This window comes from Phocoena phocoena, chromosome 4 (assembly GCF_963924675.1).
Source record: "Phocoena phocoena chromosome 4, mPhoPho1.1, whole genome shotgun sequence".
Taxonomy (NCBI): Eukaryota; Metazoa; Chordata; class Mammalia; order Artiodactyla; family Phocoenidae; genus Phocoena; species Phocoena phocoena.
In genome coordinates, this window is record NC_089222.1 from 43,804,227 (window position 1) to 44,092,584 (window position 288,358).

The 288,358-nt window shown below is 34.5% G+C and overlaps 1 pseudogene; it reads left to right on the top strand.

Moving 5' to 3' along the window:
• Positions 1–117,574: 117,574 nt before the first annotated feature.
• Positions 117,575–234,904, top strand: LOC136121960 (protein VCF1 pseudogene; annotated as a pseudogene).
• The last annotated feature ends 53,454 nt before the right edge of the window (positions 234,905–288,358 follow it).

Here is a 288,358-nt window from a genome sequence, read left to right on the forward strand (position 1 = left end):
TTGTACAACACAGGGAATATAGCCAATATTTTATAATAACTGTAAGTGGAGTGTAACCTTTAAAAATTGTGAATCACTATATTGTACACCTGTAAGTAATATAACATTGTACAGCAGCTATACATCAATTAAAAAAACACATTTTAAAAAAATGAACCAATATCATGGTAGTTTAATGTGCCATCAATCTTTATACCAAAAACTAAGGATATTTTGCTTATAAAATGAAGTATTATGCAACCGTTGAAATAAAGGAAAAAGTATACTGGCATAAAAATATTTTCAAGATATGTGTTGTAAAGTGAGAAAATTTAAATGAATGGTATGTATAGTCTGACATGAGCAAATAAAATATACAGTATGATTTGAGAATTGTATGTGTACCTCATGCATTATCATTCTTTATGCAAAGATGGTGTTTAGAAGGATAAGCACAGGAAATTTTTAAAAGGCAGTATGATGTAGTGCCTGGAATTGTGGCCTTGAGGGTCAAAACATCTGGGTTTAAACAATTCAACAACTACTCACTGTGTAAAATAACAATGTTTCAAATATTATTGTACTAGTTACTTTAACTCTCAATTGCTTGGTTTAAACATAGATATTGGGAGTAATAATATTTAACATTGGCACAAGGTTTTTGGTTTTGTTTTGGGTTTTTCTGTTTTTTTGCTGAAGAGGCTAAAATATAGGATAGTGTCTGATACATTATAAGTTGTTATAATTTTTATATTATAAATTATACTGATTATATATATTTTATGTAATAACTATTATTACTGTTATATTAACAATAACAATCCCTTGGGAAGGAAGTTAATTGAGCCAGGAAAAAAAATTCTAAGTGTCATATGCAGGATTTAATGATCAGAGAAGCAGAATTACAGAAAATGTTGAATTTTCAACTGTGCCATATCTATTATGCCAAGGTGAAGAGTATGATTGAAAAAGACAATGTCTCTGAGACCTGAGATGGGAACTTGGAAACCAATTCACAGAATCTCCCAAACCTTTTGAATATACTGAAGTAGCCTACTTTTCCCCATTAGAAGCTAGCACCTCTCCTTACCTGAACACGATGCATAGGGCAATTACTTGTTTCTCTCTCAGAATATATATTCACAACCTGCCTGGAAAATCAGCAACTTGGAATATGTAACAGAGTAATCTATTTTAAAAAGAACTGGGCTTGCCAAGCGAGGAAAGGACCTATACATTCAAGGAGTTGCAGAACCTAGCTAAGTGTAAATGGACACTTGGCCAATGGCAAATGGTTGACTGGTTGATCAGAGTCTTGGAATGAAAAACAATAGTAGTTGGGGACAGGAGGTCTTGGGACGAGACGTATGGATTTACATATAAGAAGGCATGTAGTATTGATATAAAGGTTTTGTGTTGCCCATGAATGCCCAACAGAAAGCACCTACTAAAGAAGGAACACTAAGTAACCAAGTAAGCAGAATAACTCATCCAGCTGATGTCAGCCGTCCCCTTTGCCTTTGTATTTATTGTGCTTACCCACCCCAGTTCTACAGAAATCGACTCATAGATGGAGTAGCCACAGTGCTAGAAATGGGCATTATGCATGGGTCCCAATCCCATGGGAACCCACATAGACAAATTGATGCAGATATTGCCGCTGCTCAGTGTTCAACATGCCAGTAAAAGACCAAAACTATGCCCCAAATATGGCATCATATCTCAAAGGGACCAATCAGTCTTTGGGTGGCATATTGGACTCAGAATCCTTCCAACATGGAGATGGCAGAAATCTATCTTCACTGGAATAAACACAAATTTCACATTATTCTTTGCTTTGTTTGATTACAAGACCTTGGGCAGCACCACTCTATGAAGCCTAGAGTGTTTGCTCCATCAAAATAAGATCTGACTGTTCCCAAAAGTACTCCTTTATAAATCTGCTGCATACAAATATCTGTCATCAAGTTTGTTTCCCTGGGAACCTGCCCCAATACAGTACCCTTAAGCACATAATATAAAACTGTCAAGAAACAAAGGCAAACAGAAATTTTAGAAGCCACTACAGAAGTAAACAAACAAACAGAAACAAAAAAACCTAGCTATTACCTTCAAACCTAGCAATAAGAAGACTGACAGCTAACTTCCAAACAGGAAAGTTGGAAGGCAAAAATAAATGAAACATCTTTAAAATGCTGAAAGGAAATCTGTCAGTGTAGACTATCACACCCAGAGAAAATAATATTCAAATGTAAAGATGAAATGAAGTCATTTTCAGGAAAACATAAACTGAGGAATTTGTTGCCAGCAATCTTCACTAAAAGAAAAATAAATAAATATAGGAAGTTGCTCCGGAACAAAAACAATGATCCCAGGCAGAAGCCTGAATGTGCAACAGAAAAAAGATATTGGAAAAAGAGCTTATCAGGATAAATATGGTATAATAAAAAGGAATCCAAAAAAAAAAAAAAAAAAAACAAGGAATAATCCAAAAGAAGGCAAAAAGGAGGAAAAAAAACAGACAAATTCAAAATCAAATTCAAAAATAGATATTTTTAACAATAAATGGTAGTTTAACAGTCCTCTGTGCTTTGGATTTTCTTTGTAAAGATTGGGAGGGAGTCATTAAGCTCACCATTTAGAACATTATTTTCAATTACTGAGAATTTTGGAATAAGGGCTACCAAAATTAAGAAAGGAAATAAGAAATTTCACTGTCCCTATGTCAAAATTCTTAAGGAATGAGGAATATGAGTTTTAAGTTTCAAAATAATTCATGGAATAGGACATTTTGACATAATAAAATGGATCTAGGAAATGCTAAGTCAGGAGTATGATTTCTATAACTGAAATAATTAAATGACAGAGATAGAAGACCATGAAAAGAAACACTCTATAACTGTGGGAGAATTAAATGAACATTAAACACAGAAGAATTCCACAATGAGGTAAGAGGCTTGAACCAGAAGGTAAAATCATTTTCTTTTGTCTGGATAGGAAAAACAATGGCAGCTGGATAAAATTATAACTAGTGAATTAGTTAAGTTAGATTCTGGCAAAAACTTTTTGACCCTGTGCAAACACTGAAAATCAATTGCAAGTTCATGAATAAAATATGGTGTAGCAATGGTTTCTAGTATATGTTACTGAGGGAAAGGAGTTTAAAATAGTTTTCCTTTAAAATATAATACTGATTGCAGAGGAACTTCACTGTAGACTGACCTCAGAAAATCTCTATTCCAGATAACAATATGAATAGCCTCCCTTATTTCACCATGCCCACAAAGAAAAGCAGAATGAAGCAAGATTAATAAAGGTAGTTAATGATATTACCCTCCTTATAGTGGCTTTTCACATATTTATAGACAGCATTATGCAGAAAACATAGATAGATAGAGGGAAAAATAATTCTCTCTTCATAAGAAAGCATAGAGAGTAATGATCTCCCAGGAGAAGATGATCTTTATTAGAAAAATAGCTCTCCAAACAAAATTATGCCCTCTGTCCATGGGTAAAAATTCCTTAGCCTAAGAAGTAAATTCACAAAAATCATGAAAATAAACTCTACATTTTTTCCACAGCAGAATTTAAGATATTCTGAGGAAATTCATAATAACTATGGTAGAGGTTACCAGTGCTCACTTCTTAAGGTAACAACCACACTACATTTCTCATTCTTGCATCAAAATGACTACGTGACTAGTTTTCAACAATGCAGTGGAAGTGGAAGTATAATTTCTAGGCTGAGGTGCTGAAAAGTGGGAATGTCTTCACCATTTTTTTTGGGGGGGGGGTGGTTTGTTTCAATCCACTAACTAAATGGAGAGGACCCTGAGGACCTTGATGAGCAGAGAGCTACAAAAATGGAAGAAGTTTGGTTTCTGAGTTATGGCTTAAATTCAAGTAATTCATGAGAAACATTCACACAGGAATATCCCTCTGGGTAGTTACATGAGAAAAAAATACATTACATTTTTTACATGCTATGTATGGCACCAAGAGTTTAGACTTTATCTGTTATACCATCTAGTTAGTGTTCCTGACTCTCACTAATAAGCAATTAAATCTTTTTTTTTCCTTAAGTCCATCTCTCTATGTGTATAAATAGCATGTAAAAATTGTTTAATTCCTTCCCAAAACATTTGTGGGTTTTTTTTTGTTACTTGACAAACACATCTAGTTAAAATAATAATTATCTTGAGTATTTAACGGCGTGCAAGCCAAGAAACATTTTGGTGGATAATGGATATTATACCAAGTTTCAGCTCTCAGTAAATTCATAGGCTAGTGGAAGAGGGTATAAAATAGATAGGTGCCCCTAATAAAAGGAAAAATAAAATACTAGCTGTCACAAAGGTTCAGTTAATGTAAATTGGAAACAAACTTCTAAATGGTGTCTACTTGGATATGTAGATGTCAGATCAGGATATATAAGGTTCAAAAAATGCTTATTTTTAAAAGACAAATACCGTATGCTAACACATATATATGGAATTTAAGAAAAAAAAATGTCATGAAGAACCTAGGGGTAAGAAGACAGGAATAAAGACGCAGACCAACTGGAGAACGGACTTGAGGATATGGGGAGGGGGAAGGGTGAGCTGTGACAGGGCGAGAGAGAGTCATGGACATATACACACTAACAAATGTAGTAAGGTAGATAGCTAGTGGGAAGCAGCCGCATGGCACAGGGATACTGGCTCGGTGCTTTGTGACAGTCTGGAAGGGTGGGATAGGGAGGGTGGGAGGGAGGGAGATGCAAGAGGGAAGACATATAGGAACATATGTATATGTATAACTGATTCACTTTGTTATAAAGCAGAAACTAACACACCATTGTAAAGCAATTATACCCCAATAAAGATGTTAAAAAAAACAAAAAAAAATACTTATTTTAAATAATTAATTGTATTTGTAAATCCACAAAATTTGTCACAATACAAAGTAGACTACTACTATCTTTTTACTGAATTAGAGTTCGGGCATTAGTTTGCATATATGTCATAAATATCTATTATTTATATTAATTTAGATTGGATAATACTCATTTAGTGTCCTTATTTTTTACAAGATTATTTTTATCTTTGAAATTGAATACTTTTATATTTATATTCTCAAAAAAGTTATGGCAGAAAAAATTATAATACATGCAAGTAATGAAGATTTATCAAAAAGGAATAACAGAATTCAGTCATACCATAATAAATTATGTGTATATTTTGGTTTGGTTAATTGAATTTTACCAAAGTAAAAGATAATTTTTTCTTGGTTTAATTCCATTTTAATTTTTTTGTAAGGGAAATAAAGGTTATTTAAAGTGACTGATGAACTTGCTGGGAAATTAAACTTAGAGATAATTTGCAAAATTAGTAGTTCAAATTTAGGAAAACAATACAGTTAGGTACAATACAATGCAATATACTCCTACACAAAGTCAGCTAAGCACTTATTTGCTGGCAATAAAGATCTTTAAATTTCAGTTAACTCATTATCTTTTACTGGTAATGCTAATGTAAATTCTAGTATCTTGAAAATATTTTCTCCTAATTTTTAAGATTTGTTTTAAAGAATATTTTCAATTAAAATCCTGGATAATTTTGTACATGCCAAAAATTGTTGAAAATTTTTAAGTGTTCTTAGTTTCTAAAAAATATTTAGAAAGATATTTTTCGGTATCATTTAAATTTGAAGGCAAACTGGTTCTTTGTATATATCTATACATATATATATATAATCATATATGTATATATGATTAAATCAAATATTTCTATTTAACAAATGAAACTGGTTTTAGGAAGACGCCTCATAGAGCACACTGCTTAGGAACTCGTTGAATGACATGTTTTTCAGTTGAGCTTAGGAGTTGGAAATATAATGGCAATGCAAGTTTAAGTTCTGTCATCACTTTCAATGACTTTAGAATTCTGATCCTATAATCACCTTGCCACCTTAATAAAAGAAAAAAACAGTTTCTTCTAAATATAATTTTATATGTTTGAATTAACTTTATGTTTTGAATTTTATTTGCTAGAATAGCATTATCATACATATTTTAATATAAAGTTAAAATTTTTTTAGAAATTCTCAGTGTTAAAAATTTTAGATGTCATTTGGTTTGTCCTAAAACAGTCTAGAAATCAAGTTAATTAATTGAAAGTTATTTTTAGATATAGAAATTGATATGCAAGTTAACATATTTCAAATATATCAAATAAAATTTTAAAAGACATGCCATTCTGTTAGCTGTAAGATAGTTTATTAAATGGAAAGTTGCTGTTTGTGTTTTTCTTTATTATTTATTTGCTTTTGCTTCTATGGGTTGGGAAACACTCAACAATGGTATACCAGAATATAGAATAACAAGAAACTTGGCATTATTTCTAGAATGCTCCAAATTAAATATGTTTCAGTAAAATGGCATTTGTCCTTTTTGTAAACTGGAAAGCATCTAAAGTATTATTTTTTAAATTCTATTTTCCTGAAATATATTAATGTAAAAAAGCATTCATATTTACTATATAACTTTAAATTTATAATCTTTTTTATTCTTTGCAATACATCTTACATAGATGGAGGCTAAATGTATAAATTTATTTGAAATAAAATTATAAGTCCTATAAACTTAGTGGATTATTTATTTTCTAACAATTTAAAAGTTATATTAAAAATGAATGTTCCAAAATTCCTATCAGTTTACTGGTTAAGAATAATAATTCAGAAAATGAAGTATTTATTTGAGAAAAAAATTTTTTGAGGGGAAACCTAGGTAAACAGCAGTGGGAGGCATACAGACAGGGACAGGAAGTAAGAAAGATTTCACATTCATCTGGTCAGAATTGTTCAGCTCTTTTTACTTGTCTAATAATTGTTATGTAAATTTTCAGAGCATCTATTCTCTTATCTGCAAAATAAGAAGTCAGAATTATATGGTGTACAAGTTTCCTATTATGATTTGATTCATACATAAAAATTATTCAGTATTGTTTTTCTTGCCCTGTGCTTTTAAATATAGCAGTATATAATTTACTATTATTGTGTAACAAACTTAATGACTTAAAAACAACATAATTTAGTAGCTCAACTCTGCAGGTCAGTAGTCTGGGCCCGGCATAACTGGGTTTTCTGTTGAGGCTCACACAAGGCTGTGATCCAGCTAAGTGTTGGCCATATTGTTGTTCTCATCTAGAGTTTGGGATTCTCTTCCAAGTTCATTCAAGTTGTTGGCAGAATTGTTTCTTGTAGCCCTAGGAATGAGGTCCCTGTTTCATTACTGACTGTTAGCCAATGGTCATTTTCCATTCCCAGAGGCAATCTACATTCCTTGCCATGTGGCCTCCTCCAACTTAAAAGCTAGTAATAGAAAAACTCCCTCACACTGAATCTATCTCATGTTTAGAATCTGACTTTGAATCTCTCACCAGGAAGAGTTTGACCCTTATAAGGGTTAACCTGATTAAGAGAAGTTCACCAAGGAAAATCTTCTTTATCTTAAGGTCAACTGCTTTAAGACCTTAATTACATCTACAAAATACCATTATAGCAGCACTTAGATTTTTATTTAATTGAATATCTGACAAAAGGTGTTCCCCAGTGGGATGGGAATCTTGGGACACATCTTAGAATTCTGCTTATCACAAAAAGTGAACATGTCAGCCTCAATCTCTTCTTTCATAATGTATGAAATCAAGTTTGGGGAAAAAATCAATGCCCAAATAATGACCTAAATTTATATTTGATAAATGTTAAATAGAAGAAGTAGGTTGCTTTGAGTACAGTTACTCAAGATCATCTTAACTGAACAATGCAATCAAGCTATCCACTTGCACTAACAGCATAGCCTGTCTTTAAGTTTCAATTGAGGGCATGCATGTTCCTAAATCTTTCTTTGATCAGCATTTCTCCCACAAACTTAACATGGTATTTGGATGTTGCCCTGGCTATTCTCATTTATTTCTAAAAATGTGCCTCTCCTTCTTTTTGTCTGATGCTTTGCTTAGCCTTCTCACTTTCCCCAGGAAGAGAAAATTTATAGACTGTTTTGCTGGGTTCGTTACCCTCTGTCTTCTGATTGGACTTGACCGGTGGTAGATATAAGCAAGAGACCAGAGGTGGTAGGATAGTGACGTTGGGGTACTTATTATTCCTCTCTGCTGGTCTGTAGTTTGACACAGTTCCTGTCCAGGGGATTGCTCCTATAATTATAGCTCTGTCTCTCTGGGCAACAGTAATGGTTCCTTCTTTTTCCTTCAATCTAGACATAGTAATGACTCCCTGTTATTTCTGACCTTGGGGTCATTTTTCATCTCTTTCATTTTCCTTAACATTACCCAAATATTATAATTTATTTATAATATTTATAAATTATTATATAAATATAAATATGCCCCTCCTCAATTATCCTATTTGAGTGTGGAATCTATTCGCTGATACTGTAACTGATATAAATGTTTTATTACTAGCTAGCATTTTTTTGTCATATATACCCCCACTCCCCACTTTTTTTTACTGGTAATCTGAAACATACCCCCACTCCAATTTGTTTAGGGTGGGAATGTGCTATGTAAATATGAGACCATGAAATATAGTTACAGCCAATGAGACATAATCAGATGGCCTTTTCTAGAAAGCAGCTTACTTTTTTATTACAGATGACAATCATACCTTATTCTCCCTTCCCGCGTGTTCCTGCTTGGTTGGGAGGAGGAGACATGTAACCATAAAACCACAAGCATATGACAAAAGACTCAGCCCCTACAGGTGAGAGTGAAAGCTGGAAACAGTCTGAATTCCTAGTGGCAACTTTGAGCCACCATACTTGCTCTGAGCTTCATGATACAAATAAATCCAACTGTCAGTAGTATTTCTTTTTGTTTCCAGCTGGCTTATGAATGTATTCCTGATTAATACATCTACCCACCCTGTTCCTTTCATGCTTCTTTGCATATAACAATGTCATCAGCAGATTAAGTGATGAAATATGTCTTTATGGAGCATCTACTTTACTATTTCTGCAGCCCATGCTCAGAGCACAGGCAGATAAAGTAGGTTTGCCATTCCCAAGAAGTTCTTGAACATGAAAGATCAAGTGGACCCTTTAGCATACACATTCCTGTAATTTCTTATTTTTGGTAGAAAACCCATCAAGACTCCTGTCCAGACCTTCTCATAATACTTTGTGAGAGTTTCATGTACCTCAATCTCTAGCTTATAATTACTTTATTTACATTACTTTCATTCTATAACCAGGCAGTGGGGTGGCAAATTCAGTGTGTTTTTTTAAGATACATGTGGAATTCAACATTAATAAGAGCCTTAATACTATTTTATTAAAACTACCCCCTTTGTTTTTGGGTCACCTCAAACTTTACACTTTTAGTGGCAAGAAAGCAAACCACAGCATGTCCCTGTTTTGATCTCTCTTCCATATCAACTTGATGGTCTATTTTGTCCTCAATTTGCTTTCTTAAACTCATTACATTTCTACCAAATATTCTTGTGGATTTTTTCCTCTGTTGCATGATTAATACAGTCTCTGATTCTCCTCTGATATGTACTGGTCACTTTATATTTTATCTGTGACATTTTAATAGCTGATCTTCTTACTGGCATTCAGAAAATTAGATGAACAAAAACCAGATTTTAAAAAAAAAATTCCAGGAAACTTTTATTCCTTTACCCACAATTGAGGCCATAGGAGCAATCAAAGATTTGATCAGACATCTGCCTTTATATAGGTCGTGATTGTCATGCAGGCTTGGAGTAATTAAGACTGAGAAAGTTTTTCAGCATATATGGGAAGAAATGGATTTGAGAGAGCAACAAGGAAGAACAAGCAAGATGATAGTGAGTTTTATTTTACTAACATAGGGGGAGAAGGAATCTCATGATACACGATGTCTGATAATTAGTGATACTTGGTAGAGAAGAATCAAATTTGGCAAGGCAAAGATACTTTGAAATTAGAAGACTAGATCATAAGACCATGAGACTTTCTTTTATGGGATATTCTTTCATATAACATTCATATGGTTCTGATTTCTGAGGCTGAGCTTTGATACAGATAATTAGGTTTTGAATGTGAGTTACTGAGATGAGACAGCAGCAAGATAAAACAGCAAACCAAAAATTTAATATGAGAAACTGAAAGGGTCAGCTTGTTGAACTTGGTTACATTTTACTAATATGAAGAAAAGTAAAATCTGTTTCTGAAGTGATAAGGAAATGCTCAATAATATTTTTATAAATTGTTCATTTTCTCTCTCATTTTTATTATAGGAACAATTAAAACTGAAATTACATTACCAGTATTATTGCCATTACAGTGATATTTCATAGATACTATTTGTGCTTTAGTATTGAGACATTAGAGTGATAAAAGGAAACAATAGCGTTTTAAGCTTTTGTGTAATAAAGACTTTTCATGCTTCTCTTCAAAGTTTGAGATTATTCTAACAAAATTAAATAAAATGATGACGGGGAATTCTGTGACTGCTCTTATGCTTTTTCTGGTTTATTTGTACTTAGTGAAAGGTTTGTATGAATACAGCAATTACACAACTTGGATTAACTTCCTCTTCTCTCCAAATGCAAGGCAGCTCCACTTGTCATATTCCTGTCACTTTCAGAGAAGTATGACACTAACATCAAAATTGTCCCCATTTGAGGCTTCCAATTCATGACTGGAAACATGCATTTATATCTTTAGGTGCTAGAAATAAGGATAAAACAGAAAGACAGAGGGGTAAATTGGAAGTGAAACCAGGGTGGCCCAAGGGAAGTCAGACAGGACTTAATGATGAGATTAGAATGTGTGTCCTGAGACATAAATTATAAGCCCAGACCTACATGAGCCTTGGAACTGATACTGAGCTGCTTAATCCACTGCACTACCCTCCCTAGTGGAAGTTAAGCAGTGGGGTAAATGCTTAAACAAGACACAACTGTAAGCAACAAGTACAGTAGTAATACATTTTCTCTCTTTCTGTGTATGTGTGTGTATATAAATATTTATATATATACAAATATATACACATATACATGTATATATATCTATATATTTATTTAATAAATTTATAATTTAGTATATAAATATACATATATTTATATATAAATTAAAATATATATGTCTATTTATTATTTATTTATTTATTTATTTATTTATTTTTACTGGTAATCTAAAACATGCCCAAGATGAGCAGGACACATATTCAGGTAGCTAGGGGATTTTATATTACTTGATCCCACCCCTACCTTTACCCAAACTAAAATATGATCTTGAGGTATAGGATTTTTATTTGTTGTGTTTATGGCAAACACTTCAGTGACTTACACAGAGTATTTGTAAATATTTACTGAATGGTTAATGTTTTTCTTTCTGCTTTCTTTTTTATACAGGCAAATTATTTACAAAAAGACAAATATGTAGACATACTAAAAAGGACGCAGGAACGATGTCATATCATGTAAACAAATTACAGATGCCCACAAATTTCTTACCAAATTTGATTATATTTAAAAGCTTTGTACATGAAAATGAAGAAGCATTATTCATTTCATATACAAAAGTTAATTTACTGACAATCTTACTCTAAAAGATAAGGATTAAAAGCTTTAATTTCAAAGTTACAGGTTTTATTGAAAGAGCTACATAGTCATTATTTTTAAGGAAAGTTCTTTCATTCCTGAGAAATTGGATTTTTTTCATTTATAAGTTAATTTTCAGTTTATGGTTTTAAAATGGTCATTTTAGCAGCTCCATTTAAAAAAAATTTTCTCTAGACTTCCCAGTTCATTCTAGACCCATACCTCTTTGTTAATAACAATAATAATAATACATAGTGTGGTTAAAATGTAATTCTGCTTTAAATACTAACCTCAGATAAATACTATTAGATATTTTCCCTCTTATTATCTCTCCCTTTGTAAATAATTTGTAAATAATTAATAAATTTAACATGGTGAGTAAAATTACACAAATATAAAAATTTTAACTATGGTATGATCTTCAATAAGCTAATTCAATTTGGAAACAATACATGGAGAAAGCACAGACTATGAGAATGATATCTGATTGTATTAAATTACTTTATATTCAATATGCTCACTTAGGCATGCACACCTTTTAATTTGAGGGCATTCATATTACAAAATGCACAAACTTAAAGCACTTACTTGAATGTGTCATTTTTGTTTCTGCTACAATTCTAGGAATAATACGGCTGGAAAAATTGCTTCATGACTGGAGCATGAGCAGACACTGTTAATTCAATGATAGTACCATGATTTAAACTAAATATGCTTTACCACTTCAGAATAACTACTGTTATGTTTGACTTACACTACTTTTTCTCAGTAAATCAGTTCAAAGACGTCAGTTTTACCTATTAAATGGTCGTGTCTAAATAGTTATGTCCAAGAGTACAATATCCATCATCTGTTCTCAAATTCCCACAATCATTAATTTTAAGATTGATTGGTTATTGGCACACCAGTTATGTCCATGGTTTTTCACATCTACTTTTTATCCTTGGAACACCCTGGCTCACAGCCATTAAGGTCAAAATCCTTTTGTTATGTACAGAGTAACTGCCTTTTCACTTATTTGAATCAGATAACACATGCCATTTGAAAAATCAGAATTGAAAATATTAAAAATTAAAAAAGAAAAACACTTTAGGTCTTCCCTGGTGGCGCAGTGGTTGAGGGTCCGCCTGCCGATGCAGGGGACACGGGTTCGTGCCCCGGTGCAGGAGGATCCCACGTGCCGCGGAGCGGCTGGGCCTGTGAGCCATGGCCGCTGAGCCTGTGCGTCCGGAGCCTGTGCTCCGCAACGGGAGAGGCCACAACAGTGAGAGTCCCGCGTACCACAAAAAAAAGCAAAAGAAAAACCACTTTAATTCAAAATAACTTAAGAAAATTAAATATGTTTTATATTTTCCCCTCTCCCCCTGGCCTCTCTCTTTCTTTCTCTCTCTGCCCCCTCTTGACATTTTTCTAATCATTTTACATATGATAATAGTAGCACGTGAAACCATATTTGTTTATGTTATGAAATAAATTTCATGTCCTAAGCAATGAATCTGATCGAAGAGTATAACTGGAAATTTATGAAGTAGGCATCATTAGTTAATGTGATATTTCATCAAGTGTTATAAACACTTACCATATATTATGACAGAAGGGTCAGCTTTCTAATAGACTGTTTTAGTCATACAGGAAATATTAATTCGGCAAATGAGCTAATATGAACATGATTTTAAGTAAAAAAAATTTCCTCAGGGAGATGGAACTTCAAACTTCTCTGTTTCAATCTATCTTAATCATGATGCGAGAGTATAACTAGTTCTGAGCAACAGCTCATGCTTTTGCCAGTATATGAGTCTGGGAAAGTTACTGAATGTATCATAGTCCTTACTTTATATATGTCATACACATTTGAAAGACATGGTTTGTTTCATCTTTAAATATTTGGTTAGAAGAGCAATCAAACTAAATGAAATGATACTATTTATAGAAAATAGCTTTGTAAAGAGGTAACCAAATACAAAAATGTATTACTTAGTGAGAAAAGATTAGTAGATATAAGCAATATATTTTGGGGCAATGTGACCTACCACTCTCGGACTTCTTCTGTATTATTTCCCATCAGTTAGGTTTTTGCCTCTATATACTCTTCTCTTTTGCATTTATTATTTTTTAATTTCTCCAGGAAAAAGTCTCTACATTATTTTGTATATGTATTATCTGATTCTGTAAGTCTTAGAGTTCAGTGGGAGAAATAAAAAATGAAACCAGCAGTAGTAAGAAATCAGCTTAAGCACACTAAAAATTATTTCAAATATTACATGGCATGAGAATCCACAAAATATACAAAAGATACTACAGAAAACCAAATTAGTAATATAGAGGACAGGATTGAGAAAATCACATAGAGTAAAACAGAAAGTTTTATTTTCTGGAAAGTTTTATTTTCAGAAGAAAGTTTATTTTCTGGAGCAGAGCTTTGAAAATACGCTCTTTGTCTATATCCTAAATGCTCTATTCACCTCAAACTTTTTATCGTTTTGTGTCTTCAAAATTTATATATGGATTTTCCAATTTTAATTACTTATTCTAGAGAGAAGACATAGGTAAAATTGCTATTTATTTTAAAAGTATATAAGTGATTTACTTTGCAGTCTCTTTCTGGTATAATCTAATATCATTATCAAAACGCAGGGACAATGATTCATATTACTATATGTCTCATTTACTATACTGAGGAGTTAGGAGGAAGATCTGGAGCTCAGGAGAGGAAAAATTCATCTTAGTACTATTTCCTAAATCTCAAAAGTGAGATTTCTTCAGTGTCTCTTCTGCTTGGCCTGTTGTCTAAGTTCATAGTAATCATCTATCTAGCCTCTTAATTTGAGCTTCTGACCGCCTGGTCACCAGTTATTGTCCATGAAATTACAGTTTATTTTTTGTTTTTATTTTATGGAAATTTTGCTTTTAAACCAATATGCATTTTTAAGAAACTGAAGAAGATGTAAAAAACAATGTTATTTTTCAATCATTAGGTAGAATTATTTCTCCAGATTCTTTTTCTATATTTTTCTATTTTCATTAAAAGTTGTTTTGCATAATAATGCCCCCACCAAAGGAAAATAAGATACTAGATTAATGGCAGTTTCATATATTTTAGAGAAATATTTTTAGCTCTAATATTTAGCAATTATTAATAATCACAGTCTGATAATATAACATGTTTTCTAAGACTTTCAGAATTGATTCCCCAATATATTTTTATCAACATATTAATTACAGTCCTATTAAAATAATCCTATTTTGTCAGTATATTTTACATGTCTACTCTTATGTAGAAATATAGGCAGAATTCATTTTCAATGAAGAGCAAAATGTGGTATTTCGTATTTCATAGAGCAGAAAGTAAAAATTAAGTGTTGTATGGGGTCTTGATATTGAGATAAAGTATGACGTAGATTTCTATATAATGTAAATCCTATATTTTTTTACCATAGCGCTAATATTACTGATGTTCAAACTAACTACAGCTTCATCAGTAACTGATTCTTTTTTTCCTTGTCAAAGCCAATTTGATATCTGAATAAATATATTTGCAAATTACTTTGTATTTAGTGACCATTAGTAATTTCTGAAACTGGGCTTTATATAAAGGCAAAGGTTTAAAAGTCCCCACATTTAAAACTTTGTATTTGAGTTCAATTTTTAAAAAATCTAGCATACATTTTTAACAATTATATTGCTAAACAGATAAATAACAAAACACTTTGTCTTCCCTTTATAGCTCTTTAAATTTGTTCATATCAAAAAATAATTGTTCTAAACTGGCAATAACACTGCTGCATATCATATAGCAGAGTTAAAAGACAGGAGTTTTGGAAACAAATTACTTCACAGATAATGAGGTACTAAAGCTTGTTTGTTGTCATTGTTCTAACCAGGAATGTGGAGTAATTTTACTATGGCTAAAATATGAATGAAACATGTGACAAGTTAAAAAGTCTGGTTAATACTCTGAAATTGCATTGAATTCCCAAATATTTATTTTTATGCTTCAAAATATAGAATTTGAAAACTATCTGTCATGTATTAAACAAACCAAAAAGTCAAATTTTACTATTTTACTCTTTTAAATAGTTGAAATACTTTTCTTTTGCCGTTCAGTAATTTACGTAACACTTTAAAGCTATGACGTGAAACTGATTTTAGTGCTATGACCACTAATTAGAAAATCCGTGAGAAAATACTAGGAACAATCTCATTTAATGTTAGTTTAATATGTGTTACACTTTTATAACTACCAAGAGCAGGGTGTATACAGAGCTTAAATGTCTCCTCACAAATTACTTAATAACTTCAAAAGTAAATATGTAGTAACTACAGAGAAACCAGATGATACTCTATGATCAAATTAACATAACCAATAATGGACAAACAGGTATATATGCCTGAAAATGTGATACTCTGAGAAGGAATAATCAATATTATATTATTGTAACCAAAAATACATAGCCTGTACCAAATAATGAGGAAGAAAGTCAGAAAATGACCAACTTCAAACTGAAATAATTGGTATGGCAAATGCTAAGACAGACATTGAAACACTGAGGAAAATTTTCAGATTAAGGGAAACTAAATGGCTAACAATAGCAAGTTTTTGGTTTTGGTTTTGTTTTTAACCCTGACTGAATCCTTTACAGGAAAAGCAAAGAAACAAAATCCTTTATAGGATATCATTGTGAGATATGAACAATTTCATATTTGTATGAATGTTAAATCCTCTAAACATGATAAATACAGACAGCATCCTTATTCAAGTGAAATGCTTTGGTCTTAGGAAATATGCTAAATAAAGGATTTAGGAGTAAGGGAGAATGTTATAACTTTTTGAATCTGGGCAAAGTGTACATAGGATTATTTTGTGTATTTTTTTAACTTTTTTGAAAGTTGACTATTATTTCAAAATAAAATGTTAAAAGATATAAATAACTGTCCAAATAAAATGCATGCTATAGAATCAAAAATTTGTAGCAATTGAGTTATAGGCATCTCAGTTTTGATTATTTTCTTTTTAAAAATATGTGTATTTCCTAAATTTTAAAGAGAGGACATGGCAGATTTATTTACATGAGATTTAGGCATAACCTATCTGGTTCAATAAGTTTATGCATGAAAGCTTTCATGTGTCAGTAACATTATCATAAAAAATTAAAAGGTGAAACAAAAAAATGAAGCATACTAAAATATAGAAGAAATGTCCCAAAAGCAGGGGAAAAAATAAAAATAGACCCCCAGGTGATTCAGATACAATTGTTATTAACCACAGACTTTAAAAATAATTATGATTATTTTATTGAAGAAAACAAAGAAAAATATCAACTAAATACATGAAGAATTAGAGAATTTAAACAAGAGTTTAAAAATATTTGAAATTAAGAAATCACTGATTGTGTTTAAAGCAGAATACTGAGAGACTACAGAATAGAAAATTATGAAGAAAAATAAAGAGATGAACATTAAAAAAAAAAAGAAAGGAAAAAATGCAGACATAAGCATAAGAGAGCTATGGAATGCAGACAAAGATCTAAATCTAAATGGAATACCAGAATTAAAGGACAGTAAGACTGAGGAAGAAGCAATATTCAAAAAGATAATATCTAATAATTTTCCAGAACTGTAGAAAGAAAGGCTTTAACCCATAGAATCAAGAAGCTAGAGCCTGTTCTGTAAAGGAAAAATACAAACAAAATCACATGTAAATTACCACAAACTTCCTAAAACCAGAAATAAAGGTAGAATCCTCAAAGTAGCAAGAGAATAAAAGACACACTACTTTTACAAAAACATAAGTTTTTCAACAGAAACTATGGATGTCAAGAGTCAAAGGAAAGATATCCTAGAGGTTGAAAGAAAAATACAGTAACCTAGAATTATTATCAGAATTAAATACTTTTGAAAGATGAAGGTAGATTGTATACATTTTCTTATAAACAATGATGAAATATTAAAAGCCTGAATATCAAAATTTCCTCTTAAGAAGCTTGAAAAATGTAGAGAAATGAAACCAAAGAAAGGTAGAAGGAAAGAATAAAGATAAGCAGATTAAAACAATTTTAAAAGCTTAAACAAAAAATTTTAAAAGCCAAAAGTTGGTTCTTTGAAAAGATTATCAAAATGATGAACATCTTCAAAGATGAATCAAGAAAAAAGCAGATAACAAATTAGACTGTAAAGCTACAGTAGCTTCTTAGTTACTGTGCTATTAGTACAACTTAGTCTAGTAGACAAATGAAACATAATAGAGAGTGTAGAAACAGACCTATACATTACTTTAGATAGCCAAAGTACACCTAGAGCTGGAGTATAGGACATCACTGTCTGGAGGCCCATTCAATCCAGACCTGCACTGTGTTTTGAGCAAGATAACAGCTGTATCACAAAATTTAAATTTCTGGAGATCACACCCTTCCTTGTAATGAAGGTAATGAATATACAGGCTAGAAAGAATATAATTACTAAGAACTAGAGTACAATCCTGAGCCAGTCCCCTCATTTCACAAATCTCATTAATGAACATAGGTTGAAGCCAAGCTAGGGGAAATTGGCTTTGGCATCATTTTGTTTGAGAAGTCTGATTTTTCTCATTTCAACATTTCCATCTAAAATCCATTAGGAAATTTTAAAGCTTTTGGACAAGTCTTTAGGAGTATATATACAACATGCTTCATCAATGACAGCACAAGAACTTGCTTGGGAGACTGAAAGAGGATAGATAGTGGCTCTATTATATTTAACTACTTGTCCATTTTCAGCTACTCTTCTCCTCAGGAAGTCAGTAGTCTTGGTGGAACTGTCCACACCTGAATAACTCTCTTTGCCATGGCATGGATAATCCTTGTAATTTTTTGAACTTCTTCAGAGTTTGAAGTGATGTAGCACTGGAACTTAAAATGGCAGTTGAAAATTCTTTATTTGTGAACAGACAAAACATTGTGCACTAATTTGTTAGGTTATCATTTTATTTTTATTCATTTTATTTTTACTAAGAATTTTTTTAATTGAAGTACAGTTGATTTACAATGTTGTGTTTCAAGTGTACAGCAAAGTGATTCAGTTATACATACATATATATCTATTTTTTTCAGATTATTTTCCCTTATAGGTTATTACAAAACATTGAGTATAGTTCCCTGTGCTTAACAGTAGGTCCTTGCTGGTTGTCTATTTTATATGTAGTAGTGTATAAAAATAAACAAATGGGATCTAATTAAACTTAAAAGCTTTTGCACAGCAAAGGAAACCACAAACAAAACAGAAAGACAGCATACAGAATGGGAGAAAATGTTTGCAAATGATGCAACCCACAAGGGATTAATCTTCAAATTATACAAACAGCTCATATAGCTCAATATCAAAAAACAACCCAATTAAAAAATGGGCAGAAAATCTAAATAGATATTTTTCCAAAGAAGACATACAGATGGCCAAAAGGCACATGAAAAGCTGCTCAACAGTGCTAATTATTAGAGAAATACAGATCAAAATTACAATGAGGTATCACCTCATACCTCATACCAGAATGGCCATCATCACAAAGTCTATAAATAAATGCCGGAAAGGGTGTGGAGAAAAAGGAACCGTCCTACACGTTGGTGGGAATGTAAATTAGTACAGCTACTATGGAGAACAGCATAGAGGTTCCTTAAAAAACTAAAACTAGGGCTTCCCTGGTGGCGCAGTGGTTGAGAGTCCGCCTGCCAATGCAGGGGACATGGGTTCGTGCTCCAGTCCGGGAGGATCCCACATGCCGTGGAGCAGCTGGGCCCATGAGCCATAGCCGCTGAGCCTGCACATCCGGAGCCTGTGCTCCGCAACGGGAGAGGCCACAGCAGTGAGAGGGCTGCATACTGAAAAAAAAAAAAAACAAGCTAAAACTAAAAATAGAGTTACCATATGATCCAGCAATCCCACTCCTGGGCATATATCTGGCGAAAACTACAATTTGAAACAATACACGCACCCCAATGTTCATAGCACTATTTACCATAGCCAAGACATTGAAGCAACCTAAATATCCATTGATAGATGAATGGATAAAGAACATGTGGTGTATATATACAGTGGAATGTTACTCAAACATAAAAAAAGAATGAAATAATGTCATTTGCAGCAACATGAAAGGACCTAGAGATTATCATACTAAGTGAAGTAAGCCAAGCAAAGAAAGACAAATATCATATGATATTGCTTATTATGTGAAATCTAAAAAAAAGAAAGATACAAATGAACTTATATACAAAACAGAAATATAGACATAGAAAACAAACTTATGGTTACCAAAGGGGAAAGGGGGGAATGGATAAATTAGGAGTTTGTTAGATTCTTCTTGAACTAGAATATAATGTTTCCCCATGGTTAATCATCTAAATTACTCCATTTGTAAGCCATGGTTGTAAAAATCTGTGAGGATACCTAGAGGGGCCCTAGAATTATAACTGATCCTATGAGATAAACCTAAGGTTAGTGCCCCAAGGTAGCAGGTATGCAACAGAATGGTCAGTACTTGAGGCAATATGTTCCTGAACATTTTGCTTGGAAACCGAGTATGCCTTAGTTCCACAAATGCAGTGCTAAAAATTAAAAGCCACCCTTGGAGATTTCTCTTGTCTAAGTATTGCATTGGGATTGTTTAACAACTTGTACTTTATTTCTCATTTTAAAAGGAAGTAATCTCCACCCACCAACTCCCCAACTCTAACCTCACCTAAAGAAGAGGGATAAAGAAAGGACACACAGTGGTCTTTGTCTGAGCTTTGCATGTTAATATTTCTTCATGACACAGCCATATGACACAAATATTATTCTATCAGTAGTACCTATCTTGAGTCTTTGTGTGCCTGTTTCACAAATCATTTCTTTCTGCTTTTGTGTAAGCCTGTTTTTGTGATGTCTGGAATGATACTGATTTTAAAAAACTCATTAAGGCTATTTTTCCATGCCCTGTCTCAGAATGAATATTCTGATCTTCCTGACAAAAATATAGAGACTAAGATAAGTTCTCCAAAGTGAAATGGAAGTTCACCTAAAACCCAGTATTTTTCTGAGCATTTCACTATTGAGTGGACCACTTTTAACTAGCTATTGATATCAGCAAATAAATAATAGTATCCATAGGTATAGGGAAAAAGCGTTAACATGAAAGAAACATTTTTTGATTTAAAATGACAAAGTGGCAATAAAGGCAGAGTAGAATGACTGCACTAAAAAATAAATCAAAACAAAATGAAAGCCAAAACCAACTGAACAAAAATGATACAGAAAGAAAACAAAAAAGAAAGGTAAGAACTTGATCCAGTTTCTTAGGTCAAAATAGTTTTATGATCTTATGATAGTTCTCTGTTTATGGAGAACTTTTGAGAATCTCTTGTTTTAAATCTTTGAGATGGATACACAGATGATGAATAGTGAAAACGTGTGTCTTCTCTGTTAGGAGGTCATACATCCAGGGCCCTACTTCCTGGTAATTAACTGCTATTCTACTGGTTAAAATTATAAGATAAGGTCTTGTGTAATGTGATTCTAAGACATTTTTTTATCTTTGATATCTTTAATATCTTTTCCTAAAATGAAATCCTCAAATTTTGAGCTTGTGACTACTACTTTGAAGACTCCTGAGGACAGGCAGATCATACCTGGATGTAATATGGCTGTGTATATTCCATGAGTCCTTTCAAGACTTCTTCATGTCATCTGTAACTAATGTAAAGTCCAAAATTGGGAGAGAAATATCCAACTTTATAGGATAACCCTTGATAAGTTGTATTGTGAGAATCAATGATTACTGAAGGTCACACAGACCAGAAATAACATGACTGGCTAAGAAAGCCCAAAACTGTCAGATTGTTTGAACAGAATGAATATGAAAATGTCAGTAGCTCTCTCTACTTTTCTTGAAAATGGAGATAAAGGAACAATAAAATGTCTTTATTTACTACAAGTCTTTGCAAAGCTCTTTTATATGGTCTCAATAAAACCATTGCCCTTGTCATTAAAATGATAAGTTTGAATTCCCAGGTTTAGACTCAAAATCTAGATGTGACATCAGCAAGAGCAAAAAATATGAAGCTTTAGACCCTCCTTCCAAGGAAACACATCAACCAAGAATACTATATTTGTCAAAACTGTCCTTCAAAAATGAAGAGGAAATTAAGGCTTTCCCAGATAAACAAAAGCTAAGGAAGTTCATCGCCAGTAGACCTATCCTACAAGAAATGCTGAAAAGTGTCCTGCAAGTTGAAGTGAAAGGATGATAAACAGCAACACAAACCACACAAGAATATAAAATTCCCTGGTAAGGTAAATATATAAGATATATCACACGTTAGGTCCCCAAAAGTGTTCTTAACACATTTAAGAAGATTGAAATTATGCAAAGTGTCTTCTCTGATCACAATGGTATTAAACTAGAAATCAATAGGAGAAGAAAAACAGGATAACCCACAAATATGTGGAAATTTTAAAATGCACTCAAAATATAAGAGTCAAAGAGGAAATCATAAGATAAATTTTTAAATATCTGGAAACAAAAGAAAATGGAAACACAACCTACCAAAACTTATGAGAGGCAGCAAAAGTAGTACTAAGAGGGAAGTTTATATTGATAAACATTTACATTAAAAATAAGAAAGATCTACACCTGAAACTAACACAAGATTGTAAGTCAACTATGTTCCAATAAAAATTTTAGAAGAAGATACATAAATAGTATCTTATTGGACTGCTGCTTTTTTCACACAATAATTTTTCTTGGAAATTGAGCAATGCTTTGTACAAAATAAATACCCAATGTATAAATAAAAAGTGAATGAATAAAATATAACTAAGAAAGATCTCAAATCAACAAACTAACCATACACCTCAAGGAACTAAAAAAGAAGAACAAACTAAATCCAAAGTCAGCAGAAGGAAGGAAATAATAAAGATTAGTCCAGAAATAAAGTAGAGAAAGGAGAAACAACAGAAAAAAAAAAATTAAACCATGAAGATTTTTTTTGAGATCAACAAAATGGACAAACCCTTAACTAGACTAAGAACAAAAAAAGACTCAAATTCCGAAATGAAACAGAAGACATTACAACTGATGTCAAAGAAACAAGAATTATAAAAAAAAAAAACTACTATGAACAATTATATGCCACTGAATAACCTAGAAGAAACAGACAACTTCTTAGAAACATACAACATACAATGCTGAACCATAAAAAATTACACAATCTGAACAAAACTACACCTAGAGAGAAACCTGAAGTAGTAATTAAAACCTCCTAACAAATAAAAGCCCAGGACCAGATGGATTCCCTAGAGAATTCTACCAAACATTTAAAGAAGAATTAATACCAATCCTTCTCAAACTTTTCCAAAGAATCAAAGAGAAGAGGACACTCCCAAACTCATTCTTTGAGGCAAGCATTACCCTGATACCAGAGCTAGATAAAGACACACACAAAAAGAAAACTACAGGCCAATTTTCCTGATGAATATTGACACATAAATCCTAAACAAGATGCTGGAAAACAACAGCACATTTAAAGGAACATACATCACAACTAGGTGCAATTTATACTTGGAATGCAAGGAAGGTTCGATATATAAAAATTGATCAATATAATTTATAATATTAACAAAATAAAGGAGAAAAAACATATAATCATTTCAACTAATACGGAAAAATAATTTGAGAAAATCCAACACCCTTTCATGATGAAAACATTCAACAAATTAGGAATACAAGGAAATTATCTCAACATAATAAAACCATATATGAGAAGCCTTCACCTAACATCATCATAGGAAAAGACTGAAATCTTCCTCTAAGATCAAGAATGAGGCAACAATACTGACTTTTGCCACTACTATTCAACATAGTACTGGAAGTTCTAGAAAGAGCAATCAGACAAGAAAAAAATAAGTGGCATAAAACTTGAAAAGAAATACAATTTTCTATGTTCACAGATGAGATGATCTTATATGTAGGAAACCCAAAAGATTCTATACACAACCACACACACAAAAGAAAATATAACTAATAATAAAATTCAGCAAGAGTTGCTGGATATAAAATCAATACACAAAAATCAATTGAATTCCTATACAATGACAAATCTCAAAATGAACTAAGAAAGCAGTCTCATTTAATATAGCACAAAAATGATATAATACTTAGGAAGAAACTTTACCAAGGAAGTGAAAGACTTAATTTCACTGATGGAAAGACACTGAATAATACAAACCATTGCGAAAAGAAATGAAGGAAGACAGGACAATAAAAAAATTTACAAAATGGAAAGATAGCCCATGCTTATAGGTTGGAAAACTTAATATTATTAAAATGCCCATAGTACTCAATGCAGTCTAAAGATTTGATGCAATCCTTATCAGAATCTCAATGTCACTTTTTTGCAGAAATATTTCTTAAAAGTTCTAAAATTTATGAGATCTCAAGTGACTCCAAATAGCCAAAACCTTGAAAAAAGTTAAAGGTGGAGGCCTCACACTTACCGGTTCCCAAACATACTATAAAGCAACAGTAATTAAGATTATGTGGTACTGGCATGAAAATAGATATATAGACCAATGGAATAGAATAGAGTGCTCAGAAATAAACCCTTGCAAATATATACAAGTGATTTTTGACAAGGTGCCAAGAATACACAAAGAAGAAACACAGTCTCTTCAACAAATGATGTGGGGAAAACTGAATATCCACATGCAAAAGAATGCAGTTGGAAACTTACCTTATACCATATACAAAAAATAGCTCAAAATGAATTATAGACCTAAATACAAAAGCTATACTATTAAAATTCCAGAAGAAAACATAGGGTAAAAGTTTCTGGAATTTGGATTTGGCAATGTTCTGATTTGACAGCAAAAGCATAGGCAACAAAATTTAAAACAGACAAATGGGACTACACAAAAGTTATAAACTTCCAAAAAGTATCAACAAATATCAACAGAGTGAAAAACCCATAGAACAGAAGAAAATAATTGTATATTGTATATCTAAGAAGCAGTTAATATCAAGAATATGCAAGGAGCTTCTACAGTCAAACAATAATAAACAAATAACCCAATTTAAAAATAGGCAAAGGACTTGAATAGCTATTTCTTCCAAGATTTACAAGTGGCCAATAACCATATGAAAGGATGTTCCACATCACTAATCTTTAGGGAAATGTAAGTCAAAATCACAATGAGCTATTAGCTCTCACCCAAGGATGGCCACTATCAAAAGAACATAAAATAACAAGTTTTACTGAGGATGCAGAGAACTTGGAACCCTTGTACACTGTTGGGAATGTAAAATGGTGTGACCATTATGGAAAATAATATGGAGTTTCCTAAAAAATTAAAAATAGAATTACCATACCACCCAGCAATACAACTTTTGAGTATATATTCAAAAGTGCTCAAAGCAGGATCTTGAAGAGATATTTGCACACCTGTGTTTATCACAGCATTATTCACAATACCCAAGAGGTGGAAGCAACCAAAATGTCCATCAACAGATGAATGGATAAAGAAAATGTGTTTGATACATAAAATGGAATATTATGCAGCCTTAAAAAGGAAAGAAATCCTGTTACATGCTACAATATGTTTGAACATTGAGGACTATATGTTAAGTGAATAAGTCAGTCACAAAGGGTAAATACTGTATGAGTCCATTCATATGAAGTATGTAAAGTAGTTATAATCAAAGAAAAGTAAAGTATAAAGCTGTTTACCAAGGGCTAGGGGAATGAGGAATTAGTGTTTAGTGGGTTAAGAGTTTTAGTATTGTAAGATGAAAAAGATTGAGAGATCTGTTTCACACAAATGTGAATATACTTAACACTATCGAATTGACACTTAAAATGGTTCTTATGATGGAAAATTTAATGTTACTAACCATAGTAATTTTAAAAATCTAACAATATCTTTGCTACCAACATAGCCATAGCTATCCAGCAAAATAATGTTTCATTTCATCTTGAGAATAGTGAAATAATCAAAAAATTTTTTCAAAATTTTTGAAAAATTTTTGGGGTGTGAAATGTGGCCCAGGCTATGTACCCCCCCCCCATGCCCTTCTCCCAGCAGGGCCAGGATTATAGTGGCAGGGCCAGCTCTGAGGGGAAGACATAATTGAGCAGAAGGACTGATGGGAGTAGCTGTATGAAATCGATTTCAAGATACTTAAATGAATCCTGCAACTTGGGCTCTTTCCACATTATAGCTTTACAGTTTTACCAAAATTATATTGGTGACATATTAGAATTCACCAGAAGCATTCTCGACTATTTCTGTACATTGCTGATGTTGATTTGAGTATACTGGTAATTTGTTTCTTCTGTGGTGGGTAATTTGATGTAAATTCTATGTGAGGTCCCATTTGATGCCCTCTGATGTCATCAGATCTGTCTTAAAAGTCACAGAGTTTATCATCATGTTATTTACAACTATGGTTTTTCCAAATAACTTTTTTTCTGATTCTGGAGAAAATTGCTGAGCCATAATAGGTTCTTTGAAACTCTCCAAAGAGCACTTTGGAGTATTACCAGGCAAGGTCTTAGTGATTGCTGCCTAACTGGTATAAAGATCAGCAAAGGCATTTTCTGGCTGTTATTCCTTTTAGTATGAGCCTTTACTTTTACAGATATAGCCAATTGAGTACTTAAAATATCTTTATTATTCAATGAATTTTTTTCTGAGATCAAGAAGTCTCACGGTTTCTTTAATATGAATCATGGGCTACCCCAAAAGCATTTTTGCTACCAGTGAATATATTAGCTCTCTTATTTCTAGATACTCAGAAAGCTCAGTAAATGAGTTTTGCAATCTTGACAGGTTTGTGTCTGGTAAGGAGATATTTTCTAGTGGTGAGTACAGATTTGTTGTATGCTGCCTCATATTTTCCTGTTCCTGTCACAGAGTGTGTTCCCTCAAAACACAAAATTTTCTAGGGAAGGAACTTTTAATAAATGTCCATGGAATGTGGACAGTTATCAGAAAGATTCTAGAGCACTTCTGAGTTTCTGTTTCTTTTGGTAGTAAAAGGAGATGTGAATGGAAATGTTTGAAGAAGAAAGTGATGTAAGAGTTTATCTTTTAGGTGTAAATCATATCCTAGGGGACATATTCCTTTTGACAATACTGAAGCATGAATTTGGAAGTTTAATATTCTTTCTGAGCTAAAATAGCAGGTAGATTGCTGTAATCAATCTTAGAGTTCACTTCATGTTTAGAACATACCAAGAGGTCATTTGCATTTTGGATAATACTAGAATTTCAGGGAAATCTAAGGATCCTTAGGGTCCTTGCTAAAGGCTTTGAAAAGTAGGACAGTGCCTTGGTAAACCTCAGAAACATAACTGTCTCAATATATTGCTGTGTTTTCCAGAAAAAGAAAAGTAAATATTTATTCTCTCTTATCAAGGGCCAGCAGTGTAAAGATTATAGGCTGGAGCACGGCAAGTATCTGTGGGTATCTGAGGCAGAGTTTGTGTAACAGTGACAGGTGTTTAAGGTTCATATTCCATATCTACGTCTATCAAAAATTTATAGAGTTGTCACTTAATATTTACACAAATTTCTCCCATGATTGTTTAAGGATAAAATAGGAAATTAAGCACTTGGTTCCCACTAACACCTTCTGACCAGCTGTTTAATTTTATTTCTTATTCAGTTTCTTAGCAAACACAGGACAGTTGTTTACCTAATGTTGTTTTCTGCCTGCAGTTTCTGCAGATGTCTTTTTCAAAAGGCTCTCTTTCCTGGCACGTACTAACTGGATGGGAGCAGCTAGTTGCTTTGTTTTAAGGCTATCTGCATCAGTTTTTCCTGGATCTTATTCTACGTTTATTCTAAGACTCTTTAAAAATGCTTAGAAAGTAGTTAGAGGTCTGGCAATAGGACTACATATTTCCCATTCCAGATTTTGCTGCATTTTAAGTTCTCTATTTCTACCTTAAGGCTAGTCACGCAACATGAAGAGGAAGATTCAACACATCTGTTTAAGGATTTACATCTAATTGTTTCATGAAAGAGTTAACCTACTCCTGAAATTATTTAAGGATTCACCTTCTCTTTGCTTGTAGGACTGTACTAAAATATAATCTATTTTCACAGCAAAGATGTTGAGAGAATCTCACAAGATATTATGTAGCATTTTCAGTTTTTTGAAACCACTTTAGTTCCCTATGCAAAATGGGATACTTTAAATCAATCTTAGGATCTTCATCCTCTGCATTTGTCATCCATTATTTTCATGCGGGATTCCAGATTACATTCTTAGAACTATTCTAAATTCTTCTATAAATTTCTGTTTATCTTTCTAGGTTTTTTGAATGTTAACAATAGCTTTCACTTATTACCAAGACAAGGGCTCAATATAACTATTAAGTGGCTTGCTCTATTCTGACTCAACTTTAAAAGGCAATTAAGTAATGGGAGTTTCTGGATGGTCAGCATCGTAGGTGAATTTGTCAGAAGGAAATGTACAGGCAGAGAGTATGGAAGTATATAGGAAGTATATAGGATAAAGGAAGGGATATAGTTTAATTTATTGTTTGGGGAATGTAAAAGAGAGATTTAACTTTTTCACATGTGTTTATTTGCCTTGGTGACACAATTTAAAAACTGAATTTATTTGGAAGCATCTCATACCAGTTAAAATGCAGACCATTGGATGTTTGGGATTTTACTTCTTTTTTTTTTTATTCTAAGGTATTTTTCAAATGAATAATTTAGTTTTTATTATAAGTTTAGAATTAGTGAACACAGTAAGAAAAAGGTATTGGTGAGCAATCTATTTTTTGAAAAGTGAGCAGTTTTCTTAAGTGTATAATACATTGCCCAATAGAGCAACTGTTGCCCAGATGAACAAACTATTTGCCTGGATAAATTGATTTTCATGACTTTGCTGAAGCAAGTTGTAAACCATTTATTGGTTTATGGACTTATTTTCTGGGCAAGCATTTACTGAAATAAACACCTAAGTTAGGTTTATAAAGATCATCTAGGTTCTAAGTCCTAATAGTTGAGTTATATTGAAATACATGCTCTCAGCTTCACAGAAAATATAAATCCGTTTTTCAGTTATTAAAGGAGGCTATTGGTAATATTGGTCTTAGATTTATTGCAGATCAAAGGGAGACTCTGCATACTATATGGCCCAGATCTTTAGGAATCTTGGTTTTACAGGAATTTTATCTATAGTCATAATTTGGAGATATTGAAGGTTTGGTTCCAGACCGCTGCAATAAAGCTAATATCTCAATAAAGACAGTCACAGAATTTTTTGTCTCCAGTGCATATCAAAGTTATGTTTATACTATAGTCTATTAAGTATGCAATAGCATTATTTCTAAAAAAAAAACAATGTACATACCTCAGTTAAAAAATAATGCTGTTTGAGAAATGGCATCAATAGACTTGTTCTACACAAGGTTACCATAAAACTTCAATTTGTAAAAACCACAGTGTCTGCAAAGTGCAATAAAGTGAAGCACAATAAAATGAAGTATGCTTCTGTAAAAATACATACATACCATAGTAAAGAATTTAACCTTGCCCAAGAAGAAGTCTGGCTTCTGTGCTCAGTTCCTGAGAGGTAATCATTAATGCCTTGGAATGTCCTGCCTGATAAAAGAGTTTGTTTACTTGGGGATCTTGGGACATGGCAGGTAGTCTAACAATGGGATTTCTGGTAGCGGTTCTGTGTTATGTGGTATCAGCTGGACCACTGAAGGGTCTGGAGAATGAGGTCAGGCATGTGGGAAGTTGACCATGTCTATGTGATGGAGCCCCAATAAAGACTCTAGACATCATGTCTTGAGTGAGCTTCCCTTGTTGCTAAAACTACATGCATATTGTCACACATGGTTGCTGGGAGGAAAAGACAACTGGAAACTCCATGTTTGGAACCTTCTATATTCTGCCCATGGTTCTCTTCCCTTGGCTGAATTTAATCTACATTCTTTTACTCTAACAAACCATAATCGTGAGTATAACAGTTTTCAGTGAGTTCTGTGAACACTCCCAGCAAATTACTGAAGCTAAGAGTTTGGGTACCACTGAATTGTTATTGTTGTCAAAAGTGATAGTGGTCTTGGGACCATTCTATAACTTTGCCTATACATATACACATACATTCATGTATATACTTGCCTTTCTTGATTCTAATATGATATGTAAATCATACTACTTTTTATATGCTACATAGTACATATCTATCATATATATGTATCAAATATTCAATCATGAATATCTGATAATTCAGCTTTTATAATAGTCTTACAAAAGCTTTTATTTGAGAATGAATATTAAAATATTTGTTATTTATTCTCTGGAGGTTTTCTAACTTATATTCCTACAATTCAGTCAAAAATATGTAAGATGTTATATCACTACTCTATTGAAATGTTTTTACATAGTTAAATTCCCATGTATTATTGTTTTCTCTCCCTATTTTTAAAAGTTTAGAGACTTTTCTCTCAATGCTTCTTATGAAAGGACTTGCATGATAAATCATTTCTTTTAGTCAAAAGAAATGATAAATCATTTCTTTTATTCAAAAGACATACCACCTTGCTTCAATTTAAAGGGAAAAACTATGTCTTTAGATGATTTTGTCTCTGTAAAATTTTATTTTTTTTATTTTTGTTAACTACGAAAACATTATATAATATCATAATTCCTTTTCTACTTTAGCTACCAGAAAACTAAGAGTTAAATTGAAGTCCAATGTAAAATCTAGTTCCAATCAGATAATTAAGATTGTTTTTTTCAATATCTATATTTACTAATATTATCCTAAATGGAACAGATTATTATTTACTCACATCAAATGATGCACAAGTTTCCCTCTGCCATAATTTCCTCCTTCCAGTGTGATGTTATGAGAATCAGATATCACTCTAATATACAAGATTAGTATTATAGGTAAGGAACCCTTCAAAAATGCATCTGTGCATTTATTAGGATTGAGAAGTAGTTTGTTTCTCCCTTTCCCATTCTGAGATAGTCTACTTAGAAATACAATGAGAAGGATCTTTGGTCCTCATGCTTTGTAATGTAAATAAATTTCTTCAGTGGGCAGATATCTAAGACTATAGTCTCCAGTTTACAACCCAAGGATATCTCCAGGGACTTAGAGGCCTTGAGTCCCTTTGAAATATAAGCACATACCTCTGGAATGGTATATCTTTTTGGAGTCTCATTGGCTAATCAGACATAAACTAATTTCTAAGATATATCAGTTAGCCCTGGTCACAAGTTTTAGTAAAATTTGCTCAGAGAGACAATTTTAAAGAAATATAAAAATATTTTCTCAACAACCCCCAAATTGGTAACATCTCACTCCCCTCTAATATTTATTAGCTTTTCTTTTGTTCTGATAATTATGTAATTTAAGCTTTTGAATAGCAGTTACAAAAGGCAGTGACTAAATAGACCTTCAACAAAACATCATTTATGTGGCAAAATGAATTTTGAATCAACTCCACTCTAAATATTTGTCCCAAACAGTAAAGATCTCAAAGAACCGAAGTTAATAATGAATATTGGTATTTCGAGCTTACTTTCCTGCAATTCCACATTCTACTGGCTTTTAAATATTTTTTAAATTAAACTTTTAATTTTGAGGTAATTGTAGATATGCATGAAGTTGTAAGAAATATTACAGTGAGATCTGGTGTACCCTTTACCCAGTTTATCCCAAAAGTATTGTCTTGTGAAACTGTAGTACAACATTACAACCAGGATATTAATGTTGATGCAGTCAAGATGCAGAACAGTTTCATCATTATAAGAATCCTCCACAACCACACCCAATTCCCCTCTGCCCACACACCCTCCTTAACTCCGGGTATTTCTGTAATATTGTCTCTGTTTCTACAATACTGTCATTTCAAGGATGTTGTATAAGCAAATCATATAGTTTGTAAATCCCTTGGGGGTTTGCTTTCTTTTTTTTGCTCAGCACAGTTTTCTAGAGATTATTCCACATTTTTGTACATATCGATAGTTAATCCCTTTATTATTGTTGACTAGCATTCCATGGTATGGATAAACCATAGTTTGTTTCACTATGGTATTCACCCACTGAAGGACATTTTGTGTGTGTGCGTGATTATGACTAAGGCAATACACATTCGTTTTCATGTTTGTGTGTGTGTATGTGTGTATGAACATAAATTTTCATTTATCTGGAATAAATTTCTAGGGGTGCAATTCCTGAGTCTTATAGTAGTTGCATGTTTAATTCTGTAAGAAGCTTCCCAATTGTTTTCCAGAGTGGCTGTAATATTTTACATTCTCACCAGCAACGTATGAGTGAATCAGTTTCTCTGTATCCTGGTCAGCACTTGGTGTTGTCAGTATGTTTCACTTTAGCTATTCTGATTAGTGAGTAGTGATACCTCATAATTTTAATTTGTATTTTCCTAATGGCTAATGATGTTGAACACCTTTTGTGTGTGTGTGTTCTTGTTTAATACCTGTATATCCTCTTTGGTGAAATGTCTTTTCATGTCTTTTCCTATTTTCTAATTAAATTGGTGGTTCTTTTTAACTCTTTTGTTTTAGGAGTTTTATATACATATATATATATATATATATATATATATATATATATATATATATATATATATATATATTCTGTATAGGATATGTGGTTTGCAAATGGTTTCCCCTACTCTGTAGCTTGTGCTATCATCTTTTAACAAGGTCTTTCACAGAGCAAAAGTTCATAATTTTGATGAAGTCCAACTTATCACTTTTTTATTCCATGAATACTGTCATGTATAAGAACATTTTGAGCAGTCATAAATTCTGGAGTTCTTTTCAGATTTTTTTGGTAAAAGTTTTGTAGCTTTACATTTTACATTTATGTCCATGATTTATTTTACATTACTATCTTTATAGGATGTGAGACTTAGGTCAAGATTTCCCACCGTTTCTCTTTTGCCTATGTATGGATGTAACCTTGCCCTAGAATCATTCATTGAAATGGCTATCTTAACTCCACTGAATTGGTTTTTTTTGTACTTTGTCAAAGTCACTTGGGCATATCTGTGTGGGTCTATTTCTGGATTCTTCTGAAAAGCCACACATATTTGATTGCTGTAGCTATATAATACACCTTAAAATGGGGTGGACTGATTCCTCCCACTCTATTCTGCTTTTTAAATATTAACTATGCTGGTTCTCTGCCTTTCCATATAAATTTGGAATAATCTTGTCTGTATCTCCAAAATTTTTTGCTGAGAATTTCATAGGAATTGCATTAATCATATATATCAGTTTGGGGGAGAACTAACATCTTTACTATAATGTCTTCTAATTCATGAACAGAGTATGTCTCTCCATTTATTTAGATCTTCATTGATTATTTTAATCAGCATTTTGTAGTTTTTAACATTCAAGTCCTATACATGTTTTGCTAAATTTACACCTAATTTTCTCATTTTTGAGCAATTATAAATGACATTATATTTTTAATTTTAATAGCTATGTGTTTATTGCTAGTGTATAAGAATGCAATTGAGTTTTTTACGTTTATCTTGTATGTTGCAAATGTACTAGACTCTCTTAGTTTCAGGAGTTTTTGATATGTTCATTTTGATTTTCTGTGTAGGTAATCATGCCATCTGCAGATAGAGACTTTTATTTCTTCTTTCAGTCTGTATGCTACCTCTTTCTTCTTGCCTTACTGCACTGCCTAGAAATCCAGCACTATTTTGAATAAGAGTGATCAGAGGAAAAAGCATTCTGTTTGTCACTATTAAGCATGTTAATTGTGGTCTTTTTGTTGTTGCTCTTTTTTGTAAATGCTGTTTATCAATAGAGGAAGTTTTCTTACATTCCTATATTTCTGAGACTTTTATCCTGGATCAGTATTGAATTCTGTCAAATAATTTTTCTTCATTTGATATGACCATTTAATTTTACTTCTATGCCATGTTAATATAGTGGAATACATAGATTGATATTTTTAATATAGAGCAAGTCTTGCACTCCTGAAATAAACCTCACTATTTTTATGCTGTAAAATTATATATATATATATGTGTGTGTGTGTGTATATATATATATATTTGATTTCCTAATATTTCATAAGGATTTTTACATTTATATTAAGGCTGCTAATCTGTAATTTTCTTTTTTTATACTATCTTTGTCTTATTTGGTATAGGATAATACTAGTTTCATTAGTGATTTGTGATACGCCCCTTCCTCTTGTATTTTGCAAGTGAGATTGTGTAGTATTAGTCTTAATTCTTTAATGATTTGACAGAATTCCTAATTAAGCCATCTAGGTCTGGAGATTTTTTGGTAGTTTTATTCATTACAAATTAATTTTCCTTAGTAGGCACAGGGTTATTTGAGTTATCTATATCATTTTGGGAGATTTGTAGTAGTTTTTATTTATTGAGGGCTTGGTCCATTTCATCTAAGCTGTGAAACTTATATGTGTAGAATTGTTCATATTATTCCTTCAATATCATTTTGATGTCTAGAGTATGTTTGGAGATATCACCCAATTTCATTCCTAATAGTGGTAATTTCTGTTTTCTCTGTTTTTTGTCAGTTGCTAAAGATCTGCCAATTATATTGATCTTTTCGAATAACCTGTTCATTTTTTTTCCATTTTTTAAATTTACAATTTCACTGATTTCTTTATTGTTTCCTTCCTTTCAAGGCCAGTATCTTCAAACCTCTCTCAGCTCCATCTTTATATTGCCTTACCCATGTGTGTATCAAATCTCCTTCCCTCTGATCATCTAAATAATTCAAATCAGGTATCGGTACTCTGGATACAATCTATCCTTGGGCAAAATTCCTCTCTACCTGTGGTTCTGCAAAACTAGAAAACAAGTTATCTGTTTTCAAAACACCATGACACAGTGGCATAGTATAGCAGAGAAATCCCTACTCCAAAATCAGCGTGTTAAACTGCCTAGGTTTTTTTCTACTTACCATTTTAGTTCTGTCAGTTTTTTTTCTTCTCATATTTTGCTGCTCAGTTGTTTGGTGCATACGTATTTAGGATAGTAATGTATTTTTGATGGATTGACCCTTTTATCATTATATAACGTCCCTTTCTGTATCTAGTAATTTTCTTTGCTCTAAAGAGATATCAGTATAGGTATTCCTGCTTTCTTTGTATTAACATTTGCATGATACATCTTTTTCCATCCTTTTACTTTCAACCTATTTTTTATATCTGAAGTGAATTTCTTGTAAGCAGTATATATTTGGGACGTGTTTTAAATCTATTCTGCTAATCTCTCTCTAAGTTGATATATTTAGACTATTTACACTTAATGTAAACTATTGTTTATTTGAACTTAATTATGCTACTTAATTTTTTATTTTTTGTTTTTCTCTGCCTTTTGTGGATTTCTGGTCCTTCTCTTTCCCCGCTACCCTCCACACCCCGCCTTCCTGTGGGTTCCTTTAACACTTTGTAGAAATACATTTTGATGTATTTATATTTTTTTAGTCTGACTCTTTTCACAGCTTTTCTATTGGTTGCTTTAAGTATTACATTATATCAGATTCAATGTATATATATATATATATATACACACACACACACACACACACACCACATTTAAGTATTAAATTATATCAGACACAATGTGTGCAGTGTTACATTATGTTACATTAGAATCTATTGTTGCTATCATTTTGGAGTTTGAATGAAGTGTAGAAGCCTTACCTCTCACTATTCCTTTGCTCTTCCCTGTTTATAATAAAATTATCTCAAATATTTATTCTTTATACATTTAAAAGTAAATCAAACATTGCTATAATTTTTGCTTCAACCAATAGGGAAAATTTAGAAAGCTCAAAAGAAGGAATATCTATTCTATTTACCTATACTTACTTTTTTTCTTACTGTACTTTATTCTTGATGTTCCAAGTTTCTTCCTTAGTAACGTCAAGGGTGAGTTTCCTGGCAACAAATTCTCACGGTTTTTCTTCATCTGAAATATCTTGATTTCATCTTCATTCCTGAAGGTTGTTTTAGCTTGATAGAGAACTCTGAGTTGCCATTTCTTTTCTTTAAGGGCTTGAAAAATGATGTATCACTACCTTCTAGTCTCCATGGTTTCTAATGAGAAATTTGCTTTCATTTGAATTGTTTTTCCATAATAGGTGAGGTTTTGTTTCGATTTCACTTCTTTCAACATTGCTCTTTCTCTTTAGTTTACAGCCCTCTCAGATTCCACCTGGGCATGGGTGGGGGTGAACTGGAGAGCTGCATTATTATAGCGTTGTGAGGGTTGGGAATCTTGCCTCTCAGTCTTTGGTGGTATGTATTGGAGTGGGGTCACGCTTTCCTGTGCTATTTGTCTGCATTTCAGCAGTTGTTATTTAAAGATTTCTGTCTTTCTAGGCTATCCCTTTTCTGGTCCTTTTGCTAAGGAAAGCAGGAATTTTGAAGGATTTTTATTGTCTGCTCCCATTAGTATTTCTGGGTTGCTAGCTCTTTCAGTACCAAGTCTGAGAGTCATATGGCAAAAACAATACCTAAGGAACTCACCAGTGTGGCTTTCGTTGGGTTGCAAGGTCATTAGCCAGTCTGCCTTTTTTTCTCTCCCTTTCAAAGTCTTGTTAGGTTCATTTTATATATAATGCCTAGGGTCTTAGCTGTACTTAATGGGAGAAATATTCAAAAGTATATTTCCTCCATTTTTCTGGAAGAGAAATCCTTCTACTGACTTTGTAAATAGCATTCTGTCTATCTACCTATCTCCAAGATGTGTACTAGTGTTTCAAAAGAATGTTTTGTTCATTATTATACGATGTCTCATGTATTTTCCCCTACAGTTAATTTTAAACAGAAATACTGCACAAAAATTTTGAGGAAATCTTGACTTTAGATTCCTTTTTTTCTGAATATCTATGCAGAAAAATGCGCTTAGTTTGCTAGTTTTCTTTTGTAGCATAAGAATAGCTATATTTATTTATAGTCTATTATTCTGCAAAGTAATTTAAACACCAGGGGGTTAAGTGTTCAGTGACTTCCAAGGTGTATCTAGGTAATGTAGTCTAATCAGGCAACTAAGATATACCCTCCAGCAAATAGAGTATATGAAACTGTTGACCTAAGGTTAGAAATAATTTTAGAGGAAATGACTTCCAATTAAATGCAATTCTTGTCTCAGTGTAGGTGGAATCAGCGTTGTAGATGCAATTTTCTTCATTGCAGAAATAAAACTTATCATCAACAAGCAATCAAAGATTCTAAAGCCCCTACGACCTGTTTTTTTTTTTTTTTCTTCTTCTTTTTTTCTGGATAAGCTAGGTTTCAATCTATTTAGGATCTTTTCAGTAATAATGGAAATATTGCTAACACTGATATCTATAATACTAAACCTGACTGATTTACAGAATCAGCGTATTATTAGATATTCACTAGTGGGAATACTTGTAAGAAAAATGTCCAGAGCTGAGCCAGAAATACTTTGTGAACAATACTGCTCATACTGTGATTCTGTAATAGTGACTAGCTGCACCTACTGAACAATCTCATTTGGCTTTTATTACTTCTTATTTTTAACTTTAATACTACAGTGCTGAGACAGATAAGTAAGCACAGATGCATTTTTGAATACTAGTCTCTTAACAACCTCTTATATCAAATACATTTTTAATGGAAAAAAAGAAGATAGAAAATTTCAACACTAACTTAATTTAGAATTTACCATTTTTTATTATGAGATGTAAATTCTCCAACACATGATTATTCTCTTTATTACTTTAGAAGGGTAAATATCATTTGCAGAACTCCTGAGCTGCTGGAGAATACTATTCACAGCAAAAAGAACTGCTACTTTAATCATATTGACACGCTTTATAGCTATGCTGTAATTTTTATACCTGACACTGTGACAGAAAACCAAATCAAACTTAGCCTTGATGATTGCTGTTCTTCTCCAAATGTAGAAAACAGAAGAATGTAATAATAACTGAAAATACATTTTCAGGGATTAAAAACATAATCAATTTGCTATTTAAGAACAAGGAAAAGCACTGTCTAAATTTGATCTGAAACAATATATGATTAGAAAATGAAAAAAATAAAATCTCTATTATATGACGGTGTATGTTATGTTTCTTAATACTAATTAACCTTTGGAATAGAATACATTTTCAATATTTGTCTCTAATAGCAAAGAAAAAGTAGAATTAACCTTCTAAACATCATCATAAAGTTATTTTCTTGATTCTTTGATCTTTACTGAAGCTAATCACAAGTTAATTAGCACCTAAGCTATTAAAATACCAATTAAAATGCCCAGTTTTATTAATTATGTGTTCACCACAAAGAAATCTAGCAATCTTTTCTCCATTATTGAGTGTGTGAATTTCCCAAAATATCTTACAATTGAAATATTTCTAGTGATTTGATCATTCTCTGTGTTAAATTGCTTATTTACATCTGAGTCTATGGTGGATGTCACGATATAAATAAATGGGGACTGGCCAACTTCAAAAAGTCTCCTCAACAACTGATGTTATTTTATGATAAGCCAGATGATTAGCTGAAGAAAAGGATACACTCTCTATCAAGTATCAGGGATAGCTTTCTGGCCAGTCATTTCACCTGAGTAATCATATCAGATGGGAAACACTGAATTTTGTGATCTTTATGTTCTATATTATTATTGGGATACTTTTTAAAATAGGATGCTTTGATTTCTTCAGGGAGAAATTTTAAGATTTTACTTTGATCAGCAGCCCAAGTATTTTTCTAAATGCTGAACTTAGTGTCATGTTTCAAATATTTCATTATTATCAATGGTATTATATTGTATTTATATTATTTATGTATTAAAATTTTAATGTTAAATCTATATTTCCTATAGGAAATTATATGTATTTAATTTGTAATATGAGCTGTTTATGTGTAGATTTTAATATTTTATATATGTGCATTGATACAAATATTTTATATCTAAGAGATTGTTTTACCTAGCTTTTATGCTATATTAGTTAAATTAGATTTTCTTTGACTCATTTATAGTCTAATTTTCATATAATTAATAATATTGAATTCAATAAATGTGGTAACAGTAGCTTTAAAAAGTAGATAGTATTAGATGATTCAATAAATATGTAAATAAATAGCAAACATTTGATTGTTTATTGTCCTTATTTTTATTTTCTTATTTTAATTTTATTTTTTTATACAGAAGGTTCTTATTAGTTATCTATTTTATATATATTAGTGTATATATGTCAATACCAATCTCCCAATTCATCTCACTGCCTCCACCCCCCGCCACTTTCCCCCCTTGGTGTCCATACGTTTATTCTCTACATCTGTTTCTCTATTTCTGTCCTACAAACCAGTATATCTGTACCATTTTTCTAGATTCCACATATATGCGTTAATATATAATATTTGTTTTTCTCTTTCTAACTTACTTCACTCTGTATGACGGTCTCTAGGTCCATCCATGTCTCTACAAATGACCCAATTTCATTTTTAAGGCTGAGTAATATTCCATTGTATATATGTACCATATCTTTATCCATTCTCCTGTCGATGGACATTTAGGTTGCTTCCATTACCTGGCTATAGTAAATAGTGCTGCAACGAACATTGGGGTGCATGTGTCTTTTTAAATTACGGTTTTCTCTGGGTATATGTAATAAATATGTAAATAAATAGCAAATATTTGATTGATTGTTTATTGTTGCTGTCCTTAGTTTTAGTTATCTGATTTCTGAGTATTCGTTTGAAAGATAATTCTTTCAAACAAGTTTGAAAGTTTCTGGAAACTTTTAAGTTTCTGGAAAATGACTGTCTATTTTGGAGTTAAGCATAAACGGAAATAATATTTGAATGAATGCTTCCATTTTCTTAAAACTTTAAGCTTTTTATTTTGAACTAATTTTAAACTTACAGAAATTTTGCAAAAATAACGTAGAGAATCCCAATATACCTCTTATACAGCTTCACCACATGATGCGAAAGGAAATATGAACACTAGAGAAACTCATGGAGCATGACTCCTTCTCGGAGGCAGTCTTAGCCTGCATCTTGACACTGCACAAGGTCAAAACTACAGAACTGAACTATGCTACATGATTTACGACTTTGAAATAAAATTTTGGAGCAGAATATGATTTTGTCTTAACTATATTTCAGTGTATCTTTTTCATGAAGACAAGTAATATTTTTACTCCATCTATTGTTTTAAAAATGAATATCAAAGTAAAACAAGGTATGACTCCAGATTAAGAGGTAATATGGTATTATATTTGTGACACTATAATTTCCAGAACAATCAATTCTGAACTTTCACTCCTCTTCCTTGCTAAATTCTTAGAGCATCCATAGTTCAGAAACTTCCCAAGACCTAAAGAAGCTATATCATCCATTATATGTGCGTGTGTTTGTGTTGCATTTTGCAGTAAAAGTTTAATGCCTTTTAAACCAGGTTTTAATCATGTAAAGAACACTATTTTTTTGTTTTTTTATGTGGACCATTTTTAAACTCTCTATTGAATTGGTTACAGTATTGCTTCTGTTTTTATTTTTATTTATTTATTTTTTGGTCATGAGGCATGTGGGATCCTAGCTCCCCGACCAGGGATTGAACCCACAACCCCTGCATTGGGAGGTGAAGTCTTAACCACTGGACCGCCAGGGAAGTCCCTAAAGAACACTATTTAATGAGTGGTTTTGTTAAAATAACTAGAATATAGGTATTATTTTAATTTACAGCATTATCAACAGCATAATCATTAAGGAACATACATTCAAATAATATTAATTTTAATATACTCTTAATATAATAGAGTTATAATTAATAATTTTAATATACTCTATTAATTTCTTTGTTTGGCAATCTTTTGTAATCTCCTTTACCTAGAAATAATAGTGAAACTCTTTATCATAGCATCTCAGACACTTTACTATCAGACTCTTTTGCTACTCATATTTCCTACCACTGGGTATCCCTTATATTTTATTTACACGTGGTTTTTCCCTTAGTCTTGAAAGCCCTTGAGTCTGTAATGTCTTGACCACATTGTACTGCTCCCCTCTCCTCTACTGTAGATTTAAATGTTCCCTATTCTGAACTCTGATATTACTTTGGTCATAACACAAGAAGAACACTTACCACAGTGTATTATATGTTTAGCTTTATGATCTTCTCTTTCCTCTGCTAGATAATGTGTGCCATCAAGCCAGAGCCACTTAGGCATGTTTGTAACCACAGACCACAGCATAATTACTTGAATGTGGTGGGTGTTTAATATAGATATTTTGATTCAATCAATCAATAAATGAATTGAATTTCATAACTAATTTAAAATGTAAAAGTGATTGCCATAGAATAGCTCTTCCATAAAAATAACACATTTTAAATATTAACCAACTCAGTGTTAGCCAAAGCTAGATAGATGGTTACATGGGTGTTTGACAGGATATTGCACTATGTGGAGGTGTTACCTGGAAGAGTAATCTTTTTTTTTTTTTTTTCTGAAGAGTTTAGTATTACGTTCACTCTCAAGTGTTGGAAGTATTATATGAGTAACACTGCATGCAATTAGACAAGGAAAATACAGAAATGGCAGCGGTGGATATCTTTATTTTTCTCTGACTAATGAATGAAAGTAGTGGTCAACAACATGTAAGTGCTTACTATAGGCAGTTCTATATTCTTTGCATGTTTCAACTCTTATAATCCTTGCATGCTTTCTATAATGAAGATACTACTATTCTTCCAGTTTAAAAAATCCAAAGCTGTGACACACAGAGGCTAAATAACTTGCCAAAGGATACTCAGATAGGAATTTGTAGAGCTCAGCAGCCAGGAGTCTAGCTCCACATTCTGAGTTGTTACTCCTGTATTACACTACTCCCCAGTACTGATAAAAAGCACTGTAGAAGGAACGAAGTGTTAAAGTAAAGCCGGCAACAGAGAAACCTGTACAGAGAAACCTTTTGCCTAGACTAATCATCTAGGCAAAAGAATATTTTGGATTGTTAGATCTACTATATGATTTTTCCTAAAGTTTTCTGTTTGCTTTATTTTGAAATTGTCTAAATCTTTTCCACTTGCCCGCCCCTTTTTTTGTTTTTACTGTGATCCTTGTTTTCTTCCTATATTCTCATTTTTTGAAATGGGACCCCCCAGAAAATAAGGTCAATGGGTAGACACCAGAACAGAACATTATCTCTCAATACTAAAGAGATGGCTGGCATAAATTCTATGGACTTAATGCAAAAAAAAATAGGTATTAAGTATTAGGTGGTAGTCCTGTTTCAAAGTATTTGCCTCTTCATAGTTTACTCCCATGCTGAGATCTATTTTTTCAATGACTGTAAGATATTACAACTCTGTATGTAATGCAATGATGTAATGCAAATGATGCAATATTGAGTTATAAAACAGAAATAAAACATATTAGCTAAATACTTTCTTTACCAAATAAAAACATACACATATAACAGTAAAATAAATGAAACATTTCAAAAGGAAGTCCTTATTTATAATCATCCTTCCATAGTTACATGACGGCGAATGTAGTATTCATGGTTAAATATAACTTTTGAGACCATCAGCTCTATGCAAGATATCATGGATATAAAGACTGTTTTGGAATAAAATGGAACAAAAATCTTATTCAGAGAACACCTCCCAGCTGTGTTACCAGTTACTGTGTAATCATCTTTCATTATATATGCTGTATGGGGTATGGAGAATGATTAGAAATGCAAACCTGATGTTCTGAATTTGTACATCTCTTTTAGGGCCAGATCTCCTCAACAAGGAACTTAGCCTCAGATTCCACGCGTAGCTCATTAAACGTTTTGCTAAGTCACTAATATTTACTAAGTGATCATTCTAATATTCTATATTAGAATATAAAGACAAGTTCTGAATTCTTATATTTATAGAATACTAGACACCAAGCAGTGTAAGACTAAGCAAAATCAGGACCAAAATCAGGATACTATTATCATCTTTGTTTTCTTTCTTTCTCTTTTCCTTCCAATTGACTTCTACTGAATGGATAATACAGCATAGCAAAAAGTCTAATGTTATAAGTTATTTATTTACTTATCCCCCCTCAAAGTCAAGCACTGTTACCAGTGTTGGGGGACATCATTTCAGATATGATATCCCTTTAACATCATAGCTGTGGTATATAGCTACACAAGAGACAACATCTTAAGCAGGAAATAATATATATAACATTTTGTAGCTCATTTTTGCATTTAATTTGTCTCACAGATCATACCACACTGAGCAATAAGAGCTGACTCATTCTATGTATAATTGCTTATTTCATTGTACACACCTTATTTCCAAATGTTCCAGTTATCTATTCCTGCATAATAAACTATCCTAAAACTCAAAACCTCTTGGTTAATGATTTTATTGTATCTCATCATTTTGTGGATAATGAATATGCACAGGACTCTCAGCTAGGTGACTTTTCTGGTCCATATTGTATAAACTGGGGTCATTAGGTAAGACTTTGCTGATGCCAGGCTGGACTGGATTATACAAAATGTATGTTCTGACATGTCTGGGCCCTTGGTGAAGATAGTTGGAGAAATGAGCTCAGTCCCTCTACCAGTGGTCTTGGGGCTTCTCCATATGGTACCTCCAGTATTGTAACTGGCCTTCTTGCAAAACAGCTAAGAGGGCTTCCCTGGTGGCGCAGTGGTTGAGAGTCTGCCTGCCGATGCAGGGGATGCGGGTCCGTGCCCCGGTCCGGGAGGATCCCACATGCCGCGGAGTGGCTGGGCCTGTGAGCCATGGCCACTGAGGCTGCACGTCCTGAGCCTGTGCTCCGCAATGGGATAGGCCACAACAGTGACAGGCCTGCGTACCCGCCCCAAGAAAAAAAAAAAATCCCAAACAGCTAAGAGTTTCATGATACCAGAGTGGATGCTTCCAGTCCTTTTTAAGGGTATGCTTCCAAACTGACACAATATCATTTCCTCCAGATTCTATTGGACACAGCAGTCACAGGCCAGGACAGATTGAAGGAGAATGGAATAAATTTCTTACTTCTCAATAGGAGGAGTGTTAAAACTCTGTGGCCTCACACCAAGGAGTACTTCCCAGAACTTCTGCTGCCAGTGTCTTTGCCCCTGCAGTGAGCTGCCCCTCACCTCTGCAGGAGACCCTCCAACACTAACAGGTTATTAAGGAAGAATTTTTCTGAGAATAATATCTGTGAATCAGCCATATCCAGTCTTCTACAGTAGTTTTAAGAGATCCCTGTGGAGGATTATAGAGATGGATGGGACTGTCTCACACCTTTACACAACCAGTGTAAGGAAAACAATATGGGAAAAACATTTGTGAGCCATGTGACTGACAGGGTGTTGGTGCTCCGGCCGGGTGTCAGTGCTGTGCCTCTGAGGTGGGAGAGTCAAGTTCAGGACATTGGTCCACCAGAGACCTCCCAGCTCCATGTGATATCAAGTGGCAAAAATTCTCAGAGAGATATCCATCTCAACGCTAAGACCCAGCTCCACTCAATGAACAGCAAGCTACAGTGCTGGACACCCCATGGCAAACAACTAGGAAGACAGGAACACAACCCTACCCATTAGCAGAGAGGCTGCCTAAAATCATAATAAGGTCACAGCCACCCCAAAACACACCACCGGAGGCGGTCCTACCCACCAGAAAGACAAAATCCAACCTTATCCACCAAAACACAGGTACCAGTCCCCTCCACCAGGAAGCTGACACAACCAACTGAACCAACATTAGCCACTGGAATAGACACCAAAAACAATGGGAACTATGAACCTGCAACCTGCACAAAGGAGACCCAAACACAGTAAGTTAAACAAAATGAGAAAACAGATAAACACACAGCAGATGAAGGAGCAAGGTAAAAACCCATCAAACCAAACAGGTGAAGAGGAAATAGGCAGTCTACCTGAAAAAGAATTCACAGTAATGATAGTAAATATATCCAAAATCTTGGAAATAGAATGGAGAAAATACAAGAAATGTTTAACAAGGATATAGAAGAACTAGAGAGCAAACAAAGATGAACAACACAATAAATGAAATTAAACATTCTCTAAAAGGAATCAATAGCAAAATAACCAAGGCAGAAGAACTGATAAATGACGTGAAAGATAAAATAGTGGAAACAATTACCACAGAGCAGATAAATGGAAAAGAATTAAAAGAATTGAGGACAGTCTCAGAGATCTCTGGAACAACATAAAATGCACCAACATTCGAATTATAGGGGTCACAGAAGAAGAACAGAAAAAGAAAGGGACTGAGAAAATATTTGAAGAAATTATAGTGGAAAACTTCCCTAATATGGGAAAGGAAAAAGTCAGTCAAGTCCAGGAACTGCAGAGTGTCCCATACAGGATAAATCCAAGGAGAAACACGCCAAGACACATATTAATCAAGCTATCAAAAATTAAATACAAAGAAAAAATATTAAAAGCATCAAGGGAAAAACAACAAATAATATACAAGGGAATCCCCATAAGGTTAACAGCAGATCTCATAGCAGAAACTCTGCAAGGCAGAAGGGAGTGGCAGGATATATTTAAAGTGATGAAAGGGGAAAACCTACAACCAAGAATACCCAGAAAGGATCTCATTCAGATTTGACAGAGAAAACCTTTACAGACAAGCAAAAGCTGAGAATTCAGTGTCACCAAACGAGCTTTACAACAAATGCTAAAGGACCTTCTCTAGACAGGAAACACAAGAGAAAGAAAAGACCTACCATAACAAACACAGAACAATTAGGAAAATGGTAATAGAAACACACGTATTGATAATTACCTTAAATGTAAATGAATTAAATGCTCAAACCAAAGAAATAGACTGGCTGAATGGATACAAAAACAAGACCTGTATATATGCTGTCTACAAGAGACCCACTTCAGACCTAGGGACATATACAGACTGAAAGTGAGGGGATGGACAAAGATATTCAATGCAAATGGAAATCAAAAGAAAGCAGGAGTAGCAATTCGTATATCAGACAAAATAGACATTAAAATAAAGACTATTACAAGAGACAAAGAAGGACACTACTTTCCTTCTTGATCAAGGGATCAATCCAAGAAGATGTAACAATTGTAAATGTTTATGCACCCAACATAGGAGCACCTCAGCACATAAGGCAAATACTGACAGCCATAAATTGGGAAATCAACAGTAACACAATCATAGTAGGGGAATTTAACATCCCACTTTCACCAATAGACAGATCATCCAAAATGAAAATACATAAGGAATCACAAGCTTTAAATGATACATTAAACAAGATGGCCTTAATTGATATTTATAGGACATTCCATCCAAAAACAACAGAATACGCTTTCTTCTCAAGTGCTCATGGAACATTCTTCAGGATAGATCATATCTTCAGTCACAAATCAAGCCTTGGTAAATTTAAGAAAACTGAAATCGTATCAAGTATCTTTTCCGACCACAATGCTATGAGGCTAGATGTCAGTTACAGGAAAAAAATCTGTAAAATTACAAACACGTGGAGGCTAAACAATACACTACTTAATAACCAAGAGATCACTGAAGAAATCAAAGGGGACATCACAAAATTCCTAAAAACAAATTACAATGAAAACACGAAAACCCAAAACCTATGGGATGCAGCAAAAGCAGTTCTAAGAGGGAAGTTTATAGCAATACAATCCTACCTCAAGAAACAAGAAACATCTCAAATAAACAACCTAACCTTACACCTAAAACAATTAGAGAAAGAAGAACAAAAAAACCCCCAAAGTTAGCAGAAGAAAAGAAATCATAAAGATCAGATCAGAAATAAATGAAAAGGATATGAAGGAAAAATAGCAAAGATCAATAAAACTAAAAGCTGGTTCTTTGAGAAGATAAACAAAATTGATAAACCATTAGCCAGACTAATCAAGAAAAAAAGGGAAGGGCTTCCCTGGTGGTGCAGTGGTTGATAGTCCACCTGCTGATGCAGGGGACATGGACTCATGCCCCAGTCCAGGAAGATCCCACATGCCACAGAGCAGCTGGGCCCATTAGCCATGGCTGCTGAGACTGCGCATCCGGAGCCTGTGCTCCACAATGGGAGAGGCCACAACAGTGAGAGGCCCACAAACAGAAAAAAAAAAAAAAAAAAAAAGGGAAAAGACTCAAAACAATAGAATTAGAAATGAAAAAGAAGTAACAACTGACACTGCAGAAATACAAAGGATCATGAGAGATTACTACAAGCAATTATATGCCAAAAAAATGGACAATCTGGAAGAAATGGACAAGTTCTTAGAAAAGCACAACCTCCCAAGCCTGAATCAGGAAAATATAGAAAATTTAAAAAGACCAATAACAAGCACTGAAATTGAGACTGTGCTTAAAAACCTTCCAACAAACAAAAGCCCAGGGTGAAATGGCTTCACAGGCGAATTCTATCACACATTTAGAGAAGAGCTAACACCTCTCCTTCTCAAACTCTTCCAAAATATAGCAGAGGGAGGAACATTCCCAAACTCATTCTACAAGGCCATGATTACTCTGATACCAAAACCAGACAGAGATGTCACAAAGAAAACTACAGGTGAATATCACTGATGAACATAGATGCAAAAATACTCAATAAAATACTAGCAAACAGAATCCATCAGCACATTAAAAGGATCATACACCATGACCAAGTGGGGTTTATCCCAGGAATGCAAGGATTCTTCAATATATGCAAATCACTCAATGTGATACAGCATTTTAACAAATTGAAGGATAAACACCCTATGATAATGTCAATAAATGCAGAAAAAGCTTTCAACAAAATTCAACACAAATTTATTATAAAAATCTTCTAGAAGGTAGGCATAGGGGGAATTTACCTCAACATAATAAGGCCATATATGACAAACCCACAGCCAACATCGTTTTCAGTGGTGAAAAACTGAAACCATTTCCTCTAAGATCAGGAACAAGACAAGGTTGTCCACTCTCACCACTATTATTCAAAACGGTTTTGGAAATTTTAGCCACAGCAATCAGATAAGAAAAAGAAAAAAAAGGAATCCATATCGGAAAAGAAGAAGTAAAGCTGTCACTGTTTGCAGATGACATGATACTCTACATAAAGAATCCTAAAGATGCTACCAGAAAACTACTAGAGCTAATCAATGAATTTGGTAAAGTAGCAAGATACAAAATTAATGCCCAGCAATCTCTTGCATACCTATACACTAATGATGAAAAATCTGAAAAAGAAATGAAGGAAACACTCCCATTTACCAGTGCAACAAAAGGAATAAAATACCTAGGAATAAACCTACCTAAGGAGACAAAAGACCTGTACGCAGAAAACTATAAGACACTGATGAAAGAAATTAAAGATGATACAAACAGATGGAGAGATATATCATTTTCTTGGATTAGAAGAATCAACATTGTGAAAATGACTATACTATCCAAAGCAATCTAAAAATTCAATGCAATCCATATCAAATTACCAATGTTATTTCTCACAGAACTAGAATAAAAAATTTCACAATTTTTATGGAAACACAAAGACCCCGAATAGCCAAAGCAATATTGAGAAAGAAAAATGGAGCTGGAGGAATCAGGCCCCCTGATTTCAGGCTATACTACAGAGCTACAGTAATCAAAACAGTATGGTACTGGCACAAAAACAGAAACATAGATAAATGGAACAGGATAGAAAGCCCAGAGATAAACCCATGCAAATATGGTCACCTTATTTTAGATAAAGGAAGAAAGAATAAACAATGGAGAAAAGACAGCCTCTTCAATAAGTGGTGCTGAGAAACCTGGACAGCTACATGTAAAAAAATGAAATTAGAACACTCCCTAGCACCAAACACAAAAATAAACTCAAAATGGATTAAAGACCTAAATGTAAGGCAAGACACTGTAAAACTCTTGGAGGAAAACATAGGCAGAACCCTCTATGACCTAAATCACAGCAAGATCCTTTTTGACCCACCTCCTAGAGAAATGGAAATAAACAAATGGGACCTAATGAAACCTAAAAGCTTTTGCACAGCAAAGGAAACCATAAACAAGACAAAAAGACAGCCCTCAGAATGGTAGAAAATATTTGCAAGTGAAGCAACTGAAAAAGGATTAATCTCCAAAATTAACAAGTAGCTCATGCATCTCAATATCAAAAACCAAACAACCCAATCCAAAAATGGGCAGAAGACCTAAATAGACATTTCTCCAAGGAAAATATACAAACTGCCAACAAACACATGAAAGGCTGCTCAACATCACTTATCATTAGAGAAATGCAAATCAAAACTACCATGAGATATCACTTCACACCAGTCAGAATGTCCATGATCAAAAAATCTACAAACAATAAATGCTGGAGAGGGTGTGGAGAAAAGGGAACCCACTTTCACTGTTGGTGGGAATGTAATTGATACAGCCACTATGGAGAACAATATTGAGGTTCCTTAAAAAACTAAAAATAGAACTACCATATGACCCAGCAATCCCACTCCTGTGCATATACCCTGAGAAAACCATAATTCAAAAAGATATGTACCACAATGTTCATTGCAGCACTATTTACAATAACCAGGACATAGAAGCTACCTTAGTGTGCATTGACAGTTGAATGGATAAAGATGTGGCACAAATATACAATGGAATATTACTCAGCCATAAAAAGAAATGAAATTGAGTTATTTTTAGTGATGTGGATGGACCTAGAGTCTGTCGTACAGGGTGAAGTAAGTCAGAAAGAGAAAAACAAATACTGTATGCTGACACATATATATGGAATCTAAAAAAAAAAAAAAAAAGATTCTGAAGAACCTAGGGGCAGGACAGGATTAAAGATGCAGATGTAGAGAATGGACTTGAGGACACAGAGAGTGGGAGGTGTAAGCTGGGATGAAATGAGAGAGCGGCATGGACATATATACACTACCTAATGTAAAACAGATAGCTAGTGGGAAGCAGCCTCATAGCACAGGGAGATCAACTCGGTGCTATGTGACCACCTAGATGGGTGGGATAGAGAGTGTGGGAGGCAGACACAGAGGGAGGAGATATGGTGATATATGTATATGTATACCTGACTCACTTTGTTATGAAGCAGAATCTAACACACCACTGGAAAGCAATTATACACCAGTAAAGATGTTGATAAATAAATAGATAGATAGATAAATAAATAAAAGAATCCGTGGTCTTTTTGTCTGCCACACTAGTCTTTAGTCAAAGAACAACAAACTTCAGTAATTATTATTGTGTAGAGGTTGCAGTGATATATCAGTAGAATATATTGGTACATTCTTACAAGATGAGTCAGAAAATGTTGATTTGCATTTGTAATTTTGATGAATATTGCACAGTATTTTGCAGACATATCATACTGTGTCTTATTCATCTTTGTTTATCCCAACGGTGCTCAACAAAACAGTGTTCTGCAGTATTTGAAGAAATAAAGAACATAGGACTGAAAGGTATAAGGGAGTGTGGAGAAATGAAAATTAAGAAAAGAGAGTTACAGAATTTGAAAAATAATAGGACAAGACAGAAATCTAATATTCAAATGTCATTTAATTTTTTGCTATCTACTTATTCTCTGTTAAAACACAGAGGTCAATTAGGTAGTCTATTAGGTCCTTTCAACTGCTAACCTTTTACAATCCCATGATTATATATACATACACACACACGTGTGTGTGTGTATGTATGTATATATAAAAGTGTTCCACAGAAGGGTAACTTTTGAATATTTTTTTTTACATTAAAAAGACTTTCATTTTGAGATAACATGCAAAAACTGAGGGCTGTGAATAGTGCAGAGGGTTTTCTTTTCCCCTCTTAATGCTTACAATTTAAGTCTGACAGGATACCATTTATGGTTTTGTCAAAAGCTTAGCAATTAGAGCTGCTTCGATTTTACATGGTCATCTTTACCAAGGCAAGTATTGAGAATAACTCTAATTTTGGAAATATAGCTTGTCAATAGCTTAACCTGCTTCATATAAGCTAGAGCAAATTTTAAATATTGTTAACTTCAACTAACTACATGTAATGATAAGCCAAAGTTAATTTTATTATATCATCATAAGTATATATTCAAAATCTATATATTCAAAATATCTTCAAAATATATATTTTGAAATTTACTTGAATATATATATTATCTGATAATCTCACAAAAGTTAAAAATCAGGGTTCAGAATTCCTTTGATAACTGAAGTAACAAAAGTAATTATAGATATCACACAAAAATAAAAATTCTTGGTAGATATATCTCAACTGCTAAAGTTTTAAATTTGAGAAGCGATTATGTTAAAGAAAACTTTGATACATGACACCTTACAAAAGTTATTGTAAAAAGGACTCTCTCTTATTTCCAAGACCTATTTGCCAGTTAAAATGTCATTTATGTAAAATGTGAATTGGCAAAATATGTCTAAAATATAAATTAATGAGAAGTTGTAATTGGAGGTTACAAAAAATCCCAAATTGCTATGTATCTCCTTTAAATTTTTTTATTTTAAACAGAACCTACATGATGGCCACAATTTAGTTTATAATTTAGAAATTTCCTAAATTTATATGATAAAAACCACCTTTGAAAGTCTAAAGTTTGAGAATAACAACATAAATTCTATTAACAATTCCATTTTATAACATTTCTCTCTTTTTTTTTTTTTGCCTCCAATTCTGCTACTCTTTTTTTATCAGGTAAAATCTTAATGATAGCCTATGAAATAGCTGTGGTTGCAATTAGAGGCATCACAATTTCTAACTGATACTACTTCAGCCTCTTTCTTTTTTTTGTATGTCTCCAGTCTTTGATCCCATTACTTTTCTCTCCAGCATAAACTGTACTTGAATTCTACCAAAGACCCCCACTGACCTTAAGCTGCTGTAGTTTGCAGTGTACTAACTCCCCACTGTTTGTCAACTCCAATTTAAAACATATTTACTTTCACTTTCAGGCTGTTAAACACTGTGGCAAAAAGTCAACTCATTTTGCTGAGACATCACTTCATATTTTTTCAAGTAGAAATATAGTTGACATACACTATTATGTTAGTTTGAGGAGTACTACATAATGATTTGACATTTCTATACACTATGAAATGATCAGCACAATAAACTTAGTAACCATTTGTACCCATACAAAGTTATTAGACTATTATTGACCATATTATTTATATTATATGTTACATCACCGTGGCTTGTTTATTTTATAACTGGAGATTTGTACTTCTAAATCCGTTTTACTATTTCACCACCCTCACCCTCTTCCCCTTTGGCAACCACCCTCACCCTCTTCCCCTTTGGCAACCACCTGTTTGTTCTCTGTATCTGAGTCTGTTTTCATTTTCTTCTGTTTCCTTTGCTTTTAATTTTCCACATATAAGTGAGATCATAGAGCATTTGTCTTTCTCAGACTTCTTTCACTTAGCATAATATATCTAGATCCATCCATATTGTTGCAAATGGCAAAGTTTCATTTTATGACTGAGTAATATTCCATTGTATATATGTGTGTGTATGTACACACACCATATCTTCTTTATCAGTTCATCTATTGATGGACACTTAGGTTGCTTTCATATCTTGGCTATTGTTAATAATACTCCAATGAACATAGGGTGCATATATCTTTTCACATTAGTGTTTTTGTTTCTTTCAAGTAAACACCCAGGTGTGAAATTTCTGTATCATATGGCAGTTCTGCTTTTAGTTTTGTGAAGAACCTCTATACATTTTTCCATGGTGAATGCACCAATTTACAATCCCACTGATGGTGCATGAAGGTTCCTTTTTCTTAACATCCTCACCAACACTTGTTATTTGTTCTTTTTAATGATAGACATTCTGAAAGGTATGAGGTGGTATCTCACTGTGGTTTTAATTTGCACTTGCCTGATGATTAGTAATGCTGAGCATCTTTTCATGTGTCTGTTGGCCATTCTTATGTCTATTTGGAAAATTTTTTTCACATCCTCTGCCCTTTTTTTTTTTTTTTTTTTTGGCGGTACGCAGGCCTCTCACTGTTGTGGCCTCTCCCGTTGCGGAGCACAGGCTCTGGACGTGCAGGCTCATTGGCCATGGCTCATGCCGCTCCATGGCATGTGGGATCTTCCTGGACTGGGGCACGATCCCGTGTCCCCTGCATCAGCAGGTGGACTCTCAACTGCTGCGCCACAAGGGAAGCCCCTCTGCCCATTTTTTAATTGTGTTTTTTGATGTAGAGCTGTATGGGTTCTTTATATATTTTGTATATTAACCCCTTATCAATTATATTGTTTGCAAATATCTTCTCCCACTCAGTAAACTGCCTTTTCAATTTTTTGATAGTTTTCTTCCCTTTGTAAAAGATTTTTAGTTTGATCTGGTCACATTAGTTTATTTTTGCTTTTGTTTCCCTTGTCTGAGGAGACAAAGCAAAAAAAATATTACTAAGACCAATGTCAAAAAGCTTATTACCTGTTTTCTTTTCCTTTCTTAAAAATTTTTTATTTTATATTAGAGTATAGTTGCTTTACAATGTATTAGTTTCAGGTATACAGCAAAGTGATTCAGTTATATATATACATATATCTGTTCTTTTTCAAATTCTTTTCCTATTTAGATTATTACAGAATATTGAGCAGAGTCCCCTATGCTATACAGTAGGTCCTTTTATGGTTTCAGGCCTTACGTTTAAGCTCTAATCCATTTACTTTTGTTTGTTTGATTTTATTGAAGTATATTTGACTTACAGTATTATATGTTTCAGGTATACTATTTAGTGATTTGATATTTTTATACATTACAAAATCATAACCACAAAATGTCTAATTACCATCTGTCACCATACAAAGTTATTATATTATTGAATATTTCCCTGTGCTGTACATTACACCCCCCTGACTTATTTATTTTATGCTGGAAGTTTGTACCTCTTAATCTCCCTCACCTATTTCCTTCATCCCACCACTCCTTTCCCCTCTGGCAACAACCAGTCTGTTCTCTGTATCTTTGAGTCTTTCTGCTTTGTTATGTTTATTTCTATTTGTTTATTTGTTTTTGTTTTTAAGATTCTATATATAATTGAAATTATATGGTATTTCTCTTTCTCTGAATTATTTTACTTTGCAGGATACTCTTTAGGTCCATCCCTGTTGTTGCAAATGGTAAGATTTCATTCTTTTTATGGCTGAGTATTATTCCATTGTATATACATACCACATCTTCTTTATCCATTCATCTATCAGTAGACACTCAGGTTGTTTTCATATCTTGGCTATTGTAAATAATGCTTCAATGAAAACAGGTCTGCATTATCTTTTTGAATTAGGGTTTTCATGTTCTTTGTAAAAATACCCAGGAGTAGAATTGCTGGATCATATGGTAGTTCTGTTTTTAATTTTTTGAGGAACTTACATATTGTTTTCCATAATGGCTATACCAATTTACATTCCCATCAACAGTGCACAAGTGTTCCCTTTTTGCCACATCCTCACTAACACTTGTTATACCTTTATGATAATAGTGATTCTGAAAGATGTGATATCTCATTGTGGTTTTCATTTGCATTTTCCTGTAGATTATTGAATATCTTTTCATGTGTCTTTCAGCCATGTGTATGTCTTCTTTGAAAAATGTCTATTAAGGTCCTTTGCCCATTTATAAATTGCACTATTTATTGTTTTGATGTTGAGTTGTAGGAGTTTTTGGTATATCTTTGATATTAACCCCTTATAAGATACATCATTTGCAAATATTTTCCCCTTTTCAGCTGGCTGCCTTTTTCATTTGTTAACAGTTTACTTCACCGTGCAAAAGCTGTTTAGTCTGATGTACTCCCATTTGTTTATTTTTGCTTTTGTTTCCCTTGCCTTAGGAGACATATTTTTTAAAATATTGGTAAGACCAATGTTAGAGAGCATGCTATATATGTTTTCTTCTAAGAGTTTTATGGTTTCAGGTCCTATATTCAAGTCTTTAAACCATTTTATTTTATTCATTTTTTAATTTATTAATTTATTTATTTTTGGCTGAGTAGGGTCTTTGTTGCTGCATGTGGGCTTTCTCTAGTTGCAGCGAACAGGGGCTACTCTTCATTGCAGTGCACTGGCTTCTCATTACGGTGGCTTCTCTTGTTGTGGAGCATGGGCTCTAAGCGTGTGGGCTTCAGTAGTTGTGGCTCACAGGCTGTAGAGCACAGGCTCAGTAGTTGTGGTACATGGGCTTAGTTGCTCTGCAGCATGTGGAAACTTCTTGGACCAGGGATCGAACCCACGTCTCCTGCCTTGGCCGGCAGATTCTTAACCACTTCACCACAAAGGAAGCTCTGTAAACCATTTAAAATTTATTTTTCTATACAGTTTGAGAAGGCAGTCTAGTTTGATAATTTGCATACAGCTGTCCAGTATTCCCAACACCACTTATTAAATCTCCTGTCTTTTCCTATTATATAGTCTTGCCTCATTTGTCATGCATTAATTGGCCATGTAAGCATGGATTTATTTCTGGGCTCTCTACCCGTTTCATTGATCTGTATGTCTGTTTTTGTGACAGTACCATACTGTTTTGATTATTATAGAATGTAGTATAGTTTGATATCAGGGAGCATGATACCTCAGCTTTGTTCTTTAAGATTGTTTTGGCTATTTGAGGTCTTTGTGATTCCTTACAAATTTTAGATTTGTTCTAGTTCTATGAAAAATACAGTTGTTGTTTTGAAAGGGAAGCATTGAATCTATAGCTTGCCTTGGGTAATGTCATCATCAACATTATTAATTCTTTCATACTTTCCATTTATTTGTGTCTTCAATTTCTTTCAACAATGTCTCACAGTTTTCTGAGAACAGGTCTTTTACCTCCTTGTTTAGATTTATTCTTAGATATTTCATTCTATTGATAAAATTGTAAAGGTGATTTTTTAATTTTCTCTTTCTGATAGTTCATTATTAGTACATAGAAATGCAACAGATTTATGTTTATTAATTTTGTATTTTACTGAATTCATTTATTCTAATAGATTTTTTAGAGGCATCTTTAGTATTTTCCATATATAGTGTAATGTCACCTACAAACAGTGACGGTTTTACTTCTTTTTTTCCAATTTGTATTCCTTTTATTTCTCTTTCTTGTCTCTTGCCGTGGCTAGAACTTCCAATACTATATTGAATAAAAGTGGTGAGAGTGAACATCCTTGGCTTTTTCCTGATCTTAGAGGAAGTAGCTTTTCACAGTTGAATATGATGTTGGATGTATGTGTGTCATATATAGCCTTTATTATGTTGAGGTAAGTTCCCTTGATACCCACCTTGTTGAGAGTTCTTATCATAAATGGATGTTAAAATGTGTCAAAACGTTTTTCTGCATCTGTTGAGAGGATCATATGATTTTTATCCTTCAATTTGTTAATGTGGTGTATTGCATTGATTGATTTGCAGATATTGAAGCATCCTTGCATCCCTGGAATAAATCCCACTTGATCATGATATATAATCCTTTTAATGCATTTTTTTAACATCTTTATTGGGGTATAATTGCTTTACAATGGTGTGTTAGTTTCTGCTTTATAACAAAGTGAATCAGTTATACATATACATATGTTCCCATATCTCTTCCCTCTTGCATCTCCCTCCCTCCCACCCTCCCTATCCCACCCCTCCAGGCGGTCACAAAGTACTGGTCCAATGTCCCTGTGCCATGAGGCTGCTTCCCACTAGCTATCTATCTTACGTTTGTTAGTGTGTATATGTCCATGACTCTCTCTCGCCCTTAATGCATTTTTAAATTTAGTTGGCTAATATTTTGTTGATAATTTTTGCATCTATGTTCATCAGTGATATTGGCCTGTAATTTTCTTTTCTGTGGTGGTTTTGTATGTTTTTCATATCAAGGTGATGGTGGCCTCATAGAATGATCTGGAAGTACTCTTTAGTTTGAAAAGGATAGGTGTTAACTTTTCTTTAAAATTTTATGGAATTCATCTCTGAAGCCTTCTGGTCCTGGTCTTTTGTTTATTGGGAGGGATTTTTATTACTAATTTTGTTACTGTTAATCAGTCTGCTTATTTTTTCTACTTTTTCACAATTCAGTCTTTGAAGACTGTACATTTCTGGGACATATCCATTTCTCCTAGGTTGTTCAAAGTATTGGTATGTAATTGTTAATAGTGATGTCTTATTATTGTTTGTATTTCTGTGGTATCAGTTATAACTGCTCCTTTTTCATTTCGTTTCTGATTTTATTTATTTGGGCTCTCTCACTTTTTTCTTGATGAGCCTGACAAAAGGTTTATCAATTTTATTTTTTTAAAGAACCAGCTCTTAGTTTCACTGATTTTTTGGGGTTTTTTCCGTCTCTGTTTCATTTACTTCTGCTCTGATCTTTATTGTTTCTTTCTTCCTACTAACTTTGGGTTTTATTCATCTTTTTCTAGTTTCTTTAAGTGTTTTCTTGTTTCTTGAGGAATGCTTACTTCACTAAAAACTTCCTTCTTAGAACTGGTTTCGCTGCATCATGTACATTTTGTATTGTTTCCATTTTAATTTATCTCCAGGTATTTTTTTATTTCCTCTCTGATTTCTTCAGTGACCCATTGGTTGTTCATTAACATATTGTTTAGCTTCCAATGTTTGTATTTTTTGCAGTTTTTTTTTTCTTGTAGTTGATTTCTACTCTCATACCTTTGTGATCAGAAAAGGTGCTTATGTGATTTTGATCTCATTACATGTATTGAGACTTTTGTGGCCTAGGATGTGATCTATCTTGGAGAATGTTCCATGTGGACTTGAAAAGAATGTGTATTCTGTTTTGGACTGGAAATTCTCTCTCTATATATATATTTCTATTAAGTTCATAAGATCTAACATGTCATTTAAGATCAATATTTCCTTATTGACATTCTATCTGGACCTGTCCTTTGATGTAAGTGGGATGTTAAAGTCCCCTACTATTTTTGTTATATACTATTATTACTATTGTACTAATGTCAGTTTCTTCCTTTATGCTGGTTAATATTTGCTTATACTGTATTTATATCTGTATATTTACATGACTATATATATATGTAGATATATGAGTATTTTAAGTAGATGATCTCTTAAGTTTGAATCCATTCTAACCACCCTAAATTTTTACTACTCCCTCATTTAATGCTTTTGTCTACATATTTTACATATTTTTTGTGTGTATCCCTTAACTACTTGTGGATAGACAATTTTACTACTTTTGATTTTAAACATCCTACTAGCTTTATAAGTGGTTGACCTATTACCTTTATTGAATGTTTGCCATTACCAGTGAGATTTCTCCTTTCATAATGTTCATATTTCTAGATGTTGCCTTCATATCTCATTACAGTAAGTCCCTTACATACGAATGAGTTCTGTTCTGTGAACACTTTTGTAAGTCCAAATTGTTCATAAGTCCAACAAAGTTAGCCTAGATACCCAACTAATACAATCGGCTAATTAGTACTGTGCTGTAATAGGTTTATAATACTTTTCACACAAATAATACATAAAAAACAAAAAAATAAAACATTTTTAATCTTGCAGTACAGTACCTTGGAAAGTACAGCAGTACAGTACAACAGCTGGCATACAGGGGCTGGCATTGAGTGAACAGGCAAGAAGAGTTACTGACTGGAGGAGGAAGAGGAGGTGGGAGACGGTACAGCTGAAAGATCATCAGCAATAGGAGATAGAGGGCAAGCTGCATGTGACAATGTACACCAGACATGTGAACTAAGTTACATCACAAAGACACGTTTGCATCTTTGAAAGATCGCAATGTGAGGGTTTGTATGTAGGGGACTTACTGTATTGCCTTCTTTTCTGCTTATAGAAGTCCCTTTAACATTTCTTGTAAAGCCAGCTTAGTGGTGCTGAATTCATTTTGCTTTTGCTTATCTGTAAAATTCTTTCACCTTCAAATCTTAATGATAACCTTGCTAGGTAGAGTATTCTTGTTTGTAGATTGTTTTTTCCTTTCATCACTTTGAATATATCATGCCACTCCCTTCTGACCTGCAAAGTTTCTGCTGAAAATTCAGCTGACGGTCTTACAGGAGTTCGCTTGTATGTAACTATTTGCCTTTCTCTTCTGGCTTTTAAGATTCGTACTTTATCTTTAATTTCTGCCATTTTAATTATCATGTGTCTTGGTGTAGACCTCTTTGGGTTCATCATCTTTGAAACTCTGTGCTTCCTGGACCTGATATGCTTCCTTCCCCAGGTTAGGGAAGTTTTCAGCTATAGTTTATTCAGATAAATTCTTTGTCCCTTTCTGTCTTCTCCTTCTGGAGCCTCTATAATGTGAATGTTAATACGCTTGATGTTGTCCCATAGGCCTCTTAAACTGTACTCTTTTTTAAAAATTCTTTTCTGTGTTAGGCTTGAGTCTTTTTCACTGCTGTCTTTCAGATGGCTGATCCTTTCTTCTATACCATCTAATCTACTGTTCATTTCTTCTGGTGCATTTTTAATTTCAGTTGTTTTATTCTTCAGCTCTCTCCTTTATATTTTCTCATCTCTTTGTATATACAAATTCTCATTTTGTTCATTATTCTTCCCTAAACTCAGTGAGCATCTTTATGATCATTACTTTGAACTCTTTATCAGGTCACTTCCTTATCTCCATTTCTTTTAGTTCTTTTCCTGGGGTTATGTCTTGTTCCTTTACTTGGAACATAATCCTTTCTTTTCCCATTTTCTTCAATTCTGTTTATTTCTATTTGTTAGGAAGGTTGGCTATGTTTTTCAGTCCTCAAGTGGTCTTATGTAGGATATGTCCTATGGGGGTCACTAGAGCTATATACTCTAGAGGTACCCCCTATGTGGGACTTTTGTACCCTTCTGTTGTAGTAGAGTTGATTACTGTGGGTGTGCTGGTATGTAGAGCTGGCCCCAGAGCAGCTGGCTATGAGGCTGCACCTCATGTGGTGGCTGTGAAACCACTGGAGCATGGGATAGGCTTACTACACAGTTGTCAGTGCACTTATGGGGGTGTGGCTGGTGAGACCCACTGGTGGGCAGGCCCAGTCCCTGTGTGACTCTCTGAACAACCTGGGGTGGGGGGGATGACTCAGGTCTTATGCTGGATGTTAGGGCTGTGTCCCTGGTGCTAATAGGCTAGAGGGAGGATTCCAAGATGTCACTTGCCAGTGTTGGTGTTAGCACAGTAGGATGTGCTCCTAAAAATGGCTTCTACCAATGTTTCTGTCCCCAGGGAGTCCTAGTTGCCTCCTGCATCTCCAGGAGGCTCTCCAAGATCAGCAAGTGGGCCTGACCCAGGCTTCTTTCAAACTATTGCATCTGCATTGGGACTCAGAGCATGTGAGATTTTGTGCATTGCTTTTAAGAACTGAATATCTATTTCCTATAGCCCTCTGGCTCTTCTGAACATAAGCCCCATTAGTTTTCAAAGCAGACCTGGTGGCTTATTTTCTCAGTGTAAGACCCCTGGCTGGCGACCCTAATGCAGGGCTCAGACACCTCACTTCTTGAGGAAGACCTCTGTGATTGTGCTATTCCTTTTGTTTTTGAGCCACTAATCCTAGAGATGTGGGTACTGACTATACTGTTCTTCACCCCTTCTGTTTACCCTGTAGTGGTTTTTTCTTTATGTCTTTAGTTGTGGAAAATATTTTCTGCTAGTCTTCAGGTCATTGATAGTTGCTCTTTAAGTGCAGTTGACCCTTGAACAACACAGAGATTAGGGGCACTGACCCCCCCATGAAATTGAAATATCCATGTAAAATTTTACAGATGGCCCTCTGTATTCACAGTTCTGCATCTGCATCTGTGGATACAACCAAATGTGAATCATGTAGTAATATAGTATATATTTATTGAAAAAAATCCATGTATAAGTGGACTTGCACAGTTCAAATCCATGTTGTTCGAGACTCAACTGTAATTGTAATTTTGGTGTGTCCATGGAAGAAGGTGAGTTCAAGGTTTTCCTACTCTGCCAACTTGGCCACCTCCCTCGATTATTTCATAATTTAAGGTGATCTTTTATACACTGAAACTACCACCCTTCCAACTTAATGGGTGGCCATTCTTTCAGAGATTCTCTATTGTAGTTTCCATTGTAGTGGTTAGTCATTTTTGTTTTAAAAGAACATATTCCTGAAAATGTTTTAAAGTAATGGCAGCATAATCATCAATTGGGTGTTCATTTTATATGCAGAGATTAAGTGCCTTACATATGTTTCTTTAATCTTTACCTTAGATTAATATAACAGATTGCTCCCTTCAGTATTTTTTCTTCAGGTGAGGAAATTCAAGAGGAGCTAAGTTATTCAGTCAAGTTTACATTCCTAGTGAGCCAGAGAAAAAGTAAACCTGTGTCTATGCGGGCTCCATTTTTTCATTCATTTATCCAATATACCATATATTGATTGTCTCTTACGTGCTTCTGTATTAAGTATCCAAGAAGAGTCTAGACAAATGTACTCCTTTGGACAGTGGAGTTGAAAGTTAGAAAGGATTGATATTGGCTAAGTGATGACAATTCTACCCAGGAGTAACAGGGAAAAGTGCACACTTTGCAAATCTGGAGTGGGGTTGGGGACAGAAAACTTTTATTAAGTAACAGTTATAAACATTTAAGCTGAGACTTAAAAAATGAATAGGATTTAGCTATACAAAGCATATTTATGGGAGACAAGAGGCACTGGACAAGGTCTAAAACATGACATTTTCAAAGTGAAACATGTTGAGTTTCATAAACTGAAACAAGCATAGTTGCCTGGGGCACAGGGAAGCTGGAGAAAGGTTATTCTCTCTCTTTTCAAAGCCTCTTTGAATAGTTGTTAGTATATACCTGTGTTTATGGTATTTTAAAGGATAAATATATTTTCTCATAATATTGCAGGTGAATGAGAAAATAATACTTAGCAAAAATAAAATAAGACACAAATCTTATTCTAACATCTAGAGATAATCACTGTTAGCTCTTTGATGTTTGCCTTTTCAGACATCCACTCTTTATAGGAATGTGTATATTTTTACAGGAAAAAACATGAACATAAAAGGCTCAAAAATTATACTGGTTATAAAGTAATATATGGAATTATTTTACATGTCTATAAATTTTTATGTTCAACATAGTGCATGAACAATGTAGAAGAGATATGTAGATGGACAGACAGATCTATTAAACAGAATAAATATTTTGAAAATGATGTTACTATGGATAAATATCACAGTCTAAAGAAAAAGTTATTTAAAAATTATTTTAAGACATTTACTAAGTATGTGGGAAAAGTCAGTTTTAATCCTTGATTCCACTTTCTCTTATACACCACAGATTTCCAAAATTATAAATGACTATTTTGTATAAACCTATATTCACAAACCTGGAGGAAGATAGAGGTATGCAATGGACAGGAGTTTCAAACGAGAATATTTGTGAAATAAACACAAGTTGAATGACCTTTAATAAATTACAAATAAGCCCTACTTCATGAATTTAACAACATCATAAATAAATATTCAAGGGAAAACTAGAAACATACTTGCAACACATATAAGTGGTTGATATATACACAGCTGTATAAAATAATAGGAAAATTCATAACAATCAACTAGAATAACTGGTAAAATTCATAAGAAAAATCAAATTAAAACATACCTGAAGCTCTTTCATTGTACCCTATGGAACACAATCAACCATAGGTTTCAAAAAAAAACAAAGACATCTTCACCTCTTCTATCTACTATCTGACATCAAGCTCACTTCTGATAACATTATTTCTCTTACAGCTCCCTTAAGGCATGATTCTTTTCTTTCTTACTTCCCTAATCCATAACTCCTGGAGGTGGAACAGCTGCCTGCCTTGTTCTTCATGGCTATTTCTAGGCCATCCTCATTTTCCTTTCTTTAAATTTAATCAAATTAACTGTTTTTTTCATTTTTATTTTATATGAGTTAATTAACAATGTTGTGTTAGTTTCAGGTGTACAGCAGAATGATTCACTTATACATATACATGTGTCTATTCTTTTTCAAATTCTTTTCCCATTCAGATTATTACAGAGTATTGAGCAGAGTTCCCTGTGTTATGCAGTAGGTCCTTGTTGGTTATCTATTTTAAATATAGCAGTGTGTACATGTCAATCCCAAACTCCCAGTCTGTCCCTCCCCCAACCCTTCCCCCCAGAACCATAAATTCATTCTCTAAGTCTATGAGTCTGTTTCTGTTTTGTAAATAAGTTTGTATCATTTTTAAAATTTAGATTCCACATATAAATGATATCATATAATATTTGTCTGTCTCTGTCTGACTTACTTCACTTAGTATGATAATCTCTAAGTCCATCCACGTTGCTGCAAATGGAAATATTTCATTCTTTTTAAGGGCTAAGTAATGTTCCATTGTATATACGTACAACATCTTCTTTATGCATTCATCTGTCAATGAACATTTAGGGTGCTTCCATGGTCTGGCTATTGTAAACAGTGCTGCAGTGAACATTGGGATGCATATAACCTTTCAAACCATGTTTTTCTCCAGATTATGCCCAGGAGTGGGATTGCTGGATCACATGATAGCTCTAGTTTTAGTTTCTTAAGGAATCTCCATACTGTTCTTCATAGTGGCTGTACAAATTTACATTCCTACCAACAATGTAGAAGGGTCCACTTTTCTCCACACATTCTCCAGCATTTATTGTTTGTAGACATTTTGATAATGGCCATTCTGACCAATGTGAGGTGATACCTCATTGTAGTTTTTATTTGCATTTCTCCAATAATTAGTGATGTTGAGCATCTTTTCATGTGCCTATTGGCCATTTGTATTTCTTCTTTGGAGAAATGTCTATTTAGATCTTCCACCCATTTTCTGATCGGGTTGTTTGTTTTTCTGATACTGAGCCACATGAGCTGTTTGTATATTTTGAAGATTAATTCCTTGTTGATTGCTTCATTTGCAGATATTTTCTCCCATTCTGAGGGTTGACTTTTTGTTTTGTTTACAGTTTCCTTTGCTGTGAAAAAGATTTTAAGCTTAATTAGGTCCCATTTGTTTTATTTTTGGTTTTTATTTTCATTACTCTAGGAGGTAGATTTTAAAACTTCTTGCTGCGATTTATGTCAGAGAGTGTTCTGCCTATATTTTCCTTTAAGAGTTTTATAGTATCCAACCTTACATTTAGGTCTCAAATCCATTTTGAGTTTATTTTTGTGTATGGTGTTAGGGAGTGTTCTAATTTCATTCTCTTACATATAGCTCTCCAGTTTTCCAAGCACCACTTATTGAAGAAACTGTCTTCTCCATTGTATATTCTTGCCTCCTTGGTCATAGATTAGGTGACCATAGGTGTATGGGTTTATTTCTGCACTTCCTATCCTGTTCCATTGATCTATATTTCTGTTTTTGTGCCAGTAACATACTGTCTTGATGACTGAAGCTTTGTAGTATAGTTTGAAGTCAGGGAGCCTGATTCTTCCAGCTCTGTTTTTCTTTCTCAGGGTTGCTTTGTCTATTCAGAGTCTTTTATGTTTCCATAAAAATTGTAAACTTTCTGGTTCTAATTCTGTGAAAAATGCCATTGGTAATTTTATGGGGATTGCAAACCTGTAGATTGCTTGGGGCAGTATAGTCATTTTCACAATGTGGATTCTTCCAATCCAAGAACATGTTATATCTCTCCATCGGTTTGTGTCATCTTTGATTTCTATCATAAGCATGTTATAGTTTTCTGAATACAGTTCTTTTGCCTCCTAAGGTAGGTTTATTCCTAGGTATTTTATTCTTTTTGATATGATGACAAATGTTGCTGTTTCATTAATTTCTCTTTCTGATTTTTGTTGTTATTGTATAGGAATGCAAGAGATTTCTGTGTATTAATTTTGTATCCTGCAACTTTACCAGATTCATTGATGAGCTCTAGTAGTTTTCTGGTAGCATCTTTAGGATTCTCTATGTATAGTTTCATGTCATCTGCAAACAGTGATAGTTTTACTTCTTTTCCAATTTGAATTCCTTTTATTATTTTTCTCTGATTGCTGTGTCTAGGACTTCCAAAACTGTGTTGAATAAAAATGGTGACAATGGACATCCTTGCCTTGCTCCTGATATTGAGGAAATGCTTTCAGCTTTTTCACTGTTAAGTGTGATATTAGCTGTGGGTTTGTCGTATGTGGCCTTTATTATGTTGAGATATGTTCCCTCTATGCCCACTTTCTAGAGAGTTTTTATCATAAATGGGTGTTGAATTTTGTCAAAAGCTTTTTCTGCATCTATTGAGAGATCATATGGTTTTTATTTTTCAGTTTGCTAATGTGTATCACACTGATTAATTTGCAGATATTGAAAAATCCTTGCATCTCTCTTGTAACAGTCTATTTTGTCTTATATGAGAATTGCTACTCCAGCTTTCTTTTGATTTCCATTTGCATGGAATATCTTTTTCCATCTCCTCACTTTCAGTCTGTATGTTTCGCTAGGTCTGAAGTGGGTCTTTTTTTTTTTTTACGTGGGCCTCTCACTGTTGTGGCCTCTCCCGTTGCGGAGCACAGGCTCCAGACGTGCAGGCTCAGCGGCCATGGCTCACGGTCCCAGCCGTTCCGCAGCATGTGGGATCTTCCCAGACCGGGGCACGAACCCGTGTCCCCTGCATCGGCAGGCGGACTCTCAACTACTGCGCCACCAGGGAAGCCCTGAACTGGGTCTTTTTTAGACAGTATATATACAGGTCTTGTTTTCGTGTCCATTCAGCTAGTCTCCCTCTTTTGGTTGGAGCATTTAATCCATTTACATTTAAGTTAATTATCGATATGTATGTTCTTATTGCCATTTTGTTAATTGTTTTCGTAGGTGTTTTCCTTCCTCTTTTGTTCTCTTCTCTTGTGATTTGATAACTAACTTCAGTGATGTGTTTGGATTTCTTTTTTCTTTTGTGTATGTGCATGTATTGTAGGTTTTTGGTTTGTGATTACCATGAGGTTTTGATATAGCAGTCTATACATAAACAAGACTGTTTTATGTTGCTTGTCTCTTAATTTTCAATGCATTTCCAATATCCTGCATTTGTTCTCTCCTCTTGTCTTGATTGCTGGTTTGGGTATCATATTTGTGTGCAGATGATTTCCTACCTTTACTGTATGTTTGCCCTTACTAGTGAGCTTTTCCACTCATAGTTTTCTTATTTCTAGTTGTGACCTTTATTTTCTGCCTAGAGATGTTCCTTTAGCATTTGTTGCAAAAGTGGTCTGGTGATGCTGAATTCTCTTAGCTTTTGTTTTTCTATAAAGCTTTTGATTTCTACATCAAATCTAAATGAGAGCCTTGCTGAGTATTCTTGGTTATAGATTCTTCCTTTTCATCACTGTAATTCTATAATGCCACTCCCTTCTGGCTGCAGTGTTTTTGCCAGGAAATCAGCTGATAACCATATAGGAGTTCTCTTGTACTTTATTTGTTGCTTTTTCGTTGTTGCTTTTAATACTTTATCTTTAATTTTGTCAATTTGATTACTATATGTCTCAGTGTGTTCCTCCTTGGGTTTTTCCTTCCTGGACTCTCTGCACTTCCTGAAGTTGGTTGACAGTTTCCTTTCCCATGTTATGAAAGTTTTCAGCTGTTATCTCTTCAAATATGTTCTCAGGTCCTTTCTCTTTCTCTTCTTTGGGGACCTCTACAATTCAACTGTTGGTGCATTTAGTGTTGTCCCAGGGGTCTCTGAGACTGTCCTTTCTTTTCCTTCTTTATTCTGTTCCACAGCAGTGATTTCCACCATTCTGTCTTCCAGGTCACTTATCCTTTCTTCTGCCTCAATTATTCTGCTATTGATTCCTTCTAGTGTATTTTTCATTTCTGTTATTGTGTTGTTCATCTCTATTCTTTAGTTCTTCTAAGTCTTTGTTAAACATTTCTTGTATCTTCTTGACCTGTGTGTCTATTCTTTTTCCAAGATCCTGGATCATCTTTACCATCATTACTGTGATGTTTCTTTCAGGTATATTGCCTGTCTCCACTTCCCTTATTTCTTCTGGGGTTTTATCTTGTTCTTCATCTGGGACATTTCCTCTGCCATCTTATTTTGCCTAACTTGCTGTGATTGTGGTTTCCATTCTGCAGGCTGCAGGGCTGTAGTTCTTCTTGCTTATATTGTCTGCCCCCTCGTGGATGAGGCTGTCTAAAAGGCTTGTGCAGGGTTCCTGGTGGGAGGGACTGGTACCTGCCCACTGGTGGGTGGAGCTGGGTCTTGTCCCTCTTGTGGGCAGGGTCATGGCCTTGGGTGTGTTTATTGGGCGCCTGTTTATTCAGGAAGACTTTAAGCAGCCTTTTCTGCTGATGGGTGGGGCTGTGTTCAGGCTGTGTTGGTTGTTTGGCCTGAGGCATCCCAGCACTGGAGCCTAGAGGCTGCTGGGTGGACCAGGTCTTGATAAGAAAATGGCAGCCTCCTAGAGAGCCCACACCAATTAACCCTCACCAGAACTGCTGCTGCCAGTGTCCCTGTTCCCACAGTGAGCCACAGCTGCCTTCCACCTCTACAGGAGACCCTCCAACACTAGCAGGTAAGCACGGCCCAGTCTCTTATGAGGTCACTGCTTTTTTCCCTGGGTCCTGGTGTGCACAAGACCCTGTGTGCACCCTCCAGGAGTCAAGTTTCTGTTTTTCCCAGTGCTGTGGAATTCCTGTGGTCAAACCCCATTGGCCTTCATAGCCAGAATCTTTGGAGGCTCCTTCTCCCATTGCCAGACCTGCAGGATGGGGAGCCCAACGTGGGGCTCAGAACTCTCACTCCTGTGGGAGAACTTCCGTGGTATAATTGCTCTCCAATTTGTGAGTTTCCCACCTGGTGTGTATGGGGTTTGATTTTATCACAATTGTGCCCCTCCTACCATCTCGTTGTGGTTTCTTCTTTGTCTTTCTTTGGATGTAGGGTATCTTTTTTGGTATGTTCCAGCGTTTTATCTTCAGTGGTTGTTCAGGAGTTAGTTGTGATTTGGTGTTTCCATAAGAAGCAGTGATCTCATGTCCTTGTACTCTGTCATCTTTCCTCCTCCCCCAAAGTAACTATGTGTTATCTCTCCTTGTCATCACCTGTTCCTCCATGGTACCCTCCCTCTCTGGATCTCCTGTCATAATATGGCAGATTATAAGATACAGAAAGATGACCCCTGTGTTACTCATTTCCTTGATCTTCTCTGCTGCAATAATTTTGTTTGTCATCCTCAGTAGCCATTTTGTTAATGTCATTAGCATTATATGAAGCACTTCTATAATCTCAATTTTAAACATTCCATTTTCCAACCACCAGTTCTTACATTTCCAAATCATTTTCTCTCATGTCCCACCTCTTTAACCCTACTTGAATTAACATGCTATTGATGCTACACCACCCCTCAACCTTCTTTCTTCTTTACTTTGCTCATAATTTCCACAGTGAATCACTATATTCACTCATTTCCTTGCCTTCCTTTTACTTCATTATACTCACATAAAGAAACTCCAAACTTCTGCCTACTGCAGGCTTATAAAGTTACCCCTGGAATAATGTGGGTTTAAACTTATGGGTTCACTTATACAGGGAATTTTTTCAGTAGTAAATGTTACAATAGTACATAATCTGCAGTTGGTGGAATCTGCAGAAACTGAGATACAGAGGATCTGCCTATAGGGTGGGCCAACTATAAATTATACTTGGATTTTTGTTTCTGTAGAGGGTCAGCACCTATAACCCTCATGTTGTTCAAGGGTCAACTGTATTCTGTTGTTAAATATCACTGGAAAAAATACAGTCACACTTACTGGTCTCATATTGTTTTTAAAATCACCAAACTAAAACAGCCTTTAATGCTGTTGCCAAACAAATCCATATTCTCCCATTCTCTAAGACAACTCTTCCATACACTGTGCTTTCTCTTTAACCCTACTATACCTCCTATTAATCTTTACTCTCACATGATGATCTCAATTCTTATTAAACAAAGAATTGTAGCAATCTGAAGACCAGTTCTACAAGCTTCCAGTGCTATGTCCTTCATCCATTATTATGCATCCTACCTTCTTCTCCTCTCTTCACAGACCAGCAATCAGGGCTTGTACCTCCAATTGTGAAGTATATTTCACCCACTCTTCCTTTCTCAAGGGATATTGTTCCACCACTTCTCTTGCACTCTCTGTGAACAACATGAGGACAGGTTTTTAAATATATTTTGTATACTTTTAAATCCCCAGAGCCTGTAATGGTGCTGGGAACACAGAGGGTACTCAGTAACAAGTAAATGAAAGCTAAAATGAAAGAGATTGCCATTTTTACTAGTCAAATTTAATAGTTTAATATATGATAAAATTTAATGTGTCAAGGGTGGAATGAAACGATTACTCACTTTCATGATAGATAAACATTTGAAATTAAACATTGCCCAAAAGCAATCTGAGAAGAGAATCATAGATTCATAGAATTAAAACCTTAAAATAACAATTTTACTATTTGTAGCCTCCTCTAAGAAAACAAGGCAAGTATTAATATGCAATAAAATCTTTGTTTATACAGTGGCAATTTGAGTTAAAAATCAAAAACAAAGCAAATATTTAGACAAATTATGGTGAATCTACATGTTTAGAAAATAATGTGTTATTGTGATCACATCCACAAAGTACTCCTGTTTACTCTGGAAAATGTTTGTTTGGTATATGAGTACCTGGTGTGCCAGTGAAGGTGTGGCCCTGCTCATAGCTTCATTGTAGAGGATCACTCCTGGAGTCCTCATATGAGAGAACTGGCCAAGAAGAGAATTTGAGGATTCTTTATTATTAGTGGTCAGGTTCAATACCACTGACTACATCTCTCTCTACAACATTAATCTCCCCCAAAGTCATGTCTGATTGAATCCAGCAAAGGTATCTGATTGATAACCTATGTGCCAACCACCTACTGATGTGACAGCCTAATGTCTCTGAGTGTGAATAAGAGTCATTAGTGGTTTCTAGAGAATATACACAGAAACTAACGCCTGATGTTAAAACTGTTTGCTCAATGAAAAAACAAAATGGCTTATGTTTTTAGTAATCATCCTAGTTGTTCATAGTCATATATTTGACTGAAAAATCTCAAATGAAGTTTGTTTATATATATATAAGGTAATAGTACAAGCTGCCAGAAAAGAAAATAATAAAAGAGGTAATTTACTTGCTGCAACATCTGCTTGCTTCACCTGCAGAAGAGAATACTCCAGTTTATTCTTTATCCTTAACAAGACTGAACACTTTGAAACATACTTCTAGAGTCACCCAACCTGTAAATTGAATACATCAGCAATGCAATTATTGCACTGTGCTCTTTTCACAGGTATAAATCACATATAAAACAGTTGTAGTGCTGAGCAACAAAAACTATATATTTTACTGTTAATGCCTGAAACTTCACAATGTAAACCAGTGTTCTGAAGTTGCAAATAGATTCTATGGCTGCTGCTCTGATGAGGTTACCTCAGGTCCAGGAAAGAAAATCAGACTAGAAAGCAATGATATTTTATGGAAACTTTCTTTTGTACTTGTTTCCTTCTCTTGTGTTTTGCATACCTTTAAGAGAATAGCATATAATTTGCTATAGTTTAAAATTTTAGATTACATACATTTTTATTAAAATTTTTTGAAAATAAAAGGTGTAATAGTAGTCAATTCTAAAAACAATCATTATTGATACATGCTGAATGCAGAAAATATTAAAAAGACAAAATATCAAAGATAAAAAGCAAACATATTTTCCAAACAACCACCAAAATTTGAGGACTTTAACATTTTGACAACTTTTTAAATTCAAGGTTTCTTTTCCTCAGGATTTTCCTAAATCATTATTCACATTGAAGGTTCATATTTTCTTTCACTTTCTCTCTCTTACTCTTTCTTTCTCATTAACCTTAACAGACTCTTGCTAGATCTTTTCAAAATATATAATCCTGCTCTTATTTATTAAATTAGGTAAAAAGAAGTTTGATAATTTGTCTTTTTTAAAATTACTTCAGTATTGAATAATAATTATTTATGTATTATATATCATTGATACTGTGATATGATAAAATATAATTTTAAGAAAATACTATTTTTAAGATATTAGCCTATGTTTCTGTTTTGTATGTTTTTCTTTTTAAGAGGATGTTGGGGGTAGGAGTTTATTAATTAATTAATTTATTTTGCTGTGTTGGGTCTTCATTTCTGTGCGAGGGCTTTCTCTAGTTGTGGCAAGCGGGGTCCACTCTTCGTTGCGGTCTGTGGGCCTCTCACTATCGCGGCCTCTCGTTGCGGAGCACAGGCTCCAGACGCGGAGGCTCAGTAGTTGTGGCTCATGGGCCTAGTTGCTCCGCAGCATATGAGATCCTCCCAGACCAGGGCTCGAACCCGTATCCCCTGCATTAGCAGGTAGATTCTCAACCACTGCACCACCAGGGAAGCCCCTGTTTTATATGTTTTATTTTTCTTCTTGTATTAATATTAATAAATCCTCAACACATTAAACACATAGCAGGTTTCTAAATCATTGCCTCAGAGTGAAATTTTACAGAATTAAAATAAGTTAGCATTTCTTAGACTTGGAGTTTAGAATATGATTCTCAGACATAGATGCATACAATTACATGGTTGGGGGGAGTGGAAACACCTAACATGCCAGATACTCAGGACCCATCCTTAGATTCTGATTTAGTTGCTTTGTATAAAGTTGAAAAACAGATCTTTTTTATGTTTCCTAAGTGGTTCTAATACACAATCAGGATTGAAAACTATTCAATTTAGGTTGGCAGATTTAAATTAGAATATAGACAAAATGATTGGGGCATTTAAGCCTGAAAATATAAACAGGTTGTCACTACAGTTTGTAATTTGATTTCTGATACATGGTTTATTTGAATGATTTCTTATTTTTCCAATTTTATTAGTTTTAGAAATTTAAAATCAGGCTAAAAAATAATTCATGTTAATTTTAGAGTTCTATGAAAACACACAGAAGCATCCATTGTCTCTGTGCATGGATAACAATTTCTATCAAGTTCTTGTCACTCATTCTGCAAACTGTCTGGTACTTTCAAGATTTCACCACGTGGTATGCCAAGTGCTCCAAACAGTCCTACTTCTCTTTTCCTTACCAAAATTTATTATAAGTCTCTTCCCTGGTCTAGATATAAGAAGAAAAATAAGTGACTGACTGAAAAATCAGCACTCATTCAGTAGACCAGATATTCTTTATCATGGCTGGGAATTAAATTCAACTTTTAACAAAATAAAGATCTCAGGACTATAGACTTGGAGGATCTGGATTAGTGGATCTGGATTAAGATCCAGCTTTCTGTATTTTTTATAAAATACCTAACAGTGATTATGATGTGTATCCAAAGAGAAGAGCCACAATATTTAAGAAACAACAGCAATAATTTATTATGACTAATTCAAATCATGAGCCTCTATTACAGTAAGTAGACATCAGAGACAAGGTCAAAAACCTTCATTTCTTATTTATGAGGTGTATAAAATTAGGATCTCTTTCTCTTGACAAAACATGAGAATGCACCATTTGCATAGTTTGAATCCCACATTAGCTTTCTATATTTCTTATTTACCAAAATTTGTCAGAGGTCATGATGATTGGCAGTTTGTCCTGATTTTCTCTTTATTAATAATTTGTTGCTATTATTTATGTAATCATTTTTTAAATCATATTTTTAAATTCTTTTTACTCGACAAATTATTTACTTTCTGTCTTTCCAATCTGACCATGAACTCCCTTAAGGCAGGGACAATGTCTATCCTGTTCACTGTTATAGATTCAGCAGACAAATCAATGCTCGGCACACAGTAAGTGTTCAATAAATGCTGTTGCATGAATGAATCAAATGACCATCAAAGGTACTAGGGGAAGACAGTTTGTTTTTTTTTTTAACATCTTTATTGGAGTATAATTGCTTTACATTGTTGTGTTAGTGGCTGCTGTATAACAAAGTGAATCAGCTATATGTATACATATATCCCCACATCCCCTCCCTCATGCATGTCCCTCCTACCCTCCCTATATCACCCCTCTAGGCGGTCACAAGGGACCGAGCTGATCTCCCTGTGCTATGTGGCTGCTTCCCACTAGCTACCTATTTTACATGTGGTAGTGTATATATATCAATGCCACTCTCTAACTTCATCTCAGCTTACCCTTCTACTTCCACGTGTCCTCAAATCCAGTCTCTACGTCTGTGTCTTTATTCCTGTACTGTCCCTAGGTTCTTCAGAAACATTTTTTTTTCTTTTAGATTCCATATATATGTGTTAGCATACAGTATTTGTTTTTCTCTTTCTGACTTACTTCACTCTGTATGACAGACTCTAGGTCCATCCACCTCACTACAAATAAATAATTTCATTTCTTTTTATGGCTGAGTAATATTCGTGATATATATATGTCACATCTTCTTTATCCATACATCTGTCATTGGACACTTAGGTGTCTTCTATGGCCTGGCTATTGTAAATAGTGTTGTAATGAACAGGGTGCTACATGAGCCTTTTTGAATTATGGTTATCTCAGGGTATATGCCCAGAAGTGGGAGTGGGATTGCTGGGTCGTATGGTAGTTCTATTTTTAGTTTTTTAAGGAACCTCCATACTGTTCTCCATAGTGGCTGTATCAATTTACATTCCCACCAACAGTGCAGTGGGTTCCCTTTTCTCCAAACCCTCTCCAGCATTTATCATTGGTAGATTTTTTGATGACGGAATTCTGACTGGTGTGAGGGGATACTTTATTGTAGTTTTGATTTGCATTTCTCTAATGATTAGTGATGTTGAGCATCCTTTCATTTGTTTGTTGGAAATCTGTATATCTTCTTGGGAGAAATGTCTATTTAGGTCTTCTGCCCATTTTTGGATTGGGTTGTTTGTTTTTTTGAAATTGAGCTGCATGAGCTGCTTGTATATTTTGGAGATTAATCCTTTGTCAGTTGCTTTGTTTGCAAATATTTCCTCCCATTCTGAGGATTGTCTTTTCGTCTTGTTTATAGTTTCCTTTGCTATGCAAAAGCTTTTAAGTTTCATTAGGTCTGACTTTTTTATTTTTGTTTTTATTTCCATTTCTCTAGGAGGTGGGTCAAAAAGGATATTGCTGTGATTTATGTCAGAGAGTGTTCTGCCTTTGTTTTCCTCTAAGTGCTTTATAGTGTCTTGCCTTACATTTAGGTCTTTAATCCATTTTGAGTTTATTTTTGTGTATGGTGTTAGGGAGAGTTCTAATTTCATTCTTTTACATGTAGTTGTACAGTTTTCCCAGCGCCACTTATTGAAGAAGCTGTCTTTTCTCCATTGTATATTCTTGCCTCCTTTATCAAAGATAAGGTGGTCACCTTATCTTTGTGTGTAGGTTTGTCTCTGGGCTTTCTATCCTGTTCCATTGATCTATCTTTCTGTTTTTGTTCCAGTACCATACTGTCTGATTACTATAGGTTTGTAATATAGTCTGAGGTCAGGGAGCCTGATTCCTCCAGCTCCATTTTTCGTTCTCAAGATTGCTTTGGCTATTCGGGGTCTCTTCGTTTCCATACAAATTGTGAAATTTTTTGTTCTAGTTCTGTGAAAAACGCCCTTGATAGGTTGATAGGGATTGCATTGAATCTGTAGATTGCTTTGGGGAGTATAGGCATTTTCACAATGTTGATTCCTCCAATCCAAGAACATAGTATATCTCTCCATCTGTTTGTATCATCTTTAATTTCTTTCATCAGTGTCTTATAGTTTTCTGCATACAGGTCTTTAGTCTCCTTAGGTAGTTTTATACCTAGGTATTTTATTCTTTTTGTTACAATGGTAACAAAGTTTTTTCTTAAATTCTTTTTCAGATTTTTCATCACTAGTGTAAAGGAATGAAACAAATTTCTGTACATTAATTTTGTATCCTGCAACTTTACCAAATTCATTGATTAGCTCTAGTAGTTTTCTGGTAGCATCTTTAGGAGTCTCTATGTAAAGTATCATGTCATCTGGCAACTGTGACATCTTTACTTATTCTTTTCTGATTTGGATTCCTTTTATTACTTTTTCTTCTCTGATTGCTGTGGCTAAAACTTCCAAAACTATGTTGAATAATAGTGGTAAGAGTGGGCATCCTTGTCTCATTCCTGATCTTAGTGGAAATGGTTTCAATTTTTCACCATCTAGAATGATGTTGGCTGTGGGTTTCTCATATATGATCTTTATTATGTTGAGATAAGTTCCCTCTATGCCTAATTTCTGGAGAGTTTTTATCATCAATGGGTATTGAATTTTTCAAAAGCTTTTTCTGCATCTACTGACATTATCATATGGTTTTTATCTTTCAATATGTTAATATGTTGTATCACATTGATTGAATTGCATATATTGAAGAATGCTTGCATTTCTGGGATAAACCCCACTTGATCATGGTGTATGATCCGTTTAATGTGCTGCTGGATTCTGTTTGCCAGTATTCTGTTGAGGATTTTGGCATCTATGTTCGTCAATGATATTGGCCTATAGTTTTCTTCTTTTGTGACATCTTTGTCTTGTTTGGTATCAGGGTGATGGTGGCCTCATAGAATGAGTTTGGGAGTATCCCTCCCTCTGGTATATTTTGGAAGAGTTTGAGCAGGATAGGTGTTAGCCCTTCTCTAAATGTTTGATAGAAGACACCTGTGAAGCTCTCTGGTCCTGGGCTTTTGTTTGTAGAATATTTTTAATAACAGTCTCAATTTTAGTGCTTTTGTCTGTTTATATTTTTATATTTCTTCTTGGTTCAGTCTCAGAAGTTTGAGCTTTTATAAGAATTTGTCCCTTTCTTCCAGGTTGTCCATTTTATTGGCATATAGCTGCTTGTAGTAATCTCTCATGATACTTTTCATTTTTGCAGTGTCAGTTACTTCTCCTTTTTTATTTCTAATTCTATTGATTTGAGTCTTCTCCCTTTTTCTCTTAATGAGTCTGGCTAAAGGTTTATCAATTTGTTTATCTTAAAGAACCAGCTTTTACTTTTATTGATTTTTGCTATCATTTCCTTCATTTATTTCTTATCTGATCTTTATGATTTCTTTCCTTCTGCTAAATTTGGGATTTTTATTCTTCTTTCTCTAATTGCTTTAGGTGTAAGGTTAGGTTGTTTTTTTGAGATGTTTCTTGAGGTAGGATTGTATTGCTATAAACTTCCCTCTTAGAACTGCTTTTGCTGCATCCCATAGGTTTTGGGTCATTGTGTTTTCATTGTCATTTGTTTCTAAGTATTTTTTTAATTTTCTCTTTGATTTTTTCAGTGATCTCTGGGTTATTAAGTAGTGTATTGTTTAGCCTCCATGTATTTGTATATTTTACAGTGTTTCTCCTGTAACTGATATGTAGTCTTATGGAGCTGTGTTCAGAAAAGATACTTCATATGATTTCAATTTTCTTAAATTTACCAAGGCTTGATTTGTGACTGAAAATATGATCTATCCTGAAGAATGTTCTGTGAGCACTTGAGGAGAAAGTGTATTCTGTTATTTTTGAATGGAGTGTCCTAAAAAATATCAATTAAGTCCATCTTGTTTAATGTATCATTTAAAGCTTGTGTTTCTTTAGTTATTTTCATTTTGCATGACCTGTCCATTGGTGAAAGTGGGGTGCTAAACTCCCCTATTAAGATATTGTTACTGTTGATTACCCCTTTTATGGCTGTTAGGATTTGCCTTATGTGTTGGGATGCTCCTATGCTGGGTGCATAAATACAATTGTTATATCTTCTTCTTGGATTGACCTCCTGATCATTATGTAGTGTCCTTCTTTGTCTCTTGTAAGTCTTTAAGGTCTATTTTTTCTGTTATGAGAATTGCTACTCCAGTTTTCTTTTGATTTCCATTTGCATGGGATATCTTTTTCCATCTCCTCACTCTCAGTCTGTGTCCCTAGGTCTGAAGTGGGTCTCTTGTAGATAGCATATATACGGGCCCTGCTTTTGTATCCATTCAGCCAGTTTATGTCTTTTGGTGGTAGCATTTAATCCATTTACATTTAAGGTAATTATCAATATTTATGTTCCTTTTACCATTTCCTTAATTGTTTTCATTTTGTTATTGTAGGTCTTTTCCTTCTCTGTGTTTCCTGCCTAGAGAAGGTCCTTTAGCCTTTGTTATAGAGCTGGTTTGGTGGTGCTGAATTCTCTTAGCTTTTGCTTGTTTGTAAAAGTTTTAATTTCTCCATCAAATCTGAATGAGATCCTTGCTGATTGGAGTAACCTTGGTTGTAGCTTTTTCCCTTTCATCACTTTAAATATGTCTTGTCACTCCCTTCTGGCTTGCAGAGTTTCTGCCAAAAGATCAGCTGTTAACCTTATGGGGATTACCTTGTATATTATTTGTTGTTTTCCACTTGCTCCTTTAATATTTTTTCTTTGTGTTTGATAGTTTGATTAATATGTGTCTTAGTGTGTTTCTCCTTGGATTTATCCTGTATGGGACTCTCTGCACTTCCTGGACTTTATTGACTATTTCCTTTCCCATATTAGGGAAGTTTTCAACCATAATCTCTTCTAATATTATCTCAGTCCCTTCCTTTTTCTCTTCTTCTTCTTCTGGTACTCCTATAATTTGAATGTTGGTGCCTTTAATGTTGTCCCAGGGGTCTCTGACACTGTCTTCAATTCTTTTCATTCTCTTTTCTTTATTCTGGTCTACAGTAGTTATTTCCACTATTTTATCTTCCAGGGCACTTATTCGTACTTCTGCCTCAGTTATTCTCCTATTGATTCCCTCTAGAGAATTTTTAATTTCATGTATTGTGTTGTTCATCATTGTTTGTTTGCTCTTTAGTTTTTCTAGGTCCTTGTTAAATGTGTCTTGTGTTTTCTCCATTCTGTTTCTGAGATTTTGGATCATCTGTACTATCATTACTCTGAATTCCTTTTCAGGTAGACTACATATTTCCTCTTCATTTTTTTGGTCTGGTGGGTTTTTACTGTGCTCCTTCATCTGATGCATATTTCTGTCTTCACATTTTGATAACTCACTGTGTTTGGGATCTCCTTTTTGTTGGCTGCGGGTTCATAGTTCCTGTTGTTTTTGGTGTCTGCCCCCAGTAGGTAATGTTGGTTCAGTGGCTTGTGTAGTTTTCCTGGTGGAGGGTACTGGTGCCTGTGTTCTGGTGGATGAGGCTGGATCTTGTCTTTCTGGTGGGCAGGACCACATCCAGGGTGTGTTTTGGGGTTTCTGTGAACTTAGTATGATTTTAGGCAGCCTCTCTGCTAATGGGTGGTGTTGTGTTCCTGTCTTGTTAGTTGTTTGGCATGGGGTGTCCAGCACTGGAGCTTACTGACCATTGAGTGGACCTGGGTCTTAGCATTGAGACAGAGCTCTCTGGAAGAGCTCTCCCTGGTTGATATTATGAGGGGCCAGGAGGTCTCTGGTGGTCCAATGTCTGAACTTGGATCTCCCACCTCAGAAGCTCAGGCCTGACACCTGGCCAGAGCACCAAGACCCTGTTAGCCACACGGCTCAGAAGAAAAGGGAGAAAAGAATAAAATAAAAATAAATAAAATAAAATAAAGTTATTAAAATAAAAAATAAATATATTCAAATAAAAAAATGTAAAAAGTAATTTAAAAAAATAGAGCAACTAAACCAGTACACAAATCTACCAATGATAACAAGCTCTAAAGTCCATACTAAAAAAAAAACAGATAGACATAACCATAGGTCAGATGGTAAAAGCACATCTATACAGACAAAAATCACACAAAGGAGCATACATATACACACTCACAAAAAGGGAAAAAGAAAAAAATATATATATGTATATAAAGGAAGCAAGAAACCAAATCAATAAATCTACCAATGATAATGTGTTCTAAATACTAAATTCAGATAAACAGAAAACTAGAAAGAAATTAGACACCTAAAGCAAACCCCAAGTCTAAGGTTTCTCTCAAAGTCCACCACCTCAGTTTTGGGATGATTCATTGTCTATTTATGTATTCCACAGATGCAGGTTACATTAAGTTGATTGTGGAGATTTAATCCACTGCTTCTGAGGCTGCATGGAGAAATTTCCCTTTCTCTTCTTTTTTCGCACAGCTCCTGGGGTTCAGCTTTGGATTTGTCCCCGCCTTTGCATGTAGGTTGCTCTCTGGTGTCCTTTCTTCGCCCAGACAGGAGGGGGTTAAAGGAGTGGCTGGTTAGGGGGCTCTGGCTCACTCAAGACAGTGGGAGAGAGGTGTGTGAATTGCAGGGCAATCCTACGGCGGCAGAGGCTGGTGTGACATTGCAACAGCCTGAGGTGCACCGTGTGTTCTCCCACGGAAGTTGTCCCTGCATCACAGGACCCTGGTAGTGGTGGGATGCACAGGCTCCCTGGAAGGGAGGTGTGGATAATGACCTGTGCTTGCACACGGGAATCTTGGTGGCTGTAGCAGCAGAATTAGCATTTCATGCCCATCTCTGCTATCTGCGCTGATAGCTGCAGCTCATGCCCGTCTCTGAAGCTCATTTAGGCAGTACTCTGAATCCCTTCTGCTCACAAACCCCAAAACAATGGTCTCTTAACTCTTAGGCAGTTCCAGACTTTTTCCCAGATTCCCTCCTGGTTAGCTCTGGTGCAGTAGCCCCCTTCAGGCTGTGTTCATGCAGCCAACCCCAGTCCTCTCCCTGGGATCTGAACTCTAACACCCGAGCCTCAGCTCCCAGCCCCAACCTGCCCCAGCAGGTGAGCAGACAAGCCTCTCAGGCTGATGAGCACTGGTCGGCACTGATCCTCTTCTCTGTGTGGGAATCTCTCTGCTTTGCTCTCTGCCCCACTGTTGCTGCACTCTCCTCTATGGCTCCGAAGCTTTCCCCCTGCCGCTTACACCCCGTCTCCACCAGTGAATGGGCTTCCTAGTGTGTGGAAAATTTTCCTCCTTCACAGCTCCCTCCCAGAGGTGCAGGTTCTGTCCCTACTCTTTTGTCTCTGTTTTTTCTTTTTTCTTTTGCCCTACCCAGGTACGTGGGGAGTTTCTTGCCTTTTGGGAGGTCTGAGGTCTTCTGCCAGCATTCAGTAGGTGTTCTGTAGAAGTTGTTCCACATGTAGGTGTATTTCTGATGTATTTGTGGGGAGGAAGGTGATCTCTACATCTTATTTCTCTGCCATCTTGAAGATCCTCCTGTCATTTTGTTTTGAGATTTTTTTAGGTATCAAGTATTTTAGTTGAAGTGGTTTTATCATTGATTATTTTTGGTTGCACCCTCATATCTCAGCAATTTCTTTAGCCTTAAAAATGATTTTTATAGTAATATCTAATATATGAAGCAAATATTAACAGAACTAAAGGGAGAAATAGAAACACAGTAATAGTAGGGGACTTTAATACTCACTTTTATCACAGATCATTTAGACAGAAAATCCATAAGAAAACATTGGCTTTAACCAATACACTAGACCAGATGATCTTTGGCATATACAGAACATTCTATCAAAAAGCAACAGAATACACATTCTTCTAAAGCACACCTGAATGTTTTCCAGGATAAATCATGTATTAGGCCACCAAACAAGTCTTAATAAACCTAAGGAGATTGAAATCATATCAAGTACCTTTTACAAAAACAATAATATGAAACTAGAAACTACCTACAAAGAGACAATTGGAATAGTCACAAATATTTGGAGATTTAACAGTATAGTACTGAACAACTCCTTCGGTTGTTCAAGAAGCAGTCATAGATCCAAGAAGAAATCAGAAAGAAATCAAAAGAGAAAAAAAAAAAAAACCTTGACACAAATAAAATGGAAATACAGCATACCAAAACTTATGGGAATCCTAAAAGCAGTTCTTAGAAGGAAGTTAATATCACTAAAGGCCTAAATCAAGAAACAAGAGAGATATTAAACAACGTGTGTTTACACCCCAAGGCAATAGAAAAGAAGAAAACATGAAGGACAAACTTAGTACAAGGAAGAAAATAACAAAGGTCAGAGGAGTAGAAATAAAATAGAGATCAAATAGACAATAGTAAAGAACATTTTTTGAAAAGATAACCAAGGGAAAACCTTTAGCTAGACTGATCAAAAAGCAAACAAAAAAAAGGACTCAAAATAAAAGACAGTGTTACAACTGATACCACAGAAATGCAAAGATTATATGAGACTACTATGAGCAATTACACATCAACAAATTGGAAAACCTAGAAGAAAAACATAAATTCCAAAAAACATACAACCTACCAAGACTGAATCATGGAGAAGGAAAATCCGAGCAGACCAAATATTTATTAGTAAGAAGATTGAATCATTAGTCAAAATTCTCCCATAAACAAAGCCCAGGACCAAATGGCTAACCTGGTGAATGCTACTAGACATTTAAAGAAGAAATAATACAAATCCTTCTCAAACACTTCAAGAAAATATAAGATAAGGGAACATGTTCAAAGTCATTTTATGAGGCCAACATTACCCTGATTTGAAATCAGAAAAGGATGTCACAAGAGAGCAAAACTATAGTCCAATGTCCCAATAAATATATATACAAAAATCCTCAACAAAATACTGGCAAACAGATGTCAACAATACATTAAAACATCATACACAATGATCGAGTGAGATTTATTCCAGGAATGCAAGGATAGTTCAGTATCTGCAAAATCAATGTGATACACCCAATTAACAAAATGAAGGATAAATACCATATCATTTTAATAGAAGCAGAAAAAACATTTAACAAAATTCAATATCCATTCATAATAAAAACAAAGTGAGTACAGAGGGAACATACCTCAACATAATAACAGCCATATATGACAAACCCACAGCTAACATCATACTCAATGCTAAAAGCTTTTCCTCTAAAATCAGGAATAAGACAGAAATGCCCACTCACACCACTTTCATTCACTATAGTATTGAAAGTCCTAGCCACAGCAATTAGGCAAAAACAAACAAAAAAAGGACTGCAAACTGCAAAAGAAGTAAGACTATCACTATCTACAGATAACATAATTTGATATAACAAAACCCTGAAGACTCCACCAAAAAGCTATTAAAACCAATAAATGAATTCAGTAAATTTGCAGGATACAAAATCAATATACAAAAATCTGTTGAAATTCTGTACACTAATAACAGAGAAATTAACAAAACAATCTCATTTATAAAAGCATCATCAGAAAGAATGAAATACCTAGAAATAAATTTCACCAAGGAGGTGAAAGACCTCTATAATGAAAATGATAAGAAACTGATGAAGGAATGTGCAGAAGACACAAATAAATGTGATGTGATCATGGATTGGAAGAATTACTATTGTTAAAATGACCATATTATACAATCTTCAGATTCAATGTGATTCCTATAAAATTACAATGGTGTTTTCATAGAAATAGAAAAAACAATCCTATTATATGTATGGAACCACAAAATACCCTGAATAGCAAAACAATCTTAAGAAAAACAAAGCTGCAGGAATCATGCTTGCTGATTTCAAACTTTATTACAAAGCCATAGTAATTAAAACAGTATGGTATTGGCAAGAAAACAGAACATAGATGAATGAAACAGAATAGAGAGCCCAAAAATAAAGCCCAAAAATGTGTATATATATATATACACATATATTCAACTAATTTACAACAAAGTAGACAAGAATATACAATGGGGAAAGCATAGTCTCTTTCATAAATGTTGCTGGGAAAACTGGGCAGCCACACGCACAAGAATGAAACTGGACTACTATCTTATACCCTATACAAAAATTAACTCAAAATGGATGTAAGACCTGAAACCATAAAACTCATAGAAGAAAAACATAGGCAGTGTAAGTACATGACATTGGTCCTGGTAATGATTTTTTGGATATGGCATCAAAAGCAAAGGAAACAAAGCAAAATAAACAAGTGGGACTACATCAAACTAAAAATCTGTACAGTAAAGAAAACAATCAACAAAATGAAAAGACTACCTACCAAATGGGACAAAATATCTGCAAATCATACATCTAAAATGTACTAATATCAAAAATATATAAAGAATTCATACACCTTAATAGCAAAAAATAAATAATCCAATTAAAACATCAGCAGAGGATCTAAACAGATATTTACCCAAAGACACAAAGATGGAATAAGAATGTGAAATGTTGCTCAACATCACTAATCAATCATCAGGGAAGTGCAAATCAAAAACACAATGAGGTATCACTTCACACCTGTCAGAATGGCTAATATCAAAAAGAAAAAATAACAAGTGTTGGTGAGGATGTGAAGAAAAGGGAATCCTTGTGCACTGATGTTGGAAATGTAAATTGGTGCAGCTACTATGGAAAAGAGTAGCTTTTCCATATGTTGGATCTTCAAAAAATTAAAAATAGAACTCCATGTGACCCAACAATTCTACTTCTGGTTATTTATCCCAACAGAACAAAACACTAACTTCAAAAGGTAACTGCATCTCCATGTTTATTGCAGCATTTTTTTACAATCATGAAAACATAGAAGCAACCTAAGTGTCCACTGATGGATGAATAAAGAAAATGTGATACACACCCACACACAAACATATGCACACTGTGGGATATTATTCAGCCATAAAAAAAAAATGAAATCTTGCCATTTGCAACAACATGGGTGGACATATGCTAAGTGAAAGAGAAAGGCAAATACCATATAATCTCACTTATATATGAAATAAAAAAACAAACACACAAACAAACACACAGAGACAGAGAAAGATTGGTTGTTGCCAGAGGTGGGATGTGATACATGGGCAAAATGGGTGAAGGTGGTGAAAAGATATAAACGTCCACACATAAAATAAGTCTTTGGAATATAATGTATAGCATAGCATGACTATAGTTAAAAATGTTCTACTACTGTATATTTGAAAATTGCTAAGAGAATAAATGTTAAAAGTTCTCATCACAAGAAAGATTTGTAACTATGTGTGTTGATGTACCTTAACTAGACTTATGGTGATCACTTCACAGTTTATACAAATATCAAGTCATTATGCTGAAAGTAATGTAAAATTACATGTCAACAATATCACAATAAAAATTTTAAATGATTTTTACTGTCAACTTTAAAGATATGTTTATAGAAATACAAAATATGTTTTAAAAGTCAAGCTAAATTATATGACAAATAGTAACATAGAAAGATCATGAACCCATCTACTTTCACGGACACACCAAGTCTACAGCTACATATGGAAATTTTCTTCTGAAAAATATTCGAAATAATGGCTGAGTAATAACTATACATCAGGGTAAGGACAAAAAATAGCACATTGAATATGGTAGTAGAGTAGTACCTACTGGTACTAGAGGCTGGGACACAATCTTGCCATTAACCTCACTCCTGGTGCAGCAACCCACGATTGGAAAGGAACTTAAAACCTGGAATTTCTTCCTGAGGAGTGAAGCATTTAAACTCTACATTGGGTTCCCCAACTTTTAAGACCTGCACCTGAGAGATTAGTTCACAAAACATCTAGCTTTGAGAACCAATGGGGTTCACATCCAGGAAAACCACAAGACTGTAGCAATCTGGGAAATAGCTCTTAATTTGGCTCATGCACATGCACTCCCCTGCCTCAGGGCCCAGGTCAGAGGCAGCCAATGGGTCTCAGACTTTAGGTGAAAGTCTCATTTGCTTGTAATAAAGCATTAGCCTGAGGGGCAGGCATCTAATACAACACACACATCTAAGAGCCTTCTGGAACACTATCTAGTAACAGATTGGTGGGTACCACTTCTACACTCTCCTTCTGCCTTGCTCTAGCCAGTGGGTGCCATTTTCAGGCACCCCCCCCCCCTCTGTTTCACTCTAGCCAGGGGGTGTCATCTTCTGGCTCTCCTTGCCTTGTTCTAGCTAATCAGTGCCCATCATTTTTTTCCCTTTTCCTTTCCCCTCCAATATTTTTCCAGTGGACATCATCTTTACTTTTCTACACTCAGTAAGGACCATCTTCACACTCTCCCCCTGCCATGCTGTAAAACACCAGAATCACCTGAAAGGGAGATTTTACACATTTCTGGTCGCTGGTTTTTACAGCTCCCACCCAGGGGACACCCTTTGATTGCCTGGCTCTTAAGGGTAGGTGAGCTTCTTTCCTGAGTCCCACGGGACTGTAATAATCAGAGAAACAGTTCTTGGCAGGCTGCCACCCCCAGGGCACTGCACAGACAGCTGACTGAAACAACTTCAGTCTTTTTGGGAAAGAAGCCTAGTTACTTTTCAGGAGTTTTAGCCTGAGGGGCAGACTTGTGATTTGAAACGCATCTACTGGTCTACTGACGTGCTCTCAGGGAACAGAGGCCGGTGGATGAGATCTGTTCTCTCCCTGTGTTTACTCCATCTTGCTGGTATCTCACAAACAGTAGCTTATATTCTTCTCTAGAACCCCAATTTTTACAGCTGCCTCCAGGGAACAACTCTGTATCACCTGGCTCTGGTAGCCAGCAGGGCTTATGTTCATGTATCCCACAGGACTGTAATAAATGGAGAGAGAGTTCTTAAACAGCCCAAAGCATAGCAAGAGGCAACACACATAGAGTTCAGCCTCACTATAAAAGAGGCCTATTAGCTAATCATTATAGATGGAACCTGAAGGGGAAGGCTTCGAATTAAACATACATCTAAGGGCTGCCTCTAATGCTTTCCAGAGAAATCTGAGCACGGGTGGTATCTTCGTGCTCTGCAAATGCCACACTGCAGAGTGCCAGTATCTCCTATAGGGGAGCATTTCTATGTGTCTGGTACCCAAGCTTTTTCACTGCCACCAGGGGACACCACTTGACTGTCAGCTCTGGTGGCCACGGGGGGCCTGTGTTCCGTGGTCCCATGAGACTGTAATAATCAGAGAGACAGTTCTTGGCAGACTACCACCCCTAGGGCACTACACAGACAACAGACTGAGATACTGACAATCTGTCTGTGAAAGAGGCCTATTCACTTGTCCTGGAGCTTTGGCCTGAGGGGCAGGCTACAAATTTGGCACACACCTAGAGGCATATGATTTTTCAGAGGAAACTTTACAGGCCAGAAGCACTTTATTCAAAGTGCTGAAAGAAAAAAAGAAAATGAAAAACACTAACTTGAAAATATATCTGTATCTTCATGGTCACTGCTATTATTCATAACATCCAAGATATGGAAACAACCTAAATGTCCATCAGTGGATGAATAGATAAAGCAGATGTGGTACATATATACAATGGAATATTACTCAGCTACACAAAGGCATAAAATCTAGTCATTTGTGACTACATGGATGGAACTTGAGGGGAATTTACTAAGTGAAATAAATCAGACAGTAATGATAGATACTGTATGATCTAACATATATGGAATCTAAGAAAATAAAATCAGAAGCATAAACATACACAAAAGACCCCAAGCTCATGCAGAGAACAGATTGGTGGTTACCAGAGGTAAGGGATGATGGGTGGGAAAACTGTATGAAGGTGCTCAAAAGGTACAAACTTATAAAACAAATGAGTCATGGGGTTATAATGTACAGCATGGTGACTATAATTATTGCCTACTTGAAAGTTACTGAGAGGAGAATAGATCTTAAAATTTCTCATCAGAAGAATAAAGAAAATTAATGGATGGTAACAATGTTAACTAGACTTATTGTGGTGATCGTTTTGTAATGTAAACAACTACTGACTCATTATACCTTATGGCTGAAACTAGTATAAAGTTACATGTCAGTTATACCTTAATAATAAATTACAAATCCTGAATAAATATTTCTTCAAGATATAGAATATCAGTTGTCCTTTAGAATTAAACTAAATATTCTCTGTCTTCCTTTTCCCATATTGCATAGGTTTAGGAAATTACACAGTTCATCCTATCTTTGTGGTAATTAAGCACCGTCACTAATTTTACTATGAGTTGAAATTTTACTCAGGAAAATTTCAATGTTTGTTTTCCTACCTAAAATAACCCTTCAAAAGTGATATATCCTATGCCTAGCCCACAATGCAGTTCTGATTACTATTTGCCCTGGAACTACTCAGATTGTATCAATCAGATTTAATATGCTAGATAATTAAAATTATTTTGAGAATGTATTGTTCAGAGGCAATAGTCTAGTATAAGGGTAAGAATCAACATTAAGAACAACAAACTCATATTGCCATGTATATGAAGTCTGTTACAATTTCCCTCAACACAAATATAAAGCTTCAGTGTATGTTAGGTAATGCATAGAAAAGTATGTGCATGTATGCATACATTTTTCAGCACTCTCAAACTGATTATATTTCTAATATTGTAAATTATGTTTTTAATAATTTTAGTCTAAAATTTTCCACTTTTCTGTGTAATATAATCTTTTGCCAATTAACACCATCACATCGGTTTATTTTTGAGTACACTATTTAAAATAGTAAAATGAAAGAATTTCTGGAATTCCTGAGAATGGATTTTTAGTAAACAACATGGATGAATATGTTAACAATGTTAGTTTAAGCCATTAGAAATCTTCCTACGGTTGTAGTAAAATTGGACTATCTTGCCTGCTTTATAAGCAAAAAGAAAGCAAATCTACATTTTCATAAATGGATTGTTTTAGGGGAAATCTTTTTAATTAATTAATTAATTTTTTTATTTTTATGTTTTGCGGTACGCGGGCCTCTCACTGTTGTGGCCTCTCCCGTTGCAGAGTACAGGCTCCGGACGCGCAGGCCCAGCGGCCATGGCTCACGGGCCCAGCCGCTCCGCGGCATGTGGGATCCTCCCAGACCGGGGCACGAACCCGCGTCCCCCGCATCGGCAGGTGGACTCTCAACCACTGCGCCACCAGGGAAGCCCTAGGGGAAATCTTTGAACTATACGCAGTAGAGAAGAATGCCATAGTATTAATACTGTTTTTTGACTAATTTAATGATCATACTTTACCACCACCTACATTAATGTGGAAAATATCAAAGATCTACACTAATACATTTTCTATTACCTTCTAACTCAATCTTCTCTCCAACCTCCTACCTCAATTTCTTTCTATTTTATTTTATATTTTTTCTATTTAAATTTGTTCAGTGAATGTGCTACTTGTCAAAGGGCATCAATTGACAATTAAGAAGATTGAAGAGTTCATTCCTTTGTCAGGATTATGTGACAGTGAAAAAGAATAAACCATTAATCTCTCTTATGATCCTTTATTCCATTCCATGAGATACAGATTGAGGACAAAAATCAGAGTTCTATTCTGCCCTTACAGAGTCTTTCAATCTTTTAATCAAATATGTCACCTCATTCTTGACTTAAATTTTACAAAACACCCAGATATTCCCAGAATATTTATTATTATACGATGGATCTAAATATTTTAATAGCAAAGTTAAGTATACTCTGCTATCTATGAAGCATCATGTCACTACTAATATTTTTTCCAATAGTTATTGTAGGAAAGTTTAACACATAAGTCCATGAGGACTAATTAGTTAACCAATACATGAGCAAATGGATAAGTCATGAGTCATGTTCCCGTATGTATGTATATATATATATATATATATATATATATATATATATATATATATATATTTCTATGCATATATATAAGAAAACAAAACCAAAATAAATATGGCACTAAAATTGATCAACTGTCAGAACCTTTACTATGTTATAGCAATATACTATCCTGAGATGTAGGAATCTGGGATTTTTACTTTCAGTTTTCTCTGCCATGGCCCATCAGCATGTGCCAAGTAAGTATTAATGAAGGAAACGCTATTTTACTTGATATAATGTGGTATATTCCAAACTGATATAGTTTATGATTGACTCAGACTCTTTCAATAAAGATAAATTATTTTATAAAGTACCAGAAGTAGTAAGAAATGTATCATAAAAATTGTTTTTTCCCATTCCATTTTGTCAAGAAGTAACTGCAAAGGGTCTGAGTGTTAACACTATTTACAAGCTAACAAGTTAGCCATTTTTAGAATCCTGGCAGAAGACACAGACTTCTTGATGGTCAGAAACAAAGGATATCATTACTTATGGCAATAGAAGTAACTACTGGAGAAGTAAAAGACGAGGCAAATGAAGCTGGAAGGGAAGTAAAGTCTAAAATGAAGCAGTATTAATTTGGCTAACTTGTGGACAATTGCGGACCAATACTTCTGGGATCTTTACAGAAGAATTTAAAAATGTGTTTTAGAGTTGTCTTTCTGATCAAGGGATGATACCAAAATGGCAATATAGGGCATTACTGACTTCACTCCCCATTACAAGAACAACTAGCAACCTATGAACAAGACATATCTGACAAAATCCTAGAACGTGAGGCCTCCTGCACCACAGAGATGGAGACACTCCCATTAGAAGGATAAGAGGAATGGCTGCATGATGACTGCATTGTGCCTCTGCCAGTCCAGGGCAGCACCCCCACCCTAGTCTAAAGTTCCTCCATGGGGGAAATAAATAGACCTGAAGGTGGACATTGAGCTCCCCCAGTATTGTCAGTTCTTTCTTGGGAGTCCCATTCTCTGGTCTTGTCTCACAGGGATCAAGGGAATTGACCAGTGGAAATCACATTATGAAGGAGAAGCAGAAGGGACTTGCAGCTTGGCTTATATACAGAGCCAAGATTGTGATAAGTCTAACCAGGGAACTCAGCAGGGAGTGAGTCTTCCTGCTTTTAAACCTCAAATCAAGAGCCTTGCTAGCACTAGAGTCAAGTCTACCCCCCACACCTAGGCTGGTTAGCTGAGTCATCCACTGCTGAGTGTAGCTCCCTGCCCCACCTGACTAGGAACCATGACCATAATATTGGGTTGGCCAAAAAGTTCTTTTGGCTTTAAGTAAAAATAATAAAAGACACATTTTCCATTTTTACCAATAACTTTATTGAACAATATATTCATTAACCGAATGAACTTTTTGGGCAACCCAATACTTGGGAGTGTAGCTCCTTGCCCTGCTTGATCAGGAAGCCTGGCCAAGCATACAGGAAATAGCTTGACTGAGCAGCACTTGAGCAGAGGGTCTGGCCAGCAGCTCTGCCCAGCTGCAGACAAGCTGGTGACCCTGTCTGACCAAAGAGTTTGGCATACAGGTCTGTCTGATTAGCTCCGCAAACAGGAGTCTTGTCATCCTGGGAGCCTGCTGTGTGCTTCCCACCCCAAACAGGGAAACTAACCTGTAGTCCTGTCCTTTGCTGAATATAACCTCTAGGAAACCTAACCCAAGCTCCTGGAAATCTCAGTAGCCCATCCTCTAGCTCCAGTACAGTGGCACTTGAGCAGAGAACCCAACCAGTGGTTCTGTGTCTGCAGAGTCAAAAAAGTGGCCCCCATCTGTCCAGGAAGCATCACAAGCAGGTCTGTCTAATTTGATACCCAAACAAAGAGGCTTGCTGGCCTTAGGAACTGTTCTGCAGCCCCAACCAAGCATGGAAGCTAATTTATAGTTCTCCCAAAAGCTTGATACAGACTCTAGTCTGGTACAACTAGGAAACCTAACCAGAGCTCCTGGGAATCTGGGTAGCCCATCTTGCAACCCTGATTACAATAGCACTTCAGTGGAGAAACTGGTCAGTAGCCCTACCCATCTGCAGAGCTAGAATGATGGCCCATCACAAGGCATAGTCTGCCTAATTTGATCCCCAACAAGAGCCTGTGCCAGCCTTGGAGCCTATATGGGGCCCCACAGACCAGAGAAATTAATTTGAGCTCCCATTTACTACTGAATAGAGCCTTCAGCTTTCCTGACCAGGATACCTAACCAGAGCACATAAGAAAATGCAGAGTCCATCCTACAACCCTGTTTACAGTGGTACATGAATAGAGAGCACAGCCTGTGGCTTTCCCTGTCTTCACAACAAAATCAGTTGCTCTATCTGGACAGGAAATTTAGTGCAAAGTGTAGCCTGATTTGGGTCCCCAAACAATGAGACTTGAATGCCTTAGAGCCTGTTCTGCTTCCCTGCCACCACAAGAAAGCTAATTCATAATGCTGCCCACTGCTGAATATAGTACCCAGCCTGACCATTTAGGAAGCATGATCAGAGAACCCAGGCAATCACAAAACCTGTCCTACAGCCTCACATGGGCAGGGAATCAAGCCAGCACTCCTATTCAACTGTTCTTAGCCAGTAGTATACCCCTCTCCCCCACAACCTAGAACTGGAGCAGTGGTCTTGCCCCAAAATAGATCCTGATAGCAAGCCCCATTTGTCCAAGGATGCTACCAGCTGACACATCCAGAACACCAAGCTAAGAGGAATGGTCAAGAGCTGTCTCTGCCAAAGTGAACTTTTAAAAGTCTGAAAAAGGAAATTTCTTACTCAAATATACAGATACCCCTGTAAGAAACCAAAGATCATGAGAATCAAGTTAACATGACAAAACCAAAGGAAAATAATAAATATCCAATAACTGACCCTAAAAAAAATGGAGATCTATAAACTATCAAAGAATTCAGAATAATTCTCTTAAAGAAGTTTAGTGAACCACAAGAACACACAAACAAAATTGAGAAAACAATGTACACAGAAAACAATAGGTTCAGTGAAAAGATAGGAACCATTAAAAAAAAAAGTTGGAAGAACACAATAACTGAACTGAAGATTTAATAGATATACAATATAAAAATATGTAAACTGTAACATCCATATCCTAAAATGTGAGGGAGAAGTAAAAATGAGAAATTTAGGAGTGTTATTGAACTTAAGTTCTTATCAGTTTAAAAAATAGGACGTTATAATTTTAAGGTATTTTATGTAAGATTCATGATAACCACAAGGTAAAATTTGCAGCTATTACACACAAAAAAATTGATGAAATGTAAAGCATATTAATGCCAAAAGACATCAAAATACAAAAAAAAAAAAGCAGGATAATGAAGCAAGCAAGAATGAATCTACAAAACATTTAGAAACCAATTGATAAAATGGCAATATGAAATCCTTACCAATTAATAATGACTTAAATGTAAATGGATTAAATTATCAGAATATACTGAATGGATAAAAAAGGAAGATCAACAATATGCTGCCTACAAGAAACTCAATCTATTCTTAAAGACACACAAAGACTGAGAATGAAGGGATGGGAAAAATATTTCAAGCAAACGATAACCAAAAAAAAAAAAAAAAAAAAAGCAGGAGTAGTTATTTCAGACAAAATAGACTTTAAAAATGGTAAAAACATACAAAGGGGATCATTATATAATGATAAAGGGGACTATTGATCAAGAATATGTAACAATTTAAAATGTTTACATACCCAACATTGAAGCATCTAAACATATAAAGCAAAAATTAAAGGAGAAGAAACAGTGATAGAATAGTTGTTGGAAACTTTAATACCCAACTCTCAATAATGAATAGATCATCCAGACAGAGAATCAATAAACAGCTGATTTGAGCAACACTATAGAATGAACCTAGTAGACATATATGGAACATCCTATCTCACAAAAGCAGAATACACGTTCCTCTCAAGTACATGTGAAACATTTTCTAGGATAGACGTATGTTATGTGGCAAAACAAGTTTTAGTTAATTCAAGAATATTGAAATCAGGACATGGAAGCAACCTAAGTGTGCATCCACATATGAATGGATAAAGAAGATGTGGCATATATATACAATGGAATATTACTCAGCCATAAAAAGAAACGAAATTGAGTTATTTGTAGTGAGGTGGATGGACCTACATTCTGTCATACAGAGTGAAGTAAGTCAGAAAGAGAAAAACAAATACCGTATGCTAACACATATATATGGAATCCAAGGAAAGAAAAAAAGGTCATGAAGAACCTAGGGGCAAGACGGGAATAAAGACACAGACCTACTAGAGAATGGACTTGAGGATATGGGGAGGGGGAAGGGTAAGCTGTGACAAAGTGAGAGTGTGGCATGGACATATATACACTACCAAACGTAAAATAGATAGCTAGTGGGAAGCAGCTGCATAGCACAGGGAGATCAGCTCAGTGCTTTGTGACCACCTAGAGGGGTGGGATAGGGAGGGTGAGAGGGAGGGAGACGCAAGAGGGAAGAGACATGGGAACATATGTATATATATAACTGATTCATTTTGTTATGAAGCAGAAATTAACACACCATTGTAAAGCAATTATACTCCAATAAAAATGTTTAGAAAAAAAAGATTGAAATCATACCAAGTATCTTTTCTGATCATAATGGTATGAAAATAGAAATCAATTACAGAAGAAAAACTGGAAAACTCATGAATACATAGAAATGAAATAACTCTTCTGGAAACCAATGGGTCAAAGAAGAAATTAAAGGCCAAATGAAAAAGTATTTTAAAACAAATGAAAATGGAAACATAACACTCCAAAACTTATGGGATACAGTGAAAGCAGTTCTAAGAGGGAATTTGATAGTAATAAATGCATACATGGATGAATAAGGAAAGTCATAAATAATAAACCTAATTCTATGCCTCCATGAATTAGAATAGGAATAACAACAAACTGAGCCCAAAATTATAAGAATGAAAGTAATATAATAAAGATTAGAGCAGAAATAAAAGAAATAGAGAACAGGAAAACAATAGAAAAGATTAACCAAACTAAGAGTTGGCTCTTTGAAAAGAAAAATTGACAAATTTTTAATTAGGCTAAACAAGGCAAAAAGTTGATTTGAGGACCCAAAACAACAAAATTATAAATGAAAAGGGACACATTACAACTGATAATATACAAAGGGTTATAAGAGGGTACTATGACCAACTATACACCAAAAAACTGGACAACCTAGAAGAAATGGAAAACTTACTAGAAACATACAATGCTACCAAGTAAATCAGAAAGAAATAACCAATCTGAATGGACCAATAACCTGTGAGGAGATTGAATCAGTAAGAAGAAATCTCTCAACAGAAAAGCCTAAGACCAGACATCTTCACTGGTGAATTTTATGAAACATTTGAATAAAGACCAATGCTTCTCAAACCCTTCCAAAAAACTGAAGATAAGGGAACACTCACGAACTCATTTTATGAGTCCAGTATTACCCTGACACTAAAGCCAGAAGAGGGCACTACAAGAAAAGAAAAGTATAGGCCAACATCCTTAATGAATATAGATGTAAAGATTCTCAATAAAATACTAACAAACTAAATTCAGCAACACCTTAAAGGATCATTCATTTTGATGAAGTGAGATTTATCCCTGGGATGGAATGATGGGTCATCATATGAAACATAATAAATGTGATACACATAGTAAAACAATAGCATAAAAAATCATATGGATCATCTCCATAGACACAGAAGGCATTTGACAAAATTCAGTATCAGTTTATAAAACAACATAGGTAAAAAAGAAATTTGCCTCAACATAATAAAGACCATATATGACAAGCACATAGGTAACATCATAGTCAATCCTGAAAGACTGAGAGCTTTCCTTCTAAGATTAGGAACAAGAAAAAGGTGCCCACTCTCACCACTCCTCTTCAACATAGTACCAGAAATCCTTTCCAGTGCATTGAGATAAGAAAGAGAAATAAAAGTCATCAAAATTGGAAAGGAAAATGTAAAATTGTCTCTCTTTGCTTCACCAAAAAAGTGTTACATCTAATAAACAAATTCAGAAAAGTTGCAGGATATAAATTGACATACAAAAATCAGTGGTGTTTCTATACACTAACAAATATCTGAAAAAGAAATTTTAAAAATCCCATTCACAATAGCATCAAAATCAAAATACTTAGCTATAAATTTAACCAAGGAGATGAAAATTTCTATGCTGAAAAGTATAAGACATTGATGAAAAAACTGAAGAAGACACAAATAAATAGAAAGATATCCCATATTCATGGATTAGAAGAATTAACATTGTTAAAATATCCATACTACCAAAGCCATCTACGGAGTCAATGTAATCCCTATCAAGATTTAAATGGCATTTTTTATAGAAATATAAAAAACAATTCTAAAATTTATATGGAACCACAAAAGACCCAGATAGCCAAAGCATTCCTGAGAAAGAAGAACATAGTGGGAAGCAACACATTTCTTGATTTCAAGCTATATTATAAAGCTATAGTCATTAAAAGAGTATGGTACTGGCATAAAAACAAACACATAGGCCAATGGAAAAGAATTGAGAGCCCAGAAATAAACCCTGTTTATTTGATCAACTAATATTTGACAAGGGATCAATTATACTAAATGAAGAAAATATGGTGTCTTCAATAAATGGTACTAGGGAAATTGGATATTCACCTATGAAAGAACAAAATTAAATCCCTCTTTTACACTACTCACAAAAATTAACTTGAAATGGATTAAAGATTTAAACATAAGACAAAAAACCATAAAACTCCTAGAAGAAAGCAAAGGAAAAAATCTCCCTGACATGTGTCTTGGCAATAATTTTTTGGCTTTAATTCATAAAGCACAAATAACAAAATCTAAAATAAACAAGTGAGACTCCATCAAGCTAAAAAGCTTCTGCACAACAAAAGGAACAATCAACAGAATGAAAAGACACCCTGTCAATGAAAAAATATTTGTAAATCATATATCTGATAAGGTGTTAATATCCAAAATACATAAAGGACAAACATGCAACTCAATAGCAAAAAAAGAAAAGAAAAAAAAAGAAATTTAAAAATGGGTAAAGGACCTGAATAGAGACCTTTACCAAGAAGATATACACATGGCCAACAGTTACATAGGTGGTCAATATCATTAATCATAGGGAAGTGAAAATCAAAGCCACAGTGAGATATAATTTTATATTTGTTATAATGGCCATCATCAAAAAGACAAGAGATAACAAATGCTGGAGAGGATGTAGAGAAAAGGGAACCCTGGTACACTTTTTGTGGGATTGTAAATTAGTACAGTCACTCACTATGGAAAGTAGTATGGATGTTCCTCAAAAATTAAAATTACAATTACCATATGATCTGGCTATTCAACTTCCGAGTATATATCCAAATATAACATCAACACTATGTGGAGAAGATATCTGAACACTCATGTTCATTGTAGCATTATTAATAATAGCCAAGACATGTGAAAACAGAGGTGTCCATCAATAGACAAATGGATGAAGATATTATGGTGTATATAAACAACAGAATATTATTCAGCCACAAAAAAAAGAAGAAAATCCTGCCATTTGTGACACTGATGGACCTTGAGGGCATTATGCTAGATGAAATAGACAGAGAAAGACAAGTACGCTATGATCTCATTTATATGTCAAATCTAAGAAAATACCAAAAACAAAAATATCATAGTAGAAGATCAGATTTGTCGTTACCAGTACCAATGGTGTAGGAGCTGGGGAAATTGATTGAAGATAGTCAAAAGGTACAGACTTATAAGATAAATAAGTGCTGGGGTTGCAATGTATAACATGATTACCATAATTAAAACTGCTTTGTTAATTTGAATGTTACTAAGAGAGTAGATCTTAAAAGTTCTTGTCACAAGGAATAAAGTTTTTTGTAACTATCTGAGATTATGGATGCTAGTTAAACTCAATTTGATAATCATTTCACAATACATATATAAAACAAATCATTATGCTGTATACCTTAAACTTATACAGTGCTATATGTCAATTATATCTCCCTAAACGTGAAAAAAAAACTTAGAAAAAAGAATTTCTGAGAATTAAAACAAGCATTTATTTACTAGTTTCCATCCTCCATTATTTGTTTCCTGGGTGGACAGGAACGCTCCAGAAATTGTAGGCAAGCTTCCTGGAAGACAAGCAGGCTCCCGCTGGCATCTCTTATAGCAGTATTAGAGAATCCCTAGGACTAGAAATGAAGGATGAGCTGACTGTTTCAGCATGAAGTGGGTCAAAGCCCACCCAGAAGTATTAGCTGCAGCCCTGGTTCTGGCTGTAGGTGTTACAGTGATTGCAAGAGATATGAGGCAGTGCACAAGCGGCAACTAATACATGTCTATCTAAGTATATATTTTATAAATACCTATATGACATCAAAATAGGGAGATTTATGGGAAAAAATACACTAAATTTTTAAGAGAAATTATTTTATAGAGTGACATTTAGTAAGTGGTTGTATTAATTTTCTAGGGCTGCAGCAACAAAGCACTACTCACTGGGTAGCTTAAAACAAGAGAAATTTATTCTCTCACATTTCTGGAGACCAGAAGACTGAAATCAAGGTATTAGCAGGGCCATCCTCCCTTTAAGGCCTCCAGAGGAATATCTTCCTTGCCTCTTACAGCTTCTGGTAGCCCCAGACATTCTTCGGTTTGTGGTAACATAACTCTAATCTTTGCCTCCATCTTCCTATGTGTTTCTGTATCTCTGTGTATTCAGATGACTGTCTTGTCTCTGCACTTCTCTCTTATCCTTATAAAAGCACCTGTCTTATTGGATTAGAGCCAATACCATTCCAGTATGACCTCATCTTAACTAATTACATCTGCAATGACCCTATTTCCAAATAAGGTCATATCCTGAGGTACTGGGAGTTAGGACTTTTAATGTATCTTTTGGGGGGTACCTAATTCAACTCATAAGAACAGAAAATGGAGGATTTCCATTTGAATTGGTTGTAAATGTTTGCAAAGGATATTCTGGAAATCATTGTAGTTTGTCTCATTCTTATACACAATATCAATTTCCTTTTTTACATGCCTATGTATGCTGTGAAAGTCAAATACTCACCTAGTTCTCGTTGCTGCTAGCTCTGTGACACAGCCCGAATAAATAGAGATGCACTGACCCTTTTTCCCCCTACCCTTTCTTTCTACTTTGAAAGAAAACAGTATGTCTAGGATTACACAGCAATTTTATGATCATAAGAGAACAGGCAAGTTTATTTAAACAAACAAAAATACATTGGCCTTAGCATCACAAGATTATTCTAGCAGTCACTTACTCAGGACTTACTATATGTGAAACAAATAAAGCACTATTGGTGTGAGTCATTTTGTTTGTGTTTTCTGTTACTTGTAGACAGAATCATGCCTAAATGATACGTGTGTGCACGTGATTCTGGTGAATCTTATAATTTTCAAAGACTTTTTAAAAGAGAAATTTGGTATCTGAAGTAAAGGATATCAACAGGTAAAAATATATTTTACTGAAGATTTTTGAAAGAGGTTTCAAATAAAGAGTTGCACTTCCTTATAGAGAGTATAATTTCTAGAAAACAAATCAAATGTCAATATCCAAAAACTCACCATAGAAAATAAAGCTCTACTCCTAGTACTAAGATTTTAGTTTTAATTACATTTCGTTAGCCTTGAAACAGCCACTAGAATGGTGATTGCATAAAATTTACTGAGAAGTATGTAATAGATGTTGAATGCTGGTGAGTAGGATTTTTTTTTTTTAATGAAAAGGTAAACTTTGTTAAGATGTGAGGTACAGTTGAATAGTCTTTGGTGCACATTATGTTTTTGTGACAGAGAAAAGGTTAGAAAGTGTCATATGAAGTTAGTGTTTCAAAAAAAGGATTCTGTACATATATAATTTTAAATACTTTGTTATTTCTTAGTGTTTTACTTTAATATAATGTAATGATTTGATTACATAATGTAATGATTTATCAATTTTTGAAGTTTCACTTGATGCATATGAAACTTTATCACAGATAACATGTGATTAGTATTAAGTATTTTGTAAACCCTTAATTTTAGGTCATAATTATTTATTACAATAGCTGTCATATTGTGTAAATTCTGGCTGCAAAATATAGTCATGTATATGTCATGTATATAGTCATGTATCCCTGGAGATTCTTTAACTTTACAGAAAGTTAGCAGTAGTACTATAGGATTATCAATCTTCATGATAACTGCTATCTCTTAATGGTGCTGTCCAGTGAACTTAGAAACCTTGACCAGATCCCTGAAAGGTATCATGAATACATCCATATTTTTTCAAATGTTGATAGAGATATGCACAAACCAAGTGATGATTCCTTTCTATTTTGCTATCTGATAGAAATATTTTCCTTTTCTTCATATAATTACATACGTAATTTCACAACAAAGCTACTTTAAAAAGAAAAAAAATTTTTTTTACAGTTTTAAGAGAAGATCACCAATTCTCTTTATATTCTTGAGCTGTTAGGTTCAAACGATTAATTGCTTCTCTGGATGATGTAATCAATTGTTTCCTTTCATATTTTGTTTTAAGTATATGTATTGACTTGTCTGGATATGTCTCACTAGGATGAAATATAACGGGAATGAGTTCTCCTTGTTGAATATTGAAGGACTTTACAAGGTGTATATGATGTGGCATATGCCACCTAGCTGTGCTGTCTTAGAGCATTTTGAGAAGATTTATGTAGCCAAATCTTAAAGCACAACTATCAAGTACAGAATCACATAATAGAACGTGACATTGAAATTCTGTCCCTAAACCACACACACACACACACACACACACACACACACACACTTTCCTCTCATCATTATTATAGATAACCAAACCAAACTAAATTCATTATATAACATTTTTGAAATAAAAGAACATTAATTACACACATATGCCCCCCAGATTAAATAAATAGGGTGCTATCTTACCCTTAATAAGAGTTATCTACCTTTGTCTAAAGAAATTACCAATAGAAACAATATGCCATACTTGATAACAAAGTGAGACCTAAATAATGCATATACAAAGTTTATTTTATCTCCTTCCAAATGTGAAAATATCTGTTTCTAGTCTCAATATTGTCCAAATTGTCTTATTTCTCCCAACAATAAATTGGAAACAAAAATATTCAAGTAACAATGATGTGGAGATATTTTTCTGAAATGAGTATTTTTTTAAATTGAAATCCAAAATTAAGGTTTAAGCCATAGGAAAACATAGCTATCAATGACCATTTTTTGACCTTTTCTTATTTTTGCTATCTCCTTTTTTGAACCAAAATGAACAATTAAACAAAACAGACATTTCTTCCAGGTTGTGCACACCCTGCCAAGACTGAATCAGGAAGAAATAGAAAATATGAAAAGACCAATCACAATCACTGAAATTGAGACTGTTATTAAAAATATTCCAACAAACAAAACCCCAGGACCAGAAGGCTTCACAGGCGAATTCTTTCAAACATTTAGAGAAGAGCTAACAACTACCCTTCTCAAACTCTTCCAAAATATATCAGAGGGAGGAACACTCCCAGACTCATTCTATGAGGCAACCATCACCCTGATACCAAAACCAGACAAGGATGTCACAAAGAAAGAAAACTACAGGCCAATATCACTGATGAACATAGATGCAAAAATCCTCAACAAAATACTAGCAAACAGAATCCAACAGCACATTAAAAGGATCATACACCATGATCAAGTGGGCTTTATCCGAGGAATGCAAGGATTCTTCAATGTACACAAATCAATCAATGTGATCCACCATATTAACAAATGGAAGGAGAAAAACCATATGGTCATCTCAATAGATGCAGAGAAAGCTTTCAAGAAAATTCAACACCATTTATGATAAAAACCCTCCATAAAGTAGGCATAGAGGGAACTTTCCACAACATACTAAAGGCCATATATGACAAACCCACAGCCAACATCATCCTCAATGGTGAAAAAATGAAAGCATTTCCACTAAGATCAGGAACAAGACAAGGTTGCCCACTCTCACCACTCTTATTCAACATAGTTTTGGAAGTTTTAGCCACAGCAATCAAAGAAGAAAAGGAAATTAAAGGAATCCAAATCGGAAAAGAGGAAGTAAAGCTGTCACTGTTTGCAGATGACATGATACTATACATAGAGAATCCTAAAGATGCTACCAGAAAACTACTAGAGCTAATCAATAAATTTGTAAAAGTAGCAGGATACAAAATCAATGCACAGAAATCTTTGACATTCCTATACACTAATGATGAAAAATCTGAAAGTGAAATCAAGAAAACACTCCCATTTACCATTGCAACAAAAAGAATAAAATATCTAGGAATAAAACTACCTAAGGAGACAAAAGACCTGTTTGCAGAAAATTATAAGACACTGATGAAAGAAATTAAAGATGATACAAATAGATGGAGAGATATACCATGTTCTTGGATTGGAAGAATCAACACTGTGAAAATGACTCTACTATCCAAAGCAATCTACAGATTCAATGCAATCCCTATCAAACTACCAATGGCATTTTTCACAGAACTAGAACAAAAAATTTCACAATTTGTATGGAAACACAAAAGACCCCGAATAGCCAAAGCAATCTTGAGAATGAAACACAGAGCTGGAGGAATCAGGCTCCATGACTTCAGACTATACTACAAAGCTAAAGTAATCAAGACAGTATGGTACTGGCACAAAAACAGAAATATAGATCAATGGAACAGGATAGAAAACCCAGAGATAAACCCATGCACATATGGTCACCTTATCTTTGATAAAGGAGGCAGGAATGTACAGTGGAAAAAGAACAGCCTCTTCAATAAGTGGTTCTGGGAAAACTGGAGAGGTACATGTAAAAGTATGATATTACATTACTCCTTAACACCATACACAAAAATAAGCTCAAAATGGATTAAAGACCTAAATGTAAGGCCAGAAACTATCAAACTCTTAGAGGAAAACATAGGCAGAACACCCTATGACATAAATCACAAGATCCTTTTTGACCCACCTCCTAGAGAAATGGAAATAAAAACAAAAATAAACAAATGTGACCTAATGAAACGTCAAAGCTTTTGCACAGCAAAGGAAACCATATACAAGACCAAAAGACAATTCTCAGAATGGGAGAAAATATTTGCAAATGAAGCAACTGACAAAGGATTAATCTCCAAAATTTACAAGCAGCTCATGCAGCTGAATAACGAAAAAACAACCCAATACAAAAATGGGCAGAAGACCTAAATAGACATTTCTCCAAAGAAGATATACAGACTGCCAACAAACACATGAAAGAATGCTCAACATCATTAATCATTAGAGAAATGCAAATCAAAACTACAATGAGGGCTTCCCTGGTGGCGCAGTGGTTGAGAGTCGCCTGCCAATGCAGGGGACACAGGTTCGTGCCCTGGCCTGGAAAGATCCCACATGCCACGGAGCAGCTCAGCCCGTGAGCCATGGCCACTGAGCCTGTGCATCCAGAGCCTGTGCTCAGCAACGGGAGAGGCCACAACAGTGAGAGGCCCGTGTGCCAGAAAAAAAAAAAAAAAAACTACAATGAGATATCATCTCACACCACTCAGAATGGCCATCATCAAAAAATCTAGAAACAATAAATGCTGGAGAGGGTGTGGAGAAAAGGGAACACTCTTGCACTGCTGCTGGGAATGTGAAATGGTACAGCCACTATGGAGAGCAGTATGGAGGTTTCTTTAAAAACTACAAATAGTACTACCATATGACCCAGCAATCCCACTACTGGGCATATACCCTGAGAAAACCATAATTCAAAAAGACTCATGTACCAAAATGTTCATTGCAGCTCTATTTACAGTAGCCAGGGGATGGAATCAACCTAAGTGTCCGTCATCGGATGAATGGATAAAGAAGATGTGGCATATATATACGATGGAATATTACTCAGCCATAAAAAGAAACGAAATTGAGATATTTGTAATGAGGTGGATGGACCTAGAGTCTGTCATGCAGAGTGAAGTAAGTCAGAAAGAGAAAGACAAATACCATAAGCTAACACATATATATGGAATTTAAGGAAAAAAAAGTCATGAAGAACCTAGGGGTAAGACAGGAATAAAGACATAGACCTACTAGAGAATGGACTTGAGGATATGGGGAGGGGGAAGGGTAAGCTGTGACAAAGTGAGAGAGAGTCATGGACATATATACACTACCAAAGGTAAGGTAGATAGCTAGTGGGAAGCAGCCTCATAGCACAGGGAGATCAGCTCGGTGTTTTGCCATAACTAAAACAAAAAAAACAAAAAACACACAATTTCTTTGAACAAGGTAATGGCAGCAGGACAGATTCCAGTTGAAATTGTTTTTCTCGAGACCCATGTGTATATGACTGTCTTGATGAGGATTTGTCTAGGGCCAGCATGGCTGAGCTGCCAGGATAGCGTAGGGATAAAAAAACTTAACTAGGGGTTGACCTGGGCCTTTATGTGAACACAAAATAAAATAAAGCAAAGCTGTTCTTTGTTTGCAAATAATTGTAGGAAAAATTTTAATGTTCCACGATTTTAAAAACATAGTAAACTTTCTAAATTTTTCTGTCCATATTGCCTCCTTGGGCCACTGATGGATGTTCTATGAATATTCACATAACTAATGCTGCAAGAAACAAACTGTACAAGTACAAACTCTGGCTTGTGAAATGCAAACATTTATCTGTCCATATAAAAATTTATTACAAAAGATTCTAAATAAGTTTAATATTTAAATTACATGCTTTATTCATGTAAACATTGAATATTTTGAAATAGAATAAAAACAAACATCATTTAAATTAAATATGTTGATTATGTTGTCTCAAGTAAGCCTGCCCTGTTTGGCTTACAATAAGGACAGTCTTCCTTAATATACTACATTTACTGCTATAACCCAATATTTTTCTGCCTATGTTTAAAGAGTAAAATCCCTTTATCCTTGATTTCAATTTAATTGATTTTATTGATCAATATTGAATTAATTTGATATAAAGGAGGACTGAATAACAAAACTGTACACACAGATCTTTTGTTTCAATTTATGTTTATTATTTTGAATATCATTAAAGTGCACATAAAATTAGCTTTTTCTGGATAGTTCTATAATTTATCCAATTGAGAGATTTTTAAAAATGAGAAAATACGTTTATGGAGGGATGACAAATAATTTAGAACCCAGTATTTACTTTATATTTTTCTCAATGCCAACTGCCACAGACTCATATTTAGAAATATTTCATGGTTACTAGAGTATTCAATAATTATAAGAAATCACATCTAATTCATATATTTTCAGATATATTTATTTAAATATAATTCTTCATCTGTAGTCTCCTTGTTTTATTTTATTTTTTAAACATTGTTTAAAATTGAAGTATATTTCATTTACAATGTGTTAGTTTCAGGTGTACAGTAAAGCTATTCAGTTATATATATATCTATATAAATAATATATGTATTCTTTTTCAGATTCTTTTCCATTATAGGTTATTATAAGATATTGAATATAGGTCCCTGTGCCATAGTGTAGGTCCTTGTTGTTTATATATTTTATATATATTAGTTTGTATCTGTTAACTCGAAATTCCTAATTTATCTTCCCCCACCTCACTATCCTCTTTGGTAACCACAAGTTTGTTTTCTACATCTATGAGTATATTTCTGTTTTGTAAATAAGTTCATTTGTATCTTTCTTTGGATTCTACATATAAGTGATATCATATGATATTTGTCTTTCTCTGTCTTACTTATTATATATACATATTCATGAATAAACTCAAAATTCTATACTTCTACAGTTAAGTAAATGAGACCTGGATTCAGACAAACATGGGCGTAAAATCAGGCTATATCAGTCATTATTTGTCATATTTTATACAACTTTCTTAAATTCTCTACACTCTGGTGTCATCCATAAAAATAATAGTAATCACTACTAATTTGAGTTATATTTACTAAAGGATTCAGTGCATCTAAAGTACTAAGTTACTACCTGGCACAGAGTATCTAATAAATCTTATTTTATCATTATTGGTTGTTTATTTTGTATATTATCTTTTACCTTAGAAATAAAATGAGAACATTGAAAATTTCATATCATGAGTCACCAGAATATTCCATCAGAATAAACTACTTTGGTATGTTTTCCTCTAAATATTATTTTCAGTGGGTAAAAGAATTTAAATTGAACTGGTCACAATTGATTTGCTTGCACTTCACAAGAAATAGCTTATATTTGTACATTTTCTCTCTTGCAGCATTTGTTACATGCACATCCACAGAACATCCATCGATGGCCCAAGGAGGAAATTAATTACAAAGTGACAGCAAAAGAATAATCCTAGAAGTGTTATGGATTCAGCTATAAAGACTATCAAGAAATTTATGTAGAGAGTACAGTCACATTGCGTTTTTCAGAGTGGCATTTAAAGGTTATTAAGGGTGATTTGGGAAAATTTAATACGCATTTAAAATACCTTTCTAAAATTATTGGAAACTTGATGTATTTACAGTCCTAGTTTCTAATTTTAAAATGTCATATGCACATGATTCAAATAAACTTTTTCCTAGAAATTTGTATAGTTGAGCTAGTCAGTTGGTAGCTGGATTACCTACGTAAGTCAATAAAGGCTTAAACTGATACACCAAGGGACTTCCCTGGTGGTCCAGTGGTTAAAACTTCGCCTTCCAATACAGGGAGTGCGGGTTCAATCCCTGGTTGGGGAGCTAAGATCCCACATGCCTTGTGGCCAAAAAACCGAAACAGAAGCAATATTGTGACAAATTCAATAAAGACTTTAAAAATGGTCCACATCAAAAAAAAAATCTGCTAAAAACAAAACAAAACAAAACCTGATACACCAAGAAAGAACACAGCCTGGAGTTTGGATGAACCAAGAGAACCTGAAAGAAAATGTTCAAAGGATCCTTGAACATAATCTGAAGGTCTGGTTAAAGAGACCAAATTATATATAAAGCATTGGGAGAGGATCCTTGGGGTCAGAGCAAGGAGGATTAGAACACTTGGAAGATATCATTAGGAGGAGTAGAGGATTCTTAGAACATGACTGTGGGAACTCAGCTTCCTTTCCAACATTGAGAATTCAAATCTATTTCCTTTTCGTAAGCCAAAGGACCACTGGGGTTTTAAAGGCATATAGGTGCAACAAAACAAAACAAAACAAAAAACCCTATTCTGCAGTAATTAAGGTAAAGAGAACTGTTACATGGTCTTCTCCTCCATGGCCTGGGTGAATCTCAGGACACCAGAGTGAAGAAGGACAGATGTGAGGTCCTCAAAGCAGAGGATCCTGAGAACCACATGACTTGCAGCTCTCTGAGCATTCTGGCCAGCTGAGATTGCAAATCACCCTAATCTCTCCCAGGGCAAGAAGACCAATGAGGAAATGAAGGAGCAGGTTAGGATGTGAGACCACTCGTGGGGCTAGGAAAGCTTGAAGGAATACAGAATAAGGAGAATATTTCATATTCAATGGCTTTACAAGTGTAGGGAAGGAATAAGTTTTCTTTGACCTTCTTCAGGTCCCTGGCTAGGTCTGAAAATTCAACTGACAGAAACAGATTAACAGGAGAAAGACATACAAATTTAATTACATTTTTACATTTGCATAGGAACCTTCACAAGGGAATGAAGCCCCAAAGAAGTAACCAGAACAGGAAACTTTTATACCTTTTAGACAAAGAAACAATACACTTGTAAAAACTGACAAGACCAAGGGCTTGAGGCTATAGGTAGCAAATGATAAAAATTAACAAGGTTTGTTTATATACCCTTCACAGCCCTAAATTCCTTATCTCTAGTGATAACATGTCTTCTATCCTCCTGGTACAAGGAGGATACCTTTCACATGGAAGATTTATTTTCCAGTTTCAGGAGAGAAAAGAGTTAGAGAAGAGTCAGAGTATCCTACTTGCACTGGATGCTTCTTAAGTATTGTTAATTCAAAATAATAAATATGCCAAAGTGGCATATTTTGGAGTGACATGTTCTGCTACTCTTCACAAGTCTCAGTTCTAACTGTTGGCACATGTAAGAAATACTGTACCTACTGAAGCACTGTCACTGCACAGGGTGAACAAGGAATCAAACCTGAGCCTCAGTGAGCCAAGTCACTCAGCAAAGAACAATAACAGTATGTCTAAGCAGGCCCCATAGCTACATAGATGATCTGTCACAAGTTTTGGCATATTAGAGCAGGTGGGGAAGGATGATTAAAAACAAAGCCAAACAAAAAATAGCAATAACGGGCATTCTGAAGGTTGAACAGACAAAAACCCATATTACTTTTAAAATATGACATTCATGAAATGAAAAAGATAATGATACCTATAGTCATCCCAAATTAGTGGCTTGGAAATATAAAAAGTATTGCCAAGAACAGAGGAAAAATATGAAAGGATATATATATATGAAAGGGAAATCCAGGACACTCAATGTGAAAATAATATTTCAAGGAGGAGACAAAAGAAAAAGAAAAGATGCAGGTTAGGAAACAAACAAATAGTGGAAGGAAATCTGTCTGAACTTTAGGAAGACCTGTGTCTGGATATGAGTGCTCCTATCAGTTTCTAAGATGCATTAATGAAAAAAAGAGATATATTTTCTTATAATGTGACAAATTTTTAAATTGTATTACAATAAAGTTAAAATCTTCAAGTCCCTAGAGCATAATAATAATTTATGCTATTGTTAATAATATTGCTAATAATGACAATAAAATGTTAGGTACACAGGATAAAGGACTGGCATCAAATTTCTCATTGTAACACCTGAAATTTGAGGAAAGAATTTAATCTTTGCTGACTATTGAGAAAAATTTATGTATCCCCCAAATCCTATACCTGCTGACAGTATCATCTCATAGGCAGGTAACTGATAATGTACAATAATGTGATAAACTCCATCTGTGAGCAGTGGTTGAGGATATACATAAACCAAATAATAAATGATTCAAAAACAGAATCCAAACTTTAAGGACACTTGAAACAGAAAGAATATTCTAAATGATAAGAAAACTTTAATCACAGCCAATGATTAAAATTAACTAGCTTAGCCAGGAATTGGGGCATTCTAAGGCCCCACAGTGGGGGCAGGCCAGAGAGCAGATAGGATAAGTAAAAGTGTTTCTTCATGTCTCATCTTAGTGGGATGGGTGACACAATCTTGGTGGGGAATCAGTATCTGTCATGGGGAAATATTTTCTTTTAAAACAACAGTAGTGAAATATGTATCTAATTATAAATGCAGGGGCAGGTAAGGTAATAAAACAAAAATTATAGTTACAATAGCCAAATATGTGTGGGAAAACATGAAATGAGTAACAACTTGATAAAAACATGCAAAAGTACAAGGAAATGTAGGAAAATGTAGGAAAAGATAGTTTAAAATAAGCAACATAAAATTAAGATGGGAGAAGCATGACAAACATACACAAGCATTGCCTTATGTGTGGATAGAATTATAACTCCTATTAAAATACAGAGTTCAAAAGCATCTGTTAAATACAGGTCATAGGAAACAGACTGAAAAACAGTAATGAAGAAAGGTTGGAAATGAAGGGGTTGCCAAATAGGTACCTGAAAAATAAACCCAGAAGCATCATACATGCACATGCTGTGGTTTAAGGCTAAACACATGAAACCGAATGAAGAAGAATATTGTGTCATGATGGAAGGCACACTTTACAACAAAGGTAAAAACAGCAATAAACTTGTACAGATCAAATAGCTTAGCAGCTAAATTCACAAAGCAGAAATCATTCAAAATGCAAGGAGACCTTCATGAAAAGAAGAAAAAATTTAAAGGAAACTTCAGCAGAACAGAGGGAAGTAGGCAGAAAATATGGAGATTCCCTGAGGAACTGGCAGCTGATGTTTAGAGTCCCAGAGGCTCCATTATGAATGGAAAGGAAGCAGTCAAGATTATCTTCCAGTTCAGAGTATCAGTATGAAATCCCTGCATAAAATCACTTTAGTGATGATGGAAACAGAAAGCCAAGACACTGAATATCCAGTTGCACTGTGTGCCAGCAGCATATAGAGAGGGCTCTTGTAGGCACTTTAGAAGCTATGCTGTCTCCAAACAGAGAGGTTGTATCCTTTCCACATATTAAAGAAGCCTATATCCTTCTAAAAGGAAAGTATGGAGAGTGAAGGATTATGACATATACCTATCACAGTAAAACTTAAAATGGAATCACTCTAAAATGATAATTTTTTATTAGTACAAAGCAGAATTTAAAATTGTACATTAGAGTTCTTATTTACCTCCATCTGTACTTAGGGTATACTGGGCACCTTACTAAACAAACTGAAAGATAATGTCACACATATGACATTATGTTTTCAGTGATTTCTGAGTTCTAAAGGAGTGAAGAGGGAAAAAAGATTTATACCGATAGTCACTAAATCACACTGAGCAATAGACACTTAAATTCCAAGCTCCTAGAAAGGAGCTTGTACCCTCATCTGGTGCCCCAATTTTTGTGGATGCCACCCAGAGGACACCTATAGATCACCAGGCTCTGGTGGACAGCAGGGCTTATGCTCATAGGTCCCACAGGACTATACCCAATGGAGAAAGAGTTAACTGGCTACCATCCCCAGGGCACAGTAGAGAAACAACCAAATGAGTTACCCAGTCTTTCTATGAGAGAAGCCTATTAGCTAATCCTCATAGTTGTGGCTTGAGGTGCAGGCTTCCAATTAAACAGGCATCTATTGGCTGACTGTAATCCTCTTCAGAGACGTTGGAGGGCAGGCGCTATCTTCATGTCCTCTTTCTGTTGCATTGCAAAGGCACAGTATCTCCTGAAGGGGAGTTTTATACACATCCTGTGCCCTGTTTTTTATATCCAATGCCCCAGTTTTTGTGGCTGCTGCCCAGGAAATTGGCCCCCGATCACCTGGCCGTGGTCTCAGCAGGTCGTATGTTATTGGTCCCACAGAACTGTATATATTTGCATACTTAAGCTGGTGCTTAAGGGTCTGGTTTCCAATCATCCTGAATCTAGGTGCCAACTGAGATCCTTTGGGACACTGACAAGTATCAGCACACCCTGGACTACTGAGATCCACTAAAAATAATGTAGGCTGCTTGGACAATCACAAAGGTTTAAGAGACAACCAAGAGAAGGGAAGGGTTGAACAGTAGGTCATCTCCTACGTGAGGATACTCTTTCAAGGATGGGAAAGGTAGCTGTTTATCTAATGCATAAAAACCAACACAGAGAGTCAAGGAAAATGAAGAAACAGAGAAAGATGTCCCAAATGAAATAACAAGATAAAATCTCATAAAAAGAGCTTAATAAAATGGAGATAAGTGATTTACCTAACAGAGTTCAAAATAACAGTCATAAAGATGTTTGGTGAGCTCAGGTGAATGAATGAACAAAGTAAGAATTTCAACAATAAGATAGAAAATATAATAAAGTACCAACAGAAGTCACAGACTGAAGAATATAAACAATGAACTGGGGGAAAACAAAAAGGCGGTTCAACAGCAGGCATAATGAAGTAGATGAAGGACCAGTGAGCTCAAAGACAGGGAAGTGGAACTCACCTAATCAGAGCAGCAACAAGAAAAATAAAAATGTAGATAGCTTAAGGAGAAAGATAGTGGGACAATATCAAGTGGACCAACATTTGCATGTCAGGGGTCCCAAAAGGATAAGAATGAGAGAAAGGGCAGAAAAGTTATTTTCAGAAATAATGGTTGGAACTTCCTCAAACTGGAGAAGGGCACCCAATCCAGGAAGTCCGGAGAGTTCCAAGTAAGATGAACCCAAAGAGGCTCACTCCAAGACACATAATTAAAGAGCCAAAAGTTAAACACAAGGAGAGAGTTTTAAAAATAGCAAGAGAAAAACAACTTGTTTTGTACAAGGGAACCCCCATAAGGCTATCAGAAGATTTTTCAGCAAAAATTTTGCAGGACAGAAAAGATATATTCAAAGTGCTGAAAGAAAATAAAACTGTCAACCAAGAATATTCTACCCAGCAAAGTGGTCTTTCACAACTGAAGGAGAGTTAAGGAATTTTGCAGACTATCACTAAGCCAGCCTTAGAAGAATTGTTAAAGGGACTTCTTTAAGCTGAAATAAAATGGCACAAATTAGTACCAGGAAACACTGAAAGTAGACATTGCAATGTGAAGGTAAATATCAATATATAGTAGAATTCAGAATTATCCAATGTTGAAATCATGGTGGGTTAATTACTTGCAAAGTTAGTACAAAGGTTAAGAGAGAAAAGCAGAGAAAAAACCTAATTACAATCATTTAAGGGATACAGAAGATAAAAAGATGTAAACCATAACATCAAAAACAAAATGTAGGAGGAGAGTAAAAATGTAGAGCTTTAGAATACATTCAAACCTAAGGTGTTATCAACTTAAAATAGACCATTATAAATATAAGTTGTTTTAAGTCAGCCTCATGGTAACCACCAAGCAAAAGCCTATAGTAGATACTCAAATGATTAAAGAGAGGAATCTAAGCATACCACTAGAGAAAATATTCATTTTAAAAAGAGCAAGAGAAGAAAAGAGGAACAGAGAAATTACAAAACAGCTTTAAAAATTTAGCAAACTAGCAATAAATGCATACCTAACCATAATTACTTGAAATGTAAATGGACTAAATTTTCCAAAGACATACAGTGGCTGAATGGATAAAAAACAAGACTGATCTATATTATACCTACAAGAGACTCACTTCAGATGTAAGGACTCACACAGAATGAAAATAAAGAGATAGAAAAAGATATTCCATGCAAATGAAAACACAAAGGAAGCTGTGGTAACTATACTTACTTCAGAAAAAAATAGACATTAAGATACACTGTAATAAGAGACAAAAAATATCACTAATAATGATAAAATAGCCACTCCAACAATAGAATATAACAACTCTAAATATGTGCACTTAATGTAGGAACACCTAAATGTATAAAGCAAATATTAATGTGTCTAAAGGGAGAAATAGACAGCAACACAATAACAGCAGGGGATTTTAATACTCCACTTTCATTAATTGATGAATTCTCCAGACAGAAAATCAATAAGAAAACATACAGAACACTCCATCCCAAGATAACATAATACACGTACTTCTCCAAAGCACGTGGAGTATTCTCCAGGATAGATCATATGTTAGGCCAGAAAACAAGTCTTACTAAATTTAATAAGATTGAAATTATATCAAACATATTCTCTGACCACAGTGGTGTGACACTAGAAATTATTACACGAAGAAAACTGGGAAAGTCACAAATATGTGGAGATTAAACAACATGCTACTGAACAAAAAAAGGGTCCAAGAAAAAAATCAAAAGAGTAATAAAAATATACCTAAAATGAATGAAACTAGGAAAACAAAATATCAAAACGTATGGAATGCAGCAAAAGCAGTTCTAAGAGAAACGTTTATAGGGATAACTGCCTACCTAAAGAAACAATAAAGATCTCAAATAATTAACCTAACTTTGCTCTTCACAGAATTAGAAAAAGAATAACAAAGCTCAAAGTTAGTAGAAGGAGGAAAATAACAAAGATCAGACAGAAATAAAGACAAAAAAGAAAACAGATCAATGAACCTAAGAGTTGGTTTTTTCGAAATGATAAAAAACATTAACAAACCTTTAGATAGACTCACCAAAAGAGAACTCGAAGAGATAAAATCAGAAGTGAAAGAGGAGCTGTTACAACTGATACAACAGACATACAAGGATTTGTAAGAAGTGACAAGGAATAATTATGCGCCAACAAAATAAACAACCTAGAAGAAATGGATAAATTCCTCTAATGTCAGGAACAAGACAAGATGCCCATTTTTCCACTTTTCTTTCAACATAGTCCTGGTAGTCCTTGCCAGAGTAATTAGGCAGGTAAAAGAAATAAAAGGCATCCTAATTGGAAAGGAAGAAGTTAAACTGTCACTATTTGCAGATAACATTATTTTATATACAGAAAACCTAAAGACTCCACCAAAAAAACTGTTAAAACTAATAAACAAATTCAGTTAAGTTGCAGGATACAAAATCATTGTACAAAACCCATTGCATTTCTATTAATAATGAACTATCAGAAGAGAAATTAAGAAAACAATGCCATTTACAATTTAATCAAAAATAATAAAATAACTAGCTAGAGATAAATTTAACCAAGGAGGTGAAAGACCCATACCCTGAAAACTATGACCCACTGATGAAGGAAACTGAAGATGACACAAATAAATGGAAAGGTATTCCATGTTCATGGGCTGGAAGAATTCTTAATATTGTGAAAATGCCCACACTACCCAAAGTAATCTAGAGATTCAATGCAATCTCTATCAAAATATCAATGGCATTTTTCACAGAAATAAAGCAAATAATCCTATAATTTTTTATGGGATCATAAAAGATCCCAAATAGCCAAATCAATTTTGAGAAAAGAGAATAAAACTGGAGGCATCACACTTCCTGACTTCAAACTATACTACCAAGCTAGAGTCATCAAAAATAGTTTGGTACTGACATTAAAAACAGACAAATAGATCAATGGAACAGAATAGAGAGCCCAGAAATAAACCCACACATATATGGTTCAATTAATTTATTAAAAAGTAGCCAGGAGTATACAATGGGAAAAAGGCAGTCTCTTCAATAAATGGTGCTGGGAAAATTGAATATCTGCATGAAAATGAATAAAACTGGACCACTGCTTTTCATCATACACAAAAATTAACTCAAAATGGATAAAGACTTAAATGTAAGACTTGAAGCCATTAAAACTCCTAGAAGAAAGTACAGGTGGTAAACTCAACAGACTTTTTAGATTTGACACTAAAAGGAAAGGAAAAAAAAAAGCAAAAATTAACAAGTAGGACTACATTGAAATAAAAGCTTCTGCATAGCAAGGAAACCATCAACAAAATGAAAAGACTACCTACTGAATGGAAGAAAATAATGTAAATCATATATCTGATAAGGGTCAATTTCCAAAAAACTATAAAAACTCATTCAACTCAACAGCAAAAAGAATAAACAAAACAAAACTCAAAAAAAAATGGGCAGGGGATCTGAATGGACAATTTTCCATAGAAGACATACAGATAGCCAACAGGTACATGAAAAGGTGTTTGACATGACTAATCATCAGAGAAATGCAACCACAATGAAATATCACCTCCTATCTTTTAGGAGGACTATTGTCAAAAAGACAACAAATAACAAGTGTTGGCTAGGATGTGAAGAAAAAGGAACCTTATCCCTGTGCAATGTTGGTGGGGATGTAAAGTGGTGCAGCCAGTATAGAAAACAGTGTGGAGGTTCCTCAAAATATTAAAAATAGAACTACCATATTATCCAGCAATTCTACTTCTAGGTATTTTTATGAAGGAAAAAAAATACCCTTAACTCAGAGATATATGCATCTGCATGCTCATTACAACATGATTTACAACAGCCAAGATATGGAAGAAATGTAGGTGTCCATCAGTGAGTGAATGGACATACACACAATGAAATATTATTCATCCATAAAAAAGGAAGGAAATCTTGACATTTGTGACAACATAGAGGTTCTTGAGAGCATTATGCTAAGTGAAATAAGTCAGACAGAGGAAGACAGATACCATATGATCTCACTTATATGTGGAATCTACAACCAAAACAAAACACCAAGCTCACAGATACAGAGAAAAGATTGGTAGTTAGCAGAGGAGGAAGTGAGGGTTGGGGGAAGGGCAAAGTGGTTGAAGGTGTTGAAAGGTAAAATCTTCCAGTTATAGAAATAAGCCTTGAGGATGTAATGTACAGCATGGTGACTATAGTTAATAACACTGTATTGTATATTTGAACTTTGCTAAGGGAGTAGATCTTAAATGTTCTCATCACAAGAAAAAAATTATAACCATAGTGATGGATGATAACCTGACTTATTGTGGTGATCATTTCACTATATAAATAAATATCAAATCATTATGTTGTACACCTGAAATTAATATAATGATGTATCTATTATATCTGAAGGAGAAGGAGGAGGAGGAGGATGTATAAAGAAGAGGAGGACAAAGAAAAGGAGAAGGAAGAAGAGGAAGAGGAAGGTGAAGAAGAATAGGAAAAAGAAGAAGAAAACATGCCTTATTGGCCTCTGTAAAGAAAGGAAACAGGGATGGCTGCAGCATGTTCTCTCTAGTCTTCTGTACCTCTCTTCCTGGTTTGAGGACAGGAGCACTTTATAATTCTAGTGTTCTTCCTCAGAGTTGATGTGATAGGGACAGATGAGTTCTGAGTATCCCCATGACTTGATCATTATGGTTTGCTAGTAAGATTCTCATTACAGTAAAGTTGAAGGAATAAGATTAAATTCTGGAAAATATTAAAGTGTGAAAAGGTGTCTGCCATAACAATCCCAAGGAATACATTATTTTCTAACTGCATTTTTCTAAAAAAGACTCCTTTTTCAATTCAGTATTAATATCTCCAAGCCCACATCTCTAAGGGTATCATTAAGGCCTTCCTCATATTAAATTACTAACTTAATGCCCTCATAGAGGATCACATGCTTAATTCTTATTTTCTAAATTCTTTATCTTTCTTAGGAAAATGTTTCATAACACTAGGAACTCAATCATTCTTATAGTCAATTTTACAGCCCAAGGAATATTTATTAATTGAAACACTTTTATTCTAATATCCTTTGTGTTCACAATACCTAGGTCAGTGTCTGGAAGATAGTAGGTACTTAAAATAATTTGTGAGCAATTGAGGAACATTTAACTTTATTTTAAAAATCTGTCACTTACTTTTCTGTTCTCATCCTGTTGAGTGAGATAATTTCGAAGTAACTTTACTGATTCCTGAGAATGTAAGTTTAATGGGAATAAGATAGTATCTGCCTTTTCACAGCTATAGCCCCAGTACCAAGAGCAGTGACCAGCATACAGTAGGCTTTTAATAAGTGTTTGTTGAATGTAGTGGAAACATTTACATTCACCTGTAATTATAAATTATAGCAAATGTACCAAGAAGAATATGGCAGCCATGTATCTCTCAGATATGTCGATATTTGCTCCAATTTCTTTATTTCTTAAAAGAAACAGCTATAGTTCTACCACCTCTGCCTCTTCCCACTTCTTTTCCAGACCTACTCTTTTAAATTTCTGTGTAACGCACATATGTTTTTATATGTTTAAAATAAATATATGATTTTTTGTATTTAATTTATATTTATATATGGAAATAAATACTTTTTATTCTAGGAGAATATGGCTTTTATTCTAAAATTGTATTTCATTTAAAATTGTAAGGCTATGACAATATTTAAAAAATCTTTTTTTTTTCCCAAATACTAAATTTATTTTTGTTTTTCTTTAACAACTCAGAAAAACTACTCCTTAGCCCTAGCCTTCATTGATCTTTTCTTTTTTACCTGATCTTAGAATATGAATCATAAAGGAACAAAAGAAAATGTTCATGAGGGAAACATGGAGAAGAAAGGGAAAATGATTACATTTATACTTTGATCCTATTGTAGCATCAAATATAGACTGCTGACACCAAAACATAGACCTCATTTTAAAATGATCCTCACAATCCACTTACCAGTGCATGGATATTGTGTACAGGCATACCTTGCTTTATTGCCCTTGGCTTTATTGCACTTTGCAGATATTGTGTTTTTTACAAATTGAAGATTTGTGGCAGCTCTGAGTCAAGCAAGTCTATCAGTGCAATTTTCCAACAACATTTGCTCACTTCGTGTCTGTGTGCCACATTTTGATAATTCTTACAATATGTCAAACTTTTTCATTATTATATTTGTTATGGTTATCTGTGATCAGTGATTTTTTTTTTTTTTTTTTTTTTTTTTTTTTTTTTTTTTTGCGGTACGCGGGCCCCCCACTGCTGTGGCCTCTCCCGCCGCGGAGTACAGGTTCTGGACGCACAGGCTCTGGACGCACAGGCTCAGCGGCCACGGCCCACAGGCCCAGCCACTCCGCGGCATGCGGGATCTTCCCGGACCGGGGCACGAACTCGTGTTCCCCGCATCGGCAGGCGGACCCCCAACCATCTGCGCCACCAGGGAAGCCCAGTGATTTTTGATGTTACTATCGTAATTGGTTTTGGGCACCACAAACTGTGCCCATATAAGATAGTGAAATTAATTCATAGATGTGTGTGTTCTGACTGCTCCACCATCCAGCCGTTCCCCATCTCTCTCCCTCTCTTTGGACTTCTTTACTCCCTGAGACACAATATTGAAATCAGGACAATCAATAACCCTACAATGGCCTCTAAGTGTTCAAGTGAAGGGAAAATTCTCAAATCTCTCACTTCAATCAAAAGCTAGAAATGATTAAGCTTAGTGAGGAAGGCATGTCTAAAGCTGAGATATGCCTAAAGCTAGGTGTTTTACACAAAACAGTTGAGTTGTGAATACAAAGGGAAAGGTCTTGAAGGAGACAAAAAGTGCTACTCTAGTGACCACACAAATGATAAAAAAAGCAAAACAGCCTTGTTGCTGATATGGAGAAAGTTTTAGAGCTGTAGATAGAAGACCAAACCAGCCACAACATTCTCATAAGCCAAAGCCTAATCCATAGCAATGCCCTACTTCTCTTCAATTCCATGAAGGCTGTAGAAAAGAAGCTTGAAGATAGTGGAGATTGGCTCTTGAGGTTTAGGTAAAGAAGCCACCTCCATAATATAAAAGTTCAGGTTGAAAGAAAATGCTGATGTGAAGCTGCAGCAAGTTATACAGAAGATAGAGCTAAGGTAATTAATAAAGGTGGCTACACTAAACAACAGATGTTCAATGTAAAGGAAAAAGACTTATATTGGAACCAAATGCCATCTAGGACCTTCACACCTAGAGAGGAGAAGTCAATGCCTGGTTTCAAAGCTTCAAAAGACAGGCTGACTGTCTTGTTAGGGGCTAATGCAGCTGGTGAATTTAAGTTGAACTGAATGCTTATCTACCATTCCAAAAATTCCAGGGTCCTTAAGAATTATTCTCAATCCATTATGCCTGTGCTGTGGAAATGAAACAACAAAGCCTGGATGAGAGCATATCTGTTTACGACATGGTTTACTTAATATTTTAAGGCAACTATTGAGACATACTACTCAGAAAAATAGATTTCTTTCAAAATATTCCTGCTTACTGACAGTGTACCTGATCACCCAAGACCTCTGATGGAGATGTACAATGAGATTAGTGTTGTTTTCATGCCTTCTAATACAACATCCATTCTGCAGCCCATGGATCAAGAAGTAATTTCAACTTTCAAGACTTACTAGGTAAAAAATACATTTTGTAAGGCTACAGTTGCCAGATAGTGATTCTTTTGATGGATATGAGCAAAGTGAATTTAAAACCTTCTGGAAAAGATTCACCATTCTACATGCCGTTAAGAACATTCATGATTTGTGGGAAGAGATCAACACACCAACGTTAACAGGAGTTTGAAAGAAGTTGATTCAAACCTTCATGGATGACTTTGAGGGTTTCAAGACTTCACTAGAGGAAGTAGTTGAAGATGTGGTGAAAAGAGCAAGAGAAATAGAATTAGAAGTAGAGCCTAAAGATGTGACTAAATTGCTACAATCTCATGACAAAACACTAATGGACGAAGAGTTGCAAAGAAAGTGGTTTCTTGAGATGGAATCTACTCCTGGTGATGAAGATACTACACAGCTTATTGAAATGACAAAGAAGGATTTAGAATATTACATAAACTTAGTTGATAAAAGAATGCTAGGATTTAAGAGGATTGACTGCAGTTTTGAAAGAAGTTCTACTGTGGGTAAAATGCTATCAAACAGCATTACATGCTACAGAGAAATCATTTGTGAAAGGAAGACTTGATGTGGCAAACTTTATTGCTGTCTTATTTTAAGAAACTGCCACAGCCACCCCAACCTTCTACAACCACCACCCTGATCAGTCAGCAGCCATCAACATCAAGGCAAGAGCCTCCACCAGAAAAAGATTATAACTTGCAAAATGCTCATATGATAGTTAGCATTTTTTAGCAATAAAGTATTTTGACTAAGGTATGTACATTGCTTTTTATACATAATGCTATTGCACACTTAATAGACTACAGTATAGTATAAATATAACTCTTATATGCACTTAGAAACCAAGAAATTCATGTAACTTACATTATTGTGATATTTATTTTATTGTGGTAGCCTGGAACTAAACCTTCAATATCTCCAAGGTATACCTATACCAAGTTTGCATATTTTTTTATCAAATAGTTGTCCTTAGTCCATATTCTTAAGCACTGTGCTAAAAATTGAATATCTATTGCTTAACAAGACAGTATCCAATGCCACCCCTATCAAATTTCCAATGACATTTTTCACAGAACTGAAATGAGAATTTTAAGTTTGTATGGAAAGACAAAAGACCCTGAATAGCCAAAATAATCTTGAGAGAGAAGAAAAGAGCTGAAAGAATCATTCCCTCTGGCTTCAGACTATACTACAAAGCTACAGTCATCAAAACAGTATGGTACTTACACAAAGACAGATGCATAGATCAATGGAACAGAATACAGAGTCCAGAAATAAACCCACACACTTATGGTCAATTAACCTATGACAAACAAAGCAAGAATATACAATGAAGAAAAGAGAGTCTCTTCAGTAAGTAGTGCTAGGAGAACAGGAGAGCTACATGTAAAAGACTGAAATCAGAACATTCTCTAACACCATATACAAAAATAAACTCAAAATGGATTAAAGACCTAAATGTAAGACCAGATACCATAAAACTCCTAAAGGAAAATATAGACAGAATAGTCTTTGACATAAATTGCAGCAATATCATTTTGGATCCATTTCTTAGAGTAATGGAAATAAAAACAAAAATAAACAAATGGGACCTAATTAAAATTAAAAGTTTTGCAAGCACAGGAAACCATAAACAAAATGAAAAGACTACCTATGGAATGGGAGAAAATACTTGCAAATAATGTGACCAATAAGGAATTAATTTCCAAAATATACAAAAAGCTATATAGCTCAATATCAAAAAAACAAACAGCCCAATCAAAAAATGGGCAGAAGACCTAAATAGACATTTTTCCAAAGAAGACATACAGATGGCTAACAGACACATAAAAATATGCTCAACATAACTAATACTTAGAGAAATGCAAATCAAAACCATAATGAGGTATAATCTCACACCAGTCAGACTGGCCATTGTCAAAACGTCTACAAACCATAAATGCTGGAGAGGATGTGGAGAAAAGGGAGTCCTCCTACACTGCTGGTGGGAATGTAAATTGGTGCAGTCACTATGGAGAACAGTATGAAGGTTTCTTAAAAAACTAAAAACAGAGATATCATATGATCCAGCAATCCCACTCTAGGACATATATTTGGAGAAAATAACTAGAAAAGAGACATGTACCCCAATATTCATAGGAACACTATTTACAATAGCCAAGACATGGAAGCAGCTTAAATATCCATCAACATATGAATGGATAAAGAAGATGTGGTATCACAAATATAATATCAAAACCCAGCAATCATGAGAAGAGGAGAGTACAAATGCAGATATTGGATATGCGTTTGAAATTAAGAGAGCAGCAACTTAATCTTGTTTATATATAGACTGCTATATCAAAACCTCATGGTGACAGCAAACCAAAAATCTACAATAGATACACACAGAAAAAAGAAAAATGAATCCAAACACAACACTAAAGACAGTCACCAAGTCACAAGAGAAGAGAACAAAAGAAGAAGGGGGGAAAAAAAGACCTATGAAAATAATCCCAAAACAATTAACACAATGGCAATAAGAACCTACATAGTGGTAATTACCTTAAATGTAAATGGGTTAAATGTTCCAACCAAAAGACACAGACTGGCTGAGTGGATACAAAACAAGACCCATGTATATGCTGTCTAAAATAGACCCATTTCAGATCTAGGGACACATATAGCCTAAAGTGAGGGGATGGAAAATGTTATTCCATGCAAATTCAAATCAAAAGAAAGCTGGAGTAGCAATACTCATGTCAGATAAAATAGACTTTAAAAAAAAGACTGTTACAAGAGACAAAGAAGGACACTACATAAAGAATAAAGGGATCAATCCAAGAAGAAGCTATAATAATTATAAATATATATGCACCCAACATAGGAGCACCTCAATATATAAGGCAAATGCTAACTGCCATAAAAGAAGTTGACAGTAACACAATAATAATGAGAGACTTTAACACCCCACTTATGTCAATGGACAGATAATCTAAACAGAAGATGAATAAGGAAATGAAGGCATTAAATGACACATTAGATCAAATGGAGTTAATTGATATTTATAGACCATTTATCTGAAAGCAGCAGAATACACATTCTTCACAAGTGCACCTGAAACATTCTCCAGGATACATCACATGCTGGGCCATAAAGCAAGACTCAATAAATTTAAGAAAATTGAAATCACATCAAGCATCTTTTCCGATCACAATACTATGATATTAGAAATCAACTACAGGGAAAAAAAACTTAAAAAAATATAAATATGTGGAGGTTAAACAAGATGCTACTAAACAACCAATGCATTACTGAAAAAAATCAAAGCATAAGTCAAAAATATCTAGAGAAAAATGCAGAAGAAAACATGACCAGGGGGCAGAGTCAAGATGGCAGAGTAGGAGGATGCAGAGTTCACATCCTCACAACTAGGGCACCTACCAGGCATTGGTGGGGGACCTCAAACACCTAAGGGGATGGGAGGAACCCCTGCATGACCAGGAGGTAGGATATGGGGGGAGGAGAATTGGAGGTGGGACAGGACTGGTGCCACTGAGAGGCAACTGGGGAAGGGGAGGGGTTCCCATGCCTGGAGGGGCTCACTCAGGTGAGAGATAAGCAGGGATGGGGAGAGACTTTCAGGGGATCAGGGGATCAGAGCGGAATGCAGCTAACATTTCCCCTGCTCCCTTCAGCCCAGGCAAGCCTGCTAGGGTCCTGGGCATGAATCTCCACCATCTGGGGTCTCCTTTGGCTGTGCTGAGCCCAGGTCCTTCCCCCCCCACACCTCATAGCCTTTTCTGGTCTTGTGCCTGAGCCTATGCCCCGCCCCTGCTTAAGACCCACCCCTGCCTAAGCCCTGCCCCCCACTGCCAAGACGTTTCCTGGCCTTTTTTTTTTTTTTTTTGCTGCATAACATTTGGGATCTTGGTTCCCAGGCTAGGGATCAGGCCTGAGCTCCTGTGGTGGGAGTGCCAAGTCCAAACCGCTGGACTAACAGAGAACTTCAGACCCCAAGAAATATTAATCAGTGTGAGGTCTCTCAGAGGTCCTCATTTTGGCACCATGATCCAGCTCTACCCAACTGCCTGAAAACTCCAGTGCCAGACACCTCAGGCCAAAGAACCAGTAAGAGAGGAACACAGCCCCACCCATTAAAAAAAATGAGACAAGAAACAAATATGTTATAGATGAGGGAGCACTCCCAAACTCATTCTACAAGGCCATAATCACCTTGATACCAAAACCAGACAAAGATATCACAAAAACGAAAATTACAGACCAATATCACTGATGAGAATAGAGGCATAAATCCTCGACAAAATACTAGCAAACAGAATCCAACAATACATTAAAAGGATCATACACCACGATCAAGTGGGATTTATCCCAGGGATGCAAGTATTCTTCAATATATACAAATCAATTAATGTGATACACCAAATTAAAGAAAAAAAATATGATCATCTCCACAGATACTGAGAAAGCTTTTGACAAAAGTCAACACCCATTTATGATAAAAATGCTCCAGAAAGTGCATAAAGGAGCCTACCTCAACATAATTAAGGCCACATACAACAAACCCACAGCAAACGTCATGCTCAATGGTGAAAAACTGAAAGCATTTCCTCTAAGATCAGGAACAAGACAAGAATGTCCACCCTCTGCCACTATTATTCAACATAGTTTTGGAAGTTCTAGCCACAGCAATCAGAGAAGAAAAAGAAATAAAAGGAACACAAATTGGAAAAGAAGTAAGACTGTCACTGTTTGCAGATAACATGATACTATACATAGAAAATACTAAAGATACTACCAGAAAATTACTAGTGTTCACCAATGAATTTGGTAAACTTGCAGGATACAAAATTAATACACAGAAATCTCTTGCATTTCTATATACTAACAACAAAAGATCAGAAAGAGAAATTAAGGGAAGAAGTCCATTTACCATCACATCAAAAAGAATAAAATACCTAGGAATAAACCTACCTAAGGAGGCAGAGACCTGTACTCTGAAAACTAAAGATGCTGATGAAAGAAACTGAGGGTGACACTAACAGATGGAAAGATATACCATGTTCTTGGAATGGAAGAATCAATATTGTCAAAATGACTATAGTGCCCAAAGTGATCTACAGATTCAATGAAATCCCTATTAAATTACCAATGGCATTTTTTACAAAACTGGAACAGGAATTTTTAAATTTGTATGGAAACACAAAAGACCCCAAATAGCCAAAGCAATCTTGAGAAAGAAAAACGGAACTGGAGGAATCAGCCTAGCTGCCTTCAGACTATACTACAAAGCTACAGTAATCAAAACAGCATGGTACTGGCACAAAAATAGAAATATAGATGAATGGAACAGGATAGAAAGCTGAGAAATAAACTCATGCACCTATGGTCAATTAATCCACAACAAAGGAGGTAAGACTGTACAGTGAAGAAAAGACAGTCTCTTCAATAAGTGGTGCTGGAAAAACTGGACAGCTACATGTAAAAGAATGAAATTAGAACATTCTCTAACACCATATTAAATGGATTAAAGACCTAAATGTAAGACTGCATACTATAAAACACTTAGAGGAAAACCTAGGCAGAACATTCTTTGACATAAATTGCAGCAATATCTTTTTGGATCCACCTCCTAGAGTAATCCACCTCCTAAAATAAACAAATGGGACTTTACTCAACTGAAAAGGCTTTGCACAGCAAATAAAAGCAAAAACAAAATGAAAAGACAACCCACAGAATGGGAGAAAATATTTGCAAATATTGTGACTGTCAAAGGATTAATCTCCAAAATATATAAACAGCTCATTGAGCTGAATAGCAAAAATAACAAACAACCCAATCAAAAAATGAGCAGAAGATCTAAATAGACATTTCTCCAAAGAAAACATACAGATGAACACAAAGCATATAAAAAGATGCTCAACGTTGCTAATTATTAGAGAAATGCAAATCAAAGCTAAAATGAAGTATCACCTCACACCAGTCAGAATGGCCATCATCACAAACTCTACAAAACAATAAATGCTGGAGAAGGTGTGGAGAAAAGGGAACCCTCCTACACTGTTGGTAGGGATGTAAATTGGTACAGCCACTATGGAGAACAGTATGGATGTTCCTTTAAAAACTAAAAATAGAGCTACTATATAATCCAGCATTCCCACTCCTGGGCATATATCCCAAGAAAAACATGGTTTGAAAGGATACGTGCACCTCAATGTTCACTGCAGCACTATTTATAATAGTCAAGACATGGAAACAACCTAAATGTCCACCAAGAGATAAATGAATAAAGAAGATGTGGTATGTATATATATATATAAAATGGAATAGTATTCAGCCATAAAGAAGAATGAAATAACACCATTTCCAGCAACATGGATGGAAAAATTGTCATATTAATTGAAGTTAATCAGACAGAGAAAGACAAATATATGATATCACTTATATGCCAAATCTAAAAAAATGATACAAGTAAACTTATTTACAAAACAGAAAGAGACTCACAGATTTCAAAACAAACTTATGGCTACCAAAGGGGGAATTGTTGTGGGGAGGGATAAATTAAGAGGTTGGGAATTAACATGTACACATTATTATATATAAAATAATCAACAAGGACCTATTATATAGCATAGAGAACTCTACTCAATACTCCATAATAACCTATATGAGAAAAGAATCTGAAAAAGAATACATACATGTGTATGTATAATAAATAAATGGGTAGATAAAAGATGAATGGGGGAAAAAAAGATGTGGTATGTACATACAATGGGATATTACTCAGCCATAGAAAAGAATGAAATAATGCCATTTGCAGCACCATGGATGGACCTAGAAATTATCATATTAAGTGTAGTAAGCCAAAGATAAATATCGTATTACATCACTTATATGTGGAAACTAAAAAAATGATACAAATTAACTTATTTACAAAACAGAAGCAGAAAACCAGAGGAAACCAGAGGAACATCTTTGAAGTGGAATAACACTGACTTATCTTATTGGGTTACAATAACAAATATAATAGACTAGGTGGCTTAATCAACAAAAATTTACTTCTGGTAGTTCTGGATGCTGGAAAGTCCAAGATCAATGGGCTGGCCAATTCAGTTCCTGGTGAGAACCCTCTTCCTGGTATGCAAATGGCCACCTTCTTACTATATCCTTACATGGTGGAGATTACTCTGGTCTTTTCATCCCTTTATAAGGCACAGTATTAAGGTTCTCTAGAGAATAAGTACTAATAGGATATATATAGCAGGATATAAATCCTGCTTAGATTTATATTCTATTTATATATAGTATATAAATCTTTTATATAATAAAAATATTTATTATAAGAAATTTGCTCACACAATTATAGAGCCTGAGAAGTCTCACTATCAGCCATCTGCAAACTGGAGCCCCACAAGAGCTAGTTAGTGTAATTCAGCTAGAGTCTTAAGGCCTGAGAAGTAGGAATGCCAATGGTGGGGGAAGATCAATGTCCCAGCTCAAGCAATAACTCAAGTCTTCCTTTCTCTGTGTTTTTTTTCTGTTCAAGGACTGAAGGGTGTTCACCCACACTGCAGAAGGTAAACTGATTTTCTGAATCCACTGATTCAAATGCTAATTTCATGCAGAAACATTCCCACAGACACATCCAAAAATAATGTTTAGTCAAAGATCTGGGCACCTGAGAGCCAGTCAAGGTGACACAAAATTAACAATCACATGTCCACTGCTTAACAACTTGAAACCCATATATCCTTAAACTATACTTAATTTCCAAATAAAGATAATAACAAGGTCTAATGTACAATTATCCTGTGTACAACCAAAACTGCACTAACCCCTTGCCCTGGAGAGGAAGTAAATTCCTTGAGTGATGTTTATTCTTCTTTTTGATATTGTACCTCAGGTAATATGATATGTAAAGTCAATACATCTTATCTTATATGATAAGGGAATAAGAGAGAAAAGAAAAAATACATGCATACAAGGATATTCATAACAAAAGTATCAGTTAGTTTCATTAGTTTTTAAAAAGGTTCAAGCGTATCATATATAGGGTCACCTGGCTTCTTGTTTCTTTTAAGTGGTTGATTAGGAGTATCTAATGCAGATCATTTGTATATCTCTATAAATAGTCCATACCCTGGACTGTCAGTACTCTATTTACTACTAGAAATAGAGTCATTAGATATTAAAATTAACTATCATAGACACGAATCCCTGCATGGGGGCACCACACCCATAAAACTCATCCAAAACCACTTACATGCCAAAGGCCCCACCTCCAAATACCATCACACTGGGGATTAAGTGTCCAACATAATGACTGTGGTGGGTGGGGGGGACCCAAACATTTAGTCAACAGCAAATGTCATCAGACGAACATGTTAGAAAGTTCATTTGTGCTGCATATCTGAGCAGAACAACCTGGAGGCTAGTATCTGCCTAGAGTAGTGATAATGAGGATGAACATAAATAGATATACTCAGCAAATATGGGGGGTAGAATTGAAATTCTTGGCAATAACTGGATTTGGGAGAAGATGGAATTAAATAAGACCCAGGTATATGGTGCTGATGGCATATTGCAAGGCATGATGAATAATATATTACAGATTATTAAACCCCAATCACCTTTTTCCTATGCTTCTTCCCTAAAAGTTGAGAGCACCTCTGAATAGATGGAGTCTTTACACTGAATGATCCAGCTCTACCCTCAAAGATTTTGATTCTGTTTATTTTCTGAATTTTAATAGCATTTTGTCTTTAAATATGTTAACATACTAAAAAATATTTTAAGATAAGAAGCAACTGAAAAGTATCCCAGTTTTCACCCAGAAGAGACAATTTATCAAGAAACAGCAGATCAAAGGGAAACACAGTGAGACCGAAAAGTGTAATGAAAGTATTCATAGTTTTCCAAATCTAATTATTTTTCAATAGCTGCCCCACAGAGAAAAATGTAGACTTAGTTACCAGGGATCATCTATATTTGCAAAATAAGTATTTTCAGGAAAAAAAGGACACTAAAATTAAGCACCTACTTCGTGGTAGTAACTGTGTTAAATCAACATTGTCTCCTTTTATTTCCTTAAGACCCTGTGAGGTGTTTCTATTTTAAAGAAGAAAAAAAGGAAAAAAACAAGGTTGGTAGAGTTTATGTAAATCATCCAAATCCAGGGAAATGTACTATTAGAATTTAAATGTAAGTTTACCTCTTTACATTAAACTTTCATCAGAGAGTAAGACTTTCAGAAGTGTTATGAAAAATGTGATTTTAAGTTTTAATTCCCTCAGGTATCAAAATTTAATCTCTAATTAAAAGAAATTAAGTTTCTACATCTGAAAGTTTGGAGTCTAGACAATAATATCAAGACAAAAAATGATGACAAAGCCTCAGGAAAACTTTTCTTGAGTTGCAGGCTAATGCTAGTTAAACTAATAATAATCTTTAAAAAGTTGCTCAAAAGTATTTTAAATAACTTTAGCTTGAATATTATTTTTAAAATGGCTTATTTAGTAAAATTTGTTAAATTTTAATTATATTATCATTTACTATAAAATATCAGTCATTATAATAGTTGATCAATTTAAATGAATCAATATTAGAGAAAAAAGTAATAATTAAAATAATTTTTTATCTTAAATTAAGGTATTAAAATACATGTTTCCTTTTAGAGTGATTTTTAAAAAAAAATAACAACATATATCCCCTTTTAAAATATTATAAAATTTATATATTTATTAGAGTCCACAGTCTGCTAAATAAAAAAAGTAACTAGATATTTCACAAACTATTGTATAATTTAAAATTATGAACTTAATTTCATAAAAAAGTTACGTGTAAGTGCATATTGGCTAATCTAAAAATGTTATATTCCATCTCTGGTCTAAAATATTTTATGAGAGGGATTCAGATCAAGATGATGGAATAGGACGACACAACTCACTTTCCTCAATAAACACAACAAGAACGTCTATATGTGGAACAATTCTTACTGCAAAGTAACTGGAGACTGACAGAAAGACTCTTGTAGAACCAAGGCTGTAAGAACAGCCACAAGGAATTGGGTAGGAAGGGAAGTGAAGCAATAGGGTCACGACCTGTGCCCTGGAAGGGGACTCAGAAGAGGAGGGTTAACCTCCCCGGGGAGTGAGCGGTTTGAGCCACATACTGAATGCCCCAGCCCTGGGGTCCAACACCAGGAGGACAAGTACCCTTGGATGGTTGGAGGGCTGGTGGGACTAACAGGAGGACTATGGGAAGACTGGACTCCACTTTTAAGGAAGGCATACACACTTGCTTACTCCCAAAACAGAGCAGAGATGGGGGATTGAAACTACAAAGGATGCTGGCCAGTTTTCTGTGACCATTCGGGTGCATGCCCCAGCCTAAGCTGAGTGCCTGCTCCAGACCCACTTGCTGCATGATGCAGCTGCACACTGAGGCAAGGGCTGCTCCAGCTGAGGGGAGAGCTCAGCTGTGAGGGACAAATGTGGTACAGACCCAGAGCTGTATCTGAACAAGGCAGGGACAGCTATTATAGGCACCTACAGAGATAGCATATCAGAAGCAGTCTGGGTCTCTGACTGTGGCTAGGGCCACCACAGCACACACCGTGGCTGACACTGAGTACCCACACAAGCCCCACCTGGTCTTCAGTGCAGCTTCACTTTAGGGTGAAGGTTGCAGCAGCCAAGGGGACAGCTCAGTTGTGACAGACGAAGGTGTCTTGGACTGCAGCTGCATCTCAGTGGGATAAGGGCAGCCATTACTGGTGCATATAGGGACAGCACATCAGAAGTATTCTGAGTCTCTAACCGTGGCTGGGACTGCCAATGGCCACAGCTAGACCCACACTGAGCCCTGGTGCCAGCCCCTCTTGCTCTAGCACTGCTTCCCTTTGGGGAAAGGGTGTTGGTGTTGGGAAGAGAGAGAGCACACACTTAAAGGGAATGGAGCCAACTCAGATATGACTCTCAGGGCTTCTACACCAGCATCTTGGGACCCAACCCCAACCATCAATAGGGTGGTACAGGCCCCTGAGTAAAGAAGAAGCCTAAGCTCACACACGGCTCTGGACCTAGCTTTTTCATCTCCAGCTCCACCTCCTACCAAGGTTGCCAGCACACCCTGAAGAAAGATATGATTTGTGCTCACATCAGATCAACGTCTCCCACCAAAGCCACTGGGCACACACAGACTGTATAAGGATGCTCCCAAACAAGGACACTACTTCAAGACTGCAATAGGTAACTGTTTCACTTGATTTTATAGAGATATAGAAAGTTAAGAAAAATGAGAAGACAGAGGAATTTGATTCCATTGAAAGAACAATAACCAAAAAATCTGAAAAACTAATGAAACAGAAATAAACCATTTATCAGATGAAGAATTCAAATCATTAATAATAAGAATGCTAACTGAATTAGGGAAAAGAATAGGTGAACACAGTGAGAATTTTAATAAGTAATTAAAAAATAAAACAAAGAACCAGTCAGAACTGAAAAAAACAATAACTAAAATGAAAAATGTACTAGAAGGAATTAACAGCAGACTAGGTGATACAGAAGAACATATACATGATCTGGATGATAGAATAATGGAAATCACCCATTCAGAACAGCAAAAAGAAAAACAAATTTAAAAAATGAGGACAGTTTAAGGGACCTCTAAGACATCAAGAATACCAATATTCGCATTACAGAGGTCCAAGAAAGAGAAGAGCGAGAGAAAGGAGTCTAAGATGTATTTGATAAAATTATGGCTGAAAACTTCCCAGACCTGAAGAAGGAAACAGATATCCAGGTACAAGAAGCACAGAGGGTCCAACAGAAGATAAGCCAAAGAGAGCCACATCAAAACATATCATAATTAAAATGGCAAAAGTTAAAGAGAAAATTCTAAAGGCAGCAAGAGAATAACAGAGTGTAATATACAATGACCCCCATAAGGCTATCAGGTTATTTTTCTACAGAAGATTTGCAGGCCAGAAGTGAGTGTCATGATGTATTCAAAGGACTGAAAGGGGAAAACCTGCAAACTAGGATACTCAACCCAGCAAGATTATCATTTAGAATTGAAGGAGAGATAAAGAACTCAGTAAAGCAAAAGCTAAACAAGCTCATCAATACTAAACCTATCCTAAAAGAAATGTTAAATGGTCTTCTCTAAGTGGAAAGAAAAGGCTATAGCAGAGTATAAGTATATATAGAAAAGGAAAAATCACACTAGTAAAGACAAATGTACAGTAAAGGCTGACTATCAACCACTTTAATAAGCTATTACAAAGATAAAAAGACAAAAAAATTGTAAAATCAACTACAAGTACAATAATCAGTAAGGGAACGGACTTGAAGATGTAAAATATGACATCAAGAGCACAAAATGTAGGGGAGGGTAGTAAAAATATATATATAGATCTTTTAGAATGTGCTTGAATAAATGACTACCATTTTAAAACAAGTGGGTATAGTTATAGGTCAATATATATGAACCCCATGGTAACCATAAATCAAAAGCTACAATAGATACACAGAGAGTAGAGAGAAAGGAACACAAGCACACTGAAGAAAATCATCAAACCACAAGGGAAGAAACTAAAAAAAGAAAAAACAGAGAACTGCAAAAACAACCAGAAAACAAGTAACAAAAATGCAATAAGTACATACATATCGATAATTACTTTAAATGTCAATGGACTAAATGTCCCAACCAAAAGACATAGAGTGTCTGATTGAGTAAAAAAAAAACCAACAACAAACAATAAAGATCCATCTACATGCTGCTTATAAGACTCTCTTCAGAGCTAAAGACACCCACAGACTGATAGTTGACAGAATGGAAGATATTTCATGCAAATGGTAATGAGAATAAAGTGGAACTAGCAATACTCATACCAGATGAAATAAACTTTAAAACAATATCTATAACAAAAGACAAAGAAAGATATTACATAACAATAAAGGGATCAATACAAGAAGAGGCTATAACAATTTTTAACACATATGCCCTTAATACAGGAGCATCTAAATATATAAAGCAAATATTAACAGACGTAAAGGGAGAAGCTGACAATAATACAATAATAGTAGGGAACTTTAACAGCCCACTTACATCAACAGACAGATCATCTAGACAGAAAATCAATAAGGCAACAGTGGACTTAAATGGCAGATTATACCTGATGGACCTAACAGATATCTACAGAACTTTACATCCAAAACAGCAGAATACACATTCTTTTTAACTGCACATGAAACATTCTCCAGGATACATTACATGCTAGGTCATAAAAAAATTCTCTACAAATTTAAGAGGATAGAGATTATTTTAAGCATTTTTTTCCAAACACAATGGTATGGAACTAGAAATCAGTTATAGAAAGTAAAATGGGGGAAAAAACACATGGAGACTAAACAACATGCTACTAAAATACCAATGGATCAATGAAAAAATCAAAACAGGGAATCAGAAAATACTTCCTGATAAATAAAAATAGAAACACAACTTTCACAAATTTATAGGATGCAGCAAAAGCAGTTCTAAGAGGGAAGTTTACAGTGATACAAGCCTATCTCAAGAAACAAGAAAAGTCTCACATAACCAACCCAACTTACCATCTAAAGGAATTAGAAAAAGAAGAACAAACAAAACCTAAAGTAAGCAGAAGGAAGGGCATAATAAAGATTAGAGAGGAAATAAATAAAATAGAGACCAAAAAAAAAAAAAAAAAAACCAGAAAAGATCAATAAAACAAGAGCTGATTTTCTGAAAAGATAAACAAAATTGATAAACCTTTATCCAGGCTCATCAAGAATGAAAGAGAGGGCACAAATTAACAAAATAAGAAATCAAAGAGGAGAAATAACAAGTGATATTACAGAGATACAAAACAATCCTAAGAGAATACTATAAATAGTAATATGCCAACAAATTGGACTATCTAAAAGAAATGTACAAATTTCTGGAAACATACAGTTTGCCAAGACTGAATGAGGAAGGAATAGACACACAAGAAATAGACCAGTCATTAGTAGTGAAATTCAATTCATAATTAAAAACAAAAAACAAAAACAAAAACCCTCAGCAAACAAAAGTCCATTACTGGACAGCTTCACAAGGGAATTTTACCAAACACATAAAGAAGAGCTCGTACCTATTCTCAAACTACTGCAAAAAACTGAAGAGGAGGGAACACTTTCAAATTCATTCTATGAGGCCACCATTACCTTGATACCAAAACCAGACAAAAACACTACACAATAGAAAATTACAGACCAAAATATCTCATGAATATAAGTGCAACAGTCCTCAAACCAAATCAGCAAACTGAATTCAACAGTATATAAAAAGGATCATACACCATGATCAAGTGGATTTATTCCAGGGATTCAAGGATAGTTCAGTATCTGAAAATTAGTCAGTGTGTTACATCACATTGGCAAAAAGGAAGGCTAAAAATCACATGATCATTTCAATAGACACAGGAAAAGCATTTGACAAAATTCAACATTCCCTCATGATAAAAACTCTCATTAAAGTTGGATTGGGAGAACATATCTCAACATAATAAAGGTCATTTATGATAAACCCACAGCTAACATCATAAGCAAAAGTTAAAAGCTTCTTCTTTAAAATCAGGAATGAGACAAATATGCCCACTCTTGCCATTTCTATTTAATATATTTAACATTGGCTATTCTAGTCAAAGTAATCAAGAAAAAGAAATAAAACATTCAAATTGGAAGGGAAGAAACAAAACTATCACTTTTTGAAGATAACATGGTATTATATTTTGAAAACCTTATAGTTTCCACCAAAAAATCTATTATAATAAATGAATTCAATAAAACTGTAGGATGTAAGATTAATATTCAGATATTTGTTGCTTTTTTAATACAGTGATAATGAATTATCAAAAAGAGAAAGCAAGAAAACAATCCCATTTAAAATGGCATCAAAAAGAATAAAATACTTAGGAATAAATTTAACAAAAAAAGTGAAACACTTATACCCTGAAAACTATAAAACATTCATAAAAGAAATTGAAAATAATATAAAGAAATGGAATGATATCCCATGTTCATGGGTTGGAATACTTAATATTGTTTAAATGTCCATGTAACCAAAAGTAATCTACAGGTTTATTGTAATCCCTATCACATTGCCCATGACATTTTTCACAGAACTGGAACAAATAATCCTAATATTTGTATGGAACTACAAAGGACTCCAAATTGCCAAAGCAGTCTTGAGAATATTCAAAGCTGGAGGTATTATGTTCTCTGACTTCAGACTATACTACAAAGCTACAGTAATCAAAACAGCATGGTACTGGTACAAAAACAGACACATAGAACAATGAACAGAATAGAGAACCCATCAACAGATGAATGAATTTTTAAAATGTGGTATATATACAATGGAATATTATTCAGCCATAAAAGATTGAAATTTTGCCCTTCGCAACAACATGGATGGGCTTGGATGGAATTATGCTTAGAGAAATAATTCAGAGAAAGACAAGTCAATTTACATCCTTACATAACCTTAAAGATGAACTACAGAGTCAGAGTGATACCCTACTTATAACAAAAGAAAAATTTTATTTAAAGGTCTTTATCATATTTGTAGAGACAAGTTTTTTAAAAATTTATTTTTAAAAATAAAAACATAAACATTATGAAAACAATATTTTCAAAGAAGTAGGAACCTAGATTGATGCCAATTTTTTCTTCATATTTAAAAAGTTTATTCAATCTACTTAAACAAAATAAACAAATAAACCAGCTCACCCATTTCTCCCACCCACCTCTTGCAACAACCAATATGTTCTCTGCATCTATGAACTTGGTGTGGTTTTTTTCTTCTCAGATTCTAAATATAAGAAAGATCCTATGGTGTTTGTCTTTCTCTGACTTAATTTCACTTAGCATCATGTTCTTGAGGTCCATTCACAGTGTCACAAGTGGCAAGATTTCATTCTTTTTGTGGCCAAATACTATGCCATTGTGTATATACCACAATTTATTTACCCATTCAGCCATCAATGGACACTTAGGTTATTTCCATAAACAACTATTTTAAATAATGCTGCAATGAACATAGGGGTACACATATCTTTTTGAATTAGTGTTTTTGTTTTCTCCAGATAAATACTCAGATGTGGAATTGCTAGATCAGATGATAGTTTTTATTTTTAATTTTTTGAGGAACCTACAATACTGTTTTCTACAATGTGTGACTGTACAAATTTATAGTCCCACCAACAGTTTCCTATGTCCTCACCAACACGTTATTTCCTGTCTTTTTGAAAATAGCCACTTTTATGGGTGTGAAGTGATATCTCATTGTGGTTTTGATTTGCATGTCCCTAATGATTAATAATATTGAGCATCTTTTCATGTACCTGTTGGCCATCTACATGTCTTCTTTGGAGAAATATCTATTTGGATCCTCTACTTATTTTTTAATAGGATTGTTTATTTTTTGTCGTTATTGACTTGTATGAGTTCTTTATATATTTTGGATATTAACCCCTTATCAAATATATAATTTGCAAATATTTTTCTCATGTAGTAGGTTTTTAATTTTGTTTATGGTTATCTTTGCTTTTTAGTTTGATGCAGTGCTACATTTTATTTTTGCTTTTCTTGCTTTTGCTTTTGGTATCAAATTCAAAAAATATCACCAACACATATGTCAAAGAGCTTACTACCTAGGTTTTCTAAGAGTTTTATGTTTTCAGGGCTTAAGTTAAAGTCTTTAACCCATTTTGAGTTAATTATTGTGTATGGTATAAGATAGTCATCCAATTTTCCTAACACTGTTTATTGAAGAGACTGACCTTTCCCATGGGATATTCTTGGCCCCTTTGTCATAAATTGACTATATATGCATAGGTTTATTTCTGGATTCATGATTCTGTTCCATTGATCTATATGTCTGTTTTTATGCCAATACCAAACAATTTTTGATGACTAGATTTGTAATATGGTTTGAAGTAGGGAATCATGATGCCTCTGGCTTTGTTCTTCTTTCTCAAGATTGCTTTGCCTATTTGGGATCTTTTGTGGTTCTGTAAACAGTTTAGGATTGTGTTTTCTATTTCTGTGAAAAATGTCATTGGAATTTTGATAGGTATTGTGTTTAATCTGTAGACTGTTTTGGGCAGTGTGGACATTTTAACAATATTAATTCTTCCAGTCCATGAACATGGAATACCATTCCATTTATTTGTGTCTTCTTCAATTTCTTTCACTAATGTCTTATAGTTTTCAACATAGAAGTCTTCCACCTCCTTGGTTAAATTTGTTCCTAATTATTTTCTTCTTTCTGATGAAATTGTAAATGAACCATTTTCTTAATTTTTCTTTCTGATAGTTCCATATTAGTGCAAAGAAATGCAACAGATTTTTGAATATTGATTTTGTATCCTGCAAATTTGCTGAATTCATTTATAAGTTCTAATAGTTTTCTAATGAAGTCTTCAAGGTTTTCTAAATATTATAGCATGTCATCTGCAGATAGCACAAATTTTACCTCTTCCTTTCCAATTTGGATGATTTTCTTTTTTTTTGCCCAATTGCTCTGGCTAAGACTTCTAATCCTGTGTTGCATAAAAGTGGCAAGATTGGACATCCTAGTCTTTTTTCTGACCTCAGAGGAAAAGTTTTTAGCTTTTTACCATCGAGTATGATGTTAGCTATGAGCTTGTCAACTACAAACTTTACTATGTTGAGGTATGTTCCTTCTACACCTGCTTTCTTGAGAGTTTTTATCAAAAAAGGACATTGAATTCTTTCAAATGCTTTTTCTGCATCTATTGTGATGACTGTAAAATTGTTATTCTTTTTTTTTTTGGCTGTGTTGGGTCTTCATTGCTGCACATAGGCTTTCTCTAGTTGCAGTGAGCAGAGGCTACTCTTCATTGCAGTGCATGGGCCTCTCATTGCAGTGGCTGCTCTTGTTGAGGAACATGGGGTCTAGGCACGTGGGCTTCAGTAGTTGGAGCACACGGGCTCTAGAGTGCAGGCTTAATAGTTGTTGTGCACGGGCTTAGTTGCTCCACAGCATGTGAGATCTTCCCAGACCAGGGCTCGAACCTGGGTCCCCTGCATTGGCTGGCAGGTTCTTAACCACTGTGCCACCAGGGAAGTCCCAAAATTGTTTTTCTTCATTTTGATAGTGTGATGTATCACATTGACTGATGTGCAGATGTTGAACCATCTTTGTATCCCTGGAATTAATCCCACATGATCATGGTGTATAGTGTATCCTTTTATTTTTGAACTTCGTTTGCAAATGTTTGTTGAGGATTTTTGCATCAATATTCTTCAGGGATATTGGATTGTAACTTTTTTTGGTAGTGTCTTTACCTGGTTTTGGTATCAGCATAATGCTGATCTTGTAGAATGAGTTTGGAAGCATTTCTTCCTCTTCTATTTTTTTGGAAGTTTGAGAGGATTGGTATTAATTCTTCTTTGAATGTCTGGTAGAATAAACCAGTGAAGATGTCTGGTCAAGCACTTTTTCAATCTCCTTGCTAATCATTCCTTTGTTCAGAGTTTCTATTTCATCATGATTCAGTCTTGGGAGTTTGTATATTTCTGGGAATTTATCCATTTCTTCTAGGTTGCCAAATTTGTGGGCATATAATTGTTTATAGTAGTCTATTATTATCTTTTGTCTAACAATTATATTGTCTTCTCTTTTGTTTTTTATTTGAGTCTTCTTTTTTTTTTTCTTGGTGAGTTTAGCCAAAGGTTTGTCAATTTTGTTTATCTTTTAAAAAAACTAGATCTTAGTTTCATTGATCTTTTTTATTGACTTTTCAGTCTCTGTTTCACTTATTTCTGCTCTAATATTTGTTATTTCTTTCCTTCTACTAATTTGAGGTAAATTTTTTCTTTTAGTTTTTAGTTCCTTGAAGTGTAAAGATAGGGTGCTTATTTGGAACTTTCTTCTTTCTGGAAGTAGACATTTATCACTATGAAATTCTCTCTTAGATCTGCTTTTGCTGCATCCCAAATTTGGTATGTTACATTTCCATTTCTATTTGCCTCAAGGTATTATTTCTCTTTTGATTTATTCTTTAACTCATCAGTTGTTCAGTAGCATGTTATTTAATTTCTACATATTTGTGAATTTCCAGCTTTTTTCCATATGATTGATTTCTTGTCATACCATTGTGGATGGAAAACAGACTTAATAGGATTTAAATCCTCTTAAATTTATTACCTTATTTTATGGTTTAATATATGATCTATACTGGAAAAATGCATGTGCTCTTGAGAAGAATGTGTATTCTGTTGCTTTTGGATGGAATCTTCTCTAAATATCTGTTAAGGCCATCTAGTCTAACATGTTTAAGACTTTTGTTTTCTTTGATTTTCTGTCTGGACGTTCTATCCATTGATGTATGTGGGATACTAATATCTCCTACAATTATTGTATTGTTGTCTATTTCTTCCTTTAGGTCTGTTAATATTTGCTTTATATATTTAGGTGCTTCTATGTTAGGTGCATAAATATTTACAACTGTTATATCCTGTTGGATTGACCTCTTTATCATTACGTAACATCCTGTTTTTCTCTTATTGCAGTCTTTGCTTTAAAGTTTATTTTATCTGATGTAAGTATAGCTACTCCAGAATTTTTGGTTTCCAGTTGCATGAAGTACCTTTTTCCATCCTTTCGTCTCAGTCTGTGTGTGTCCTTACACCTGAAGTGTCTCCTGTTGGCCGCATATAGATGGGTCTGTTTTTTTCTTTCTTTCTTTTTGTTTAATCCATTCAGCTACTCTGTCTTTTGATTGGAGAATTTAGTCCATTTACATTCAAAGTAATTATTGATAGGCACGTTCTTATTGCCATTTTGTTAATTCGTTTCTAGCTGTTTTGGTAGCTCCTCTTTGTTCCTTTATTATGCTCTTGTCCTCTTCCTTTATGGTTTGATGACTTTCTTTAGTGGTACACTTATATTCTTTGCTTGTCACATATTTTATATTTACTATAGCTTTTTTGTTCTGTAGTTACTATGAGGCTTACATATAACAACATATCTATAACAGTCTATTTCAAGTTGATAACTTAAATTTGATCCCATTATGAAGCTCAACATTTTTACTCTTCCTACTTCTCAGAGAAGTAGGAACCTAAATTGATGTTCATTTTTTTCTTCATATTTTTAACACTAAAGAAAATAAATACTCTTCCCACATATGCTCAAAAAAGGCAATCAAATGCACTTAAAGTATTCTGATATCTTTATCGCTTTGTTCTTAGTGATACTGTCAACAGCTGCTCTGCAAACCGGACAAATTCCTTGGACTTCAGACAGGAGGCTGGAAGAACATATCCTTGGGGTTGCTTTGTTTCCTGCCTTACTGATTACCTGCTCTACTTAAGACACTTCTTTAATAATTGATATCTCTGTGAGGGGTTTGTTCTTGAACAGCATCATAAATGCAAAGAGAACTGAAATTCAAAGACTTGCATATCCACTTATGAGTATCTTAAAATCCAATAGAATATAAGATAGTTAATGAAATCTGTTTTTTTTTTGGATCCTTGAGTAGTGTCATCTTTAAATTTTGTGAAGATATGCCCAGAGACAACAGTACCTAACTTTTGGGAATGGCGGCAATAGGCTCAAATTACTACATATATAATATGTATAATATACATAATTTTCACAATGTCCTTATAGGCCAAAACCTTAAAAAGTTCACTTTAATTTTACAAGATGGGAAAATTTGTGTTAGGTATACACTATTTTCTGAAATTATAAAAATACTAGCATAAACTATTTAACATAAAATTATTAATATTAATCACTATATGTAGTAATATAACTATTTTATTAAACATATTGATCTCCATATGCAAGTCATAGAGCAACTTTGTCTTTTCCCAGTCTCTTCATATTTACTCATTAGCTTGGTTCTGTGTGCTTCTGGGATAAATTCATGGGTAGGTCCTTAGATATTTCCAAGCCTCAAAATAGTTCGATTTCATGAAGTGAAATGATGAGTTAATAAAATAATCAGAAATCTGAACCTCAGTTATATTAAAGTTTCTCTCCTCCTCCAGCTGAATGCTGCTATAGGTCTGCAAGTCTGCACTTAGTGAGAAGAAAATCCCAACTTTTTCCCTCCTTTGCCAAGTCTTCCCTCACCACTTAACTTCATTTTCTGTTCCCACAGCCCCCTGCAAGGGTTCAATCAGATGAGAGGTGATTCGGGGTTGAGGAGGGTAGCTTAATTCTATTTCAATTTACTACTGTCCCTCTTTGAACTTGGCAGTTATTCTATGCTTACTTCCTTCTTGAAATGATTTCCTGTGTGTTTTCAGAGAATCCTCCCTCCTACACTGGCAAGTTCCAATTCCTGCTTTCTTGTTATTGAGGTCCCCTCCAGCTGACCTTTTATGCCACACCCCACCCTCACTCAGGTTTGGACCTAACAGGACACAAGTATAGTCATCTCAACCCTACTTCAGTTAGGAAAGTTCCTTTCAGTACCTGACAAATCCTCTGTGGCCCACATCTGACTCAAGGGAAATGTGTACCTTTGTCCTACTGTCTATCCTGCCACTTCAAGCAAATAATAAAGTTCTTTTATCATTATACTTTTCAGATGTGTTTCAGACTCACTTCTGTGGCCGGCAAGATGTGGGGATATACAGGAAGTTTGGCTAGTGGTTCTCATGAAAATCTTCTTATTTGGTTTAAGGTGAGGAAGAGAAATGCCACAGCACTCCAACAACTCTTGCCAGTGTAATTCTGCTTATCCCTTTAACTGCATCCTCAATTTTCTACCTTTTTTTTTTGTTTGGTTTTTTGCGGTATGCGGGCCTGTCACTGCTGCGGCCTCTCCCGTTGTGGAGCACAGGCTCCGGACACGCAGGCTCAGTGGCCATGGCTCACGGGCCCAGCTGCTCCGCGGCATGTGGGATCCTCCCGGACCGGGGCACGAACCTGCGTCCCCTGCATCGGCAGGCGGACTCCCAACCACTGCGCCACCAGGGAAGCCCAATTTTCTACCTTTTACATAGACGATGAGCTAACAGTTCAAAACCATTTGTCAGCTCCCCTTTTGCCAGTTCCTTATATGTATTCTAGCACATTCTGTTGGAATTTGAGTGTTCTTGGCAAGTATTATTCAAGAGAAACTAGAACTCAAATACATAAGCCACAGTCGTATTCAACGTGGCTAAGAATTGTATATTTTGTGTCCTATCGTCTAGACCATAAACATTGCAGTTGCTAAAATTTAGGCAATTTATATTATGGGGTAATCTGACTGGATAAAATGCAGTTTGAACAGCAAGTTGTCCTTAGCAATAATAGAAACAGCATAGCAGAAACCTGACCCAATGCATATATGATATTCCCCTGTTTGTTAAAACCTTAAAAAAACTCAAGTACTAGGAGCCATTTTATGTTGATCAGCTGTTGACTCCCTCACTGTAGGGTCACAAACTGCAGTAGCAGTACCAGAGCTGCAGCACCAAGTTTACTGTGTTCTGACTCCCACAAATTTAAGCAAGGTCTATTTTATGCCATTTTCAGAAAAGGATACTGTTACAGACAATATTTGTTGCTGAAGTGCTAACCCACGAGGCATTACAAATGGGGTCCTTTGGGAGGTAATTAAGGTTAGGTTAGGTAGGGTGGGCTCCTCATGATGGCATTGATGCCCTTATAAGAAGAGAAAGAGAGGTCTCTTTCTCTCTCTCTCCCTCTGCATGTACACACTGAGGGAGGGTCATGTGAGTACATAGCTAGAAAGAAGCCATCTGCAAACCAGAGAGTGAGCCCTCATGGACCCCAAATGAGCCAGCACCTTGATCTTAGATTTCTCAGCCTCCAGAACTACGTGAAATTAATTTTTTGTTTATGCCACTCAGTCTATGGTATTTTGTTATAGCAGCATGAGCTAAAATAGATAACAAGGTTCAAAACTTTTGGAAACTTGTCAAAAATATGACAGCTAAGTGGCTAAATTGGAAGTCAAAACTAGGACTGTTTGAATGAAACCCCTGGTCTTTTGACTGCTATCTCCTGTGGTTTTGGACTTTTTGTACACACTTTTGTGGCAATGTTTCACAGTTTTTCTGTTTCTTTCATAATTTTATTCATTCCTTCACTAAATATTTCCCAGCACCTCAAAATTGAGTTGAGAGTTATTCCCATTGCTAGTAACTAGAGGTACCCCTGTCCCTTTGGTTGCATTTATAGTTAGCCAATGTACATACACACAGTGCACATATTATATGTATGTGCATATGTATTTTTTATTTATATGTTCAATTAATGCCAATTGCTATATTTTGTTAACTGCTAGAGTCTTGAAATTGGCGTATATACATTCCTTTGAAAGTAAAGCATATATTTGGAACTTTTCTGTTAGCATCACACATAGACCTGAAAATATGATTTAATTGTTACATACTTTGGCTTTTCAGAGGTCTTCAAGGGATCAAGATGTTTTAGAGTAATTCATGTTGAAAGATATTTGATAAAGCTGAGTGAAGATTTACATTTTTGAAAAATAAAACATAGAGACAAAAGCCAGAAATATAATGTACTATAATTCTATGCAAATCCTGGCAGGCCCTCTCCACTCTTTTTCATTTGGGAGGTCCTCTCTCTGAAGGAGCAAAAGGACTGGAGTAGCACCGGCCCATTGTTAATATTACAGCTTAACAACCCTGCAAAGAACATCCATTCAAACTTACTGAATCCAATTAAGTTGCTGATATACTTTATTATTTGATTACAAACAGTGTGAACTGCAGTTAAATGATTTCAATATTCCACATATGATCTGAAATTCATCAAGTATTTCCATATTTCTTTCTGTTAAAGATGCTATTTACTTGGCATTTATTCAAGTGTGTCAGAAAGAGAAATAAACGTTGAAAGGGTTGAGATGTAATGATCACAACATTTACTGTAATTAAAATATTCCAGTGAAGATCTTAGCGGGGTGTTAAACTTCAGAATGTGTAATATATCTCCATTTTCTTTGATCATGAATGTGTTTGACTAAAAAGAAAATACATTTTCTAGTCACCTAAAGTTGATATTTCAGAACAATTCCATTTTGAAATAACCAATATAGGTTCCTACTCTATAAAAAAGGAATTGAGCTAAATCACTTAAATTTATTTCCAGCTCAAAGATTCTGCTTTTAAATATGCTTTGATTCTTTGTAAAAATAAAAGCCCTCCTATAAATCTGATCAATGTTTTTTGGAAAGGAAACTAAAAAGGCAACTGATTGCACAAATATAATGTATATTTGACACAGTAAGGTGAATAAAATCTCCTTAATTTCCTAAGCAAGTATTATTCAAGAGAAACTAGAACTCAAATACGTAAGCCACAGTCGTATTCAACGTGGCTAAGAATTGTATATTTTGTGTCCTATCGTCTAGACCATAAACATTGCAGTTGCTAAAATTTAGGCAATTTATATTATGGGGTAATCTGACTGGATAAAATGCAGTTTGAACAGCAAGTTGTCCTTAGCAATAATAGAAACAGCATAGCAGAAACCTGACCCAATGCATATATGATATTCCTGTTTGTTAAAACCTTAAAACAGTGTTTAATGCCCTATCACGAGTGAGGGATAGAGGGACCGGCTGTTGTTCTGTAATACTTTTATTCCACTAGCAAGTGTCATTATTCAAGCCTCATTATTGCTCCTAATGAAGCAACACACCAAAGCTAAATTCAAGTCAGTATAAAATGTTTGAATGAGCTCCTGCAGTGCATTGAATGTGGTGAGAAAGCTTTTGAGAAAAGGGCAAAGCCAGAGAATGATCTTTCAAGTATCTTAATTTCCCTGATAAATGGTGACACTCTTAGTTCAATATATGCCCCAAACTGATACTCATATAAATAACACAAAAGCTATTTGTAGGGCTACCTACTTCTCTTGGTGCTTCAACAAATAGCAATTTTATTATCTGGTTTGTAGGCAAGGCAACACAAAACAAAGGTACTTTCTTGAAATCTGCAAATCACTAGGCAGGTATGCTTGTCAAGGGAAACAATGATGAAGACTTTGCTGTTAAATATACAAGTTTACAGTATTAAGTTTCTCTGGTTGGAATTCTTTACTGCATAAATATTCCATCAGAGAACCAAAGATTTAGAGCCACATTTTTATGTTCCCATGACCAAATGTAAATATATCAAAAATAATGTCATAAAATGTCACTTTAAAAAACTGTCTTCTGTTATCAACTTTCAGAGTACAACCAACCTAAATGGTACTACCTCCAAAGATAAATAAGTAATGTAAGATTACGGTATTTACATTTTAAATAGTGAGTAATAAGATTAAAAGTGAAAAACTATTAAACAATTGAACATTTACATAAGTAAGTGATAAAGTATGAAGTTGAAGAAATTTAGTCAAAGAAAACAGGGAACTGAAAAATAGAGCAATGGGACTGATGGTGAAAAGGTGGAGTTGGGTGGGTTGCTTTTTGTTTAGGGAGGTCAGTTAGGCCTTTTTAAGGAGGATGTGGAACAGACCAGAATTCATCAAGGAAAGGTCTAGGAGAACCTCTGGGAAGAGCATACTAGGTTGAAAGCAGAGCATAGCAAGGCCATCTTGGATGGAGTTGAGATAGTATGCCCACACTGGCCTCTACATGCAACTGGTTCACCTAGGTCAGTGAAATTTCTAAAAACAAATCCAGAATTCATAAATTCATAAATTCTCTCTAATGATACACATTTCTGGCACCCTATGTGGATGATAGATTAGATACATTATGGCAGGGCAGGACTTCATGTTACCCATCAAAAATACCATCAGGTGCTCCTTTTGTAAAGTAGTTTTTATGACAGATACATCTAACTAATAATATCTTCATAAACTTGGCTGTATCTTGTTTTTTTTTTTTAATGGGAATAATATTACCTAACTCCCAGAGGTTTAATTTTATTATTCATTTATTTGCTTATTTTGAACCACATATTCATTGAAGTGGATTAATTGTTGTGTTTGCTTTATGACACTCTCATAATTTGTCCACAGGAAGTCTTCTTTTATTTATGTATTTACTTTTCTATAGTAATATAATAAGCATCCATGAGACAACTGAAAACAAGACTGGACAGTTGGCAACATTTTATATCTACCAATATATACCCTCTGATAAACCCAAATTAACCATTATCCTGAATCTTGTGTGCAACAGTCCCCTGCTTTTTTATATGCAACTTTATCTTTCTTAGATTAACTTTTTTGTTTAACTTTCTTTTTTTAAATTAAGTTTTATTGGAGTATAGTTGATTTACAATGCTGTGTTAATTTCTTCTGTACAGCAAACTGAATCAGTTATACATATACATATATCCACTCTTTTTTAGATTCTATTCCCATATAGGTCATTACAGAATATTGAATAGAGTTCCCTGTGCTATACAGTAGGTTCTTATTAGTTATCTATTTTATATATAGTAGTGTGTATATGTCGATCCCAATCTCCCAACTTATCTCTCCCCTATTTTTTAATAAAACTTCTAAATTTATTAAAAGTATATCATATTCTATGTAATATTAGGGAGGCTTTTTCATTCAAATGTATATTGCTATTTCATTAGGTTTGTTGCATGTAGCTATATTCATCCTTTCTCCTATAAAATATTTCATTTTAAATATGCTATAATTTATTAATCCATTCTACCAGTGCACATTCATTCAAACATTTGGCTATTATAAACCTTTTTATATTATGTCCTCTTTAATACCTGAGCAGTTGTTTCCTTTGAGCATATATTGGGGGATGAAATTTCTGGGATTCAGGACATGTTATCACATAAATGCTTGATTTTATATAATTATGCCAAATATTTTTCTTAAGAGACTCAACCGATTTACATTCCCACCAGCAATGTATAAGAACCCACTTTCTCTCCAACACTTGGCAGAGAAACTCTCCATTTGAGGAGTCATTTGGGGATTGGGGATTGAGAAGTTTTGTCCCTGAGAAATATTTAAATGCAATGAAAAAAGTTAATGTGATTTCATTAGTATTCAGAGATTGGTATAGCTTGTTATAAATCAGTTACTAACACAAAATAACTATCAAAGTTACTGGCAGATAATATTAGTTTGAACCATATAAAATTACTGTGCTATTAGATTTAAAAAATCAAATATTAGTAATTTCCTATGATTCAACCCAAGAGTTGCTTAAGACATTCTGTGGTTGTCCCTTTTTTCAACAATCCAGAATGACTATTTCAGTAATGACCATATTTTCAGTCATCATCTCTTTAACTGTGAACCCGAAATTATTCTTGTTTATGCTTAAATGAATCACCAGTATAGAGTTCTTTTTTCCAGACCTTTAACTTTTAGTAAAAGGTGACTAATTCTATTTCAATTAACAGTGTCTGTTTATTGCCTCTTCTTTCTACTCTTGAATTCTTTGGTTTGTGATTACAAATATCTTTTAATAAAAAGCTTTTACTAAATAAAAAGTTTATTATAAAAAAAATTTCTGCCCAGTAATAGTATCTCAAAGAGAGCACAGACATGCAATTAAGGGGTAAATATTCTAGTCATTAATGTCAGGTGGCAGAACAAATGAAAATTTAGGGATTAAGGTGTGACTAAATCCTGAATCTCCAAATTTCCATTTATGCTGGATAGTTATTTTAGATATAGAAGAAAATATGAAATGAGACTATTAATTTAGAAATTTAATCCAAATATTTATTCTGGATATATGAGAAAATATTAGATTAAAAGTAGAAATGACAAATTTTTTATAAAGTATTGACACAGCTTGCTTTAAAGAAATGAAAACTATATTACTTCTATATTGAATTTGACTTTTGCTTATTTTTAAATGTACAGAAACCATAGATGAACATGATACTCTGATGTCCTTCCTTGTGCCCTGAACAAAATCAGGAGGGTTTCTTCTTCTTTTTTTGAACCCAGATCTTTATTTTTAGTAGAACCTTAATATTTGGATACTTTGGGTATTTGGTTATACAACCATGATCTCCTCCACAACAGCTTTATGAACAGTGTGCTGCTGCACAGAGGCTGAGTGTAGACACAAATTTCAGCTTAACTACTGACTTCTGAACCCATCCTTCTAATTTCAACAGCAAGTTGTCACTTGTAGATATCAATCAATTTAACCTTTATATTCACACTGAAAAATTTAAAGTGCTTTTTCTCTATGACCTACTGTTTTGTGATATATGTCAGTGCCTTAGGCTCTTGAGGGAATGATGGCATTAATAGAAAGAAAAGTTATTGTCTCTAAATGCAAGCAGTGTCCTTATCAAATAGAAAATAATGTTCCCTGACACACACACTATAAAGTTCCATTTTTACCATGAAATGAGATCCTGACATAATATAGCAAAGCTGACAAGTACTAAATTGCTGGTATATAAGTACAATAAAATATAGAATTTCTTGAATATTTTGCTCAGTGGATCAAAAATGTCTCATAATTTTTAATCAATTCATTCCTTAAACATGCATTTATGGAACAGCCACTATCTCTCAAGCACTGTCTGGTTTCAAACTTCAAAGAAATCAGAATCATGAGTAAATAGACATGTATAAACTGTAATAAAATGTGATAGATGGTACAAACTAAATACTCTGTTAAGGGTGAGTGGCTAGTAAAGACTCCACAGATAAAGATTTCCAAAGAAATAGAAAATATTTTGACTACTTCTTGAAAAATGTATATTTCTCAAGTAGCAAAATTATTTTTCAAGTAAAACAAGTTATTCAGTTACTCATTCACTCACTCATTCACTCAGTCATTCATTCACTAAATATACAAATCAGACACAGAGATAGAAAAGACTTATCCAGATAGAGCCTATGACAAGAGCACTATTAGGGTGGACAGGACGTACCATTCAAAAAAAGTCATAATGTAATTTTTAAATGTACTAAATTACTGCTCACACTAGTAATCCTGATTACATAGTTTATTTATTTACTTCTTTATTATCTGTGCTCTCATTTCTTGCATTTATACAATGTGTAAGCTCCAAGAGGACAAAAGCATTTTCTGTTTCTGTATCTACCTTGTATATTAAATGACTGATTTATTGCATGAATAAATATATTACTTTTGCTTGGAAAATACTTTTGTGACTTCAGAACTCATACTTTTAACAACACACTCAATGTTGAAAACATCTCCCTAAACCTGGCGGCACCAAATCAAGAATGTCTGCCCTTACTACCCACATCTATTCAATGTTGGGTTGAAGGCCCTAATTTGTGCCAGACAGTAAACAAAAGAAAAACAGACATGAATATTAGAAGCAAAGAAGGACAACTCTCTTTATTCAGAAATGACTTGATTGTTAACATAGACTATCTTATGGAATCCGAGAAAAAGAACACTACACAAATTATTAAGTGAAGTTAGCAAGTTTGCAGGATTCAAGATCAACTTCACCAATCAGGTGCATTTCAATAGCTAGCTGAGAATAACTGGAAAATAAAGCTACTGTTTAAAATAGCATCAAACACATCAAAACTCTGTAAGAAATAAAACACTATATGATTTAGATCTCTATAAAACATGGGTAATTAACTAAATAAAACAAATAGAGATATACACCATTATCATGAATTTGAGGAGTCAACATAAATATTAAAAAACCCATAGATTTTAATGTTTAAATTGAGAAACATTATAGTGCTGTATGTGAAACTCTAAATTAAATCTAAAAATTCTTGATGAAATTTTAAAATACCTTTGAAACTTTTGGAAAGACAGACATTTTTATTTCTGTAAAACATTTTTAGACAGAACCTAAAAACATTTTCCACAAAAACAAATTAGACTGAATTGTAAACTTCTGTCAAAATTGTAAACTTTTGTCAAGACATTTTTACAGAAATAAAAAGGCAAGTCACAAACCTAGAGAAAAAAAATGCAATGCTTATGTCTAAGAAAGAACTTATATTTAGGATATATAAAGAATTTTTATATTAAGAAGACAACCCAATTGAAAAAATAGGCAAACTATTTGAATAAGTCCTTCACTAAAGTAAATATATGAATGGCCAATAAGGACATGAAAAAGTACTCACCATCATTATTGATCAGAGAAGTAATGATAACATCATGATGATGTATCACACTTCACACTCACTTGAATGATGAGAAATGACTGACAATACCAAATGTTGGTGAGGATGTGGAGAAACTAGAATTCTCATATGTTATTGGAGGGAAGGTAAAATATTATAACCACTTGGTAAAAGTGGATTCTTACAACATTAATCATTCACTTACCCTCTAGCTTAGCAATTTCACAATGCATACTTTACTCAAGGGAAATGAAGACATATATATATACAGTATGACCAGGAGAATGGATAAGTTGTGGTATATTCATACAAAGGAATACTATTTAGTGATAAAAAGAATAAACTAATGATGCAAGAGCAAGGATGAATCACAAAAGCTATTTTGAACAAAAAAAAATAAGGCACAAGAATGTTTACTATATGCTTCATTTTATATAATATTCAAAAACAAGGAAAACTAATGTATGAGAATATAAATCAAAACTGAATGACTATGGGAGTGGGGGTCAACTCTAAGGGACCATGTGAACATTTTCTAGGATGGAAACATTTTATGTGTGAATTTTGTAAAGATGTATAAATTTGACAAATCTCATCAGTCTTCACACTAAAGATGTGTATATTTTACTGTATGCAAATCCAACATAGACACACACTCACTGGATACATTTAATAGCAGATATGACATGTTGAAAGGAATTAGTGAACATAAAGTAGGTGAGAGGAATATTCATGGAAATACAGTGGCAAATTACTAAAACATAGAGAAGAAAGGTAAGACATGTAGAGAATACACTGAAAAAATCTTAAATACATTTAATTTTCAAGGAAGAAGAAGAGTGAGAGGATGGGACAGAAGTCATATTTAAAGAGATAATGGCTGGGAATTCTCCAAAATTGATGAAAGAAATTAATTGATAGATTCTAAGAACTCAACAATCATCAAGTGGGATGAATAAAAAGAAATCCATGAAGAAAAATCAGAACAAAATTATTGAAAACCAAAGGTAAAGAGAAAATCTTCAAAGATGCCAGAAAAAAGAATGCAAGGTGGGTAAAACAATTGAAAATTTATCAATGAAACCAGTTACACCAACAATATAAAGGGAAAATAATGACTACCTCAATAGAAGCAGAATATGTACGCAATAAAATTCACTATTTGTTCATGTAGTAAGAAGAAGGATGAAATACTGGTAAAAGCACTGATGGGTGTCAGAGATATGGGGGCAGTCCTAGGTCTGACTTTTACTCTTTTTAGTTATCCTAGACAACTTGGTTACCTACCATCTCTACATAGCTAGATATAGAAAAAATCAATAATTCTTAAATCCTGTTCTTGAAATCTTTTAACATCTGATATGCAAAACAGAAAATAAGGCAGTTTCTTCATTTTTCAAAAATATCACTATGTAGTAAGAGAACTCTGAGATGGCCCCTAAGACTCTTTCCTCCTAATGCATTCACTCCATGTAATACTCTCTCCTTCTGTGTGGGCAAGATGGAGAAAAGAATAGATTCCATTTCCATGATTAAGTTATGTTAGCTGACAAAAGTGAAAGGATTTGCAGATGTAGTGAAGGTCCCAAATTAATTTGAATTTGTTGAAAGGAAAATTATTGTGGGTAGATAAGACCCAATTAGGTGAGCCCTTAAAAGGACCTGGGTCTTTTTGAAGAATGAGATTAGAGTGTGAGAAATATTCTCCTGCTGGCTTTGAAGAAGTAAACTGCCATATTTTGAGAGGGCCGGGACCTGAGGGCAGCCTGTGGGAAATGAGAGTGACTTCTGCCCCACAACAAGCAAGAAGACAGGGACTTCAATTACGAGCAAGTGAATTCTGCCAACAACCTGAGCATGGTTGGAAGACAGCCTCAAGTTCCAGATGAGAACACAGACCAGTAACACCTTTACTTTTTCACCCTCCTGAGCTCCTGAGCTACAGATGCCTGGACTTTTGACCTGCTGAAACCGTGAGATAATAAATGTGTTGTGGTTTTTTTTTTTGTTGTTGTTGTTGTTGCTGTTTTAGCCACATCTTGTGGCTTGTGGGATCTTAGTTCCCAGACCAGGGCTGGAACCCCGGCCTTTGGCCATGAGAGCATAGAGCCGTAACTGCTGGACCACCAGGGCATTCTCATGAGTGTCCTTTGCAATACACTAAGTTTGTGGTTACTGTATTTGTTACATGGCAATAGAAAACTAATAGAGTTGCCATCGAAAAGCAATCATTTTTATATAATTCAGAGAAAGAAACCCTTATATTCCATCAATTAACTAACCATAAACAAATAAGACAGGTTCATTTACAATTGCAGATTTACAACTTTTAAAATGTTAAAAATTATATTAAGATTGTAATTATATTGAATTATAAAATATGCGACAACCCTTTGTTTTTGAAATATTCTTGATTTGTTTGACCTTCTCTTTTTATATTAGGTTTATTTTTATGTGCTACATATAGTGGTTGCTCATTCGGAGTTTTCTATACTCTTCATGGATTTGTTTGCTAGTAGTAGGTACTGTGAAAATGACTTGAAAATATATACTGTATGTAACTCAAAATGTGTTTGTTGTAGATCTGATGTCTACAGAAGGGGAATCATGTTAATAATAGCCCTATAAATTAAGCAGTTATAATTATGCACAGAAAAACTACACTTCTCCTCAAGGTACTTTCCCCAAAGATCTAAATTCCCTTGTCTGGATCTCAATTAGTTATATGTATTTTTTCAAATTGTTATATTAATTCCAATTTTTTCACTTAAAAATGTGTCAGCATGCTTTTTTCATGTGATTCTTAAGCATTCCATATATTTTCAGATTGAAATAGTTATGAAACAGCATAATTTTGTAAGAAATAAATGCAATTGAGACCACACTATCTTTATTTGCTGATGTCCATTAAAAAAGCACATTCTGCAATTCTACTTCTAACAGAGTTGTTCTCAGACTAAAAATACTGGGTATGTTCATGCATGTTCTTAAACAACAAGCGTCATTTTTTTGTGAAATTGAACAAAGCTTTCAGTTAAAGTCAGATATATAGAAAACAAGACAAGTATTCTGCTGATGTGTAAATAAGGACCTAAAACTTTATTGTTCAGGGAATAAATCTTATCACTTCTCTGCTAATACAATGCTATGATATTGCATGACCTACAGCTCAAACTGCTAAAAATTTCTCTCCCAAAGGACTATAACATGGTAAAAAGGCAGGGGGTAATTTACATTATTGCCTTATTGTGACTCTATCAAAAATTCTATTCTCTTTAATTTAGATTTAATCCATTTCAATTTGAGAGTTTCAGGGGAAGTCAAATAGAATTGAAATTAATTGATAAAACTCATTGTGTCTTCTGTTAAAGTTCTTGGCATAATTGCCCACACTTTAGTCTGATCTCATTTAAGCCTGTATTTATTATTAACTTTAAATTGTATGGTAATTAGGTTAATAGCATGAGGGCAGAACAAATTAAGATACTTTCACTGCAGGTTTTCAACCTGTGTCTTACTGTGTGTGACTCAATTCATTATTCTTTTTGATTAAGGAGAATATATCAAGCTACCGACCCATAGACATTTAACTAAAGTCTTAGCTAAAACCATGCCTCCTGATGTTTGAAATAAATATTTTATTAGATATGATATTACCCAGCATAATTTATTAACCAGTGACAAATATTTGGGAAGGCTTAGCATATTTATAAATTTTGCAGAATGCTGTCCTGCTGGGAGGATAGAAACTCTGAGGACTTGTAATGAGCTACATATTATTATATCTGTTCTCAGAGGGAAAAGCTATTATCACATTGTGATTAAGTAATTTTTATATATTTGGGATCTTGAAGAAATTAGCCATTGGATTAAAAAAAGACAGCTCTAAAACAATCTGTAACTTGCATGGTAGTTTTGAAATGAAACTAGATTTCAAGTTTAAACCTAACCTTACCTAGGACTATAAAACAAAAATTCAGAGCCAGAACAGAATTGCTTTGTTGTAACTCAAGTACATATTTGTACCAAAGGCCCCATTCCAAGGCTGCTACCATGTAATCTTTTTAAGAATTAGACACTCACTTATTAAAACCTGGTGCAATTGAGAGAAGTAAGGAAACCAGTGCTGGACAATATTTCTGGTCAAGGTAGTACTTAGTGACTTCCCATTTCTATTTGATAGATTTTTTAAGTGGGAAATTAAATCAGCTTATTATTTTCATTAATACAAAAACGTAAGTAAGTCTTTTGGTACATCAGAGTAGTGATGGATTTAGTGTCAGGGCGCTTGGGATAAAATCCTAGCCCTGCATTTACTGTGACAAAGAATGGATCAACTAAACCACTGCACTAAACAACTACAGAGAGTTCAGAAATGCCCTCCCAGACATGTGGAGAGTCAAGAGTGAAGGAAGACAAAACTGTCCTGGGAAGAAAGCTAAAGGGTTGTCCACTTAAAATGAAAAAAACTCTGTAATATTAGCAAAATTGATTTGTTTCAGTTGGAATTATTAGAAGGCATTGAAAGCTAAGTGAGGATCTGAATAGTGCTAAGATTGACATATTTATTTCATATGCTAAGTGGCACCTGGAAGTTAACACCAGGACTATGTGGTATTTATAGGAAACTATTTATTTACTTTAATATGTAATTATTTTTAAAGAAAGGCTTTGGGGGAAATGTATAAGTTCTATTTTTACAGAATGAGTTTATTTATTTATAGTTACATTTACAATTAACTACTGTTGGTTCTTATAATCTAGAGTAAAGGAAATCCACCAATGATTAAATATTATTCATGTGATCCTGCACACACAATCAGTAATACGTCTGCAAATTCACTGAAACTATATTGTGGTGGCCACTTGCCACACAATTTAGTTGATTGCTTATCATATCCACCTGTTTTAACATATTGACCATTTTAGCAAATAGACTTTTGTAGAAGTAATTGTGGAGCCTTTGTTTAGTCACTGAAATCTTAAATAACTGGTTTTACATTGGACAGTTAATATTTTACCATTTAAATTGTGAAAATAAGCAACTGAGATATTGTAAGTTGTAATAAACCAAAGACATGATATCATATTTTAACTCTGTATTTTATAATTTAAGTTTCATCCTCAATATTTTTATTATCCATTGGATTTGGGTGGGGATTTCCTAAATCAAATACTTTCACACACAAAAAATATATAAAACATGATCCTGGTAGAATTTACTGTGAATGACTTTTTAAAATACAGAATTTGTTTTACTGCTTTATTTCTACTGTTATTAACTTGGAACCTACACAGAAAGATTAATTACTTAGCATGTCAGAGGTCACACAGCCCATAAATGGCAAATTTAGTACACATTTTTGAATTACGTACCTGTACTAGAACCCATGCACATAACGGTTATATACCATACTGCTCTCCTTTGGCTGATAATGACTTTGAGACAATATTCATGTCACTGACTTGGATCTTAAATTTCAATGAATGAGAAAGGGAATTAAAAGAGGCAGAAACATAATTTATTATGCCACATCATTAATAAAAATCGAACTTCTGTCCAAGATACAGCCTAGGGGAAAGTTTAGTCCTTCTTGCACATTAACACTAGGATATCCAATTCAGTTGAGTTGCATATTTGAGTTTATAATATGTAGCTTAAGAACATCAGGAACAGTGCCAAGAAGTAAAGTGAACTAAAAAATTCTACCAATAAGATAGTATATATATGAAATATCTGCATTGACAACAGACATATGATAGAGATACAAAAATTTAATCCCAATATTTTGATCACCTAAGGTCTTTTCAATCTATCCATACCATTTTTTCTGATGCTTTTTTTTTTCAACATCTTTATCGGAGTATAATTGCTCTACAATGGTGTGTTAGCTTCTGCTGTATAACAAAGTGAATCAGCCATAGGAATACACATATCCCCATATCCCCTCCCTCTTGTGTCTCCCTCCCACCCTCCCTATCCCACCCCTGGGCTGGGACGAGGTGAGAGAGTATCCATAGCATTTTAATCTCCTCTTCTACCTTATTCAGCCTTCACTAAATTTCTGATACTCATTTCCAATCCCTGACTTCAATCAATTGAGTTCATGTTTGTCTTTGAGACATGGGTATTTTCAATTCTCAATTTCATTCTCAGGATCTTCAGAAATTTCTTTTATCATTTGTAAGCCGCTTTTAGGCTCTTTAATTTTCCTTCAGACATCCTCTGCATTTCTATTAAATTGCATTCCTGCTCTAATAAAGTTTAGACACTTTCAATCCTGGAAAGCCTTGAATACATTTTAAGGTGCTGTTTGGGACATCTAGTGGGTTTTGGAATTACAGAAACTGAAAAATTCTGTCACATTTCCTTACCTCAATTCTCTGATTAACATAAGTCTCTAGGCAAATGTTTCTCAATTCTGCTTGCACATCTGAGTCATATGGGGCCTTTTAAAAATTCATGTACACAGGACTCACCCCAGAATCTCTAGGAGAGGGACACAAACATTGGTAAATTTTCAAACTCTCCAAGTGATTACAGTGTACACTCAAGGTTGAGAGAACCCTTAGACTAGAATTTTTTCTTGTTAATTAATTGATCAGATTGTTTTATATGCCTTCTCTCACTACAATGCATATGCCATAGGACCAGGCAATTAGACTTTTTCTTTTCTTCACTCTGTAATTCAGTGCCTAAAAGAACACCTGACAGAGTACTGAGCAAAGAAATGTTTGTTAAAGGAACAAATAAAGAAATGAGTACTATTTCAGTTTTTCCAGGTGTCTATGATTTTGTGACAAATAAGATTATCTTCCTAAGATCTGCAGTTTTAGGAAATTAATTTTATCAAGTATCCCATAGATATATATGCTCACATGTTAAATAGGTTTACAATGATCATTAAAACCAAATGACATTTATTTAAATTAGCAGAGTGATAAACCATTTCAGTACTCTGAACATGAAGCAGAGAATCGTTTTTCTGGTTCTGAATGACCTGGGAAATCACAATAATTCAGAAAACTCTTCAATAAATATGGAATCACTTTGACAAATACTTTGATAGTAATCTGATGATGATGCTACATGTATGCATTTTCTCTTTGATTTTCTAAAAATTTTTATGGGATTAGGTTGTACTACAGCATTTTTTAAGTGGTAAAAATTTGTAATTTTATTATGCCTTTTATACCATTTAACTTACAAATAAGTCATAAATAAAGCTGATAATTATATAACTTAAAAAAGAAAACTAGTCCTTGATGGAAACTCTCTTCAGAGGCTGCAATGCCCTGGCTGTTCTCCAAATCTGGTGTGGGCAGGGCAGCTTTTCCATGTGAGGGCTGCCACAGCCTACAGCTCTCTATTAAGAACATTGAATTAATGTGATAGTTTTAGCAGAAGTTATACTTTTGTGGACTGAGGAGTTAATTTGTGTGAGGGGAAGGAGAGAGAGAAGAAAGAGACTAAAAGGAGGACACCTTAGGGTGCTGCCCAGAGGGGTGGAGATTTGTTCCTGATGGACCCTGTTAATGCAAGGGAAGCAGAGGAGGGACAATTTTTTAGGAGGAAAAGAATATTTATGGTCCATTTGTAAGTAAAGGAAGCAATGACATAATGCCTAGAGTTGGAGTCAGTTAAACTGGCCAAACTTTGCTATCTTCAGAAAATAATTTAAGAAATGAGAGGCAAGGAAGAAAGGACATTCATCTTGGAAGAACCCAAAGTACTTTGAAATTTTAAAGAAATGTAATGATAACTGCTAAAACCACTTTTGTCACCATAATGGATGCAGTACTTCAAATTTAAATGGTAAACAGAATTCTCCTAGCATGTTACATTTCCACCAAGAAATCTAGATGGCCTAAAAGGATTTGTTTTTAATTTTAAATATTTACCTGTCAGAATTTAACTCTTGTTTTATTGAAACCTGTTTTATATATATATATATATATATATATATATATATATATATATATATATATATATATATATATCCTTCATTATTACCTAGCCTATCATTGCATGGATGTGTGAGTGAAAAGTAATAAATCTTATTAAAATAGACTAGAAATCTATAGGCAGCTTAAATCTATTCTTAATTACTAATGGTAAACAATTTAATACATTACCAGAGTCACAATGGAAACTGAGCAAAACTTTTATTCAAATGTCAATTTTGAATATTTTGAAGAATATGTTACCAGGTATCATACTTGGAATTCATACAACAGGGAGCTTTTATTCAATTTCAGCCAAAATTTTAAAAAAATAGGATGCCCTGAACAGAAGGAAGAAGTGTTCCTATCTACACTAATAAAATATTTTATCATTTCTGCTTCCCTCAGGAGCAAGATATATAATGATGAACTTTTGAGAATATTTATGGCACAATTTTAGCTGTTACCATGAGTTACTGCTTAAAGCAGGGTTTGAAAAATCAAATGCCTATAGCAAGTGGACAGGTAATATGAATGTTTGAAATATGCCAAGTTGAAAAATATCCTTCACTTATGGGGGGAAAAAGCACCCCTTATCTTTTCTTGAAAGATGAAGCCTTCTGCATCAATTTTTACTTTTCCCACCTGTGAAATAGATAAGGGTACAAGCAGTGGTTTGCTTTTTTCTTAACTCTACTATGAGAAGAATAAAAGTGGAAAGATGATGCTGAAAGCCCCTGCTACTAGACTTAAGTGCTGCTATGACAACAGAGAGTGATGGGGAATAGTGCAAAGTGACCTACTGGTTCCTCATCCAAAAATACAATAGCTATCTGACTCCAGGAAAGTTGCTGGCATGCTGAAAGGGCCAGATCTCTAAAGTGTCAAGCAAGAGAAGCTGGAAATCTGTATCTTTACACAGAAGAGTTCAATTCTTATGGACATAACTAAGTCTTTTGTTTTTTAATACCCTCCAATATAAATAAATGGGGAAAAAAGTTAACGATACTATCTGTTTAACCAGATCTAAATCTCTATCCACCCTTTTACAATGTCCTTTTCAGAGACTTAAGTTTGATAAATCAAATCAACTACTTTTAAAGAAAATACTATGTCCACATGCAAAATAATGAAGTTTGACCCTTACCTTAAACAATATCCAAAAATTAACTCAAAATGGTTTAAAAACCTAAATGTAAGACACAAAACTGTTATACTTCTAGAAGAAAACATAGGGGAAAACTTCCGTGACGCTGGATTTGGCAATGAGTTTTTGGATATGACACCAAAAACATAGGCAACAAAATTAAAAATAGGCCAATGGGACTACACAAAACTTGAAAACTTCTGTGAGACAAATAAAACATTTAACAGAGTGAAAAGGTAACCTATGAAATGGGAAAAATAATTGCAAATCATATATTTGATAATGGTATAATGATACCCAGGATATATAAGGAACTTCTATAGCTCAACAATAAAAAAAAAAAACAGTTAAAAATAGGCAAAGGACTTAAGTAGATCTCTCTCCAGATAAGATTACAAATGGCTATTAAGTATATGAAAGATGTCCAACATCACTAATCATTAGGGAAATGCAAATCAGAACCACAAGGAAATATCCCCTCACACTCATCAGGATGGCTACTAACAAAAGCACAGAAAATAACAAGTTTGGTAAGAATGTGGAGAATTTGGAACACTTATACACTGTTGTGGATATAAAATGGTACAACTATTCTGAAAAACAGTTTAGGAGTTCCTCAGAAAATTAAAAATAAAATTGCCATTTGATCCCACAATCCCACCTCTGGATATATGCCCAAAAAACCACAAAGCAAGATATCAAAGAGGTATTTGCACACCCATATTCATCCAAGCATTTTTCACAATAACCAAAAGGTGGAAGCAACCCAAATTTCTATTGACAGATGAATGGATTTTTTAAAATGGTATATACATACAATGGAATATTACACAGCCTTAAGAAAGAAAAATCCTGTCACATGCTACAACATGGATGAATCTTGAGAACATTATGCTAAAAAAGATGAGTCAGACACAAAAGGACAAATACTGTATGATAACACTTACAATATGTATCTAATGTAGTCAAAAGCAGATAACTAGAAAGTTGAAATGTGGTCACCAAGGGCTAGGGAGAGGGGGAAAGAGGATTTAGTGGGTTTCAGTGTAGCAAGATGAAAAAGTTCTGGAAATCCATTGCACAACAATGTGAAGATACTTAACACTACTAAACTGTACAATTAAAAGTAGTTAAGATGTTCACTGCAGGGCTTCCCTGGTGGCGCAGTGGTTGAGAGTCTGCCTGCCGATGCAGGGGACACGGGTTCGTGCCCCGGTCCGGGAAGATCCCACATGCCATGGAGCGGCTGGACCCGTGAGCCATGGCTGCTGAGCCTGCACACCCGGAGCCTGTGCTTCTCAATGGGAGAGGCCACAGCAGTGAGAGGCCCACGTACCACACACACACACACACACACACACACACACACAAACACACACAAAATGATGCTCACTGCAGCATTATTTACAATAACCAGGACATGGAAGCAACCTAAATGTCCATTGAGGGATGAATGGATAAAGAAGATGTGGTACATATATACAATGGAATATTACTCAGCCATAAAAAAGAACAAAATAATGCCATTTGCAGTGTATGGATGGACGTAGAGATTATCATACAGAATGAAGTAAGTCAGGGAAAGACAAATATATGTATCGCTTATATGTGGAATCTAAAAACATGGTACAAATGAACTTATTTACAAAACAGAAAGAGTCAAAGATTTAGGAAAAAAAACTTACATTACCAGGGTGGATGGGGGGAGGAATAAATTGGGAGATTGGGATTGACATATACATGCTACTATATATAAAATAGATAACTAATAAGAACCTACTATATAGCACAGGGAATTCTACTCAATACTCTGTTATGACCTATATGGGAAAAGAATCTAAAAAGAGTGGATATATGTATATGTTTAGCTGATTCACTTTGCTGTACAGCAGAAACACAACATTGTAAATCAATTATACTCCAATAAAAATTAATTTTAAAAAGTAGTTAAGATGGTAAGTTTAATATTATATGTTCTCACTACAAGAAAAAGTATTAACATATTTTAGAGCTGTCTCATATGCATAATCATTACAATTTAGAGGACATTTTAAGATTTAATTTAATAATCCCCTTGCCTATCTTTGACTTTATTAAATGTACATTATATAGGTAAATAATTTATTTTAAACTACAAAGAGACATAGACATATGGATCAGGCACAAGGAGCTTACCACAGGGGTTTTTACCACTGCTTCATTACTGAACCAATTTTAATTGTATAAGAATTTAATTAAATACTTTAGTAAGTGAAGCCACATAAATTTAAGTTTCATAAATGTAAGTAGCCACTTCTCAAGGGATACTGTCCATAATATTCCTACAGAAACTTGTCAATAACATTAACAGAATATAAGTATGCTTTCTGTAGCAGGTGAAGATCAGTACTAACTTAATACATTCTGCCCTGAGTTTTGACAGTCAAAGTGTGCACACTGATTCAGATGTTGAGGAGTGCAGATTTTTCAGAAGTGTCACTGTGAGAAATTTTAACTCTTGCAAGTGTAGAGAAGGGAAATGTAAGGTTAAATGGTCTGGGGTACTTTCATAAAGGCTGTTAGAATGAAGTAGGTTTTACACACATACCACACACATACACACACAATCCAGCATCGACTTTTCCATAACTGATATCTGATTGTAGTATCAGTTATTGCATTGAGAAATCCCAAGCCCTTTCCAGTTAAGGGAATGCTACTTCTCTAACTCTACCTTAATTCTATTATCTGAAAAGATATCCTTAGAAATAGCAAATCACTTTTTCATGAAATCTATATAATGCCAACACGTTGAAGAATATTGAAATTCAAAGGGGAAGTCTAAAAAGCATATTATTGTTCATGGTGTTGAGACATGTAAAATCTGGGGAAATTTTATTCTTTCCTGATTACAGGAAAAGGCAATCACCATTTGGAATAAGGAATTTTTAATGAACTATTTCAAAGTTTCCTTTTTTTTTTTCCGGTACGCGGGCCTCTCACTGTTGTGGCCTCTCCTGTTGTGGAGCACAGGCTCTGGACGCGCAGGCTCAGTGGCCATGGCTCACGGGCCCAGCCGCTCCGCGGCATGTGGGATCTTCCCGGACCAGGGCACGAACCCGTGTCCCCTGCATCGGCAGGCAGACTCTCAACCACTGCGCCACCAGGGAAGCCCCAAATTTTCTATCTTGACACTGATTATGACCCTCCTCAAAATATGGGGAAAAGGTTTATTTGTTGTAAAGATCAATGAGTTAAACTATTCTATTTGTAAGTATATTTTCAGATATTGATTTTGGAAGTGGAAAAGTGAAGAGTCTTTAAGAAAAGTAAGGATGAAAGAGAGTTTTCATGTTGAATATAACCATGCTAATAGCAATTTAGTTATTTAAGTTCCATCATATCCATATATAATACTATAATAATGTAATCTTATATTGAGCACCTTTATTTAAAATTTTTTATTATATCAGTAACACCTAGAACCAGGAGCCAAAATACTTAACAAGCCATGCCTCATTACAACTTTTGAATAACTAGTTTTAATTTTTCTTATACTGACAAAAGATCAGCTTTCTTTTATTGTAAAATATATGTTCAATTTTTTAGGTTATTGGCTTAATTTCTTTCTGCACTGATGGATGATAGTTCTTTAAAATAATATATTCTTCATAAATTCTGTATATGAATGGAAAAATCAACCTGGCCAGTTTTTCAAGCAATACATATAAATATTCAGCAAAGAAAAATAGATATTTGATGAAAAACCTAATAGAAAAGGCTGTAGAAAAGCCCAATCTATTGTAATTGTATAAAAATAATGAGGTTATTTTTCATTCCACACTTTTTTCTGGCATGGAAGCTATAAATTGAAAGAGAGCTCAGGAATACTCATAGGTCATTACCCACACCTGGAAAAATATGTTTGCACCTCTAAAATAAATAACTGTGGGTTACAAAATATTTGGAAAGATTATAATTACAGGGATGTACATGATATATACTGTACCAAATTGAATTGTGGTCAAAGTCATATGTTGTTTTAGCTTCCTGATCAATTATTTTTCTCATTTACCCAAAGCTAAGTTATGTTACATTAACAACACACCTCTAGGGAATTCCCTGGTGGTCCAGTTGTTAGGACTCCGCACTCTCACTGCCGAGGGCAGGGATTCAATTCCTGGTCAGGGAACTAATATTCCACAAGCCATGTGGCTCGGCTCCCCACAAAAAAACATTTCTATAAAGACAAATTTACAAACTGCTTTAAAAAGCAATTAGTAAGGAACATTAAAAAGATAAGACTCAAAGATTTTAAAAGTAAATTACTTTCTAATTTGATCCTAAATATTTATTCTACATATATATTACTTTAAAGAAATGTTATATCCTAAAGGTGTTCACAAAGGACTACTAAATACATCCTTTTTAGCCTTGGTTCCAGAACAAGGTTATCATGTTATCTTTACCAGACTGGACTTTTCCACTTTCAATAATAATAATTGAAAACACATACTGAGCTCATACAGTGTGTCAGTGTGGTGCTAAACTATATGCATTATTACACTTTATCCTAACCATAAACACAGCCAGGTGAGGAGCTTAAAGCTTAAAGTTCAGTTACCTTTTGTTCATACAGCTGGGAAGAAGCCAACTGAAAGACGCCAAATCAAATACATGATTACTTTCCTGGACTAAATGTTTGTGTGTGCCACAAATGTACATGATAAAGCTCTACCCCACAATGTGATGGTATTAGAAGTGGGGCCTTTGGGAGATAATTAGGATTAGATGAGATCATGAGGGTGGAGCCCTCATGAATGTAATTAGCGCCCTTATAAGAGTTAAGAGAAAGCTTGTTCCTTTCTCTCTGTCCTCTGCCATGGGAGGACACAAGGAGAAGATAGCCATCTACAAGACAGGAAACAGGCTCTTAACAGACATCGGATCTGCTAGCCTCTTCATCTCGGACTTCCCAGCCTCTAGAACTTTGCAAAATAAATGTTTGTTGTCTAAACTACTCAGTGTATGGTATTTTGTTACAGCAGCCTGGACTAAGATAATTACTAATGAATATTTCTCCAAACATTGAACATAAAATTAATATATTCAGAGTTCTAACTTTAAATTTTAAGTTTCCAAAGAAAAATGTTTTTAAGAAATTTTGTTCCCATTCTTAAGTGTGAAAATACGTTGGTTCTAGCTTACAGTCACTTTTGCATCTACCTTTGGAGCTAGAAGAAGAGAAAATAATTAAAATAGAAACGGAAATCTCCACCTAAGAATTCCTAATGACAATCACCTCTTCATATAGATTTGAGATCTAAATCCATATTACCTGGGTTGTAATTAAAAACAAAATAAGTAATAAGGTGTATTAGTGATGTACTGATATGGTATATCAGTGCCCATAATATGATATGGTGAGAAGGGCAATTCACCACGGTGGTCTTCTTTCCCAAAACCTATTACCCCAGTCTAACCATGAGTAAAACATCATCCAAACCCAAATTGATAGACATTCTACAGAATATCTGACAAGTAATGCTCAAAATTATCAAGATCACAAAAATCAAGGGAAGACAGAAAAGCTTCCACAGATCAGAGGAGACTAAGGAGGCAGGAAAACCAAATGAAGTATAAGATTTTGAGTGGTATACTGGAAAAGAAAAAGAACATTAGTGATAACACTAATAAAATACAAATAAAGCCTGAAAATTTAATGTACCAATGTAGGTTTCTTGGGTGAAAAAATCTACCATAGAAATAAGACGTTAATAAATGGGGATACTAAGTGAAGTATATGGGAACTCTCTGTTATGTTTGCAACTTTTCTGTGAATCTAAAACTATCCTTTAAAAAAGGCTTTATTTAAAAACAAAACAAAAATCCCAGGCTTACAATAAAGTTGAAAATAATCCTGAGTTTGTAGTGTCATAAGTACATGGTGGAAGCAAAGTCAAATCCTCTCTTGAGGAGCTTAATCCCAAACAAAGCTTCAAAAATGTCACAGAAAAAGTTCAAAGGAAAACACATTCATTAAAAAAAATCCCAAGCAATGAAAAAAGCAAGAAAGTACAGAGGCTTAAATCAAAGTCTTCAAAAACCAGGAGCAGTTATTGGATTTATCAGCCACACAATATATTCAGCCATAATGTTACAAGTTTCTTATCCTTCAACATAATTTAGTGAGTATATTTATATTAAAACATTTAAAAAGATATTGAAAGTAGGATGAAGCAAAACTGTCCATAAAAAAATGAACAGAGAGATCTGAGTGAAAAGCAAATTGAATTTCTAGAAAGGAAAATATAATGATTAAATATAGAAATTAAATTAATGATTTAAAACATCAGATTTAAAACATCCATCAAATATGGAAATTAATGTCAAAGGTCAAAGGTCAAATTATTGAACATGAATTAAGACTTAGGTTATTACATGAATGCAGCAAAGTAAAACAAAGAACTAGAACTATGAAATGGAAATTAAGGGTAATGGGGGTCAAAAAAGGGGGGAAAAATCTACCAAAGTCAAAACATATCTCCATCAGGAAGGAAAACAAGGATATAAAGAGGAGGATATTTGGTGAGATCACGCTTAACAAATCTTACCAGTTGATGAATGTCAACAGTTTTACACTCTGAAATCCTAATGTATCTTGAGGAAAATAAATATAATGAAAACCACTTTGTGGATTTACTGAAACTTTAGAACACAAAAGGAGTGAAGTAAGAGTTTAAAAGTTGTGGAGAGAGGACAATGGCAATTTGAAAACTCTCATCTTGACAGAGATAATGGAAACCATAGACAATGAAAACACATCTTTAAAATGCTTAAATTCACTCAAGAATTCTATAACCCATGGAACTGTTTCTCAATAGCATATTTCAGACAAACAAAAACTGAGTACTCACATTAAGAGTACTACCAGGAGACTCTTGATAAAGTAACATTTGAAAGATGGTTTTCAGGAAGATAGTGAATGATCTACAGAAGAAGGTTTGACATGCAGGAAAGAATGTTGGGTGAAAGAATAGATGATACACATAAGAAAATCTAAATATGCATTGCATTTATAAAATAGCAATAATAGTTTATACATTGTAGGTTTAAAAAAACAGAATTAAAGTAATGGACAAGAAGGGTTTGCTAATTGAGAGGAGAGATGCCAGACGTAATAGCAATTTACTTTACCTGTATTCTTTGGGATGTGATTTAAGGTATTCATTAACTTTGGATTTTATTATTATAAACATGCATGTTTAAATTTATAGCATAACCACTGAAAAAGTGGAAACACAGTGTGTAATTTTCCAAGTGGTAAAGAGGAAAATGGAATAAAAATTCAATTTAGAAATTGACTAGAAAGAAAAAAATATAAAAAGGGAAAAACACAAAGCACAAATAATACTAAAAAATGAATCTAAAAATATCAGTAAATGTAAATTATTAAAATCTCCACTTATTAAAAATTATGTTATATGCTTGTTACAAGACATGGACATAAAACATAAGGTCCAGTAAAATTTGAAGTCAAATGATGGAAAAAAACTATGGCATCTTTAACCAAATATCAGTTATTCCAAAATATTAATATCAGGAAAAAGTACTTTAAGGGACAGCATTATGAAAAAAAAAAAAGAAACCATTCCATAATGGTAGAAGTTTCATTAATCAAGGTGATATAACAACTCAAAATATATTTCTCCTAATAATATAGCTTCAACTATAAAACTAAGAGTAACAGAGCTGGAAGGAAGAATTCATAAGTCTACAATCATACTGTGAGGATTTAAAGACAGTTCTCTCAGTAAATGACAGAACAGAAAAAAATTCAATAAAATATATATTTAAACAAATTAATTATCATGATTGACCTAACATATATGTATAAAAAATTAATCCCAGACTTGGAGCATGCATGTTTTCTAAAGCACACAGGACAAATTTTAAAAATTACTTTTAACTAACCAAAGAACATCTGCAGAAAATATTAAAATTACCCTTAATTAATTTATCCAGGCTAATTTTTATATCTGTAAATGTATATACTGATAATTATTTAAGTGTTATAACTACAAACATTTTAAAATAACACTTTGTATGGTTTATGGTTATATCACTTTAAAATTATAACAAATACTTGATATTAAAGTGGATTCATAATATAAATTATTAATTTCATTCAAATATTTTATCTGATTTGATAATGATAATCTGAAACATAACTGTCCATTTTCAATTTGTATGGATATATTAAAGCTTGAAAAATATAATATGTACATATTTATATGTGCAGAAAGTAAACAAAAGATGAGTTTTTTCCTATCTTGTCTGATGTTTTTAGGATGCACTTTTTAATTAAAGCACAAATTAAGGGCTTTACCAAAGAAAATTTCCCAAATAAAATTGTTTTAACCACGTTAATATACGTAAATATCTTTTCTCCTTAACCTGCTTACTGAGATCTAAACCACAGAATCCAGTATAATTCAGATTTTTTTTCTAGGTTCTCTTTATTAAACTTTTGAAGTCACTTTTATCCACTGAAAATAATATATTAATATTATGGACACTCATTTAAAAACTTCCCAGGTTTTAGTAAATCTTAACATTATGCTATATTCACCTCAGACGTTTAAAAAATGAAATTCAATATTAAATACAGCAGATACAAATGAGACCCCATTTCTCTTCCTTTTCCCATTTTCCTCTGCTGAGTGAGAATCAATCCAGCATTTGAACATTTTGCTACTATGAACAATGAATTATATGAACTTCTTATAAATATATCCTGATGCACATTTTTGAGAGTGTCTCTAGGTTATATACATAGAAGTGGAATTACTGAGCCTAGAGGGTTTGAATAATTTCAACTTCAATAGGTGGTATAAATACCGTCCTCCAAAGACTTGTACCCATGTCCACCCACCCAGGAGTGCATGAGATATTTTTATTTACCTCCTCACCAAAAACTTGCCATTTTCAGAGTTTAAACCTCCAGTCAATACAATGTTGGATAAATATCATTTCATCATAGTTTGAATTTACTTATTTGAGTACTTATAGATTGAGTTTGTTTTCAAAGTTTGTAGCAGATCAAAGATGGCCACAAACTTTTTGAAGCTCTGCCCACTGAGTTGAGGTATATGTACTCATCCCTTGAAAACAGGTGAGCTCATGATTGCTGTGTCCAATAGAATATGGCAGAGTAGACACTGTGCCAATTTGGGAGTTCAGGCTCACATTTTAATCTCCATATATTTTGGAATGCTCACTCTGGGGGAAGTCAACCATCATGCAAGAAGTCCAGTATGACATTAGAAAACCTAAGGTAGCCTCTTGGCATTTTAGAGAGATGCCTGACCAGACCTCAGCTTTTCTAGCCATCCAACCTGAGTGCTAGACAGTACAAATGATGACTCCAGTCCCAGCCATATTCTGACTGAATATATTTTAAAGACTCTTAGGGAGAAGGGGGTGGAGTCAAGATGCTGGTGTGGGAATATGTGGAGTTCGCATCACCCCACAACTAGGTTGTTTGCCGGACGCTGGTGGGGGACCCCAATTCCCAAGGAGATGGAAGGACCCCCCAAATGAACTGCCAGGGATCAGGCTGAAGCTCTTGTGGTGGGAGCTCCAAGGCCGAACCTCTGGACTAACAGAGAACCTCAGACCCCAGGGAATATTTATTGGAGTGAGGTCTCTTGGAGGTCCTCATCTCAGCACCAAGATCAAACTCTACCCAACAGCCTATAAACTCCAGTATTGGAAGCCTCAGGCCAAACAACCAGTAAGACAGGAACACAATCCCACTCATAAAAAAAAAAATAAAAAGAGACAGCAAATATGTATGTCACCGATGAAGGATCAAGGTAAAAACCTACAAGACCAAATAAATGAAGAGGAAATAGGCAATCTACCTGAAAAGGTAAAGATGACAGTAATGATAGTAAAGATGAGCCAGAATCTCAGAAACAGAGTGGAGGCACAGATTGAGAAAATACAGGAAATATTTAACAAAGATCTAGAAAAACTAAAGCACAAACAAACAATGATGAACAACACAATAAGTGAAATTTAAAATTCTCTAGAAGGCATCAATAGCAGAATAACTAAGGCAGAAGAACGGATAAGTGACGTGGAAGAAAAAATAGTGGAAATAACTACTGCAGAACAGAATAAAGAAAAAACAATGAAAAGAATTGAAGACAATCTCAGAGATCTCTGGGACAACACTAAACGCACCAATATTTGAATTATAGGGGTTCCCAGAGGAAGAAGAGAGAAAAAAGGGTCTGAGAAAATATTTGAAGAGATTATAGTGGAAAATTTCCCTAACATGGGAAAGGAAATATTCAATCAACTCCAGGAATCACAGAGAGTCCCATACAGGATAAACCCTAGGAGAAACACACAAAGACACATATTAATCAAACAAATAAAAATTAAATTCAAATAAAAAAATATTAAAAGCAGCAAGGAAAAAACAACAAGTAACACATAAGGGAATCCCCATAAGGTTATCAGCTGATTTTTCAGAAGAAACTCTGTAGGCCAGAAGAGAGTGGCAGGATATACTTAAAGTGATGAAAGAGAAAAACCTAAACCAAGAATCCTCTACCAAGTTAGGATCTCATTCAGATTCAATGCAGAAATCAAAAGCTTTTCAGAGAAGCAAAAGCTAAGAGAATTCAGCACCACCAAACCAGCTTTACAACAAATGCTAAAAAAACTTCTCTAGGCAGGAAACACAAAAGGAGAAAAAGACCCACAAAAACAAACCCAAAACAATTAAGAAAATGGTAATAGGAACATATATATCGATAATAACCCTGAATGTAAATGAATTAAATACCCCAACAAAAAAACACAGACTGGATAAATAGATACAAAAACAAGACACATATATATGTTGTCTACAAGAGACCCACTTCAGACATAGGGTCATAGAGACTGAAGGGGAAGGGATGGAAAAAGATATTCCAAGCAAATGGAAAGTAAAAGAAAGCTGGAGTAACAATACTCATATCAGAAAGAATAGATTTTAAAATAAAGACAATTACAAGAGATAAGGAAGGACACTGCATAATGATCAAGGGATCAACCCAAGAAGATATAACAATTATAAATGTTTATGCACCCAACATAGGGGCAACACAATACATAAGGAAAATGCTAACAACCATGAAAGGGGAAATCGACAGTAACACAGCAATATTAGGGAACTTTAACACACCACTCACACCAGTGGACAGATCATCCAAACAGAAAATAAAAAAAGAAACACAAGCTTTAAATGACACAATAGACCAGACAGGTTTAATTGATATTTATAGAACATTCTGCCCGAAAGTGGCAGAGTACACTTTCTTCTCAAGTGCACATACAACATTCTCCAGAATAGATCACATCTTGGGTCACAAATCAAGCCTTAGAAAATTTAAGAAAACTGAAATCATATTAAGCATCTTTTCTGACCACAATGCTATGAGATTGTAAATCAATCACAGGAAAAAAACTGTAAAAACACAAATATATGGAGGCTAAACAGTGTGCTACTAAATAACCAAGAGATGATTGAAGAAATCAAAGAAGAAACAAAAAATACATATAAACAAATGACAATGAAAAGATGATGACCCAAAACCTATGGGATGCAGCAAAAGTAGTTCTAAGAGGGAAGTTTATAGCAATTCAATCTCACCTCAAGAAACAAGAAAGATCTCAAAAGATCTCACCCTACACCTCATGCAACTAGAGAAAGAAGAACAAAGAAAATCCAAAGTCAGTAGAAGGAAAGAAATCATAAGGATCAGAGCAGAAATAAATGAAATAGAAACAAAGAAAATAATAGCAAAGATCAATGAAACTAAAAGCTGGTTCTTTGAGAAGATAAACAAAATGATAAACCCTTAGCCAGACTCATCAAGAAAAAATGGGAGAGGATAAAAATCAATAAAATTAGAAATGAAAAAGGAGAAATTAAAACTGACACCAGAAATACAAAGGATTATAAGAGACTACTACAAACAACTATATGCCAATAAAATGGATAACCATGAAGAAATGTACAAATTCTTGGAAAGGTACAATTTTCCAAGACTGAACCAGGAAGAATTAGAAAATACAAACAGACCTATCACAACTAACGAAATTGAAACTGTAATTAAAAATCTTCCAACAAACAAAAGTCTGGGACCATATAGATTCACAGGTGAATTCTATCAAACATTTAAAGAAGAGCTGACACTGATCCTTCTCAAACACTTCCAAAATATTGCAGAGGGAGGAACACTCCCAAATTTATTTTACAAAGCCACCCTCATCCTTATACCAAAACCAGAAAAGATATCAAAAAAAAAGAAAATTATAGACCAATATCACAGAACATAGAGGCCAAAATCCTGAAAAATATACTAGCAAACAGAAACCAACAACATATTGAAAGGATCATACACCATAATCAAGTGGGATTTACCCCAGGGATGCAAGGATTCTTCAATATATGCAAATCAATCAATGTGATACACCATATTAACAATTTGAAGAAGAAAATCCATATGATCTCAATAGAGGCAGAAAAAGCTTTTGACAAAATTCAGTACCCATTTATGATAAAAATAACTCTCCAGAAAATGGCCATAGGGGGAACCTACCTCAACATAATAAAGGCCATGTATGACAAAGCTACAGCAAGCATCATACTCAATGGTGAAAAACTGAAAGCATTTTCACTAAGATCAGGAACAAGACAAGGATGTCTACTCCTTTCATTCTTATTCAACATAGTTTTGGATGTCCTAGTGATGGCAATCAGAGAAGAAAAAGAAATAAAAGGAATACAAATTGCAACAGTAAAACTGTCACTGTTTGTAGATAACATGATACTACACACGGGAAATAACAAAGATGCCACTAGTAAACTACTAGAACTAATCAATGAATTTGGTAAGGCTGCAGGATACAAAATCAATGCATAGAAATCTCTGGCATTCCTATACACTAACAACGAAAAATCAGAAAGAGAAATTAAGGAAACAATCCCATTTTCCGTCACAACAAAAAGAATAAAATACCTAGGAATAAACCTACCTATGGAGGCAAAAGACTTGTACTCAGAAAACTATAAAACACTGATGAAAGAAATCAAAGATGACATAAACAGATGGAGAAATATACAATGTTTGTGGGTTGGAAGAATCAGTATTGTGAAAATGACTATATTACCCAAAGCAGTCTACAGATTCAAAGCAATCCCTATCAAACTACCAATGGCATTCTTCACAGAATTAGAACAAAAAATTTTACAATTCGTATGGAAACACAAAAGACCCCGAATCACCAAAGCAATCTTGAGAAAGAAAAAATGGAGCTGGAGGAATCAGGCTCCCTGACTTCAAACTATACTACAAAGCTACAATAATCAAGACAGTATGGTACTGGCACAAAAACAGAAATATAGATCAAAAGTATAGCCCAGAGATAAACCCACACACATATGGTCACCTAATTTATGACAAAGGAAGCAAGAACATACAATAGAGAAAAGACAGCATTTTCAATAAGTGGTGCTGGGAAAACTGGACAGCTACCTGTAAAAGAATGAAATTAGAACACTACCTAGCACCATACACAAAAATAACCTCCAAATGTATTAAAGACCTAAATATAAGACCAGACACTATAAGACTCTTAGAGGAAAACAGGAAAAACACTCTTTGACATAAACCACAGCAAGATCTTTATCCACCACTTCCTAGAGTAATGAAAATAAAAACAAAAATAAACAAATGGGACCTAATTAAGCTTAAAATCTTTTGCACAGCAAAGGAAACTATAAGACAAAAAGACAACCCTCAGAATGGGAGAAAATATTTGCAAATGAAGCAATGGACAAAGGATTAATCTCCAAAGTACACAAATAGCACATGGAGCTGAATATCAAAAAAAAACCAATCCAATTAAAACATGGGTGGAAGGCTTAAATAGGCATTTCTCCAAAGAATACATACAGATGGATAAAAAGCATATGAAAAGATGCTCAACATCACTAATTACTAGAGAAATGCAAATCAAAACTACAGTGAAGTATCACCTCACACCAGTCAGAAGGGCCATTATCAAGAAATGTAGAAACAATAAACGCTGGAAAGGGTGTGGTGAAAAGGGAACCCTCCTGCACTGTTGGTGGGTTGTAAGTTCATATAACCACTAGGGAGAACAGTATGGAGGTTCCTTAAAAAACTAAAAAAAGAACTACCATTTGACCCAGCAATCCCACTACAGGGCATATACCTTGAGAAAACCATAATTCAGAAACAGACATGTACCACAATGTTCATTGCAGCACTATTTACAATAGCCAGGACATGGAAGCCACCTAAATGTCCATCAACAGATGAATGAATAAAGAAGATGTGGCACATATATACAATGGAATATTACTCTGCCTTAAAAACAAACGAAATTGAGTTATTTGTATTGAAGTGGATGGACCTCGAGTCTGTCATACAGAGTGAAGTCAGAAAGAGAAAAACAAATACTGTATGCTAACACATATATATGGTATCTAAAAAGAAAAAAAAATGGTATTGATGAACCTAACCTAGTCACAGGGCAGAAATAAACACATAGACATAGAGAATGGACTTGAGGACATGGGGGGAGGGGGAAGCTGGGGCGAAGTGAGAGTAGCATCGACATATATACACCACCGAATGTAATGTAGTTAGGTAGTGGGAAGCAGTAGCATAGCACAGGGAGATCAGCTTGGTGCTTTGCAGTGTCCTGGAGGGGTGGGATGGAGGCTCAAGAGCGAGGGGATATGGGAATATATGTATGCATATGGCTGATTCACTTTGCTGTACACCGAAACTAACACAGTATTGTGAAGCAATTATATGCCAATAAAGATCTATTAAAAAAGAAAAAAAAAGACTAAGTGGAAACCTTCCAAATGAGCCTATTCGACTAGTGGTTTATTGATGATTCAAACATCCTCTACAGGGAAGCATCTATTCATATTATTCACTCATTTTGAAAATAAATTTCCTGTTAATTAGGATTTTGCAAACAAACATTCTAGGTCAAAGATTTATGTACATATCTTTCCTGCTCTCTGCTTGTCTTCTGACTTTATGTTCTTCTTTCTGTTCTGTAAATTCAAATTTTAATGAACACAATTTTTTCCTTTTACAGTCAAATTCATTTAAAAATTTTTCCTTAAAAATAGTAGTGTTTTATCCAACATTAATAAAATATTCATTATTTTTCTAAGAACTGTGTAGTTTGCTGGTAACACAAATTTCTAACCTACCTGGAATTGATTATTATATGTAGTGAGACATGAATATAGATTTTATTTTCCACTACTCTAGATTATTAGCTCTGCCATATTTCAAGTTTCTATATTTGCACTGAAACATTTCTGTGCTTTTTACCTTTCATTTTTCTCTTTGTCTATCGGTTTATCAATCACATACTCTTAATATAGCTTTGTAGTCAGATGTGTTATATGTAAGATTTATCCTCATCCTGTTCTTCAAACTTTCCCCATATGTTCTTCAAATATTAGCTCATATTTTCCTATACAAATTTTTAAAATAGCTTATTTACTTTCATTAAAACTCTTTGGGTTTTGAATGAAAATTCACTGCATTTACAGACTAACATGTCTTATTATTATTAGAGAGTTCCAGTAGTAGATTATCTATGCTTTTTGTTTGATAACTATATTTTTTAAATTTAGGCCTTTTACATATTTTATTAGGTTCATTCTCAGGTGCCATATAGTTTTGATTACTATTGTCAACTGAGTCTTTTTATTATGCTCGATGTCCTAGTTTGATATCAACAGTGTATCCCAAACTAGTGACTTTTATTTATTCACAATTTTGTTTCTCCAAGTAAGCAATTCTGGTATTGCTTACTATAATTGGTGAGTTCTACCTACCAATGCAATGTTGAAAAACAGTGGTGCTAGTGGATCTCCTGATCTTGTTCCTAACATAATGGATGATTCTAGATAACTTCCAGTAAGTATGATTCTTAATAGATGCTTTTCATTAGATTATGGAAGACTGCTTATATACCAAGTATGAATAATGAAAGAATGATGAATTTTGCCTATGCCTTTTCTACATTTATTAATATGCTCTTAGTCTGTTCTCTTTAGCCCATTAAAACAGTGTATTGCATTAATGTTCTACACACTGAGGTATGCTTGCATTCCTGGGATAAGCATCCTTAGTTATGATTTATCATATTTCATCTAACATGCCATTGATTGTGAGATGCATTATTATTTAATGAACACCTAAGGAATAACAAAATAAAGTTCCATGTAAATTATGACCCCATAATTTCATATCACTCAGAATTATTATTTCATACTTATTGAAAGACCTGTTAGGTTTATACAAATACAGTTTTTATTGCTGACACATAATAATATAATTTATATTATATATAGAGAAATAAATTCCTTAATTTGTTTTTATTTTTTACATTCAGAGTTTGAATGTACTGCAATAAGAAACTATAATGCAGATTTACCTATGGGGATTTTTATTTCACAGGCCCCATAAAGCATGTAGTTGTTACTTCAAAGGAATATGAAACTGTGGTCATTCCTTCAATAACAAATATTTACTTCATACATATTTATTCTTCATTAGTTTTTTTCTAGTCTTCTAACACACAAAATAACTTCAGTTCAAATGCTAATTCATTCTGTTTTTTGTTGAACCAATTTCAAATGGAAAATAACCTTAACAGACAAAATATCTAAAGTGACAGTAATAAGAAGAGCTGTGAACAAGGTCATGTATGTGCAGTTCATGGAAACTACTTATAAATTTGCCAACACTTAACAGAGCCCTCCCTCAAATATTTTCAAGGACTGGGCAGGATTACAAAAGGAGGGGCATTTAACATGTCTCCATAATTTTTTTCTGTATTTAAAAATTAGAAATTAATCTAATAAGCTGTTAAATATAATGCTTCTTACATCTGATTTGACAATTATTCTTTAAAAAAGAAAAAATAAAAAACACACATAAAGCTGTTTATATGATTAAAATTTGGCAAAATACCAAAGAATTTTTAATTTACTCTTGTGAATGACTTAGTATATACTTAATGAGTCAACAATATTTAGATAACTGACAATAAAAGAAATACATAATTAATAGCTTATTTTATTCCATAAGGCTAACTTTTATAGCCTTAATGTCAAGAAAATTTATAATTTTGTTATAAACAACTATAAACATAATTTGTGTTCTATTGAGATTACTGATCTAATAAATTTTTTAAATTGCAACTAATTATATTAAAATTAATAGATTTTAATACATGTTCTTCAAAAATAAAAATTAGATATGAACATAATTTTAATCTTTAAAATATAATCATTTACTATTCTTAAATGTAAAATATAAATCATAATTTAATATTATAAAATTTTAATCAAAATTCTGTGAATAAATGTGAAAATGTTTACTGAAAATTGTATTACAGTATACAGTCTGTGTTCAGTCACAGTTCTGTGTTCAGTCACAGTTCTGATAATACAGTCACAGTTCTGTGTTCAATATGCCTCTAGTAGCCAATGTGAAATACTGATATTATACTTAGATACTACATCTATACATATAAAAAATATTTAAAGTTAACATAACTTCTTTAATATCACAAAATTTTCCTTAGCTAACATGTGCACTTCTTTTATATACTATGACTCACAATTGGGAACTATAAGAGAAGCAATAAATGTGCACACCACAAACAGGAAGTGATACTTGCTATATAAGAACCAGTTGTATCCATGCTATTCTAGAGGAAGGATGTGATAAGTTAATTCATCTGCATTTTCTTGTACTGCATTTGTTTTCTATTGCTGTCCTAACAATTACCACAAACTTAATGGCTTCAAAAAAAATTTACAACATTTATTATCTTATAGTTCAGTAAGTCAGAAGTCCAACATGGGTCTAACCAGACTGATATCAAGGGTGTTATAAGGGTATCTGGAGGCTTTGAGGGAGAATACATTTCCTTGTCTTTTCCAGATTCTGGAGGCCATCTACATTCTTTGTGTCAAACGAAATTTCAGAGACAGAGACCTGATTGAAATAAAAGGGTTTTACACATGGAGGCTAGACAATACACTACTTAATAACCAAGTGATCACTGAAGAAATCAAAAAAAATACCTAGAAACAAATGACAACGGAGACACGACAACCCAAAACCTATGGGATGCAGCAAAAGCAGTTCTAAGAGGGAAGTTTATAGCAATACAATCCTACCTTAAGAAAAATGAAACATCTCAAGAAACAACCTAACCTTGCACGTAAAGCAATTAGAGAAAGAAGAACAAAAAACCCCCAAAGTTAGCACAAGGAGAGAAATCATAAAGATTAGATAAGAAATGAAGGAAACGATAGCAAAGATCAATATAACTAAAAGATGATTCTTTGAGAAGATAAACAAAATGATAAACCATTAGCCAGACTCATCAAGAAAAGAAGGGAGAAGACTCAAATCAATAGAATTAAAAATGAGAAAGGAAGAGTAACAACTGACACTGCAGAAATACAAAGGATCATGAGAGATTACTATAAGCAACTCTATGTCAATAAAATGGACAACCTGGAAGAAATGGACAAATTCTTAGAAAAGCACAACATCCCAAGACTGAACAAGGAAGAAATAGAAAATATGAACAGACCAATCACAAGCACTGAAATTGAAACTGTGATTAAAAATCTTCAAAGAAAGAAAAGCCCAGGACCAGATGGATTCACAGACGAATTCTACCACACATTTAGAGAAGAGCTAACACCTATCCTTCTCAAACTCTTCCAAAATATAGCAGAGGGAGGAACAACCCCAAACTCATTTTACGAGGCGACCATCACCCTGATACCAAAACTAGACAAATATGTCACAAAGAAAGAAAACTACAGGCCAATATCACTGATGAACATAGATGCAAAAATCCTCAACAAAATACTAACAAACAGAATCCAACAGCACATTAAAAAGATCATACACCATGATCAAGTGGGGTTTATTCCAGGAATTCAAGGATTCTTCAATATACGTCAATCAATCAATCCTATACACCATATTAACAAACTGAAGAAGAAAATCCATATGATCATCTCAATAGATGCAGAGAAAGCTTTCGACAAAATTCAATACCCATTTATGATAAAAACCCTGCAGAAAGTAGGCATAGAGGGAACTTTCCTCAACATAATAAAGGCCATATATGACAAACCCACAGCCAACATCATCCTCAATGGTGAAAAACTGAAAGCATTTCCACTAAGATCAGGAACAAGACAAGGTTGCCCACTCTCACCACTCTTATTCAACATAGTTTTGGAAGTTTTAGCCACAGCAATCAGAGAAGAAAAGGAAATAAAAGGAATCCAAATTGGAAAAGAAGAAGTAAAGCTGTCACTGTTTGCAGATGACATGATACTATACATAGAAAATACTAAAGATGCTACCAGAAAATTAGTAGAGCTAATCAATGAATTTGGTAAAGTAGCAGGATACAAAATTAATGCCCAGAAATCTATGGCATTCCTATACACTAATAATGAAAAATCTGAAAGTGAAATTAAGAAAACATTCCCATTTACCATTGCAACAAAAAGAATAAAATATCTAGGAATAAACCTACCTAAGGAGACAAAAGACCTGTATGCAGAAAATTATAAGACACTGATGAAAGAAATTAAAGATGATACAAATAGATGGAGAGATATACCATGTTCTTGGATTGGAAGAATCAACATTGTGAAAATGACTCTACTACCCAAAGCAATCTACAGATTTAATGCAATCCCTACCAAACTACCACTGGCATTTTTCACAGAACTAGAAAAAAATTTTCACAATTTGTATGGAAACACCAAAGACCCCGAATAGCCAAAGCAATCTTGAGAATGAAAAATGGAGCTGGAGGAATCAGGATCCCTGACTTCAGACTATACTACAAAGCTACAGTAATCAAGACAGTATTGTACTGGCACTAAAACAGAAATATAGATCAGTGAAACAGGATAGAAAGCCCAGAGATAAACCCACACACATATGGTCACCTTATCTTTGATAAAGGAGACAAGAATATACAGGGGAGAAAAGACAGCCTCTTCAATAAGTGGTGCTGGCAAAACTGGACAGGTTCATGTAAAAGTATGAAATTAGAACACTCCCTAACACCATACACAAAAATAGACTCAAAATGGATTAAAGACCTAAATGTAAGGCCAGACACTATCAAACTCTTAGAGGAAAACATAGGCAAAACACTCTATGACATAACTCACAGCAAGATCCTTTTTGACCCACCTCCTAGAGAAATGGAAATAAAAACAAAAATAAATGGGTCATAATGAAACTTCAAAGCTTTTGCACAGCAAAGGAAACCATAAACAAGGCCAAAAGACAACCCTCAGAATGGGGGAAAATATTTTCAAATGAAGCAACTGACAAAGGATTAATCTCCAAAATTTACAAGCAGCTCAATATCAAAAAAACAAACAACCCAATCCAAAAATGGGCAGAAGACCTAAATAGACATTTCTCCAAAGAACATATACAGATTGCCAACAGACACATGAAAGAATGCTCAACATCATTAATCATTAGAGAAATGCAATTAAAAAATACAACGAGATATCATCTCACACTAGTCAGAACGGCCATCATCAAAAATTCTACAAACAATAAATGCTGGAGAGGGTGTGGAGAAAAGAGAATCCTCTTGCACTGTTGGTGGGAATGTAAATTTATACAGCCACTATGGAGAACAGTATGGAGGTTCCTTAAAAAACTAAAAATAGAACTACCATATGACACAGCAATCCCACTACTGGGCATATATCCTGAGAAAACCATAATTCAGAAAGATTCCTGTACCACAATGTTCATTGCAGCTCTATTTACAATAGCCAGGACATGGAAGCAACCTAAGTGTCCATCAAGAGATGAATGGATAAAGAAGATGTGGCATATATATACAATGGAATATTACTCAGCCATAAAAAGAAACGAAATTGAGTTATTTGTAGTGAGGTGGATGGACCTAGAATCTGCCATACAGAGTGAAGTAAGTCAGAAAGAGAAAGACAAATACCATATGCTAACACATATATATGGAATCTAAGAGAAAAAAAAAAAGGTCATGAAGAACCTAGAGGCAAGACGGGAAAAAAGACATAGACCTACTAGAGAATGGACTTGAGGATATGGGGAGGGGGAAGGGTAAGCTGTGACAAAGTGAGAGAGTGGCATGGACATATATACACCACCAAACGTAAAATAGATAGCTAGTGGGAAGCAGCCACATAGCACAGGGAGATCAGCTCGGTGCTTTGTGACCACCTAGAGGGGTGGGATAGGGAGGGTGGGAGGGAGGGAGACACAAGAGGGAAGAGATATGGGAACATATGTATATGTATAACTGATTCACTTTGTTATAAAGCAGAAACTAACACACCATTGTAAAGCAAATATATTGCAATAAAGATTTTAAAAAAAAGAAATAAAAGGGTGTTTTGGCAGTGGGGGCTGGGGGTTTTTAGCTTGGGAGACTCAGATGCAAGAAGCACTTGAATTGTGTTCCTCCCGACTACAAAATGGGGGAGGCTTATAAAGGCAAAAACCACAAAGTTACAGTAAGTTACATGAGTTGTTTATCAAGAATTGTAATTGGGGCTTCCCTGGTGGCGCAGTGGTTGAGAGTCCGCCTGTCGATTCAGGGAACACGGGTTCATGACCCAGTCCGGGAAGATCCCACATGCCGCGGAGCAGCTGGGCCCGTGAGCCATGGCCGCTAAGCCTGTGTGTCCGGAGCCTGTGCTCTGCAACGGGAGAGGCCACAACAGTGAGAGGCCCACGTACCGCAAAAAAAAAAAAAAAAAAAAGAATTGTAATTGAAGCCGGCAAGAGGTAGGGGTGCTTATTAAGTAAGGATTGGTTGGGGTCTTCAATAGCTGTATAGTTACAAAGGGGAACAACCCTGAGACATAAAGTTGCAGCTTGCAGATGTTGTTCTTAAAAAGGCTGGTGTCCTTGGGTTGGGTATAGTTCACATAAAGTTCAAGTTCTCAGTGGTGCAGGGACATGTCTGAGACCACGCCCTCAATGGTTGCCCGAATCCATTTTTGTATGCCTGAACTATGATTACTCCATTATAATTTCAATTTGCCCTCACTTGGTTCCTGTCTCCCACCTCTATCTTCAAAGCCAACAAAGAGTTGCATCTCTCTGACCCTCTTGCATAGGTACTTAATCTCCTTTGGTCACGGCTGGAAAAGATCCTCTGCTTTAAGGTTCTATGTGATTAGCTTGGGCTCACCTGGATAATCCAGGGTCCTTAACCTTAATTACTTCTGCAAAATTCCTTTTGCTATGTAAAGTAACATATTCACAAAATCTAGATATTAGACCCTGGAATCTTGGATGGGCCATTATTCTGACTACTTTTAAGCATAAACTTTCTCTGTATAAATCTTTCCCATACAATAAGGTAGTCTTTGTTTCCAACATATATAGCAGCAGAGCCCAGGCATATTCATGCAACTAAGATATAAGCAACTTTTGCTTCAACGGAAAGAAAGATGTAGAAAAGTGTTTACTTGGGACTGGAAAAATATTAGTCCAAGATCAAATATTATGTTTATCACTTTGATTTATGCTAATGCTGAAAATCAGAACACAAGTGAGAGAAGTCTATGAATTTTCTTTAAGTACTTATATGTTTGTAATATTTGTGATATATAGGATTCATCAAGGAATGGAGCCCAGAGCCCCTAAGGACCCTTCTTATCTGGGTCTAACTGCAGTATTAAATATAAGTACAGGGTTACTACAACCAGCTTGCCTTCCATAAAATATAAGAAACGAATGAACCAAAAGAATTATCCCATTTCATTTCCACACTTCAGAATCATTCTATTGGTTTACTGTTATTCCCAGATATATTCTTTCTAGGCACATGTTAAGACTGTACTTCTCTGACTCCATATTGTTAGTGTTAGTTCAGAAACTGTGAAGTTTTTGAGATTTTACTCTATTTTTAAGATGACAGGTTAGCTGTCAGAGTTTTATATTTATACCTTGACAGAAAATCTGAGGCCTTTGGGTCAGAGACAAAGGATTATTACTCATGAAAAAAGCAGCAACAGCCAAAGTAACATCATAATATCTATTCCCAAATCCCAGTCCACACAGGGTGACACTGTGAGAGCTAGATGGTATTTGCACATGCAATGGAATGTAATAAAGGAAAGGAATTCTGAGTTTATGAGACTTTGATCTTATATCAGGATACCTGCAACAGACCCATCTTTCCTTCTGGAAAGAGAAAAGATTTTATCTTCACTCTGGAGGGTAGACTAATCTTTCCCAAGAAATGGAAAGAAAATGTCTTTTTCTTTACTATCCTGGAACATCTCCAGGGAGGAAGACATCCCTAAACTTTACTATCCTGGAATATGTTCTTATACTAACAATCCTTACCTAAGTATAAATGTCTTAGCTCATATCACTCAGAAACATGAGAAATGTATGGGTAATCATCTCTCAACAGTTGGACATGGTCAGATGACTTGCTCTGGTTAATAAATTATAAATGCGAGTGATATTTCTTCCAGATGGAGTCTTCCAGTGATTCATTATGTTGCTTCCTCTGTCCTCAGAGACAAGCAAAACTATAAATGACAGATATTACCTACATAGGCAGATTTTCAGAATTACCATGACATGAAACAAAGCCTATGGTAACCCAAGGTATGCATATAAGCAAAAAATAAACCATTACTCTTTAAGCTACTAAGATTAAGGGATTGGGTTTTTATTACTGCACCATAATTTAACCTAGTCTGATACACCATGAAAATTAAGTGTTATGTTCTCTGAATTCTGGCTCCATTTACTTTTTTACCTTCTAATACATATCTTTGTTTTACTTAAAAGATGGAAAACAATAATATTTACCATTCTTTAAAGTATTTGGTAGTTTTATGCATTCTTTTCCTTTGCTTAGTCTTTATCTTACCTATCCATGTCTCCAATAGATAAAATCCTGCTCATCTTTCAAGACAAAGACTTAGTGTCACATTTTAAACAAAGTCTTCCCTAATTCCTCTGAAGAAAAATTATAATTTTCAAGCACACCACTATTTGATAATTATGTGTTGTATTTTTTTTCAAATTCTCTGTTATTTCATAGTCATATATACATATCTGTCATACAAGGAACAGGAATAGGTTACTGGACATTGGGGGCTATATCAAAGGACTTAGCATCAGGCTTTGCACAAATAGGAATTAATAATACTTACAGAGTTGCATGATTTTCATTTTTAACATATTTATAAGCTTCTAAGCGGTATGCAAAAGCATTTCCTTACAAGTGAGTTAAAATTCTTTGTTTTATATAGAGTCTGGAATTGTTAAACACATTTACATTATCACATATTTTAGAAATGTAAATCACAACAAAAATATATCTATTTTTATCACAAACCCAAAATTATTTATGGGCCTGCACATATACAAGACAATAATCAAACTCAAGTGCCTCAGGAGTCTAAGCATGTAAGCAGTTGGAGAGGCTGTGACTCTATGGCAAACCGGAGAACGTTGCTTCCTTTAAAAGAGGCAACCACTGAAGAGTCCTAACAATCACACAATGAAGAAATATAGGGATGGTAATACCAGATCTTTCAAATTATCAACCAATGCTGAACATAAAAAAATTTATGCAAAGTATATTTATTTTAAAAAATCAGGGCAAACAATGAACATTGCCTAGTTTTAACTTCAGGTATCTAGCCTTCAGGTATGTACATTTTTAAAAAATCATCTAATATCTACTTCATTAAAATAAATTAATTATCATAGCCACATTAATTATCAAAAAACGATTCATTGATTTTAGAATTATCACTATGGAATTTATCTTTTGCAAATTACGTTGTTCTAATGCCTTTGTCTCTAATCAATGCATTCAAAATCGCGTAGAATCTTATTTTGTTTTTAAATTACGTGATCTTCAATAACAAATATATGGGAAGATACTATCACTTTTATCCATATTGTATAATTGTCTTTTGTTTTATTCTGACATCTCTAGTTGCTTTGAAGATCATAAATTCCCTAATTAAAATTCCTAACAGTTGTATCCTATTTGCATTTTTCTCTTAAGAACTTTGCAAATAGAAATATTGTTTCCATGAACTCCCAGTTTCCCCTATCCCATCTGGTTTCTGTCAATATTTCTCAAAAGAAAAGAATAGTTTCAATCCCTTTGACTTTTTTTCCAAAGTCTTAATTTGTTCTGAATTGAAAAAGATGGATAGACAGCTATCTTGAAGAACATGATGTTGGTTGGTTCCAAGTATGAAAAACGAAATGCTATAAATTTAACATTAGTCTACCTGGCAGGAGAGAAAGGATTTTTACCTGTCTTTTTCTCTAGAGTTTATTTTCTGAACTCACTCTCAATTCAAGTACTAAAGTTTCTGAGAAAAATCACATTTAAGCTCAGGGTACCAGCCTGCCATATCCAGATTTTGTTTGCAATACAAATTGTACCCTCAGGAAGATATTTTTAAAATTGACCTAATGATGACTCCAAGGTTTAAAATATGCAGAAACTTTGACCCAACAGTCCTAATACTTTTTAGCTGAGAACTTATATTTCAACACAGTTTTTCACTGTTTTTCTACAGGTGCATCCACATAATATCCACAATGCACTGGTCAATGGCCTTTCCTTCTAGAACAGGAAACAAGTTTCAGGAATCCCTTTTCCCCTATATGTCCAAGATTGCTCCAGTACAGGGCCTAGTATGCTGTGACCTTTTGTTCAATTAATACATTTGTTTGAGTACATTTATTGAGTTTTAAGGTATCAAAATAAATATAATCTAATCTTAACAAGTAAATTTCAATGTTAGAATCAGCTATAAACTGTTCACACAGGTTTCTTGATATTGGCCACGATATAGGTGTTTTCTCAACATTTCTGTATGTCAGTAATGCAAAGAAATTGACCTAACTGCAGTTAAGTACAGCATAACAATTAGGATCACAGTGTCTGTAGTGAAATAACTGGCCTTCTGATCCTTATTATTCATTTATAGATTTAACTAATTAAATGAGATCATGCACAAAAGTGTTTATCCCAGTGCTTGACACATGGGAAGCTTATGTTTTACATATTTTAGTATTTCATGTGTATGGACCCCTCCCAACACTGAAGGAGGGACCCTAGAAACATCTTTTCATTTTCTCACACGTGGAATTTTTACAAGCTTAAAATAATTTAACTCTGGTGATTCCTATCTCTTTCCATTAGTATTTCCACTTCATCATTTTTTTTTTTTTTCATTTTGTGCCAAGTACAATGGAATAGTTATGGACATTTTCAAGATCAGGCTAAGGGGAAGTTCAGTTGGAAATACAAATTTTAGTTTAGGGTTAGGAGATATATGTATGGGTTCTGTATAATTTCTGTGTATTATTACTATATTAGTTTTCTGTCACTATATAACAAATAACTGTAGATTTAGTTGCTTAAAACAATATTGATTTTTTTATCTAAAATTCATAAAAGTCAAAAGTCTGAACATGGCTGTGCAGGGTTCTACAATCAAGGTGCTGGCTTGACTTCTTTCCTTTCTGTAACTCAGGGTCCTCTTTTAAGCATATGGGTTTTTTGGTAGAATTAAGCTCTTTGCTTTTGTAGGACTGAGACCTCCATTATCTTTCTGCCTGTCAGACAGTGGTTCTCTGTTTCTAGAGGCCACCTGCAGTTCCTTGCCATGTGTCTCCCTCTATAAGCCTTCTTTTTCATAGATCTCCATGCTCTGAATCTCTTACTTCAGGAAGAGCCTTTTAGGGCTTACCTAATTAGGTCAGGCCAACCCAGGATGATCACCCTTTTGATCAACTCAAAGTCGACTGATTTAGAACCTTAGTTACACCCATAGAATCCTTTCACCTTTGTCATATATCTAAACTTAATTAGGAGCGTGCTGGACATAATATCCACAGTTCCGCCCATACTCAAGCAGAAAGGATTATATAGGGTGTATACAGCAAGGGGCTGAAATCTCAGAATTCATCTCAGAATTCTGCCTATCATAGTGAATTACTGCTAGCCATACCAGAGTAGAGATGGCTTTCAGGAACATGCTTACTAAGTGCTTTGATGACTCACTAGGCAATATGACACTAAAGAGCAGAGCCAGATATCACATAATGATATGAATGGGTCTTTAGCTCCCGGTAATAAAATTATGATGGTACATAAATCTAAAACAACTTGAAATTTCCTGAAGTCTGACAGCATGCATGAAAATTAATAGAATTTTCCTCAAATTTGACAGCAATCCTAAAAATTTACATTGTATTAATAAGGAGTGAGGCTAAAAGAAACTCTTCAAAACACCAAATTATAAAAATCAGATTCCAGTCAACCATGCTAGAGGAAAGACTAAATTGCCTTTCTCTTTGGAAAATCTTATCATTTAAAAGGACAAAAACTGTAGAACATGTAAGAATATATTCTAGAAGTGCTGTTGTGGTTACCATTGTTGATTTTTAAATTGTGGATATATATGTGACTTTTGACAGCTTTTAAAATTATGTGATGCTTGGGGAAGTGACAACTGGATGAAGTTAGTCAAAAGGTACAAACTTACAGTTATATGATAACTAAGTACTAGAGATGTAATATACAAAAAATGTATATGAGATAAATATAATTAACACCGTTGTATGTTATATATGAAAATCATTAAGAGAGTAAATCCTGAGTCCCCATTACAAGGAAAAATAATTTTTCTATCCTTTTAATTTTGTACTTATAATATATGAGATGATGGTTGTTCAGTAAATTTACTGTGGCAGTCATTTCATGATGTATGTAAGTCAAGTCATTAGGCTGTACACCTTAAACTTATACAGTGCTGTAGGTCAATTATATTTCAATAAAACAGGAAAAACATTTTTAAAATTTGTGATGTGTTTTAATTATTTTATTCATTCTAGAAATATTTAATTTCTAGTTATTCTTTTCCTTGAAGAGGCTCCATATTTGTTTCCACAAAATTTTTCGCTCCGTTAACATTATAATTGTTACTGTTAAACTTTAAATATACAGAGTTTGGGGTCACATATCCCAGGATGTCTGCAATTGGGAGAAAACTGACTCATGGTCATTAATATTAAAAACAGAAAATATAAATAAATAAAACACCCCAAACTCCATCATATAAAGATGAACACTGCTAACATTTCATGGTAGAATCAATCTGTCATCCTCTAAATGATCTGGACATGCATTTTATTGGTTATCTTTATTATGAACATAGATCTACTCATTAGAGGTTTCTTACAGGTTTTCTTTTAAAAATCATATCTATAATGCGTCATACAAGAGTTCATGTTTTTGTTTCTTAAAAGTAGAGTAAGAACTTAAAAGCAATTTTAAAGCAATCTGAGGGCAGACTTCTAGATTTCATATTATTTTTTCCCTATGAAAGTACTTGTTTTGTTTAGCAACCCAGATTGTTGAATCTTCTAATATATTAACTTATGAATCATAATGTCAATAGAAATAATCTATAAACAGTCTATAATAGGAAAAGAAAAGAGTTTTATCTGAGCCAAACTGAGGACTATAGCCCAGGAGAAACAGGTTCAAGAAGCACTGGAATTGTGTTCCATCAGACCACAAAATGGGGGAGGCTTATACAGGCAAAAACTGCAGAATTATATAAGTTGTTTGTAAAGAATTATAATTGGAGCTGGCAAGAAGCAAAGATGCTGGTTAAAGAAGGATTGATTAGGGTCTGAAATGGTTGCATAGTTACAAAGGGAGACCTTGAGAGCACAAGTTTGCACCTTGCAGCTGCTAGCAGATATTGTTTTGAGAACAGCTGGTGATGTCTGAGTCTGATACAGTTCAGAAAATTCAAGTTCTCAAGGATGCAGGAACGTGTCTGAAACCACATCCACAATGGTCACCCAGCTCCATTTTCGATGTCTGAACCACAGTTACTCCAATTTGATTTTTAAATGCATTCTTTTCTTTAATGGTTAAAACAAATATAAAATGTATGTTTAATAGGTCACAAAATTTGCAGACAAAGCAACCAACAAGGACTTAATCTCCAAAATATACAAACAGCTCATGCAACTCAGTATCAAAACAACAAACAACCCAATCAAAAAATGGGCAGAAGATCTAAATAGACATTTCTCCAAAGAAGACATACAGATGGATTAAAAGCACATGAAAAGATGCTCAACATCACTAATTATTAGAGAAGTTCAAATCAAAAACTACAATTTGGTATCACCTCACACCAGTCAGAATGGTCATCAAAAAGTCTACAAACAATATATGTTGGGGAGGGTGTGGAGAAAAGGGAACCTCCTACACTGCTGGTGGGAATGCAAACTGGTACAGCCACTATGGAGAACAGTATGGAGGTTCCTTAAAAAACTAAAAATAGAGCTACCATATGATCCAGCAATACCACTCCTGGGCATATATCCTGAGAAAAACATAACTCGAAAAGATACATGCACCCCAATGTTTCTTGCAGCACTATTTACAATAGCCAAGATGTGGAAGCAATCTAAATGCCCATCAACAGAGGAAGTGGTACATATACATCATGGAATATTAGCCATAAAAAAGAAAAAAATAATGCCATTTGCAGCAACATGAATGGACCTAGAGATTTTCATACTGAGTGAAGTAAGTCACACAGAGAAATACAATTATCATATGATGTTGCTTATATGTGGAATCTATAAAAAGGAGGGGGTACAAATGAACTTATTTACAAAACAGAAATAAAGTTACAGATGTAGAAAACAAGCTTATGGTTACCAGGGGGTATGGGGTGGTAGGGATAAATTGGAAGATTGGGATTGACATATACACACTACTATATATAAAATAGATAACAAATAACGAACTACTGTATAGTACAGGGAACTCTACTCAATACTCTGTAATGACCTATATGGGAAAAGAATCTAAAAAAGAGTGGATATATGTATATGTATAACTGATTCACTTTGCTGTACACCTGAAACTAACACAACATTGTAAATTAAATATATGCCAATAAAAATTTAAAATAAAAAAAATAGATCACAAAACAGGCTGTTCTACTGATAGTACAAAGTTTAAGTTAAATCATGTATAAGCCAGATTGACCCCCCTATACCTCAATATGTGAAAATTTCTTCCATTAATAAAAACATTTTTTCACAGTAACATTTTTGCAGTGCAAATTCAAGCGTATTAGATTCTTTGTTAACTGGAGCATAGCTTACTATCCTATATTTTTTAGAATGAGTTGGTTTTCTATATATTTTACAGGGATATTAAGAACATTGATTAATTAGTTGATCAAACAGAGGTGAGTTAAGAGGAGATGTAGTGAGCAACATTCATATATTTTTACTTTGCATATATTCAAGTATATACTTACTGGCATGATTAGGATTCTTTTGTTTATACTATTATACAATGCTTTTATCTCTTGGTAATACAGCATAGATATTTTTCTCTGTCATCCACTATGTTTCTACAATGACAATTTAGCTTTGATTTTGACTTCACCATAGCTAATTTAATCTGATCTTGGGTTTTTTTCCAATAAATTATTTGAAATACACTGTAATATTTTGCAAATATTGCATAGTAATATTTGTACTATTTCCTGGAGTTATTTCTCCTTTCTTTTACAATTTTACACTTGTCTTTTCTACTAAATGAAATTGATGTTTTCAAGCTTCTATCATGCTAATTACCCATAGATTGAATTTTTAGTTATAGAATTTTTAATTTCTAGAATATTTATTCACACGCTTACTTTTGTATCCTTATTTTTTTCTTTTATGTCCACTGGTGTCTTTAAGGTTGACATATATATTAAATAAAACTATAGAACACCGAGTTTAATTTTAGTTTCAGACAATGACAATCAATATTTAGGACATACTTATAAAAAACCTGATATTCAAATTGGACTGGGTATCCAGTATTTTATCTGGCCATTCTATCATTTTTTTATTGAATTTTTAATTAGTATGTTTCCAGTAGTTATTGTCTAACAATGTGTTTTATGGAACACATTATCTAATTCAAGACTCTGCACTTGCCTCCCACAAAATTTTGGCCATAGTTTTGTTTGAGTATTTGTACTGTTTTTTATTTAAACGTAATATTCCATTTACCTTTTTGACTGCACTTTTTACTCAGTTATTATGAAGAGTTTTAAATGTGGGTGTTCTGAAATACTTAGAATTCTATCAAATTTTATTTTATTAATGGTTCTGCTGTTGTTTTATCTCACATTATACATAATTTAGCAGAATTGTGGAAATTTAGTGAATGTTTATTTGTACGTAATAATATGATTGACAATAGAGAGATGATCATACGTCAGACACTGTTTTTAGTAACCTAGGAAGAATACCTTACATTAGCCTTATAACAACACTGTGCAGAAAGTGTTATTTCCAATAGACAAGTAATCTACAATTCAGAAAGTTTAAATAACCTTCTCCAAGTGTCACAATTCACATGTAAGATTGTTAGATTGAAAACTAGGACTTTCTGAACACAAATGCTGAGCTCACCTGGAGACCAACAGACATCTGGGAATTGAGCACTATTCATTACCAACAGCCCAAGGTCAGAAACCTGCAGTGGTTCTTCAGAGTGCAAGAGAGGATGTTCCTTCCTTCCCTCAATGTTTCGCTCAGCCTGTGGTGCTCCATGCCAAAACTGGTAGCATGCAGTTCTCAGATTCACCCACTCTACTACCCCACTGGTATGTAAGCTGCCAACATGTCTGGGGCACAGCAATTCTCAGTTTCTTGCATCCAATAGATTTCAGTTCCAGAATATTTTTTCTTCAAAGACAAATGTATATGGTACAAAAACCTGCCTATTTGTTTTGTCTTTACATTGATACTAACATCTTAGGTATGTTATATTATTGATATTTGCACTGGGCTTTTGACAAATTTTTTCTTTGAATCAAAGTTTATCTTTGATTCATGGATGGAAAAGTCTTATCACTCTAACCCTGGTTTCTTATGCAAAAATCTTCCTATTCTTTCCTCAACATTATTAATTGCTGGCAAAAATATTAAAGTTTCACCTCATAAGATAAATATTGTCCTCAATTACAGGATTAATTTTCCATACAGTTTTTGTTTATAAAAAACAAAGATTTTTTTAAAAAATCTTTCCTAATATATACTTCTGTTTCCAACAATACTGTAATGCTAGGCTAGTTTGTATAAAAAGCATCAATTGATATGTTAGTTTTCCTTCAAATTGTTATGGTTATGAAAATAAAATAGTTATGCTACATTGAATTACTTTTGCCTTGAATTTCAATCTTCTTAATTTTGATATGAAAGGGTTTTTTTTGTTTAGTATTTCTGCTTGTTTCATATCTTATTTTTAAAATGTCTATGTTATACTTAGACATTACTTATATCTCTTATATCTCTTCTAAATAGCTTATATATTTTCTTTTATACAATAGGAGACTGTTGACTTTGAAAAAATTATATTTATTTTCGAAGTTGATTTGTTAGATATAAAGTTTTTTGTTTTATATATTTATACAGCAAATTTTTCCAACTCATATTTTACTTACATATAGTAAAAAGAATTTTTATAGATATTCTAGGGTGAGTTTGATTCTGCATGTTATTCTTTTTTTTGCATCAATTTGTCACCTACAAATTGGCACTTGCCATCTACCTCTACAAATTAAGATCCACTGCAGCTATTGACCTTCAACACCCCCTGAAAGGAGCTCAGGGTGCAGATCAGGGATGAGGCCCTCTGTGCTCTGAGAAAAACTGACAGAACCAGTCTTCAGATAGATATTTTCAGGAGAGGACTTCATGAGCCCAATTCTTTTTGTTTGTTTTTTGTTTTTTGTGGTACGCAGGTCTCTCACTGTTGTGGCCTCTCCCGTTGCGGGACACAGGCTCCGGACGCGCAGACTCAGCAGCCATGGCTCACGGGCCCAGCCGCTCTGCGGCATGTGGGATCTTCCCGGACCAGGGCACGAACCCGTGTCCCCTGCATCGGCAGGCAGACTCTCAACCACTGCGCCACCAGGGAAGCCCCATGAGCCCAATTTTTAAATCTCCTCATATCTAGAAAAGCACTAAAATCCTTCATGATGACATCTGCTCCTTGTGACTAACAGTAACCTTCAAGAGACTAGCAGAAACCTTCTGCAAACAGATATGTGCTTGATTGCATATACTCCCCCTTCACCAAAATCACATATATACTGATCTTTCCCCCTTCCTCTTTGGAGCAGTTTCTGAGAGGTATCTGAAATGCTGTCTCCCAGGCTATAGTCCTCATTTTGCCCCAAATAAAACTGATCTCACAGCTCTCACGTTGTGCATTTTTTCCCTCAGTCAACACTTTTGACTCCTAAATGTACATTGCATTCATAAAAGTATAGATACTCATGGAATCCTATCACAAGAAAGGATATTGACTATTTTATATATATCTGAATGGATTCTAATCTAAGTAAAATCTCTCTTCAATAGCACTGATCTCACTTATTCACCTCAGGTTATTCTTTTAAAAAATGTTTTGTAAGTTATTTTCATTTCTGCTTTTTTAATTTCTGGTTAGTTTTGTTGTGTTTCTTTCCACGTTTATAGGTAAGTTTACATTTTACCTTACTTTTTCCAGTGACAGTTTGAAAATATTCAAAACACAATATTCCTTGATTATTAAGAGACAACTTTAAACTGTGATGACTGGCACTACCCTCAGTAAAATGAGGAAATTAACGAATGTTTCCTTCATGCTTAACGAATTATTTTGATTTTTACTGTATTAATCTATAATTGAAAATTTTTACTTCAAATACCTTTTTGAAAGATTTTATAATTGCATTTTTTGCAAACATTACCATTGTTTCTACTCAGTGCTTTCAATTCTCACTGCAAGTCTATCTACTTCAATATTCCTGAGATATTCTGATCCATATTTTTGTAAGCTAGATGTTTTTGTATTTTTGCTTTTCATCATTGTTTTTATTTTTCCTTTCAGAAAAGATATGTGAGTAGAAAAACAGTTGAGTCTGTGCATACTTGTTACTTTCCCAAATGCAGAATATCTTCAACTTGGGTCACAGTTTGGATAAAACATTCTTGAAATATTTTGATTATGAGAAATAGACAATGAAATATTCAAAAGAAAGTTTTTTTTCAATTTTTTAAAAATGAAAATATTAAAAAAGTTTTAACACTTTGGACATACAATAGTAGAGTTTTTAAAATCTGTTTCTTAACAGATAACTTGCTCATTTATAACTGCAGGAAATTTGAGAGTTTTAAAAAGATCTAGTGACCTAAATATTTTGTTTTTCTGTGAACAATCTGCAAAGACAGAAGGCACTCAAAGTTAACATGCTGTCAAAATCCATATTATATTCTCAAGTGTTTAATTTGTAATCAAGTATGGATAAGCTTAAGTTAAATGTAGTTGTAACAGTACTTTGCATTTTCACTCTGATTTCCAAACATTTAAAACATAAGTTTTTAAGATTCAATCTGGTTTCTAAGTTATCTGGTTACTTATAACATTTTGCAAATGACAAATAAAATATGAGTAGCTGCAATGAGCAGACTAATTTCAATGGCTTATTGGAATACTTTTCAGATGTGTCTAAGTATTAAAATGCTGCAGGGGCACAAATACCATCAAATACCTATTCCTCTGAAAATAATGGGATACTAAATATGTTCAAATTCCAGATGGTTATAATGGAACAATAAGTCAAAAGAAGAACAATTTATTGGCTTTAAAAAAAGAAATCTGTCTTCTACTTTTAAGATTATAGCATAATAAATGTATTAAAATGAAATTATCACCCTTCTTGGATTTTTGAAATCTTTGCTCGTCTCTTGTGTCTTATAATTCTATAGCTGTATTTCTCCAATGGCTTGTAATAACTGTGTAGTATTCACTGCCCAAATTACACAGTTTATTAATCTCCTGGTATCTGAAGTATATCAATAAAAAGAAAAATAAAACCCTAAAAAATCTTTAAAGATGAGACAGCTAGCTACCTTTTAGATGACTACCTTAAATTTTCCCAAATAAAAGACATATTCAGTTTGTAATTTATTGATAATTTTCCACCATTTAAAAAAAATGAAGAGAACTAAAATTCAAAGTAACAGTGGGAAGTATAATTCATCCCTATGACAAATTAACTTGATTAACTTGTGTAATTAGTGATCATCCTCTTTTGTGATTGAAGAAAGTATCTTTATGGAACACATTTAATAAAAAAGAAATTTATTTTATTAGAACAGTTCAACGTGACCAATGAGTTTTTAGAGGTACATGGATGAGAAAAAAATTTTAGTACAGCATTTATTGTAATTCAAGAAATTTTCATAACCTAATAATCTAAATGGAATATTAAATTCAATGTTAAAATGCAATGGAGAGGGGAAAAAATCATTAAAAGAATAACTTTTGGAAGCCATTTATCTAATCCTCTCCTCGTACTTTCTTAGGGTGATGGTGATGATATGTACACCTTATTTAATTAGATGATAGGCTACAGTTAGAAACATCCAGTTAACAATAATCCATACTTTAAAATTCTAAAATTCTTTTATATCATTGTAAACCACCAAGATCTCGTGTGTAAGACAAGAGAATATGTCCAGTCACTGGGAGGATGAGCTGAGGCAGATCAGGAGAGTGAGAACATGTTTTCTCCTAAATCAAGAGGTAGATGCTTATAGAAAACCTTGGCTGAAAGTATAAACCCTGAAAATTTTTTACTTTGGAGGGTAGAGGCAGATGTCTTTTATGACAGAAATTGGGGGAGAGAGGCTAGAGAAATTTTCAAAAGATAAAGACATTTCACTTTTTCTTCATCAGCATGTACCTAGAAGGTTCTTATTGAAACAAACATTTGGGGACCAGTTATTCATAATTTTGAACTAGTTAGTTTACACCCTGACAACTAATATCCTTTAGAAAAGAATATACAATATATTTCCAAAACCCATAGAAAATTCCAGGGACCTCTTCATGTTCCTTTATTAACTCATTTAATGAAGGACTTAATTTTCAAGCTGCAGTGGTTGTTGTTATTCCATTTATTTTTTCTTACATAACAAATGGCTCAAATTTAGTGGTTTAAAAACAAACAAACAAAAATAGCTCTACTGGTTCAGTGACTTAACTAAGCTCAGGTGAGTGATTCCCACTTGAGGCCTCCTATTTCGGTCCACTCAAAGGAGGTGACGCACTAACTTGGGTGGCAGAAGTGTCTGGTTCTTGGCTGGGAACTAACCTGGAGTCATAGACCAGAATCCCTATATGTGAACTTGCCACATGGCTTGGGTTTCTCTTCTCACAGCATTGTAGTTGGTTCCTGAGTGAGAGCATCCCAAGAGTGAGTGTCCCATAAGATAAGAAGTGACAGATGCTTGCTACTGGACCAACATCATTCCTGACATATTCTAATGGTAGAATACTCACCCTACACTTGCCTTGATAAAATATATATATATATATATATATATATATATATATATATATATATATATATATATACACACATACATACACTCCAATTTTTGATGGGGAAAAGGCAAGGCCACAATGCAGAAAGAGTATATGGAATAGGAGCTATTGTTGCAATTCTTGGAAAATACACTCTGTCATATTTGTCATAGAAATAATAAATTAGGGAGAGTTCTATGTGCCTTGTTAAATATTTAGCCACGTAAACTTTTGTCAACAACTCTTATCATTATCCCAAATATATAGACCTGTATAATTTTTCACATCTTGCTTTCTATTTCATGTAGCTGGTATGATGGAATACTTCATTAATCTGGCTTGGATCAACAGCTTGTTTACAAGGTAGGAGAGTGTTGCCCTTACCACAAAACTATCACCCTTATAAATGTACTCCAAAAGTCAGAAAGAGAAAAACAAATACCATATATTAACACATATATGTGGAATCTAGAAAAATGGTATACATGATCTTATTTGCAAAGCAGAAATAGAGACACAGATGTAGAGAACAAATGTATGGATACCAAGGGGGAAAGGGGGGGTATGAATTGGGAGAATGGGATTGACATATATAAACTACTATGTATGAAATAGATAACTAATGAGAACCTACTGTATAGCACAGGGAACTCTACTTGGTGCTCTGTCGTGACCTAAATGGGAAGGAAATCCAAAAAAAGAGGAGATATATGTATACATATGTCTGACTCACTTTGCCTTACAGCAGAAGCTGACACAGTAGTGTAAAGCAACTATACGCCAATAAAAAAAATAAAAGTTAAGGGCTTCCCTGGTGGTGCAGTGGTTGACAGTCTGCCTGCCGATGCAGGGGACACGGGTTCGTGCCCCGGTCTGGGAAGATCCCACATGCCACGGAGCAGCTAGGCCCGTGAGCCACGGCCGCTGAGCCTGTGTGTCCAGAGCCTGTGCTCCACAACGGGAGAGGCCACAACAATGAGAGGCCCACGTACCACAAAAATAAATAAATAAATATAAATAAAAATTTAAAAATAAAATGAATAAATAAACAAAAAAATGTACTCCAACTCACAAGATGCATTCAGACTCTGCGAGTGAGAAAGGTAAAGTATATAAATTCCCATTAAGAAAAGACTGATAAAACCTGGGTGAGTAGAAAAGTCCAAGTTTAGGTTCTTTTGGCCCGTTAGGTTTTTCCTAACGGAAAAATTGTTTTTCCTGTTTTTCCTTTTACGTAAGGCAGGCAGCCTCACGAAAATGGTATAATTCCCTAATATTAGAACATTAGACAGCAATGTCTATTAGTGCTCAATAGTAAGAAATTACCTCATTTCTTCAACATCAAATTGTCATATTCTTAAATTGAGCTATTTTAATTTCTCTATTCCTTCCTTGCTCTTTGTTCTCTCTTTTGTGGATATTATTTTGATCTAATCTCTTTATGTTTCCCCATACAAAAGAAGTAATTCACGCAGAGCAGTGAATGCAGAAGCATATGGGTATGTATGTGTGTTCATGTGAGTACACATGTGTGAGGTACAATATTGGACAAGTGTAATAACATGAAATTATTTTCCAATGTTCCTGTCTAAGCTACATGAAATAGAACACAACAATAAGACATCTAATGTTTCCTATTTAGGACTTTTTTTTTCAATTTCCAAGATATCCTTTCATAGCTTTGAAAAGCTATATACTCAATGAATGATTGATGGATAAGAAATATGAAAACATATGATTATTTCAAACAACCCAGTATATACTTGTGGTTCTTTCAGCCTATTGATAGGCACATTTACCACCAAAAGAGCAGCATTTTTTTCCTAATGTTATGTTAATGAACCTGTAACTAATAAACTTGAATATGGGCAAATAAAATATGTCTCATGTTATACCTGGCCATCTTTCTTTTACCTTTCATCTTTAACCAGTTCTTGATTATAACATTTATCAAACCTACTCATGACATTGATATTTGCCAATGTCTCTTTGGGAATTACCAACATTTTGTGTTTTCTGTTCTTCAGTGCTTCCAATATCTGCTTGTGGGCTACTTTGTGCTCCCAATCTCCTGATATGACTTCACTTACTTTGTCTTTAAGTGTCAAGTTATCTCTAAGATATCTCCTAAATCTGTTTGATAAAGTGTCAAGAATTTAGTTCACTTCAATAAAAACTCCCTTCACACTTTCTTGGGAGGTATTAATTTCTATCTACTTCAAGTGATTCTTATAAAGTTAGTTAAGTAAATGTATATGAAATCGTTTGAAAAATTCAGGGTACTATAAAAACGTAAATTATTTTTGTTAATACCATTTTGTGTAGGGATACATGAAACTGAGATCACTATAACTTTGAAATCAACATGTTTCCTTTATTTTGTTCTTAGGTTTACTGGTCTCCTGTATGTTCAGCTTTCCCTCAAACATTTAAAATAATTCTGATGATGTTATTTCCTCATTTAAAGCCAACCGAGACATTTTTATATTTTAATTTTTTAACTAACATGGCCTACATGGCCCTGAAGGATCCTGCTCTTCCTGGATCTCTCTCGCCAGCATTTGCACTCTTCTCTAACCACCTTGCTTTCACTATTCACATTACAGCCTCATTGCCAGTCTTTTTTAGCTTAAAGGAAAAATAAAAAGGAAATCAATCCCTTACCACTTAAAGATTTCAGGAAGCCTATTCATACCAAAAATTGCCCTTGCTTCCTAGGTCTTAACTTAATTACCTCTGAATCAACCTTCAGACACTTAGAAATTATAAATCGATCATTGTTATTACATAGCTCAACATTTTTTTTTTTTTTTTTTGCGGTACACGGGCCTCTCACTGCTGTGGCCTCTCCCGTTGCGGAGCACAGGCTCTGGACGCGCAGGCTCAGCGGCCATGGCTCCGCGGCATGTGGGATCCTCCCGGACCGGGGCACGAATCCGTGTTCCCTGCATTGGCAGGCGGACTCTCAACCACTGCGCCACCAGGGAAGCCCCCAGCTCAACATTTTTCAGCAGTGTTTTTCAAAATCTGATCCCTGGACCAGAAATATCAGCATCACTTGGGAACATGTTAGAAAGGCAAATTCTCAGGCCCAACTCCCAAAATCACTGAATAAGAAAACTCTGGAGATGAGGCCTAGCAACATGTTTTAACCAGCCCAACAGGGAACTCTGATGCTTGCTAAAGTTTGAGAGCTACTCCCCTACAATGTCTTTCCATTATATTAAAAATTAAATTTATCCTATGATATGTCATAATCCCTTTGGAAACTTGTTTGAAATATAGACCATGGGACTCTTCTACCACAGAAAAATTCAACAATGGGGTGTGCATTTTTACCTAGCACTCTAGGTATTCTTTACTGGAAATCTCTATCATACAGCCCTAAACTATGATGTCTCTGCCTGCATCTCAAGCTGTGTCTCCTTTAATAACTCCTTTTCCACTGAACTCCAGATTCAGGACCTTTGTCTTTGCCTGGAATGGTTTCAACACACATGTTAATAGGCTTTTTCCTTTATTTCATTAGGATCTTAACTCAAAAGTCACCATAACAGAGAGGTCTTCCATGACCACCTTATAAAGAAATATAGCAGCCCTGTCATTCTCTATGCCCTTATTTCCTCATAACATTTATTATAGATAATTTCTGTTTATCTGTATACTTCCCTTGGCACCCCTCAGCATGAAGAAAGAGGGAGTACTACAAACAATTTTGCACTATTAAGCTTAAAATATGTTAAATGGTGGGAAACAGCCAGGTCATCTAGGGCACAGCATGTGGACACAGATGGAGAGATATACCATGTTCTTGGATTAGAAGAATCAATATTGTGAAAATGACTCTACTATCTAAAGGAATCTACAGATTCAGTGCAATCTCTATCAAATTATAAATGACATTTTCCACAGAACTAGAACAAAATGTTTACAATTTGTATGGAAACACAAAAAACCCCAAATTGCCAAAGCAAACTTGAGAAAGAAAAATGGAGCTGGAACAATCAGACTTCCTGACTTCAAACTATATTGCAAAGCTACAGTCATGAAAAGAGTGTGGTACTAGCACAAAAACAGAAATACAGATCAATAGAACAGGATAGAAAGTCCAGAGATAAACCCATACACCTATGGTCACCTAATTTATGACAAAGGAGGCAAGAAAATACAATGGAGAAAAGACAGTCTCTTCAATAAGTGGTACTGGAAAAACTGGACAACTACATGTTAAAAGAATAAAATCAGAACACTCCCTAAAATAATATCAAAATGGATTAAAAACCTAAATGTAAGGCTGGATACTTAAAACTCTTAAGAGGAACACATAGGCAGAACACTCTCTGACATAAATTGCAGCAATATCTTTGGATCCAATTCCTAGAGTAATGAATATAAAAACAAAAATAAACAAATGGGACCTAATTAAACTTAAAAGTTTTTGCACAGCAAAGGAAACCATAAACAAAACAAAAAGACAACCCAAAGAATAGGAGAAAATATTTGCAAATGAATTGATTGGCAAGGGATTAATCTCCAAAATATACAAACAGCTCATTCAGTTCAATATCAAAATGAAACAAAAGAACAACAACAACAACAAAATCACAACAACCCAATTAAAAAGTGGGTGGAAGATCTAAAAAGACATTTCTCCAAAGAAGACATACAGATGGCCAAAAATCACATGAAAATATGTTCAACATCACTAATTATTAGAGAAATGCAAATCAAACTACAATGAGGTATCACCTCATACCAGTCAGAATGGCCATCATCACAAAGTCTATAAACAATAAATACTGAAGAGGGTGTGTAGAAAAGGGAACCCTCCTGCACTGTTGGTGGGAATATAAATTGGTACAACTGTTATGGAGAACAGTACGGAGGTTTCTTAAAAAACTAAAACACTACTGTATGATCCAGCAATACCACTCCTGGGCATATATCTGGAGAAAACCATAATACAAATAGATATATGCACCCCAGTGTTCACTGCAGCACTATTTACAGTAGCCAAGACATGAAAGCAACCTAAATGTCCATCAACAGAGGAATGGATAAAAAAGATGTTGTACATCTATACAATGGAATATTACTCAGCCATAAAAAAGAATAATGCCATTTGCAGCAACATGGATGGACCTAGAGATTACCATACTAAGTGAAGTAAGCCAGACAGAGAAAGACAAATATCATATGGTATCACTATGTGGAATCTAATTAAAAATTATACAAATGAACTTATTTAGAAAACAGAAACAGACTCACAGATCTCAAAATCAAATTTATGGTTACCAAACAGGAAACATGAGGGGAAGTGAAATTAGGAGATTGAGGTTAACATATACATACTGCTATATATAAAATAGATAACTAATAAGGACCTACTATATAGCACAGGGAACTCTACTCAATATTCTGTAATAACCTATATGGGAAAAGAATCTGAAAAAGAATGGAGATATATATATATATATATATATATATATATATATGATTCACTTTGTTGTACACCTGAAACTAACACAACATTGTAAATCAACTATACTCCAATAAAAATTTAAAAAATAAAATAAAACAAATGTAGATTCCTGACCCCATGTAGATCCTGCTGGATGAGACTTTCTGAGGGTGAGGCTCTAGAATTTAGCAAGTGAAGTGAATCTAACAGGTTCACCAAGTGATTCATATGCACAATAATGTTTTAGAACCACTCATCTAAGTGATTGAATGTATATCACACGAATGTGTATATTGAATGACAAACTATCTAAAGATGTAAAATGTTTTGTTTTAGATGAGTCTCCCTGGAGGACATGTAAAGGTTGTAATTGAATAAAGCTAGAATAGAGACTGGAAGAGAAGTTAAAACTGCTCAGTATAGTACAGATATGGTCCTATCACTCCTCATTTAATTACAGTATTAATGATAGATATGGAAAGAAAATAGCTTTAAAAAATATTAGAGGTATAAAACCAACAAAATTTGGTAACAGAGATATGGAGTTATCAGGTGAAAGACAGGATTGAGATAATTCAGATGACTGCCAGGTGCCTGGCATGGGGGACTGCATAAATGACAAAAACTGCAAGAAGTTGGTCCAACACTTAGCATACAAAAATTATTTTTATGACAGTTTTTAATACCTTTCCAATATCAAAAAACAACAACGTAAAAACAAAACACACCTATGTGAAGTGTGGTATTTTACTTTGCTTAAGATATTTCAATATTATTCTAAGTAATAAATTCAAATTTTCTTTTCTCTTTTTGGAAAATACAAAGTTCAAGTTGGTTATTTGACATTTACTGGTGACAGTCTCCCTAGGGCTTGTGATACTGGCTCATATGCCTAAGTGGTATTGTGACCTGTAATGCTTTACTACTGATAATGGCAGCATAAGTCCTTATGAGGAATAGATTATGATTATTACCTAAGCTCAATCATCATTATATTGGAGACTGGCATAGTTATATGTAATTCAGAACTTGCTCACTGACAATTTAATACAGCATATATCCAAATATCACTTTTTTCTCCCTTTTCTTTCCATTATATATTTATAGAAAGAACTTTCTTTTTTAATTACTGTACTAATACCATAGGGTGTAATGATATACTAGATAATGACTTATGTGCAACTCATTTAATTACTTTCTACATTTATAATCAAATTTGGACTAAACACATTCAATGGTGAAAGTATTTCCAAATTATACAATTCTTCATTAGAAATTATATGAAAATAACATGAACTGTTTTTATGCAAATACTTTTGTATATCACTTGTCATTTTGTAAGAATTGTGGCGCTTTATATTACCTCACTTTATATTAGTTGAGATTTTAACATATAACTCCTAATATAATTGAAGCAGTGCATTTTATAGCCTTGTGGTAGCACATTCCCCTTGTCTAGATTTAATAGCATTACCATTTCAGTGATGATTAATTGCTTAATTATTGCTGTAACAGCCTATTGTTGATCATATCAAGGATGTAGAAATTGACAGGATGCCATTTTAGTTTGCTGGGTGTTTCAGACCTAATAATTTGTCATAACAAATGACTCCATTGTCATTGATGGTACCATTACTACCTTCTGTGATGAGCACATGATGCTTATCAACACTGTGCAGAAATGGCACATAGATTTTGACTATTAACTTGAATTTAATGTGCAAAGGTTAATTCAGTGAGCTGTGAGGAAACTTTTTGTTATGGATAGGATTTTATAAGAGGCTGTAATTATAAAATATTGATATCATTAATCTCAGTATTGAGGTTTTGAAGAAATATAACTTCTACATACATGTTTCATATATATACCTACACAGGTATTTGTACATATATGAATATATATACACATACCTGTACATATATGTACATTTACTTTTAATGATTTAAACTAAATATGTTATATTAAATTTAACAAGTATGTTAAATCAACCAAATAGGTTAAATTAAAACTGCATGCAAATATCCTTTTCTCATACATCCCTATGTCTAATATTCTTTTTATATTTGAAAATGTATTATATAATACTTCTTTATTGTTTAAAAGTGTCTATACTTCCATAATATTTATACTGAAGCAAATTTAACACCAGATTATCTTTAATAGTTAAAAAAAATTCAATTACTATTTCATATTCTTTTCTTTTGAACAAGGGATCCCAGTAAGTTAATTTTAATATTTCATTTGAGAAGCTTCTGGAAAAAATAAGTTTAACTCTACACAACTTAAGTACATTTAAACTTATATACAGTCTGCATCAATAGTAGCAGAGGCAAACATTCTTAGTCTTCACAATTGTCTTGTTATGTAGATTAGTGTAGAACACGATTAGTCACAAGTTACTCTCATTCTTCATGTTATTTTCCGAATGTTTATTAACTATGCAAGCAATGTAATATTGTATTATATAGAGATGAAGGAAAAATATACATCTAATAGCAGTATAAATTCCATCTCATTCTCCATTTCTTTAGGGTTCTGTTTTAAATATATTTGTTTTAACTACATCAATAACGTACCAGTTCTAGTTCTAAGAATTCTTATTAAATATATTGAATTTCTAAATATTTAAATATGTCAAAACTGATATTATATAATGATATTAGTCACTTTAATTGCTCTTGGAACTTTATTATATTCCTAAAATTTTTTGTATTCTATCAATTGTTTTTAATTATGTAGTCTGCCCTTTTCATAATTTGAAAGTTCATTTAAGATTTGTAACATTCAATCATTTACTCTCCCAAGGAGAATATATTTTCCTGGTATGGTAATTATATTCTAAATAATTAAACTCTGTGAAAGAGTACCAAAAACAAATTGGCAAAAATGGGAAAAGGCTGTTGAGAGTCGAAATTAGATTTAGGCCTCTATGTCTCAAAATATCTTATAGCTTTTAACGTAATGTAGTCTATTCTCATAAGCCAGCCTCTGTATATACTGCTTCAAGTGTAGATCATAAATAGATTACCTACAGAGTTAAAGAAGATATTTGGTAACATGGCAAGTTCTCCTGAAGCCAGAACATGCACATTTTATAACCAGATCCTCATTCCAAATTATTTCCCTACTACAAATTAAGGAATACCTTTAATTTTCAAGGATTATCCACAGTCTTGAATATGCCCAGGTTACTCACAGAGATGAAGTATCTAGTTCTCAGGAAAACTAGGATCATGAGTTGTAATTTGGTGTAATGATTCATTAGGAGGAAAAAGCACACACACACAAAAAACATTAAGTCAATTAAAATTGAATTCAATTTATTTTGTGTGTCTTGGGTCTCTAAGTTCCACTTTAACAACTGGCATTCTTTTACATTTGTTTATATATTTAAATTTTTTTAGGTTTGTTTTATTTCCAGATTAAATGTGAAACACGTGTAGGTATACTGTTATTTATATTTTGGTTTTAAAATTATGCTGGATCCATAAAAAGAATTGTGGAGATAATGATGCTTTTATATGACCTTAAATATTTAAAATATAAATTATAGCTTTAAAATATCAATTTTGGACTTTTTAAAGATATCTAAGCCTATAAATCTGAGTACAGATTTCACTGTTCCATAAGTAGACAGTGTTCTTTTCATTATCTTCTAGAATTTTGTATTTCCTTTTTTCTTTTAACATCTTTACTGGAATATAATTGCTTCACACTGTTTTGTTAGTTTCTGCTGTAAAACAAAGTGAATCAATTATATGTATACATATATCCCCATATCCCCTCCATCTTGCACCTCCCTCCCACCCTCCCTATCCCACTCCACTAGGTGGTCACATAGCACTGAGCTGGTCTCCCTGTGCTATGCAGCTGTTTACCACTAGCTGTCTATTTTATATTTGGTAGTGTATATATGTCAATGCTACTCTTTCACTTCATCCCAGCTTACCATTCCCCCTCCCTTTGCCCTCAAGTCCATTCTCTACCTCTGCGTCTTTGTTCATGACCTGCCCCTGGGTTCATCAGAACCAATTTTTTTTTTTGATTCCATATATATGTTAGTGTACAGTATTTGTTTTTCTCTTTCTGACTTACTTCACTCTGTAGGACGGACTCTATGCTCATCCATCTCAGTACAAATAATTCAATTTCGTTTCCTTTTATGGTTAATATTCCATTGTTTATATGTGCCATATCTTCTTTATCCATTCATCTGTCGATGGACACTTAGGTTGCTTCCATGTCTTAGCTATCGTAAATAGTGCTGCAATGAACATTGTGATACATGTCTCTTTTTGACTTATGGCTTTCTTAGGGTATATGCCCAGTAGTGGCATTGCTGGGTCGAATGATAGTTCTATTTTTAGTGTTTTAAGGAACCTCCATATTGTTATCCATAGTGGCTGTATCAATTTACATTCCCACCAACAGTGCATGAGGGTTCCATTTTCTCCACACCTTCAACATTTATTGTTTGTAGATTTTTTGTTGATGTCCATTCTGACCAGTGTGAGGTAATACCTCATTGTGGTTTTGATTTGCATTTCTCTAATGATTAGTGATGTTGAGAATCCTTTCATGTGTTTATTGGTAATCTGTGTATCTTCTTTGCAGAAATCTCTATTTATGTCTTCTGCCCATTTTTGGATTGGGTTGTTTGTTTTTTTTTCTATTGAGCTGCATTAGCTGCTTGTATATTTGGAGATAAATCCTTTGTCAGTTGCTTCATTTGCAAATATTTTCTCCCATTCTGAGTGCTGTCTTTTCGTCTTGTTATGGTTTCCTTTGCTGTGCAAAAGCTTTGAAGTTTCATTAGGTCCCATTTGTTTATTTTTGTTTTTATTTGCATTTCTCTAGGAGGTGGGTCAAAAAGGATCTTGCTGTGATTTATGTCATACAGTGTTCTGCCTGTTTTTCTCTAAGAGTTTTATAGTGTCTGGCCTTACATTTAGGTCTTTAATCCATTTTGAGTTTATTTTTGTGTGTGCTGTTAGGGAGTGTTCTAATTTCATTGTTTTAAATGTAGCTGTCCAGTTCTCCCAGCACCACTTACTGAAGAGGCTGTCTTTTCTCCATTGTATATTCTTGCTTCCTTTGTCAAGGATAAGGTGACCATATGTGCATAGGTATATATCTGGGCTTTCTATCCTTTTCCATGGATCGATGTTTCTGTTTTGGGGCCAGTACCATACTGTTTTGATTACTGTAGCTTTGTAGTATAGCCTGAAGTCAGAGAGCCTTATTCCTCCAGCTCCATTTTTCATTCTGAGGATTGCTTTGGCTATTTGGGGTCCTTTGTGTTTCCATACAAATCCTTTGTGTTTCCATACAAATTGTGTTTCCATACAAATTTTTTGTTTTAGTTCTGTGAAAAATGCCGTTGGTAGTTTGATAGAGATTGCATTGAATCTGTACATTGTTTTGGGTAGTATAGTCATTTTCACAATGTTGATTCTTCCAATCCAAGAACATGATATATCTCTCCACCTGTCTGTATCATCTTTAAATTCTTTCATCACTGTCTTATAGATTTCTGCATACAGGTCTTTTGTCTCCTTAGGTAGGTTTATTCTTAGATATTTTATTCTTTTTTTGCAATGGTAAATGGATTGGTTCTTTCTTTTTCAGATTTTTCATCATTTGTGTATAGGAATGCAAGAGATTTCTGTGCATTAATTTTGTATCCTGTTACTTTACCAAATACACTGATTAGCTCTAGTAGTTTTTTGGTAGCATCTTTAGGATTCTCTATGTATAGTATCATATCATCTGCAAACAGTGACAGTTTTACTTCTTCTTTACTGATTTGGATTCCTTTTCTTTCTTTTCCCTAATTGCTGTGGCTAAAAATTCCAAAACTATGTTGAATAATAGTGGTGAGAGTGGGCAAACTTGTCTTGTTTCTGACCTTACAGGAATAGATTTCAGTGTTTCACCATTGAGAATGATGTTGGCTGTGGGTTTGTCATACATAGCCCTTGTTATGCTGAGGTAGGTTCCTTGTATGTCCACTTACTGGAGATGTTTTTCATAAATGGTTGTTGATTTTTGTCAAAAGTTTTTCTGAATCTATTGAGATCATATGGTTTTTATCCTTCATTTTGTTAATATGGTGTATCACATTGATTGATTTCTGTATATTGAAGAATCCTTGCATTCCCTGGATAAACCCCACTTGATCATGGTGTATGATCCTTTTAATGTGATTCTGTATTCTGTTTGCTACTATTTTGTTGAGGATTTTTACATCTATGTTCATCAGTGATATTGGTCTGTAGTTTTCTTTTTAGTGTGACATTTTTGTCTGGTTTTGGTATCCGGGTGACGGTGGCCTTGTAGAATGAGTTTGGGAATGTTCCTCTCTCTGCTATATTTTGGAAGAGTTTGAGAAGGTGAGGTGTTAGCTCTTCCCTAAATGTTTGATAAATTCACCTGTGAAGCCATCTTGTCCTGGGCTTTTGTTTGTTGGAAGATTTTTAATCACAGTTTTAATTTCTGTGCTTGTGACTGGTCTGTTCATATTCTCTATTTCTTTCTGATTCAGTCTCGGCAGTTGTGCATTTCTAAGAATTTGTCCATTTCTTCTAGATTGTCCATTTTATTGGCATAGAGTTGCTTGTAGTAATCTCTCATGATCCATTGTATTTCTGCAGTGTCAGTTGTTACTTCTCCTTTCTCGTTTCTTTTTTCTTTTTTTTTTTAATTGCGGTACGGGGACTTCTCACTGTTGTGGCCGCTCCCGTTGTGAAGCAAAGGCTCCAGGTGTGCGGGTTCAGCAGCCATGGTTCACAGGCCCAGCCACTCTGCAGCAGGAGAGATCCTCCCGGACTGGGGCATGAACCCGTGTCCCCTGCATCGGCAGGTGGACTCTCAACCACTGCGCCACCAGGGAAGCCCCTCGTTTCTAATTCTATTGATTTGAGTCTTCTCCCTTTTTTTCTTGTTGAGTCTGGCTTATGGTTTATCAGTTTGTTTATCTTCTCAAAGAACCAGCTTTTAGTTTTATTGATCTTTGCTATGGCTTCCTTCATTTCTTTTTCATTTACTTCTGATCTAATCTTTATGATTTCTTTCCTTCTGCTAACTTTGGGGGTTTTTTGTTCTTTCTCTAGTTGCTTTAGCTGTAATGTTAGGTTGTTTATTTGTGATTTTTCTTGTTTCTTGAGGTAGGATTGAATTACTATAAACTTCTCTCTTACAACTGATTTTGCTGCCTCTCATAGGTTTTGGGTCATTGTGTTTTCACTATCATTTGTTTCTAGATATTTTTTAATTTCCTTTTTGGTTTCTTCAGTGATCTCTTGGTTATTTAGTAGTGTATTTTTTATCCTCCTTGTGTTTGTATTTTTTACACTTTGTTTCCTGTAATTAATATCTTGTCTCATAGTGTTGTGGTTGGAAAAGATACTTGATATGATTCCAATTTTCTTAAACCTACCAAGGCTTTATATATCACAGATAATATTCCATGAGCATTGAGAAGGAAGTGTATTCTGTTGTTTTTGGTTGGAATGTCCTATCAATATCAATTAAGTCGATCTGGCCTAATGTTTCTTTTATAGCTTGTGTTTCCTTATTTATTTTCATTTTGGATGATCTCTCCATTGGTGAAAGTGGGGTGTTAAAGTCCCCTACTATAACTGGGTTACTGTCAATTTCCCCCTTTAGGCCTGTTAGCATTTTCCTTATGTACTGAGGTGCTCCTACGTTGGGTGCATAAATATTTACAATTGTTATATCTTCTTCTTGGATTGATCCCTTGGTCATTAAGTAGTGTCCTGCTTCTTCTCTTGTAATAGTCCTTATTTTAAAGTCTATTTTGTCTGATATGTGTATTGCTACTCCAGCTTTCTTTTGATTTCCATTTGCATGGAATATCTTTTTCCATCCTCTCACTTTCAGTCTGTATGCATCCCTAGGTCTGAAGTGGGTCTCCTGTAGGCAGCATGTATACAGGTCTTGTTTTTGTATCCATTCAGCCAGTCTGTGTCTTTTGGTTGCACCATTTAATCCATTTACATTTAAGGTAATTATCGATATGTGTGTTTCTATTACCACTTTCTTAATTGTTTTGGGGTTGTTATTTTAGGTCGTTATCTTCCCTTGTGTTTCCTGTCTAGAGAAGTTCCTTTAGCATTTGTTGTAAAGCTGGTTTGGTGGTGCTGAATTCCCTTAACTTTTGCTTGTCTGTAATGGTTTTGATTTCTCCATTGAATCTGAATTAGATCCTTGCTGGGTAGAGTAATCTTGGTTTTAGGTCTTTTCCTTTCATCACTGTAAATATGTCCTGCCACTCCCTTCTGGCTTGCAGAGTTTCTGCTGAACAATCAGCTGTTAACCTCATGGGGATTCCCTTGTATGTTATTTTTTGCTTTTCCCTTGCTGCTTTTAATACTTTTTTTTTGTATTTATTTTTTGATAGTTTGATTAATATGTATCTTGGTGTGTTTCTTCTTGGATTTATCCCATGTAGGACTCTCTGTGTTTCCTGGACTTGACTATTTTTCCCATGTTAGGGAAGTTGTTTTTTGTTTTTGTTTTTTTGCAGTACGCGGGCCTCTCACTGTTGTGGCCTCTCCCATTGCAGAGCACAGGCTCTGGAAGTGCAGGCTCAGCAGCCATGGCTCGCGTGCCTAGCCACTCCATGGCATGTGGGATCTTGCCGGACCAGGGTACAAACCCACGTCTCCTGCATCGGCAGGCAGACTCTCAACCACTGCACCACCAGGGAAGCCCGGAAGTTTTAAACTATAATCTCTTCAAATATTTTCTCAGACACTTTCCTTTTCTCTTCTTCTTGTCTTGCTAGTTGTTTGGCATGGTGTGTCCAGCACTGAAGCTTGCTGGCCGTTGGGTGGAGCTAGGTCTTCGTGTTGAGATGAAGATCTCTGGGAGAGCTCTTGCTGATTGGTATTACATGGGGCTGGGATGTTTCTGGTGGTCCAATGTCCTGGACTCAGCTCTCCCACTTTGGAGGCTTAGGTCTGACACCCGGCTGGAGCACCAATACCCTGCCAGCCACATGGCTCAGAAGAAAAGAAAGAGAGAAAAGAAAAGACAAAGCAAAAACAGAAAAACAAACAGACAGAACCCTAGGACAAATGGTAAAAGCAAACCTATACAGACAAAATCACACAAAGAAGCATACACATACACACAGGATCAGCCTTCCAGAACAAAGCCAGAGCCTATCCTATACAAGGTTTTGGTTAGCTTGGGGATTCAAGCATTGGCAAACATTTAGAAGCAGGAGTGTTTAGGGACTAACAGACTTTCAGGGGCGATTCTGTGGTCATTAGATTAAGACCTGTATTTCTTTTTTTAGTGTCATCTTTTCTAGGACAGTGGCTCTCAAATTTTAGTTTGTATCATAATCACCGGGAGAGTGTGTTAAAATACAGATTGCTGGGCCCAGTCCCAGAGATTCTCATTCAGTAGATCTGGAGTGAGGCTCAATAATTTAAATTTCCAACATGTCCTCAGGTTATTTAGCGCTGCTGAATAAGGAACCACATTTTGAGAACCATCATGTAAGATTGTCTAAGAGCATCTTCCTTAATTTCCAAGTAAAGATTTTTGTTTGTTGTTTTTCAATTTTTTATTATTGCTTTACTGAAGAGTGAATTTTTATCAGAAAATTGAGCTCATTTTAGGCTTTGTGGGTTCAAGGGAGATAAGGAACATATAGGAGGGCTGGTTCCTCCCCACTCCATCTAGCTCTGCCCTGTGTAGGATACTCCCAATCTCTCTTCTCTTCCAGCCAAAATAGTGTAACATATTTATAAAAGACATTAATTAATTAAAGAATCAATGGCTTCCTGTTATCAGGTAGGGGTCTGGTATGTATTCAGTTAACTTATAAATACAGAGTTGAGACTCCTATGTGAAGTACTGAGAAACAACTGCATGTAATATTTTGGGACTTCCTGATAGCCACATGACATTTACAAGGTGAAATATTCAGTATACACTTGTTTTACCATCAAAAAGACCTACCATTACATTACTTTTTGTTAAAAATCATGAAATTTAGAATTCATGTTTTAAGCACTGATTTCTTCAAAAAAGAGATATATTACTATTTTCTTGCTTTTACATAGCAAGGAAATACATGCAGCTTGGCAAACATGCAATTTATTTTATTTATATTGAACCATTTGTTTTGCTGGGCAGTTTGAGTCTTTTTTCCCCACTAAAGAATTTTTTTTTTAAGAAGCTGCTCTTGAAAACATTGCCAATTAGTTTTAACTTCACAAAATTAATGACAACCTGATGAATGCCATCACAGAATACATCATTACTTGAAAATTTGGCAGTTATAAAGAAATTCACAAAGGCAGTAATTAAAATTAGCTGAAAAAGGCAAATTGCTTCAACTTGGTGTCTTCAACAAAACATATCCTTATATGTTAATGATGGCCCTCAGCGATATTTTCAACAACTTTTCTACATATAGTATAAATTGTGTTCTTTCATTTTTCAACTCTGATTTTTGGCAATGAATGAAAATGGAATGCAGTGTTAGCATTTCAAGAAGAAAAATAAATAACATAAAGTTATCTTGGTTTTGTAGTTATTCACATCTCTTTTATTCTAAAATTCTAGATTCACTATAGCAGTGGCATGACATCATTGTTAACTAATATGTTTCAGAAAATTTGAAGAACATAGAAACACAAATGTTTGATATGAACCAAATAAAACTGATGAAAAGCCAAGCCATACACCAAACAATATATGAACATTAATGTTTTTCTCAGTATAATACATATATGAAGAGGGAAGTGAGGAATACCCTTCAGCAGAGACAGGTATCAAAGTACTATCAATTTCACAACTGAATTGTTTAGAATCTATTTGAAAATAACAGTTTTTCAACATTTAAATTGTGCTACAGCACCAAAATAGTAAGTGTATGATTACAATTGGATTGAATAAAATACATTCTAACATAACTATAAAATATCCTTTAAAATAGAGTGTTAAATTTCAAGAACTGGTGAACTATATGGTATTTCTATGTGAATATTAGCTTATTTTGACTGGTATGTAATATAAAAAGTAATCGTTTCTTGTGGGGAAAAGTCTGTTAAATAAATTTTAAAATCACATCAAAGGTTTAAGCATAATATAACAGACTTCAGAATAAGAATGAAGTTAAATACTTTCCATATCAACAAATGGAATACAGCAAGAGCAAAAACTTAAGGGAAAATACATTTATTAAGGAAAAGGAAAGAACAAGGCAATTAATGTTGTATTAACTTTGAATAGGAAGTACAGAAAGCTAGTGTAAATAAGAGGCATTTATGTATTTTATTCCAAATGACTATCCAGCTTTCCTAAAAGAATACGTTTGAAATCTTTACCACATAATGGATTTCTGTATGTAGTTCAGTCTATTTCTGGACTTTCTATTCATGTGCCAGTACTACACTAATTATAGGACATTTTCAGTATGTTGTAGTACCTAGTAAAACTACTTACTTCCTTATATATTGTATTTTCACTTTTAGTCTATATACCTACTAGTCTTCAATGTTTATTTCTCCTAAAGAACTTTAGTGTCTACTTGACTGGCTTCATTTTAAAAATACCACTGTTATATTTATTGGGATTGCATTAACTCTAAAAAGTCTTAGTTCAACTTATCTGACCCCAAGTTCCATTTGCTTTCTTATACATCATAATGTTTAAGAAACATAATCTCCAAATTTTACACAGATTTTAGAAATGACATTGCTTTTCATAAACAGTGGCACTCCATGCACTGTACAATCAAATGAAGACCGTATATTCAAGGATAATCGGGAATAGAATGACAAAAATCCACTAAAAATCCATTTAATGTCTTTATCCATTAAAGGCATTCTTCTAAAAACACTAAGATATTTCAACTTATTTTATTAGGATTCTATGAAGTCAACAACAGACTAGAATACATGTTTTTGCAAAAGATTATTATATGCTCTTTAAAATCTGGAGGTCATTTCCTAAATAGTATTTTTTTATTGAAGTAGAGTGGATTTACAATGTTGTGCCAGTCTCTGCTGTACAGCAAAGTTACTCAGTTATACATTCTTTTGTAATATTCTTTTCCATTACGGTTTATCCCAGGAGGTTGGATATAGTTCCCTGCATTATACAGTAGGACCTTGTTGTTTATACATTCTAAATGTAATAGTTTGCATCTACAAATCCCAAACTCCCAGGTTCCTAAATAGTATTTAATATTGCAAATAAGTATTTTCTTAAGGTATACTCCTATTTGCCACATTATAATATTCCTTCGAATCTTCATTTCCAAATGCTAATTTTTTTAGCTATAGATATTTTGACTAAAATAATATGACCAGAATATTATGATATATATTTCCTATCCTTCAGAATTTTTTATATCTGAAGACATTTATCCATTTGATAGTGACTGTTCTAAATCAGGAAACAAATGTGAATTGACAATGAAGAATTTTTTCTAATATTACTTAAAATTGGCAAAAAAAAAATACTTTAAATACTAATGAGCAAATCATTACCTTTAAGGAAGTACTCTATTTGTGAAAGTTTAGAACTCATTTAAAGTAAAATAGCAGTTGTAAGTACCACAACCAAAATTAGTTCAACAAAACAACACGATACATGATGAATTAGTCTTTCGGCTTTAACTTTCAATAATATGTTCATATCTGACTCCATCACCCAAACATACAGTGCCAATATAAATTTCCTTCTTCACTTGAAATGGACTCTAATATACTGCACTTATTATTTTGAGACTCAGAAGACTGTTCTTACAATTTAATTTGAAAATACCATATTTTATAATTCAAGTTGAGAACTCACTTTCTATATGAAAAATATAACTGAAAATACAGTTAAATTCTTCATTTTCTACAGTGAGTCACTTGAAAAAGGTCATTTATCATCTAATTTGAATTAATGGTTGATAGCACCTGTTAATGAAACAAAGCAAAAAAATCTGATGAAGTTATGTATAGTTTCAGATTTTTTGCTTTATTTCAGTAATATACACACATATATAAAATATAATTATGCTTAATAGATTTTTATAAAATGTCAGTTACCAAACTAATTTTTGTCAGTTAAATTAGCGTGAACCTTTGGTTATCATTTATTGAAAGAATTGAGGGAACTATTGCAATTTATTTTAGTAAAAAGAATTCATTCTTGAAAAATGAGATCTATGAAATTTAATTTTCTTAGCAAGGGACACAATCTAAGATCAAGGAAACAAAAGCTATCATTTTCTAATGACAGAGGAAATGACTATTGCAAAACCGAGTTTGTAACTTACATTCAAAATAACTGCAAATGCTTGTCTTTATGTCTGACTTTCAGACACGTTTTCTACTGGCTGAGTATATTGAATTAGAATTGCACTGATCAGTTATTTAGCTTCTTCAATATAAATTGAATAAAAAGGTTTTCTGTCTTGGCTCAAATATCACCATCCCCAATATGTACACCCTGACTACTTTTTTTTTTGTAATTGAAACAAACATCACATATATACACACTCATAAACCTTAAGTTGGGATATTTTTCTTTTTTCATAGCATTTCATTCTAAGAGAGTATATAACTTAGTTATTTATGGTGTTTACAGTGTTTTATCTGCCTCATTCCCTGAGAATATAACTGCCATGAGAAGAGGTTATTTATTTTGGTTTATTCACAAGTGTATCCCACAAACTGTATACATGGCCTGGAATTAAATAATTGTATATGAGTGAATAAACTATTACACTGGAACCTAAAGGGATCAATAGTCTATAGAGTTTACAAAAAGGTTTAAATACCTTTCTTCAACTTTATGGACTGTATGATTGTTCCATGGGAAAAAGAGGCAGTTATACAAACTTTAAAGTTTAAAGACGTTTAATGGGGCAATAATTTGGTATTTTCCAAACTAAACAACTACTCATCGGTATAGCAAGCAGGTCAGAACTGTTACTAAAATCCAATCAAAATGGTGGTGACCAAGACAAGATACATGATAGGCTTTGAGAGGGGACTAAAAAAAGAGGAAGCAAATTTAGATAAGTGAGGAAAAAACTACCAGAGATATCAGACTAGTTGAATGGCAAAGCAAAAGTCTAGGGTAAGCACTCTGTTTTTGTTTGTTTGAGCAAATCTTTCAAATACTTGAAATATGTAAGTTCAGAAAGAAATGGTATGATTTGGCAGAATCTGTCTTTGAAATTCAGAGCTTAGATTTAAATTTGTATCTGAGCTATCTATCTAAATGGAAATACTTAATAAATTAAAAAGTGTTAACACCATGTTTAATGGAGATATGTTATTTAAGATAATCATTTTTTAAGAAATAAGAAAACTTATCTCCCATCTCTTTCCTTTAAGCTTCAGCCACACTAGTGGGCTATCACTGTAATATGCCACATTCTTTGAATTTTAATGTTGCTACTCCCCTGATTGAAATATTTTTCTTTCACAGTTCTGCCTACTTTCCATCACCTACCTCTCGGTTCAAATGTCACCTCTCCTGAAAGACCTTCATGAGCTCTCTAGCTAGCTAATATAATACCACTCAAACACTATCAGGCACTCCCTGAATCAGTTACATATATTATTGCTTCATAAATTATGTAGCTATATAGTTATATAAATATGTTTAATATATATATTTACATTATTTTCTGTCCCCTCAGTAGCTCCCCCCCATAAAAAGGAAAGTTCCAAGGGAGTTAAAAGGTTATTTTTTCCTTGCCTTATTCATCATAATATTCCTGGTACTCATAACAATGCCTGGAACATAGTTGCCATCCAATACATTATTCTTGAATCAATGAATTATTCTGAGCAGTCCATTAATTCTGAGCAGGAATAGCAACTCGCTAAAATACCTTAGGCATGTTTTGTTGACGTGGTCCATGTTAATATCTTCACTTGAGAACAAACTTTTATTTTGTCTTTTTAGAGACTATTAAACTCAAGGACTTAAATATAAAAATTGTCCCAAATATTTATGCATGGTGAAGTTGTGTTTATTAGTTGCGAAAATAAAAATATGAAATTACAAATTACCAATTAAAATATACACATTAATAGAAAATTTGATTGGGTTTACTATTTTTAATAATGTAATAAACTATAATTTTTGTATACTATTCATTAGTATAGAGGGTAAGTAAGGCAGGGTCATTCAAGTCAAATCAATTTATGAACTACCAAAGAAGGCATATCATTAGTCTGAATACCAATAATTATTCCCTGCCCCTATTATATGTAACATATATTAAGCAAATTTATTTGTGTATGTATGTGTGTGTATGTATATATAAAGTAGGTATATATATGCATGTGTATCTATATATAATGTATGTATATGCATATTTATATATATGTATATACATTTTTCTGTTAAAAATTCTGGAACTACTCACATAGAGCAGTTGTTCTCAACCATTGTGGTTTCAACCCCCAGGGGACATTTGGCAACATCTGGAGACATTTTTGGTTTTTGCATCTGAGCAGTGCTTCTGACATCTTGTGGACAGATTGTGCTTCTGACATTTAGTGGCAGGGATGCTGCTAAACCTGCACAGGATGGCCTCCCATAACGAAGAATTATCTGACCCATATAGTCAGTAGAACTGTTATGGACTAGATGTTTGGGTCCCTTCAAAATTCATATTTAACATTTGTACTATAAAAGTTATATGCCAAAAATTTGATTACCTAGAGGGAACGGGTAAATTTCTAGAAACATACAACCTAACAAGACTGTATCATGAAAAACAAAAGCTGACCAGAATAATTATTAGTTTAATCAGTAATCAAATTGAATCTATAAGGAGATTGAATTGGTAATCAAAAACCTCCCAACAAACAAAGTCCATGCCAGATGGCTTCACTGGTGAATTCTCCCAAATATTTAAACAAGAACTAATACCAATCTTCTCAAACTCTTCTAAAATGTAGGAGAGGGGAGGACTCTTCCAAATGCATCTCACAGGCTGTGATTACTCTGATGCTAAAACTAGACAAGGAAGACACAAGAAAATTACAGGCTAATATCCCTGATGAACATAGATAGAAAAATCCTCAAAAAAATATTAACAAACTGAATTCAACAAAATATAAAAAGGATTATACACCATGATCAAGTAGGATTTATTCCACAGATGCAAGGATAGTTCAACATCCACAAATCAATGTGACATACTACATTAAGAAAATGAAGGATAAAAATCATATATCATCTCAATAGATGAAGAAAAAGCATTGGACAAAAGTCATCTGAATTTATGTTTAAAAACTCTCAACACAGATATAGAGGGAATGTACCTCAACATAATAAAGTCTATACATGACAAACCCACAGATAACATCATACTCAGTGGTGAAAAGCTGAGAGTTTTTCCCCTAAAATCAGGAACAAGACAAAAATGCTCACTCTCATCACTTTTATTCAACATAGCATTAGAAGTCCTAACCAGAGCAATTAGGCAAGAAGAAGAAAAGGCATCCAAATCAGAAAAGTAAACCTTAAAGACTCCACCAAAAATTGTTAGAACTAAAAACAAATTCAGTAAAGTTGCAGGATACAAATATCAATATACAAAAATCTGTTGCTTTTGTATATACTAATAACTATCAAAGAAATTAATAAAACAATTTCATTTACAATTGCATCAAAAGAACACTCAGGTATAAATTTAACCAAGGAAGTGAAAGACCTGTACACTGAAAACTATAAGACATTGATGAAAGAAACTGAAGAAGACACATATAATTGGAAAGATATTCCATGTTCATGGATTGGAAGAATTGATATTTTATAAATGTCTATACTACCCAAAGCTATCCACAGATTCAATGTAATCTCTGTCAAATGTCCAATAAAGTTTTCACAGACATAGAGCAAATAATCCTATAAACTGTATGTAACCACAGAAGATGCAAAATAGCCAAAGCAATCCTAAGAAAGAAAAACAAAGCTAGAGGCATCATGCCTCCTTATTTCAAACTACATCACAAAGCTATAGTCATCAAAACTGTTTGATGTCAGCATAAATACAGACACATATGATCAATGGAACAGAATTGAGAGCCCAGACATAAACTTACACATATATGGTTGATTAATTTATGACAAAGGAGCCAAGATATACAATGGAAAGCAAAAGTCTCTTCAGTAAATGGTGTTGGAAAAACTGGACAGCCACAGCAAAGGAATGAAACTGGAGCACTATATTATACCATACACAAAAATTAACCCAAAATGGATAAAGATTTGAACATAAGACATGAAACCACAAAACTCCTAGAAGAAAACATGGGCATTAGGCTTACTGATATCAGTCTTGGCAATGATTTTTTGGACACTACTCCAAAAGCAAAGGTAAGAAAAGCAAAAACAAACAATATATATAAATAAAAAGCTTCTGCACAGCAAAGGAAACGATCACAAAAATGAAAAGGCAACCTCCCAAATGGGAAAAAATATTTGCAAATCGTATATCCGATAAGGGGTTAACATCCAAGCTATAAAAACTCATACAACTCAATAACAGAAATATACATTCCTATTTAAAAAATGGAAGGGGGATCTGAATAGACACTTTCCCAAAAACGATGTACAAATGGCCAACAGGTACGTGAAATGGTGCTTGACATCACAGTGAGAAATGCAAATCAAAAGTACAATGAGGAAAAACCTCACCCGTTAGTACAGCTATTGTCAAAAAGACAAAAAAACAACACATGTTGGTGAAAAAAGGGAACCTTAGTTCACTGTTGATGGGAATGTAAATGGGTGCAGCCACTATAGAAAACAGCATGGAGGTTCCTCAAAAAATTAAAAATAGAAATACCATATTATCCAGCAATTCCATTTCTAGGTATTTATCCAAAGGATATGAAACACTAGTTCAAAAAAAAATCTGCACCTCCATGTTCACTGCAGCATTATTTATAACAGGCAAAACACGGGAAAAATGTAAGTGTCCATCAATGGATGAGTGAATAAAGAAAATGTGATTTTATGTTATATATATAGTTGACTCTTGAACAGCACTGGGGTTAGGGTTGCTGACACTTCATGTAGCCAAAAATCTGAGTATATCTCTACAGTTGGCCCTCCCTATCTGTAGTTCTGTATCCACAGATTTCACCAACAGTGGATTGTTTTGTAGTATAGTACATATTTCTTGAAAAATATCCACATGTAAGTTGACCCTTGCAGTTCAAGCCTGTGTTGTTCAAAGGTCAATTGTATATATATACAGTAAGTCCTTTACACAGGAACCTTCAAGCTATGAACTTTCAGACATGCAAACATATATTTGCATGTCCAATCACGAAAGTTAGTTCACATGTCTGGCATACATTGTCACATGCGTGCATCTTCTATAAGTGGTTGTGCTTGTGTTTACTGTACAGTACTGTATAGAGTACAGTAGTACAGTATCTTTGTTTCAAGTCCAGGATGTCTGGAAGCAAGCATAAAAGCAGCTGTGATGTAGCTAGTACTGCTAAGAAGCACCAAGCCATCACGATGGAAACAAAAGTGAAAATAATTGAGAAAGTGGAGAGAGGCAAAAAGATGGTCACTGTTGTAACATTGTTATAACATTGTTATAACATTGAATTCCTTGCTGTGCAACACAAGGAGCTTACTAATGAAGACCTGATGGAATTGGAGGCCCAGAGAAAGGATGAAGAGAGACAAGAGGAAGAAAAAGTAACTGAAGAACTGAAGAGACTTGTGATGCAGGAAATGGCAAGGGGATTTTCTTTATTTGAGGAGGCACTGTTAGTTTTTGAGGCACAGAACCCGAATGTAGAATGGTACACGAAGGTTGCAGCAGCTGTTCAGTATGCAATCCAGTGCTACCATGTCAACTATGATGAGAAAAAAGAGCTACTATCCAGATAACACTGGTTCATTTTTTCAAGAGGGTAGATAGAATTGAATCCAGCAAGGAATCAGAACTTGTGTCATCAATGTCAGGCATGAGTGAAATTGCAGCTTGCCCTCCATCTCCTATTGCTGAGGATCCTTCAGTGCTACCATCTCCCACCTCCTCTCCCTCTTCCAGTCAGTAACTCTTCTTGCCTTTTCACTAGATGTCAGCCCCTGCATGCCAGTTGTTATACTGTACTACTGTACTTTTCAAGGTACTACACTGTAAGATTAAAAGTGTTCTTTATTTTTTGTGTTTTCTTCTTTATTATTTGTGTGACAAGTATTATAAACCTATTACAGAAGAAAAAAAGAAAGGGACTGAGAAAATATTTGAAGAGATTATAGTTGAAAACTTCCCTAACATGGGAAAGGAAATAGTTAATCAAGTCCAGGAAGCACAGAGAGTCCCATACAGGATAAACACAAGGAGAAATACGCCAAGACACATATTAATCAAACTGTCAAAAATTAAATACAAAGAAAGCATATTAAAAGCAGCAAGGGAAAAACAACAAATAACACACAAGGGAATCCCCATAAGGTTAACAGCTGATCTCTCAGCAGAAACCCTACAAGCCAGAAGGGAGTGGCAGGACATACTGAAAGTGATGAAGGAGAAAAACCTGCAACCAAGACTACTCTACCCAGCAAGGATCTCATTCAGATTTGATGGAGAAATTAAAACCTTTACAGACAAGCAAAAGCTGAGAGAGTTCAGCACCACCAAACCAGCTTTACAACAAATGCTAAAGGAACTTCTCTAGACAAGAAACACAAGAGAAGGAAATGACCTATAATAACGAACCCAAAACAATATAGAAAATGGGAATAGGAACATACATCGATAATTACCTTAAATGTAAATGGACTAAATGCTCCCACCAAAAGACACAGATTGGCTGAATGGATACAAAACCAAGACCCTTATATATGCTGTCTACAAGAGACCCACTTCAGACCTAGAGACACATACAGACTGAAAGTAAGGGGATGGAAAAAGATATTCCATGCAAATGGAAACCAGAAGAAAGCTGGAGTAGCAATTCTCATATCAGACAAAATAGACTTTAAAATAAGGACTATTAAAAGGGACAAAGAAGGACACTACATAATGATCAAGGGATCGATCCAAGAAGAAGATATAACAATTGTAAATATTTATGCACCCAACATAGGAGCACCTCAATACATAAGGCAAATACTAACAGCCATAAAAGGGGAAATCGACAGTAACACATTCATAGTAGGGGACTTTAACACCCCACTTTCACCCATGGACAGATCATCCAAAATGAAAATAAATAAGGAAACACAAGCTTTAAATGATACATTAAACAAGATGGACTTAATTGATATTTATAGGACACTCCATCCAAAAACAACAAAATACACATTTTTCTCAAGTGCTCATGGAACATTCTCCAGGATAGATCATATCTTGGGTCACAAATCAAGCCTTGGTAAATTTAAGAAAACTGAAATTGTATCAAGTATCTTTTCTGACCACAACGCCATGAGACTAGATATCAATTACAGGAAAAGATCTGTAAAAAATACAAACACATGGAGGCTAAACAATACACTACTTAATAATGAAGTGATCACTGAAGAAATCAAAGAGGAAATAAAAAAATACCTAGAAACAAATGACAATGGAGACACAACGACCCAAAACCTATGGGATGCAGCAAAAGCAGTTCTAAGGGGGAAGTTTATCGCAATACAAGCCCACCTTAAGAAGCAGGAAACATCTCGAATAAACAACCTAACCTTGCACCTCAAGCAATTAGAGAAAGAAGAACAAAAAAACCCCAAAGCTAGCAGAAGGAAAGAAATCATAAAAATCAGATCAGAAATAAATGAAAAAGAAATGAAGGAAACGATAGCAAAGATCAATAAAACTAAAAGCTGGTTCTTTGAGAAGATAAACAAAATAGATAAACTACTAGCCAGACTCATCAAGAAAAAAAGGGAGACTCAAATCAATAGAATTAGAAATGAAAAAGGAGAAGTAACAACTGACACTGCAGAAATAAAAAAAATCATGAGCGATTACTACAAGCAACTCTAGGCCAATAAAATGGACAATCTGGAAGAAATGGACAAATTCTTAGAAATGCACAACCTGCCAAGACTGAAACAGGAAGAAATAGAAAATATGAACAGACCAATCACAAGCACTGAAATTGAAACTGTGACTAAAAATCTTCCAACAAACAAAAGCCCAGGACCAGATGGCTTCACAGGTGAATTCTATCAAACGTTTAGAGAAGAGCTAACACCTATCCTTCTCGAACTCTTCCAAAATATAGCAGAGGGAGAAACACTCCCAAATTCCTTCTACGAGGCCACCATCACCTTGATACCAAAACCAGACAAGGATGTCACAAAGAAAGAAAACTACAGGCCAATATCACTGATGAACATAGATGCAAAAATCCTCAACAAAATACTAGCAAACAGAATCCAACAGCACATTAAAAGGATCATACACCATGATCAAGTGGGGTTTATTCCAGGAATGCAAGGATTCTTCAATATACGCAAATCTATCAATGTGATAAACCATATTATCAAATTGAAGGAGAAAAAACCATATGATCATCTCAATAGATGCAGAGAAAGCTTTTGACAAAATTCAACACCCATTTATGATAAAAACCCTCCAGAAAGTAGGCATAGAGGGAACTTTCCTCAACATAATAAAGGCCATATATCACAAACCCACAGCAAACATCATCCTCAATGGTGAAAAACTGAAAGCATTTCCACTAAGATCAGGAACAAGACAAGGTTGCCCACTCTCACCACTCTTATTCAACATAGTTTTGGAAGTTTTAGCCACAGCAATCAGAGAAGAAAAGGAAATAAAAGGAATCCAAATTGGAAAAGAAGAAGTAAAGCTGTCACTGTTTGCAGATGACATGATACTATACATAGAGAATCCTAAAGATAATACCAGAAAACTACTAGAGCTAATCAATGAATTTGGTAAAGTAGCAGGATACAAAATTAATGCACAGAAATCTCTGGCATTCCTATATACTAATGATGAAAAATCTGAAAGTGAAACCAAGAAAACACTCCCATTTACCATTGCAACAAAAAGAATAAAATATCTAGGAATAAACCTACCTAAGGAGAAGAAAGACCTGTATGCAGAAAATTATAAGACACTGATGAAAGAAATTAAAGATGATACAAATAGATGGAGAGATATACCATGTTCTTGGATGGGAAGAATCAACATTGTGAAAATGACTCTACTACCCAAAGCAATCTACAGATTCAATGCAATCCCTATCAAACTACCATTGGCATTTTTCACAGAACTAGAACAAAAAATTTCGCAATTTGTATGGAAACACAAAAGACCCCGAATAGCCAAAGCAATCTTGAGAATGAAAAAAGGAGCTGGAGGAATCAGGCTCCCTGACTTCAGACTATACTACAAAGTAACAGTAATCAAGACAGTATGGTACTGGCACAAAAACAGAAAGATAGATCAGTGGAACAGGATAGAAAGCCCAGAGATAAACCCATGCACATATGGACACCTTATCTTTGATAAAGGAGGCATGAATGTACAGTGGAGAAAGGACAGCCTTTTCAATAAATGGTGCTGGGAAAACTGGACAGGTACATGTAAAAGTATGAGATTAGATCACTCCCTAACACCATACACAAAAATAAGCTCAAAATGGATTAAAGACCTAAATGTAAGGCCAGAAACTATCAAACTCTTAGAGGAAAACATAGGAAGAACACTCTATGACATAAATCACAGCAAGATCCTTTCTGACCCACCTCCTAGAGTAATGGAAATAATAACAAAAATAAACAAATGGGACCTAATGAAACTTCAAAGCTTTTGCACAGCAAAGGAAACCATAATCAAGACCAAAAGACAACCCTCAGAATGGGAGAAAACATTTGCAAATGAAGCAACTGACAAAGGATTAATCTCCAAAATTTACAAGCAGCTCATGCAGCTCAATAACAAAAAAACAAACAACCCCATCCAAAAATGGGCAGAAGACCTAAATAGACATTTCTCCAAAGAAGATATACAGAATGCCAACAAACACATGAAAAAATGCTCAACATCATTAATCATTAGAGAAATGCAAATCAAAACTACAATGAGATATCATCTCACACCAGTCAGAATGGCCATCATCAAAAAATCTAGAAACAATAAATGCTGGAGAGGGTGTGGAGAAAAGGGGACACTCTTGCACTGCTGGTGGGAATGTGAATTGGTTCAGCCACTGTGGAGAACAGTATGGAGGTTCCTTAAAAAACTACAAATAGAATTACCATATGACCCAGCAATCCCACTACTGGGCATATACCCTGAGAAAACCAAAATTCAAAAAGAGTCATGTGCCAAAATGTTCATTGCAGGTCTATTTACAATAGCCCGGAGATGGAAACAACCTAAGCGCCCATCATCGGATGAATGGATAAAGAAGATGTGGCACATATACACAATGGAATATTACTCAGCCTTAAAAAGAAATGAAATTGAGCTATTTGTAATGAGATGGATAGACCTAGAGTCTGTCATACAGAGTGAAGTAAGTCAGAAAGAAAAAGACAAATACCGTATGCTAACACATATATATGGAATTTAAGGGAAAAAACTGTCATGAAGAACCTAGGGTTAAGACAGGAATAAAGACGCAGACCTACTGGAGAACAGACTTGAGGATATGGGGAGGGGGAAGGGTGAGTTTTGACAGGGCGAGAGAGAGTCATGGACATATACACACTAACAAACGTAGTAAGGTAGATAGCTAGGGGGAAGCAGCCGCAAGGCACAGGGATATTAGCTCGGGGCTTTGGGACAGCCTGGAGGGGTGGGATGGGGAGAGTGGGAGGGAGGGAGACGCAAGAGGGAAGACATATGGGAACATATGTATATGTATAGCTGATTCACTTTGTTATAAAGCAGAAACTAACACACCATTGTAAAGCAATTATACCCCAATAAAGATGTTTAAAAATAATAATAATAAAAAAAAACCTATTACAGTACAGTACTGTATAGCTGATTGTGTTATTTGGGTACCTAGGCTATTTTTGTTGGACTTACAAATGCAGTCTCAGAACAAAACTTGTTTGTATGTAGGGGACTTACTACAGACACACACAGGGATGTTATCCAGCAATAAAAAAGGAAATCTTGCCATTTGTGACAACCTGGATGGACCTTGAGGGTATTATACTAAGTGAAATAAATCAGACAAAGAAAAATACTATATGACCTCACTTACATGTGGAATCTAAAAATAAAACATAAACAAACCCTAAAAAACAAATTCATAGATACAGTGAATAGATCAGTGGTTGCCAGAGGTGGGAGGTGGGGGAATGTGTGAAATGGGTGAAGATGATCAAAAGGTACAAACTTAAAAGTGAAGACATCGCCCTTTCTTTTCAGTAAGTGCAGATAATTAAGCATAATTCTGAAACACACCAAGTCAGTAGGTGTATTTGAATAATAGGTGGGTTTGATAAAATTTTTTTATTAAGTATGAAATCCTTAACATTTGTATAGCTAACCAAGTAAAATTCTAAATAAAAATTCTTATAATCACTGTAAGAAATGTGTGGGGAATACAAAACTGAAAGCATCTATATCCACCTTTGAGCTTTTTCCTTTCAGGTAAAGTCAGGATGTATTTTTATTAGAGTCTGCTAACATCTTGCTTTCAAAGAAATTGAAGCTGTATAAATAATTCATCTTGATATCAATATTTTTAAAGCACATTTTTATTGTTTCTGAAAGTAGTCACGGTGTTCAAATATAATTCACTTTTAAACTTTGAAAGTGTTTAATACTTGGTATTAATTTCAAGTTGACCTAAAGTAGGCATGTGTATATGTGTGGATGCCTGAATGTATGTTGCATGTTTAAGAAGTATATTAATATCATAATAAATTTAATATTATAAGATGGGAATTAAACATGTGACATCAAAGTACACTTATACTAACAAATTATTTCTCTCAGTATCAAGTTCAATAGAAGTAATCACATTTCTAGCTAATGAATTCTTATCAGCTCCTACTATCCTTGAAAATAGGTGACACATTAAGTTACATTATATATTGTACTCATGAACTCTTACCTGATGTGCAATTTTTTAAATAGACTTTTCCATTAACATTTACTGAAAGACTAACATTTTTCATAAAGCAAATAGTAACTTAAAATAATCACAGTATATTTTTAATTTACCAAATACATAAACTTAAATTGCTACTCTTTAGTGCTATTGTGGCATTGTTTCATTCATTTGTTCATTACCTTTGTTTATTTGTATCACTAACCTCCTCATCATTAACTGTGTTCTCTCCCTGATTTCACACATCCCATTAGATGCAAATGCTTGTCATTTATACTTCCTTACCATCTTTGAAATTTACCTTTATCTTCCCTTTTCCATTATGCTGAATTTGTTTAATGCATCATGAATGACATCATGACATAACTAATAAGAAGCAACCGATTGTGAAGACTATGGTGTCCTTATTTGTGAGGGAGTGGGTTTATCTAAAAGATGAGGTTCTTCTTAGGAAGGTAAAATAAGTTTATTCTGTTTTATTATCCCCCCATGACAAAATGTTAGCAAGTTCTTCAAAACACAAAACAAACCAACCAGCAAACGATATTATGACTCCATGGATTCCATGATGATGAAGAGTTGGTAACACTTAATGAAATCAGGAAATTTTAGTAAAATCTAGGCCAGCAGAAGTGGCTCTGCCCGGGCCAAAAATGCAGCTCCACAGCTGCACTGGGTTGGCGCTTACTCAAGATTCATCTTTAAGGGTCTCAACAATCTGCAGTAGCCTAGACACTCCCTTTTGTACTGTGTATGTCATATCCAGTTAAAGTGCTTACTCCCTTTTGCTAAAAGCACCCTGCATTTTCCTCCTCCAGCTTTACTGTCATTTTAGTTTCAATCTTAAATGGCACCTCTGTCCTATCTTTTTCTAGTTCTCAAGTGGATTTAACTTCTAACTTCACTAATTTCTAGACATGCTTGTTTCCTAAGAAATTTCTCATAAGCATTATACATTATCTCTAATTAAACCTACTTGTATGTAACACACACACCATCCTAAGGATAAATTCAGAGTAGAGATTATACACCATACAACCATTTTCACGTGGTGATTCTTAATGACAAACTGTCACATGTTGAATAAACATTTTCATGGTACTTTATCATATAAATTGATAATGTTATAGGAAGCACATAATATACAGATTATAAACTGTTGCAGTCATGGACGTTAAGTTGCTCATATTTCCTTTCATGAGAGAAACTCTTACAAGGAGTATCCCCACCTGACTGCTTCCTATTGTAAGTGCCTTCAGGAACTGTCTCAGCTTCCAGGTTGAAGCCATGAGCATCTCGGAAAACAATATTGGAGGATATAGTATTACAAACACGAAGGGGAATGCCCCACCCAGTGTAATGCACAAGGACTTTGAAAAGTTCAGGAAGTAGAATGCATACAAGGATCATGGAATTGGCTGGAATCTACAAAGTTACACTGACACCCTGCAGAAGGATGATGATAATCTGCGTATAGCTAAGGTAGGGAGTCAGAGAGCCTCTGCTGTCATTTAAAAAGAGGGCTTTAGCTCTTACAGTGTGGGACAGGACCAAATGAGGAACAGACTCAAGATATTATTGTTAAGAACACTGAGCTACAGAGACTATTGAATGCTCAGCCTAGGCAGGTCTGTTATGCTGTGTTTAGGGTCCTGGCTGAGAAAATCTGCATTACTGAAGCTTAGAACGGGAATATCTGTGGGGATTCCTATGAAGATTTTAACTGTGAGCCCTCAGAGTCTTCAGAGGGAGCTCAGCCTTTCCCATTAAAGTATTAGCAGTTCCTTGACATGAGAATAAGCTGCAAAGGTCTCTTCCCTGCCAGGCAACAAGTGCCCCCTCAAGAGCTGTCCCCACCTTCTTTTCTGGCTACCAGATTGATAACTGGGGTTAAATTCCAGAATAGCTCCAATGCATATATGTCCATTTTGATAACCCATAAAATCATCATCAGATTGGGTAGATGCAGCAATAATTCATTGTAGGATAGAAATGGTACATCGTGGATCAAGCCTGAGCAGGACGAGAAGGCCTAAGTAAATTGCATGAGTACACAGCCTCATGTCACCCATGTTTTCATCCTTCCCTCATCTTATATATGGGTATATGGAGGGAATATGAAAAATCCAAGCTTGGTTTATAGATAGATTGGCTCAGTATACAAAATGAACCCAAAATAAATGGAGGCTACATTGTAGCCACTCAGTGGTAACTCTGAATGACAGTGAGTGTGTGAAAATCTTCCCAATGGACAGAGCTATCGTTACAACCATTCATTGACTTTATGGGAAAGGAGATGTGGCCAGAGATGAGAAAGTGTGGAATTATGGGCAGTGGTGAATGGCCTCAAAATTAAAAGACTGGAATATCAGATAAAAGAGGGTCTACAGGAGAGGCATGCGGGTGGACATATGCAAAGGGGCATCAAGTGACATTTTTCATGTCAGATATAAATGCCTATCAGCAAGCACTCACCATGGAAAGAATACTGAACAACGACGTAGACAAAATTACTCTGCCAGTTGATACTAAATAGTCTTTGTTATTGGCTATGCCAGACCTGGCATGACAGGTATAGGAATGGAGTAATCAGTGGGTAAAAGATGGAGATCACACAGGAAACCAGCAGCATGAATTCTAACAATCTAGCTTCTGCCTTCTAAGAAAATTTAATCTCTCAGAAAAAAACAAACAAACAAAAATAACAATTCTGAATCACCCATATGGCATATTTCCTTGGGAAGACAAATTATCCTTTGTTACCAGGGGTAACAAGTCATTCTCACAGAAATTGGCATCTATTCTGGTTATGGAGAATTTTTTTCTTACCCTCAGAGCCCCAGTCAGCACCACCATCTAGGGAGTTACAAAATGCTTGATATACAGGCATGAAGTTTCACACAGTATAGCATCTAGCCAAGGAACACATTCACACTGAAGGCAGTACAGGACAATGCAACTGATATATACACCTCATAGAAAATAATTAGTATGGTTATTTCTTGATGAAGGAAGCCCAATAAAACTCATGTTACCATTACACACACCTTAAGCTTTCCCAATAGACCCATGAAAACTCAGAATTGCAGTGAAAGTGGCCTCTGTGTAATAATTGCAGCAGAACTCTACGTTCTAGATATAAGGTTAAAAATAGAATATAATGGTATAATCACATATTTTCTAAACACAGATCACAATTTATGTATTAAATATTATATATATTTTAGACAGATGAACAGAATTAAGCATATTTAAATCTATATTACAGAAATAAATATGATTCACCACTTGAGTCTTTGACTATATTTTCAATTGGGAAAAAAAGGAAGCCAGAATAAAACAGACCATCAGATTAACAAACTCATTTCCACTCTCAATTCTCAGAGCTAATAACGGTGTGCCACAGGAAACAGTAAAATAGACAAATGCGGACATACAATGAACTGACTAGAAATTGCATAATTTCAGGTATAGTATGATTTGAGGAACTTTACAGAAATTATGTTTACCCCAACTATCTCACACAAAGCGCTGAAATGCTACTTTAAATTACATCATTTGTTTTTTCTTTTAGTGTACTGCTCCCGATACACACCCTATATTTAAGTACAAAATTCTTAGAGATGGATTAGAAGGGAAGGTTCTGCTTCCAGAAATAGTAGTCTAAATGGTTAGAGCCAGTCCCACTTAAATATTGTCGGGAAAAATAAGTAATCTTGTCAACAAAAGTCCTCTCCCTACCAACAGAGAACGGGCAGAGAACAATCACATAACTGGATAAGTACTAATAGATTATACGTATGTAAGGTAAAACGAGTGATTATGGGGTCTGGACAGAATTTCATGCACTTTATAGAGAAAAGTATAAGAGACAAAAACTTCTCTCATTTCCTTGAGACAAGAAAATACACTTTGTGATTGCTTATCTTATGGGGGCCTCCTAAATTAATGTTGGAGGTTTGTGTTTACAGTTCCAGAATCAGAAGGCCCAGGACCTTGTGCTGTAAAATTAAAAGGTCTTGTGTTCTCAAGAATACACGCTAAGGAGGAGAGAAGTTTCTCCCTCTTCTTCTTTAAACAGAGAAGACTTAATCATCACAAAATTTAGACACACACTCCTTCTAAGGCCGTGAGGGATATCGATATAAAAACATTAAAATTTTTTAAACTTGCTTTACTTCCATAAATGCCTTTTAATTTTGAGTCAAGTCAATTGCTCTCAAAATTCCCCTTGGGTATGCTTTGAATTTATAAATAAAATTTTATTAATACGGATTGATGGCATGGATTTCTTCACCAGTTATATAGTTCTGTTTCTTTAAGAGATATCTTCCCTGAATGGAAGAGATGACTGAGAATTCTGTTTAATAAAGGTGGCTAATTTAATAGATTGGTGATTTTGAAAATGAAACCATTCAATGCCAAGAAAAGGTGCCTTTTCTCCGAGGAACCAATACCACAGAGCCCAAGCCTTTCCCAGACAGATCATGCCCTTTAGGGTTTTAATGTGGGGACCAACACTGGTGCTGCCAGATTTATTTTCCTAAAAATGTGGCAAGGGTGAAAGATCTAGCTCTGCTATTCACTATACAATCCTTTGTTTAAGCACCTGCATTTCTGACACACAACGCATTCTTGCTTTCCAAACCAAACATACTCACATTCATTTTCTACTTTTATTGGTCAGTGGCATTTCTGCTTTCTAAATTAAAAAAAAAATGTCTCCCACTGTTTCTCCTTTTTCTATTCTCAATAAAATTATTCATTTTTTACCTCATTTTTCTGTCATTTCAGCAGGATTTTTAGTAGAAGGACAAATAAAGGGTGGCAGTTGCCATCTTAAACTAGAATCCTAAACTATAATTCTGACATGTGTCCTTTATTCCCACAGCCTGGAATATTCTTTATCGCCTGCCTTATCCCTAACATATACCTGAGAAAATTCTTAGGTAAATTTGAAGACACAATGAATCCTCCCTCCAGATTGGCATCTGAAACCCTTTCCCATGTTTGAAGAATTTATCAACATGTAGTTCTTATGGAGAAGTGATAATCTGCTTTCTACTACCAAAGTCACATAGTTCAGATGCTAGACTTCTTTGTTCCTTTGACAACTGACATGTTGAGTATGTGTATTGTACCTAAGACATTCCCATTTGATATACAATCTGGGGCTTTGAATTCAGATAATAATGGCAGAGAGAACCTTCATGTTAGATAAACAATATATTTCCCGTAAGTTCATGTTCTGTGTAGTTAACTGTGGTTGATCTCTGATATACTCAACCACGATCTTGAAACAGAGCAGAACCCTATGATCCTTCCCTGCCCATGTCCTTAGCCTGCCTCTTGTCTGTGGAAAAACTTTAGCCAAAGGATAAGTTAAATCAGAGAAGTGAGAGAATGCAGAAACAAAGGAAAGCAGTCAAAGGAGACAAAATAACAATAGTTTAGTCATTAAGCAAAGTCAAGGACCTTTAGTTCCTCCTCAAAGACTGTAGATAATATTCTGAACCATATCCTTTGAGCTGTCTTACAGAGACTAAAACCCTCAACAGGTGGAAGAAGTTAACTACATGGTTGCCACAATTCCGAGAACTGGCCTCAAAGAAATGAGAACAAACCAACCCTGGTACTACAGAGTAACTGTATTTAAAACAATGAAGATGACACTGATCAGACCACTGCATGACTAACTTCAAGATGACTGTCAGAGCCGACTGTGCTGTTTCTGCCTTAGCCCCCTCCCTCCATCTGTAAATGCTCTTGCCCACTGATTGTCAGTGCGGGGAATAAGCCTTTGGGCAGGAGTCTGCCCTCTTCCTTCCACCCCTCCCCCACTTGATAGCCTCTGAAAGCAAACTTTCCTTTCCACCAACCTTGCCTCTTTATTGGCTTAAAAGGGAAAGTAGCCAGACCCCCACTTGCGGTAACAATTTTGACTGATACAGATACTGCAAACAGGGTACAGGTTTCTAGCAAGAGACCCTCAGGAAGTAGAAACAATTTGAAGCTTGGGTATTTTGCTTAATTCAGACTTAATGCGGTAAAAATTTAGTTTTAGTATTAGAATCTGGGATTCCAAGACATGCACTAAAGAGGTAACTAAATTGATATAGAGGATCTACTAGAATGAGGTGCTCATTGGAGCCTTTAGGGTTTTAGTTGGCTACTCCCTAAAATAGGAAAAGGGACACAAGAAATTTAATAACTGCAGTGTGGATTGGCTGTCACCAATAACACAGAAAGCATAGAGGAAGAAAATACCATGCTAAAATTCTAATTTTATTCATCAATCCAGGAATTCTGTGACCTTGCTAAAGAATATCTTACTGCCTGTAGCCTCAGGGTAAAGAAAGCCGATGAAATTTGATCCTGTTTTGGTAAATCACGGCTCTATTTCATCAAACTGAAGACGCTAGTAACTGTTAAAGTAATATACCATTATTTTAGATACCAGCACTATGAAAAAAGAAACAAAAATTACTTACCTCAACTCCTTTGGAAGCACAGAAATGAGACCGCTGGTCACAGTTGGCCTTTTGGAGGGCCAACATTCAGCCTACCGTACTCCTCATCTATCGCTGTCTTTAAAAGTATAACCAAGCAGGACCCTATTGGGCCTTCCCAGAACACACCCCTCCCCGCCCACTTCCTCTTCCTGCCTCTTGTCTGTAGAAAAACTTTAGCTCCCTAGGCTTTCCCTGAGTTCCAAAGAGTGAATTTAATCAAAGTGAGAAAATAAAGAAAGGAAAACAGTCGAGCAAGACAAGATAATAATGGTTTAGCCATTAAACAAAGTCAAGGATTTTTAGTTCTTCCTCAAGGGCTATAGATAATATTCTGAGCCACATCCTTTGAGCGTTTTGCAGATACTGAAACCACCACCAGGTGGAAGAAGTTAACTGTATGCTGCCCACAAGCATGTAGACCCCAGACAGGTTAGAACCAGAAGGTTAATGATGCTGACTCCCAATTACCTCATCACCAACCAACTAGAAGAATGTTCACGAGCTGATCATGCACCCCATCACCCACCTCCCTCACCCTATCTTAAAAACCCTTTCCCTGAAAGCCTTCAGGGAGTTGAGGCCTTTTAAGCACTAGCTACTCAGATTCCTTGCTTGGCACCCTGCAATAAACGCTGCACTTTCCATCACCACAACCTGGTGTCAGTAGATTGGCTTTACTGCATGTAGGCAAAGGGACTCAAGTTTGGCTCAGTAACAAAAGCAGTATTTCTCAACCTTGTCTATGCATTGGAATTGACTGGGAGCTTTAAAAAATCCTGATGCCAAAGTTCCTCCCCAGGCATACCAATGCAATTAGTTTGGGGAATGACTTGGACATTAGGAATCTTTAAATCTCCCCAGCTGATTTTGAAACAGCCCATGTTGAGAAACAATGAATTAGGTAGCAGCTGAAAATCCTCTGGGGATTGTCAATTAAAGACAACTTTGAAAAGAGGCATTATATCAAAAGATTTTCAGTGTTTCATTTTCACAATTTACATTAGTATTTATATTATAGAAACTCTGGGGACTGTAGATAGGAGGTATTCTGAGTACATAATTACAGAGTGGCTGAATTAATACCAGTCTATCTGCTAGAGTTTCTAGATTCACTATGGTAGCATAACAGCTGTGAGTGGTCCACACAATTGACCAGGTGCCACTGATAGACAATGCTAAATTGAATGAAAATGCCAGCAAATCCAAGTACTATGTTGAGAAGTAACTTGAAACAATTTTGACAGAAAGAAAAATGCTGGAGTGAATTTAATATGGACCATCCACTCCCCAAAAATCCCCTGGAAGGGCCCAAAGGACATTTTCTCCACCAAGGGCAAGGGATATACTTTGAGGAGGGGTGTCATCATCTTTGACAAGTGATTTTTGTGGCAATTTTGTATAGAATATAGAGGCTGGTAGAATTTTCTGTGGTTGAAATGGATTCAATTCAACTGCAATTAAGGGAGTGAGATGACCCCAAGGAGGTAGAGATCAAATAGTGGCACAGAGCTCCAGAGACAAAATGGGTATGGTTGTCAGGATAGATTTCAGATCTAGTATAGTTATCAAAATGGTCTGCCTTAAGGAATCTTTGTAGGTTTGTGCTAATTGTTCATGACCCTGAGGACTGAAATACAGGGCAGCTTCTCAAAGGTCAACTTTATTTTAACTACACTTTACTTTTGATTGTATAACTGAAAAATATATTTGTATGTATATTTACACACATATGTGTATGTACATATATACACACACATATACATATATATATGGTGTGTTTATATATGTAAAATAAAATCCTATAAACAGATTTTGAGTCATAGTGCCAAACACATTTCCTAGAAATGTGTGAATTTAGAGACTCAGAACTCATTGAATGAAAGGGAGATTATGTACTGCTGTGAGACTCTAATAATTTCTGATGTATGGACTTGGGTTCTTCCTCTTAGCTTCTTCTCAGTGGGGCCAGGAAACATTCTTCAAGGTAACTATGCCTAAGGAGAGAAAAATGCAAAGATACTTCAAGGAATTTTAAAGACAGACTGTCAGGTAAACACCTCAGATACTGTCACATTGTTATGTCAAACAGCTGTATCATTTTAAACATCACCAGAAGTATAAACTAGGCCCCATTGTTCCATATACTTTAATTATTATAATTATTATGAATGTTATTTTCAATGTGTGAATTACATGAAAATTCATTTTAGAAAACATGATTTTGATTCACATTTTCCTTTTGAGATATAGCATATTTTTGTATCCATTCATATTTCCTTGGAATTTTTTTGATGTCCTAATTTTTTGATTGGGTGGTTTATCTTTTTAAATTTACATTTAGAAATTCTTGATATATTCTGGATACTAATCTATTTTCAGTTATATTTGTGCTAATTATTTTCTCTTTTTAGAGGGTTTTTCTAATAGACTTTATTTTCAAAGCAGCTTCAGGTTCACAGGAAAATTAAACAGGAAATACAGAGAACTACCATATACACATTGCCCCCACACACAATCTGCCACACCAGGGTAGAACATTCATTACACTTGATGGACGTACTTTGACACATCAATTTCACCCAAAGTCCATAGTTTACATTAGGGTTCGTTCTTGGTGCTACACTTTCTGTTGGTTTTGACAAATATATACTTACATGTATCCACCATTATTTTATCATACAGAACAGTTTCACTGCCCTAAAAGTCATCTGTGATCTGCTTATTCATTCCTCCCTTTTCCTCAACCCGTACCCTAGTATAGGTTATTTTTCTGGTGGAAAGTAAGGAGGGGAGACAAATAGTAGAAAAATACGTATAAAAGAGTATGTTGCAAGTTGATGTTTTCCTTGGGATAAAATAGAGTTGGGTTGAGTGGATTGGGAATGCCAGGTGAAAAGGGCAGATTGCATTTGGAAATGGGGTAGTCAGTAGAGACCAGGAAGAAGAGGGAGTTAGTCACGTGGGTATCTGAAGAAGAGCCTTTCTGCAGAGGGATTAGCAAGTGAGAGGCTCTAAAGTGGAGCGTATCTGCCTTTATGAAGGAAGAGGGGAGGCCAGTAGGACTGAAGCAGGGTGAGGAATTAACAGGAAGTCAGATTACTCAGGTGCTTGTACCTAGCCATTCAATGAGTTTTGCTGATTTGTGGTTTCCTCTGAGTGAAATATCAAGACATTGGAGAGGTTTGAGCAGAAGAGTGAAATGGTTTGATTTATGATTTAAAAGGATCACCCTAGTCGCACCCTTGAGGACAGAGAGTAGTGTGAAAGGAAGAAATTTACTGTAATCTAGACAAGAGATCACGGCATACTTGGATTGGGGTACAGTGGGCATAGTGAAATGTGGCCATATAATGCATTTATTTTAAAATTAAAGAGAACAGATTTTCTGGAAGATTAGATGTGAAGTGAGTGAAGGAGAGAAAGTATTGAGTCACACATAACCCTATCTTTCTGAATTCAGTTTGTAAAGGCTGATGCAAGACTCTTTAATGTTCATTTCATCATCAGGAGCACCCAGTGCCCAGTAGCAGCTGTGCCAGCAGGAACAGAAATAGTGATGACAGCATCCAGGTTCTCTGGGAGTAATGTCAACAGTGGTCCTCAGTCATCAGCATCAGTAATGGTGGCATTCCAACCTGACACTTATTTTAGTATAATCTGTTGTTGGATCCGTTGTGGATCATGCTATCTGTTCCTGCTCCTTTCCCAAGCATTATTTGAACTATACAAATATTTGAGTTATGTTTTAAATTCATTGCTACTAGGTTAACTAGAATTGATTTCTATAAATAAGAAACTTGAGTTATACAAAGATTCTTCTGAGTCTCTAAGTACAAGCACAAGGATTATATTTTATTCAGTTTGTGTGCAGGGGCCAGTTACACAGTCATGCCTCAAATACAGCTTTTTGTTAAATAAAGGAATGAACTATTAGTAAAGGAGTAAATTGAGGGATGAATTAAATTAATGGATTAAAAATATTTGGGGTTGTATTATCTTCTGAAGTGTCTAAGAATTTTCTACCATAGAACTTTTATTTATTTACAACTATATATTAGTTTAAAGTGGGGTATATTCAGAAGGCAAAAAGGCAGCATACATAATTCAAAGCAAAAGAGTAATCTTTCGGCCGGCAGCGTCCACCAGAGCCGCGGCGAGAGCCAAGGCCCGAGGCGGAGCGCGTGGCAGCCGCCGAAACACAAAACTCTCTGTTCCCTCTCCTCGCTGAGCCGCGCCGCGTCGCTCGCCTCCATTGGCTGCCCTGAGCGAGCGCCTCTGCCCCAGGAAAAGAAGAAAAGGCAGTGAAGAAGACCACCATTTCCCCCCACAGACCAAAAGGAGACTAGAAACCCTTTCTTACATGATTGCTGGGGACACGGTCTTCAAGCAGTCACAGTGGCGGGAACAGCAGCAGCAGCATCAACAGCCCGTGCCAGGCCAGCTGGGTGGAGAGCAGCTTAAACCACCCCTCCGCCCGGTCCAGCCCCCATGCGCCCTGGCCCCAAGTCCGTGCCGGGGCGATACACACTGTGTCAAGGCCCTTACTTCCACATCAACCAGACCCTGAAGGAGGCCCACTTTCACAGCCTACAGTACCAAGGACGGCCTCCCACATGATGTGCCAGCACTTTCTTGCCTTCTGTGAAGGGACAGCGCTGTGCAGATATGATATATCAACGATGTTTTAAAAAAATTGCACCAAAAAATGCCTGTTGGCTTTTCAGTCTGTATTTGAAATAACAGGGTAACAGGTCACTGTTTACTTGTGGTTTTGCTGCACTACTGCGATTTCAAAGGGGCTTTGAAGCAGTTTTTTATAGGATTCTTTTGAGGGTGGATATCAAATCCAGGGCAAGTTAACAGTAGAAGGAAATCTCATCTGCATGTCGAATCAATAGTTTGTCCAAGTCAGGCTAATTTCCAGATCTGTCAATTAGAAATGCTGCTTTCTGTAAAAAGGTCCTTTAAAAATGAGGGATCTTCTTTGGAGAAATGCCTGTTTAGGTCTTCTGCCCAGTTTTGGATTGTGTTGTTTATTTGATATTGAGCTGAATGAGCTGCTTGTAAATATTGGAGATTAATACTTTGTCAGTTCCTTCGTTTGCAAATATTTTCTCCCATTCTGAGGGTTGTCTCTTCTTGTTGTTTATGGTTTCCTTTCCTGTGTAAAAGTTTTTAAGTTTCATTAGGTCCCATTTGTTCATTTTTGTTTTTATTTCCATTTCTCTAGGAGGTGGGTCAAAAAGGATCTTGCTGTGATTTATGTCATACAGTGTTCTTCCTATGTTTTCCTCTAAGAGTTTTACAGTGTCCGGTCTTATATTTAGGTCTTGAATCCATTTTGAGTTTATTTCTGTGTATGGTGTTAGGGAGTGTTCTAATTTCATTCTTTTCCATGTAGCTGTCCAGTTTTCCCAGCACCACTTATTGAAGAGGCTGTCTTTTCTCCATTGTATATTCTTGCCTCCTTTATCAAAAATAAGGTGACCATTGGTGCGTGGGTTTATCTCTAGGCTTTCTATCCTGTTCCATTGATCTATATTTCTGTTTTTGTGCGAGTACCATACTGTCTTGATTACTGTAGCTTTGTAGTATAGTCTGAAGTCCGGGAGCCTGATTCCTCCAGCTCCATTTTTCTTACTCGAAATTGCTTTGGCTATTCGGGGCCTTTTGTGTTTCCATACAAATTGTGAAATTCTTTTTCTAGTTCTGTGAAAAATGCCATTGGCAGTTTGATAGGGATTGCATTGAATCTGTAGATTGCTTTGGGTAGTATAGTCATTTTCACATATTGATTCTTCCAATCCAAGAACATGGTATATCTCTCCATCTGTTTGTATCATCTTTAATTCTATTATCAGTGCCTTATAGTTTTCTGCATACAGGTCTTTTGTCTCCTTGGGTAGGTTTATTCCTAGGTATTTTATTCTTTTTGTTGCAATGGTAAATGGGAGTGTTTCCTTAATTTCTCTTTCAGATTTTTCATCATTAGTGTATAGGAATGTAAGAGATTTCTGTGCATTAATTTTGTATCCTGCTACTTTATGAAATTCATTGATTAGCTCTAGTAGTTTTCTGGTAGCATCTTTAGGATTCTCTATGTATAGTAACATGTCATCTGCAAACAGTGACAGTTTTACTTCTTTTCCAGTTTGTATTCTTATTTCTTTTTCTTCTCTGATTGCTGTAGCTAAAACTTCCAAAACTATGTTGAATAATAGTGATGAGAGTGGACAACCTTGTCTTGTTCCTGATCTTAGAGGAAATGGTATCAGTTTTTCACCATTGAGAACAATGTTGGCTGTGGGTTTGTCATATATGACCTTTATTATGTTGAGGTAAGTTCCCTCTGTGCCTACTTTCTGGAGGGTTTTTATCATAAATGGGTGTTGAATTTTGTTGAAAGCTTTTTCTGCATCTATTGAGATGATATATGGTTTTTCTCCTTCAATTTGTTAATATGGTGTATCACATGATTGATTTGCCTATATTGAAGAATCCTTGCATTCCTGGGATAAAGCCCACTTGATCATGGTGTATGATCCTTTTAATGTGCTGTTGGATTCTGTTTGCTAGTATTTTGTTGAGGGTTTTTGCATCTATGTTCATCAGTGATACTGGCCTGTAGTTTTCTTTCTTTGTGACATCTTTGTCTGGTTTTGGTGTCAGGGTGATGGTGAACTCGTAGAATGAGTTTGGGAGTGTTCCTCCCTATGCTATATTTTGGAAGAGTTTGAGAAGTTTAGGTGTTAGCTCTTCTCTAGATGTTTGATAGAATTCACCTGTGAAGCCATCTGGTCCTGGGCTTTTGTTTGTTGGAAGATTTTTAATCATAGAAAACTCTGTTTGCCAACAAACACATGAAAGAATGCTCAACATCACTAATCATTAGAGAAATGCAAATCAAAACTACAATCAGGTATCACCTCACACCAGTCAGAATGGCCACCATCAAAATATCTACAAACAATAAATGCTGGAGAGGGTGTGGAGAAAAGGGAAGGGAACCCTCTTGCACTGTAGGTGGGAATGTAAATTGATACAGCCACTATGGAGAACAGTAATGGAGGTTCCTTAAAAAACTAAAAATAGAACTACCATATGACCCAGCAATCCCACTACTGGACATATACCCTGAGAAAACTATAATTCAAAAAGAATCATGCACCACAATGTTCATTGCAGCTCTATTTACAATAGCCAGGACATGGAAGCAACCTAAGTGTCCATCGACAGATGACTGGATAAAGAAGATATGGCACATATATACAATGGAATATTACTCGGCCATAAAAAGAAACAAAATTGAGTTATTTGTAGGGAGGTGGATGGACCTAGAGTCTGTCCTACAGAGTGAAGTCAGAAAGAGAAAAACAAATACCATATGTTAACACATATATATGGAATCTAAAAAAAAAAAAAAAAAGGTTATGAAGAACCTAGGGGCAGGACAGGAATAAAGATACAGATGTAAAGAATGGACTTGAAGACACAGGAAAGGGGAAGGGTAAGCTGGGATGAAGTGAGAGAGCGGCATGGACATATATACCCTACCAAATGTAAAATAAATAGCTAGTGGGAAGCAGCCACATAGCACAGGGAGATCAGCTCAGTGATTTATGACCACTTAGAAGGGTGGGATAAGGATGGTGGGAGGGAGACACAAGAGGGAGGAGATATGGGGATATATGTATATGTATAGCTGACTCACATTGTTATAAAGCAGAAATTAACACACACAGACAAAAAAATGAGGGATCTTCAATTTTTTAATTTCAATAAACTAGTAAAGAGTATCTACTTTCAAAATAAAGAGTAATCCTTTTATTATTAACAATAAAATTATTTTATATAACTTTATGCAGAGTATGAGATCTACATAAATCTGAAACACATATTCCACATGTATTCTTGATTTTCATATATCATTTATGAGAAGAGCAGTTTTTAAATTGTAGTTTGTCATTTCTGAAAGCTTTATGTCTTGTTTTTTCCCTCATTTGTATGCCCCAAAGCCTAAAAACCTAATATTATCATTGTTGCATGCTCTATTTTATACATAGACACACACACAGGATATATATTTAATATATTTCTGTAACTATGGGAGAGTGTGTAGTTTGTCAAGCAAAGCTGCTACATCCTAGGTGGCTAAAATTGCAGGCATGAGTACCAATAAGTTAACATGATGGTAGAACCTCCTGACTTTGACATAAAAGCTTTAAGTAATGTCTTAAAGAATATAAAAACATTTTTATACCAAAAAAACTCACTTAGTAAGTTAATTGGAGTACATGAGCTAGGATTAAATATCTCTTATTAATTAAACTCATATAACTCACATTGTTACATTGTTTTTGATTTTTTATCATTTCATTTTGATTCATTTCATTTTGATTCATTGCTTTTTTATATTACACATATGTACTTGCAAATTGAATACCTTTCATATTAGAGTTTTTTATGTTACTATATTGTAACATAATTATCTTAAACTCTCTGTCTGATAATTCCAAACTTTGTGTCATATCTGAATCCAGTTCTGACACTTGCTCTGTGTCTTCATTCTGTGCCATTTCCTGACTTTTATCATGATTTGTAATTTTTTGTTGACATATCAAGTAATAGGAACTGAAGCAAATAGACCTGTAGTGTGGGATTTATATGAAGCTGGCTAGGAGTTGAGCTGTGTTTAATGTTTATTATAACAGTAAGTATCAAATTTTTTATCTTCCTGTTGACTTTGTGTTTCCCTAAAAATGTTTTTCTAAAGATTCTGTATGCCTCGCATCATTTCCAGCTATAATTCCCTGTTATTATACTGAAGCCCTCTTCAAGTGGTACTAAGGAATTGAGAAGGTAATTTTTCTATCATTTTTTGATTAAATCTCAGTCTTTTCATGGGCCTGTGTAGGTTGACAGTGACCTTCACAAGTGGTTCTTATCTTTTTTTTCACTCCCACTTATGTGAGGTTGAAAGGCTAGTGAGTGCTTGTGTTAGGTAATTATACCACTGCCTATGTGGGCTAAGGTGCTGGTCAAGTTTTTTCACTGGAGAGTAGGCCTTATATGGAGTGTACACTTGGCCTATTTCACAATAGTTATTTTACCTCTCGCCGAAGACAGGAGGTAAGTTTTCTTAGCTGCTCAGTGTGAGGAACTTGTGGGTTCCTAGAGCTAAAACCACAAAAAAGTGTGAGAGCCCCCTCTAAGACTGTACTCCTCCAGGAGTTTCTCACTCTCAAAAGAGTCCAAATTTGGCCTCCAGCAATTCATCAAAATTATCATTTAAGTGTTCCACAAGTTTATGGCTCTGGCAGCTTCTGTTCCAGGTTAGCTGTGTTTCTCTGTAGTAGCCTGTCTCTCCAGATTTTGAGATGGTGATTTGCCGTGCAATCTCAATTTTCTGATGTCTAAGGAAAACTTTGATTTTCAGGATGTTCAGCTTTTATCTTGTGCCCACAGGACTTCTAAGCTGTTTACATGTCATAGCTGAACTACAAGTCCCATCTTTACATTTTGACCTCATGAAAATAAAACAATATTCAGCATATAAAAGATAGCAAGTATGTAGAATACACAGATAGTTGCCCTAATTGAGGAGAAGTTGGAATTAGTAGAAAATGAAATTTGGAAGTGATGTTAACATCAGAAAGAGATAACAATAATAGGGTAAGTAGAGAATAGTGTATGAGAGAATAAAAGCAACAAGTAGAACAGATATCAGCACTGTAACTTCTAAAAATAAGCGAACCAAAGGTTTAAAAAAATGTGTATAATATTGTGGTGTGTATGTATATATAAATAGAGCAGCCTTAGAGAGCCTATGATATAGGAGATCTTGAAATTAGGACAACAACCAGCTCAGTTCTAAGATATTTCATTCACACTGGGGCTATTGCCCCAACGATTCCACATAATCAGTGTTTAAAAATAGTTTTTGTTGCTTACAGTACATTTATTAGATTAATATCTATTATTTCCATTTTAATCTGTTACTGAGAAGACACACTTTCATTTATTTAAAAAATAATTATTAAGCATACTCTATACACTGGAGACAAGCAGGTAAGTGAGAAAAGGTAAAAGGATTATTTAAAATAAATCTAAATAATCTTGAATAATTTATTCTTCTATTGTTTTCTTTTATTGCAAGAAAATATCATGTAATTACAAATGATATTCGAAAGCTCACAAGTCAAGTCTTTTATATTAATATACCTTCATACCTATAAAGATTGATATTAATTATATAAACTTGTGGCAAATACTTCTTTATTTTAAGAGACAGAAATATATGTACCTAGTAAGAATTATGTTAAGGTAATACTGAAACATAACAGAATATGCATTTAAGACCTTCAAACAAAAGTGAAGATATTATGTTACTCTGATCTGTGAGTTGCAAATTATTTACTTTGAACATATTTTATGTAGGGTACATATAAATAGTCTTATCTTTCCACATCATAAACTTATTCCATATTTCCCTATGATAAACTTCATATACTTATAATCAATTAAAAATATCAATACACTAAAACACTATAAATCAAAAACCAAGATGAATACTGTTTTCTCAATTATGGCATGAATTAATCATGATTGTATAAATGTGAGCCACCACTGCATTAATAATTCACTTAAAACCACATAAAACCCCACTTCCCCTCACAAAAGCACTGGAATCACAACTAACTGCTGAACAATCGTCGACAGAAAGACACTGGAACTCACCAAAACAGATACCCCACATCCAAAGACAAAGGAGAAGCTACAATGAGATGGTAGGAGGTGTGCAATCACTATAAAATCAAACCCCGTAACTGCTGAGTGCGTGACTCATAAATTGGAGAACAATTATAACACAGAAGTCCACCCACTGGAGTGAAGGTTCTGAGCCCCACGTCAGGCTTCCGAACCTGGGTATCTGGAAACAGGAAGAGGAATCCCCAGAGAACTGGGATTGAAGTCCAGTGGGATTTAATTGCAGGACTTTAACAGGACTGGGGGAAACAGAGACTCCATGCCTGGAGGGCACACACAAAGTAGTGTGTGCACCAGGACCCAGGGGGAAGAAGCAGTGAACCAGTAGGAGAATGAACCAGACCTACCTGCTAGTGTCGGAGGGTTTCCTGCAGAGGCAGGTGGGTGGTTGTTGTTCACCATGTGGACAAGGACACCAAAAGACACAGACTGGCTGAATGGATACAAAAACAAATCTGTATATATGCTGTCTACAAGAGATCCACTTCAGGCCTAGGGGCCCACACAGACTGAAAGTGAGGGGTTGGAAAAAGATACTCCATACAAATGGAAATCAAAAGAAAGCTGGAGTAGCAATACTTATATCAGACAAGATAGACTTTAAAATAACGACTATTACAAGAGACAAAGAAGGACACTACATAAGATCAAGGGATCAAATCAAGAAGAAGACATAAGAGTTGTAAATATTTATGCACCCAACATAGGAGAACATCAGTACATAAAGCAAATGCTAATAGCCATAAAAGGGGAAATCGACAGTAACACAATAATAGTGGGGGACTTTAACACCTCACTTACACCAATGGACAGATCATCCAGACAGAAAACTAATAAGGAAACACAAGCTTTAAATGACACAGTAGACCAGATTGATTTAATTGATATTTATAGGACATTCCATCTGAAAAGAGCAGATTACACTTTGTTCTCAAGTGCACATGGAATATTCTCCAGGATAGATCATATCTTGGGTCACAAATCAAACTTCTGTAAATTTAAGAAAATTGAAATCTTATCCAGTATCTTTTCTGACCACAACACTATGAGATTAGAAATAAATTACAGGGAAAAAACCATAAAAAACATGACACATGGAAGCTAAATGATATGCTACTAAATAACCAAGAGATCACTGAAGAAATCAAAGAGGAAATCAAAAAATACCTAGAGACAAATGACAACAAAAGCATGATGAACCAAAACCTACGGGATGCAGCAAAAGCAGTTTTAAGAGGGAAGTTTATAGCAATACAAGCCTAATCCAAGAAACAAGAAACATCTCAAATAAACAACCTAACGTTACACTTAAAGCATTAGAGAAAGCAGAACAAGAAAACCCCAAAGTTAGCAGAAGGAAAGGAATCATAAATATCAGATCAGAAATAAATGAAAAAGAAATGAAAGAAATGATAGCAAAGATCAATAAAACTAAAAGCTGGTTCTTTGAGAAGATAAACAAAATTGATAAACCATTAGCCAGACTCACGAAGAAAAAGAGGGAGAAGACTCAAATAAATAAAATTAGAAATGAAAAAGGAGAAGTTACAACAGACATCGCAGAAATACAAAGCATCCTAAGAGACTACTACAAGCAACTCTATGCCAATAAAATGGACAACCTGGAAGAAATGGACAAATTCTTAGGAAGGTATAACCTTCTAAGACTGAACCAGGAAGAAAAAGAAAATATGAATTGACCAATCAAAAGTAATGAAATTGAAACTGTGATTAAAAATCTTCCAACAAACAAAAGTCTAGGACCAGATGGCTTCACAGGTGAATTCGATCAAACATTTAAAGAAGAGCTAACACCCATCCTTCTCAAACTCTTCTAAAAAAATTGCAGAGGAAAGAACACTCCCAAACTCATTCTACAGGGCTACCATCACCCTGATACCAAAACCAGACAAAGATACTACACAAAAGAAAATTACAGACCAATATCACTGATGAATATAGATGCAAAATCCTCAACAAAATACTAGCAAACAGAACCCAACAACACATTAAAAGGACCACACACCATGATCAAGTGGGATTTATCCCAGGGATGCAAGGCTTCTTCAATATACACAAATCTATCAATGTGATACACCATACTAACAAACTGAAGAATAAAAACCATATGATAATCTCAATAGATGTAGAAAAACTTTGGACAAAATCCAACACCCATTTATGATAAAAACTCTCCAGAAAGTGGGCATAGAGGGAACCTACCTCAACATAATAAAGGTCATATATGACAAACCCACAGAAAACATCATTCTCAATGGTGAAAAACTGAAAGCATTTCCACTAAGATCAGGATCAAGACAAGGATGTCCACTCTCAACACTATTATTCAACATAGTTTTGGAAGTCCGAGCCATGGCAATCAGAGAACAAAAAGAAATAAAATGAATGCAGATTGGAAAAAAAGTAAAACTGTCACTGTTTGCAGATGACATGAAACTATAAACAGAAGATGCCACCAGAAAAGTACTAGAGCTAATCAATGAATTTGGTAAAGTTGCAGGATATAAAATTAATGCACAGAAATCTCTTGCATTCCTATACAGTAACAAGATCAGAAAGAGAAATTAAGGAAACAATCCCATTCACAATTGCAACAAAAAGAATACAATACCTATGAATAAATGTACCTAAGGAAGTAAAAGACCTGTATTCAGAGAACTGTAAGACACTGATGAAAGTAATCAAAGATGACACAAACAGATGGAGAGATATACCATGTTCTTGGATTGGAAGAATCAACATTGTGAAAATGACTATACTACACAAAGCAAGCTACAGATTCAGTGCAATCCCTAGAAATAACCAATGGCAATTTTACAGAACTAGAAAAAAAAGTCTTAAAATTTTTATGGGGACACAAAAGACCCCAAATAGCCAAAGCAATCTTGAGGGGAAAAAAAAAGAAAAAAAACAGAGCTGGAGGAATTAGACTTCCGGACTTCAGGTTATACTACAAAGCTACAGTAATCAAGACAGTATTGTCCTGGCACAAAAAGAGAAATATAAATCAATGGAACAGGATAGAAAGACCAGAGATAAACCCACGCACCTATGGTCAACTAATCTATGACAAAGGAGGCAAGGATATACAACGGAGAAAAGACAAGCTCTTCAATCAGTGGTGCTGGGAAAACTGGACAGCTACATGTAAAAGAATGAAATTAGAACACTCCCTAACACCATACACAAAAATAAACTCAAAATGGATTAAAGACCTCAATCTAAGACTGGACACTATAAAACTCTTAGAGGGAAACATCTGCAGAACACTTTTTGACATAAATCACAGCAAGATCTTTTCAGACCCACCTCCTAGAGTAATGGAAATAAAAAAATAAAATAAACAAATGGGACCTAATGAAACTTAAAAACTTTTGCACAGCAAAGGAAACCATAAACAAGATGAAAAGGCAGCCCTCTGAATCAGAGAAAATATTTGCAAATGAATCAACAAAGGATTGATCTGCAAAATATATAAATAGCTCTAGCAGCTCAATATCAAAAAACAAACAACTCAATCCAAAAATGGGCAGAAGATGTAAATAGACATTTCTCCAAAGAAGACATAACAGATGGCCAAGAAGCACATGAAAAGCTGCTCAACATCACTAATTATTAGAGAAATGCAAATCAAAACTACAGTGAGGTATCACCTCATGGTGGTTAGCATGGGCATCTTCAGAAAACCTACAAACAATAAATGCTGGAGAGGATGTGGAGAAAAGGGAACCCTGTTGCACTGTTGGTGGGGATGTAAGTTGATACAGCCACTATGGAGAACAGTATGGAGTTTCCTTAAAAAACTAAAAAAAGAATTACATACGACCCAGCAATCCCACTACTGGGCATATAGAATAAGTGTATGGATACCAAGGGGGGAAAGCGGGGGGTGGGTTTGGGGGTGGGATGAATTGGATGATTGGGATTGACATATATACAGTAATGTGTATAAATTAGGTAACTAATAAGAACCTGCTGTATAGCACAGGGAACTCCACTTTGCTGTACAGTAGAAAGTAACACAATATTGTAAAATAACTATACTCCAATAAAAAAAAGAAAAAGTATAGTACCTAAAAGTTAAAGAAAACACATAAAACACAATTAACAATATATCCTGTTTAATTCTGGTAATTAACATTTACTTTTTTAGTGTTCATTTGATTTGCATTGGGATGATAGAGAATTTTCAATCCCATTTAAATGCCAGTGGGCTGAAAACAGTCAAGAATCACATTTTAGAGGAAGAAAATCATACACTAAGATGTAATAAACTAAGCGTGACAGTAACTATAAACCATAAAAGAAAGATTAATAGATTTGGCTACATGAAAATTAATATATATATATATATATATATATAAAGCAGCAATTAACACATTTATACATGAAATAGAACCTTTTCAAGTCCTGAAATACAGTGTTAATATAACTAATATATATTGAGCACTTACAGATCAACAAGAAAAAAGATGAACACCCCAAAGAGCAAATGGGTAAAAGGCATAAAGAAGCATTTTATAAAAGAAGTAATGTTCGTAAAGAAATGTAAAACATCACATTGGTTTCTACAGGCAATGAAAGAAATTAAAAAATAAAAAATAGAGAGAGAGAGAGATGTAATATTTTATCCTCTTAGATTGGAATGCTTAACAAAATTTTTAATCCCAAGTCTGAATGACCACGTGGAGAAATAACTATTTTTACAAACACACGAATATGAGTCATTATAAAATTCTGGAGGGCAGTATTGCTATAAATTTGAACATTTAAAATATGTATATTGGTTGACCTACATGTCATACTTTTAGCAATCATTCTACAGTTAATATAATAATAATGATTATGCACAAAGGGGCATGCCAAGATTTTGCCACTACAACATTTACTATAGTAACAGAACAAAACACTAAATATTTTAGACAGTCGGTAATAAGCACATGCTGAAATAAAATAAAATAACCTACATCTATACTATGCATTACTAAAAATTCATAAAAGCTGAAACTATGAATTTTTAAATCAATTTACTAATATATTAAGAAGTGGGAAGAGTAACTTAAAAGGTTTAAATATTGTAAATATATGTATTGTATGATTTTCTGTTTATTCTACTTTGCTCTATTTGCCAAAGCTCTTTGAGCTGCAAACAGTAGAGAATCTAACTAAAAGTAAATTATGCCACAAGGTAATGGATGTGATAATATTCAAAGCAGTCCCAAAGTTTCAGTTTTTGTTTGATCCAGCAGTTTAATAATATTTTCATGGGCTCAGATTTTTTCAGTGATTTTCTTTTCCCTTCTTCTTTGTCAACGTCATTCTAGAACTTTTTCTATTTTGGTTGTAGAATGGCTGCCAATTGCAATCAGTGCTATATTCATCTTTCTCGTGTCTATCTATAATGTTTACAATGGCTCACTATCTTAAAACCAAAGAGAAACTTTCCTAGAATTTTAAGCAGACTTTAAAAAAAAAATTATATTGTATATGTCCTTCCTGGACTATTCCCTGGAAATGTAGATTGGATGACTTTTATATCATTCATACCCCAAACTGAAGCTGAGTGTTGCATCAGTCCCTCTTATAGCACATGACTGCATGGAGAAGGGATAGATTCATTTCTCAGAAAGGACTCTGTTTTACTAGAAATTGGTGCTAGGTTAGTAATAAAGGTTACATATTACATGAGCATATAGAGAAATATCCTAAAACATATTCATCAAAATGTTAGCAGTAGTTTGCTCTAGGTGCAGGTGTTTGAATATTTAATAGTGAAAATGTATTATTTTATAGCCATATTAAAACATACTGCTCTAAGGGTTTTTTCCCAGCTTTACTGAGATAAAATTGACATATATTAATGGGTAATTTTAAAGTGTACAATGCGATTATTTGATCTATGAAATACATTGTGATATGATTATTATAAGATTATTGTGGTAATCATGATAAAATATTATTGTAATAGGGAAGAACAAATCTGACCCCATATTAGATGTGTTCCTTTTACTTTAGCCTTTGTGCTCTGTTGCCTGTGCTTAGTCATACTGGCTCTGTACCTTTTGTAAAAGAATGTTGCCTGCCTATAGCCTGAAATATACAGGGTAGCCTATTCTCAAGGCTCTGACCTTTGAGAGTCTATTCATATAGAGATAAAAAGTTGCAGAACAGAGAACAACATTTGTCTTGTTGGAGGTTTTCAGGAATATCCTGACCTGATCTACCTGGACAGCTATAAGAACAAGGGATTCTGACACCAAGAAGTTTGCAACAACTAACCACGCCCCTCCCTCAACTTGCCTTTAAAAATGCCTTGCTGAAACCCTTCAGAGAGTTCAGGGATTTGGGGGCACAAGCCACCCATCTCTGCATGGCCCTGCAATAAACCTTTCTCTGCTCCAGACTCCAACATTTCAGTTTGTTTGGCCTCACTGTGCGTCAGGTACGTGAACTTGCATTCGGTAACATTACTAATAAGTTAGTATATCCATTACCTCACATAATTACGATTTTTGTGTTTGTGTGTGGTGAGAACGTTTAAGATCCACTCTTTTAACTTTCAAGAATACAATACAGTTTTGTTAACTATGGTCACCATACTGTACATTAAATCCTCAGAATTTATTCATCTTATAAATGGAAGTTAGTAACATATGACCGATATCTGCCCATTTCCCCCACCCCCCCCACACCATGGTAATCACCAATCTACTCTCTGTTTTTATGAGATTCACTCTTGGATTCCACATGTGAGATCATACAATATTTGTCTTTCTCTACCTGACTTATTTCACTTAGCATAATGTTCTCAAAGTTCATTCATGTTGTCAAAAATGTTTCTTCCTTTTTACACTGAATACGATTCCACTGTATATATGTGTCACATTTTCTTCATCTATTTATTAGTTAATGGACACAGGTTGTTTCCATACTTTGGCTATTGTGAATAACTCTGCAATGAATGTGAGGGTGCAGATGATCTTTTGCTCTAAGATTTTTTGTTTTGTTTTGTTTTGTTTTTTGTGGTATGCGGGCCTCTCACTGTTGTGGCCTCTCCCGTTGCGGAGCACAGGCTCCAGACGCGCAGGCTCAGCAGTCATGGCTCACGGGCCTAGCCGCTCCACGGCATGTGGGATCTTCCCGGACCGGGGCACGAACCCATGTCCCCTGCATCGGCAGGCGGACTCTCAACCACTGCGCCACCAGGGAAACCCCTGATCTAAGTTTTTAAACTTTGATTTTATTGGCAAAATATCAAGCAGAAATTGAATCAAACATTATTATTTTTGGTAATCTATTCTGAACTCCTTCATATATTTGGGAAATTAATCACTTCATGAAATCCGGTGCTAGTAGAGTTCACCTTCAACTATGGAAGCAGGAAAGACCAGATATTTATTTTCTCAGCCTTTCTTGCTTAGCAAATCAAACCTGGATTCCTAGGCTTTGAACTGAAATATTTTGATTAAAAAACAGCATAAAGGGTGGGGAATTAACTCTGAATCAGCAGCAAAGGCGATATCTAATTTCCAGAAGTAGCAATTGCCATAGAACCTGTGGGGCTCCCATTATCCCGTGCTGGCCCTGTCTACAGTGAAGTCAGAAATACAAGTGTTCGGTAGCAGTGGAAATGATGTCCTTATCCAAATGGTTCTGAAGTTTTGTTTTGACTTTAACTGTGATTTAAAGCCTTCTTTGATCTTTTCTGTTTTCCAAGACTGGTTCTCCAGTTTTTCCTGCATTATTCTGAGTAATTCAGTACTAAAACTGCTTTTGCACTTAAATCTGCTTGAACCAGTGTCTGTTTGTAATCAAGAACTGTGACAGATAGAGAACACATGCAATAAAGTGGAGAAGACATTTGCTTCATGAGGAATATATTTAGATGTTAGGTATCACAATCTAGATTTAAAAATTTGAAAGCACATGAGCTGGCTCCAGCATACCATTATTTTAAACTGCAAAGCTGTTCTTATGATACTCACAGAACTGAGCATAAAAATAATACCAAATATTAGTTCTAATTGTAGGAAGATTTTCAGACATTTTGGTTCCTTATAGAGAACATACTTAGTTCATTAATAAGGGAGTTGTCAACTTTGCAGTTATTGATACCATTGCACTTTGGATAAGGCAGTCCATACAACTATCATCTCATGCTTAAGAGAAGATTGCAGAAATCCCCAAACAATTGCAGAGGTGTGGCTTTACACTAACAAATGTAATCTTATAATACTGGATGTGATGTAATTAAACAATGCCTTTAGCCACAACTTCCTAGGATGCCTGGGGATATTCCACAGGAGTTGTCAAGGTGTCCGCATTTCTTAGCATTGAGAGACTTGTGTCCATTGTAAAATTCAAAAAGGGGAGGGCACCACCTAAAATTTTCTGCCTGAAAATTTTACTGAAAGTTCCTGAAAAAATAATTATTTGATGAAAAATATATGGACAACAAAGAAAAAACACCCTTGATGAACACAGAGTGCATACGTTTGAGACAGAGTGAGAGTGAGAGATAGACAGTGACCGATAGGATGACAAAAGCATAAGTGACATTTCTTTAAATGATCAAGCGGAAATTGAATTCGACCATTAAAAATCTGAAGACTCAGTTTTTACATGTTTTCTTTGATCAAGTGCTCTTAGGAAAAAAAAAAGAAGTATTATGAGAAGTTAGAAAGAAGCAAGAATTTGATACTCTAGCAGAAATGTGAGAGAGCATAATGTTAGCACTTACTATGTGCCAGACACTGTTATAGGTGTTCTTATTTAACGCTCACAAAACTCCTATGAGATGTACAATTATTATCTTTAATTTCCAGATATAGAAACTGAGGCGTAGAGATACTCAATAGCTTGTCCAAGGGTACACAGTTAGTAGAGAGCTGGGATTTCAGCTAGTACTCTAATTCTGGAGTGTACACTTGACCACTATGTGACATGAAAAATCTGTAGAAAAATGGGTACAGAATGAGGACAAAGATAGAAAAGCCTTTTTCAATTTAACAAGGCATGAGTCAAAACACATACATATATATATATTTAGCCAAAATCCATGAGAAATAACACCAATAGCCCAAAAAAGGTGAACTACAAATATATCACAGAATGTGTTTGTTTTTATTTACTGCAGCTAGCTGGTGAAAACAGTCAGCTCTGGGGTTTCTTGCTGAGCATGGTTTCACACAGTATAGGGAAAACATCACCATTAAGGTACACTAACAATAATCATGAGGCAGATTATAAATATACACACACACAGTAATTCAAGAAATGCTAAATGGTGCAATTAGGTTCATAAGAGTGTGACATAAATGAAGTTATGCCATGGGAGCTTTTTGTCCATTTATTCAGTAAGTATTGTTGGAGCAACCACTATGTCCCAAGCGCTTGGGATTTCTCAATGAACTAAAAAATAAAATTAAAAGCCCTGTACTTATAGACTTATAGTTTACTAGTTTAATAAGGGACAATAAAGAATCAACAATACATATAAGTATAGTATGTCACAAGATGATTTTCAAATGGATGGAAAAAGGTAGATAATGGTAAGGGAAACTGGTGATTGTAGTGAAATTATGTCCAGTAAAGAGGTATAAGAAAGAGTGGCAAATAATGTGTGAAGAAAATAAAGTAAGTGTGGCATCTTGGAAACCAAGTGAAAAAATGAATTACAGAATAGGAGATGATCACCTACACCAAATGTTGCTGGTAGTTCAAATAAAATTAGGTCCGGAAACTGACCATTAGATTCAACAGTGTGGAGAACATTGGCTTTCATAATAAAAGTAATTTGGTTGGAGTACTGGGACTGAAAGCCAGAGGAGAATGGATTCAAGACAGTATGGGTAAAAAGGAATTGGAGACAGCAAATATAGAGAACTCTTTTGAGGAGTATTATTGCAAAATAAAGTGATATTAAGGTATGTGTGATCAAGAGAAGGGTTTCTTTCTCTTTTTTTTAATGGAAGAAATTAAGCAATGTTTGAATGATAATGAGAATTATTATAAAAAAGGAAATTTTGATGTAGAAGAGAGAAAGAGGAGAACATTGCAGGAAGCAATATCCATGGGTGGGATATTGAAATGTGGCGGGATTTAGTATCACAGAGTGACTGGAATGATAAAGATTCATGTAAAGTTCATCCTTGATAATAGGCAGGAGGGGAGGATATGTGGCTCTGATGCTGAAAGGTGAGGCGATATGGTGTTAGAAGTCTGTGGAAGTTCTCTACTGATTGCTTCAAATGTACAAAGAAGTAACGAGTGCCATTAACTGAAAGTACAGGCATACTTCTGCATATGTGGGTAGTAGGGTGTCTGCTCATGTGTATATTTGTGTTTGGGGTGTAAAGGAAGAAACGTCATTCTGGTGTTGTATTTTATTAATTTCTGTTAAAATGTAGTCTAATAGTGTCAAAATTCCTGAAAACTAATATGTAGTAGCATTATTTCCTAGCAATATAAGAACATATGGAAGCCTATTCCATGAAATTTGAATCAGAGAATAAGAAAACTCTTGAGGAACTTGAAAGATTACCATTAAATCTTTGACCTTCGATAATGTCTATTCAAACCATCCCAAGGAAGATGATTGCTATTTTGTTTATAATGACTCAGATGTAGTTATATTTCAAACTGAATCCAAAATGTTTATTCTTAAGTTTCACTTACATATCAATAACTTCTATCAGTTTTATCACAGGTTTTTATGTTGTAAATAAAAGTTTGACATGATATTCCTGTTCACATTTGGATTTTAGGCAGTACATACATATGTAAATAAAGAACTTGGAAATCAACAGCTTCTAAGCACTTTATGATACAGAGTATTTATTAGGGCAAGCAAACATTACAAAATTAAAAATGATAAACCTGAGATTTCAAATTTTCCAAGATAAAACTAGATATTCTTAGATTGATATAGCTATCAGAAATTGTGAAAAAAATTGAAAATATGTGACCTACCATGATTAACTTTATGCTATTTCAACACAAAATACATAAGTAAAGGACATTCAGAATCTTATCAATCTCTAACCTCAAAGAAAATGCATTCTAGCAGCCCCAGGATAAGCCAATTTTCCAAATGTTTTCTTTGACTAACAGTGTCAAAATTAGTGAGTAGGAATGTTCTTATGCAGGTCATGCACTCACCAATACTTTATTGGCACCGCCACTCTCTCTGTTTTATATTTAACCTGACCCAGACATTCATGCAACCTGCCTAACCCTTGTCTGTATGATTTCAAACCATGGTATACATGAGTACATGATTTTGTCCATAAATTTTATTTGTGTCATTTTATAGTTTACAGGTTCTATTTGCTTTTAAATATTGGGGCTTTTGCATACATGAAATAACAATATTTACTTTCTAAATGCTAAGCCAATTGAAAAATGGATACAACAGTTATGAGTAAAAAATCAACATAAAACCAGGTCAGAAAATATGGCTTAATTTTCAAACTGGGCTTAGAGTTTTCTTCTCCTGAATTAAAGTTACCTTCTAGGTCAAATAAAGCACCTAGAGGCACCTGCAGGCCTCTTCCAAAGGAGAATTTACATGGCTTGTAACTGTTAGGTCCTGAGAGAGAGCCACAGGGTTAACTGTTCTCCTTAAACTTTTTGTTTAGTAAATGATTCCAAATCCTTTCACCACGTTGGCGAATAAAGTGTGGAGAGGAGTGCTGAAGTTCTCCTCAGCACGGAGAACAGTACCTTCTTAGACCTGGGCAAGTGTGGCCCTGACTCAGGCCCTGGGCCTCAAGGGGCCTGGCACTGTGGAGGGCCTTCTTGGACATGTCTACATCCCCCTCTGGTGTATGGGACTGACCAGACCACAGTGGCCGTGCCCTGTAAAATGTAGGGACAGCTCTCCTGATTCTTGACTGTTTTGAGGAACTGGTCATGTGTTTTGTAGAATGTTCCTCAAGTGGGATTTGTCTATTGATTTTCTTGTGATTAGGTTGGGGTTATGTGTTTTATGAGAAAGACCACAGAGATAAATTGTAATTTTCATCATATCATGAGTACATACTATTAATATAACTTATCACTGTTGATATTAACATTAATCAGGTTTTTCCACTGTTAAGTTGCTCTTTCTTTTTCTCTGCTTTTCATACTGTATTCTTTGGAAGCAAGTCACTATGCATACCCACACTTGAGTGGAAATTTTGCCCTATCTCCTTGAAAGTGGAGTACCTATGTAAATGATTTAGAATACTTCTACCCAGAGATTTGTCTATTCTTCTACATTTATTTAATTATCAGATCATTTATTTATATGGACTCATGAATATTTATTTTACCCTTTGGTTTATAAATCAATGCTACATTATTTTATTTCTAAAATTGTCCCAGTTTTGGCCATTGGGAGCTCTTTCAGTTGGCTCTTGTGTCCCTTGACATACGCCCTATCAATGTGATTTTTTTTCTTAGCACTTCCTTACTCTGTCATCATAAGATTCTTCAAGTTCATCTTGTAAATTTCTTGCCCTAGTCCTAGAATTAGACATTTCCCAATCAGTGTGTTTCCTTTCATCAGCATATGGTATTAGAAGCAAATATCTGAGTAGTAGGTGTTTTCATTGCTACTGGGGTATGATTGCTTCTAAGACGTCTCAGCCTATAGATCTAAGAAATATATATGTGCATAGTGCCTATGTATAGACACATATCTGTAAGTTTTTCTATAGGTAAACACTGATGTCTATATTAACCTAAACAAGAGTTCATAATAATGTCTCCAACTCCAGTCCATTACTCTATGTATCATCTTAGCCTATTCCCAATGTTTATATGTAACCTTACACTCCAGTAGTAACAAACCTGACTCCTATGATCTGCCATCCATACATTAAGAATTCAGGGCTTCCCTGGTGGCGCAGTGGTTGAGAGTCTGCCTGCCAATGCAGGGGACATGGGTTCGAGCCCTGGTCTGGGAAGATCCCACGTGCCACAGAGCAGCTGGCCCCATGAGCCACAATTACTGAGCCTGCGTGTCTGGAGCCTGTGCTCCGCAACAAGAGAGGCCGCGATAGTGAGAGGCCCACGCACCGCGATGAGGAGTGGCCCCCACTTGCAGCAACTAGAGAAAGCCCTCGCACAGAAACGAAGACCCAACACAGTCAAAAGTAAATTAAAAAAATAAATAAAATTAAAAAAAAAAAAGAAGAATTCAATTCCATTATATATGTATAATGTTATCAGAATCTTAACAATGCCACCGCAGGAAACAACCTCATAAAGTATAGTACTTATGTATAATATTTATGTACAGTTTCTTTTGCCTTTAGTCTTACAGACTCTGCTCATTTATAAAATTATATAGGTCAGCACACTCTTTTCCCATCACCTTCTGTGTGGTTCTTTTATACATCTGTAATAGAGTTAGATTATTTTGTCATATTCAGCATTCCAACGTGGGATTCTCTGACCTCTTAAATGATATTTTTTAAATTGCATTCATTAAGGTTCACTGTTTATGCTGTAAAGTTTCATGGGTTTTGACAAATGCTTGTGTCATGCATCTACCATTATAATATCATATAATATAGTTTCACTGCCCTGAAAATCCCGTGTTCCACCTTTTTAACCCCCACTTCCAATACTCTAGCAACCAGTGATATTTTCACTGTGAACTTTCACCTTTTTCAGAATGTCATAAAATCGAATTATACAGTATGTAACCTTTTCATGATGGTTTCAGTTACTTAGCAATATTCATTTATTCACCCATTTCTTTTCATGTCTTGATAGCTCATTTGTTAAAGTTGATGAATAATTTTTCATTGTATGGTTGTAACAGAGTTCATGTTTCCATTTATCTATTAGGGATATGGTGTTTGCTTCGAGTTTTTGCAATTAAGGAAAAAGCTGTTATAAACATTTGCATACAGATTTTTGTATGTACTTAAGTTTTCAAAGTCATTGGGTAAATACAAGTAGAAAATGCTAAACATAGACTGCAATAGTCAATTCTTATGATAAGACAATGTTCAGCCCTGTAAGAAGCTTACAAACTGTCTTCCAAAGTTGTACTCTTGCATTCCCACACAAATGAATAAGCTTTTCTGTTCTCCACATTTCTTGCCAGAAATTGGTATTGTTGGAATTTTGGGATTTTAGCCTTGCTAGCAGGTGCTAATGGCATCTCACTGATGTTTAATTTCAAATTCTCTAACGACAAATTATGTTGAGCATCTTTTCACAGGCTATTTGCCATTTGTATATATTAATTGGCAAAGTATCTGTTCATGTCTTTTGCCCATTTTTAATCAGGTTATATGTCTTCTTATTGTTGAGTTTTAAAAATCCTTTATGGAGTTTAGATCCAAGTCCTTTATCAGATATGTGCTTTGCAAATATTTTGTCCCAGTCTATGACCTGTCTTTTCATTCTATTTACAGTGTCACTTGCAGAGCAGAAGTTTTAAATTTTATATTTATTAAAATCGTAACATCATTTTTTTCTTTTATGTATTATGCGTGTATTCTTACATTTTAAAACTTATCACCAATCTCAAGATCCCATATCTTTTCTCCTGTTTTATCCTAGATTTATAGTTTTGCATTTTACATTTAGGTCTATTGTTTAGTTTGTGTGTATGTGTGTGTGTGTGTTAATATTGTAAGTTCTGTGTCTAGTTTCAGTTACTTGCATAGGGATGTCCAATTTTCCCAGCACCATTTGTTGAAAAGAATATATTTTCTCCACTGACTTGCCTTTGCTCCTTTGACTTGCCCTTGACTGCATTTGTGTGAATGTTTCTGCGCTCTGTATTCTGCTCCATTAAATTGTGTGTTAATTTCATCATCACACTGTCTTGATTGTCGTAGCTTTATATTGTCTTGAAATCAGGTAGGGTAAGTCTTCAACCTTCTTCTTCTTTAACATTGTTTTGGCTCTTCTATATATTTGCATCTCCATATAAACTTTAGAATCACTTTATTGATATCTTCAAAATCCCTTGCTAAAATTTTGATGAAGTTTGTATTGAATCTATGGATCAAGCTGGGAAGAATTGACATCTTAAAAATATTGAGTCTTCCAATCAACAAACACAGAAGATCTTCTTTGTTTCTTTTCAGAAGTATTGTGTAGTTTTTCATATATCAATTCTATACATGTTTTGCTGGATTTATATTTACTTTTTGATGATTCAGTAAATGGTACTTTCTTTTAATTTTAGATTGCAATTGTTCACTGCTGGTATATAGAAAAATAATTAGCTTCTGTATATTAACCTTGTATCCTGCAACCCTGCTACACTTGCTTATTAGTTCCAGGAATATTTGTGTGTATTTTTTGGGGTGAGATATTTTACATAGATAATCATGTCTTTTGCAAATAAAAAGTGTTATTTCTTCTTTTCTAATATGTGTATGTATATATATATATATTTTTTCTTTTCCTTTTCTTATTGCAGTAGCTGAGACTTTCCATACAAGTTTGAACAACAGTGGTGAGAGAATAAATCCTTGCCTGTTCCTGTGCTTGCAATATTTTGTTATTAAAATTAAAGGCTCAATGAAAAACCTTTCGCATTTGTATGTATGAATATATGGCATTATGGATAATGTATATAAAATGCATGCATGTATTTTGATATTTTTAAAAGTAAACAGTAAGTTTCTAAAAGAAGAATACTAGGTCAAAGGGTAAATGCATATGTAGTGTTATTAAATATTGCCAATTCATGAACAGATAATTCACAAAGAAAAATATATAAATGGCCTAAAAACTTAAGATGCCAAATTTACAAATAATCCAAACTAAAACTAACCTGACATACCTTTATTGTCTATCAGATTGGAAAAAAACAAGCAAAAAACAAAACTGAAAACATGTGAGAAAAAACCCTTTTGGCAAAGTTTTGAGGAAACAGATATTCTCAGACATTTCATTTGGAATCTAAAATAGTCCAACACCTATAGAGGTGAATTTGACAGTATTTAATAAATATTTTAGGTTTTAAATCCTCTCAATTTTCTTTCTTTGTCATTTCACAATAGTTCCTGCTTAATCTTATCTTTGACTACTTTTTTTAGCAACTAGTCATTAAACCATGGAATAAAGTACAATGCCATGGAATAAAGAGATACAACATGAGAACTGTGAACACTTTTCTCTGGAAATGTGTTTTAATATATAACTTTTTATATATAGCTTTTTTATGTAACTTTAGAATTGTATGGAACATCCCTAACCTAATCTGTAAACTCACTTAGATTGAGCTGTTTTGTAATGAAAATGTTATTTGTGAACAACTTCCTAACGTGTCCTGAAACAGAAACTTGATGGAGCTAAGGTGGATATTTTTATGTAAAAACTGAAAACTCAGAATTCACAGTGGTAAATAAACTGACTGTAGGCAGTTTTAATTTATTTGGTAAATATAATTAGTCATTTATAGCCTCTGAAAGGGGATAAAGTTTGTCTTGTGAAATCAGTACTTACAGTTCTGCAGTAAAGATAGGTGAGCATCATGCTTAATGTTTGGTCAAGGTGGTTTGATCAAGTGATGTGTCCAAGGCCTATAAGGCTTAGATAAGTAGAGCACAGAGACACAATGGACTAGTGGGCTAGCGTTGTTCAGGTGAGCCAGTTGATCCACGGTTATTCATATAGGACTAGAGAACTCTGTACTCCCTCTTGGAAATCCCTATCCAGTGTTAACTTTGGTTACTTAGTTATCAGCCCAACTAGGTAGACTCTGGCTTTCTTGTAAGTCATGTTTATCATTATCAGGATTTAAGTTGAGCTCTCTTTCCAAACTAAGGGGAACAATGGTACAAGTTTATCTCAGTTTAGGGATGATTTAACTTCTGTTATACTAAAATTCAGCATGATACAATGGTAAAAATGTAAGTTTTGCAATTATGATTGAGCACTTTTTTGTCACTGTCTAACTGCATAATTTTAGAAAATGTATTTAACATTTCTGAATCATTCCCACTGCAAAAGAGAGAATCATAATTCATGCCTTTAACTCATCAAACTGGTATTTATTTGAACTAAAGAGAATAAAAATACCTGCCAGGATATTTTGGAAAATTAAACAATGTGAAAATACATAGCACATTTTCTGGAATATAGTAGACACTCAATAAATGGTCATCCCCTCCTGATCATTTTTTTTAAAACTCTTTCATTTAAAATTTTTCTTTGGTCATTTATCTTTGCTTCTTTGCCACTTCATGGCTATGATAATTTTTTGCACTAAACTATTACTTATATCAATGTTATATGACATGATAATTCTAAAATATTGATAATATGTATTTGAGAGTCACAGATAAATAAATCATATATTCATGCAAATTCATACTCACTGTCCTTTAGTATGGATGTTTTAAATGAAGTACAATACTGCATTTCAAATTTCAATTTTCTCACTATTGAGAATTTTTCCATTTTTTCATTTTTATACTGTATGTAGAGCAACTTCCAATTCCAATTTTATGATTTCTACAGTGCATGATTGTATGATATGTTTATCATGCAAATATACCCAAAGGAAATGGATTTTTTTAAAAAATGGTAAATCAACAGTCATAATACATAGAAATTTAAACGTATGCAATGAATTACTCTTTGCATCATTAACTTAAAACTTCATAAATACTAAAATTGTAACTGCATTCATATGAATGTATTAACCTTCAGGAGTATATACAGGTACTTAATTTGTACTTGGCAAGATATAAATATCAAATTAGGTGTCAATTGATTAAAATATCTTATATTTGAGTAGTTATTTTAAATCTGACATTCAATAAACATCTATTAGAAGCAGAGAAAGTTTTGATTTGCATTTCCCCACCTATTTTTAGTCTTAAATTTTATTTACCATTTATTAAACTCCTAATATGTGTCAAGTGCCATGGGTTGTTCTCATTCTCTCCTAAGAAACATTTCTCTAATTTTAACTCCTACCAATTATGATCAATTCTACTGCTAAATATTTATTTATTCATCAAGCCAGCTTGAAAGAGTGGTCCCAGGAATGTTTCATGTAAATAAAGTGACAAAATTTTCTGGTATCTTTGACCTTTAATTCTTCTTAGATCCTGATTGATATCTACTTGATTCCAATTTATCTTAACTTCATCATCTCTCTATAACTCAGTATTTAATTAAATCACCCCGTTGGGAAATCATTTATGATTACATTGGTTTTTAATCATTAATAATTAGTTATTCATAGACATCTTTCATGGCAATGATTTATCAATGATTCATTTTTTTGGTTTTTTCTTAATGACAATTATCCACTAATATTCTATAGATAGGTATATAAACTATATAAAAATTCAGGAAGCTTCTCAGTTTGGTTTAATATTTACCATTCTTTCATTAGTGTATTTTATATGTTTTAAATAAGACACATTGATTAAATTAAAACTAATATAATTCAAAGTTAAACAAAGTGGTAGCATTTGTCAAGTGTTATATGTCAAAGTAAGATTAAGCAAAGATTATTGCTCAGATTAATACAAAGGCAATTTGGATTACTTATATAAACAACAATTACTTATATAAACAACACATGAATGAGAATAGAATGGTCATAACTCATCACTTAACCTTCCTCTTCCCAAGAATCCCACGCTCATGTGTCGTTATACACTATCTTAATTGTTTTTCATTCCACTCTCTTGTTCACTATCAAAAATGCAATCCATAAGAGGCAAAAGTTAAGCTGTATAAAGTGATTTAAGTTGTAGTTCATAATATACCATGGAACTATCTCATAGATTATTCAAGAAAATTCATTTCAATGATGGATTCTATTTTTTTGGATGATATTTGAATAAAATATACAGCTGGCAACAATTTAAAAGCTCCAGCTTATGCTATGGTCATACTTAATATTACATGGTATCAATTAATTTTTTTCTTTTTCCCAACTGTCAAAGTTCCCTACTGCAAATTCACGATCACAAGAGTGAAGCTCTGCAACATAATCACATTCTTTTACAGGCAATTGTATTCTTTTTCCTCTGGGACCAGTTAAAGGTGTTTTTGAGTGCTAAAATTATTCTCTACTCTCCTACTTGAAAGTAAAGACAATTTTAAATTCTTTCTAAACGTTGATGGAATTATTTTACTATGATCCAATTTAATATGGAATTATACAACAGGAATATTAATTAGGACTAGAATCAAGATATATTTCCGTTACAAGCATTTACAGAATAGACCATACATTCAATCATCTTTAGAGCAGGTGTGAGAGGGATTATTTTAAAGAAATCTTCATCTTTTCTATATCTGGCAGTTTCTCCTCATGCCTATGGTCAAACTCTGAATCATATTATTTTGCCTAACTTTCCTTAGTTTGCTACAATTTTATTAAGCCAATCATTTCACCAACTTTCTCTAAAGATTGTCTGTTCTCAAGCTGACACAAGAAATAGAATCTCTTATAAAGTGAGAGTAAATTCATAAGCAAATGATTATATATCCAAAGTAATATAAATAAATATGTTTTAGCTTGTTTTTGCTATTACCATATTTTGCAAAATGACATAGACATGTAAATATTAGACATTTATAGTCTCCTGTACATTCCTTTAATTTAGTAAAAATATTAAAGAATGAAAAAATAGGAAAAGAATTGCAATAAGTATGATAGAGAAAGGATTATTGTTTTTAATACATGAGTCCTTGAAAATATATTGCTAATCACTTTTTTTCGCATTAGATAAATGAGCAAGTATAATAAAAAAAATTATTGGTGGGAAAAGAAATACAAATAATCAGCAAACACAGCAAAATATGCTCATACTCATTAGGAAACAATCAAGAGTAGAGATTTCATGTGATTTTCATCAATGAAATTGACAAAATTTTGTTTATTATTCATACAGCTAGCAGGACTATGCAGAGATGGAAATTTTCATAAAGTGGTAGAAAGCCTTCTGGCAGTAAATGTATTTGTGTTTGTTGATTCAGAATTTTCCTATCAAATTATCCTAATGAGGCCAAGAGGTATTGATGAATTAAGATGTCTTTCATTGCATTTTTCATAATAGTAAAATATTGAAAGCATCATACATATCTAATACTATTAGTTTTGCTTAATAAATTATGGAGTAATTATATGATGTATATCTCATTGCCATTAAAAAGTAAATATCCAAAGACTGTTTAATGGCACAAAAATGTTTATATTATAAAAGTTACAAGGCAGATCATAGAACTGTAAAGCCAATGTTACTTTAATTTTTCTATCGGTTATATGTATTCAAAAAAAATATCAGGAAGATAATTCACCAAAAGTTTAATACTGCCTATCTCTTTGGTTTATCAGCATGTTTTTAATTTATATATTTATTTGTCAATGTTTTCAACAATGACAAAATATTATTTAAAATTTTAAATACATGAATATTATTGAAACAGTAAGAAAAGCTATTTTTAGTATGTGACTGAACAACTGATATTTTTCTACATTTTCAACGGAATTTTTTCAATATGAGTTAACATTAAAATTGTACTTGTTTCAAAGCATAAATTTACATGGAGAATTTAATTTTGAAAATTATAAAACTTTTTGAATATACATAGATTTCAGAACATGAATAGAATCAATTTGCATTTCTCCAGACATTGATAAAAATGTTTTCATGTAATTTTAATCTTTTGTTTCTCTGAAATACTATATATGGATATATTTCAGTCATATGCCTAAAATAACTTTATTTACATTGTTAATGGTTGCCTAATTTGGTGTTGTTAACTAGAAGGCTTTATTTGGGTAGGACCATCCTGCAGAAGTGAGGAGATAAATACATATACATATAAATACACACGTTTAGAATTGTCTGATTTTTATATATAGCCTATCTGTTTTAAATGTAAAATCTTCATTTCCAGATTACTTTTAGAAAATCAAAAGATATGGCACAACTCAGTGTCATGATTTTTCAGGATACCATTGGCTGATGACAATTTATTTTTAACCACAGATCCCAGCTGTCCAACTTTATCAGTTAGGTTAACCTGAACCATGTTGGTATTTGAACTTAAAATCTGTATTGACCAAAATATCATGCAATAGATGTTTGTCATTAACAAGACTGAGTTTTACATCATCAAGTTTATGATGTCCTAAGACTTACTTTTTGTTTTTAATTTTTATTGGAGTATAGTTGATCTACAATGTTCATTAGTTTCTGCTGTACAGCAAAGTGAATCTGTTATACATATACATATAACCACTCTTTTTTAGATTCTTTTCTCATATATGCCATTACAGAGTACTGAGTAGAGTTCCCTGTGCTATACAGTAGATTCTTATTAGTTATCTATTTGATATATAGTAGTGTATGTATGTCAATCTCAATCTTCCAATTTATCCCTCCCCCACTTACCCCTTGGTAGTCATAAGTTTATTTTCTACATTTGTAATTCTATTTCTGTTTTGTAAATAAGTTCATTTGTATAATTTTTTTAGATTCCACATATAAGTGATATATTTGTCTTTCTCTGTCTAATTTACTTCACTCAGTATGACAATCTGTAGGTCCATCCATGTTGCTGCAAATGGCATTATTTTGTTCTTTCTTATGGCTGAGCAATATTCCATTGTATATATGTACCATATCTTCTTTATCCATTCCTCTGTTGATGGACATTTATGTTGCTTCCACATATTGGCTATTGTAAACAGAGCTGCTATGAACATTGGGGTGCATGTATCTTTTCAAATTTGAGTTTTCATCTTTTCTGAATATATGTCCAGGAGTGGGATTGCCGGATCATATGATAGCTCTACTTTTAGTTTTTTAAGGAACCTCCATACTGTTCTCCATAGTGGCTGTACCAATTTACATTCCCACCAACAGTGCAGGAGGGTTCCCTTTTCTCTACACCCTCTCCAGCATTTATTGTTTGTAGTTTTTTTGATGATGACCATTCTGAGTGTTGTGAGGTGATACCTCACTGTAGTTTTGATTTGCGTTTCCCTAATAATTAGTAATGTTGAGCATCTTCTCATGTGCATTTTAAACCATCTGTATGTCTTCTTTGGAGAATTCACCACTGCATCAAAAAGCATAAAATACCTAGGAATAAGCCTGCCAAAGGAGGCAAAAGACTGTACTCAGAAACAATAAGATACTGATGAAAGAAATAAAAGATGACAAAAACAACTGGAGAGATATACCATGCTTTGGATTGGAAGAATCAATATTGTGAAAATGACTACACTACTCAAAGCATTCTAAAGATTCAATGCAATCCCTATCAAATTACCAATGACATTTTTCACAGAATTAGAACAAAAAGTTTTACAATTTGTACAGAAACACAAAAGACCATAAATAGCCAAAGAAATCTTGAGAAAGAAAAACAGAGCTGGAGCAATCAGGCTCCCTGACTTCAGACTATACTACAAAGCTACAGTAACAAAAACAGTATAGTACTGGCACAAAAACAGAAATATAGATCAATGGAACAGGATAGACAGTCCAGAGATAGACCCATGCATCTATGGTCACCTAATCTATGACAAAGGATGCAAGAATATACAATGGAGAAAAGACAGTCTTTTCAAAAGGTGGTGCTGGTAAAGCTGGTCCGCTACATGTAAAATAATGAAATTAGAACACTCCCTAACATCATACACAAAAATAAACTCAAAATGGAGTAAAATCCTAAATGTATGGCCAAATACTATAAAACTCTTAGAGGAAAACATAGGCAGGACACTCTCTGACATAAAAAGCAGCAAGATCTTTTTGATACATCTTCTAGAGTAATGAAAATAACAAAAATAAACAAATGGGACCAAATTCTATTTAAAATCTTTTGCACACCAAAGGAAACTATAAACAAAATGAAAAAACAACCCTCAGAATGGGAGAAAATATTTGCAGATGAAGCAACTGACAAGGGATTAATCTCCAAAATATACACACAGCTCATGCAACTCAATATGAAAAAAACAAATAAATAAACCAATCAAAAAATGGGCAGAAGATCTAAACAGACATTCTCCCAAGACTTCTAATTCTTAAAATACTATAATTGTGTGTGTGTGTTTCTTGAGGCAGAAGTGTTTTAGTATTTATTCTTATTTGTGTAATTTGTGTTCAAGCTACCCAGCTGGACAGTAAAATAAAGGATAACGAAGTGAACGTTTAATTTAAGAATAAAAGATATGTTAAAGTGAAATTCTGCCGTTTCTACTGGTTAGGTAAAGTTGGAGGTTACAATTAAATGTTGAAAGGTTTCTTCACAGAACACTGTAAGTACATCACAGCAGATTTTGTTTACTCTGCCACATTTGCCTGCCACAGTTCATATTCTCATATTCCAAGTAAGAGAATACATAATATCAACTCAAATCTATACCTGATGTACATATATTTTTACATGTGAAATTGAGTGATTTATAACTTACAGTACCTCTTTTATTTGATATAAACAAAGAGAGTGCTTTTCCAAGAGGTGTATAGGGTAACACAAGTCACAATACATTCAGGGACTTACAAGAGTATTTCAACATAAAGCATGCTGATCTACTTTGCCCTAGTCTTTACTTTTCTCTTTCCATGTCTCACTGCATGAATTCCTCCCTAATGGACAGCATGCATATGCAACCCAGGGTGTAGAAGCTTAAGACAAGCTAAAGCCATTCATCTTCTCTGAATGCCTGCATGTCTATATGCACAGACCTTTTATGTTCAACAGGGAATTATACTGGAAAGATTGGTTGAGTACACATTTGTTTGGTTGTCAGACTGTATATGGAGTCCTTCATATAGGAAACTTTGTGCTGTGTTCTGCCACTGGGTTCAATAAGATCAATAATTAGTAACTGGATTGCATTTTATTGCTCTACCCACCACTTCTGCAAAATTGCTTTTGTGAAATCCCTTATCAGTCTCTACAGGAGAAAATGCTAAAACAGGAGATTAGGAAGCAAAGCCCCACTGCAACCATGAAAAGACAATGCCATCAAGGACTTTCTTTATTGTAGTAAACATTATCCTTAAATAATAACTGTTGGTCCTTCAAAAACATTTAATCTTGTGATCACTGTGAAATACGTAAATGAGTAGAATATGTTTTTCTACATGAGTTTCTAAAAAATTTCAAGCCCAAAAATTGTGGCCTGTGGAAGTGTGAAGGTAAATATTATAGATATGTTCAGTTTATTACTAATTTCTATACTCATCCTAGCTTTTCTTTCAGTCTTTCCCTATTTTCCTCTATCTTATGAGATATGAATACAGACATAGATATAGATTCTTGTATCCTTATAAGCCACCAAATATTCTTTCTGGGACCTTGTGTGTCATAAACAAACAAATATATACAAAATATGAAACGTACCAAGATCACATGAGGTTGTGTGTGTGTGTTTAAATTAATAAAGTTTATTTTTTAGAGCAGTTTTAGGTTCACAACAAAATAGCAAAATAGGAGAAAGTACAGGAAGTTCCCATATACTCCTTGTCCACATCTCTGCCTTCACACATACAACTTCTGCTACCTGGACACCAAGTACCACTGTGGCACATCTGTTACATTCGATGAATCTGTATTGACATATCATCACCCAAAGTCCATAGTTTACATTGGAGTTCACTCTTGGTGTTGTACATTCTATGAGTTTTGACAAATGTGTAATGATATGCACCCTTCATTGTAGTGATCATACTGAAGAGTTTCGCTGTCCTAAAATCCTCTGTGCTCTGCCTATTCATCCCTCTTGTCTAACTCCTGGAAATCACTGATTTTATTTTTTACTGTCTTTAAAGTTTTTGCATTTGCCAGAATGTCATGTAGTTGGAATCATGTGTATGTATTCTTTTTAGATTACTTCTTTTACTTGGTAATATGCATATGTTTCTTCATGTCTTTTCATGGCTTGATAGCTCATTTCTTTCTAGCTCTGAAAAATATTCAAATTTTTGTTGTCACAGTTTATTTATCCATTCACCTATTGAAGGACATTAGATTGCTTCCAAGTATGAGCAATTATGAGAAAAGCTGCTATAAATATCCCTGTGCTGGCTCTTGTGTGAACATAAATTTTCAACTTTCTTGAGTAAATACCAAGGAGCATGATTACTGCATCGTATAGTAAGAGTATGTTTATAGATTTGTTATAAACCTCCCAAAACTTCAAAGTGGCTGTAACATTTTGCATTCTCATCGGCAGTGAATGAGAGTTCCTACTGCTCCAAACTGTTCTAAAGGAACCATCACACATCACCACCTCCCACTACCTTAAAGCTTTTCCTGCCAATTACTTGTTACATTTCAGAATGATACTATGTTTCCACTTGCTCAAGCCAGAGAGCCATGAGTCTCTCCGAATTCCATCTTTTCCTTCAACAGCTTCATTTTCAATTAATCGTTGAATACTGACAAGTCTAATTGAATCTATAATCTTCTCTCTAACATGATTATTTCCCCTCTGAATCAAGCAGCGTTCTCCAATTTATCCCTCTGCCTCCAGCCTTATCTCCCCTCCATATATTATCCACACTGCAAAGCAGAATTTTTAAAATGCAGATTACACTTTATTTCTTCTGGATAAAATCCAATATCCTTGCACAATCAATAAGTTCTCTGTACCCTCACACGTTGCCTCACTTTCAAAATATTGAAATCATCTTCTAAGTGGTATCCCCTTTTCCATGAAGTCATCTGGCATTTGCCAGAAAAAATCCTAATAAAACCTTACATCATTGAGTTATATTGCAATTGCCTGCACTGAAGTTCATACGCCTGGTTTTCAAAACTTCAACAGCCTTTCACAAAGGTAAATTTGTTAATCTCTTCTTTTCTCCTCCTACTACCTTATAAATGATGTTTTGTGTCAATTCTTCTTGTGTATTCAGTCCCCTGCAAATTCTTGCATGTATAGCTCCTCTTGCCTTTAGTTCTCTGAGACTTGTACCTTGCCTAGAATTTGTTCCATACTGTACTTCTATTGCTATTCATAGATTCATGAAGCTCAAATACTAATCCCTCACACTGCTATCCCAACAGCTTCCTGCCATCCAATCATGTAGGTTTTATTTTTCCTCTAAGGTTTTGTAAAAGTAAATGAAAAATAACTATCTCGGGCTTCCCTGTTGGCGCAGTGGTTGAAAGTCCGCCTGCCGATGCAGGGGACACGAGTTCGTGCCCCGGTCCAGGAGGATCCCACATGCCAAGGAGCGGCAGGGCTCGTGAGCCATGGCCGCTGAGCCTGCGCGTCCGGAGCCTGTGCTCCACAACGGGAGAGGCCACAACAGTAAGTTGCCCGCGTACTGGGAAAAAAAAAAAAAAAAAAACTATCTCAATTCTTATCTCTTGATTGAATGCACAGACCTATGTGTTCAGAATGTCAGATGGCAGGCAAGCTTTTGGTGAATGTGTGTATTTCTGCAAGCTATGGCTCTAAGACATTGTAACAGACCTGTAGAACACCACACATCTTTTTTCTTTATAATGTGTTAAGTCTTCTCTAGTCACAGCCTCTCCCCATTCCCTCTTTAAACTGATGATATACACCCACTACTCATTGCCAATATACTATCTTTTCATATCAATTATAATGGATTTTAAAATAACTTGTACTTTTCACTTGATTCTTTCTTTCTCTCAAAATTAACAACTTGAAATAAACATATCCCTCCAGAGTCTGGCAGATAAACCACATTATGTTTTTAAAGAAGGAATTTCTCTGAAATATCATGGTTTATTTAAAATTTTATACAATTTTGCATCCTATTCTGTGTCAAGATGGTATTGTTATTATACCTAATAATGATGTAAATCACTTACTCTTAGCTAAAGCAAGCAGCGAAAAATATTCTTAACTTTCCTACCTGTATTTTTGATCAATAGTTTATGTGGTTTCATTGCTCTATCTTTTAATGTTATGATAATTATATATTATTATCATCATTATCTATCTTTTATTTCTTCTAGATATTCCCTCTCTTCTGCTTTATTGCCAAATAATAACACCATACCTTTATTAAATGATTATACTTTAAATTGAAGTAATTTAAATATTGCTGCAAATAATAGTCCATGTGTTTATTTCTTGGTCATTCTCATATAAGAGTAGCAAACTTATAGTCAATGTAATTCACTGTGATAAAAGTCATTTAAAAACAAACACCTAAGTACATTCTTTTGGGGAAGGTCATTGAGAGGACATGAGTTAACGTTAACGTTAACTCTGGTTAACTTGAGACTTACAACTGGGCAATCAGAGGCTCCTCATTCCCTTCCATATCCTTGGAATGTACATTCTGCTTCCTTTCCTCCTGCCAGAAGCTGCCTCAAGAACATAGCCTTGTCATAGTAATGTGGTATTGAGACCATCTGGACAGTATACATGACTGAAACTAGTTAAGGCCTCTCTATAGGATTTTAAGATTTGGCAGGCTGGTGTGAAGATCTATTCATCTCGCAGCTTCCCAAGACAGGCCTCATAAGTAAGTTCTCTTGTTATTAAATCTGCTACCTACTGATCTGGAATGATCTGCCTCTTTCTTCAGTCTCTCCTTGCCCTGTATGTATGGGAGCTAGTTTGTGAACCAACAGTTGCTGAGCCAGCCAGACAACCAAAGGAATAGGCCATGGGAAAGAGGCATCCTTGGGGAAAATCCTGAGTTGTCCATCAACCACTATGTGGGGAGGGGTGGCCTGTATGTCAGATGCTTGTGGACTGTTCTGTGAGTATGTGGATGCCCCCAAAATGCTGGCTGCTATATGTACTTATTTGAAGAATTGCACATAGCTCACTGTGGCCAAGAAGAGAAATGAATGGTTGCCATAGTAGACTGGCCTCTACTGCAGGCAGCTCAGCTGGACATCAATGCCCAACTAGAGGCTGAAACTCAAGTTTGAAAGTTGGAAAAACAGCTGAGAGTATAGCAAGACATGCTGTTGTATTCTACTCTGCTAGCTTTGGGACTGGCAGAAAAGATGGGAGAGCAGAATAATAAATTGGAGATCTTAGACTGCTGTTTTGCAAAGCAAGGAGGGCAGAAGCTACCTCAAATTAGGGTTCGAGTACTCATGACAAAGTCTGATTAAGACGATAAGAGGTGGCATCCCTGAGGAAGTGATGAAAATGAAGAAGAGGTTGTTGTGGTGATTGACTAGTAAATGGACAGAGTGCCCATACTTTCCAAGTCCTAATACAATGAAAAAATTTAAATAGCAATGACCCTAGACCTCTGATCATAGAGAAATATACCCCCAAAACTCCTAGGAGAAAACGTGCGTTATTCCTCCGTCTCTTGAAGCTGTAAATATTAACATGTCTTTGAAATGTAAACATCCCAGGAGGTAACCAAAACACTGCACACGGAGACTGAAAAAAACCCCAAACAAACCAACAAAAAAATGGAAGGAAGAGACTTTTACAAATACAGACTGACATAAAATCTCTCTTGCCCAAAATCACAGCCTCCATAAGATTATTCATCAAGGGTAAATACAAATTTTTAAAGTCTTCTCTACAAATATTAGTAAAAAGCTTTAGCTGTGTGAGTGGGTAACCTTAACTTTTGCCATATGCCAGAAACAATTTGGATTCAACTGTTATTTATAAAAGACTGAGTTTTTTTATTGCTATACATGATTCAATGGATGAACTTTTAGAATAAAAGCTATGGGGTCTCTGTTTGTGTCTGTATGTTTATGTATGTCTATGTGCATATGTTATGTATATGTGATGTTTTTCTACCTCTGGAGGGTATTATAAAAATTAATTTGTAAAAGAGCTCTATTTAATTGGACTGAAGAAAGATAAGATAAAATCAAAGTGTACTTATGTAAAACCAAAATTTAATTTTCTTTTATCTGCTAAAAAGATAAATTTTATTAGACTAATGCTCTCTTTTTGATGGGATTATGAAAGGTTTTTCTTTATCTTTTAAGTAATCTAACTAGAATACAAAGATTTTGTGTTTTATCAAAAAAATTTTCTGTGCTTAGTGTTGTCTTTATCAAATTTTTGATTACTTAAGAAAACTGAGCCTTCTCTATTAAAAGAGCTAAGATTTTTATGACTAGGTAGCTTTCTGTACTTGCCTTTGAAGTCTTTGATTGTCACTTTAGTTAAATACATTACTTTACATTTAAATACATTACATTTAGTTAAATAAATTACTAAGTGTTCTTGCACAGTGACTTATGATCCTATTTAATTGTTTTAAACCTTTTTGACATTTTTGAGAACTGTCCTGAAAATCAAATCCTAAATATAATCTTGTTGACCTTGAAAGTTATTTGAGATTTTCCAGAGGGCCCCTGGAACATCTCAAAAGATGTGTTCTCTCTCCTTATGAAAGAAAGATGTTTGAACTAATTAGGCTTATTTTGGCATGTTAAATTTCATGGGTAGCATTGTCAAAAGTGATGCTAAATTTTCATTAGGATATATTTATATGAAATTCCTAAATTTTTGAAATGTCCTGGTCTGCTGTTATCAATCATAATTTCAGTTATAAATTATGGAGCATATATTAACATTTGTTTTTTTATCAATATACATTGTAGTAATTTAGTGATTATATAGTGTCCAAAGCTATAAGCATTTCAAAGTCATATTCTTATAATTATTTAATAAATATTGGATTGTCAACATATGGTAAGAGAGTTTGTTAAAAACTCTTTCTTAACAACTTCACTCTCAGGATTGTGGGGCAGAAATATGTGAAATCACAGAATTGAAACACTAAAGTAATCAACTGTAGAGCAATCTAAAAGAAGTTGCACTGTCAAAATGTTTTAGTTAAGATGAGTGTGATGGCTTATTTACCATGAGCAACTGAACACTTTAGAAACAACTAAAATTTACAGTGGGAAAATTAATTTTGTTCCATGTAAACTTGCAATATACCTTTCCAACTTGGACTTGTCAAAAAGAAACAAAGTGCTATAATATGAAATTAATAAAGCAAAGAGAAATTTATAGGTAACTCAAATCATGTGATCAAATAATTTAAAGGAGTAAGCTACTTCATAAAAACATAACTTTTAATACTGTTAATTGCCATATTTCTTTGAAAAAGCATCTAAATAAAATAGAGTTCAGAAGGCTAGAAGTCTAAGTTTTGCCAGTTTTGGTGATGCCTCTTCCCTTGGCTTGCAGATGGCTGCATTCTTGCTGTGTTCTCACGTGGTGTTTATTCTTTGGGCATGCATGTCTCTGTCCTAATCTCTGCTTCTTATATGGAAGTGAGGCCCACCATGAAAAACCTCATTTTCATTTTATTACTTCTTTAAAGTTCTTATCTTCAAATACAGTTACCTTCTGAGGTACCAGGAGTTAGTACTTCAACATATGAATTTAGGTTGGCAACACAATTCAGCCCATAACATGAACTTTAAATGCAGATATTAGAAAAAAAAAAGGACAATCAATTGATAAGAATTTTTAGCAGAGGATGTAGGTCACCCAATACTTTCTCACTCTTTATTCTTTGGTAATATAATGATTGACTTTTAGCTTGGTATATGACCTTCAGAATAAAGCCTAGATTTTCTATCCAAAAAACTTTATTTGATTTTTTAGCACTGATGTTCGAATTTTTGTGCAGAACTTGAAAATGTCCTTAATTTTTTCTGTTTACCTTCCTATTGGCTATAGCACTGATGAAATAGCTAGAGTGTTAGCATCTATTTTGGATGATGGAGTGATTTGGAGGATAGAATCCATGTGTACTGAAGATATAACACAATACTTTGGATTCACCTTGCCCTAAAAAGACCACCTCCAGTCTTTTTTAAAAAAGCTATTTTTTCCAGCTTTATTGAGATATAATTGACACATATCATTGTGTAACTTTAAGATGTAAAATGTGATGATTTGATATTTGTATATACTGTGAAATGTTCACCTCAATAAAGTTAGTTGTCACACCAATCAGCTGATATAGTTACAATTTTTTGTGTATGTTAAGAACTTTTAAGATCTATACGTATAATACTCTATTGTTAACCATAGTGATTGTATGGTATATCATAACCCCAGAACTTATTCATCTTATAACTGGAAGTTTGAATCTTTTCACCACCTTCACTGAATTTTTCCCCATCCTACACTCCACCCCTGGCAATTACCAATCTACTCTCTGTTTCTATAAATTCAACTTTTAATATTCCATATATAAGTGAAATCATACAGTATTTGTCTTTCTCTGATTTATTTTAAATACTTAGCATAATGCCCTCAAGGTCCATCCATGTTTTCACAAATGGCAGGATTTCCTTCTTTTTTATGGCTGAATATAATTCCATTTCTCACACCTGTGGGGTTTCTTTTCAGGTTATCATTTAATTAAATAAAAACAGAAAGGAAGGTGCCTACCCACTCTTTCCTATGGCTTGCAAGGGTAACTACCCCCTCCCTAAGAAAGAGCAGAGAGTCCATACACTGAGATAATGGGAGAGGTTAGGGCAGAAAGCCCCAGGCCTCCTTCTTCTAAGCCCTGTTACAAAAAGAAATCTCAGCCACAAATTTGGGGAAGGGAAACCCTACCTGGCTCTTCTCTTAAGTGGGAGACCTCCTCTACCCAGCATAATATTGGAAAATAGGTGTTCTCCTCCACTGGTCCAGGTATGGGAAAGGAGAATAAATTTCAGTCTGTGGATGAAAAATATAAATAATCATAATAATAACAAGAATAATAAGAGTTAGTGAGGTTGTGGAGAAATCAGAACCCTTTTGAACTGTTGGTGGGAATGTAAATGGTACAGCAGCTTTGGAAAACAATATGGAGATTGCATAAAAAATTTAAAATAGAACTATCATATGATCCAGCAATCGCACATCTGGGAGCGACTGGCTGGGATCTCTGGTTGAGTGCTGCTGCAAACAGGAATGTGGTTCTCTAAGGTCTGAGCACTGGTTGGTGTAAGCCTCCCCCCTTTTCCATCTCTATCTGATCTCCAGTGGTTTAGCTCCACAGCTTCCACCAGTGATTTCTGTGAGGAGGCAAGAGCCCAGTGGGCCTCCTAGGAAGCATTCTACAATGTTGAGGGACCTGGATGTCCACCTTGGGCTTTGTTTTCCCACTGGAGAGACTGTAGCCCTATGGGAGTCCTCTTGGTGTAGTGCTGTGCTGGGCTGGGGGAGGGGTATAATGGTCCAAATGTAGCAGTTCACCCCCTTTTACCTTTATAATGCCGTGCTTCTCAGTTTTTGTGGTGGTGGGGGGGGTGATTCAGCCTCACCCTGGGGTTCTGGGATTTTCAAAATTGTGTCTTCTTTACATATAGTTGCTAGTTTGCTTGTGAGAGGGGCTGAAGTGGGAAACTATCTATGTTGTCATCTTGATTACATCAATTCATCCACCTCATTTTTCTGAGAATAAGAGAAAAAAATGAAGTCCTATTTAGTTTAATACACAATTACAATGAACTTTACTGTTATCTCTAAATATATTTCTAACTAATACTTAATCAACTCAATATATCATAGTAAAATGATTATGAACCTAAAAAGTATTAAGTAATATGAGTGAATACGGAAAACAAAGTAATTATATAGAGAAGAGCAAAATAATTAAAGCTGATTCTAGAAAATGACTCAATATAAAACAAATCTCTGGCAAAATGTTTTGAGAAAAAAAGAAAAAGTATAAGTAAACAATATTGGGAATGAAACAGGAGACACTGGGAAAATATCAGGTAAGCATTGTAAAATACAAATAACCAGTCAATTATCCAAAAGAAACAAACAAAAAGCAATCATCACTGGGCATTACTAAAAGTTCAGGTTCTCTTAGCCTTCACTGACATCATCCCAGTGGGGAAGAGGGAAGTGCCTCATTACTGCCAGTGAAGGTGAACTTCAGACTCTCCACTCAGACTTTGCTGTTTTTTCTCCCTCAATGGGAGAGAACTATTGTGTACAGTATTCTCAGGTATCTGTATCAAGATGTTCCCTCCTCAGATGCTTAATGACTAGGGTCTGTTTTTGTTCTAAGTCTCTTTTCGAATACTCAATGAGGAGTTAGGAATCTGGCAGTAGGGTCACTTACCAATCCAGTTTTGGCTCACAAATTAAATCCATTTAATTATGGCTTAAGGATGGTCATAAAAAATTAAAAAGAAGGCCAATGTCACATATGTTTCAGGATCCACTTATGAATGCTGTCCAGTTATGTTAACTTATTCTGGGAGTTTCCAATGGAGTCATCCTTTAATATCTACAGGATTGAATTAGAGTACAATCCATTTTTATAGGAAAGACTCGGTAAATCCTCCAAAAGATATTGTCCAACATCTGGGATTTTCCCAAATCTGCTTTGTGTTCTATGCAATTTGTAGTCTTATAAATCAGAAAATTCCCACTCTGTCTTTATACACTATTTTTTTTCATCTGAGATTGCTTTAAGGATATAAACCAATTGTTACAGATCCCAAAGTGTTGAATTATATAGTCTCAGAATTTTGAAAATTCTTAGATAATAGTTCTTAGCAGAGAATGATACCAGGACTAAAATCAACCATAAGGATCATGCCTGTTTCAAAAGGAGATTAATTTTAAGAAACAATTAAGCTGTGGGTGTTTCTGGCTTCAGAAAATGAATGAAAGTGGGTCATAAAGAAGGTTATAGAGACATGTTAATGAAAGTGCATAGTACAGGGGAAGATGACCACTAAAATAAAGACCACTGTGTTTAAGTTGTGAATTAGGTGATGTAGGGAAACAGAACACTTCGTAGGTTTACAATTTTTCTTGGTCAAGGAATTTTTTGTTATCAAAACAATTCTGGAATTCAAAGTTCTTTAGGAACTTTTACATACTAATGCAAAATATAGATGATTGGATGTTTGTAATTTTACACCTTTCCATTTTTACCTATAGGTACTTCTCAAATGAATATTTTATCCATATTGAAAGTTTCCCAAAGGGCTATTGAAAAGTCAATTATCCTTTGTGAAACTGTGCTATTTTTAAAGATAAGCACACGAATTAGAATCATAGATTGAATACATATAAGCTGTAATCTGATGTGGAGTGAACGCAATTTACAATGAGCCAGGCATATGAGGATCTGAAAATTGTTCATTGACTAATGCTTGTGTATCTTATTTCTCAGGCCTCTAACTTAATGGCTGCTCTCTCTGTTTCAGACCTGACAGACAAATTTTCAATTCCTGGCAGATAAAATTTATAGAGAGGAGGTTGCTTCCAGACCAGATTCTTAGGGACAAAGCAAGATGAGCTTGGATAGATTTCTCACAAGGTTTTGAAAGTTGAACCAAGGACAATTTGTCTGTAAAGAACAATACTCTGTTAAACCTAAATTCATCAGTCTTTACATCCAGCTCAAGAGATGACCATATTGGTCCTACATCTATCCTCATTTTTATGATCTTCCTCTTAATGACTCACAGCAGAATGTGGCAAAAACAGATAGCCATGTTGTTATTAAAGAGGCTGATTTCTACCCAGGATAAGAGTTTATATATCTGATCAGATAATCAAGGATTCCTAAAAGTGCTGCTCATTCCTAAGGAAATATTTGGGAGCCTGAAAGGCCAAAAAAAAAAATTGGACTCAGACACAATGCAACACCTATCTCACTATGACTCCAGGAAAGGGGGAGGTTCTGAAAGGAGGCTAAAGGGTCCTCCCAGGAGTGCAATGTTTTCAAGTTGGAGATTTTGAAGTATAGCAGTGAAGATGTCTTGACTGGATCTCAATGTGACTTTCAGAGTTGTCAACTGTGTGGTTCTTTCAGAAAACCACAAAGCAAAACTGATTACTCAAGCAAATTAAATTCATCAAACTTATTTTAGTAAGAGAGAACACCATTTTCACAGTCTTAATAATTCTGAAAAGAAATTGATTGGTCACAGAAGATATTTACACATCTTTGACTCTGCTCTCAATTGGTTTAAGAGGTTTCAAGGTGAGAAACTGACAACCAGGTCAAGTCAGCAACATAATAGTGTAGGATTGATAGACACTGGGAAGTGAAGGTCAAGAAGTTAATCTTGATAGGTAAATTATTATTTCATAAGTGAGCTGTTTGCTTAGCTTAGCTTTCTATTCTTTTAATAGAAGAGAGGTTGTCCAGTTATACAAATTGGTTTGCTGACAGTAAAGTTATTTATTGTTTTTTAACCTTAATTTTCTGGGCAATAACTTCCTGAAAGAAATAGTTGTCGTGTTGACATAGATGATCTAGGCTCTTAATCCTGATAATCAAGATGTGGATGCTAGTGATTCTAATTCTCAGTACTGAATACAATCCATGAAAATAAATATTGACATTTACTTACATTAAGTCATCTTTTATAAAATGAAAAAATAATAATTTGAAAGATGAACCTGGCCTGTGAAAAGGTATTTATAACAAATAAAACAAAAAAATAATTACCAGGAGGTATATATAAGTAACTTCTACAAATCAGCAAAAGAAATATTAACAGAATATATTTTGTAGAAGAAACCTTCTAGTTGGTCACCAATCTATGAAGATTTGTTCAACTTCTCTAGTAATCTGAGAAAGACAAACTAAATTAAGTTTCAATAAATAACCATAAAATTGTCATAAATTAAAATTTTATAAAACTTTCATAAAATGAAGTGTTAAGAACTGTTGATAAAAATATAGAGAGCACCGGGGCTTCCCTGGTGGCGCAGTGGTTGAGGGTCTGCTTGTTAATGCAGGGGACACAGGTTCAAGCCCTGGTCTGGGAGGATCCCACATGCCGCGGAGCAACTGGGCCCATGAGCCACAACTACTGAGCCTGCACGTCTGGAGCCTGTGCTCCACAGCAAGAGAGGCCACGATAGTAAGAGGCCCGCGCACCGCGATGAAGAGTGGCCCCCGCTTGCCACAACTAGAGAAAGCCCACGCACAAAAATGAAGACCCAACACAGCAAAACTAAATTAATTAATTAATAAACTCCTACCCCCAACATCTTCTTAAAAAAAAAAAAAATATATATATATATATATATATATATATATATAGAGAGAGAGAGAGAGAGAGAGAGAGAGAGAGCCTCTCATATCCAATATTAGAACTGTAAATTGGCTTTATCACTTTGGACAGCATAAGAGTATATTTTAATAAAATTGAATCTGAACTCTTCTATTATAAAGTAATACTACTTTCAAGAAGATATACTGAAATCACTTGAGTATATGCATAAGGACACCTACTCAAGATAAATTAGTGAAGAATTCTTTTCAAGGGTGAAAACTTAAATAAACTAAATGACCATCAATAAGGCAATGAAAAAATAAAATGTGTAATATTCTGAAATTTGTCCGTAATACAGCAGTTATAAATTATGAATGAACTTGATCCCCACATGTCTACTTGCATGATTGCTGTGTGGAAAACAAACAAACAACTTTTAAAAGGACACAGAGAATTTTGCAGTTCATGTAAATGTTAAAGATGACAAATCATAACATTTTTGGGTATATACCATATATTGTGGCAAAACATAAAACATTGACAAAGCATGTAAACCCAAACTTCAGGATTAAGTTTTCCTTGGTGGAAAGAAGGGAATTCATTTCAAGTGAAAATCTAACACATTTTAATAGATCTAAAAATATGGTTAAATGTTAACAGTTGTTAAATCTGGATGTCTGCTGTTACATTTTTCTCTACACTTTTTGGTTTACTTTCAATATTTTGTGATTTAAAAATAACGCTCATGGATTTGGGATTCAAAAAATAAAGTATTTTACATTTGTGTATGTGCAAAGATGTATGTCCAAAGATGTTATTGCTATTTTGTAAGAAAGAGCTATTTGAAACAACTAAAACACTCATCATTGAGGAAAGCAAGCAGTAATATATATATATATATATATATATATATATATATATATATATATATATTATATATTCAAATAATCCACAGGTATTAAAAAACAAGGGTAGCTCTATAGGTAAATTAAGGAAAACTGAACAAATTGCCCAGATTGTGCAATGTGTTGTCTTATTTAGATAAATTTAATAGATACTTTTAGTCAAATACTTACTGAAACATTGTAATAGGAGGCTCTAATATGAGAATGTGTGTATATGTTTTTAAGCATTTGGAAGGAGTACAAAAAACTGTTAACAGTATTTACTTCTGGATAGTGCTAGAAGTGATAATAAGTAAAGGTGTTTGTCTTTTTCCTAATTCTCATTTACAAGGACATTTTCAAAGATGAGAAGGCTTTCATTTACTGTATCCATTAATTAATAATCCATTAAGAAGAGAATCTATTCTGAATTTGCATAGAAAAAATTACACAGATGTATTTTTATAGGACATGTTGTCATGTCAAAATGCTACGCAAGGGCTTGCAAATGCACTGAGCCCAGAGTAAAGGAACCAAATAATTGCCAGAACACAATGTGGTCATTTTTATATAAAAGTAATTATATTAAATTATTGTATCTTAAAGAAACCATTTGGTTGTTAATATTTTTAACCTGTACTTGCAGCTGTAAAATTTTTATCACGGAATATATTTTATTTTTTAAACCAGGACCTCCAGAGAAGTGTTCAGTAATTAGCTCATGGTGGTTTCAGATGCTAGATTGATTCCCAGGTCTTAGTCTTCTCTCCTGTGGGAAATTTTGATCATAAAATTCAAAGGCTGACCTTGGTTCTGATTTTATAAGGAATATTATATTCAGTTCAACCTTCACAATCTAGATTGAAAAAAGATGAAAGGATTAGCTGAAATACTATGCCTACAATCCAAGGAAGAAAGGAAAAAAGTTAAACTTTCAAAGTCATAAATTAAACATGAGAAGATATATGCTAATAGTATAATCTTAAATCACCGGAATTCCTGCATTATATGAAGGTATAGGTATATGGTTAGTTGAATGATAATAATGGCTTTAAAGACAGTGAATAGCCCGGGTAGAAAAAAATGTTTTCTTAATTTTATAAGTCATCGTTGTATAAATGGTAGCAAATAAATTGTTTAAATGGTAGTTATAATTTCCAAGGTTTTAATTCCTATTTAACTTATTTTCATAAACGTGTGCAAGTACTACAAACACTATATTGTCTTTATAACACATTTTATAATTGTTGCAAAGTATCTGTATACATGTATGTATTAAACAATTGTTCTAGGAAAATTTTATCAATTACTTCTATGTTTTTCAAGAAAGTATGCTTAGTATCACTTGACTGTCCTTTGACTCATTAAAAATGTTACTTTATTTTATTTATTTATTTATTTTTTTGCGGTACGCGGGCCTCTCACTATTGTGGCCTCTCCCGTGGCGGAGCACAGGCTCCGGACGCTCAGGCTCAGTGGCCATGGTTCACGGGCCCAGCCTCTCCGCAGCATGTGGGATCTTCCCTGACCGGGGCACGAACCCGTGTCCCCTGCATCGGCAGGCGGACTCTCAACCACTGTGCCATGAGGGAAGCCCCGAAAAATGTTACTTTATTTTATTAAAAGATTGCCAAACTCACTGTCATTCACAGTTATGAAAAATTTTAAATGCAGTTTTCTAAAATATGTGATAATTGGTGTTTTGTAAGAAGTGTAAGTCAGAACAATAAAAGCATGGTACTGTATACCATGCAGTATTTGCAAAGCATCTTTTCAATTTACCAAGACAAAGGAGAGCTTGTCACATTCTGAAGGAAAAGACTTTTTGTCATCTTTGGGCTTCAAGCACAAGACTGCTGCTGTTCTTTCTGCCCCTTTTACCATTGATCAATGGTTTCAAGTCTTACTGTATTCACTGTCAAAATTGTTTCCTTTCAGAAGAGGTGGAAGGGTCTTATCTGGATACCATATCTTACCTCTCTTGTAGATTTAGCTCTGTCCAGGTTCATTGCTACATGATGCCAACAGTTGATTCTGAAACGTGAAAATCTGCTTTACTTCATTATTACCAAATCCACTAGCTTTCCATTTAAACTATATTCCTCACAATCAAAATGTTTTGGGATTTGGAGTAGATATAGCTTGATCATGGGAAGAGCACTGTGATCACAGGATGACAGAGCTGTAAGAATTACGCAACTCATTTTCTAATATTTGGATGTAGATGAAGCCATAATAGTAAAAGTCAAGTGTCTGGAATCCAGGTAAACAATGTCAGAGTCAATTTTGCCATGATTGACAAATGACTTTGATTTATTTGATGCCATGCTTTTCGGTTTTTAAAAATGTTCATAATCGTGACAGGATTATTTAGCAAAGTAAGTTGTGTTCTGTTGATCAGTGCTAGGTATTTTTCCTTACCCATTCAAAAACGGTGGAGATGCACATGTGTGCTATTGCCTCAGGGCCTATTGTAGTTCACACCTGAAAAAGAAAAGAAGAAAATTCCCCCCAACCCTCAACCCCCATCTAGGGTTCTCTTGTTGAAAGCCTATGACTATTCATTAAACCAACAAATATTACACGAGTGTTCACTAAGTTCTCAACCTGATTTTAGGGACTGGGGATATAGCAGTGAAAACAACACCAAACAAATAAGTTACCAGATAGATGAAAAATAAAAATTCAGGTTTAAATTACTATGAAAAAGAGAAAGTTTTCACATATAATGCACATCTCTTTTATTTAGTATCAAAATGTTAGTGATAATGATTACAGTAATTCTTAATAGGTGTTGTTTTTACTGTGTGTCATACCCTGGGCTATATAGTTCATACATATTATCTGTGCAATGTTCATACTCATGCTATGATAATTCTAATTTTAAAGCTGAGATACAAGTGAAACTTTGAGAAGTTAACTAATTTGAAAGTCAATGTTGGAACCAAAATTTCAATTCAAGATCTGCCTGATCGCAGAGTCAAAACTAATCACTGAGCTATTATATATGTACATAAACAAAATCAAATTGAGCAAAGAAAAAATATCATGTTAGTGCAACAATACAAAACTTCCTCTAATTTTAATGAGCTTTTAATATGTGTAAATAAAAAATAATATATTCTCTGAAGAAGGAAATAAGAGGAATGAGAACTTTAAGTCAAAGGTGCAAAAGTGGCTTTAGGTGACGTTGGTTTTTAGAGATTTTTCTTAAGACTGGAAAGCTATGTGAGAAAGGTCCATAATCCACCTTTTTGCAGTGCCCCAAGGACCCGTAGAGAGTCAAGTTTTGTATACTGAAGGCTCCAAAACATAGATACCTGGCAAAATCCTTGTTTGACCCAAATACCCAAGTGTGATCCAAACTCAGAGCAGAGGAATGGCCTGATATTAAGGAGGCCTGAGCACTTGGAAAATGGGTCTACCAGAGGCATCTAGTGTGAACCAATGATACAGGGCTCTTCTTATGTGTACCCGATAGCATGAGACTCCTGAAAATACCACCTTCCCCTGATAGTGGGGGAGAAGGTCCCCTAAGGACTAATACTGCATTTCTCACCAGCTTGGTAGACTAATTTAAATTTTATTCAAAAAGTGAAAGAAATTGGTATTTTCACTTCTGAATGATGGAGTAAAATTTATCCTTTCTAATTATGGAGGCTTCATCATCAAATGACGAATTACAATTCTTATATAGTAAGTATTTTCACAAGAAACTAAATTATATCTCTAGTAATTGGAGACATTAATTTTGAAACAATGGTCATGACGCTGCTGGAGAATTTATATGTAGAAATGAATGTCATCTTTCATAAATTTTCGTGACTGGAGGAATTTGTGATTCTAAGTAGATTGTCAAGAAAAGGAGGACAAGGAAGATGTATTTTTAAGTTTTCCCTAACAGACTAAATTTAACAGATACACATTACTATATATAAAAGAGATAAACAACAAGGACCTATTGTATAGCACAGGGAACTATATTTAGTATCTTGTAATAACCTATAATGAAGAAGAATCTGAAAAAGAATATATATGTGTATATATACACATATATATATGAATCACTTTGCTGTACACCTGAAACTAATACATTATAAATCAACTATACTTCAATAAAAATAAATAAAATTTAAAAATAAAAAAATGAAAAATAAAACAAACAACCCAACTCTTATGGGAAAGAGAAGAACATCTAATGCCCAATATTGCCAATGTTCTAGAAAAAATACCTCTCTTATTTCCCCTCCAAGGGAAATACCACCAAAGACAGGAGTTTACATGTTGGGACAGGTTGGAAAGATCACTAGGCTGATAGAGGAAATAACACTCCCAGAACTGGTGATGTTTTACAGGGATAAAATACCTTTCTTAGATGATATATATTTGAATCTTGATTAAGGTGTTCTGTTACCACTCTGGAACATTGGAAAATATCAAGAAAGTAGTGTGTTTCCTGTTGTGTCAGGGAAGGAGTGTGTGGGGGTGGGGAGAGATGACACTCTCACGGGATGTATTTAGAAGCATAGCTTTAAATTTGTAACTTAGCTACAAGTACTCAAAACAAACACATTCAAAACAAACACATTCAGAGACAGCGTCTGAATATTAAATACGTTAAAATAAACTTTTTTGATACATTGTAAATTTGGAAGAACCTCAGGTTAATTTCCTAAAGTTTTACCAGAAGCAGGAGAAAGGGTGATTATGTTTATTATTGAGGTTCAAAACTTATGGATGACATAGGAATATTAATTGCACATGAACATGTGTGTCTTTGGATAGTACTGAACACAATAATCATATTCAAGCTTCACCTTATTGAAATGTCATCTTCTGGTTTTCCAGTTGCTGAAGGTGGTGAAGGAAAAGAAAGCAACTCTCTGAGTAAGGAAAGCCATGGCAACTTTAGAGGTACCAAAAAGCAACAGTGCACATGAAGACTAGTCAAAGAAGTTAGAACTTTGAAGGTATTTATAATCCTTCAGAAGCCAACTGATTAGATGAATGGATCCCTGGTACCTTAACAAGTGGTTAAGGCTTTTAAAGTTTGAGGCAAAGAAACTAACTTTGATAAGCAGCTCTGACCCATAATAATGTAAGCATGTCAAAGTTAGCAGTTTAAAGTTTAGGGAAGTTTGCACACCTCATTTTCTCCTTGCTTTAAGGAAAACCATAACCCACATTCATCAAGAGAACCCACTTTTAAGAAAGGGTTAAATGTGGTAGTTGGTGGTGGTGTCAGGGAGATACATTATGTTTATGAAATGGAGATAGGCTCACTCTTAAGGGGTTAAGCTCTGTCAGACGTGTTTCTACTTATGCCCCAGACAGCAAGACTTCAGGAAGTGGGGGAAAAATTCCAAATTACTTCCTGCTATTAGAAGGAGTGGCCAAACTATGTAAACAGTAACCATCATGTCTTTCTGCTTCTTACTTTTGAACTAGCTAAGATCCCTCTACTTAACCAGAATTCTGGATGGGAAGAAGAACCCCAACAGTGACTGCCATTGAATTTCCTACCAGCATGTTTAGATGGGATCTCAGGACAGACTATATTTCACTTAGAGAAGCAAAATAAATGTCATATTACTCCTACCTATGGTGGGTGATAAAATTCATATTAATTGTACCAGTTAAATTGATTTGAATGATGATTGTGTATTTGAGTTACTCCATAACTATCCAGTATGTAGGGCAATGAAATATTTGTGTTGACAGTAGGAATGTTATTCTATAAATATTTATAAATATTCTATAAAAATAACATACCAAATTAAAGACAATAAATTTAAAAATAACAATAGGATTAAGAAAATGTTAACAATGCAAATTATTTTAACATAATTTAAGTACTATTTTTGCAATTAGAATGCAAGCTGAGTGAATTGTGGATAAAATGAATACTTTCATACATAGCTGCTGGCAGCTTATTTGGATATTGGCCAATATTTCATGAGCCTTAAAATAGTTGATCCAATAAATTAATTTTGGAGAATCATAGAGAAAATAGCTAGAAATGCAGACAGAAATTATCTCTAAAGATAGTCATTTCTAATGGTAAATTTAGATAAAATAGCTAAATGTCCATAATAGAATTATTAGGTGAATCATGACTACCATTTGTTATATTATAGAGCCAGTAAAGATACTTTTGAAGAATTTTTAATGGCATGAGAAATTTTTCATTATGTATTAAATTAACAAGTATAAAAATGATATATATGTATTATTTTTCTATCAGAATAAAGAAACACAAATTTAAAAAAGGAGAATATGCTTCAAACTTTGCATAGTTGCTTGCTTTGGGTCACTTTAAAATCAACTACTTTCATCACCTTCTGCACGTTTTCTTTTTCTTCAATATTCCTATAAGTAAATATATATTTTTCATATTTGAAAATATATTTACTTAAAAATATGAACATTATTCATTTCAGGGCACATTTGAAACATTGTTTGGACTAGAATTTTAAGAGTATTTCAAGAATGCAAGGAAGCTTAAGGGCTTCCTGAGTTAATACTAACATGAAATTTGTAATTTTGTCACAAAAGAGGAATACTATATATTAGGATTTAGGGTGATTTATTGATATTATAAAACATTATTTTAGCTAACAAAATAAGCATTATGGAATTCCTTATTTAGCTGTACCTCTAATGTGTTTCTCTAGGGAGCTAAACATGAGAGGCACAATGACAAATGTAAAATAAAATATCCATTTATTGGTATCTAGTTAAGGGTACTCTACAAGCAGAAGGGCAGTATTGGTCAGAGCATGAGTTTTGGTCCCAAAGCCCTGCCAACAGTCCCTGTTGACCAAAAGTCCCTATCTAGCCATATGAATAGTCAAAGATGCTGTGATATATGTAAGAGGTCTTAAAGGAGATTTGCTTACAAATTCCTTTGTAGATGAAAGCAACAGGGGGTAGAGGAAGCTACACTTGAGTGATACATGGAATTTGAAAATAGCTTTAATAAATGTCATCTTAAGAAAATAACATTCTAATATGACAGAATATTCAGGAATTAGCTTTTCTTGCACAGAAAAAAAAAAAAAAAAAAGCCCAAAACACCAAAACAGAACCAGAAGTGGGATATTTTTACATAGTTAACTTGAATTTAGAATTTTTCTGGACATTTTCAATGATGTAGTTTTATAATAACTGCAGGGCTTAACATTTTGTGAATTTATAATTGATCCATAACTCAACATTTTTAGAAAATGTTTACTATTGAATCAAGTAGTAATGCAGTAAGAGATTATAAGTGTATCAGTGTAAATCAGCCATTAATTCAAAACAACAGTCATGCCTTAATAAAACATAGGTAGGTTTTTAAATGTCATATATTTAATATTAGAAAACTATGAGGGCAGAACTTTTTATCTTCACACAAAAATAGAAGAGAAACATAAATTGAGGATAACTGAGTAACTTGCTTAGAAGCCTCAAAAATGAGCAAGGTGATACTTTGTGCATACTTGATTTATACACAGCTATTCCAGTCATATTTTCACAGTACATCTATGCTTAAGAGTATGTTCTTTCATTTATTCATTCATCCACAATTTACTGAGTACTGTCTGCCAATATTTTTTTTTAATATAAATTTTATTTATTTATTTTTGGCTGTGTTGGGTCTTCATTGCTGCGCATGGGCTTTCTCTAGTTGTGGTGAGCGGGGGCTACTCTTCATTGCGGTGCACGGGCTTCTTATTGCAGTGGCTTCTCTTGTGGAGCATGGGCTATAGGCACACGGGCTTCAGTAGTTGCAGCACATGGGCTCAGTAGTTGTGGCTCGTGGGCTCTAGAGCACAGGCTCAGCAGTTGTGGCGCATGGGCTTAGTTGCTCTGCAGCATGTGGGATCTTCCCAGACCAGGGATCAAACCTGTGTCCCCTGCATTGGCAGGTGGATTCTCAACCACTGTGCCACCAGGGAAGCCCCCCTGCCAGTATTGTTTTAAGAGCTTGGATACAGAGTTCAACAGAACAGAGTCTCTGCCCACATAAATATTAAGTTTGAAGAGACATTTACCTAATCTACCAATAAATATATGCCATGAGATAGTACCATTGTATTATGGGATAGAGAGAGGTCAGGAGCAAATTCAGATAGCATTGTGAGATGTATCCTCTCTGGGAAGATGACATGGACATTTTGAACAAGCAACAATGAATAGGAAAACAAAGAAAGGTTGATATGGTGTTAAAATAAGTAGACAAATTAAAATATTTTGTTGGGAGAAACTGGATTTCATAAAGAAATTTTCTAAATTTTAAGACAAAGACAATAAGATTTGAGAAGACCAAAAGTTTCAGTTGAAATGTTATTTTAAAATACTTTCAAAACAATCCAGTGGAAATATTTAAGGCAGTAAAATAAAGAATGCTAGAGCTCAGACGAGTATGACAAAGTAGAAATTTAATCTTGTGAAGCATCAGCATAAATAACGTTAATTAGGATGAGAGACACACTGCTAGTATCCAAAACAGAAACCTGGGGAGTCTTAGAGTTAGGGAAAAAAAAAAGATGAAACCTAAAAGAGGAACTGAGAAAGAATGCTTGGAATGGAACTAGGAGAATGGAAGAATGAGGTGTCCAGAAGACAGAAGCCTACAGAGGGAAGGACTTCCCATCAGAACACAGAATATTTTGAATGAAATTGCAAGGAGATTGTTTGGAGTGAAAAAAAGAGTGGGTCCAGTGAAATCCTTCAGAAACTTTAAGACAAGGAAGAGGAATGCTAAAAGATATTGAGAAGGAAGAGTTGGAAAAAATAAGCTAAAATGGGAGTGTATAGAATCTTGCGGAGAAAAGGGAAGAATTTTAAAGTAAGGAATGAAAAAAACCCACCAAATATTGCTAAGAAAGCTGATAAAATAAGAATTGTATCCTTTGGAATTAAAAAGAGTGATTGGAGACTTGGTATTCAAAGTTAGGGTTGGAGCAGAAGCTGACCATGAAGGGTTGAAAATGACTGGTTAGTAAAGAAGCCAACACAGAAAATATAATCAATTCTTTTAATGAGGTTTGACGTACATGGAGGCAGAATCCTCAGTGTCCTAAAACAGATCAACTTTGATCTCTTATGAATAGGGATGGATTTTTTGCTACCATGGGCCATCTTCTTCTGGGACTGCAGAATTCTCCATGTCACTTCCCTTGCAGGATTTTTTCAATGCTTGTGTCTGTCCTGTTGTTTCCTTTATATATTATTTATCCCATGAAAGGTAGGCTTTCAAGCATAACGTGCACAGAAATTCCAGGTACTAAAATGTGTACTAAAGGCTCCATCATAAATTTTATATATAATTGATTGCATTTGCAAGGAATTTGAACTTAATGGAAATGTTTATGTGATCAAAATTCATAATCTCTTCTTTTATATTGATCACCATAGTGATTAATTAGGAAATGATGCTCCCCAAATCACCACCTACTCAGGGTCTGACACAATGCTGGTACAAATTGGAGAGCCCAACGAAAGGCTGATCAACTTTCCGCTAGAAGCCATACAAAATTATGTCCCTGCCAAGGCATTTAGGATCAACTATACAACCATTTCAAGGAAGAGTGTGCCTTGAGTACTTAATCAAAATCACTTAGAATTATACCTAGAATGCACTCCTACATACCAAAACCGGGCACATTTTCTTGTCTGCTTCTTCTATACTTGTGATTTCTAAAAATTCAGTTACAAGATTAGTGTGAGTCCTTGTATTTCCAAACTAGCCCTTCAGGGATATGTTATTACATAACACTTCATCTGTGTTAGCTAGCACCTAGATTGAGGGAATTGTAGGATATAAAACTAGTCCCAAGCCTCTTTTGAAAATCCCTTTGTGGAATCCAGGACTCCACTGCAAATTGCATGCTGGGCATAACGTTATTAGTAGAACTGGTAAACCTGATAATTAAAATGTAACAATGACCTTATATCCTATGTTTTAGAAGAACTGATTGTAGATAGAAAAACCGATATTTTTGTGTTAATAAACAGTAAAATGTAGCATAACTTGCATAGTTTTATAATAAATTTAAAATCTTATGATGATTTCTCAAGTCTCTTGCTTTTTAAAAACATTCTCCTTACTTGGGGACTTTATCATTCTCCAGATTTGCTCTTGCATGAAGAATATTTTGCAGCCTCTTTAGCTGTTGCAAAAAGCCTGGATTAGAGAACAGGGTATCTACTTCAGCAGGATTCTCAATAAAAGAATGACATGTACATGGATCCAGAGCTCAGCCTGTTCCATCAGACTGATAATACTCTCCCAGCTTCTCAGTCTGAAATATGTCCTCCTGCTGGTCCTCATTATTATCACCTTCAGTGATCCCTTTTCAAGCCAGTTGTCATACAGCATGCAGTACCTCAGTGCTGTCAGGAGCATCATTATTATCTCTGTCAATGAGTACACAAGCATCTGACCCCAGAACCTCTCAAAGCTCACTCCATGCGA